We start from the raw sequence: 272,272 nt of genomic DNA, 5'->3' as shown, positions 1-272,272 counted from the left end.
TAGACGGCACAGCAGATCAAGCCTTTCTTCTAAAGAAGAAGTAAACTCTGAAGAATATGGCTCTGATCATGAGACTGGTAGCAGTGGCTCTTCTGAAGAACAAGGAAACAACAGTGAGAATGAGGAAGAAGGAATGGAAGAAGAGGAAGAGGATGATGATGATGGGGAAGATGAAGAAGAAGTAGAAGAAGATGGAGAGGAGGAGGAGGAAGAGGAGTATGAGCAAGATGAAAGAGACCAAAAAGAGGGAAACGACTATGACACTCGAAGTGAAGCCAGTGACTCTGATTCTGAGTCTGTATCTTTCACAGATGGTTCAGTCAGATCTGGTTCTGGCACAGATGGATCAGGTACATGCTACAGCTGCAAATGAATACTTTTTTCTTTTACATTAATTTAATTAGCTTTTTTTTTTTTTGAATGCATCCAGACTGACTGACTAGACTTCAAGACAACAATCATAGTATTTAAATTTAGAGCCTGAAGGGATTTAGTCCAGCACCCTCATTTTACAGATGAAGAACTTGGGGGCCCAGATAGTTGGTGTGACTTGGCCAAAATCACACAGGCAGTTAACAGAATTGGGATTTAAAACCAGATCCTCTCAACTCCAAATCCATCACTCTTCCACTGTAACAGATAGCCTCCCAAATTGACTTTTGGTTTACCTTACATGCAATTTGGAGGATATTAGCAGTTAAGATTTTAGTTTGTATGTAAGTAGATATAAGATTATATTATGTTCAAATTATTTTACAACAATGATAAAAGTTTTGAGTACATTGCTAAAAATTACATTGCCAGCCTGTAATAAATAAGGGAGTATGCCTTCCTTTTTTGTAGTGAATTGCCAAAATATTTTAAATATAGCAAGGAGACTTGGTATATATTGTTGCAACTTCATGTTCTAGCTCCTATGTTCTTTAAGAGGAAATGCCTAGAGGTTTGAATTGAAATGGGTTAAGGTGAGTTGAAGGATAGTGACTTTTTGAGTGCAAAACATCTAGCATTTCTTACTACTTAGTTTAGTTCTCCCATTTCCTATCTTCTGTATAGGCACAAATACTTGTAATAAATGGGTGCTTCATAGATAGGATTTAAAGAATATTGTATTTGCGATATGGAAGGAGATTCACCATAAATAATTTTTGCGATCAATTAAAAATAAACATTTTAATGATCTACTTTGGAAATAATTTTAATATGTGGAATAAATTAGTATTTAACTTTACAAAAAATCCTTATCAAGATATTTCTGGCCTTGGAAATAATACTATAACTAAATAAACTTTGATAATGAGACAATTTTAATAGAATATTTTTATTGGTTATTTAAAGGAGATGCATTTCTGGAAAACTTTCAAGTAAGGTGGTTAATTTGAACTTTGTCTAGGTTTATTTGTTATCTAAATGGAAGTTTCCCTACCTGAAATTTCTCATGACATACAAATGACCATTTGTGTGTAGGAAGACACATTAGAATACCTAGATTCATAATCTCTATCGATCACAAATAGCTTATTTTTGAAAATAAACAGAATTCACTATATTGTCAAAGTTGGTGATGGTGGGGAAGGAGTGAGGGAAGAGAGAAGAGTGAATTTCCAGTTTATAGCCTTCTACTTTTGTAGGGTATATGTATTAAAGATTCACATTTTCTTAGCTGAGTGAGGTAAATATTCTTTGTCTCTGGAAAATTTCTATTTTAAATTGCTTTTTTTTTTTTTAAATAAAGTTTTGCTAGTACACATTTAAATATGAAGTATGTTTTGTCTTGAGTGACACTGTTACTAATACTTTGTCTGATATTGTTGAGAGGCCAAGGGAAAGGACCTTGTAGTAAACCTTAATTTGACTTTTCCTTCCATATCACAGTGAAAGTAATTATTACTATTTTATAGCTTACAGGTGACTGCATAGGTTTAAAATCTCAAATCAGTATAGACTTAAAAATCTCAATCAAGTTTCATATCCCAAGAAAATGAAAGTTGGAAAGTTTTAGTAATTCTTCTTTCCATCCCCCCAGGGAGGAAGACAGACAGACAGACAGACAGACACACACACACACACACACACACACACACACAGAATATACAGTATTTTCATTGAGTTGTTTTATAAATCTGCTCTGAAACACTGATTTTTTTTTAAAAATCTGGAAAAACTTGCTGCCCTTAAATTGTAGGGCAAAAGTCCTCAATTCTTTTATGGTAAAGGCCTAAAGTACAAATATTCTGAAGCCATTTGAAGGAGTTAGTCTTTGCTGAGTCTTGGAAAATTCAATTTGATACCATGGAAGCTAAATACATATTTAAAAAAAGGAAAAAACCTAGATTATCTTTTTTTATGACATCCTCCTGAAATATATTTCTTAAGATAATAGGATCACATGTTTAGAGACATAAGGAACCTCTGAAGGCATCTAGTCCAACTCCTTCATTTTTAACAGTTATAGAAATTGAAACCCATTGAAGTTTGATGACCCCAAAGAGCAAGAATTTGAACCCAGGTCATCCTTTAATTATAAATTCAGCCTTTTTTTCTACCTTTCAGTCTTTCTATTTCTTCAAAGTTCAACTCAAGTTCTTCTGCTTATATGATCCTGTCCATTGACAGGATTTTTGTCTCATATTTTTCTAGAGCACTTTGGATTTCTTCTTTGCTACCATCTCATGCCACTATTTATATTACATGTATTTGTTTATGCCTGATTCCTCTAGTAGAATGTAAGTGTCTTTGGGAGTAGGGTTGGCCTTTTTTTTCCAATAGAATGTAAACGTCTTCTGGGGTAGGGTCAGTCATTTTTTAACTTTTGTATCCCTACCACTTAGCATAGGGCTTTATAATCATTGGTTGAATTTGAGATCAAATTGTAAATAAAAGACTTTGACTGTGACTCATAAAGCAATTATTCACAAAGAATCACTAGATATCTAATATGATTTAGCTCATAATATACTGTAATTCAGTTTTGAAGTCTCTTTAATACTATTATATTTTGTGCTGTTTACTCCATATCATTCTTACCTATCTGAAATCAGAGAATTATTAGAAGGAAGGAAAAAAAACAGCACGATGGGAATACTTTATTGAGAATTAACAGGCTTAAATTGTTTCCTAGTTTTGCCCCATTAAGGTGGGCAAGTCACTGCCCTGGACCTCAGTTCTCTTGGTTTTATAATGAATGGATCAACAATCAATTTAAGCTCTAACATTCTGTAATTTCATTCTATTGTATAATTATGCCTCCATGATATCACAGGGCTTTATCTGAAGAAGTGACCCCACTTAAAAATCAAAACTTCTGGTTATGGACATCAGTTTAATCAGCTTTAATTAACAGATTACCATAGAACTAGCAATAACTAGGTTTTTGGTTTCTGAGTTTTAGGGAGGGATTTTTAGTTGAGCTTGCTTTGCTCCTATCCTTTCTGGGGAAAGTCAAGGTTCAATAAGAAAGCGTAAAGAAAATAAGAATCATGAATATCTTTGTCACAGTTTACCATTATCCGCAGATTCTGATTATATGTACCATCAAAAATATTAGAGCACAAGACAATTAAAAATAACAAAGGAATGGGAAGAATTGTGAGTATAAAAGGAGTTAAGTGATTTGAGGAGATAAATTTTTTTTTAGACTTGTATATGCCATTTGTTGCTTTTACTTCAGTTTTCTGAAAAACATCTTTTTTAAAGTGATCTAGTTTTTATATGTCATCAGTTTAGATGGATGTCTGATTCAGTATTTCAGTGAAACACCTAGTTGATTTGTAATTGTTTTTTTTCCCCATTTTTGATTGAAGTACATAATAATAGCTTAGTTTTGGTACATTAAGATTTGCATAGTACTTTATATATTCATTATCTTACTATGTTATCAAAGTAATCCCATGAGATAGATGACACAGTAATGTTAATGATTTTGGAGATGAAGTAATTGAGGTTGAGGGTAAATTACTTAAATCATGTATTAAAATGGTAAAACTTAAATTTGAAACCAGAGCTTCTGACTTTTTTTCATTGTGTATGTCATTTGCCTTAAAATTTTATTTTTTGTTAGTGAAAATTTGCACCAAATATTTCCAGAATTGTGGTGGCTTATTTCGGGTGATTGGAATTACTTTGTAAGTCTCTTTTCTTATCTGTTAAATGAGGGAAGTTGGACAAGATTATTTCTAAGATTCTTTTTCAAAATCCAACTATTTGATAATTTCATGGTCTCTATCCTTTTTTTTTAAATACAAATTACATGTTTTATGTAGAATATACATTGAGAAGTTTTAGGAATGGACAGAAGTCACAGTAATGTTTTCTCATTTTGAGCCACTAAGGACCTACTATGTAACTGATAATTTCTTATTATGTAGTACCTGCTTTTATTTTGTTTTCTGTAATAGATGCTGCAATATTTTTCCTAATTATTTTGGGATTTTTTTAGATGAGAAAAAGAAAGAAAGAAAGAGAGCCAGAGGCATATCTCCAATTGTTTTTGATAGAAGTGGAAGTTCGGCATCAGAATCCTATGCAGGTATTTCCTTTTGTTTTTGATACTGATTATTACCATATTTTTAACTTTAATACTTGGACTAAAAATGCAGTGATATAGAAATACTGTGTGAAAACTAGTTTAGTGTGAAGTTGTTAATGTCAGTTAGTTTTGATTTTTGGCATGTTCAATGTAAAAAATTACTCTAAGGGAAACTAAGCTTTTTCCTGTATTATTTTAATGCTGTTCTGTTACTGCTTAAGTGATATTTTCACTTTTATTTTTCTTGGAAGATGATGATTCAGTGACTAGTTTTCTGAGTGTGAAACTTCAAATGCATAGATTAAAAAAAAAACCAAAACCCACAAAAGAACTCCAAAAAACAAAACACTCGTACACATTGAACAGTATTATTTTTGTGTGTGTGGGTGTGCAAGGAAGGATAATTTGTCATGAATGAGAATTATATGTGACAAGGCTGTAGAAATTATGTCTTATCTTTATTAAGGCTCAATCTGAACAAATGTACTTTGGCTAAATACAGGTTCAGAAAAGAAGCATGAGAAATTATCATCTTCCGTTCGTGCTGTCCGAAAAGGTATCATTTAAATTTGAAAACAAACAAACCAACCACTTTTTAATGCATGCCGCATCACAAAGTCATTGTTTTGCCTTGTCTATACTTCATTAACAGTTTATAAAGTAGTAATGTTCCGATATATTTGTAAAATTAATTACTATTAAGTTTCTATATAAAATTATCTTGATTTGTTACTGAATGTATTTTAGAATAGCAAGCATTTTCCTGTTTTGTGCTTTTTATAGGCATTAGAGTGATTTGTATTCTCATATGTATTTATATTATTTATTTACAAACCAAAAATATATTTTTTAAACTATATATATGGTATAATTAAATCCTTTTTAAAAGATTTATCTTTGGTACTTAGCAAATACAGTGTATCGGAACATCACTAATTTCTTTGGCTTTCATGTTTTTTCTTTTCTGAAGCTTTGCATTGTGTTCAGTTGCATAGTTCTCCAGGTTTGAGGGGGTTTTCATGATTTTTAAGAATTTAGTTTGGGGTCTAGAGGGCTAACTAGAGTAAATTGAATTAAAAACTTGGTATGATAGTAGTTCCAATGTAATAAATTTGGAATTTGTTTTTCAGACCAAACAAGTAAACTTAAATATGTTCTTCAGGATGCAAGATTCTTCCTTATAAAGAGTAACAACCATGAGAATGTCTCTCTTGCTAAAGCCAAGGTACAGCATCAGTTAAAAAATTTTCTATACTCTTAAATATATGAATTTGATCCCCCCCATATAATGAAATGTGAAATTGGCATAAAACCCACTTAAATAATATTTTCATTCAAGATGTATTCTGAGCTAATAAAGTATAATATCCTTAAATCAATAAAATCTGTCTGCTTTATATAATTTATATTGCAGCCATTTATTGAAAGCTAAAAGATAGACTGTGCTTACTGTTAAAGAACTTATGCTGTTAAGTAGAATTTTTCATTAATACTTTGTTAACAACTGCATTGTGTTAGATGTTAAGAACATTGCAGTTAGATTGTAATTCTTAAAACTTAGACTTGAGACTTGAAATGAAAAAGACTTGGGTTCAAATTTGACCTCAGCTACTACCAACTGTATGACTTTCAGCAAATCACTTAGATTCTTTGTGCCTTGATTTCCTCAGCTGTAAAATGGGATATTAAATGTCTTATACCTCCCTGGGGGTAGTCATGAGGATGGCCTGAGAATATTTTTAAAGCATTTAGCATAGTACCTGGCATATTGGGGGTACTGTAAATGCTGCTTTTATTGTTATTTATGAAAGAAATAGATTAAAGCCATTGGTGGGAAGCATGATTATTCTAAAAAGGTATCATTTATATTCTTAAGGAGACTTTTATTAACTTTTTTGTATTTGATCTGTTCTATTTCAGACATTTTGAAGATGAGATTTGTTAATAGATATATTTAAAAACAAAGCGTATTTTGAGATGGGATAATTGATGGGAAATAAAGTGTTGAGAATTTCTTTCATAGAAGAGAAGTGACTAATTTGGAAGTTACTCAAAGAATAGAATGAATCCTTAAGAATCATCACAGATAGGCCTTTGCATATGCCCCACCCCCAATTAATATTTTCAGTTACTTCTAGAATATGAATTTTTTATAGAAAGCTTTGTATTCCATTTACTAAACTCAAATCTTGAAAAATAAATGAAGAATGCCTTTCAAAGGCATTAGAAGGACAGTGTTATAGGAAGTGGAAACTTTATTTTAAGTTCAGTGTGATACTTGTTTTCATCTATGACTCTTAAAAATTTTCTCATTCATGGTTCCAGAGGACTAATTTTATTAGCTTATGGTAGTCATTGAGAGTTAAACTGAGAACTTAAAACTTGTACTCAAATGTTTTTGGCATTTTTAATCCTGACCAATAAGGCTTGCTTTTCATCAAGAAACTAATTTGAGTTTGTCCTAAGGATCCTTTTCAGACAAAAAGGGATGAGCTCAGGTAGTCACCAGTATTAGAATACTTAGTATTTCTCACTTTTGTGGGAAAAGAAGGAAAGATGTCTGAGGTTCAGATAGTTCAACTTTGTCTTGGAATGATATATTAAAATGATTGCTTGTAATACCTTAGGAGTGGACCTATAAATGATTTTGTAAATAATTTTAGAAGAAATATATGTGTATTTACTCCTGTTAAATAAACTTGTTATATATGAAAATTTGAATGAACAATTTTAAACCTAAAGTCAAATGATGATTATTTACCTTATGGTGAGATTTCATAAAAAAATTCATGAAAGAATTACATAATAAAAACAGAATTTCTCTAGACTTCCTCCTTTTTAAAATCATAGATCCCTTTGACAATCTGAAAACTATGGATCTCTTCTTAGAATATTTTTAAATGTAGAAAAGAAAATTACAAAGGAATCCAATTATGTCAATTTTAGTTATTAAAAATATATTTTTAAAAATGTTAAGGGATCCCATGTTAAGAATAGCATTAGGCAGTATTCTCTCTACACTTTTAAAAAATTAGTGTTAATGTTTTGTTTTCATCTTCCTTTTTGAATATTCCCCTATTCCATTTCCTATTCAGTAAACCAGCTCCTACAAGCACTCCCTCCAAAAAAAAAAAAGATTAGAGGGAAAAGGGAAAGCTGTATAGTATCTGATCACATTTTAAATGTTTTGGTTTAATAAGAATCAAATTATTTTGTAATTGTTAAGGAAATGAACAATTTTAAGATAGGATTACTTTATTTTGTGATATGTTGGCTCATTTTTTATTGTATAGTTTGTTGTGCTTTAAATACCTATTTTCATATTCTTATTATTGGTGTAGGGTGTATGGTCAACACTTCCTGTAAATGAAAAGAAATTGAATGCGGCATTCAGATCTGCAAGAAGTGTTATTTTGATATTTTCTGTAAGAGAGAGTGGAAAATTTCAAGGTAAAAAAACTTTGATTATTAAATTAACTTTTTTGAGGGTTAGCACCTATTATATTATTACTTTGATTACCTAGGGTTTGCGAGACTCTCTTCAGAGTCCCATCATGGAGGATCTCCTATACATTGGGTTCTGCCTGCAGGAATGAATGCTAAAATGCTTGGAGGTGTCTTTAAAATTGACTGGATTTGCAGGTAAGTGATAGACTTAACTTTTAAAATTTAAAAGATTAAATTTTCCTAAATTTGAATTGAATTTATTGGCATATTTTCCTTTTCCTGAAATTTCAGGGCTGATGTGAACAGTTATTGTTCTTATTATAAAAAAAAGAAAATCATTTATATAGTTGATCCAGTTATTCAGTATCTTTGATAATCTAGAAAAATAATATAGGACATTGAAAGAATTTGTATGTGTTGAGTTTAGTTAGAACTTTTAAAATTTCAAAGGCTTCCTTTTTTAGTATGAGAGTACATTATTAGACATAGGCTTAGAGTTCTTTCGGGGCATATAGCAAGAGTCAGAATTTTGAACTTGGTTTAGTATCTTAAAATTAATTGTTCTTTTGCAATTATAAATAGACATAAGAGGTTTTCTAGATAGTATAACTCCCTCCTTTTACTGATTAGAAAAATTAGGCCCAGGAACTTGCAACCAAGAATAATATATAGATAGTAAGTAATAGAGGTGAGATTTGAACCCATTTGTTCTTGTTTCAAAACTAATATCCCCAAGTGATAAAATGTTACATTTTATTTTTTCCTTTTTATTTATTTGTTTATTGGTTTCTTTTGGGTACTAGATTGCTACTCTGAAAATATTTTGTCCTATAAAGAAGCTTTCTTCTTCCTTACTCTTTGGGGATATGAGAGACTCATATTTTTTAAGAAAAATTTAAATGAATGTCAACTTTATCATCATTTAATATTGATTAATATACTTTATTATTAAGCAGATAAAAAATTTTTTATGGATGATCATTCAACCAAGAATTATTTATTTCTACTATACAGTCAATGGAATATAGAGATTTGCAGAAATATAAGATAGAAATAGAAACATGTTACCTAAGAAGCTATTCCATTTGGGAGACTTGAGTAACTTGCCTGAATTAAGAGTGAGGGAGAGCCATGATTAAAATTAGTTTGTTAGTTTCTTGTCCACTACTTTCTACTTTGTGTTCTTAACTCTAAAGGAGCTTTATCTAAATAAGGAGCCAAGATTGACAAATATATATATATATAAAGAGAGAGAGAGAGAGAGAGAGAGAGAGAGAGAGAGAGGAGAGAGTTTCTTTGCTAGTTTATTTGTGTGTGGTTTTGTGGCACATGAGCATTATGTTTAAGTTTCCATAACTCAAGAAGTATTCTATATTCTGTATTGCTGAAATCCAACCTGCGCACTTGCTGCCCAACACTGAAGATTGTGATCACAACTTCTGCACATTTGTAGATGGTGTAATAAAACTTAAGTTATAGGTGTTCCTGTCAAATATTCTCAACAAACTGAATGCTCTGTTTTTGCAAATTGTCCATATTTGTGAAATAATCTCCCTATGTTTTTGTATAAGAAAAATCAGGGTTCTTATGCATAAGTCAATTTACTGTGGAAATGAAATAAACTATTTTAAGGACCTTTACTAAGAAGAATTAAAATAATGTTTTATGCTACTTATATTTAGGCGTGAATTGCCCTTCACTAAATCTGCTCATCTTACCAATCCTTGGAATGAACATAAGCCAGTTAAGATTGGACGCGATGGACAGGTTTGTCAGTTTAATTGAAGCTTTTAATAAAATTAAAATAACAAATGGTTAGTAATTAAGTTACTAGTTTTAAATTCTCATCAAAAAACATTTTGCTTCATGAAAATTATTCTTTTTAAATTGTTTTTACAACGTTATTTTAATAATGTTCATTCTTATTTTCCTTTGAACAACACAGTCAGAAGTTTTCTTCTTTATATATTGATTAGAATCACTGAAGTTAATGTATTCTCATTAACATAACTGATGTTTTAGATAATACAATCTGGGGAAACTAGGAAATTGAGACTTGAGGTTTTAACCTTTTGAAATCTAGGTATTGCTTTGTTCTTTTTTATTGACACTGATGGATTCTACAGGTTCAAGTTTACTGACTAAATTGAAGCATGAAATGTAATCATGGTTACATTTTTTTAATATAGAGTGGAAAAATTCTTTAACAGGTTACTTTTACAATGCCATATTATTTTAAAAGCATTCTGAAGAAACATAGAAATGTTTTGTTTTTGAAGAAATATTTTGGTTTTAAATAACCAAAACTAGCCTAATCATTTTCCCTATTTCAGAAACAAACAAAATTAAGCATTTTCAGTCAGTACTTAAACTAATCATATAGAAGTGAAAGGTTATGTTGTATTCATTCTTGAATAATCTTAAACACTAATAATCAAGAAATAACAATTTACATTTTAGAAGTAGTATTTTCACTAGTTTGTAAAATTTCAGTAAAAAGAGACTATAATAAACACATGAGCTAAGTTGACATTTTTGATGTGTGACTGCTGCTCATGAGTTAGGTTATTAATTTGAGCAAATTAATGGAATTTTTTCTGTTTGGACTCCATTGTAGGTGATAACTTTGACTTGGCATTTTGTATTTTGCATGAAAGGAGTATTCCTTTTTCTGCAACTGTGATCATAACAGTTAGTTATCAACAAAGAATTTTCTGTGCTACTTTACTGTGGTGATCCCAACCAAGTGTCACCCCCTCTGTAATAACTGAAACACAACTGAAAAGAAATTCTTAAGCGCTGGCAGTTTAATGGAACCACACTTGATCCTTAACCATGGGAATAAAGCTTCTGTCTCAACTTGTTTCTGTTTATAAAAACCTCAGGAAAATGCTGCAAGTCTTTTGAAAGTTTATTCCTGTTTTCAGCTTGTAAATCGCTACTTTCCTATTCCAGGAAATTGAGCTTGAATGTGGAACCCAGCTTTGTCTTCTATTTCCCCCCGATGAAAGTATTGACTTGTATCAGGTCATTCATAAAATGCGTCACAAGAGAAGAATGCATTCACAGCCCCGTTCAAGAGGACGTCCTTCCCGTCGAGAACCAGTCCGGGATGTGGGAAGGTTAGAAACGTTCTTTGGACTGATAATAGGCACATGTATCAGAATAACATGATGGAGGAATGTGATTCGTCAAAAGTTTGCCCTGCGGTAAAGAAGAGAGAAAATCCTCAAATCAAGCTGCATGGACTAGTTTGTGGCTTCATTGAGGATTTCACATTGTCACCTTGGTCTCAGTCATTTTTCAAGAGGAAAATGGGGATCTTTCCTTATACAGAAAAAAAATGTTTGCTAAAGAGTGATACCTAGTTTAGATAATTTACAAATAATGCAATGTATAACATTGAAGTGAGAGGTAGGCTTTGATTTGCTATGAACAGGCTAGAATGGAGGAGGAAGAGAAAATTTATATGAAAAAAAAGATGTTAATATTTTGTAAAAGCCTTTTCTTTCAGGTATGTCTCTGGATAAGCCTTATCAGATATGGGACTTTTATAAAGGATCACTAATAATTTTTCAGAAGATGGCGCCTCATTTAGAGGATAAATATTTTAAGTTATTTTGATATTCAAGAGGAGCATTATTGGGACTGTTTCAAATTGTGTCACCGTGATGTGTTAACCCATTGCCAAATATTCTCTAACATGTAACCACTGAATTCACACATCTTGCTGAGCTTCTGAAAGCAGTAGGTTCTTTCCAAAGGGAATCAGATCAAGTGGCCCTGGGAGACCCGGCAACAACCCAAAAAGAATGGCTGTTGCTGTGTCTGTTTACAACCTTTCCAGATGCTGGCAGTACTCGCGGACTTAAAATATTTTTAGAGGATCGTCATGGTTTATTGATCACTGCTTTATGAACTAAACAGCATTTTCCAGGAAAAAGGGGGTATAACTTGTTACAGAATTGGAGAAGTCTTTGCAAAGGACTGATATAAGCCCTTCTACCAAACACCTTCCCCTGTAGCCACTTTGCATAAAGATAAATCTAAAGTTTTCTGCTAAAGACTGTTGGATGTATGGTTTGATGGGATGAAACCTTTGGTTAAGTTTCCTTTTGGAGGAAACATTCTGTGGTAGGTACAGATATCCAACAAGAGCCCCTATTTCATTGAGCTTTAAAAGGACACTATCGAATAGGTAGGAGGAAACCTGGCAGAGCCCCCTTATTTTTGGCCTAAAAGGACTGAGCACCAAGATGTCTTTTGAAGTTTTAAACTAAGAGGTTTCCAGTGCAATAAAGTATATACAAGTGAAGTTTTTACCTCAGTTTTGCAATGGACTGCAAACTATACATATAACACCACCACACCTTCTCTCAAGCCTGCCAGGGCCTCCATTTATGTATGTGGCTTACAGCTTAAAGTCAGTAGTTGGACTACTATATGAACTGTTACTATCATGTTTTATACCGGTCGTAAATGCACTCCCCAAACTACAAGAAAGCGGTATGTTTATTCTTTACACCAGCTTTTAATTTTCTTAGTCATATTTACTGTAGATGCAACTGCTTTGTTCTGTTGGGGTGGGGGGGGAGGATTTTTCTTCACTTTTTTTGTATAAATATTTGGAATTGTTAAGAGGATGAAAAGTTAGTTAATTGGAAGCAAATGTTGATTGGTCATTTTCTAGATGTTTGCTGAAAGAAAGTATTAATTTATTAGAGATCAAATTAATTGATTTTTTTTATATCAAGGAAAAATGTAGATGAATAAGTACATCTCATTTTGATGTCTGAATATTTGGATAAATATTGAGAATTCTTCTTTTGTTTGAGGTATCTTTAGAGTTGCAATTTAGAAGTAAAACAATGTTTTGTAATGACCTTTAACAGTGATACTAAGATTTAAGGGGAAGAGTTATGCTTCTGCTTATTTTTGTCCCAAGGGAAGCCCAACACAATGAACTATGTTGGCTGTAAAATGTTTTCTTTTTTGATGAAGGCTAATAAAAATTACTAAAATATGGCCTTAATGATTGCTAGTTACCTACTACTAAATGATCTTTCCAAAGTTTTTGAAGACAATTTGATTTTAAGGTTTTTTTTTTGTTTGTCTTAGTTTTTTTGCAAGGCCAGTGGGGTTAAGTCACTTGCCCAAGGCCCCACACAGCTAGGTAATTATTAAGTGTCTGAGGCCGGATTTGAACTCAGGTATTCCTGACTCCAGGGCCGGTGCTCTATCCACTGCACCACCTAGCTGCCCTAAAGAGTTTTTTTTTAACCTACCCACTTTTCTATTTGATCATTTAAAAAAAAAATCCTCCAAATAAACACACACACACACACACACACACACACACACACACACACACACAATTTACATAGGTTATTTTTGAGCCGGTGTTTGAAATTACATCTGTAATAAATTACTAGTGATGGGAATAAGATTTTATTTAGAATAGTTATTTAAAAAAATGTGTTCAATTTCTCAGTTTATTTGACCTGATAATTATGTCTGAAATACTAAAATGTGACTTTACATGTTTTGAGCAGGTAACTTTCCAAGTGTCTGGTCTTAGCATGAGACATCAGAATGAAAAGTAGCTCTGCCTCCAGCAGTAAAGTTTAGGGTATGGTTTATGATAATACTAAAAACTTAAAGAAATGAAGATTTAGAAACTTTAGGTCTACTCAAGCTGACTAAAAAATGAGAAATAATTCCTAAAGGAAACCAAGGAAACCATGGCCTGATCTTTATGCATATTTCTGTCAAATAATCTGCTTTCCCATTTTCAAAACAGGTTTCAGTTTAATGTCTAATGTGTCTAATTTGTATAGGCGTCGACCAGAAGATTATGATATTCATAACAGCAGAAAGAAACCAAGGATTGACTATCCCCCTGAGTTTCATCAAAGACCAGGTTAATATCTTAACAATCATGCAAATATGTTTGATTTTTAGAATTATAGTGCTTTTACAACAATAAGAATTTTAAAACTCAAAAAATACAAAGATCTGAATATCTTGAACATTCTTACTGATAGTTTTTTTCCCTACTGCCTTATCTCCCTTTATAATTGGATTCAAAATACAGATCGTTATAACAGTATTTACTTTAATGCTATTTTTTCATTTTAAGAAACTTTTTTCCCCTAACTGGCAATTTAATATATTGATGTTAAAATGAAGTATGCATTCTATTTACGTAGAAGTATAGAGAGTTAAAAAATACATATATTCAATTTTGTTTTTGTCTTATATGTTAGGTACATGGAACTTATGGTACATAGGTGTATAGGTCTTATGGGACACCTTTTATATTTAACTCATTTAAAAAACCTTTAGTTTTGAGAGAGAGAATGCAGAGGAATTTATAGTGAGGGCTGCTATAATAAAATTTCTTCTATAAAAATGGGGGCACTAAGAAACTCAGTAGAATCTTTAAATTTTTATGGCCTTACAACATTGAAGTCTTGGATGTGTCTTTCTAAAAATTGCTTAATATTTTGCAATAGTAAAAATAGAGGCTTAACATATTTTTTACAAATTTCAGTCTACCCCCAAAGTAGATGGAAGTGGAGAAAAAGGAAATGCTTATTCATTGGAAAAATTTTACTGTATAAAAAATCCTTGTTACTGTGTTGTTTTCTTAAAAAGTGCCCTGTCTATTTTTTTTGGATTTTGCTCCTAAACTGACATCCATTGGTATCGTGCAACTTCTGGTGATGAAGCTCCCTTCACAAAGTAACAGTCAGCAATTTTAGAATGTTAGTGTTGCTTGGAGTCAATGAAAAAGTGGGCAATCTAAACCCAGTTCTTTTTGACTCAGTCTTGCTTCTTGCTTCACTATTCCAGTATCTTATTCAGTGCCTTCTTATGCTTTATTATTTGTAGGAGGAGCTGATCCAAAAAAAATATAAATGTAGTCTCCCAGGAAAATATGCAGTTTAATTATTCTAATATTCTTGATATATGAAATTTTTGAGTTCTCTTAATGTTTTTGTTCTAAAACAATTCTTATTTTTAAATTTATAGCTTTTAATTTATTCACTGTATCACTTAAGAAAATTTGAAAATAATGTCAAAACCCTTATAGATTTTCTTAAACTCTGAAGAGCAAGGGAAGGGGGCTTATTGATTATATGTAGCCAGGCCGTATTTTCATAGGTGAGTCAACTTAGACCCACAAAGCTTGCGACTCCCTTCATAGACTAGAATTCCATTGTAAATGGAAGAATCATTATTAGAATCTAGTTTTCTTGTCTCCCAATTCTCTACAGTTTCTTTCTCTAGCTTAACTTATTTTCTATCAAACTGGTAGGAATTATATCATCTATCTTCCTTTTTTCTTTTTTGCAAGGCAGTGGGGTTAATTGATTTGCCCAAGGTCATGCAGCAAGGTAATTGTTATGTGTCTGGCCAGATTTGAACTCAGGTCCTAATTCCAGGACTGGTGCTCTATCCACTGCATCACATAGCTATCTCTATATATCATCTATATTTCTGTTCTTTTAAATTTGAAATATGAAAGATTTGTGTTAAAGTTTTATTCAGATAATTCCCATGCTAACCTTTTGATATTTGTATCCACCATTGTTATAGACTGGCATATGTTTAACATGAGTCAGACTATTAACCTGAAAGTGTATTCACAAGCTTATAATTCTCCTAACCAAATAGCTAATTATTTTCTTACTGTCATGTTAGCAAAGACACTTGAGACAGTTGTAGGTGCTACTGAAATTGTGATGGCAGGATCTGAACTATTCAGGTGTGTCCAACCCGTAGCCCATGGGCTGCATGTGACGCTTAAAACCTATTTATAGGGCATTATTACATTTTATCATTATACTCATTGGTAATATGGGTTATATTGTTGTTATAAATAAATATTAAATTATAAATGTAACCCTTGACAAATTTTTTTGGGTGATGTGATCCAGAAGAGCTAAAAGGTTGAATACCCATGCTGTAGATAATTCAGAGAGAATTAAAATTGAGTGGAAAGGCAGTTTAAATGAAGAATATGAAAATTCTAATTTGCTAAAATGCTTGATGTTTAAACAGGGTATTTAAAGGATCCACGCTATCAAGAAGTAGACAGGTAAGTTGGGTTTCTTTTGATAAATTTTCAACAGCATTCTAGGAACTGGTATATGAATTACCTGAATTTAGTTTCACAAATCTTATTCCCAACAGACGATTTTCAGGAGTTCGCAGAGATGTTTTTCTAAATGGGGTAAGTATTTTTGCACTTTAATTTAAAATGTGTAAATTTGTAATGTGATACATTTGCAATTCTATAAAATTAACTTATTTAATGTTAACATTATGGTCTTTTTCAGTCCTACAATGATTATGTGAGAGAATTTCACAACATGGGACCACCACCACCATGGCAGGGAATGGTTTGTATTCTGTACATTTCAATTCTTAAAAATATTTAACCTTAGTTGTAGTGCTAATGTGCTTTTGACAAACTTTTATCAGTTAATATGTAGTTATCATATAGTTAATATATAGATTGTACAAAAGAAAAACATGTTCTTTTTGAATTAGGAAAATAATTCATAGGATTTGCAAGATTAGATATTTTTATGCCATAAACATTGATTACTTCTGATAATTTTAAAAAAGTGTTTTTAATTATGGTGGAAGTTTAAATTGCAAACGATGTTTGAGATGTTATTAAACTTAAGAGTAATTGAAGCAACTTTGTTCTCCCAGGATATTGCTTCTTTGTGATGCTTTATGAAACTACCAGTAAAATTGGAAAATATTCACTGAATACAGTTTGGAAATTATAGAACATTAGTTTTTTAAATTTTTGATAATTTTTCTTGAAAAGCTAATAGAAAACTGGCTCCATTTGCTTTGTTTTTTTCTTTGATAGTGGCATTTTCATACTGGTCCAGATCTCTGATTTCACTGATAGGAAACTCTCAATGAAAAAACTCCCTTTACAAATTAAATCAGCAGTTGTTCTTCAATGTATGATCTTAGAGTTGCTAAGTAATTTCAGAGGCAACATAGTGTTTGTCAGAGGCTGGACTTGGATTTAGATTTTCATGACTCTGGACTTAGAAGACAGAGGGCAGTTAGTGATGTAGTGGATAGAGCACTGAGAAGATGACCAAAGTTTGCCTCAAATAAGAGCTGTGTGACCTTGACCAAATCATTTGATTGCTGTTCGCCTTAGTTTCCTCAACTGTAAAATGGGGATCATGACAGTATCTTCTAATGTTGTTGTGAGGATCAAATGAGAATATTTGTAAGCTGTTTTTTGTATGGTGCCTGACAGATAGTAGGCACAATAAAAATGTTAACTGTTATTTTAAGCTCATTGCTTCCCAGAGTGAGGCTTAAATTATTTTAGTTATATTTATATTGAATTAAATATGGAGAATGGTATAAGTTCACATTTATAAATTTTAAAAAATCAGAAGTTAGAATTATAGTGCTTATGAAAAAGGTTAAAAAGTTATTGAGAAGAATGCTAGTGTTTTGGAAAAGAAGTGGTATCTATTTGATACAAGTAGATGTTTATCAATGTATGTTTTCTGTTTAGCCCCCTTATCCAGGAATTGAGCAACCACCACATCATCCTTACTATCAGCATCATGCTCCACCTCCTCAAGCCCATCCCCCTTACTCAGGACATCATCCAGTACCCCATGAAGCAAGATACAGAGATAAACGAGTAGTAAGTGCACTTGAAAAAGCATGTGAGGGGTTGGATGACTTGAATTCTATGGTTGTGGGTAGTTTAACCTTTAAGTATATCAGATAATATTCAGCTTCAAAAGCCATTTCATGTTACCATTGTAGATTTTTTTCATTGAAATTCTGACTTTTTAGTAAAATAAATAATATTCAATTTCCCATAAGTGATTTTTAGACAGTTGTCAAGAATGATAAAATACAAATGAAATATTTTTTAGACTTAGGTTCAGAATGTATTTGTTCTCTTGATAGAACCTTCAGTAAAGCCACCTAATTTTTACTCTCTCTTATTATTTCTAAGCTTTCTTACTCTCCTTCCACATTATCTGTTTTCTTTTTGTATATTCAAGATCATTCCAAATTCTGGCTGAATCTTACAGCTCAAAGGTTATTTTTAAATGTTTTATGAGGCAGCTAGATGATAACAGTGTAGAGTGCTAGATTTGATATCATGAAGACTCAAGTTCAAATCTGTCTCAGGCACTTAAAAAGCTATGTGACCCTGTTCAAATTACATAATCTCTCACTTAGTTTTTAAACTTTAAAGCATTATATAAATGCCAGTAGTTATTATTATTTTCACCTTCGTTGTTGTCTTACTATTGGCATAATAGTAGGTTATCTTTGAAAAGGTTCATGAAATCAACTTTCAAAAAAGTCTTGAGCTTTGTGTGAAGAAAGCACAATTTTTGCAGTATAAGTGGACAGAATTAGATGAGAGAAAAAAAAACAAACCCAAAATTCGCAGACTGAAATATTTCATTTGAATTCAATAAGAGAATTTACAAGTGATAGAGGAAGATTGCTGGCACTAATTTTTTAGTAGTGAAGGTTTTATTAATCTATTTCCAACACTACAAGAAAGGAGTTTCAAGTTACAATCTTGTTTTTAGCCAGTTGTTAGACATCGAATTTCATACGTTAAAAGAAAATTAATAAGAGTTCTTGAATCCTTCCCCTCAAAAATTTTTCAGTAGATTAGAACTTTTTTCTTTCTATCCCAGGGCTTCAGATTTACCTAAATTTAAGATATCATCTTCTTTTCAGCATGATTATGATATGCGGGTAGATGACTTCCTTCGTCGAACACAAGCTGTAGTGAGTGGCAGAAGAAGCAGACCCCGTGAAAGAGACCGAGAGAGAGAACGTGATCGCCCTCGAGACAACAGAAGAGACAGAGATAGGGATCGAGGACGAGATAGAGAGAGAGAGAGAGAGCGATTATGTGATCGGGACAGAGACCGAGGGGAGAGAGGACGATACAGAAGATAATGTGTCTTGAAGCACTGATTGTTTAAAAACAACAAAAAAAATTCTTGTATTTTTTTTGTGTGTTTACAAGTAGTAAATTTATTTTCAGATGTCTACTTAAAGTTCATTGTGTAAAAGGTTTTATTATGACCCTCTTTGTTCCAAGCATGCAGTATATAAGAACTGGAAAAACTCAAATCAGCCAAAAAAAATGCACAAAGTTGACGCTTGAGTTGACATTTCCATTGGGGCAGAATGTAAAAGTCAAGAATGTAGATATTGATTCATTCTCCATAAGTGTTCATCTGCTTATATAGTGTGTTTATCCTAGAGTTTTTGTTTTTATTTTTTATTTTGTTTTTGTTTTTGTTTTGGATATTGATGGATAACTGCCATGATATTTTGCTTTGATGTTTTCCTACAAGTAGTTGCACACGGTTCAGTGAAAATAATGCTGCTATCAAGTATGCAAATATTGAAGTATGATGGTTTGACTTTATGGCAGTGTTGTAGCAGCCTCTTGGGTTTTTTCCCCCCTTTGTTTTTTAAAACTTATTCTGTAAAGTCAGTCACATTTTTTTAAATTTTTTTTCAGTCTTCAATGATGAAAGCAATATTAAGAAGACATTATTGATATCTAATTTTTAACCTTTTTAAAGAGAATCTTCCTATGTTCAGTAGCATTTTGGTCAATGTTATTGTTTAGCTTTCTTCTCCAAAATGTATACATTGGCTTGGAATGTTCACAACCTGCGTGTATGGCAGCAGAAGAAACTCCTGTATTCTACATTGCTACCAGGTTTTTTCCTTTTTTTTTCTTTTTTCTTTGTTTTTTTTTTCTTTTTTCTTTTTTTGATTTGTTTTGGGTTTTTCTTTTGGTTTTTTTTGTAAAAAATAAATTGGTAAAGATTGACACTTCTGTTGTGTTTATTTCTTAGCTTTTTGAAAGTTATTTTTTAACATTAAAAAATATAGCTTAGAGGCTAGATTTTCTAAGTTTGCTATTTTAATTTCCTGTATCAGGAACTTTTTCTTATTTTCTGTTTCTAACATTATAAATGTAACCCAGGCTAATTCTTATATCTTCCAAGATAAATAGTACTCTTTATTTGAAGTTTGGTGTTTTGGAAAACTGCTGTATTGCAGACTGATTTATGATTCAGTATGTTCCCAAGATAGCTTTCTTGTAGCTTTCCTTCCTTGCTTTTGTAAGTACAATTGCTTAAAGCTGTCTACTAATAGACCATTCTAATTTGTCAGTTCATTATCATTTTCCATATTCTAAATTTGTATTAACCTCTTGACTTGATATAAGAAATACTTATGTTGCACTTTATTCATAACTGAGTAATGTAGTGCAGATATTCTTGTCCCATTTTAACAAATGTAGAAACAGGCTCAAAGAATTACAGGCATTACTAGCCCAAGGTCACAAAGCTAATAAACTGTAAGTCTGCAACTTGAACCTTGTTTTCTGAGTCCATATCCTGTACTTTTTTCTCCTCAATTAACATTCTTGCCTTTTCATTCCTACTAATAGTATTAATGGTATTTGTTTGTAATTGTCAGATTTCCAGTGTTCCCAGTCACATTGATAAATGAAAAGGTTTTTTTTTTTCCCCCTTGGATAACTATTGATCATCTAGTTTTGTGTCAAACTTAGAAACAGAGGTTCAAAACTAGTGTCTCTGTCTGGGCCACATGTTGACTTAATTTTGAAATGTAATAATATTTATATTTTATTTATTTTGTTAAATATTTCTGTATTACATTTTAATCAGGTTCAAATTGCAACTCATGAGTATTGAGGTGTTGTAGGCCGACTGTTGGACATTTGATCTATTTCACTTTCATTTCCCAGATGATGTCCTGAAGAAAAAAAGAGAACGTCATGAATGGAATACTTTACAATATCAAATACTAAAGAACTGTCAAGAAATAAGAGGGCAGCAAAAAAAAAATCATTGGATTTAGTAATGAGAAAAGAGCCACCTTGAGGAACACTGGCTATGTACCAAGAGCAAAAATCATTGAGGTCAAATGAGAAGCCCATGAAGCTGAGAACAATGAACTCTTTGAAAAATCTGGTAGTGTAAGAGGGAAAAGGGCAGTAACTGAGTGACAGTTCTAACACAAAGATTTTTTACCTTTAGATCATAGTTAAGTAGGTTATGTTGACCCCCCCAGTTTTTTTGTTTTTATTGAAATTGCTGATTCTTGGAAATAGCTTAAGAAATAACCCTTATGGAGGTACTATAGGAATTTTGAACATTTAGGAGGATTTTAGAGGTTGATAAGCATAACTTGTTCTATGCCTTTTTTTCCACAAACTTAAAGCTTCCCATTTCTTTGATATTGCATATTCTTTGTGCTCAAGTTTACTTTGGTTTACATATAGAATGGATTTTCCTTAACAGAAGTTGGAAGAGGAAGGAGGAAAGAAAAAAGATCGGAAATGGATTCAGTTGTATGTAGCAAGTAAACACAAAAGGGTTTAAGCGAGTGTATTTAAGTAGCCAAGAGGGAAAAGAAAAGAAATTTTAATATGATAAAATAATATAAAATAATAATTTGTTTTTTCAGGTTGTCCCACTGGATCAGAATAGTATCTAAATATTATGAAACCATGTTTTGTGTTCTTTTTCTTTTTTGTGTTCCCTTTCATCTATGGAATCTTAACTCTGTCCATTGTTTTGAAGATAAACATGTTGCATTTCTGTCGCAGCTCAAAAACCTTTATTTAAACCTGCCTCATCAAATATTTATTTTCTTCACTGTTATATTTTTAGAGTATTAAGTTCATTTCATTACTTGCCTTTCCCCCACCATTCATTCAAATCTCTTGTGATGTTAACCTTTCCCATTTTCACCAGCTCTTTTCAAGGTCATAAATGACCTTTTTGTTCAATTTAATAACATTTTCTCTTTTCATGTTTCTTGACCTTTGTCTCATTTTTCTTATGCTGGATCCTCTTAATATTCTGGCAATATGGGTTATTCCTTGCTGTCTTATTTTTGGCTGCCTTCATTTAAACATGATTTCTCTCCATCTCAACCTCCACATCCCTTTTAGCAATTTAAAAATAAAAATACAAACATGCATGTCTTTGTAAAAAGCACTTTGAATAGTGCCTGGCTTGTAGATATTATTTAAAAGTGTACTCTTAAGTGTTCTGAACTCATGGTTTATCCAAAATTGTTTTTCTTTGAATGTTGGCATTACATAATTTATTCTTCTGTTCATTTCACTATGCATTAGTTCATAGAAGTCTTCCTAATTTACCCATTTTAGTTGGGTTTTTTGATTTATTTGATAATTTATTTTTGCAAAATAAGCCTCTTCAGAACACTGAGGTGTACTATTCCATTTTAAATCACTTATCTATGTTACATAATAAGTAATAGGCAGGATTTAAAACTCAGTCAAGTAACTCCACATTCAGCACTCTTTCCACTGTCTTCCATTTCCTTCTCATCCATGATTCCTCCCTCTTTCCATAATCCAATCTTTCATCAAGTTTTTATCCCTTTTTATTTTCTGAACTTCCTGTCCCCAGAGTGAGTGACTATGGTGATAATCCTGCCTCAGGCACTCACAGAAGGTGGATAAGGAGAGCAATAGTTCTGAGAGTAAAGTTAGGAAAAATAAAGTTCAAATTTGGCTTTCGATATTTACTTATTCTATGACCCCAGACAAGTAGTCAATTAAATTCATTTAACTCAATTGGAAAATGAAGTTATCTACTTGTTATGTGCAAATTAAATAATTAATATTTGTAAATATCTTAGCACAATGCCTGAAATGTAATAGGCACTTAAAACATACTTGTTGCCTTCCTCTGTAGATGGGGAGGTATAAAAAGATGGCACAGGATGGGAAGAAGAGGTTTCAATTTTTTGCTGTCTTTAGATGTGAGTTGAATTGAAGTAGTGTGTTGAGAGGCATGAGACATTTAGAATCCATGTTATGGGTAGTGAGGCAATGAATCAAAAGGTGTAAAAGGATTTCCTTAAAATGAAGTTCCAGTTAAGACTAACAAAGTTGTAGTGAACCTACTCAAAATTGTCTTGTTATTGATCTCTAATGATTTTCTCCATCTTTTTTTTTTTTTTTAACACTTAACTATAAGTGGAGGTGGATGAGATTAATCCAAGGTTGGGATTTGACAAGATATGATCAGTGATTGGAGCAGGGAGCAAGGAATGTGAGAGCAGATAACTGTAGAGGGGAAGTGGTTCAAGTCAGCAAGCATTAAGTGCACTGCCAAATACAAAGGATACTACAAAGGAAGGCAAAAAAACAAAGAAGGTCCTTCCTCTTAGGGAGTTAATAGTCCAATAGGATAGAGGACTTGCCAACAACTACATAAAAAGAATATATACAGGATAAATTTAAGATAATCTCAGATGGCATTAGAATTAAAAAGTTTCCTTCCTGAAAGAATTTTAGCTGATATGAAAACTAGGAGATAGCAATGAGGAAATGAAGGAATTTAGACATGGTAGGTGGTCAAAAATGCTCAGAACTCAAAGATGGAGGTATTTGTGGGAAGAACAAGGGAGCCAATGTTAATTAGATTTCTAGAGACAACTGGAAGGGTAGAAAAGGACAAGGTCAGGAGCTTTCAAAGAGGAATCTATCTGATCCTGGAGCCAGGAAACTACTGCAACTTTGGTTGATTCTTGTCCTTCATTGATAGACCAAAATAACATCACTATATTTGAGACAAATTACAGTGTGTCCAACTGGCTGGTCAGACCAACGTGAACTCAGAATGCTGTACCACAGGTAAGGCACAAATAGTCCATGTGAACACCTGGGGTGTGTACTCTAAACAACTATATTACATTACCTTTGAGTTGCTTTAATTCTGCTTTCCTCATAAGTGTAGCACCCTCACTGATGAGGGCATGCCTTGCAGGTCAGTCCTGTGCCACTCTCCCATACTATTTATATAGGGAAGCAGCATATGGTTTACTTGCTGGGAAAGGGATAAAGGAGAAGTTAGGGAAGGAGTTGGTTATAATTATGCAGTGGATTTAATCTCAGTACCCTTATTTGATAAGATACCCTTTTGGGTATCAATTTCAAGTAGTTTAATCAATATGAATATATCAATCTACCCCTCCAGTAAAATTGCTCTTGGTTATATAGTTTTAACAGTGGGAACTATTCTGTATAATAGTGGAATGGGAGTGGAAGAGTATAGGTGAGTGTCAGGTGATTTATGTGAGATAACAGGACAGAACTGCATTTAGTGTTGATGTAAGGCTATCAGAAAAAGGTAATTAGGAATACATCATGAAGGACTATATATAGCTCAAAAAGCTAAGAAAGTAAAGACAAATGGAGCAGCAGCTCAGAGATTTAATTCAGACTTAGAGCAGTGATTCATTGGTTTCTTGATAGAGGCTTATCCTATGCCTGGGCACAGGGAGTTGCTGAGTTCTTCCCTTGGGGCAAGTCACTTCACAGAGATGTAATCAAAATGGTAGTTTGTAAATGTAAGATTAGAGGTAAGGGAAAAGGTTAGAACTGGATGAATCTGAGAAATACTTTCTTAGAACTGATGAATCTATGGGACCTGATGAGATCATCCAGTGAAATAGAATAGTGGGAAAGGGCTCAGGATGGAGTCGGAAGTCATCCACATTTAGCAGGCATGACCTGGATGAAGATCTAGCAAAGGGAGTGGAATAGGAAAAAAGTAGAAGGAAGTCCTGAAAAAAAAAAGTAAAAATTTAGAGTTTGAGAAATGAGAAGGGATATCAAAGATGTTACAATATCTTTGGGAGATTCAGAACAACCAACACCACCTCCCTCCAACCCACCCCCAGATATCCTTACCAAGTCCTTAAATTGCTCAGAAGTTGGTGTTGCCATTAAAGATTGAGAGTTCTTGTGAAAGAATTCACAACTAATTCTGGATTTGAAATAGCTCATGGTTTATTTTTCAAGCATGCAAAGTTCACAGATTAAAGCAAAGGACTAGGCAAGTTGCCTGACAAGGAGTAAAAGAAAAGCCAGAAGACTCAACTGGACTGACACCCTTGCCTTGGAGAGGAGGTCTTAAGCTTGAGGAAAGGCTAACCAAGAAAGTTTTAGGCAAGATTGCCTGAGACTAAGGGAGGAAGGAATAAAGGCCATGGTTCTCTAGCACCCTAGGCTGGGAGAGAAAGTCCATCCTTCAAATGAGGGAGAGAAAGAAGAGCTCTTTGGAGGGACCTAAATGCACTTCTACAATTGCTTGGATAAGGGTGGCTTGGGGAGTGGTTTCTCATCTAGCTTCAGGTACTCTCCAATACTCATGCCACATGGGTGACCCTTCTTGGAGTGGCCAAGACAGTACACATTGCTCATGGGTGGCAGTCCACATACCAGTCCTTCCTGTCCAAAGGAAGCATGGGGTGATTTAAGATGATTGAGTAATCTAGCATCCTACTTGCTCCACCAGTGAAAACATGGCTAAGGTCAAAGTGGAAGTCAAGAGGATGTGTTTTAACAGTAATGAGGTTACAAAGATTACAAAATTTGTTTCCAATTTCCTATGCCCATAATTCCCTGCATCACTAAGTTCCTACGAAATGAACTTGGACTCACTTTCTCATTCAAGGCCCCACCCTGGTAGGAGCTATTGTGTTCTGTTCATGCTTTGGTGGTGCATGCATTCTTTGAATTGATAGCCTAAAACTTTGGGCAGATACTTTTTTCTATCCAAAAGATGCTCAACCTTTTATTTTAATATAGCCCACCTCCAATCAGACCATGGCTCCACATATAGATGGTGAGGGGCTGCCTGATGGAGTACCTGTGTTTTCTTGGTGTTGTAGACCAAAATTAGCACAAGCAGCAGAGAATCGATCCATACTTTGCTGCATCTCAGCTTCAGAGAAGATCATGCACCAATACTCCCTCCACTTTGGTTTTGACTTGAGGCCTTTTCAAGTTGAAGGATTTGCCATCAGTGAGGTAGCTGACCTTGAGACCATGTTCATTCTCCCTGAAGGCATTTGATAACATGGCTGAAAACATGCTAAAAAGTATGTGAGCAAGGACACATCCTTGTTTTATTCTATTGGTGACCAGGAAATCTTGAGAGCATCATCCACTATTCAGAACCCCGGGCAAGCACATCATGATGAAATTGATATACAATACTGATGAACTTCTCCCAGCAACAAAATTTTGACATAATTTTCCAAAAACCCTTTTGACTGATGGTATCAACATTGGTCAGATCTACAAATGTTGTATACAGATCTCTGTTTTGTTCTTGGCATTTTTCCTAGAGTTGTGGGGCAGCAAACACCATATTGACTGTTCCTCATTCCTTTTCTGAAGTCAAACTGACTCAAAATCTTAATTCTTTCAGGCTAAGGCAGGGATCCATTGTTTTGCTGTTTGAGACTTTTGTGCCTAGGAGCAGGGATTTCAGCACATACCTGATATAATCTTGTCCATATCCCTTGTTAGGCTGCTGATTCAATTGCACTATTGCATATGCTATTTTCAGCCCCCACAACTATCCTTAATATCTCTCTTAGCTTTGCTGCTTTCTTTTTGTTTTTTGAATTTTACAATTTTTCCCCCAGTCTCACTTCCCCCCGCCACAGAAGGCAATCTGATAAACTTTACATTGTTTCCATGCTATTCATTGATCAAAATTGAATGTGTTGAGAGAAATCATATCCTTAAGGGAAAAAAATATATGAGATAGCAAAATTACATAAGATACCTTTTTTAAAAAATTAGATTTGATTGGTGCTGCCATAATTGTCTTTGGTCAAAGATGAACATCCTTTTATTAATAAATAACCTGGCCTTATTAATAAAAATGACTAAATTACCCAGAAAGTGTGTCTAGCGAACTTATTAAAGTTATGTAATAGATAAGTTACAGTTACAATTATCCCCAGATGAAAGGATTTTAGAGAAAAAGAGACCAGTCTAACTTAAGGTCTCCCAGGAAGGGAGCCTTATGAGGGGGTTCATGGTGAGATTTCTTCACCTAGAGAGAGGGCCTTTCCTGAGGACCTCTTTTAGTTGAGATTTTGATTCTCCTCAACCTAAAAGTTCTGATTTTAACCTTCAGTCATCTCTGGGTTTGCATATATGTGTTAGTATGTCTGTTCTAAGTAATTGAATGAGTTTTTTTTCTGTTTACAGTTAATGTTAATGGATGGTCTCCTTGTCAGAAATATGGAACCATATTGATTGTTATTGAATGTACAAATTTTTGGAGAGGCCAGCTTGGAGGTGTGGAATCCCCCCCCCCCAAATGAGGGATTCTCACTGAGTTTTAGACTGAAAATTAGGTAAAATATGTTAACTTTCAGAGTTTGTTTTATTAAGAGGCCAGTTTGGTTTTAAGAGCAAAACAGAATTAGGTTAGCAAGCACATTTGTTAATATTTAAGTTACAGGATTATGCATGGTTGGGAGGCAGGGCTCCTAGCTAGAGAGCCAAGTCCTCCAAAATGGAGCCCTATGATGGGGAGAGTGTTAGAGTTTGTTTTATTAAGAGGCCAGTTTGGTTTTAAGAGCAAAACAGAATTAGGTTAGCAAGCACATTTATTAATATTTAAGTTACAGGATTATGCATGGTTGGGAGGCAGAGCTCCTAGCTAGAGAGCCAAGTCCTCCCAAATGGAGTCCTATGATGGGGGGGAGTGTTATAGTTTTGATTATTAGAAGGCAGAATCTGAAACATGATCTCTGACTTATCCAGTCAAAGAAGGGTAAACCCCTGCCCCCCCAACCCAGGATGAGATGGGGAGTTGAATATCAGACATTCTAGTAGAAGGAGTACTCTATCAATTAACCTAAAGATCTTCAAAGCATAAAGATTGATGGGATTAAGAAGGCAACTCTTTGTCCTTAAATTGGGATTTTTTTTCATTCAAATATCTATTCATAAAGACAAAATTTACCTTTTACAATTGCCAATTTGGTTTGATTACCAGGATGCTATGTGGAAAGGTGCTCTAAAAATTAGTCTTGTATAATATATATATCTATATAGCTCTACATATATGAGGAGATGTGTTCTGCCAGAGTACTTTTTGAGAGGTTCAGTTTAACAGGGTTTAATATCAGAACAAAGGCCATTATGAGAGTTTGTGGTTTGTTCTTGTTAGTCTTTGTCCTTAATTTTTCACTTTCTAGGTCTTTAAGGCTCTATTCTATTTGTCTCTGTCTCTGTGAAGTACTGAGTAAGGAACTGAAAAAAATAGTATTGCTGGCTGAAAGGCTTTAGGAGTCTGAGCAAACATGAATGAATTTGCTTAAAAAAACTACCTTTTGGCCCAGAAGAATTTAGGGTCAAAGAAGTTTATGCATTACTATGGATATTAAAGTAACATGGAAATTGAGCTAGCTAACTAGATTTCTTAGGGGAAAACATTAGCATTCCTTAGGAAAGCAGTAAAGTTTATTACCTTTAATTTTTTAAAAAGGTATCTTATTATGTAATTTTGCTATCTCATATATTTTTTCCCCTGAAAGATATGATTTCTCTCAACACATTCAATTTTGATCAATGAATAGCATGGAAACAATGTAAAGTTTATCAGATTGCCTTCTGTGGGGGGGGGGGGGAGGAGTGAGACTGGGGGAAAAATTGTAAAATTCAAAAAACAAAAAGAAAGCAGCAAAGCTAAGAGAGATATTAAGGATAGTTGTGGGGGCTGAAAATAGCATATGCAATAGTGCAATTGAATCAGCAGCCCAACAAGGGATAAGGACAAGATTATATTGGGTATGTGCTGAAATCTCTGCTCCTGGGCACAAAAGTCTCAAGCAGCAAAACAATGGATCCCTGCCTTAGCCTGAAAGAATTAAGAATTTGAGTCAGTGTGACTTCAGAAAAGGATGAGGAACAGTCAATATGGTGTTTGCTGCCCCACAACTCTAGGAAAAATGCCAAGAACAAAACAGAGATCTGTATACAACATTTGTAGATCTGACCAATGTTGATACCATCAGTCAAAAGGGTTTTTGGAAAATTATGTCAAAATTTTGTTGCTGGGAGAAGTTCATCAGTATTGTATATCAATTTCATCATGATGTGCTTGCCCGGGGTTCTGGATAGTGGATGATGCTCTCAAGATTTCCTGGTCACCAATAGAATAAAACAAGGATGTGTCCTTGCTCACATACTTTTTAGCATATGTTTTCAGCCATGTTATCAAATGCCTTCAGGGAGAATGAACATGGTCTCAAGGTCAGCTACCTCACTGATGGCAAATCCTTCAACTTGAAAAGGCCTCAAGTCAAAACCAAAGTGGAGGGAGTATTGGTGCATGATCTTCTCTGAAGCTGAGATGCAGCAAAGTATGGATCGATTCTCTGCTGCTTGTGCTAATTTTGGTCTACAACACCAAGAAAACACAGGTACTCCATCAGGCAGCCCCTCAACATCTATATGTGGAACCATCGATTACAGCAAATGGAGAAGTTTTGAGTGCTGTGTACAAGTTCACTTAACCTTGGCAGTGTCCTTTCCAAAGAGGTACACATAGACAATGAGGTTGACACATGCATTGCCAGAACTAGCTTGGTATTTGGGAGACTCAGAAAGTGTGGGAGAGAAGTAATAGACTGACTACCAAACTAAAGGTCTACAGAGCTGTTGTGCTGATCTCATTGCTATATTGTCTGTGAAACTTGGACAATTTACCAGTGTCATGTCAGGAAACTGAATTGCTTCCATTTAAATTGTCTTAGGAAGATTCTAAAGGTCACCTATCAGGAGAAGATACCAGACAATGAGCTAAACTGCCTAGCATTTTAACACAAGAGAGTGCAACTGTGATGGGCTGGACATGATGGTAGAATGCCAGAATTACACTTGTCATGAAAACTATTTTATGGAGAACTCATCCAGCACACGCATTCATGTTGGCAGGGTAGAGGCCAGAAGAAATGATACCAAGATTCCTTGAAGGCCTCATTGAAGAACTTTAGAATTGACTATACAGTATGGGAGACACTGGCCCAGGGTCTCCCAGCATGGCATGCCCTTATCAGTGAGGGTGCTGCATTCTATGTGGAAGGCAGCTCCTAGGAAGCAGCTCAAAGGAAACATGACATACATAAAGTTTCATATACCCACCCCAGGTGTTCACATTGATTATTGTGCCTTACCTGTGGTAGAGCATTCCAAGTTCATAATGGCCTGATCAGCCACAGTCAGACGCATCGCAATTTGTTTCAAACATAGTGATGTTATTTTGGTCTTTGATAATGAAGGGCAAGTACCAACCAACCATCCAATTACCTCATCTCTGCTCTTTGAGCTTCTATCCCTCATCAAATATCTACTCCATCTACATCTTCCTTCAAAGGTCAGCTCACTCCTCAGGTGAGCTGCTCCTCTGCCTTTGGAGGACAGTCCATTCTGAGGGAGCAAGATTCCCTGACCCTTCACTCTTCTCTACTACTTATCCCCTAGTTCCTGTGAAGGCAGCCTGCTCTGGGGAAGGGAGAATCCTCAAATAACACACTTTCTTCCTTTATATTCTCACCAGCCCAGCTTGTAGCTCTTTCTTCTTTAATTAATTCCACTGTTTTTTTACTGAAATTTACTATCTTAATGCTTCTCCAAAGAATTTAACCTGTGAACTTCATGTAGTAACTTGTAAACTGTTTGTAGTATCTGTATACTTTTGTGCCACCTGTGAATTAAAATTTAAACCTTTTAAGATTCCTGGAATCCAAATTTTTGAATTGTTTGCCAAATGAACTCACATGGATCTTTAAATCTTCCCCCTTCCTGAAGCTCATTTCTCCTAGCTCTAGCCTTAGAATCTTCCTCACCTGGCAGATTCCCATCTTCATAAATACATTGACCTATTATATATGATTACATTTTATTGAAACATCTGTTTTGAGGGGCATATGAGTTGTTAGTGTGCCCAAATGACTATACTTTTCTTAATAAACTGCTGGCCTTATTAATAAAATGATTGAATTACTTAGAAACTATGTTTCTCTAACTTTTTAATCATCAAAACAGAGAAAAGAGTATCAAGAAGAAATGGGTAATAATAATGATAAATGAGGATTTAAAAAAAGCTATTAGATGTGTTTATTAAGAGATCAGTGGTAACTTTGGAGAAAGTATTTTCAATTGACTCATTAGATGGGAGGCCAGTCTGCAAGAGTTAAGAAAAGAAAAGGACGTATAGGCATTGGTTGTAGACAACTTTTTTCAAGAAGTGGACCCACAAAAAAAGAGGGAAGAGAGATAGGATGATATAATGGACAGATGGATCAAATGAGGGTATTCTGAGGATAGAGGAGATGGTCTTTTTGTATGCAAGAGATTTGAGAAGGGATGAAAAGATTTGGAAGATCTGCTGTGTTGAGGGAATGTAGCTAGATTAGGGAGACAGAAAAGGATTGCCTTGTCACAGAGGGACCAAATTTGATTTGCATCAAATACTTTTGATTTCTATATATGTCTAACCATTCTGATGGTGGAAATTCTGAATACTAGGATGTCTTCTGGAAAGAATCTGTTTTCCTACTAGTTTTAAGTAGAAATCCATTAGCAAAATAGGCAGAAACATAGGCCTTTGATTGTTTATGTCCCCATAAATTTTTAGATTAATCCACTTCCCAAACCAAAACAAATACTCTTTAAAAATATACACAACACAATTATTTTTATTATTTAAAAATCTTTGGAAAATGAATTTACAGTGTTTATCTGCATATAGACCTAGAATCAGCATATAAAGTATTTTTAGTCAAATATTGCTATTTTCAGTCAAGTACAAGAATTAACATTACCAGTGCTACAATCATATGAATTTTAAGTATGCTTTTGAAAAATGAATTTGCAAATTTTGTAGGGATTTACAATTTTTAACAAAGTCAGTAGAGGACACGTTCTCTGAAATTGTATCACTTAAGTTTGAGCAGGAATTTTAAACTCCTTCTAGGGATATTTATATATTACAATGATAAGAATTCCAACAGTAATATCACGGGTATATATATATATATATATATATATATATATATAGTCCCAAGACCTACAAACATACTGCTTAATTAACAACCATCATATTGATAGAAAATCTAAGGAGTATTACATAAATATCTGTTCATGAGTTGAAAGTTTAAGACCCAAAACAAAACAGAATATTTGATTCCTGGTCAGGTATGGCCTGAATGATGTTTTGGAATCTTCAATGAGATAAAATGCCTTTTTTTAATCTTTCAAAATTAAAGGAAAATTAAAAATATTTAACTTAGCTACAAAAAACTGTCAAAAGTTTAGACTAGAATTTTAGCAAAAGCCATTATTTTTAAGACAGGGTTTACAGAGTACTAAACCCTAGCATTGTTGTTTAGATAGGACAGTAATGGTTTAACTTCTATGCTTCCCCATAGAGATTTATTACTTTGATTATAGTCTAGGATTGATTAATAGAAATGATTTTTTTTTAAAAATAAAAATGCATGGGACGCATAGATTTTTATTTAGTTACTATTTTATTTTATACCACTAGTGAACAAAAACTTTTCCCCCTGTATTCCTTTTTATTTTCACTATTCTAAAATATCCACACTTGTCCCTTTAATGAATTAGAGATGATCTGTCTTCCTGAGAAAAGTATTTTGTGAAATTCTTGTTCTTAAGGCATAGGAGTAATTTTCCTTTGCTCTACATTTAGGTATTACTAGTCAAGATGAAATGTAGAAGAAATTCTTTAGTAATCTTTTCTTAACAGGTATTACAGTGACTTATTATTCTAAGAGTATTCTTTGACCTTAGAAATATTTTGAATGGAGGCTCTCTTGAAATAGAGAAGTTTAAAATTTTTTTGGAAGCACAGAATTACTCCTAAATTATTCCCCTGAAATTCAAGGTCTTTACCTTCTATGAGACCAGGATGGAAAGTGAGGTAACATATATGAGTGATGTGGAATAAAGAAGAGGGGAGAAAAGGAGTTCTACTACTTACTGACCTTCCTTTTTTTTTTCCCTCTGAAATGTAAGTCAGGGTTTTCATTTGGGTAAAAGAGCTCTGAACAGGAAAATGCTGAACCAAACTGTTGATGCACATAGAAGGCAAATACAGTTCAAGAATATTTGAGGCTTCATGTGAATAGCAATTTGGTTAATAGAAAGTGGGCATGAGTCATTTTGAATTTTTCAAGTTAAGGCACATACTACAAGGAAATGTTTGATGGAAAAAGGAAGACAAAGTGCCCTGTCTTGGTATAAACTCCTTACAATCCCAAAGCTTCTTTAGGCACCCAGAAAAATCTCTGCAGCATTCTGGGCATCCTCAAACCAAATAAATATCAAGGCTGTGCTGAGTTTAAAATTCTGGTCCTTTTTTCCATCATTGAAGGTGCAGATTCAGTAATATTTGTAAAGAGAACAGACCTTTGAGTTTCAAAATGGAGTTTAGACTCTTTGATCATTTATACTGATATCACAGAATAAATGAACATTTTAAGTTGAATTTGAGGACTTTGATCATGCAAATTACTTTTCAGTAATAAATTTCAATCATGAGTGACTTTGTGTCTCCACAGCCCTGACATATGACATACTTTATAGATGCTTATTGAATCAAAGTGTCAGCACCAAACTCTGGCTCTTAGGACCAGTTCCAGTTTTAGAGCTAGAAGGAACCTTTGAAATCACCTTGTCAAACCTCTTTCACTCCTTTCTCATTTTGCAAATGAAGAAACAACCCTAGAGACATGAAGTCTCACGGTCACTCAATGAAGTTAGTTGTAGAGTTCAATTCTATGAGTTATCAGTCGCAGAGTATCAAACACAAATCAGAAATCTTTGGGGGCAAGTTGCATGCAGATCAAGTTTAAAAGGTGCTTGAGTGACTCTTGGAAATTATATTCTGGGTTGTGAAATAATAATTGTGGATATTAAAAGGGATAGCTAGGAGATCATAAGAAAGCAGTCAAGTAATCAAATGAAAGATTGAGGAATGATTACATTTGAATTTTGTTTTTTTTCCTGCTGTATCTCAATGTTACTTTCCAGTGGATTTGGTAATATGTTTTTCCTAATCTCCCTGCAAAATCTATAGTAACACAAACTAGAAAATGATAAGGAGAAACTCTTAAAGTGCTTCTTTTGTTATGTCTCTTATCATATTATAATTACCACTTTGTTTATTTTGTGTATTTGTCATACCTTTCTAAATTGGTTGTAAACTCATCAAGGACAAGAACTACATTATTTGCCTTTGCACTTCTTTCATGACCAATGAACAATGCTTTACACATAATAATAGCTATCTAAATATTGTTGAATTGGAAAAAGAAAGAATTTGTTTCAAATCTCATAACAACTAGACTAAATTATACTAAGGTGAAGATCTTCCAGGCTCCTTCTTCACCTCCTCAACCTCCCATCCTTAGCCTTAGGTATCAGAGAAAAATTATGCCCTCTTTTGTTTCTTTCCTGTTTTACCCAACTTCCGGCAGCAAAACAAGCAGCATTTGGTGACTATGAAGACAACAGTTGCCACGCAGGCAAGTAGGAAGCCAATCACATCCAAGGAGTGGTACTGGTACCAGGTAAGGTCATGGGCGGCAGGTCTAAGGTGCTTAGCACCTTTGTGACGCATCACAAACTCAATCCAGAAGACAGCTCGATCTAGGGGTTTCACGGGTTGGTCATGGTGAATCCTTGATAATCTCATAGCATTTTCTTTGTATCTGAAATAGAAACATTTTTTCCCTTAGAATTTCTATAAAAAGGTCACTCAGAAGACAGTTCTATTTGGAGTTTTCTAACCTGTCTGCTTCTTGTCACATAGTTAACCTTTATTAAAAAGAGAGAGGGGAAATGAACTGAGCCATATAACCTCTTGTCTAAAAATCTGAAAGAATATATTCTCTTCTCTTTCATCAAATGTTGCAAAACAGAAAATAGGATTCTTAGTGTTTATTGATGATTTTTTTCCCTAAAGAATGTATTTTATGAATCAAATGTGAAAAATCATCATGGCCATAGAACTGGACAATCTCCTTTTCCTATCATATGGGAACCATTATGACAGTTAAGAGGGCCGGACAATAAAGGGACAGCTTCAGCCCTACACTAGTAACTACATAATGTCAAAAGATCTAGTAGAAATCTTCCATTAGGTTGAATAGAGCCTTTGTGGATGATAAATATGGAAAGATGAATAGTAGGCTGAGAAGTTGTTGGTGTTGTGAGTTGACTTGTAAAGGATTCACTGAAGTACTGAAACAGCTTTTGCATTTGGAAACCTTTGTTCTAAAGTGTACTTTAAAAAAATTTTTTGACCCACTAATATTTTTCATTAATTCTATTCAGCAAACACTTATTAAATGAATATTATGTATAATTTTCTATAAGTATCTTAAAGAGAGATTCAGTGGCATATTGTAGAAGAAAATAAGTACCCAAATGTGATAACTCCCTTTCATTACATCATTGAAAACAAACTCTTTTATGTCAGGCAAACCTGGAGCATCTGCTACTAGAGAGAGGCTTAGACTGGTGGATTATTTGAGCTGGGAAATTCTGAGCTATAAGAGGGTTAAAGCCAATCAGATATATGCAATAAAACATTAGAGGAAAATGTGACCTCTTTTATTTCTTTTCTATTTCACCCAATTTAAGGCAGCATTTAGCAACTCTGAAGTCAAGTAGAAAACCAATCATGTCCATAGAGTAAGATCATGGGTGGCAGGTCTAAAGAGCTTAAATAAAAAATTCAGAAGAAAGCTCAGTCTAGGGATTTCATGAATTGGTAAGCATCAACATGGTAAGGCCTTGGGAACAGGGAGTCACCAAGCCATTTAAGAAAGGAAGAACTGAACAAGAGTGGAAATAGATGGTGTCAAAGTTTCATGTTAATTAGTAATGGGGTAACCTGAACAAGATAGGGAAACCATCTCAAAAAAAAAACCAGAAGAAAAAGTAAGAAAAGAAAAAGTACATGTGACATTTGAGAGGATTATTGGATCATAAATTTAGCCCCCTCTCCCCAAATCTTGGAGGCCATCCAATTCAACCTCTTAAGAGAGTGAAATGATTTCCCCCAATGTAATATAGATTGCTGTTCAGTCATTTCAGTTATATCTAACTCATTGTAACTCCATTTGTGGTTTTCTTGGCAAAGATACTGAAGTGGTTTTCCATTTCCTTGGCTCCAGCTCATTTTACAGATGAGGAAACTATGGTAAAAGGGGTAAAGTGACTTGCCCAGTGTCACAGGGCTAATAAGTGTCTGAGGCTAGATTTGAAGTGTCTGAGGCTAGATTTGAACTCATAAAGATAAGTCTTCCTGACTTCAGGTCTGGCATTCTGCCAGGATTCAAATGGTTCTTTGATTTCAAATCTAGTATGTGTTTCACTAAATCAGTTTGCAGTACTGGTAGCTGAGATTATCAATGGTAAGAAAGTGAGTTATGATACTCACGAGGGGTTGTTGATGACTGTCTTCAGAGCATTAAGCATATCTTCAGTTGTCATTGCATTAAAGTCTACCTCAACAGCTGCTCCCTTGGCCTTCATGTGAGCAATATTATCAGGCTGATCAGCAAACATGGGCACACCAATCATGGGAATTCCATGATAAATAGCTTCATAGATTCCATTAGTTCCACCATGTGTGATAAAAGCCTTGGTTTTGGGGTGACCTAGGAGCAAATGGAAGGAAAAAAGATCACTGTAAGTAAATTACAATGGATTTAGAAATTGAAGAAGGAAGTGAGGCAGTGATATTACTGTAACAAATTGATATATAATGGGATCCCTTGGAATTTTGGATATGTTAGAAAAGAATATGAACTAATATCTACATGTCTATCTCTGGCTCCAGTTATGAGGGATAAGAAAAGGAACTGAAAGTGAACTTGAAAAAAAAACTTCTATTGCACCATTTAATTAATGTTTAAAAAATGTATACAGAGAGAATCAGAGAATAGAGACCTTTTTCAGGGGGACCCCAACAATTCCTTTTTATGGATTTGTGGAAACCCACTTCCCTCTATTTCTTTTATCACAAAAAGAACACATAAAGCAAATCATTTTCAGTTTTCTCTCATTTAATTCAATTCTTAGTTATCTTCTCAAAACTAAGTAACCAAGTTGAGACTTTATCAGTTGTTTTTCCTCACTCTTTTTATTGTGAATTTCTCATACTTTATTTCTTGCTTGCCCTCTCCACTCAATTTGAGATGACTGAAAATACTGAAAGAACCCACAGACTTAATCCTTAGAGTAATTTTTCTAGAAGGAATTGAACCTTCCATTACAGAGGTTCTTAATCTTTTTTGTGTCATGGATCACTTTGACAATCCAATTAAATCTATGTCCCCTTATTGGAGTAATGTTTTTAAAAGCATGAAATATCAATTAGAAGATTACAAAGGGAACCAGTTATATTAATTATGGTTAACAAATATTAAAAAAACAAGTTAAAAGGCCTTTAATTCTTTTCCAAAATATTCTACCACTTTGATCTGTCCAAACAGTAACAGATTTAGAACTGGAAAGGATCTCAGAATGCATTTTTTCCAGTTCTCTTTCATTTTACAAATGAGGAAGATGGGACCCAAAACTTAAATGACTTACAAAGGTAGAAATCTAGTACATAAGAAGCCAGGATTTGAATTTAGATCTCTTAATTCCAAATTCATCATGCTCTTTATGCTATCATACTGCCTTTAGTGTAGTAGAGCATTAGATTAGCAACAGTTCTATTGATGGTTTAATAATTCAGTAAATTCACTAGAATTATTATCAACTAAGTTATCTGTTTTCAGTTTGGAGAATCTTTTCCTCCTTAAAGAATTAAAGGAAGGAAACATCTGGAAAAGGCAAACTGAGCTTCATAACTATCTATTTTAATTTGATATCTTCTGCTAGCCAGATCAATGATTTCAGTTCTTTACCATGCCATGGTCTTTTTAGGAGTCACTGATAACTTTGATCAAGAATGAATGTAGGGGCAGCTAGGTGGCGCAGTGGATAAAGCACCGGCCCTGGAGTCAGGAGTACCTGGGTTCAAATCCAGCCTCAGACACTTACTAATTACCTAGCTGTGTGGCCTTGGGCAAGCCACTTAACCCCGTTTGCCTTGCAAAAAAACAAAACAAAAAGAATGAATGTATAACTTAATCCATTCAAGATTTTTTCATAATCTCTTAAAACAATGCACTGTTCTTGAATTAACCTACATATAATATCGAAGACCTATAATTTCTTATTGTAGGAATTGTTTCCAGAAAGGAAATGATGATCTTTTTTATTGCTTAGTTATAGAGTTGTTTGAGGCTCATAGCAGTGGCACCAGTCCTGAGATACAAAATTAATATGTGTCAGAAACCAAATCTGAACCTAGATCTCCCTGTTTCCAAATCTCTTGCATCACCTTAATTAGAAATACTTCATAAAATAAACTGTTTTCTTGGCACAGAGAATTTTCACCAATACTTGACTTAGAAGAATGTTCCAGGACTGACAGTGAGGAGATTTGTAAACAGATGGACAACTTTGTAACGTGACATTTCTGTCAGTCTCTTTCTTTCTTTCAATCTCTATTTCTCATTCTCTTTCTCTCTCTTATGGAGGAGAACCAAGAAGATATGATTTAATTTTGCATAAAATTTTCAAAAAATTCAATATTTCTAATTCATAGTCTCACCAAGAAGATCATTCTGGGGAATCCAGTCATAGGTTCTGGTATTTGGACCTAATGTAGCTGGCTTCTTTCCTTTGTATCTCCAAAGCACCTTTTAAAAACGAAAGAAAAAATTGTAATGTGAGTAGAATCATAAAACTCTAAAATCAGAAGGACCTTAATAAGAATCTAGTTCAACCTCTCATTTTTATAACTGAAGAAAATGAAACCCAGGGAAAGTATGTGATACTTTAAAGCATTAAATAACAATATTATCTTATATGTATTTCTTTTAGGCTTTTGCATGGCAATGGGGTTAAGTGGCTTGCCCAAGGCCAGGAAGCTAGGTAATTATTAAGTGCCTGAGATGGGATTTGAACTCAGGTACTCCTGACTCCAGGGCCAGTGCTCTATCCACTGTGCCACCTAGCTGCCCCTGAACTGAGCTTTTAAAGAAGATAAGGATTCAAAAAGGAAATGGTGAAAAGGCACAGGAAATGACTTGTTTAAAATATGAAGTGAAAAGACAGAATTTCAAGTTCAGAGAAAAGCTAAAAGTTCAGTTTGATTGAAATTTAGGTGGAAGGAAATGTGGAAAAGCAATTTGGAGCTAAATCATGAACAATTTTAAATGCCAGACTAAGGAATTGATATTTTTATCTTAGAGACAATAGGGAACTCATCAAGAATTTTGAGCACGATCAATAATGTGCTTTAAGACTATTATTTTGGTAGCTGTATGGATAAATTGAAGAGGGATAAACTGGAAACATGAAAAATATAGAGATACAATGTGATGCAAAGAAAAGAAAGTTAAACTCTAGTTAGTCAAATGCTATCTCTGGCCCTAGTTGTATGACTCAATACTGAGTCATTTTATCATTTTATGAAATGGAGTTAATACCTGTACTATCTACTGCAGTGGGAAATATTGGACTGAAATTCATTCTTTGTAAAAAGAATAAGATCACTATCCAAATTTAGTTGTCAGCCAGTTTCAGAATTATTTTTCTAGTGTCAAAAGGAATCACAGAGTTCTAAAATCTCAGATTTAGAAGGGACATTGTTAAATGCTGAGTCTAAGTCTGAAGAGGCTATGTTTTATATTAGATGCAATAGGGAGCTGGTGAAGCATTCTGAGCAAGGGAAATTTTAGGACAATTATTTATATATATATATATATATTTCAATTTTTGCCTAAGTCTGTCTTCTTTTCAATATACCTGACAATATCAACCCACCTTTGTTTAAAGAACTCTGATTCTTCAACCTACTACCCTCTAAGACAATTCATTCCAATCTAGGATATCTCTAATAACTAAAAAAAAAAATCTTACTTTAAACATCCATCTGTCTTTTTTGTATCTTATTCCTATCCTATGGGATCAGACAAAATGAAGGTTTAGCTATGTAATAAGATTGTAGAATTTTAAATCTAGAAAGAATCTTAGAGATCATCTAGTCAAATTGTCTCATTTTTGCAGAAGAAGAAAACGAGGCCTATGTTCTTAAGATCACTCATACATTAAATGATAGAGACACAATTCAAACCAAGGTAATTTGAATCAGAATCCAGGTCTCTTCCCTAACATACTGCCTCCTTCCTACTATTTCTGCCTATCAGACTACCTCCAGGGACTGACCATAAAAAGAAGGAATTTAGGGGCAGCTAGGTGGTGCAGTAGATAGAGCACTGGCCCTGGACTCAGGAGGACCTGAGTTCAAATCTGAACTCAGATATTTAATAATTACCTAGCTGTGTGACCTTAGGCAAGTCAGCTAACCCCACTGCCTTACCAAAACAAAAAATAATAAAAGAATCTAGAAAGAAAGGCTAGGTAGAAGGTAGTTAAACTTAGAGAATATATAATGTGAATCAGATTTATGTTAGTTACTGCCCTTTATAGGTTTCATGTCAATGGAATCAGACTATCAAATCCAGCCTCTTTATCCTAAGCTTTCAAGGTACACAATCAACTGTTCCTCATTCAACATCACCTTGTTTTTATTCATTAAGATTTATTTAGTTCTCTACTATATAGAGGTAAGAATTATATTTGGTAAAATTGAAATATATAAGTAGTCTATTCAGCAGTTTCCCATTCAGTCAAATTATAATGGAAATCTAAAAAGGTCAAAATTCTCAATGGCCAGTATAAAGTCATGCTGTAAAAAGTAAGTGGGAACTACATTGTGGACATTGTTAAATGCTGAGTCTAAGTCTGAAGAAGTTATGTTTTATCTTAGATGCAATAGGGAGCTGGTGAAGCATTCTAATGCTTCACCAGCTCCCTATTGATAAAGTTGTTTTTCTTTTCAGACTATGTTGTTTACTTTCTCAAATTCATGTTTTTATTTGAAGGTCTATACAACTTTCAGAAATAGATAGAAATAGAGATAGAGACATAGATATATTATGTGAGATATACCTGATGTGTTGAGTGATTTTGCTGAACCACTTTTTCTTTTTTTAATCATTGCTGCAAGGGACATGATTGAGAAAAAGAGAAGGGAAAGATATGGGAATAAAATGATATGGAGGGGGTGGCTAGGTGGCATAGTGGATAAAGCACCGGCCCTGGAGTCAGGAGTACCTGAGTTCAAATCTGGTCTTGGACACTCAATAAGTACCTAGCTGCATGGCCTTGGGCAAGCCACTTAACCCCATTGGCCTTGCAAAAAACTAAAAAAATGATATGGAAACTAAAGGATATCAATGAAGTAATATTTATGGAAAAAAACACATGGTACATTTTGACAGTGAAATGTTGAATTGATTATCTATATGATCAATCCCAAGAAAGTAAGGTTGATAGCTTTTCAACAGCTCTCCCCAACTTAAATATAATTTATTTGCTTGTCATGGCATCATGGTATCATGATTCCCTTTGAGAAGGAAGGACAATAATAACAACTTCCTGGAGAGGAAATTATCATAACACTCAGGGATTCTGGTGTCAGCACATATGTTTCTAGATTCTATGAGCTAAAAATAGACCAAGATGCTTGGAGAAAATTCAGCTCAGATTAGAAGGTGATAAATACTCTAAATCAGCTATAGAGATTTAGTTCCTATTTTTAACCCATTAATAATTCTTTTCAACAGCAGAGGAGCTCAATTTGATAAATAATTATATGCCCCACCCTACTTTCCTAAGGTTTAATATTTAAGAAAATATTTGCAACCTTAATATTCTAGAAGTAAGCTCAATTATAAGATTCTCCATGAATTTTTTTAGAAAATCTTGCTAAACAGCCCCTCTTTCATAATTTCAAATAGACCAAGACACAAGAAGAGGTTTGTCTCCTTTTTCTCACCTTCTGTGGAATCTGGGCAAGTGCTGCAGCAATCAAGTTACTCTTTTCATCAGTTAGGTTTTTGACCATTGACCCAAGAGAAAATACAACAATACCATGGTCCCCGGAGCTCTGGACAAAAGTTTCCATTTCCTGTAAAGAAGAGATTTATCAGCTAGCAGCTGGAAAAACAACAGCATTAAAAAATAAAAACAATCAATTCAAGCCAATCAAGCTAAGAAACATTTATGAATTAACAAATCTGTACTAAGCATACTCACTAAAGTCCTTCTTTGATACCTAAACTCTTGATTTTCAAGCTATACTAGTTTGCTGAAAAGGCTTCAAATAAGAGACTCATGAAGCCATTCAAACACTTGTCTGTATTTGGATAAGTTTATCATCAGAAGTTTGGCTACCTTTGGTTATTGTGGGCCACAGGAACTCAACCAAAGGCTGCCTCCTTAAGTGTAGAGAAGCTGTTTGCAAAAGGGAGCATCTACAGCTATTTTGAAGATTAGCCCTTTTGAATTATTATCAAACCACATTAGAAACACTGTGTGAGGTTCTAGGGACAGAATGCATGGAAGCTCAGAGATGGGAGGGAGAGACCTGAACAGGAATCCTATCAGATAAGCCAAATGGCTATCCAGCTTCCTTTCTCTAAGAGGGAAACTTGGTGGTACAAGGAACCTGGAGTCAGGAAGCTCTGAATTCAAATGCAGTTTCAGCCACTTTTTAGCTGTGTGACCCTGGACAAGCTTCTTAACCTCTGTTTGCTTCAGTTTCCTAACCTGTAGGATTTTACTTTACAGGTTTGTTGTGAGGATAAATTTAAGTAGTATTTGTATAGTGCTATACAAACATTAGCTATTATTATTAAAAAATTAATGTCCCCTGCTCTCAACTCACTAAGGAGATAAGACAGTTCCCCAAACTCAAATACAAAGTAAAGTATGTAAATAAAAAGGATAGTTATATTCAAAATGCTATCAGAAATCTAAGGGAGAAATTATTTCTGGTTAGAGGGAATTTGTACATACTTCATGGAGAGGTAATACTTGAACTGGATCTTGAAGCTAATGTATGCATTAGCACGTCCACATAGTAACTAACTGATGACTAAACTGTAACCTTTAAAGAACAGTCACAACAGAATTAAGAACAAGATGGGACTATAAAGGAGTGGATTTAATCTAGGGTTTCTGAACTTTTTAAAGATATATTTTGATAACACTATAGACAGACTAATTTGCCCTATCTTGCTCAGGCTAAAAGTACAATGACTGCTAATAGGTCAGTCACAGTACTGATGGGCATGGAGAGTTGACATTCTTGGTTTTTAATCAGTGCCAATTTGCCCTCCCTTGGGCAGCCTGGTGGCACTGGTATATTGGTATCAGACTTAATATGGATATCAAAAACTACTAAACTTAAATGGCCTGCTCAATTTCAACTTTCCCTATGGAAGAGATTATTGGCATATCCCATAACACTAAGCTAATAACTATTTCAGTAAAATTGGTTTTTTGAAACTTGATATATTTTTATCTTATATATTTAAAAACATTATTCTGAGAAGGGATATATTGTCTTCACCAGATTGCCAAAAGGATGTATGACACCGAAAGAAGTTAAAACTCCTGTTCTACAGCTATTTTGTGCAAAGAACTAAAAACTAAAGGGAATATTCATCAATCGGGGAATGGTTGAATAAATTAAAGTATTTTAATATAGCGAATATTGTTCTTTAAGAAATGATGATTCTATAAGAAATGATGAGGGTGATTTCAGAGAAATCTTGGGAACTTAGTAAGACTTGTAAGAACTGATGTAGAATAAAGTGAATCAGGAAAGCAATCTATGGTATAACAATAACTTTATAAAGACAAACAAAATATTCTAATCAATGTAAAGACCAATCAGGATTCCAGAGAACCAGTGCTTAATTAAACATGCTATCAACCTCCTACTACTGAGATGATGGACTCTGAGTATACATTGAAAAATATGGTTTTTGAACAAGGCCAAAGTGAAAATTTGTTTACTTAACTATGAATACTACTTATATATTTGTTTCCCACTTATATTTAAAGATAGTTTTCAACATTTTTTTGTAAAGTTTTCTCCCTCCCATCTTTCTTTCCCCCAGCTGTGAGATAGCAAGTAATCTGATATACATTATACAAGCCCAATCAGGTTACACATATTTCCATATTTTAACTATGTATATTTGTTACAAGGAAATTGTTTTTCTTTTCTTTTTATAGTAGAATGGAGGTGGAAGAGAAAATATATTTTTGTTAACTTATAAACAGCTTTTAAAAAATTAAAGAACTCTTCTTTAAAAGGAGGGAGACTGAAGTTCACTTGTGATTCATAAAATGATTTTGCTCTATAGTTTCACTGTTTGCATTCTTTAGATATACAAAGTAGCCAGTAGTTAAATGTTACTGGTGATTAGGATATTAACTTTCTGTTTGCTCTCTCTAGTTTGGATTACATTTAAAATAATTTACCTTTGAATATATTCTATGCATACCCATTCTATATGTATATATATATATATATATATATATATATATATATATATATACACATACAGTATGTAATTTTACCTCAGATAAGGTCAAAAGACCAGAGTAGCAAAGTGAGTAGCAAAGTCACACAAATATTGTTAGGATCATGGAGAAGATTTCTCACAGGTGAGTTCAAAACTAGTTATAGTTACTTTCATTTCAAGATGACATGGTAAAAAGAATATAGTAGGAATAGCCATATAAAGAGTTAAGATTTCAACTTAAGTTCTTGCCTTTGATATTTCCTAGCCATGTTACCCTGGGTAAATCATTTGCTTCATCATCTCTATTCTTACAATCTCCGATTGCTTACATTTGCATTGTGCTTTTAAAAAGTTCAGAGATCATTCTTCTTGGCAGAGAAAATAGGAGCAAATTTAAAACTAAACAATTGTCTTCTCTCTTTGGTTGGTCATCATTGTCCTTTCTACTTCAAGAAGTAGTTCCATCTCTCTCTGTATTCTCTTTGTTTCTCCAATATATATAAATCTCTTTTTTGGTAACTTAGAGAATTTTGGTAACTTCAACTCATTCTTGATTTTGGCACTTCTGATTGTGTCTTTACATGCATATGCTGTACTTTTATATTACCTCCATTTTTTCCCACTATTTGTACTTTTTTTTAAAAAAATAAGTTGGTTGGTACATATATTGCTTTGAATGACTTCCCTTTTTCCTTGATTTCTCTTTGTCCCTCAACCACCCATATTCAATTAGTTGCCAAGTCTCATCAACTCTGTTATCTGTCCCTTTCTCTCCTCTCAAAGTCCTTATCATTTCCTACCTTAAGTACTGCAATTGATGTTCCCTTTTTAAGGCTTTCTCCTCTCTAATTCATTTTCCACAAGAGGAAGTGAGAGGTTGCCTATGTTATCTCCCTGTTTAAGAAGTGGCTTCTTCATTCCTCTAAAATAAAAGGAAAGCTTTGTATTTTGACATTCAAAGACTTTCACAATCTGGCCTCAGTCTGATGTTCCAGACTTCATTTCAGCCTGTCCTTGACTCTCAATGTAACCCTGATATCACCAGTACTGGGGATCCCTCTGAGGCCCACAAAGTACTTCTCTACCCAAAAAAAGGTCATTCTCTTTCTCTTTAAGAGATTACTTCTCAGATGGAATGGAGGTGGAAGAGAAAATAGATTCTTTTTCCTCTCTACCATTATTCAAGTCTTGGTTTTTGAACTAATTTTCTATTATATAGAGGACTCAGATGGTGTGACTTAAGTCTCTGACCTAATCAAAATAGGTAGTGTCATGGGTAGAACAAAAGGGGCTAACATCAGGAAGACCTACTTTCAAATCCAGTCTCAGACACTTACTAGCTTTGTGACCTATGTGACCTGTGTGACCTGTATGGCAAATCACTTAAACCCTGTCTGCCTCACTTCTCTCATCTATAAAATGGGAATAATGATAGCACCTACCTTCCAGGAGTGTTGTGAGGATCACAAAAAGAAGAATGAAGCTTTGTAAAGAAGTTTATAAAGCTTTTAGCACAGTGTCTGACATATATAGATGCATTATAAATACCAGGTGTTGTTTCTACTGTTGTTTTTTTTAACCTGGGAAGGGGCCTGGCACTTGTTCACACTTAATGAACAACCTGATAAATGTGTCAGAGTATAGCATCTTATCATTTAGTTTAAATGAGGATAATTTAAATGTATCAGATCATAATATCTCATCACAGTTTAAACAGGGTGAATGATTTGAATGATTTATTCAAAACTTGACTGTTGCACTTATTTTATTGCTTTTTTTAAAAAATCCTAATTCTGATAAAATCTTCTGCTTCTCAACTACACATAAATCCTTTAGAACCTTTGTTATGAAAAAAGCAAGCAAAACATTATACCTGTCCACATTAGACACATTTAGAATCCCAAAATTTCCCTCCTCTATTTTTTTTTAGGATAAGGAAAGAATTAAACTTTATTTTCAATGTCTCCTTAAATGCAATGCATATACAGTACAAAGAAAAGGTATATGCCTGAAGGTATACAGTGGGGTCATGACAAAAGAAGAACTAGATCAATGCTTTTGCTCTGGTCTATTGCCCTTGAGACTTCTGGTAGTGCTGGGTCCAGAGTTAAACCTGACCTCAGACTTTGCTAGGTGTGTGACCCTGGGCAAGTCATCTTTAATTTCCTCCACTGTAAAATAGGAATAAATCCCAGAGTTGTTGTGAGGATAAAATGAAGTATTTGTAGAGCTTTTAACACACAGTAGGTAGTTAAGAAATACTTGTTATCTTAGGACATCTTTGTAGGAGACTAAATTTGGAAAACCAATGATAGGTTTACCTTGGGAAGAGGCTTGGCAGGTTTGCAGTGAAGTCCTCCAACAAACTCAAAATTTGGCAAGTATGGACGAGGAAATTCAAAATCCCAATATGTTCGAATCAGCCACATTTCAGCTTTTCCCATGGTTTCACATAATGTAGTGGGTCTTCCTAATGGAAAAAAAAAGAGTTAGTTCTGTCATAGACAATTCAAAACTCTAGGCCAGGGATTCTTAATCTTCTATGTGTCATGAACCACTCTAGTAGTCTGGTGAAGTATTGTTTGGAACCCTTCTCGGAAGAATGTTTTTAAAAACATAAAACAAAATACATTGGATAATAAAGAAAACCAATAGTAAAAAAACAAACATTGTTAATCAAAATCAGGTTAAGAATCCCTGCTCTACTTTTTGCACTAATGAATGCTTTCTGCTAACTGAACCAGATCTGAGAATATATTCAAACTCTAACCCAGTTGCCTTTATTGCCTACAACACATCAGACTTATAGCTTTCTCTGGCTAGTCTATAACTGGATCAAGTTTCTTCCTGTGAAAATTACCTTCTTGCTATAAAGTTTTAACCACCTGGCCTAAGCAGGCCAACAGTAAGTATGGCACAGAAATATGAATCTAAATTTTAATATGTAAAAGCAAAGTCAATATCAAAAGATAATGTTAACTGAAGAAAAATCTGTCATTAAAAACTTTTCTAAAAATCAAAAAATAAGAAAAAGAATCCCTACTCTAAACTTTTTTTAAAGGTTTTTGCAAGGCAAATGGGGTTAAGTGGCTTTCCCAAGGCCACACAGCTAGGTAATTATTAAGTGCTGAGAATCGCTGGTGCTCTATCCATTGTGCCACCTAGCCGCTACCCCCCCCCCCCCAAACTTGATGGAGAATTTGAGTGAGTTTCTAGGAAGACCTCTGAGTGGCTAGGGACCCAAGGTGCTCAAAAGAAGCCTTCCTTTCTCATCCTTATTAAAGGTAATGCCTCCCTTTGAGATTTTGTCCAATCTATGCTGCATACAATTTGTTAGAATACAATGGTTTGCATTTCAGGTCTTCCCCATTAAACTGTGAGCTCCTTGAATACTAGGGCTGTTTTTGCCTTTCTTTGTATTCCCAAATTTTAGCACAATATATAATAAATCCTTAATACTGCTTAGTAAGTACTCATCAAAACAGATTTTGTCAGGTGATATGCATAATAATTTTTACTCATTAAGGTCGTGGCAAACAAGAATAATAAAATAATAAAATCAAGAATAACAAAAAGCATAAAAAGCAAGAAAAATTACAAAATTCAAACTAATATGTACAATTACTATAGAAATAGATCTACATTTTTCATCTCAAACAACTGGAGTCATGTCAAATATCAGATAATCTCAAATGTCATTTAACACCTTCAATTAATTGGTTCTATCTTAACTTTTCTATTTCATTTTAAAATGCTTTCTTTTTTTACCCTCTGTTTCAGTAGGTTCTGTCCCTCTAAAGCATTCACCTCTACCCTTATTGTTCACATCTTTGAGTTTTCATTTTCCTGTTACCTAGGAATAATAGAATTATCTATCTAAATGATTCTGGAGCTAAAAGGGACTTCAGTAGCTATTTTGTCCAACTTCTCCATTTTTTAAATAAGAAACTAAGGTACAGAGACGTGTCAACTTTCTGGAAGGCAGGGAAACGAGAAGTATCAAAGGTGATTCTTTGAGATTATTAAGCACTTTATTGATATTATTGTGGAGTAGATAGTACAAATATTTTTTTATATTCATTTTGGTGTTCAGTTGATGTGGTCCAACTCCCCATTTTCCATCAATCTAGATCCTTTTCTATTTAATTTCTACAATTCTACTTTAGACCCAATTAAGGAATTATTTCTATCATGTAGCCTAATATGACTAGCTATATTCCATAGTTAGCATTCCCTTTGATTAGATTCTCTAGGTCTTGTTATTCAATAACAAATATCAGACATTTATTTTTAAGTTACCTTGAAATTATTTTTTACTTCAGTTATTTGTTACTTTTTTTGGTAGAGAAACAAAAAGATCTGCAAATAATTTGAACTGTCTGAAATTAAACAACCTAATCCATGTAATCAAACTCAAAGTTCACAGATCTCCTGAGTAGGACTAAATCAGATTAAAAGTAATTGGAGGGGCAGCTAGGTGGAGCAGTGGATAGAACACTGGCCCTGGAGTCAGGAGTGCCTGAGTTCAAATCCCATCTCAGACACTTAATAATTACCTAGCTGTGTGGCCTTGGGCAAGCCACTTAACCCCACTGCCTTACAAAAAAAAAAAAAACGACCCTAAAAGTAATTGGAAAATGTTTAACAAAGCAAATATAAATGCTATACAAAAGAGATAAAGCTGATTTGTGATTTTCTGAGTTGCCACAGAGATCCATTTCTGTTTTAAATCATTTCTTCTTCCACTCCTATCTGCTAGCTTTTCTGAAAATTGACTTTTCTTTGAAGACAATCTCCCTAGCCATCCTTTCCAGTACTGATTGTATCCTCACTCAATTTTAGCTTGCTGGTCAAGGTAGGGGAATTGGAATATTCCTTGATCCTCATTGCTACTTCCAAGCTCATACCCTTCCTCTATCATTCAGTAATTTCTTTTCCTTTGAGGTTCATATCTACTAACCAACGAAAATTCTATTGCTATAAATCCACAGGTCACTCTCCTTTCTTCCTCAATTGCTTCTATATGTTGTGCATAATTTTTTTCTCCTGAATTCCTGCCGTCAAACTAGAAGACTTAACATAGATATTGACTCATACATTAACCACCAATTTAAACCCTCAGTATTTAAGAATTTCAAAATCCTTTTAACTAATCATCATTTATGGACTTTTCACCTTTCCCTTACAAAATTCTTATCTTCATCTACACACTGACCTCCAATCACATAACCCCTCAATAATCTCCCAGGTCATCACTTTTTTTTAAAATTTATATTTATTTTATTTTTGTACAAATGATTTTTTATGCATTATTAAATATTCTTGTTTAAGAGTAAATATAATACTCCATCCCCCCCAAATATAGACTCTAATGAGCAATAAAGTAAAGGAAAGAGAAAAAATAAAAATAAAATAATAGCAATAATAATAGGGGCAGCTAAGTGGCACATTGGATGGAGCACTGGTCCTGGAGTCAGGAGCACCCGAGCCGAAATCCAGCCCCAGACAACCAACAATCACCCAGCTGTGTGACCCTAGGCAAGCCACCCCAACCCCACTGCCCTGCAAAAACCAAAAAAAACCCCAAAATAAAATAATATAATAATAATAATAATAATAGTAGGGGTAGCTAGGTGGTGCAGTGGACAGAGCATCAGTCTGGAGTCAGAAGCACCCAGGTTCAAATTCGGCCTCAGACACCCAACAATCACCCAGCTGTGCAACCCCAGGCAAGTCACCCAACCCCATCTGTCCTGCAACCCCCCCTCCAAAAATAACAATAGTAATAATAAAAAATGTGCTTCAATCTGCGTTCCAACACCACTAGCTCTGTTGCTGGTGAGGTCATCTCTCTTGCTATAGAAATTCTATCCTCTTCTCCCCACCTTGCTACTTTAATGAATCAATTCAATTCTACATTCTCTTCTTGTTTTTAATCCCTGGCCCTCTTTTCATAATATCATTACTCCTAGTATGTCTCGGCCTTGGATTGCTCCCACCTTGTCACCTTCACTCTTACTTGAATAGAGATGGAGAAAATCACCTAACCATTCTGACTGGGTCCTCACTATTCTCCCTTATTAACTCACTATCTCACTTGTCACATGGTTTTTCTAAGCATCATTCCTTTTCAGACTTTCCATGACTCCTCCCCACTCTGTCAGTTGAGAATCTTTTCTCATATTTTACTGGAAAACTCAAGGTCATTTGCCATCAACATTCTCTTCTCTCTTCATCTCATATCACTCAATTGCCTTTTACCATGATCTCCTCTTTCACTCTTATCTGACCTGATGAAGTAGCTTTATTCCTTATCAAGGCCAACTCCTCTACTTGTTCAAATGATCCCAGGCCTGTTTCTTTCCCTGTCTACAGATTTATTTCCTACTGCTTACCAACATAATTATGTCTCTCTCATTCTCTAAAAACACTCTCTTAATCATTCCATCTATCCCATCATCCAATATTTCTTCAGTTTTTTTTTTTTTGGTAACTAAAATCCTCAAAAAATGTGTCTCCTACACTTTCTCTCCATTGCTCTCTTCTTAATTCTTTACAGTCTGGCTTCCACCAAATCTTCTCTCCATAATGTTACTAATGATCAAGTCAAAATAAAAGAGTAAAATCATATTTTTCACCCTCTCCATGAATGTCATCTTGTCAGTCAATTTTGTCAAAATAACAGACACACAAGAAGGAAGGGAAGGGAGTCCTCCATAATATTTTTCATAAGTATCACAGTGAACAGAAGGGTATAAGCAATGGGTTTTCCAAGGATCTCAGCTATGAGTTCACCACAAGGAGCAAGAACATCTGAAACAACAATATCGTATCTAGCTTCCTTCAATGTCTTCACAATATTTTTATTCAAAACAACTCCCTCATAAAGCTGTTTGGTCACCTTTGAATCTTCAAAAAACATGGCTTGCCTTTTTTTTGTAGCAACCTCCCAAGGTGAAAGTTTTGGCAGCTCACATAGCCATTCCTCAATCCATTTGTCAAAATAAGTCACAATGTCACCTTGAGTCAATGACACAGGATAAACCTCAAAGTTGAGAGGTAGATGATTTAGTAGGACCAATAAGAATGGAAGCTGTGGATGTCAGCACAGAGATCTCATGGCCCTTCTTTGCCAGCTCATCCAGGATGGTCTTCATATTCATCCTATGCTAAAGATTATATCATGACAAGAATTGACAAAAAAATTAAAAGGTAACTGAGATCTATCAAGTCATTCTCCAAAAAAGAAAATCCTAGTCTTAGTTGCTGATGAAATAAGGATGATTTGGCAAGAGGTCAATGGACTTTAGAATCGAATGAGAACATTTAGCTAATTTCACAAAAGTCTCCAGTTCAAACAAAGCTGAACATTTATTTGTTGCTGCCCTAATCAAGAGATTTCTTTAGGGATTCTGGAATACTTTAAATTACTCAAATTTCAAAAGATAACTCCGTTTTCTTTCTCTCTCTTTTTCACAGGAGCAGATTTCAGAGTAAAAGGTGATGAATGTGTCTTGATTATCTGACTAGCATTGGCTCTCTAATATACCACAGAAAGATTGCTGATGAACTTTTAAGACATCCTTCAGTAGTTTTCATTGGATTAGAGAGGGCTGGGTCTCAGTGAAGGTCAATTTCTGATACCACTGGGGAAGTTCTTGGAAACTCTTTCTCTATTGCTTCAATCCTTAGGGCCTTTAAGACCTGGACCTAATAGGTCTTCCCATAATTTTCATGGGCTTGAGTTCATGGATCATAATAAATTCAGTGACTGAAATAATGGGGAACAGCCTCTTCCAAACATACCAAGTGTTCTCATTAATGATGATCTCCTGTTGTAATAGTACTTGATATGTTGCAAGAAATATTTATAATTTGGCTTTGTGTTCCTGGGCTTTTAAATAATTTCCCAAGATTCCATGATTTCATCTGACTTCACACATACTTAACACATCTCTGTAGTGGTTTCTCACAATGCTGGAAATGTTCATACTGGCTCACGTTTCTTGTTCCACTGGGCCTACCCACCCCCTGCACTGGAATTAATACATCAGAGATCCCCTTTGGGTTCCATTCCAAAAAAGTTGAAGTCATATTTGATAGGTACTTCAAAATGAAAAGAAGTCTGAAAATGACATATTAATAATGCATGCATACACAGAATGATCTTAAGTATTTGACTAAACAATTCCATACCCTTTCATATTTTTGCATAGAACTCTAAAAAATAACCAAGACAACTTGACCCTATAACTTGTATCAATTCGTCATTCTTTTTCCTGGCTACTGAGGACTGACAAGTGCCAAAATTTCCAACTTCACTGTGTAGGTAGTCAGAAATCCTATGCTCAAGACTGTCCTCTGGCACATTCAGGCTGCTTTAGTTTATAAGTCACTCTGTTCTGGAGAACTCTAACTCTTTAAGTTTCAGAGAAGTAACACTACTGGAAGGGATTTCCTCATTCTTGAACTTCCTTTACTAGTGAAGTTACAGATCCTGCTAATATCCTCATGCATTCTGCAGGTATTGGCCAAGCCTTTTAAAAAAAACTGAAAAAATTAAAGCTTCCATGCCATCACCTAAGGCACTGGCCCATGAGTAGCCACACAACATTCAACTTAGCTTACATAAATAAAAAGACTCAAAATCAAAATTCTTTTTAAAAAGCCTCCCCTACCCCTAACAATGGTATTTAGTTCTTATTTTTAATGTTTTTCTACTTTCGAGATTCAGCTCATAAAGCATGAGCTAGTTATAGGCTTCATATCCATGTCATATTGTTAAAGGTCAATTTGATTTTTTTTATCAGCAATAGGAAGTAAGGTATCCTCATGACTTTCAACACCAACCTATTTGTCATGAGATATATTAAAATTCTTAGATGATGCTATATAATTCTGACATGCCAACCATAAACACAGGCTTATCTAACACATTACTGTAAAACTGATTTCAATCCTTCACATCAAAACTCTGAAACCAAAAATCAAAAGAAAGGAAGGAAACCATATTTTTCATTCTTCATGAATGTTATCTTGTCTATCAATTCTGTCAAGGCAACAGGCACATGGGGGGGGGAGTCCTTTACAATATTTTTCAGATATATTGCCAATAGCATATCGAAGATTATAGACAATGGGTATTCTAAGGATCTCAGCTATGAGTTTACCACCACAACAGTATCATATATGACTTCCTTCAATGTCTTCATAAATTTCTTTTTCAAAACAACTCCCTCACAAAGCTGTTTGATCACCTTTGAATATTCAAAAATTGTGGTCTGCATCTTTGTAACATACTCCCAAGATGAAACTTTTGGTAGCTCATATGTCCATTCCTTAATCCATTTATCAAAATAAGTCACAACATCATCTTGAGTCAATGACACAGGATAAATCTCAAAGTTGAGAGTAAGTGACTTGGTAGGTCAATAAGGATGGAGGTTGTGGATGTCAGCACAGTGCCCTCAAGGCCCCTCTTTGCCAGCTCATCCAGGATGGTGTTCTTACTCATCCAGGGACTATATTGGCCACACTAGAATTTTCCCACAGGACCTACAGTTAAAGATACACAAGTGTAGCAGCAGAAGAGTTACAGTCAACCTCTCAGATCTCATGGTTGTACTTTACTGGAACCACAAGCTTACAAACTTTCTCTTATCCTGCACTTTAGGTTACTTCATACAGAAATAGTTAAAGATGTTAAAAATGTAACTGAGATCTGTCTAGTCATTCTCCAAAAAGAAAAATCCTAATCACAGTTTACTGATGATAATAAAGAGACTGATTGGACAAGAGATCAATGCAAAGCAAGAACTTCAGAGTCAAAGGACATTTAGCCAAGTTCACAAAAGTTTTCACCCACACAAAATTGAACATTCAGTTTATTTGGTGTCACTCTAATCAAAAAGTTTGCTTAGGGACTGTGGAAATTTTTTTCTTTAATTACTCAGGATTTCAAAGGTAATTTCATTTTCTTTCTTTCTTTCTTTTTTTTACAGGAGCATATCTTAGAGTGAAAGGGCATGCTTGATGAATGTGTCTGGATTCTCTTTTTCATTTGGAGGATCAGATGATTAACACTGGCCCTCTGGTATGCCAGAGAAAGTTTGCTGATGAAATTTTAGGATATCCTTCAGTAATTCTTCTTGGTTAGAAGGGGTTGGGACCCAGTGAAAGTCAATTTCTAATCTTACTGGGGGGGGGGGCTTTTTGGAAACTCTCTTTTGCTTCATTCCTAGTGGCCTTTAAGACCTGGGTATGATAATCTTCCCATAATTATCATGGGCTTCACTTCTGATATAGAATAGGTTCAATGACTGAAAAAATAGGGAACAGTTTCTTCCAAACATACCAAGTGATCTCATTAATGATAATCTCTTGTTCTAATAGTACTTGATATGCTGCAAGAAATGTTTGCAATTTGACTTTGTGTTACTGGGCTTTCAGATAATTTTCCATGATTCCATGATTCTATCTGGTTCCACACACATAGATGGTCTCTGAGATTTTCCTTACATTGCTGAAAATATTCATATTAGCTCAAATTTCTTTTTTCACTGGATCTACCCACCCCCTTCACTGGAGTTAATACATCAGGGATCCATTTTGGGTTACATTCCTAAAGAGTTGGAGTCATCTTTTGTATGTACTTCAAAATGACAGAAAGTCTGAAAAAGACATTCTAATAATGCATGCATATACAAAGTGATCATAAATATTTGATTGAATGATTCCACACCCGCTCTGTGAATTGTACTTAGAATGGCAACACTAGAATTTGAAAATCTGCAATAAATGCTTAAAGATTTGAGATTTTTTTTAGGTTTTTGCAAGGCAAATTGGGTTAAGTGGCTTGCCCAAGGCCACACAGCTAGGTAATTATTCAGTGTCTGACACACTGGATTTGAACCCAGGTATTCCTGACTCCAGGGCCAGTGCTTTATCCACTGTGCCACCTAGCTGCCCCAGATTTGAGATTTTTAAAAAAAAATTCTACCTGTGAGAACTGTGTTCTGAGTTGCCAACTAACATGTCCTGCATCAGAGTTTGTGAAATTTTTTTCACTAAAAAGTCAAGTTTCTTTTTTCTGTTTGATGGTGAATTTCTGCTCCCTAATCCTAATCTATTTCTTCAGGTGAGAAAACCAAGCCTTCTCCTAGTTAGGAAAATCTCTTAGTTCCATAGCCTTCAACAACTTCCTAACTGGTTGGTTGGGAGATATTTTTACAAAGAATTCTACATACAAAGAATTCTAAGATACCCAAGAAAACTTGGCCCTCTAACTTGTAGCATCATTTTCTCATTCTTTTTTCCTGAGTTTTGAGGACTAACAAGTGCCAAAATTTCCTACTTTACTCTGTAAAATCAATCTTAAAGAAGTTCTATGCTCAAGTCTGTCTGCTGGTACCTACAGGTTGCTTCAGCCTGGAAGTCATTGTTCTGGGAAGACTCTAATTCTTTAAGTTCCAGAGAAGGAGCTCTGCTAGAAGGGGTTGCCTTACCCTAGAGTTTCCTATTCTACTGGTCATAGATCCTGTCACTATCTTCAGCCATTCTACAGGTACTGTGAAAAACTGAAGTCAAAAGTTTCATGCCAATCCCCTAAGGCACTGGGTTATGAGTGGTCACTGTAACCTTCAACTTAGGTTACATACACAAAGAGACCCAATATCTAAATTTGAAAAAAAAAACTTCCCTCCTCTTAACAATGGTATTTCATTCTTATTTTTATAAAACTATTTTTTCTTGCTTTAAAGATTTAGCTCATAAATTATCTATTGTAAGATACTTACATTTATTTCATAACTAATCAAGACATTGTTAAAGACAAGTTCCATTTCTTATCAGCAATAAATAAGTAAAGGATCCTCATAACTTTTAACACCAACCTATTGGCCATGAGATATATTAAAAATTGTGGAGTGACTCTAAGCTTCTGATATGTAAATCATAAAGGGACCACTGGCTTACCTAACACATCACTGCAAAACTGATTCCACTCCTTCACGTCAAAATTCTGAAACCAAATGTTAAAATAAAGGAAGAAGACCATATTTTTCACCCTCTCCATGTCATCTTGTCAGTCATTCTATCAAGGCACTAGGCACATAGGAAGGAGGGGAAGGGAGTCCTCCACAGTATTTTTCACAAGTATTGTCAACAGTGAACTGAAGGGTATAGGCAATGGGTATTCAAGGATCTCAGCTATGAGCTCACTACAAGGAGCAAGAGCATCTGAAACAATGTCTTGCTTTGTGTCCTTCAATGTCTTCATAAGTTTCTTGTTCAAAACAATATCCTCACAAAGCTGTCTGAATATCTTGGAGTATTAAAAAAATACGACTTGCATTGTTGTAGCAATCTCAAGCTGAAAGTTTTGGCAGCTCATATGTCCATTCCTCAATCCATTTGTCAAAATAAGTCATAAAATGTTCTTTTCAATGACACAGGATAAATCTCAAAATTGAGAGTAGATGATTTGGTAGGATCAACAAGAATGGAGGTTGTGGATGTCAGCACAGTGACCTCATGGTCTCTCTGTGCTAACTCATCCAGTATGGTCTTCATATTCATCCAGTGACTATACTCCATTGGCCATACTAGGATCTTCCCATAGGACCCACAGTTAAAGCCACAGAGCTGCAGCAACAAAAGAGTCACAATCGACCTCTCAGATCTCATGGTTGTACTTTTCTGGAACCACTAGCTTACTACTTCCCTCTTATATTGTGCTATAGGTTATATTAAGACAGGTATAGCTATTTAAGTTAAAATGTAAGTAAGATCTTTCAAGTCATTTTCCAAAAAAGAAAAATCCTAATCACAGATGCTGATGATAATGAAGATACTGATTTGGCAAGAGGGCAATGCAAGGCATGAACTTTAGAGTCAAAGGAGGACATTTAGTTAAGTTAACAAAAGTTTGCAGTTCACATCTTCAGTTTATTTGTGGCTATCCTAATAAAAAAGATCATTTAGGGACTGTGGAAATTTTTTTTTCTTTCATTACTCAGGTTTTCAAAGATAATACCATTTTCTTTTTTCTTTTTTTTTAACAGGAGAAGATTTCAGAGTGAAAGGGCATGATTAATAAATGTGTCTGGATTCTCTTTATCCTTGAAGGACCAAATGGAGTAATTGACTAACATTGGCTCTCTGGTATGCCAGAGAAAAAAAATGGTGTTGGACTTTTAGGACATCCTTCAGTAGTTCATATGGATTAGAGGGAATGGGTCCCAGTGAAGGTCAAATTCTGATTTCACTAGCTCTGGTTGGAAATTCTTTCTCTACTGCTTTAATCCTTGTGGTCTTTAAGACCTGGACCTCATAAGTCTTCTCATTATTTTAATGGGCTTGAATTCATGGATTGTAACCTGGTATATACTAGGTTCAGTGACTGAAAGAATGAGGAACCTCTTCCAAACATATCAAGTGATCTCAGTGATAATCTCTTCCATTAGTGCTTAATATGCTGCAAAAAAATGTTTGCAATTTGGATGTGTTACAGTGCTTTCTGATAATTTTCCATGATTCCATGATACCATCTGATTTCAGACACATAGGGTGGTCTCTGTAGTTGGTCCTTACATTCTGAAAATATTCAAATTAACTTACATTTCTTGTTCTATTGGATCTACCCTACTCCCTCCACTGGAGCTAATGCATCAGGCATCCCTTTTGGGTTCTATTCCTAAAGGGTTGGAGTCATCTTTTTTATGAACTTCAAATGATAGGAAGTCTATGTATGCATACACAGAATGATCTTACATAGTTGATTGAATGATTCTACACCCTCTGATAGTGAATTGTATTTGGAAGTATGGAAACACTAAGAATTTGAAGATCTGCAATAAATGCTTAAAAGTTTGAGATTTTTTAAAAAGTTCTGAGTTGTCAGCTAATGTGCCCTGCATCAAAGTTTATGAAGTTCTGAGTCTCTACTTTTTTAACCAAGAAGTCAGTTCATTTTTCCTGTTTGATGGTGAATTTTTTAAATCTTATTTATTTAAGGCAATGAGGTTAAGAATGACTTGTCCAAGGTCACACAGCTAGGCAATTATTAAATGTCTGAGGTCCTCCTGACTCCAGGGCTAGATACCCTTGATGGTGAATTCTTGCTCCCAAATCCTCACCCATTCCTTCTGCTGAGAAAGCTGAGTCAATAATTTCTCTTAGGTCAGGAAAATTTCTTAGTTTCATAGCCTTCAACAACTTTCTTACCTTCCTAAGTGGTTGGAAACTATTTTTTTTTGCATAAAACTCTAAAGAATAACCAAGACAACTTGACTCTCTAACTTTTAGCATCATTTTCTTTTATTCTTTCTTTTTTCCTGGCTTTTGTGGACTGCTAACTGCCAAAATTTCCTACTTCACTGTGTAAGCAGTGTTACATGGTATGGAGAGAAACAACTTTGAAGATCTGAAATCCTATGCTCAAACCCATCCTCTGGTACTTACAGGTTGCACATTTCAGGTTGCTTCAGCCTGGAAGACACTCTGATCTGGGGGACTTTATCTCTTTAAAGTTCCAGAGAAGGAACACTGTTAGAAGGGGTTTCCTCCCCCTAGAGTTTCCTCTACTAGTGAAGTCACAAATCCTGTCACTATCCTCATCCATTCTGAAGGTACTGTAAGAAACTGAGAAAATCAAAACTTCCATGCCAATCAGCTAAAGCCCATGAGTGACCACTGTACCTTCAACTTAGATTACATACATAAAAAGACCCAATTTCAGAATAAAAAAACTCCCCTCCCCTTAACAATACTGTTTATTTTTATAAACCTATTTTTTTCTGCTTTAAAGATTCAACTCATAAAGCATCAGTTATACAATAGCTACAGGTATTTTATAGTTAAGTCATATTGTAAAATAAAAATTCCATTTTTTATCAGCAAAAAGTATTGGATTCTCATAACTTTTTTTTGGCAAAGTAATAGGGTTGGGTGACTTGCCCAAGATCACATAGCTAAGTAAGTATTAAGTGTCTGAAGTTTGATTTGAACTTAGGTCTTCCTGACTCCACTGAACCAACTAGATGCCCCAATCCCTATAACTTTCAACACCAAACCATTTGCCATGAGATATATTAAAAATTGTGGAGTGTCTATATGCTCCTGATATGTAAAACATAAAGGTACCACCAGCTTACCTAGAACATCACTGTAAAATTGATTCCAATTCTTCACATCAAAATTCTGAAACCAAAAGTCAAAATAAAGGAAGAAAACCATGTTTTTCACCCTCTCCATGAAAGTCATCTTGTCAGTCAATTTTGTAAAGGTAACAGGCACATAGGAAGGAGGGAAAGGGAGTCCTCCACAGTATGTTTCATAAGTATTGCCAACAGTGTATCGAAGGGTATAGATAATAGGTATTCCAAGAATCTCAGCTATGAGTTCACCACAAGGAGCAAGAGCATCTGAAACAACAATGTCATACTTTGTGTCCTTCAATGTCTTCATAAGCTTCTTGTTCAAAACAACTCCCTCACAAAGCTGTCTAGCCATTTTTGAATATTCAAGAAATATGACTTGCATCTGTGTAACATGCTCCCAATTTGAAACTTTTGACATTTCATATATCCATTTCTTAATCCACTTGTCAAAATTAGCAATAACATCTTCCTTAGTCAATGACACAGGATAAATCTCAAATTTGAGAGTAGATGATTTGGTAGGATCAACAAGAATGGAGGTTGTGGATGTCAGCACAGTGACCTCATGGTCTCTCTGTGCTAACTCATCCAATATGGTCTTCATATTCATCCAGTGACTATACTCCATTGGCCATACTAGGATCTTCCCACAGGACCCACAGTTAAAGCCATATAGTTGAAGCAGCAAAAGAATTAGAACCCACCTCTCAGATCTCATGGTAGAACGTTTTAGCAGCCACTAACTTGGAGCTTCCTTCTATCCTGTGCAAAAGGTTTTATCATGACAGGAATTGACAAAGAAGTTAAAATATAACTGAGATCTGTTGAATCATTCTCCAAAAAAAAAAGAAAATCTTAACCACAGTTGCTGATGATAAAAAGGGGAATGATTGGGCAAGAGGTCAATACATGGCATGACTTTTAGAGTCAAAGATGGATATTTAGTTAAGGTCACAAAAGTTTGCAGTCCAGACAAAGTTGAACATTTATTTATTTGTGGCCACCCTAATCAAAAAGGTTTAGGAACTCTGGAAATATTTTTCTTTAATTACTCAGGTTTTCTTTTCTTACTTTTTTTTTACAGGAGCAGATTTCAGAGTGAAACAGCATGATTGATGATTGTGTCTGGATTCTCTTTGCCCTTGAAGGATCAGGTAGAATAGCTGACTAACAATGGCTCCCTGGTATTCCAGAGAAACATTGCTGCTGAACTTTTAGGACATCCTTCAATAATTCTTATTGGTTTAGAGGGGATTGGAACCCAGTGAAGGTCAAATTTTGATCCCACTGGGGGAGCTTTTGTTGGGAACTCTTTCTCTACTGCTTCAAACCTTGTGGTCTTCCCATAATTATCATGAGCTTGAATTCATGGACTGAGACCTGGTATACAATAGGTTCAATGACAGAAAAAAATGAGAACAGCTTCTTCCAAACATCCCAAGTGATCTTACTAATGATAATCCTCCTGTTCCAAAAATACTTGATCTGCTGACAGAACTATTTACAATTTGGCTTTATGTTGCTCAGCTTCCCAATAATTTTCCATGTTTCCATCTGGCTCCACTCATATGGTGGTCTTCATAGTTTCTGACATTGCTGGAAATATTTATCCTAGCTCACATTTCTTGTTCCATTGGATTCTACCCACCCCTTTCACTGAAGATAATTCATATGGCATCCCTTTTTGGGTTCCATTCCTAAAGAGTTGGAGTCATGTTTTGTAGGTACTTCAAAATGATAGGAAGTATTGTTGCCATGGAAACAGTAGATAGATAGTAAAGTCAAATTTTGTGCCTTTCTTTGATAGACTACATGCTGACCTTTCTCAAAGCAGATTATAGAGAAATCATCTTAACTTGTGGGAAAAGTTTTCTATCAGTCTTGGGAAAATCTTTCTTTGCACCAGATTTTGAATTGATAACAGCTACCTGGGTCCCTTGAAAAGATTCAACAAGAACAGGGACACAGGAGCAAAAACCCAACATAACCCCAAATGGGCCTTTGTTAACCCAGGAATACTCTGGCGTAATCCTTTGCACTATACCAACACAGACCAGTACACTTTTCCCTGTATGTAAGCCATTCCCTGAACACCTAAGTAAATCCTAGCTTTGCCTGCCTGCTAGAGGCTCTTTATCCCACTAGGGGGTAAAGCCTAGATGAAATTACCTTGCATCTGTAAAATAAAACTTATCTGTCCCTTATCACCCCGAGTCATTAGTTATTCTGAAATTCTTTTATTATTTGAATAATAGCTCATCACGTGAGCCCCATACTTCTTCAGCATGAAAATGATCTTCTACTAATGCATATTATATATATACATATATATATATATATATATATATATATATATATATATATATATATACATAGAATTACCTTAATTATTTGTTTGAACAATTCTATACCCTATCTTTGAGAATTGTAGATGAAAGTATGGCAATGTTTAAATATCTGCAATAAATACTTAAAGGGGTGAGAGTTTAATTATTTTTTTGGTGGTTTTTGCAAGGCAATGGGGTTAAGTGACTTACCCAAGATCACACAGCTAGGCAATCATTAAGTGCCTGGGTCCAGATTTGAGTTCAGGTCCTCCTGATTGCAGGGCTGGTGCTCTATGCACTGCACCACCTAGTTGCCCCAAGGGGTGAGAGTTTAAAAAAAATTCTATCTTTGAGAACTGTGTTCTGGATTGTCAGCTAACATGCCCTGCATATCAAAGTTTATGAAATTTTGAGTTTCTACTTCTTCTACCAAGAAGATGATTTCTTTTTCCTATTTGATGGTGAAATCTTGCTTCAAAATTCTATTCCTTCAGGTACAAAAGCTGAGTCTTTAGTTTCTCCTAGGTCAGAAATCTCTCTTAGCTTCATAGTCTTCAAAACCTTCATATCTTCCTAACTGTTGGGAAGTATTTTTGCATAGAACTCTTAAAAATCACCAGGACAACTTGACCTTATATTTTGTAAAATTATTTCCTCATTCTTTTTTCTGGCTTTTGAGGACTTTACTGTATGAGGAGTGTTACATGGTATGGATAGATTCAGCCTGGAATATAGGAAATTCTATGCTTGGGGCTGCCCATTTCAGGCTGCTTCGCCTGTAAGATACTTTGTTCAGGAAGTATCTTACTCTAACTCTTTTAAGTTCTGTAGAAGGGGCACTGCTAGAGGATGTTTCCTTACCTTAGAATTTCCTGTACTAGTGAAGTCACACATCTTGCCACTATCCCTACTCTGTAGGTACTGTCTGAGCCTGTAAAACTCTGTAATGCATTCTGAAGGACATCCTTTAAAGGTAAGTACTTTTTAGCCTGGATAGTTTCCTTTTCCTCAGTACATATATTAGACTCCATAGGTGTCCTGCTATGCCTTCATGGGTGTCCTGCAAAAATTGTAGAAGGAATATTGAATGGAGATCCTGGAGACTAACTATAGCAATTAAGTGTGTGACCATAAGCAAGGATATGTTTTTAAGGATTCAGTTTTCTGGAAAATGAGGAGTGGACAATATACTTGATATAAATTTCAACTGCTATAACATGTAGTTCTACATCTGATATGTAGTTCTATAACCCATATACAGTACAAATACACATAGACACAAACACATAGCTTTTGTATATATACATACATGCATGCATAAAAATATATGCATGTAAACACATACATTTCTTTACACATGTGAATTTATAGATAGTTCCTAAAATTTTAAGTAAAACACATATAAATATATAGATATGCATATATAGACATAGGTTTATAAATAACAAATAACAAATATAAATAACAAATATATTCATATCTAGATGCAGTATTTCAAAAGTTTAAGCTTTGATAATTTTAAATTTTGGTAGTTTTAAACTTTACTGAGACTTTTCGAATAACCTATATATAAATATATACATATTTTTCCTGAGGGCAGGTTCAGTAAGGTGGCACAGTGGATAAAGCACTGGTCTTGAAGTTAGGATGATGAGAGTTTGAATTCAGCCTCCTTCTGACCTTGGACAAGTCACCTAATCCTGACTGCTTTGCATCCAGAGCCATCTCCAGTCATCCTGATTCATATCTGGCTGCTAGACCCAGATGGCTCTAGAGAAGAAAGTGAGGCTGGTGACTTAGCACAGAACCTCCTCACTCAAATCTAATTCATGTGTTTGTCATGGCATCAACTCCCTGATGTGGTGATCTTCTTCAAAAATGATGGACAAACATTATTATAAATGAATTGATATTTCTTGTTGTTAGAGAACACTCATAAATATCCATTCATAGCTATATTATTATGGGTAGGCCTTTTTTTTCCTTAATTTTTTTATACTAAATTTCTTGAATTTCCTTTCAACTAAGAGAGAATTAATATGGAGACTTTCAAGAAAAAGGCTCTATTGTACCCCAGGGGCCAATGATTAGAACTATTTCTCCCGATAAATTAGGATAGTTTGTCTCTCTCTTTACCATGCTCCCCATTACTATTTTTTTTTGTAATTTCAATATTATTTTACATTATGACTATAAAGCATTTTTCTTTCTTCCAAAAATAATGATGATAATAATAACATCACAGCTTAAAAAAATTTCTGTGTTGCATTTTTTTGATGACTCATTCTTGTAGATAACAAGTTTTATGCATCCTAAGAAGAGAGAAGATCAGGTATAGAATTCTACAGTGGCTGTATCATATAGCCATTCATTGAATTTGAATGCATGGGCATGAGAAAATTTAAATATTCTTGACATTTGTCAGAGATGGAACCTTCTCTGTATAAATTGAGAAATTTGAGTCATCTTTAAAGTTTGAAATCCATTTGCTTCATGGATTTGTCATCATTCACTAGCTAATCTGAGTGAGACCACAAACTTTTGCTATGTCCAGATAGCTGGTTGTAAAAAAAGCCAAAATGACATGAGTCTGAAGAAAAAACTCACATCATTGCCTCTTCTCTAAGAACTCTATTAATTGCAAATCCTTCAGAAGTTCTTATTAGGTAATGTTAAGTTCTATGCTTATGACACAGTTTATTTCCTTTAGGGCTGCTGAGATGCAAGGGCTGAAGTCAGGAACACTTACATTCAAATGAAGCCTCAGAAACTTACTATGTGATTTTGGGCAAATCATTTAACCTCTAGCTTCCTCAGTTTCTTCATCTGTAAAATAGCATCCACCTTCTAGGGTCATTGTGAAGGAAAAAATGAGATAATGCTTGTAAACTCTTTATAATGTGCCTTGCACATAGTAGGCACTATTTTAATATTATTGATTTATTACTATTATTCCTTGATATGGACAGAATAATTGGAATAAACATCTGTATCACCACTAAGTGATACTATGTAACATGCTAAGAGTCTTACAAAGAGTACCTCATTTGATCTTCACAGAGATCCTGCAAGGTAAGTGGTATTATTATCCTCATTTTATAGTTGAGGAAACTGAGGAAGACAAAGTACAGATCTAAAGCAAGTTTTGAACTCAGGCTTTCATGATTCTAGACTTAGAGATCTATACACTTTACCACCTAGCTACCTCTAAATCATTTATATTAGGGGTTTTAAACCTAGAATCCATGATTTCACATAGAGATTTTTAAGGGGCTGGTCTGTGAACTTGGTTAGGGAAAAATGCAAGTTTATTTCACTATCTCTAGTTGAAATTTGGCACTTCCTTCAACTGGGAATTTAAAAATAATAACATTCTGAGGAGACCATGGTTTTCACCAGATTTGCAAAGAATCCATGAAACACACACATACACACACACACACACAATTGAAAATCTCTAATTTATAGGGTAATTGCTGGCTAATGTAGAAAGTAATAAGAGAAGGAGAATCTTTTTCACTTTTTTCTTTTTTTGCAAGGCAATGGGGTTAAGTGACTTTCCCAAGGTCACACAGTTTAGTAAGCTCTAAGTGCCTGAGACCGGATTTGAACTCAGGTCCTCCTGACTCCAGGGCTGATGCTCTATCCACTGTACCATCTAGCTGTCCCCCTGTTTCCCTTTTTTAATTCTTTCTTTTAAAAATAGCCATAACCAGCTACTGTTAGTCACCTCCATAGTTCTATTAAAAACCACTATGCAATGAACTTGTACTGGTCAGGGAAAAGGGGAATAAGCACAAAGATATGCAATCACATTGCTTAAGTAAATTGCCACATAGACACAAAAAACAGGGTCAACATTCTTCTAAAAAAAAGCCACACACAGGGGCAGCTAGGTGGCATAGTGGATAAAGAACCGGTGTTGGAGTTAAGAGTACCTGGGTTCAAATCCGGTCTCAGACACTTAATAATTACCTAGCTGTGTGACCTTGGGCAAATCACTTAACCCCATTTGCCTTGCAAAAACCTAACAAAAAGCAATAAATTTCTTTAAAAATCAACCTAAGAAGATTAAGTAAAAATTTAGTAAATTCTAGAAACACCATCCAGAATAGAAACTCAAACTTTGGAAACCTTTTATCATGTAGTTCTTGTAAACATGCTTATTTTCCCTTCTTTGATACAAATTTTAGGTCATATATCAAAAGTATAGCTCAATTACAAACATTTCATAGAAAACTAAGTCATTTGGAACAAATTTTCAATATCTCATTGACTGCTGACCAGCATGATTGCCTTAAGACATTAAACTTCTATTCTTTCACATTGATACACATAAGCCAGGGGAATCATTAAACAGTTTTGATTAGTAAATCAGTAATGGATCACAGACTTACCTAACACATCACTGTAAAACTGATTCCAATCCTTCACATCAAAATTCTGAAACCAAAAGTCAAAGTAAATGTAGAAAAGCATATTTTTCACCCGTTCCATAAATGTCATCTTGTCAGTCAGTATTGTCATGGCTACAGGCACATAGGAAGGAGGGGATGGGAGTCCTCCACAGTATTTTTCATATGTGTTGCCCATGCTGAAGCGTAGACTGTAGACAAAGGGTATTCCAAGTATCTCTGCTATGAGTTCAGCACAAGGACACATAGCATCTGAAATAACAACTTCATAGCTGGCTTTCTTCAATGTCTTCATAAGGTCTTTGTTCAAAACAGCACTCTCACACTGTTGTTTCACATGTCTTGAATAATGCAAAAATGTGTTTTGCAGGGCTGCACCATACTCTAATGCTGAAAGTTTTCGAAACTCATTACTCCAACGTGTGACCCAGCTTTCAAAAAATGTAGCCAAATCTTCTTGATTTTTCTCTACAGGAAAAGTCTCAACATGGAATGCAGATGCATTACCAGGATCAACAAAAACAGTAGCTGAGGGAGTCAGCACAGTTACCTCATGGCCCCTCTGTATGAGCTCATCCAGGATGACCTTTAAATTGATCCAGTGACTATATTCCATTGGCCATATCAGGACCTTTCCACAGGACCCACAACTAAAGCAACACAACTGTAACAGCAAAAGAGCTGAAACCCATTTCATAGATCTCATGGTCATTTCTGCTTTACAAACTACTAGCTTCTTTCCTTTGGAAGTTTTTGGTTATATCACCAAAGCAGATCAATAAAAAGGGTTAAAATGTAACTGGTATCTCTAAATTCCTTATTGAAATAAAGAACCTTTAGCTCTAAGATAATGAATCAATGAATCAATATATGACAAAGTTTTAGTGTCAATGGAGAATGTTTAGCAGATGCTAAAGTCCCTAATTTGCTTAAACTTTAATCTTTTTGTTTGTTGGTACTTTAACCAGTTAGTTACTCTAGAATTGTTTAATTGTTCTGGGTTTAAGTATTAACACTTTAAATATTAATATTATTTCATTCTTTTTTTTTAGGGTTTTTGCAAGGCAAATGGGGTTAAGTGGCTTGCCCCAAGGCCTCACAGCTAGGTAATTATTGAGTGTCTGAGTCCGGATTTGAACTCTGTACTCCTGACTCCAGGGCCGGTGCTCCATCCACCTAGCCACCCTGTATTTCAGTCTTTAAAGGCATTCAGAATTTATTCTGAAATGAATTCAATGTATCTTAAACATCATTGGCATGCAATTTTGGCAGGAGTTATCTTATATTCATTGTACTCCTAGAAAGAGCTGAGAAAATTGATTCAGCAACTGCCAGTGTCAACCAAGGTGGGGAAGTAGTGAGGGAGATCTCAATATTTATACATGAGCTATAGCCCTGACAATGAAAGGTAAAAGTAACAATAAAACAAGTTTGATTCAAAGCAGGCTTCAAACCAGAATTTTTCTGAGCCCTAATGCTGGTGCTCATCAAACCAATGCAATCATTACATGATTTTCCCAAAGGGTGAGATCATCTGATGCTGGGTAGAAAGAATTGCTGCTGTGCCAAGCTCATGGCACAATTTGCTTGCTGGATTTAGCTCTGGAAAATAGGGTGTCTCTTAATTTTTGACTATAGTTCATCCTTCAGCTGGTCTTGTTGAATTTCTTGTAGTTGGAACCTGGAGAAATGCAATTTTCGGATTCTAGTCAAGGAGCTCCTATTAGAAGATCTTCCTCAGCCCCTCCAATCCTTATGGTTTTTTGGACCAATATCTGATATTCTTCCCATAGTTATCATGGTGCACATGGTCTTAGGTTCATGGACAACTGACCGTGACCTATTCTAACATACTGAAAGAAATGAGAACAGCCTTTTCTAGACAACCTAAATGATCTCATTAATAATAATCTCTTCTTCTAGCAGTACTTGATATTCTTACCAGTATTCCTGCAATTTGACTTTTCAATGCTCTCAAAAGGCATCTGGTTCACATACTCAATCAGTTGTTAAATCTTGCTTTTTCTATTTATTTTGAGGTCAATATTTCTGGATAAAGGTTAATCTGACCATTTGTATCCAATGGAACTAGGGTGCAAGAACCTTAAGATTGATGATACAACATTGGTAAAGACTAGAGTCATTTGCCAAATCTACCATATAGCTTTTGTATTTCTTTATCAAGGTCCATTAGTTAAATTAATTCAATTCAGGCAATATTTAATCTAGAAGAACAATGGTTAGCATGATGTTATATACCTAGAAAAGAGAACAAACATCTTTTAAAGTCTCACTTTGTGCTAGGCTCTAAGTACTTTACAATTATTATCTTATTAGATCGTCACACTAATGCAATTGAAGAAACTGAGGAAGGTGGAGTCTAAGTGAGTTATCCAGGTCACAGAGCTGCTAAGGGCATTGATTTGAATTTATACCTTGTTGACTCTAGGCCAAGGACTGTCATCTGCTATGCCACCTTGTTGCTTGAAATTCAAGGGACTACACATTTCTACTGTCTGCTAGGATTGTGATTAGAGAAGAGTCACATTGAACAAATTAAATAACCAACTGACTATACTATAGATCAAGACCAAAAAATCCTATGTCTCAGAGGGAAATGACATCACTATAACCTGATTAATTAATTAATCTAGGAAAGATTCTAGGAGGTGAGACTTGCCATTGGTACCTTCCCCCAACTTTCTACTGGACACCACACACTTAGTGTAGGGGCCAAAGTTAAATTTCCCTCTCTCATTAAACTACATGATTTTAATTATCCTCTCCCCTCTCTAACTTCAGGTATCCCTTGATCCTTAATCTCCTGGAGGTCAGTTATGATTTGGACCACAAGTTTTAGACTTCTTTAGTTCTTTACATTAATTGACAAGAATGATTTGGAACTTCCCTGCTCTTCTTCAGCTTTTGATAAGTGATTGATCCTTGATAAGAGATTTTTTTTTTTACTTTATTACAATGCATTTTTAAATGATGGAAACAGCTTTTGAACAGCATCTTATGGTTTTTCCAACAGCAGGGAAGCAAGAAGTAAAGAAAATCATCAAACACTTTAGTAGTCCAATTTCATTTCTCATCCTTGAAAGATCTACAATTTCCCTTTTCCTTCTACTACCAAAAGTTTAAAAGGAGAAAAGTGTTTCTATTAAAGAACTTTCCTTTGGGTTCAGACTTTTCCCAACTTTCAGTTCTTCCCTGGTAGTATTCCTTTTCCCTCCCTAACCACTCTAGTCCATCACAAGTATAGAGGAGTTCCTTACTAATTGAAGAAATCATAAGTAGTTGAAGGTCAACTCAAGGACAGTGAGCTTATCCTGCTATTCCAGTGTTAATCTCAAACTCTTATCTTTTAGATTTTTGTTTATAGAGGCTATTGTGAGATTAGAGGGACATTTTTATTATTTGGGGGGTCCAGATTCACTCACTTTGGTTTATGATGCAACCTTTGCCACCATATTCCCTGAAATTTTAGCTCCTCTCCCTCTGGATTCTATCCCTAAAAATAATGTTTTCTCTGTGTGATTTACCTGCCTTTTTTTGAAAGTTGCCATGTTGGCATCTTCCTCTTTCTATCTCTCTGCCTAATCATCAAATTCTAGGAATCTGAATTAATGCTAAAAGTCTTCTAGTCCAGAGCCCTCATTTGACTGAGTAGGAAACTAAGGTCCAGATAGGTTAAATAACTAGTCCAATCCATTATTCATCATAGGTTTTTCACCTTCTTCCCCAATAACTTGTCAAAGACAACAGATCCCTGAATCAGGGTTGAGTATTTTCTCATCTTATTTCTTGTTCTTCAAGCTGTATTATAGCTACAAAGAATATTATTTGTTGAACTGCATTAGAATATGTTAAGTTCTTTAACTGTGACCTATTTATTTCTTTCCTTGGCAAAGCAGTAGGTTTAACACAAAAATCATTCATTTAGAAGGTACTTGCTGCTAAACATAGAAATATGGACAAAGGAATATTATTTCTACCTCCTTTACTTCTTGAAGATCCTCAAAAGAACCCTAATTCATTTTTAATTGATATTGTTTTTCCAAATACATGGCGTGATAGTTTTAAAATAATCATTGATTTTCAAATTTACACATTTTTCTACTACCCTAGCTTCCTTGACCCCTGCCCATGATGACAAACAGTCTGATAAAAGTTGTTTGTGTTTGACATATTTACAAACATAATTTTATTTAAGAGGAATTAGGACTAAGGGGATGGAAGGAAAGTCATGATATCTGAAAAAAACAAAAGAGGTTTTAAAAAGCAGACATAACATAACATTCATATTCTGTGGGTTTTTTTAAATTACTTTGGATGTGGATGGCATTGTCCATAACAGGTGTTCCAGGATTGTCCTTGATCTCGGAACTGCCGAGAAGAACTACATTCATCATAGCTGATCAATTCACAATGTTGTTAATGTGTCCTATATTCTCATGGTTGTGATCCATTGGCTCAGCATCAGTTCATGTAATTTTTTCCAAGCTTCTCTAAAGTCTGACTATTCATGAATTTTTATAGAACAATAGGAAGCCATAACATGCATATAGCATAAATTGATGGACATCCACTCAATTTCCAATTCTTTGCCACTACAAGAAGAGCTGCTATAAATCTTTTTGCACATGTGAGATTTCTCCCATTTCTTATTATTTCTTTTGGCTATAGGTCTAGTACTGGTATTGCTGGATGAAAGGTATCATCAGTTTTATTGCTCTTTTGGTATAGTTCCAGGTTGCTCTCAGAATGACAGGATCAGTTCACAACGCTACCATAGTGCATCAATGTCCCAATTTTCCTACAACCTCTCTAACATTGATCATTTTTTTGTCATCTTAACCAATCTGATAGTTATGAGGTGTTGTTTTAATTTGCCATTCTCTAATCAATAATGATTTGGAGCATTTTTTTCATAAGACTATATACAGCTTCACTTTATTCAACTGAAAACTCCCTATTCATATCCTTTGACCATTTATCAATTGGAGAATAACATGTAATCTTATATATTTGATTTAATTATCTATATATTTTAGAAATGAGTTCTTTATCAGAAACACTAGCTGGGGAAAATTCTTTCCCAACTTTCTGTTTTCCTTCTAATCTTTGTAGCATTGGTTTTATTGGTGCAAAATCTTTTGAATTTAATATCCTATCAATTTTTTTAAAGGAAGTAGGGTGTTGACACAGTTTCTAAGGTCACTTCTAGAACAAAAGTTAAGAAATTTACTTCCAATCACCCTTGACCTTAGTAGCTAAGTTCTGGAACTATTGAATGACACAAATCCAAGCTACACTAGTCATTTCCATTGATCTAGTACCATGCAATGAACATGCTAGGTCAAGGCAAAGATGCTTGTCAACAATAGGAAGACTGGCAAATATAATCATATTGATCAGATGTATTGCCTCAGATGTACAAATAAGACTAAATTTGCTTTACTTTGATGTCTATTTAAAAAACTCAAACTAAAAAAAACCTTAATGAGATTAAACAGTTTTTGGGAATAGTATCTAAAATAAAGAGACCTTTGACTTTGGAAAACCACATACTATTGACAGGGCAAGCAAGTCAGCTTAGCTGAGGCAGCAAGGTGCCTCAGGGAGGGACAGGTTATGGCAGGTAAGTTGTTCTATTGTCCCCATCTTGACTATCACCTCCCCTTAGATCACAATGGACTCTGAGACCAAGGATCCTAGCACTAGCAGCATTCCCTGCCTCTGAAAGCACCAGTATTGCTTCCAATTTGTCTACACCCCAATCCCAAGCCTTCAACCCTTGTGAAGAAGAGACCCATTATCCTTGCCACCATCAACATCAATAGATGCTCAATTACCATCAACAGAAAGCTAAGTGAAAGAATTAATAGAGCAGCAATGACTCCCACATGACTAGCCCTGCTTCTGTCCAGCCCAGCTCCCATAGCCATTGTCCAGAAAATCAATCTTTGTAGAGATACAACCTAGCAATGAGGTGCAGCAAGTTGCCGCAGTGGACAGACTGCTAGGACTGAAGTCAGAGACTAATCATTCTGAGTTCAAATCTGAACTCAGAAGCTTTACTACCTGTGTGACCCTGGAAAAGTCACTGAAACTTATTTGCCTAAGTTTCCCCACCTATAGAAGGAAATGGCAAAGAACTCTAGTATCTTAACAAGAAAATTTCAAATGAGGTCACAAAGGTTTGGATATGACTGAAATGATTCAACAACAACAAAAAACCAGGTCACTGCTTCTGGAGGAGCTATAATCTCTGCCCTAATGGTCACAGCTAAGGCCCTCACAAAGGAAGTTCTTACTACCAAAGTCTTGTCAGATTTTTCAATATTAGTGGAAATAATATTCAGAGGATGCATTATCTACTGCTTTGCCATGATGTTCCCCACTCCTCCATCCCTCTAGGACCATGAGGTCTCCTTGTTGGACTTACAACTGAAACAGTTTTGTGTATTGACACCCTCATTAAAATGCTTTTCTGTTTCTACCCCAGAACATAGCACAGAATTTTCCATGGAATAATATGCTCAACAAATGTCTTCATACTCATTCATTAATTTATTGTTCTTGTTATCCTGCTTTTCTGTTTTGACAAGATTCAAACATAAGACTATTTAGCAACCATTAAATGACAGTTTTTGTATTTTATGGATATGAATCATTTTGTGACAAAACTTTCCATATCCAATTGCAATTTTTAAAAAATTTGATTTTTTCCAGGTTATTAAACTCCTCCCATTCATACTGAGATGCATAAGGAGGTCAGGGAATTACTAAATCTAAATCTTAAAGGGATTACAGACTTACAGACTTACCTAATACATCACTGTAAAACTGATCCCAATCCTTCCCATCAAAATTTTGAAACCAAAAGTCAAAATAAATGTAGAAAAGCATATTTGTCACCCGCTCCATAAATGACATCTTGTCAGTCAATATTGTCATGGCTACAGGCACATAAGAAGGAGGGAATGGGAGTCTTCCACAATATTTTTCAATGGTATTACCCATGCTGAAACGAAGGCTATAGACAAAAGGTATTCCTAGTATTTGTGCTATGAGCTCAGCACAAGGACACACAGCATCTGAAATAATAACTTCATATTGGGCTTTCTTCAATGTCTTCATAAGGCCTTTGTTCAAAACAGCACTCTCACACTGCTGTTTCACAAGCCTTGAATACTTGAAAATCATTTCTTGCATGGCTGTACCATATTCTAATAGTGAAAGTTTTCGATACTCATAACTCCAAAGTGTGATCAAGTTTTCAAAAAATGCAGCCAGTTCTTCTTGAGTTATCCCTACAGGAAAAACTTCAGCACGGAGAGTGGATGAATTACCAGGATCAACAAAAACAGTAGCTGAGGGAGTCAGCACAGTTACTTCATGGCCCCTTCGTGTGAGTTCCTCCAGGATGGTCTTTAAATTGATCCAGTGACTGTACTCCATTGGCCATACCAGGACCTTTCCACAGGACCCACAGCTAAAGCAATACAGCTGTAAGAGCAAAAGAACTGAAATACTTTTCTCAGACCTCATAGTCATTTCTGCTTTACAAACTTCTAGCTTATTTTTGCCTTAATTTTCTGGTTATATCATCAATAAGAAGATTAAAATGTAAACCTGATCTCTTTTAAATTCCTTATCCAGATAATCATAGTTAGTGATAGCCAATAGGATTCTTGCTCAATTAGGCAAGAAGTTAATACATGGTATAGATTTCATGTCAGAAAAAAAATTAAGTGGTATAAGAAATGTTTCCAGTTTGCACAACATTTATGGTCTTATACATTCTTGGTACTTTAAGAAGGAGATTTCTTTAGGGACAAGAGAATAGTTTAATTACTCTGAGGTTACCTATTAATACTTCCATTTCTTTAAAATATACAGGCTTTGTAGCAAAATGGTTTCCTTTCATTCTATCTCATTTGCATCTCAAACTTCCTTGCCCTCAGATTTCAAGATGGGGCTTCTTACCAGCTGAGAAAAATGAGTAAGATTGTGAGTACATCCCTCAGTCAATTTCAATGATTGTTCCATTGGGTCCCAATGGAGGTCAATTCCTGATCCAAATGGGGAAGCTGTTATTATAATTGTTCCTTCCACTTCCATTGTTTTGAATCTTAAACTAGAATAGATGTTTTCCCAAGTGATTATCTTGAAGCAGATGGATCAGAGGGCAGCTAAGTTGCACAGTGGATAGAATACCAGACCTGAAGTCAGAAAGACTTAATTTTCCCAAGTTCAATTCTTACTTCAGATACTAGCTATATGACCCTGGCAAGTCCCTTAACCCTGCTTGCCTCAGTTTCCTCATCTATAAAATGAACTGATGAAGAAAATGACAAACTATTCTAGCATCTTTGCCTAGAAAACCCCAAGCACTGATCTGAATAAAAACAACTGAATAACACCATGTAGACCTGAGTTCATGAACCATCAACCCTGACTTGGTTCAGTGTTTGAAAGATTTGAAATAACCTCTATCTTCCATCTTATTCATTTGTTTGTAATAAAATCTTATTAAAGCATTATTATATTTTCTGGCTTTCATTAGAACTACTTGAAATTTTTTTGATTCAATAAGTTTCTATCCTCCCCCCTGCCTACCTTGTAGAAGTAATATGCAGTTATACTGGCTAGGCCATCCTTAGATGTAATCTTATATCCTTTGCCTTCTGTAATATCAGAAATACCTCTTTTATGCTTTATATAGACGGTTGCTAAATCTTGTGTGATGTTAATTGTGGCTTCTGGATTTTAGATAATCCAATGATTCTTAAATTACCTCTCCTGGATTTTGACTTTGGCCTATTTAAGAGGTAGTTGGTTTCTAAAATTGTTGCATAATAGGCTCACTTTTCTCTTTACACTAAGTCTCACCCACCTTTTAGCCAATATACTCAGTACTCTTTTTGGATTATATTGTAATGGATGTCAGATCATGTTTCTGAATATGGAAAAAAATAAGAAGTTTAAAAAGACATCCTGGAATTTCAGTTACTGGGCAGCAAACAGAGAAGTAGAAAGGCCCTAAAGCTTTTAATTAATCACTCTCTTGTTAGAGAGAATCTTCATAGGACCAAAAATTTAAGGCCTTGTATAACTCGTTGAAGAAGTGAGACTTTCAAGTCCTCACTTTGATGTATGTTGCCAGCTAACATGATCTAGTTTAACTGGTAAATCAAAGTTTGTGAAAATCTTTTTTAATTTAATTTAATTTTTTTAAACTTTAATATTTATTCTCATTTTGTACAAATAATGTTTTTTATACATTAATAAAATATTCTTGTTTAAGAGCAAACAAAATACCCCCTCCCTCCATAAATATAGACTTGCTTGAGTGATAAAGGAGAGAGAAAAAAAATTAAAATAAAAAAAGTAATAATTGTAGGTATGGCTAGGTGGCACAATGGATGGAGCACCAGCCCTGGCACCATGGGCACCCGAGCCCACATCCAGCCCCGTACACCCAACCATCACCCAGCTGTGTGACATGCAAGCCACCTGAACCCCACTGCCCTGCAAAAACCAAAAAAAAAAAAAAAGAAAAAACCCCAAAATAAAATATAATAGTAATATTAGTAGGGGTGGTGGACAGAGCATTGGCCTTGAGTCAGGAGCACCCGGGTTCAAATCCAGCCTCAGACACCCAACGATCAACCTGCTATGTGGCCCCAGGCAGGCCTCCCAGCCCCATTTGCCCTGAACCACCCCCAAAATAATAATAATAAAAAATGTGCTTCAGTCTTTGTTCCAACACCAACAACTCTGTCACAGGTGGATCACATTCTTTATGATAAGTCCATTGCAAAAGTTACTTCCATATTTTTCCACTGTTGACATTGCTGATTGCAACTCCCTCCTTTCTTATTTCTCCACTACCATGTACTATATTTTCTCTCTCCTTTCACTCTGACTCTGCTGTAGGGTAGCTGAGTGGCACAGCAGACAGATCCCCAGCTCTGGGGCAAAGAGGCCCTGAGACCCCATACCACCCCTTAGGCCCAGCATCCACCTGGCCCTATGGTCCTGGCCAGGCCTTCCAATCCCAGCCCCTTGGCAAGAAGTAAAAAATAAAATGTGTTATATCTGACCACTCTCCCCCCATGGTCCATCCTCTCCTCCATCACTCACATCCCCCCCTTCCCCCTGTCCCCCCCTTCTTACTCCAGATGCCTATACCCCATTGAATATATATATATATATATATATATATATATATATATATATATGCTGTTTCCTCTCCTAGCCACCTCTGATGAGAGTGAAGATTCCCTCATTCCCCCTTGCCTTCCATATCATTGCAATAGCTCATTGTAATAAAGAAAAATATTATTATATGAAATATCTTGGCCTAGTCCCCCTCTCCTTTTTCTTTCTCCCATTACATTTCCCTTTTTTCTATTGACTGACTCCACTTTTACACCATATTTTATCTTCAAATTCAGCTTTCTCCTGTGCTTCATCTATAAAAGCTCCTTCTACCTGCTCTATTAACTGAGAAGGTTCATGAGTATTATCAGTGTCATTTTTCTATGCAGGAATACATGCAGTTCATTATCATCAAGTCCCTCATATTTTACCCCCTCCTCCAATCTCCATGCTTCACCTGAGTCCTGTATCTGAAGATCAAACCTTCTGTTCAACTCTGGCCATTCCAACAGGAACATTTGAAATCCACCTGGTTCATTGAAAGTCCATCTTTTTCCCTGGAAGAGGACATTCAGCCTTGCTGGGTAGTTCATTCTTGGCTGCATTCTAAGCTCCTTTGCCTTCCAGTATATTATATTCCAAGCCCTACGAGCTTCCAATGTAGTTGCTGCTAAGTCCTGTGTGATCCTAACTGCAGCTCCATGATATTTGAACTGTGTCCTTCTGGCTGCTTGTAATATTTTCTCTTTGACTTGGGAGTTCTGGAATTTGGCTATAATATTTCTAGGGGTTGGTTTTTTGAGATCTCTTTCTTGGGGGGATCGGTGGATTCTCTCCATTTCTTTTTTGCCCTCTGCCTCTAGAATCTCAGGGCAATTTTCCTGTAGTAATTCTTTGAAAATGATGTCAAGGCTTTTTTCCTGATCATGACTTTCAGGTATTCCAATAATTTTTAAGTTATCTTTCCCAAGTCTGTTTTCCATATCAGTTGTTTTTTCAATGAGATGTTTCACATTTTCTTCTAATTTTTCATTTTTTTTTTTGGTTTTGAAGTATTGAGTCCTGGTTTCTCATAAATTCACCAATCTCCCTGAGTTCTATTCTTTGTCTGAAGGATTTGTTCTCCTCAGAGAGTTTTCTTATCTCTTTTTCCATCTGGCCAATTTTGCTTTTTAAAGCATTCTTCTCCTCAATAGCTTGTTTTATCCATTTGACCTAAGCTGTTTTTTAGCATGCTATTTTCTTCAGCATTTTTTTGGATTTCCTTGACTAGGCTGATGATTTCATTTTCATGTTTTTCCTGCATCTCTCTCATTTTTTCCCAGTTTTTCTTCTAACTCCCTCATTTGATTTTCAAAGTCTTTTTTGATCTCTGTCATAGCCTGAGCCCAATTTTTGTTTTTCTTGGAGTCTTTAGATGCAGGAGCTTGTGCTTCCTCATCTTCAGACTGAGCATTTTGATCCTTCTTGGGCTCATAGGCAAAATATTTCTCAATAGTGTTCCTCTTGTTTCTCTGCTTGCTCATTTTCCCAGCCTAAGTCTGTTTTGGGGGTGCTTCCTGAGCTTTTGGGACACTCCCACAAGGGTCTCAGTGTGTGAGGCTCTGTCCTCCCTCCTGGTCTGTGAATGACCATATGTGTCCCCCTTTGCCATGGGGCTGAAGTGAGGGTGGGCCCTGCTGTTCTATGGTGGGGACCTAGACTGCCATCAGGATCTGAGTGGGGTCAGAGCCCCAGAGTCCTGTTCCAGGGGCAGAGCTGGGCAGTCTCTCTCTTCACTCCCCTCCCTAGGTTCAATGGGATCATGCCCTGTGGGCTCCTGCTTACCAGCTGTGCCTGCTTCTGTTTCCTGGAACTTGGCTGTGCTGGCCAAGCTGCTGGCTGTGTGCCCTGAGGGCTGGGCTTCACTGCTCGCCCTGGCAGAGATCCCCCAGCTGTTCCCTCAATTTGTACCTGGTGCTCCCTGGCGCAGCTCAGGAAACTCCCCTGCTGCTGTGAGCCACGGCTCCCAGCGCCCTGGTGCTGCCTCCAGGAGGCTGAAGTTCTTTCGCTCTGGTGGGCCACCCCTCCAACCCCAGGAAGCAGAGCTGTTCTGCTCTTTTCCAGGCTGCCTTGAATAGAACTGCCTCATTGGGTCCCTCTGTGGTTTCTGTCTCTTGAAAATTTAGTTAGAGTCCTTAGCTTATAAGTTTTATGAGAGAGTACCTAAGATACGATCAGCTCTTGTAGCCATGTTGGCTCCGCCTCCCTGTGAAAATCTTAATCCACATAATCTGTAACAAAATTATTTGTCTTTCTCCTTTTTCATAGTGTACCCTGATAATTGCTGTAGAGTCCCTTTTTCTAAAGTCCTGATCTTTCTTGACTTGGGAAAGATGTGCCACTGACTTCATCTAGAAAATACACTTCCAGCATCATGTCCTAGGCCAGGCTTTGTTTTTCTTCACTGGCTGTCAGATATTTATGCAAAGAGAAAAATGGTTCAATTACATATACCATTAAGCTCTACAGTCTATAAAGTAATTCTATTCTTTCTCCTAGTCTGACAGAGAGTACTTCTAGGGAAGCATCTTTTCTCTGACATTGTCCTAGAGCACCTAGGTCACCTAGACTCAATGGGGCAAAGTTACTACACAGTGCAGCTTCTAACTGAACTGGAAGAAATATAGACATGAAGGCAACCCTCCTATAAGTATCTCCCTCAATGGAGATCCTGGCAAGGAACAATAACATAGCTATTCATACTGCTTGGATAAATTGTGAATCATCTACTACAAGCTTTCCAAAGAAAAAGGGGATCTTCAGTATTATCATTTGTCTTGCCAATGCCATGAACGAGTAATTATAGTGAATTGAAACTTCTTTTATTATTCCTTTATCTTAAAAATATGCCCTATAAAATACTTCTGATTGGCTCTTCTTGAGCATATTATTATAAACATAGATTATATTGCATTAAATTATACTGGACCTCCATCAGATACAACTTGGAGCTCTTTATATTTTTATCCTACCAGGAGGCAATGTTGGATTTGGAGATAGTGGACCTGGGTTTGGATTCTAAGTTTGCTACCTATTACCCAAGTGCTCTTGAGTAGGTCACTTCATTATAGCCTCTGTTACTTTGGATATGAATGAGTAAATTAGATTAGGAGCAGGGAAGCAATTTATTAGACTGGTAGCAAAGGTGTGACTCACTGGGTTGGGAGGGGAGCAAATCCAAAAACAGTAAAGCAAGACTCCAAGCCTGGGGCCATCCACCAGAGAAAGAACCCTGTCCTCTTTCAAGTCAACAATTCCCTAGGCAAGGAAACATTCTGTGCAGCACAGTGACCCCACTCCCACCACAAGCCACAAGGAACAAGCAAGACCTGGACCCTACTACTGACCAGTAGTGAGGTCTGGCAGAGGGACTGACCAACTGTGAGACCACTTTCCTAGAGCCTACCTGAAGAGAGACCCTGTTTCCATAGCAACTCAGCCACAGGGTCCCCACCCCTAGGGCAGACTAGCAATAAGATCCCCTTTCCTAGGACCAGACATGAGAAAGATTCTGTTTCCATAGCAACACAACAGTAAGGCCCATCTTCTGGAGCAGAATAACAGCTAAACTCCACAGCCAGGGAAAGTCAACCTTCTGTACAAATCAGAAGGGAAGCTCACCCTCCAGAGAAAACAAATGATTAAGTCCTGAAGTGCAGTGAAAGCCAATGGTAAAACCAAGAGACCCAGCACAAAAAGCTGGGGATAATGCAGAAACGAGTTCACCTATCATACAAAAATACCAACCTAAAAAAAAAATCATAAAAGTGAGCAAAAAACAAAGACCTATAGAAAGTTACTACAGTGATAAGGTGGATTGATGCATAATTTAGAAGACAATCATACTGCATGTGAAGGCTCAAAGAAAAATATAATTTGGTTTTAGGAATTCAGGTTTTTGGAAGATCTTAAATGATTTTTGAAAGCAAATTTCAAATGAAAGTAATGCATGAGAATCATGAAAAAAGAGTCAATAACATGGGAAAAGATAAACAAAAATTTAACAAATAAAATAACTCCCTAAATAACATAATTGACCAAATGGAAAATGAAGTGTAATAGCTCACTAAAAAAACAATTCTTTAGAGCATGGAAAGGTAATATAAGAATTACAGAACTTCTGAAATACCATGATAAAAACAAAAACAAAAAAAGCCTGGACAAAATCTTTTAAGTTATTATCTAAGAAAGAATCAGAGCAAAAATGTTTGTCTTTCTTTCTTGAAGAAGATCATGACATCACTATGACAAGCGCATGAATTGGATTTGAGTGAGGGGGAACTGTACTAAGTCACCAGCCTCACTTTCTCTTCCAGAGCCATCTGGACCTAATGGCCAGATATGAATCAGGATGACTGGAGATGGCCCTGAATATAGTAAGTGTCAGAGGCTGAATTTGAACTCTTGTTGTCTTGATTCCACAGTCAGTGCTCTATCTACTGCAAAATAGAAATTGAAAGAACTCATCAAACACATCTCAAAATGAAGTCCCTGGAACAATATAGGCAAATTCTAGAGGTCACAGATCAGGTAGAAAGTATCGCAAGCAACCAAAAAGAAACAATTCAAATACCATTGAACTAAAGGCAGGATTCTGTATGATTTGGCAGCTTCCATGTTAAAGAATTGTAGGATGGGGTGGCTAGGTGGCACAGTGGATAGAGCACTGGCCTTGGAGTCAGGAGTACCTGAGTTCAAATCCAGCCTCAGACACTTAATAATTACCTAGCCATGTGGCCTTGGGCAAGCCACTTAACCCCATTGCCTTGAAAAATCTAAAAAAAAAAGAAAAGAATTGTAGGGTTTGTAATATCATATATTAGAAGGTAAAGGAGTTAGGATTATCCAAGCATCACCTACACAGTGAAATTACATATAATCTTTCAGGGACTTTCAAGCATTTCTTTTTTCTTTTTTTTCTTTTTTCTTTTTTTGTTTTTGCAAGGCAGTAAGGTTAAGTGACTTGCCCAAGGTCACATAGGTAATTATTAAGTGTCTGAGGCCATATTTGAACTCAGGTCCTCCTGACTCCAGCACTGGTGCTAGGATAGAGCAAGTCACTTTATTTTATATCCTGCAACTTCGTTAAAATTGTTAATTATTTCCAATAGTTTTTTGGATGATTTCTTGGCATTCTCTAAGTATATGATCATGTCATCTGCGAAGAGTGAGAGTTTTGTCTCTTTGAAAGGGTATATTCAGTCAAAGATTGTGGACATAAGGTGACTTTGATGGGATGATACTCCTCCCCCCCCCCCAATAAATAAAGGAGTAAGAAAGAAGATTGAACTGGAAGAAGGAGCGGAGAGGTTGTTGAACTGTATAAGTTATCCTACAAATGGTGGGGGGGGAACTATTATAATGGAGGGAAAGAAGGAAGTGTATAATGATTGTGGTGGGCAAAACTTACCTTACTCCCATGAAAATTGACTCAAGGAGAGAATAAGACACATTCAATTGAATATAGAAATAATGGGGGGAGGGAAGTGTCTTAGGAAAGGCAGTGATCAGAAGCAAAACACTTTGAGGATTGAAAGGGTAAGCAGTAAGGGGGACAAAGGAATGGAATGAACTTGAGCATAAAATGAAAGTGAATACTAGAATGGCTTAAAAATCACAATCCTACAATATACTGTTTACAACAAACACATTCAAAGCAGAAAAGTACACACACAGGGTAAATGCCCCATATTCTGCTGGAGCAGAATCTATTGTGCTTCACTTGAATCAAAGAAATTAGAGTTAGCAATCATGATATCAAAGCAAAAGCAAAAATAGATCTAATTAAATAAGTAAAAGTAATAAGGAAGTTGAATGAATTACAGGAGAAAACAGATAATAAAACTATAGTGGTGTGGGACCTCAACTTTTCCCCTATCAGGACTAGAGAGATCTAACCATAAAATAAACATGAAAGAAGTTAAGAAGGTGTATAAAATGCTGGAAAAGTTAGATATGATAGATCTCTGGGGAAAAATGAATGGGAAGAAAAAGTAGGCTATGCTTTTTCAGGAGTAATGACACCTACACAAAAATTGACCATGAATTAGGCATAAAAGCCTCACAGCCAAATGCATTTTATCCTTTTAAGATCATAATTTAATATAAATCCTGTTCTATAGTGGGCAATGAAAAAATGAATTAAAATTAATTGGAAATTCAATAACCCAATCCTAAAAACCAAGTGGATCAAAGAACATTTTAAATCATGGAAATAATCAATAATTTTGTTAAAGAAAATGACAATGGGGGCAGCTAGGTGGTGCAGTGAGTAGAGCACCAGCTCTGGAGTCAGGAGGACCTGATTTCATATCTGCCCCCAGAGACTTAATAATTACCTAGCTGTATGACCTTGGGCAAGTCACTTAACTCTGCTGCCTTACAAAAAAAGCAAACAAAAAATGACAAATATGCAAATGTTTTACATAATTGCACATGCATAATGTACATATCTCATTGCTTACTATCTCAGGGAGGAAGTAGGAGAAGCAGAGAGGTAAGAAGAATTAGAATTTAAAATTCAATAAATCCTTTAAATAAACAAAAAGCAAAAACCTAAAGGTTTCTATGCTGATTTCAGAGAACTGGGTTACTAAAATCATTAGTAAATAAATATCCTCTCTTCTAGTATATGCAAATCCCAGTGAAAAAGAATTTTAGGTTGCAAGAAAAGATTAGTGGAACTGAATAACTAATTACAAGATTTGCTGGTAGACACAAATTTTGATCATAGGACTATAAGATCACAAAGTCAGACATTCAGGAGGTATGAAGATGGATCAGAAGTAGGAAAATACAAGCAAGTCAAGATAAGAAGGTTGATTTAATCAGTTATTTCCAATGAATATTATTTTTAATTAGTACTGCATGAATATTATTTGTTAACAATATAGTAGTCCAGTAAATCTAGATGGAGATATTACATTTAAGGCAATCTTCTTTATGTTTTATATGCGATGCAAGTGTACCTGCTTTTTATATTAAGAAAGACTTTTCTAGAAGCTTTTCCAGTCTCTTTATGATCTACAAAAGAGAAAATCTTTATTTAACTAGTGTAACAATCAACTTGGCAGATAAAACTGAAAATAAAATTATTTAGTTCAAAACAATCCTGAAAACAAACCCATCTTACCTAATGCCTTGCTGTAAAACTGCTCCCATAGCTTCTCAAATTAATGGAACCAGAAATAGTCAAAGAAGAGAGAGAGTAGCATATTCTCTACCCTTTCCTTAAAGGACATCTTATCAGTCAGCCAGCCTAATGCCACAGGCACATAAGAAGGAGGAAATGGAACTTTTCCACAGTATTTCTCATAGGCATTTCCCATGGTACACCTGAGACTATAAATGAAAGGGATTTCAAGCATCTCAGCTATCAGATCTCCACATGGATATACACCATCTGTAAGTACAGCATCATAGCCAGTTTTTTGTAGTTTCTTCATAAGTGTATGATTGAAAACTACATTTTCACACCTTGATTTTGGAACAGAATTGTAATTGTTGATAAGTTGTTCAAAATTCCACACTCTTTCCCAGTTTGAAAAACCACCTTCTTTGTAGGTCAATTCCTCTAAAAAATCGTCCACTTTGCTTATGTGTTCATCTCTTGTTCGTGGTACAGAAAAGACTTCATAGTGTAGCTCTGAAGGCTCAGTGGGATCCACAAGAGGCAAATCGGAAGGCATTAACACAGTCACCATGTGACCCCTTTGGGCCAGCTCTTCAAGAATTATCTTCATATTTAGCCAGTGGCTATAATCCAATGGCCATATCAGGATCTTCCCACAAGACCCCCATCCAAAGTAGCAGAGCTGCAGCAGCAGAATAAAGATCCACTTTTCAGCCATAGTACCTGAGTCTGATACCCTCTATTATCACATTGCACTAATCTCCAAAGCAAGCAAGAACAAGTTAAAGATTAATTTCTAAAGGCTGTGTGTGCTCTTTAGTCATATTTATAGCCCAATCCCAAACAATGTAAATATTTCTTTCAATTAATTCTTTCCACCATCCAGTTCTGCCATGAATAAGGTATCAATTCAAAATATCAAATGTACTGGCCTTGCTTTTCATAATCTTACAATTAAAATAGAGCAAACTAAGAAATATAATACAACATAATACATCTCTCAAGTAATTCAATTCAAGAAATAGTTATGAGAAATTCTATATAAAAGGCATACGAAGTCATACAAAGACACTATGCTCTTTAGACTCATCTGAGATTAAAAAGAAATCTATAAATCACTAAATATGAGGCAGAATATGATAAATGCCCTTTGAGGTTTAGATTTGTATGGTACAGAAGTTTATTATTAACACAAAAACATTTTAAAAAAAGACATGTTTTATATATATATAATATTTACATGATATATGCAAAAAGTATTTATAAAGATATATTAATTGTGTTTGTATAGATTGTATGTATGTATATTCTATATATTCTATTCATTCGAGAAAATTGGAATAAAAATTAAACTAAAGTGAGATGCTTCCCTCACTTTCCTTTGCTCTTTATTTGCCTCTTCTCCCAGTTATTTGCTTGGGAGATCAAAAGGACCTTGTTGGGTTGGAAGAGAGATGGAAAACAATTGTACTTTAGACCACCACAATTACTATGGACCCTTTGGCAAAAATCTTTCTTGCGGGCTTGAAACATGCAATTTTCCTCATAAAGGAATTGAACGGGAATTATAATGACAGTATCTTTCAGAGAGATTTTTAGCAGAATTTGCTCTTTGGGAAAAAATGGAAGTGGCTTAAAAAGAATTAAGTGCTTGTAGATTTTACTTAGTTGACTGTGTGCTGAAAATGCTTCACTCTTAAAGGGTAAGACTTTCCATTTCTGGAGAGAAAAGCCATGCAAGCAAAGTATCTGGGAACTGACAGATTTCTTTCTTTAGAGAAAATTTCTTTAAAATTTTCCAGTGTCTTGGACTTCTGGCAACTGGTGAAGCCCTATAGCCCACTTCTCAGAAAGAATCTCTCCTTGCGCCAATCTATCTGTCATTCAGTTGTCCGAGTGATCTACCTTAATCACATGTTTAACCATGTCACTCCCCAACACACCTGGTTTCGAGTCAGGAAGAGTGTTCTTCCTGAGTTCCAATCTGGCCTGAAACATTCAGTAATTTTGTGACCCTGGGCAAATTATTTAACCCAGTTTGCCTCAGTTTTTTCATCTGTAAAAATGAGCTGGAAAAGGAAATGGAAAACCACTCTAGTATTTTCACCAAGAGTCAGACATGACTAAAAAATGACAAAATAATAACACACTCCCACGTCCATTCAATAAATTACTATGACTTCTTATTAACAACAGGATCAAATATTAAATTCACTATTTGTTGTTTAACACTCTTCATAATCTTTTGACCTTTCTAATCTTCTTACACATGTTTAGTCTCCTTCCAAATCACCCCAGTACTCTTTGATCCAGTAATACTGTGGCCTCTTTAATGCTATTCAAGCAAGACTTATCTTCTAATTCTTGTCTATTATTCTTTTCACTACTTGTCTTCCATGCAAGAAAGTCTCCATTCTCATTTCTGCTTCCTGGCTTTCCTGGTTTCCTTCAAGTCCCAGTTAAAATTCCATTTTTTACAACTCTTCCTATGCTGTTTTCCCCCCACAATTTATCTTTAATGTAGCTTGTTTGTATACTGGTATTTGCATGCTGTCTCTTTCCATATTGGGAGCTACTCAGGAGCAAAATCTTTTATTTTCCTTGTATTCCTGTTGCATTCATAGCACCAGGCCTGGTACAGGTGAATGCTTAACAAATATTTATTGACTAATTGATTGACTTAGAAACGAAGTATAAAACACATATGATTACAAAGAAAAAGAAGTATATTGAAATAAAGATTTAATTTTATCTCCATGCAAGTTTGTAAATTCTGAGGAATCTCAAGACCCCAGGTTATGGTCTTGTGTCATAAAAAAATAACCAAATTAAGATTTTCTTTCTAGTTTGATAGCCAAGTATTGGAAAGCATTGCCTCATCACACTGATAGAATTTAAAGTCCCAATCTCTTATCCGAGAATTAAAACAGATTCAACAGAATTTCTTTAGTGGGGGTAGACCTCAGCTCTTGTAGAAGCTCAAGAGTTCTGCTAATACATGTGCCTCTCAGATGCCCTACATTGACCAGGAGTCTGGGTGGAACTAAATCAAAAAGATTAGGCAACCACTCCCACCCAATTTCTTTAGCAATGGCTGCAACTAATTATCTCTCATAATCCTAATGTGGACCAACCACAACTGGGAAGGTCCCCAAAACAGAACAAGAAACATAAAAAATCTTAAAAAACTTTTCTGAACATCCTTACTTTTCCCCTTCCCACTCTGTACTCACCCCTTCCCTCATCACCACTCTCAACTACTCACCCAGAACTTATTTCCAAAATGAAGTAGAAATCTATTAGAAAGATCAACTTCTGACTAAGGCTCCTTAATATTAGTATCTTGTGCTAATATTTCTGGAAAGGACACTGTCCAGGTAAGTGAATTTGCCCACAGCTTTCACAGCTTCTCCATTTGCTGTAATTGATGGTTCCACATATGTATCATGTCATGCTGGCTGATGGAGCATCTGTGTTTTCTTGATGTTAATTGTTAGACCAAATAAGCACAAGCAGTAGAGAATCCATCCATATCGTGTTGCATCTAAGCTTCAGAAGCTACATTGAAAGTACAATCATCTGCAAACAGAAGATCATACACCAACACTTCCTCCACTTTGGTCTTGGCTTGCAGTCTTTTCAAGCTGAAGAATTTACCAGCAGTGTGGTTGCTGTTTTTGATTCTGTGCTCATTCTCAATAAAAGCATATGAAAACAGGGCTGTAAACATCATGCTAAAAACACAAGAGCAAGGACACAGCCTTGTTTTACTCTATTGATGACAAGGAAATAACTAGAGCATTGTCCACTATTCAGAACTCTGTGCAAACACTGCATTGATATTGTTGTACAATTCTGATGAGCTTCTCTGGGCAGTCAATTTTTGACATAATTTTTTTAGGCTTTTTCAAGGCAAATGGGGTTAAGTGGCTTGCCCAAGGCCACAGCAGCTAGGTAATTATTAAGTGTCTGAGGTTGGATTTGAACTCAGGTCCTCCTGACTCCAGGGCCAGTGCTCTATCCACTGCTTCACCTAACTGCCCCCTTTTCTAATTTTTAAAAACATTTATTTGAAGTTTTGAGTTGTTCTTTATTTCTTTTTTTGGGGGGGGGGGGTTAAGTGGCTTGCCCAAGGCCACACGACTAGGTAATTATTAAGTGTTTAGTGTCTAAGGCTGGATTTGAACTCAGGTACTCCTGACTCCAAGACCAGTGCTCTATCCACTGCGCCACCTAGATGCCCTGTTCTTTATTTCTTTAAAGGACATTTTATACTTTAATCAAATATCTAGTAAGTCCCAGTTGATTTATTCCCAAACATTTGATGCATTTGTAGTCATTTTGAATAGAATTTTCTTTTCTACTAATCTTTCACATTTCAATATTTTTACATGGAGATATTATTGATTTGTTTGTGTTTGTTTTGTAGCCCACAACTTTGCAGAAGTTGATGTCCAGTTTTAATTTTCTTTGGTTTTCTAGGACTTTGGTAAACTATCATGTTATCAAACTAGGGTAGTGAGCTAGTAAGTATTTGAGCCTACATTCAAACTCAGGAAGGTGAGTCTTCCTTATTCCAGGTCTGGAAGCCTATCCCTTGAACCACCTACTTGTCTTTTCTTTGCTTCATTTCTTTCTTACCTAGCCATACTCACTGAATGTACTTGGCCTCAGATAAACTGATATCTGTTAAAGACTTTTGCTTGATAAGGCCAAGATCTCTTACTACATCCAGGGTCATCTCCGTTCCATATCTGGTCCCTGGACCCAGATGGCTCTTGAGGATTAAGTGAAGCTAGTAATTTGGCACAGTGTAAATCACTTGCATGCCATGATATCAACCCCCTGATGTCATGGTCTTCTTCAAGATTGATGGACAAACAGCAACAACAACAACATATTATCAGCAAAAGGAACAACTTTATCTTCCCTTTCCTGGTTTTTATACTGTTAATTTGTTCTCTTCCCTTATTACTTGCTCTTCTGGATTGTCAAGTAAAAATGGAGAAAATGGACATCCTTGTATTACTCCAGTGTTTTGTTTTGTTTTGTTTTTTTTCTAAAATTTCTACTTTAAGATTTCTTAAGATTGACCACTTTTGAGAAGAATTTTTTTAATACATAAAATATGCCATATAACAAAGAAAACAATAATACTGAAATACAGTTGCCCTATTTACTAGGGATATCAATAAGTAAACTAAAGATTAACCTCTTCCTAACATTTAACTGACAGGTATCAAGAATGTGCCATATCGATGGGTTTATAGGGTTTTTAAAAATCCTTCCCAAAGCAGTTAATTTGATAGAACAAATACACCAATGTATAGCCTATTTTGTAAGAAGGTTTTTTTTTTCTGTAACAGAATAAAAATAATTTAAGATTCTTTGGAAGACACAAACAAGAGATAGAAAGGATCACAGAAGATTTAGTGGAATATTTTAATTGCATAATTTTTAAAAGATTTTCCACAACCAAATCCAATATGATGAAGATTAAAAGGGAAATATACTTGGGGGAAATATTTGACTCATTTTACTGATAAATATTTCAAGATATATAAGGAAGAGATTAAGAATTTTATGAATATGAATCCTTCTTTAATTGGTAAATGTTCTAAGGTTATAAACACACAAGAAAGAAACCCAGGATTCCTGTAGCCATTTCAAAATATTGCTCTAAATCATTAATAATTAGAAAAAAATTAAAGCAACCTGGTTCTATCTCACAAGCATCAAATTGACAAATATGACAAGAAAGAAAAATGATAAATGGTAGAAAGGAGTGATGAATAGGTCTAGCCATTCTGTAAAGTAGCTTAGAACTATGCCTCAAACTTTTATACATGGTTTTTGAACTAGTTATCTCACTATTAGACCTTTACTTAAAAAGAAAGCCAAGAAAGAAGAAAAATATCTATATGTGCAACAATATTTTTAGAAATATTTATAGGAATTCTCTTGCAGATAGTCAAAAACTGACTAAGGAGCTGTGATTCTGAAGTGATTAAACAAATTTTGTCAATAAAAGAATTGGAATACTATTGGATCATAAGAACAAATTTCTTTTGACAGTCAAAAAATATGAACAGGCATTTTTCAGAAAAAGGACTCAAAGTTACCTGTAGTCATTTGAAAAAATGCTCAAAATCACCATTGTAAGAGAAATATAAATTGAAACAACTCTGAGGTACTATGTCACATCCACCAGATTGGTTAACATGCTATTCTTGAGTTGTTTCAAATCTATTTGATTCTTTGTGACCTTATTTGGATCCTATTCTTGGCAAAGCTGCTAGAAAGGTTTGTCGTTGCCTTCTCCTACTGATTTTATAGGTGATGAAATTGAGGCAAATAGGATTAAGTGACTTGCTTAGGGTCACACAGCTAGCAAATATATGAGGTCACATTTGAACTCATAAACATGAATCTTTCTGATTTTAGACCCAGAAACTTATCCTATATCACCACTTGTCCTTGGCTAAGAAGTTAGAAAAGAAAAATGCCAAAAGTTAGCAGGACTTTGGGAAAATCAGGACATGAATGCACTGTTGGTAAAATTGCAAACTATTCCAGTCATTCTGGAGAGTAACTTGAACTATTCCCAAGGGACTCTAAAGTTGTCCTTGATCTTTGACCCAGAAATACTGAGAAAAAGAACCTATATATACAGAAATATTTTTAACAGTGAGGGAATGATCATCAATTGGGGAGTGGCTAAATAAGTTGTGGTATGCAATTGTGGTGGAATACTAACATACAATAAAAAATGATGAAAAGAATGACTTCAGGAAAACCTGACTGGACTTCTATGAACTGATGCACACTGACGTGAAGATCACCAGGAGAAAATTATACACAGTAACAGCAATATTGTATGATGATTAACTTAGAGTGTTTTACTTATTTTGATCAATGCAATGCAATAATTCAAGACAATGATTCAAAGACTAATCTACCTTATGAACATTGATGCAAAAAACATTATATAAAATTTTAGCAAAAAGATCACAGCAAGTTATTACTAAGATAATACACTAATTAGATAGGATTTATACCAGGTAGACAGGGATAATTCAATATTAGGAAAACACTCAACATTACTGAACATAAATAATAAAACCAACAGAAATCATATGATTGGCTCAATATATGTTGAAAAAGCCTTTTACAAAATATATCCATTCCTATTAAAAAACACTAGAGTATGGAAATAAATGGAGTTTTCCTTAAAATAATAAGCAGTATCTATCTAAAATCAGTAAACTTTATGTGTAATGAGGATTTGGGGGCATTTCCAATAAGATCCAGGGTGAAACAAGTATGTCCATTATCACAATTACTATTCAAGATAGTATTAGAAATATTAGCTTTAGCAATGAGAGAAGAAAAAAAGAAACTGAAGGAATTAGAATTAGCAATGAAGAAGCAAAACTTTCACTCTTTGTATATGATGATGATTCACTTAGAGAACTCTAGAAAATCAGCTAAAAAAACTACTTGAAACAATTAAAAACTTCAGCAAAATAGCAGAATATAAAATAAACCCAAATAAGTCATAAGCATTCTATATATAAACAATAAAGCCCAAGAGCAAGAGAGTGAAAGAGAAATTTGATTTAAATACAGGCATCTTAAAATATTTGGGTGTCTATCTCTCAAGACAAACCCAGAAACTCTATGAACACAATTATAAAACACTTTTCACACAAAGTTAAATCTAAACAATTGGAAAAAATTCAATTTCTCATGGTTAAGCTAAGCTAATATAATTAAAATGAGAATTCTACTCAAATTAAACTACTTATTCAGTACCCAACCAATCAAAGAATCAATTAACTATTTGACTGAACCACAAAAAAATAAGTAAATTCCTCTGAAGCAATAAAAAGTCAAGAATGTTAAGAGAACTGATCAAAAAAATTAATCTAAATCTATAATATAAAATGGCAGTTATCAAGACTGCCTGGTACTGGTTAAGAAATAGAGTAATGGACCAGTGAATTAGGATAGGTCCAAAAGAAATAGTAGAAAATGACTAATGTAATCTTTTGTTTGACAAACTCTAAGGTGTTAGCTTCTGGGATAAGAACACATTATTCGACAAAAACTGTTGCAAGAACTGGTAATGCAAAAAGTAAGCATAGACCCCCATCTCATACCCTGCACCAAAATAAAGTCAAAATGAGTACAGGATTTAAACATAAAGGGAGATACCATAGACCAATTAACATTTAAAGAAATACTCTGTTGGTTCTATGGAAAGGGGAGAAATTGATGACCAAAAAAGAAATAGAGTACACTATAAATTGCCAAATGAATGATTTTGACTGTATTAAATTAGAAAGTTTTTGCACTAATAAAATCAATGCTGCCAAGATTAGCAGGAAAACAGAAAGTTGGGTAACAATTTTCCCAACTAGGGTTCTGATAAAGGTTTCATTTCTAAAATGTATAGGGAAATGAATCAATTTATAAGGTTATAAGACATTTCCCAATTGATAAAATGGTCAAAGGATATGAACAGGCAGTGTTCAAATGAAGAAATTAAAGCCAAATATGATCATATGAAAAAAGACTTCAAATCATTATTGTTCAGAGAAAAGCAAATTAAAATAACTATGAGGTACCTCCTCACACCTATCAGATTGAATAAGATGACAAAAAGGAAAACAATGTTGTGGGAGGATTGGGACATTAATTGGTCGAGTTGTGAATTAATCCAATCACTGTGGATATCAGTACGGAACTATGTCTAAAGAGCAATAAAACTGAACATATTTTTTGCCCAGCATACTAATACTAGCTCTATATCCAGAAAATATCCTAAATAATGGGAAAACACATTCCAAAATATTCATAGCAGTTCTTTTGTACTGGCAAAGAATTGGAAACTGAGGAGATGCCCATCAATTGAGGAATGACTGAACAAGTTATAGTATAGGAATATTATCGAGTACTAATGTTCATGGTAGGCCTCTAGAGAATCATGGAAAGAATTATAAGAACTATTATTGAGCAAAGGGAGCTGAACCAATAGAACACTGGGCACATTAACAACAACATTCCAGTGCCATGTCAGGAAACTGAATCACTTACATTTAAATTGTCTTAGGAAGATTCTGAAGATTACCTAGCAGGGGAAGAAACCAGACACTGAGGTCCTTCTTTGAGCTAAACTGCCAAGCATTTTAACATTACTTCAGAGAGTGCAACTACAATGGGTTGGACACAATGGTAGAATGTCAGAAATACACTTGCCAAAAAAACTATTTTATGAAGAACTCACCCATGGAAAGTGTGATAATGAGACACCTTGAAGGCCTCACTGAAGAACTTTAGAATTGACTATACAGCCTGGGAGACCCTGACACAGGACTGCCCAACAAGGTATGCCCTCATCACTGAGGGGGCTGAAGGAAACATGACATCTCTAAGTTTAGAATACCCACCCCAGGTGTTCCCATGGACTTCTTGTGCCTGACCTGTGATAAAGCATTTCAAGCTCATATTGATCTGATCACCCAGAGTTGGACACACTCATCTGTCTCAAATATAATGATTTCATTTTGGTCTTCTTCGATAACAAAGGACAAGAACCAACCAGTGTTAAGCTGAAAGTTTATCTTTTAGATTATATCCATAGAGGTTATTGTGAGATTGGAGGGACAATATTTTTTATTATTTGGGGTCCAAAACCACTCCCTATGATATAATCTTGGCTTCAACTTTCCCTGAATTCTTAGCAACTCTTCCTCTGGATTCTGTCCTTAGAAATATGTTTTCTCTGTGTGACTTCTTTACCTTTTCTTCTTGGGATCAGCTACTTCTGGTATCTTTCTATTCCTTTCTAATCATTAAATTATTAGAGCCTGAATGAATGTTAAAGATCATCTGGTCTAGGGCTCTCATTTGACAGTTAAGGAAATTAAGGTCCATATAGATTAAATAACTAGCTCTATGGTTTCAAACCCATTATAATTAGAGTTTTCCCTCTTCCCCAATAGCATGTCTTTGATAAAAGATCTCTGCTGTACCCAGATGGAAAGCGAATCTGAGACAGGACTTAGTAGAAATTAAAATTCTTGCTTGTTAAGCTATCTTATAGTTTGCAAAGAATATTCTTTTTGGAAATGTATTAGGATATGTTAAGTTTTTTACCTGTGGTCTATTTATTTCTTTCCTTGGCAAGGAGGTAGGTTTATCACAAAATCGTTTAGAAAGTAACAATTACTAAATATAGAAATAATATAGGCAGGGAATATAGTATCTCTTTTCTTACTACCTGAAGATTCTCAAAATAACTCTAATTCTTTTTTTTTAAATAAAAAAAATTCCCCCCCCCTTTTTTTGCTGACACAATCCCTAAGGTCACATCTAAAGCAAAAGTTAAGTAATTTGCCTCCAATCTCCTTTGACCTTAAAGTCAAGGCCTGGAACTGCCAGATGCCACAGATCTAGCTGTGAGGCATTTCCTGGTTTGGTATAAAAAACATCATGCAGTGAATAGACTCAGGTCAAGGCAAAGGAGGTTGTGACTAATAAAGAGATTGAGAAACACAAGCATTCATAATCGGATTGATTAGATATGTTGTCGCAGATGCACAAATAAGACAACTTGCTTAACTTCAATGTCTATGAAAAAATATAAAACAAAATAATAATAATAATAATAACCTTAATGAGATTAAACAATTTTTGGGAATAGCATCTAAAATAATGAGAACTGGGGCAGAGCCAAGATGGCGACAAGAGAGGATTGTGTCTTAGGTGCTCTCTCATAAAACTTATAAACTAAGGACTCTAACTAAATATTCAAGAGACAGAACCCACAGAGGGCCCCAGTGAGGCAGTTCTCCTACTCAAGGTAACCTGGAAAAGAGCAGAAAGGCTCTGCTCCATGGGGTTGGAGGGGTGGCCTGCCAGACCGAAAGAACTGCAGCCTCCTGGAGGCAGCTGCAGGGTGCTAGGAGCCTTGGCTCACAGCAGCGGGGGAGTTTCCTGACCTATTCACCAGGGAGCACCAGGTACAACTTGGGGGAACAGTGGGGAGAACCTCTGCCAGAGCGAGCACGTGAAGCCCAGCCTTCAGATCACACAGCGAGCAGCAAGCAGTGCAGCATGGCCAAAGCAGTCCAGATCCAGGACACAGAAGCAGGTGGAGCTGGTAAGCAAGAGCCCCCAGGGCATGAACCCATTGAACCTAGGGAGGGGAGTGAAGAGAGACTGCAGAGCTCTGTCATCTGTCCCTGGAACAGAATGCTGGGGTTCTGACCACATTCAGATCCTGCTCACAGTCTAGGCCCCCCAATAGAACAGCAGGCCCCCCCACCTCAGCCCCATGGCAGAGGGGGGCACATATGGTCATTCACAGACCAGGAGGGAGGACAGAGCCTCATACACTGAGACCCTTGTAGGAGTGTCCCAAAAGCTCAGGAAGCACCCCAAAAACAGACTTAGGCTGGGAAAATGAGCAAGCAGAGAAAAAAGAGGAACACCATTGAGAAATATTTTGCCTGTGAGTACAAGAAGAATCAAAACACTCAGTCTGAAAATGAGGAAGCACAAGCTCCTGCATCTAAAGACTCCAAGAAAAACAGAAATTGGGCTCAGGCTATGACAGAGCTCAAAAAAGACTTTGAAAATCAACTGAGGGAGATAGAAGAAAAATTGGGAAAAGAAATGAGAGAGATGCAGGAAAAACATGAAAATGAAGTCATCAGCTTAGTCAAGGAAATCCAAAAAAATGTTGAAGAAAATAGCATACTAAAAACTAGCTTAGGTCAAATGGATAAAACATTTCAAAAAGTTATTGAGGAGAAGAATGCATTAAAAAGCAGAATTGGCCAGATGGAAAAAGAGATAAGAAAGCTCTCTGAGGAAGATAAATCCTTCAGACAAAGAATAGAACTCAGGGAGATTGCTGAATTTACAAGCAATCAGGACTCAATACTTCAAAACCAAAAGAATGAAAAATTAGAAGAAAATGTGAAACATCTCATTGAAAAAACAACTGATATGGAAAACAGAGGAAAGATAATTTAAAAATTATTGAAATACCTGAAAGTCATGATCAGGATAAGAGCCTTGACATCATTTTCAAGGAATTAATACGGGAAAATTTCCCTGATATCCTAGAAGCAGAGGGCAAAATAGAAATGGAGAGAGTCCACCGATCCCCCCCCCACCAGAGAAAGAGATCCCAAAAAACCAACCCCCAGGAATATTATAGCCAAGTTCCAGAACTCCCAAGTCAAAGAGAAAATATTATAGGCAGCCAGAAGGACACAATTCAAATATCATGGAGCTACAGTCAAGATCTCACAGGACTTAGCAGCAATTACATTAAAAGCTCATAGGGTTTGGAATATAATATACCAGAAGGCAAAAGAGCTTAGAATGCAACCAAGAATCAACTACCCAGCAAAACTAAATGTACTCTTCCAGGGAAAAAGATGGACTTTCAATGAACCAGGGGAATTTCAAATGTTCCTGTTGGAATGGCCAGAGCTGAAAAGAAGGTTTGATACAAATACAGGACTCAGGTGAAGCATAGAAGTTGGAGAAGGGGAATATATGAGGGCATTAATGATGATGAACTGTGTGTATTCCTATATAGAAAAATGACACTGATAATACTCATATGAACCTTCTTAATTAACAGAGCAGGTAGAAGGAGATTTTTATAGATGAAGCACAGGAGAAAGTTGAATTTGAAAATAAAATATGGTGTAAAAATGGAGTCAATAGAAAGAAGGGAAATGTAATGGGAGAAAGAAAAAGGAGGGGGGGAATAGGCCAAGATATTTCATATAATAAGTTTTTTATTTATTATAATGAGCTATTGTAATGATATGGAAGGGGGAAGGCAAGAGGGAATGAGGGAATCTTCACTCTCATCAGAGGTGGTTAGGAGAGGAAACAGCATATATACTCAATGGGGTATAGACATTTGGAGTAAGAAGGAGAGGGGAGGACAGGGGGAAGGAGGGGATGTGAATGAAGGAGGAGAGGATGGACCATGGGAGGAGAGTGGTCAGATATAACCCATTTTCTTTTTTACTTCTTGTTAGGGGATTAGATGGCCTGTATGGGACCATAGGGCCAGGTAGATGCTGGACCTAAGGGGTGGTATGTGGGCTCGGGGCCTCTTGGCCCCAGGACCAGGGATCTGTCTGCTGTGCCACTCAGCTACCTACAGCAGAGTCAGAGTGAAAGGAGAGAGAAAATATAGTACATGGTAGTGGAGAAATGTGAAAGGAGGGAATTGCGATCAGCAATGGCAACGGTGGAAAAATATGGAAGTAACTTTTGTGATGGAGTCATCATAAAGAATGTGATCCACCTGCGACAGAGTTGTTGGTGCTGGAACACAGACTGAAGCACATTTATCATTATTATTATTATTATTATTATTATTATTATTATTATTATTATTATTTGGGGGGGTGCAGGGCAAATGGGGCTGGGTGGCCTGCCTGGTGCTGCATAGCAGGGAGATGTTTGGGTGTCTGAGGCTGGATTTGGACCCGGGTGCTCCTGGCTCAAGGGCCAGTGCTCTGTCTACCACCTGGCCACCCCTACTATTATTACTATTTTATTTTATTTTGGGTCTTTTTTTCTTTTTTTCTTTTTGGTTTATGCAGGGCAGTGGGGTTAGGGTGTCTTGCATGTCACACAGCTGGGTGATTGTTGGGTGTACGAGGCCAGATATGGGCTTGGGTGCTCCTGGCTCCAGGGCTGGTGCTCCATCCACTGCACCACCTGGCCATACCTACAATTATTACTATTATTTTTTTTTAATTTTAATTTTAATTTTTTTCTCTCCCCTTTACTTTATTGCTCAAGTGAGTCTTTATTTATGGGGGGAGGGGGTATTTCATTTACTCTTAAACAAGAATATTTTATTAATGTATAAAAAACATTATTTGTACAAAATGAGAATAAATATTAAATAAAAAAATAAAATAATGAGAACTTTTACTTTGGATAAAGAAAATGCTACTGACAGGGCAGGCAAGTCAGCTTAGCTGAGGCAGTAGGGCAGAGTGCAGAAAAGTACATCTATTGCCCCCACCTTGACCATCACCTTCCCATAGACCATTATGGAGACAGTCTAGGATTCTGAAACCAAGTGACAGGATTGGTAGCATCCCCTGTCTTTGAGAGCACTGATACTGCTTCCAATCTGTCTCCCCTCACCTCCAGCCTACTCTGAAGGAAACAACTCCAAGATCCTTGGCACCATCAGCATCAGTGGATGCTTAACTGCCATCAAGAGATAAATAAATCATAGAATTTACAGAGCAGCAATGGCTCCCACACAACTGGTCCTGCTTCTAGCCCAGCTCCCACACCATTATACAGGAAATTTATCTTTGGGAAGATATAACCTGGTAATGAGGTACAGCTAGTTGCCACAGTGGATAGAGTACCAGACCTCAAGTCAAAAAAAATTCATCTTTCTAATTTTAAATCTGGCCTCCAACACTTACTAGCTGTGTGACTCTTAACAAGTCACTTAAATATGTTTCTCTTAATTTTCTCATCTATAAAATGAACTGAAGAAGGAAATAGCAAATCACTCTTTTATCTTTGCCAAGAAAATCCCAAAAGAGGGCACAGAGAGTTGCATATAACTGAAATGACTCAACCACAACATCAACAAACCTAGTTACTGCTTGGAGAGGAGCTATAATCTTTGACTCCTCAAAGACCACAGTTATTAAGGATCTCACTAGTCCTCACCCCCAAAGTCTTGTCAGATTGCTCAATATCAGTGGCAATAACATTAAGAGGATGCATTATTTTCTGCTTTGCCATGGTGCTCCCCACTCCTCTTTCCCTCTAGGACCATGAAGCCTTTTGTCAGACTTAAAAACAAAACTTATTTTTTATTGTCTCCCCCAATAAAATGCTTCTGGAGAGCCAGCAGCTGTCTTGCTTTTTTGTTTGTTCTCCAGAACATAGAACAGAATTTTCCATGGAATAATATGCTTAATAAATGCTTTCACACTCATTCATTAATTATTGTTCTTTTCTGTGTTGATGTAAGATTCAAACATAACTCTATTTAGCAACAATTGGATGGCAGTTTTCATGTTTTTATCACAAATATCTAATTTTGTCACAAATATCTAATTATAATAAAAAATACCACCTGATTTTTTTCAGGGTATTAAAGTCCTGCCCATTCACACAGAGATGCACAAACAGGGCAGGGAATTACTGAATAGGTCTGACAAGTCAGCCATAAAAGGATTCAGAGACTTACCTAACACATTACTGTAAAACTGATTCCAATCCCTCACATCAAAATTTTGAAACCAAAAGTCAAAGTAAATGAAGAAAAGACTATTTTTCACCCTTTCCATGAATGCCAAGTTATCAGTAAATATTATCAAGGCTACAGGCACATAGGTTTTGTAGAGCCCCCCAAAGGACATAAACCTCAACCTCCATAGAAACTCCAAGAAACACACAATTTCACCTTAATTAACTCCCAAACAAAACACACCTTCATAGAGATCCCAATGGCTCCCAATCCTAAATCCAATATCCAATAAAAAGACTTTCTCTCCCCACTGCCCACTACTGGAATCTGCTTGGACCCAGCCCATGGGTCCTTCCTTCAAGATACAGCTTTGCATTCATTTTCCACTTATAGTGCCATCTTCCTTTTTACTAAGGGCTCACACCTTTTGGTCTTTCATTTTGTGCCAAAACTTGGAAGAGGAATAGCAGGAAATCCTAAATATCAGGTAAGTGGACTAACTTCCTGATCTTGCCTAAAGCAACCTCTCTTGGACCTACCAAATACTCTGTATTCAAGGATGACTGCTACCTGTCCTCCCATCCACCCTGGCTACTTCTGAAGATGAGGCTAATTTGAGATGTAAGGCACTTCCCTTTCCTCAGTTCCAGGATACCCAGGATACTCCTTTCTGAAATCCTAACTAGGTAGGGAATTGCCTTGAAACAGAGAAATAGAATTGGGATGCCATTTCTTTCTCTCTTTGAATGGAAACTAAATGACTCAGCAGGTGGACATTCCCCCCTGTGTAGGGTCTTAGTTACAGCCACTGGGTTACTCTGTGGATCTTCACCTTTCCTTGTAGGTGTCTTCTTGGGGACCTTACATTCCAAAAATACCCCAGACACTCCACTGAAAAACCTGAAACAAATAGAACCCCTATTCAAGCTTCAACAGCTAGTGGCCTCCACCTGAGAGGACTTTTGATTATGCCTCCCCTCGTTGACTTAAACAACCTCTGTCAGAAGCAAGGTAAATGGAGTATGATTCCATATGTTCAGCTGTTTTTCTTTTACTAAAGTAGCATCTCTTCCTATGTGAATCCTTCTCCTCTACCCTCTGATTCTTCCCCCTTACACTCCATTCCCCAAATTTTCTCTGATCTTCTCAAGACCTTCCCTCATATTTCTGACATCCCCTTCCCAGACTGATGACTGGTTCATCTATGGGAGTTCCTCAGTGTAAATGGGAAGTTGACAGCAGGGTACACCATGGTATCCTCCACCTCTCTCATTAAGTTTAGTGCAGACTTCCTGGTAGAGAGTAGACCTCATTACCTTAATTAAAACCCTAACTCTAGGAAAAGGGAAACATATTAACAAATAAACAAATTCCCAATGTTTTTCATATTTTATATTCTCATGTTTCTGACTAGACAGAAAGGGACTTCCTTACTTCTAAAATCTCTCCTATAACTAATGCTGATATAATCTTTAAACTCTCCATCACATCCTGCTCCTCTCCTTTGGTGGTGATCTACTGTAACATGTTCACCTCTGCGGCAGCTGGGAACGAGAAGGTCAATCAGGCAGCCAAACAGACTGCATGCCAATCCTATATACACCTTCAATTAGTTACCTTGCCTTCCCTGAATCCAAAATATACACCAGATGAAAAACAAGTATACCTCTCTAAAGACATGCTATGGTAAGGGCCCTGGCTAACTCAGAATTCTGCCTTCTCCTTCCCCAAAATAAGTAGGCTCCTTTCTTTCTCTCTTTCATGATTCCCTCCATGTGGGGCATATGCCTATCCCCACTGATTAGTACTCCTGCTCTCTCTGTCACCCTCCTGAACCCTAGCAAAGACTATCATATCTGTAACCACACCTCCCCTCAAAGGGACTTTCATATCCCCCCCCTTCTTTCCCAACCCATTAAGCCCATGGATATGTCCCTAGCCAAGACCCATGGCAGCCTTTGCAGGTTTTCTCATTTTGACATGGGGAGAGGATTGGGTTTGCTCACCTCTTCTCTCTCCATCTTGGTGGATACTTGAGAGGAGATAGAATCTTTTTCCCCTGTGGCAATGCTGCATACCTATGTCTTCCCACCAACTAGACAGGTATTTGTTTCCTGTTCTCTCACCCCACACTGAGGTGGCCCCTAACAGCCAATCCCTTCCTATCACCCCCCCCCCTAAGATACATGCAAGGTTCCACAGAGCTACCATTCTCATTCCTTTCTCAATGATTATAGGCATCCTTTCTGAAGTGGGCACAGGGGTAGGAGGCATCATAACTTCTCTGAATTACCTTCAGCAGTTATCACAAGACCTTTGGGAAAGTAGCCAAAATCCTTCTATAAATTCAAGATCAACTGGATTCCCTAGCTGCTGTAACCTTACAAAACATACAGGGCCTAGACCTACTGACTGCTGAAAAGGGAGGCATCTATTTGTCCCTGGATGAAGAATGCTTTTTCTATGTTTAGATTCAGTTTAGATTGGTTCAGAATGCTGCCAAAAATTGACTGATAGAGTCTCATATATTAGGGAAAAATCAGCTGACACCTGGTCTAGGTGATTTCGGTCTTTCCACATACTCCCTTGGTTCCTTCCCATATTAACCCCACTCATTATGATCTTTTTTGGCAGTCTTCTTAGGACTTCCTTTGTTTAGAATGCTTACATCCTTCATCCACAAAACAGTGAACACTACAACATCTCAGATGGTCAAGTCCATGATGCTACTTGGGGAACAAGGATACCAACAGTTCCATCCTTTACCCTTTGTTGTGCCTGATGACATCATCACCCCCCACTCAGCTAAAAGTAACTCCAGAAGAACTGACCACTGACCCCAATCCCCCCTTAGCAAAATTAAAACAAAATGGCTGGAATGTTGGATCCAGGTCTGATTTTCATTGTTGTCCAGTAAAGCCCTATTAATTATTCTTTCCTAAGGACATGAACCCTAACCTCATTAAGAATGCCAAACAATGAACAATCTCTCCATGGTGAATACCCCCCCCAAAACACATTCCCCTCAAAGCTCCCAGTCCCTTTAGAAACCATACCACCCTGCCTTCCATACCCAATACCCTATAAAAAGACTGGCTCTCTTCACTTGCTGGAGTCTGCTTGGACCAAGTCCACTGTTCCTTCAGTCAATAAACAGCTTTGCATTCACTTCCATTTATATCACCTTCTTCCTTCTTTTTTTTTTAATGAGGGTTCATCTTTTGAACTTTGAATAGGAAGGAGGGGATGGGAATCCTCTATGGTATTTTTCACATGTATTACCTATGCTAAAGCACATACTATAGATGAAGGGTATTCCAAGTATCTCTACTATGAGCTCAGCACAAGGACATATAGCATCTAAAATAACAACTTCATATCTGGTTTTCTTCAATGTCTTCATGAAGACTTCATTCAAAATAGCACTCTCATACTGCTGTTTCATAAGCCTTGAATACTTGAAAATCATTTCTTGCATAGCTGCACCACACTCTAATGGTGAAAGTTTTTGCCACTCTAAAGTATGATGCAGCTTTCAAAAAATGCAGCCAAATTCCCCTTGATTTGTCACAAGAGGAAAACCTCAAAATAGGGAGATGTTGAATTGCCAGGATCAACAAAAACAGTAGCTGAGGGGGTCAGCATGGTCACCTCATGGCTCCTCTGTTATAAAGCCCATCCAGGATGGCCTTTAAATTGATCCAATGACTATATTCCATTGGCCACACTGGAACCTTTCCACAGGACCCACAGCTAAAGCAGCACATTTTTTTCAGACCTCATGATCATTTCTGCTTTACAATCTACTAGATTCTTTCCATCATAAGAGTTTGGTCACATCATCAAAAATCAGGGTAAGATGTAAGTAAAAATCTCTAAATTCCTCAGTTAAATAATTTATGTTCACCAAAAGGACATCTTGTTCAATTTAGCAAGAAGTTAATACATGGCATGGCTTTCATGTTAGAAAAAAAATTAGCTGTGCCATCCACATCCCCAGCTTGCACAAAATATATAGTTTATTCATTATTGTATGACAAATTTAGGAAAAACGACTAACATAGTAAATATCAGATCATTACTAGTCAGGATAAAAAAAAAAGTTTAATAGGATAAATTACCATGCCAAATTGAGTAAGATAAAAGTTAAAGTCTTATAGTTGGACTCCAAATGTCAGCTTATAAGTTACAAGATCCAAAGGTTTTTATGGGACAAGCTCAACATGAGTTGATAGTGTGATATAACAGACAGAAAAATCATTTCTATTTGGGAGCTGCATTAAGAGAGGAATGATAGCTCCATTGTAATCTGCCAGGGTCTGATAACATCTAGATGACTTTCATTTTGGAGACTCTTTAACTTAGAAATGGCATCAACTAATAGAGATTCTGGCTAGGAGTACAGTTAAAATGGTGAAGGGTCTTGTATCCATCATCTCTGAGGATTTATTTAAAGAACTAGGAGGGGTTTCTAACATTTTCATAGTGATGAATCTTCTTGACAGTCTGTTGATGACTGAAATTTTTCTCAGAATAATGTTTCTAAATATATAAGATAATATACATTGTAACAAAAGAAACCAATCACAATGAGCTATCAAAATGTAACACAATAATAAATTCATGGGCCTATATTAAAAATTCCTTGAACTAGAAATAATTAGCAGGGAGAAGATAAGATAGTAGACATGTACCTTTCCTGGTTTGAAGCCTCTTTATTTTTCCCTCATCCTAAAAAAGCCAGCTTTTGGAATACTTCTGATAGGCACTTCTAGAGAATATTGTTATAAACATGGGTAGTCTTACCGGATCTTCATCAGATACAACTTAAGAGTTCTTTAAATTTATCATCCACCAGGAAGTATGTGGTATTGTACAGCAAGTGTTTGATTTGGAGATAGTGGATCTGGGTTTGGAATCTTAACTTTGCTATCCACAACACAAGCGCTCTTGAAATCACTTATTTCTCAGTTTGCTTGGCTTTAAAATGAGCAGGTTAAATTAGATGACCCTTAAGTATCCTACAGAAATTTTCTCTCATCCTTCTCGACCCTCGGAAGCTCACACACAAAAAAAATCTTGAAATTTCATAGCTGTTTCACGATCAAATCTTCCAGCCAGTGTCTTCATTAACTCAATTAACTCAATTCAGGGTTTTCTGCATAATCAAACCGCTGTTAACTGTTACCCATTATCACACCAGTTTGTCATTATGGGAGAGAGAGAGAGAGAGAGAGAGAGAGAGAGAGAGAGAGAGAGAGAGAGAGAGAGAGAGAGAGAAAGGGAAGGAGATGAGAGAGAGGAGGGAGGAAAAGAGAGAGTCGGAGTGATTAATTCAATCATCCAAACCAAAATCTTATGACCATGCTGCATATATTCATTTGTAAAAAAATTAATTGTAGTATATTGCTTAAATTTCCCCCATTATTCCTATCCCATGTCTCTCTTAGAAAGTCATTCCTTTATAATAAAGGATTTTTTTAAAAAAGAAAAAATAAAGGAAGAGATGAAGAAAAAAAATCACCAAAACTAAGTAATATAATGAAATTATCTGACATCTTATGCAATGTTCCACACTTGTTCACATCTGCAAAGGAGTTGGTGCATATTTTTAACCTCTATCTGATTGCTTACCATCTCATGGAGGAGATAGAGGAAAGAGTGAATGAAATAAGAAGGCATAGGGGCAGCTAGGTGGTATAGTGGATAGAGCACCAGCCCTGGAGTCAGGAGTACCTGAGTTCAAATCTGGCCTCAGACACTCTATAATTACTTATCTGTGTGGCCTTGGGCAAGCCACTTAACCCCACTGTCTTGCAAAAACTAAAAAAAAAATAATAAGAAGAAGGGATATCAGTAAGTGAAGTAAGAAAGGATAGAACTCAAAACTTTAAATAAAAATATTTCCAATGAATATTATTTTTCATTATTGCTACATGAAGAATATTTGTTAATAATATAGTAACCCAGTCATTCTAGAAGGAGATATTATATTTGTGACAATCTTCTTTATGTTTTTTACTTGATCCAAGTATGTACCTGCTTTTTATTCTAAGAAAGACTTTCCTGAAGCTTTCCCAGTCTTTTTATGATCTACAAAAGAGAAAAAATTTAAGCTAGTGTACTGAAATCCATAATAACTAACTTGGAAGAAAAAACTGAAAATAAAATGATTTAGTCCAAAAACACTCCTGAAAACAATTCCTCTCACCTAATGTCTTGCTGTATAACTGCTCTCACTTTTTCTCAAATGAATGAAACCAGAAATAGTCAAAGAAGAGAGGCAATAACATATTTTCCACTCTTTCCATAAAGGTCATCTTGTCAGTCAGCCTGCTTAGTGCTATAGAAACATATGAAGGTGGAGATGGAAGTCTCCCACAGTATTTCTCATAGGCATTCCCCAAAATTAACCTGAGACTATTTATGAATGGGATTTCAAGCATCTTGGCTATCAGATCTCCACCTGGAAGTGCCGCATCTATAAGCAGAACATCATAGCCAGTTTTTTTTTTTTCGGTTTCTCCATGAGTGTCTGATTGAAGACTAAAATTTCAATCCTTGATTTTACATAAGGAATGAAATGGTTGAGAAATTCAACAAAATCCCATATTTTTTTCCCAGTGTGAAAATTCAGGTTTTTTGTACACTATTTCATCCAAATAATTTTCTGCTTTCATCATGAGTTCCTCTTTTTTTTTTTTTTTTGTGGTACAGGAAAAATCTCATAGAAAAGCTTGGAAAACTCAGTGAGATCAGCGAGAAGTAAGTCAGAAGGTATTAACACAGTCACCATGTGGCCTCTTTGTGACAGCTCTTCAAGAATTTTCTTCATGTTCAGCCAGTGACTATAATCCAATGGCCACACCAATACCTTCCCACAGGATCCCCATCCAAAGCAGCAAAGCTGCAGCAGTAACAGAATAGAAATCCACTTTTCAGTCATAGTGCCTGAGTCTGATACCTTCTATCACACTGCTCTAATACAATTTGTGTCTGTAAATAACTGAAGAATAAGTTAAAGATTAATTTCTAAAAACTGTCCTCTTTAGTCAATCTTCTTACCCAACCCCAGTCCATTATGAAAACATTTTTTTTCAGTGAACTCTCTCCATCTTCTACCACTTGCCAAGTAGAAGACGCAAATTCAAAATATCCAATGTGCTGGACTTGATTTTCATAAATCTTATAATTAAAATAGAAAGACTAAACTAAGAATTACAATACAGCATACCAATCAAAGTAATTCAATTCAAGAAATATTTATGACTCAAGTTATAAAACTATACAAAGTCATCCAATAGATATTTTCTGTGTTCTTAGAACTTACAATCCAATAGCAGAGGTAAAAACAAGTCTATAAATCACAACATATGAAGCAGATTATGGTAACTATCCTATGAGCTTTACAAGTGTATGTTCAAATGCTTGCAAATATCTATATATATTTAAAATATTCTGTCAGACTTACAATTGAAATATTTTTTGTGTTGTTTTCTTCATTAAAATGCTTCTGGTGAGCCAACAGCTGCCTTGCACTTTTGTTTCTACCCCCAGAATATAACCTAAGAGTTTTCCAGGGAAAAATATGCATAATAAGTGCTTTCACACTCCTTCATTAATTTATTGTTCTTGCTGTCCTTTTCTGTTTTGACTTAAGATTCAAACATAAGACTATTTAGAAATAATTAGATGGAAGTTTTCATGTTTTAAGGATAAGTGAATCATATTGTCACAGAACTTTTCATATCTAATTACAATAAGAAAATACCACTTGATTTGTTTTTCAAGTTATTAAAGTCCTGCCCATTCACACAGAAATGCATAAGGTGGTCAGGGAATCACTGATTAGGTTTGACAGGTAAATCATAAAGGGATCAGACTTACTTACCTAACACATCACTGTAAAACTGATCCCAATCCTTCACATCAAAATTTTGAAACCAAAAGTCAAAGTAAATGAAGAAAAGCATATTTTTCACCCTCTCCATGAATGTCATCTTGTCAGTCAATACTGTCATGACTACAGGCACATAGGAAGGAGGGGATGGGAGTCCTCCACAGTATTTTTCATATGTATTTCCCATGCTGAAGCGCAGACTGTAGATGAAGGGTATTCCAAGTATCTCTGCTATGAGCTCAGCACAAGGACACATAGCATCTGAAATAACAACTTCATAGCTGGCTTTCTTCAATGTCTTCATAAGGTCTTTGTTCAAAACAACACTCTCACATTGCTGTTTCACAAGCCTTGAATACTTGAAAAACATTTCTTGCAGGTCTGCACCATACTCTAATGCTGAAAGTTTTCGCCACTCATAACTCCAAAATGTGATCCAGTTTTCAAAAAATGCAACCAATTCTTCTTGATTTGTCATCACAGGAAAAACCTCAAAATGGAGAGTTGTTGAATTACCAGGATCAACTAAAACAGTTGCTGAGGGGGTCAGCACAGTTACTTCATGGCCCCTCTGTATAAGCTCATCCAAGATGGCCTTTAAATTGATCCAATGACTATATTCCATTGGCCATACTAGGACCTTCCCACAGGACCCATAGCTGAAGCAACACAATTGCAACAGCAAAAGAGATGTGACCACTTGCTCAGACCTCATGATCAGTTCTGTTTTACAAACTACTAATTCTTTCCATCTTAAGTTCAAAAATGAGCTGAAAATATAACTTGATATCTCTAAATTCCTAATCTCAATAGTGATAGCTAAAAGGAGCTCTTGCTCAATTTGGCAAGAAGTTAATACATGGCAAGGTTTTCAAATCAGAAAAAAATTTAGCTGTATCATCCACATCCCCAGTTTACACAAAGTCTATGGTCTTGTCCATTATTGTATGAAAAATCTAGGAAAAACAATTAGCTATTAAATAGCAGCTCATGAGTAGTCAGGATTAAAAAAAAAGTTTAATAGGATAAATTACTATGCCAAACTGGGTAAGATAAAAGTTGATGTCTTCTATTTGTACTTCAAATATCAGCTTACAAATGACAAGATCCAAAGGTTTTTGTGGCAAAACCCAAAATGATTTGATTCTGTGATATAGCAGAAAAACCATTGCTATTTTGGGGCTGCATTAAGAGAGGCATGTCATCTAGGAATGATTGTTCCACTCTCATCTGCCAGGGTCTGATAACATCTAGAGGGCATTTCACTAATAGAAAATTGCATTAGGAATACAGTCAGAATGGTGGGGGATCTTGGGTCCATCATCTCTTAGGATTTATTTAAGGAACTAGGAGTGGTTTCTGACCTTTTTGTAATTATGGATGCCCTTGACAGTCTGTTGATGACTATGAAATTTTTCTTAGTATAATGTTTCTAAATATATAAGATGATACATATAGTAACAAAAGAAACCAATCACAGTGAAAGTTATCAAAATGCAAAACAATAATAAATTCATGGGCCTATATTAGGAACCCCTTGAACGAGAAATAATTAGCAGGGAGAAGATGAGAGAATAGACATGGATTAGGTATGAGTACTTTTCCTGGCCTGAAGCCTTTTTATTTTTCCCTTGTCTTAAAAAAAGGCCTTTTGGAATACTTCTATTGGGCACTTCTTGAGCATATTGTTATTAGCATGCATTATGTTGTTTTAATTCACACTGGATCTTTATTAGATACAGCTTAAAAGTTCTTTAAATTTTTCATCCATCAGAAGGCAATGTGATTTTTACAGCAAGCATTTGATTTGGAGATAGTGGATCTGGGTTTGGAATCTTTACTTTGCTATCCACTATCCAAGTGCTCTTGAAATCACTTGTTTCTCTAGGCTTCTGTTTCATTGGCTTTAAAATGAGCAGGTTTGATTAGATGATTCTTAAGTCTCCTATGCAAATCATTCTTTATTATCATAATCACTTTCATTAATATGGTCCTAGGAGAAAAGATTAAAAAAAGTATCATGGACTATTCTAGGACAGGAAAGGACATGGAGATCAAGCCAGACTCTTTGACTAAATAGCAATTGGTTCAAGTTCTAAATAATTTTCTTTCATCCTCCCCAACTCTCCAGGACTCACACAAAAAGCATCTTGAAATATCAAAGCTGCTTCATAATCAAATTGTCCCACCAGTATTTTCATTCACTCAATTCAATTTCTAGGGTTTTCTGGATACCCAAGCTCTGTTAACTGACCAACAATATAAGTTTTCCAGGTGGCCATATTATCAGACCAGTTGTTATCTGAGAGAGGCAGAGAAACAGAGACAGAGACAAAGTTGAGAGAGAGAGAGAGAGAGAGAGAGAGAGAGAGAGAGAGAGAGAGAGACAAAGAAACAGAGCGAGAAGAAGGGAAGGAGAGAAGAGAGAGAAGGAATGAGAAAAAAAGAGAGGGTCAGAGTGATTCAATCAATCATCAAAACCAAAACCTTAGCACCATACCACATCTATTCATTTGTAAAAAATTGTTTTTCTTAGAAAGTTATTCCTTTATAATAAAAGGTTTTTTTAAAAGAAAAAATAAACAACCTTAAGTAATATAATGAAGTTATCTGACATCATATGCTATGTTCCACACTTGTGGACCAAATTCATTTTCAGTTATTCTGTGGTAGTTTTTCTTTCCAATTATATTAATATAGGCATTGTGTATTGTTTTCCTGATTCTGCTCCTTTCTCTTTTCAGCAGTTCATGTAAATCTTTCTATGCCATTCTCTATTATATTTATCAAATCTTAAAGTAAATATGCCCTTATCTTCTCATACCACAATTTTTCTACTCAATGGACATTGCTATCACAAAAATATTATGCTAAAAACAATTTGAGTGCATATGGAGCCCTATCTTTTATCAATGATTTCCTTCAGAAAAAGGGAAGCAGTAGAATCTCTGGATCTAAAGGTATGTACATTTCCATCACTTTCTTCAAATAATTCCAAACCACTTACAAAAATGGTTCTATCTTTTCAGAGTTCATCTAACAGTTCTTGGCACACCTGTCTTTCCACACGTTCTCCAAAATGGACTGTCCCTATCTTTCTTAATCTTTGTTAAATTGTTGGGTTTACAATGAAAACTCAGGTTGGACTGAATTGCAATTTTCTTGTTTCTACTTATTTGGAACATCCTTTCAAATGATTGTTAATAGTTGAAAATATCTCCTTAAGAACTGTCCTTACCTTTAGAACTTATATATTAGGTAATGATTTTTGGTCATTGTTTATAGGTCTTGGATATCACACTTTTTTCCTAAGAAATTTGATACAAAACCTTTTCTCAGTCAGCTACTTTCCAAAATGACCTATCATATGTTTCATAATTGTCTGTATCATTTATTTAATTAAGAATGTGGAATTCCAGGCAATTAGATGGCACGGTAGATAATGAATGCACTGACCCTGGAGACAAGAGAACCTGAGTTCAAATCCTGCCTGAGACATTTAATACAATTGCCTTACATAAACCAAAAAACAAAAACAAGAAGAAAAAGAAAAGAAGGCATACTTCCTATGCCAAGAAAGCAGAGTTAGAAAGCAGCCTCTGAAGCCCTGCCAAATACCCCAACAAACAACTTGAAAATTACCTCAGCTTTGATATAGGAGCAAGGAAGCAAAGCCTGGTAGGAAAGGCAAAAACAGTAAGCTAGGCCCCAAGTTAGGGATAATGCAACAGTGAAGTCCTGCCCTTTTACAATCCAGGAACCCACTAGGCATGCCAGCATCAGTGCAACAAAATGAGCCCCCCCCCCACCTCTCCACACAGCCATAGGCAAGGCCTTGATCCCACTGCTGACCAGTAATGAAGCTCCCCCTGCTCCCAAAGGAGTTGGCCAACAGTGAGACTCCTTAGCTGAGGACCTCAAACACTCCAGAGAAAGCAACCAGCACCCCTACTGGCTGACCCTTGAAATTACTAAGCCAAGTGAACAAAGCCTCTAGAATCTTCAAAAGCAAACCTCTCATAGCCAGCTACCCCACCCCACCCCCCAGCACAAGATGAAAAAAGGCCAGAGAAAAGGGGGGGACCCATGGAGAAATACTTAGAAGAGACAGATCCTAACCCAGAGAGATATAGCACTGCTAAGGAGAATATGAATTGGTCTCCAGCCCAGAAAGACTTCCTTGAAGAAATCAGGAAGGAGTTTAAAAATCAATTGGAAAAATTGGGAAACGAAACTCAAGAGAAAATTAACACACTGCAAGAGAAAATTAACATCTCACAACAAGAAAATAAATCCTTGGAAAAACAATTGGACAAATACAAAAATGAGAATAACTCTCTCAGATCTTCAACTGGGCAAAGGCAAAAAGGAAATGATTCTCTCAATCTACATTTGGGCAAATAGAAAAGTTCTTCAAAAATAGAATGGGCCAACTGGAAAAGGAATTGTAAAAGATAAAGGAAGAAAAATCTTCTCCTCTAAAAAAAGAATAGAATTGGAAGAAACTAAAGATTTCATGAGACAACAAGATTGTGTTGAACAAAATCAAAAGATTGAAAACATAAAACCATGTAAAATACTTCATCAGCAAAACCAATGACCTCGAGAATTGATCGAGAAGGAAGAATCTGAAAATTATTGGCCTTCCTGAGAACACTGAAGAGAAAAAAAAGCCTGGATTTAATATTACAGGATTTAGTGATGGAAAATTGCCTCGATATCATGGAACCAGAGGGAAAAATAGTCATTGAAAGAATAAATTGATCCTCTCCAGAAAGAAATCTTAAAATGAAAACACTAAGGAATGTTGTGGCCAAATTCCAGGACTATCAGATAAAAGAAAAAATCCTTCAAGCAGCCAGAAAGAAAAAATTTAAATACCAAGGAACCACAGTAAGGATTACACAGGACCTGGTCATAGCAACATTAAGGGATCCAAGGGCCTGGAATGAGATATTCCAAAGAGCAAGGGAACTTGGAATGCAGCCAAGAATCTACTACCTGACAAAGCTGAGCCTTCTCTTCCAGGGGAAAAAAGATGGACATTTAATGAAATGGGAGACTTCCAAGATTTCATAATGAAAAGACCAGAGCTAAATAGAAAATTTGGACATCAAACAGGAGGCTCAAGAGACACATGAAAACAACTGCTATACAATAAGATGAAACTGGCTATATACCCACTTGGGATAAAGAGTCTCACTAACTCTTGAGAATTGTAAGTCTATTAGAGAGAATATACATAGCCAGAAGTGATGGACACTCATAACTTTTCTGTGACTCAGATAGAATGATTTAAAAACAATACCTCCTTAAAAAGGGGGACAGTAAGGAGAAGGGAGGTTGGAGGGAGACTGAATGGGGGTAAATCTCATTACATCAATAGGTACAAAAGACCTAGTGTAATCCAGGGGAGGAAGGGAGGAGGTGAGAATCACCTGAATTTTCATCTCATCACACTTGGCTTAAAGTTAACTTATATCAAGTTAAGAAACTTATCTTTCCTTTCAAGCATTAAAAGGGGAAAAGGGGAGGGGGCATGGGGGGGGAGAAAAAAGGGAACTAACAGAAGGAAGGGAATAAGGGGAAAAAGGAAAGGGGAAAAATGGGAGGGGGGTCAATTTAAGAGGGCAAACGCACTGAAGGTGGCAGCACTCAGAAACAAAACACTGGGGAATATGGATAAAGGGAAAAAAGGGGAAAATACAAACAGAAGAAAGATAGCATGGAGGGCAATAAAGAGTTAGTAATTATAACTTTCAATGTGAATGGGATGAACTCTCCCTTAAAACGTAAATGGATAGCAGAATGGATTAAAAACCAGAATCCTACAATATGCTGCTTACAAGAAACTCATTTGAAGCAGAGAGAACAGAGAAAAGGTAAAAGATTGGAGCAAAATATATTTTGCTTCAGCGGAAGTGAAAAAATCTGGGGTAGCAATCCTTATCTCAGACAAAGCAGCTGCAAAAATAGATATTGTTAAAAGAGATAAGGAAGGAAACTATATCCTCCTAAAAGGTACCATAGACAATAAAGTAATTTCAATACTAAATATGTATGCACCCAATGGGACAGCATCCAAATACTTAGAGGAGAAGTTGAAAGAGCTACAGAAAGACATAGACAGCAAAACTCTACTAGTGGGAGACCTCAACCTCCCACTCTCAGATTTAGATACATCAAATCATAAAATAAATAAGAAGGAAGTTAAAGAGGTAAATAGATTAGTAGAAAACCTAGTTATGATAGACCTATGGAGGAAGCTGAATGGGGATTAAAAGGAATATACTTTTTTTTTCCTGCAGTACATGATACTTACACAAAAATTGACCATGTACTAGGACATAAAAACCTAATGATCAATTGCAGAAAGGCAGAAATAGTGAATTCATCTTTATAAGATCACAATGCAAAAATATCATATGCAATACTGGGGCAGGGAGATATAGACCCAGAACTAATTGGAAACTAAATAACCTCATTTTAAAGAATGAGTGGATCAAACAACAAATTACAGAAAGAATTAATTATTTCATTCTAGATAATGACAATAATGACACAACATACCAAAACCTATGGGATACACTTAAGGCAGCTGTCATGGGATATATTATATATCTTTAAATGCTTACATGAATAAATTAGAGAAAGAAGAAATCAACGAACTAAATATCCAACTAAAAACATTAAAGAATAAATTAAAAACCCTCAATTAAATACCAAATTAGAGATTCTAAAAATTGAAGGAGAAATTAATAAAATCAAAAGCAAGAAAACTATTGAATTAATAAATAAAACCAAGAGCTGGTTTTATGAAAAAAGCCAATAAAATTGATAGACTTCTGGTCAATTTCATTAAAAAAAAAGAAAGAAGAAAACCAAATTGATAGTATCATAAATGAAAAAGGTAAACTCATCACCAATGAGGAAGAAATTAAAGTAATAATTCAGAATTATTTTGCCCAACTCTATGCCAATAAGTTTGACAATCAAAGTGAAATGGATGAATATTTACAAAAATAAAAGTTGCCCAGATTAAATGAAGAGGAAATTAAAAACTTAAATAGCCCTATCTCAGAAAAAGAAATTCAACAAGCCATTATTGAACTCCCCAAGAAAAAATATCCAGTGGCAGATGGATTCACAAGTGAATTCTATCCAACATTTAAGGAACAATTGGTTCCAATTCTATATAAACTCTTTGGAAAAATAGGTGAAGACGGAACTCTGCCTAACTCTTTCTATGACACCAATATGGTGCTGATACCTAAACCAGGAAGAGTTAAAACAGAGAAATAAAATTATAGATCTATTTCCCTGATGAATATAGATGCAAAAATCTTAAATAAACCTTAGCAAAAAGATTACAACAAGTTATCACTAGGATACTACATTATGATCAAGTAGGATTTATCTCAGGAATGCAGGGTTGGTTTAATATTAAGAAAACTTTTAGTATAATTAATTTATCAATAACATACCTATCAGAAATCATATGAGTTTATCAATAGATGCTGAAAAAGCTTTTGATAAAATACAGCACCTATTCCTACTAAAAACACTAGAGATTATAGGAATAAATGGTTTGTTACTTAGAATAATAAAAAGTATGTATCTGAAACCATCAAAAAGCATTATATAACAGGGATAGGCTTGAGGAATTCTCAATAAAATCAGGGATGAAACAAAGATCCCCATTATCACCACTACTATTCCATATCATATTAGAAATTTTAGCCTCAGCAAAAAGAGAAGCAAAAGAAATTGAAGGAATTAGAATAGGGAAGGAGGAGACAAAACTCTCACTCTTTGCAGATGACATGATGATATACCTGGAGAACCTCAAAAGGTCATCTTAAAAACTATTAGAAATAATTAGCAACTTTAGCAAAGTAGCAGGATATAAAAATAAACCCTCATAAATCCTCAACATTTCTATATATGACTAGCAAGATACAGCAGAAAGAGCTAGAAAGAAAAATTCCATTCAAAGTAACCTCAGACAAAATAAAATACCTAGGAGTGAACCTGCCAAGGCAGACTCAAAAACTTTTTTGAAAACAATTACAAAACTCTTCTTGTGCAAATAAAATCAGATTTAAATACCTGGGCAAACATCAACTGTTCATGGATAGGTTGAGCTAATATAATAAAAATGACAATTTTACCAAAACTAAACTACTCGTTTAGCACCCTACCAATCAAAATTCCAAAAAATTACTTTAATGAGTTAGAAAAAATTGTAAGTAAATTCATATGGAGAAATAAAAAGTCAAGAATTGCCAGGAGCTTAATGAAAAAGTGCAAAAGAAGGTGGCTTAGCCCTACCTGATCTAAAATTATATTATAAAGCATCAGTCATCAAAACTGTTTGGTATTGGCTAAGAAATAGAGTGGTAGACCAGTGCAATAGACTAGGTGTAAAAGCAGGAGATGATTATAGTAAGGTGCTATTCGATAAACCCAAAGAGTCCAGCCATTGGGATAAAAACTCTCTCTTCAATAAAAACTCCTGGGAAAATTGGAAGTTAGCATGGAAGAAACTTAGATTAGACCAACACCTCACACCCTATACCAAGATAAGATCTAAATGGATACAGGATTTAGACATAAAAAAATAATATTATAAGCAAACGAGATCAAGGACTACTTTACCTGTCAGATCTATGGAAAGGGAAACAGTTTATGACCAAGGAAGAGATAGAGAACATCATTCAAAACAAACTAGATAATTTTGACTACATTAAATTAAAAAATTCTTGCATAGACAAAACCATAACCAAGATCAAAAGAAATGTAGTAAATTGGGAAACAATTTTTACAGCTAGTATTTCTGACAAAGGACTCATTTTTCTTTAATATTTATTCTCATTGTGTACAAATAATGTTTTTTTTACAATAATAAAATATTCCTGTTTAAGAGTAAATGAAATACCCCCTCCCCCCATAAATAGAGACTTGCTTGAGTGATAAAGTAAAGGGGAGAGAAATAAATTAAAATTTAAAAAATAATATTAATAATTGTAGGTATGGCCAGGTGGCACAATGGATGGAGCACCAGCCCTGGAGCCATGAGCACCCAAGCCCACATTCGGCCCCGTACACCCAACAATCACCCAGCCATGTGACATGCAAGCCACCTGAACCCCATTGTCCTGCAAAAACCAAAAATAAGGAAAAAAAAGACCCGAAATAAAATAAAATAGTAATAATAGTAGGGGTGGCTGGGTGGTGGACAGAGCATTGTCCCTTGAGCCAGGAGCACCTGGGTCCAAATCCAGCCTCAGAAACCCAAAGATCACCCTGCTATGTGGCCCCAGGCAGGCCACCCAGCCACATTTACCCTGCACCCCCCCCAAATAATAACAATTAAAAATTGTGCTTGAGTCTTTGTTCCAACACCAACACTTCTGTCGTGGGTGGATCACATTCTTTATGATAAGTCCATGGCAAAAGTTACTTCCATATTTTTCCACCTTTGCCATAGCTGATCGCAACTCCCTCCTTTTGTATTTCTCCACTACCATGTACTATATTTTCTTTCTCCTTTCACTTTGACTCTGCTGTAGGGTAGCAGAGTGGCACAGCAGACAGATCCCCGGCTCTGGGGCCAAGAGGCCCTGAGCCCCCATACCACCCCTTAGGCCCAGCATCCACCTGGCCCTATGGTCCTGGACAGGCCATCTAATCCCAGACCCTTGCAAGAAGCAAAAAAAGAAAATGTGTTATATTTGACTACTCTCCCCCCATGGTCCATCCTCTCCTCCATCATTGACATCCCCACCCCCTTCCCCTGTCCCTCCTCCTTACTCCAGATGTCTATACCCCATTGAGTATATATGCTATTTCCTCTCCTCCTCTGATGAGAGCAAAGTTTCCCTCATTCCCCCTTGCCTTCCCCCCTTCCACATCATTGCAATAGCTCATTGTAATAAAGAGAAATCTTATTATATGAAATATCTTGGCCTATTCCCCCCTCTCCTTTTGCTTTCTCCCATTACATTTCCTTTTTTTTCCTATTGACTCCATTTGTACACTATATTTTACCTTCGAATTCAGCTTTGTCCTGTGCTTCAACTATAAAAGCTCCCTCTACCTGCTCTATTAACTAAGAACGTTACTATGAGTATTATCAGTGTCATTTTTCTATGCAGGAATACATGCAGTTCATCATCATTAAGTCCCTCATAATTTCCCCTTCTCCTCCAATCTCTATTCTTCACCTGAGTCCTGTATCTGAAGATCAAACCTTCTGTTCAGCTCTGGCCATTCCAACAGGAACATTTGAAATCCCCCTGGTTCATTGAAAGTCTGTCTTTTTCCCTGGAAGAGGACATTCAGCCTTGCTGGGTAGTTGATCCTTGGCTGCATTCTAAGCTCTTTTGCCTTCCGGTTTACTATATTCCAAGCCCTACGAGCTTCCAATGTAGTTGCTGCTAAGTCCTGTGTGATCCTAACTGCAGCTCCATGATATTTGAACTGTGTCCTTCTGGCTGCTTGTAACATTTTCTCTTTGACTTGGGAGTTCTGGAATTTGGCTATAATATTCCTAGGGGTTGGTTTTTTGGGATCTCTTTCTTGGGGGATTGGTGGATTCTCTCCATTTCTATTTTGCCCTCTGCTTCTAGAATCTCAGGGCAATTTTCCTGTAGTAATTCTTGGAAAATGATGTCAAGGCTGTTTTCCTGATCATGACTTTCTGGTATTCCAATAATTTTTAAATTATCTTTTCTAAGTCTGTTCTTCATATCAGTTGTTTTTTCAGTGAGATATTTCACATTTTCTTCTAATTTTTCATTTCTTTGGTTTTGAAGTATTGATTCCTGATTTCTGGTAAATTCATTAATCTCCCTGAATTCTATACTTTGTCTGAAGGATTTGTTCTCCTCAAAGAGTTTTCGATTACATTAAATTAAAAAGCTTCTGCACAGATTAAACCACTGTAACCAAGATAAAAAGAAATGTAATGAATAGGGAAACAATCTTTACAACTAATGATTCTGACAAAGGACTCATTTCTAAAATATACAGAGAACTGAGCCAAATTTTCAAAAAAACAAGCCATTCCCCAATTGACAAATGGTCAAAGGATATGCAAAGGCAATTTCCAGGTGAGGAGATCAACAAAATCCATTGTCATATGAAAAATTGTTCTAAATCATTAGAGAAATGCAAATTAAAGCATCTATGAGATACCACCTAATGCCTCTCAGACTGGCCAATATGACCAGAAAGGATAATGATCAATGTTGGAAGTGTGAGGGGCAAAAATACTGACTTTTCAGAAACAGTGCTGAATTAGTCTAAGCCATTTCTCAAGAATCAGGTTAGTGTGAGAACCGGACCTCTGGCTAGAAAAATTATGTCACCATAACCATATAAGGTGTAAACAAAGACAGACTCTTCTGGGAAAGCTTAGGCACACTCTTCTCTTTGTACCATCAAGTTTACCAATAGTTGTAAAGGGGGTTGTGGTTTTTGTGTTTTTTTAACCCTGCTTCAGCTTCTGCAATTTGGCGTTTCCTGCTCTTTCTCTCATAGAGTTAGGAACTGCCCTGCTTCTTGCAAGAATTGAAATAAATTTTAACTCTTTGGGGTGGCTAGGTGGCATAGTGGATAAAGCACCAGCCTTGGAGTCAGGAGTACCTGGGTTCAAATCTGGTCTCAGACACGTAATAATTACCTAGCTGTGTGGCCTTGGGCAAGCCACTTAACCCCATTTGCCTTGCAAAAACCTAAAAAAATAAATTTTAACTCTTTGCTGTCACTTTGAGAGGACTCTGAGTAGTCATTTTGGTTTAGGGTCTCAATACCCTGCACAGAAGGGATGTTGGAAATCTGGGACACTGGTGGAGCTGTGAACTCATCCAACCTTTCTGGAGAGCAATTTGGGATTATGCCCAAAAGGCAACAAAAATACACATACCCTCTGACCCAGTAATACCACTACTGGGTCTATACCCTGAAGAGATGATAAAAAAGGGTAAAACATCACTTGTACAAAAATATTTATAGCAGCCCTGTTTGTGGTGGCAAAAAATTGGAAAGTGAGTGAAAATTCATCAATTGGGGAATGGCTTAACAAACTGTGGTATTTGTATGTCATGGATGCTATTGTTCTATTAGAAACAAGGAAGGATGGGAATTCAGGGAAGCCTGGAAAGATTTGCATGATCTGAATGCTGAGTGAGATGAGCAGAACCAGAAAAACATTGTATACCCTAACAGCAACATGGGGGTGATGATCAACCTTGATGGACTTGCTCATCCCTTCAGTGCAACAATCAGGGACAATTTTGAGCTATCTGCAGTGGAGAATACTATCTGCATGCAGAGACAGAATTATGGACTTTGAACAAAGACCAAAGACTATTACCATCAAATTAGGGGAAAAAAAGCATTATCTTATTTATGCAATTTTACTATCTCATACTTTGTTTTACTTCCTTAAGGATATGATTTCTCTGTCATCACATTCAACTGAGATTAATGTATAACATAGAACCAATGTAAACACTAACAGAATGCCTTCTGTGGTGAGTGGGGGGAGGGAAGCAAGAATAGGGGAAAAATTGTAAAACTCAAAATAAACTCTTTAAAAAAAGAATACTTTGGAAAAAACTTAAAAAATTAATATCAAAGAAACCTGCCTTAATTTCTTAGAATCATAGAGTAAAATAGAAATTGAAAGAATTCATCAAACATTGCCCAAACGACATCCCAAAATGATAACTCTTAGAAACAACATAGGCAAATTCCATAGGACACAGAGCAAGGAGAAATTATTGCAAGCAAACAAAAAAGAAAATAATCAGAACTATTGGAAAACTTGCAATATCAGAAGGCAAAGGAGTTAGGATTACAATAAAAAAATCTTCTACCTAGCAAAAATAAATTTTACCTTTCAAGGGGAGAAAGTATATTTAATGAAGTTAAAGGATTTTCAAGCATTTCTAATTAAAAGACCAGAGCTGAATAAGAATAGAAAACTCAAGAGAAACATAAAAAGGTAAAAAAGAAATAAGAATGATAAAACATTAGAAAATTGAATGAGGTTAAACCATGCATATTCTTTTTTTGTTTGTTTTTAGGGTCTTTTTTTGCAAGGCAAATGGAGTTGTGACTTGCCCAAGGCCACATAGCTAGGTAATTAACTAAGGTTGGATTTGAACACCTGACTCCAGGGCAGATGCTCTGTCCACAAATAAAAAAGAATATTATCGTTATAAGAATAAGTAGAAAGGTTGTAAATATAAGATGACTATGTTGGGATGATGGTCCTTCTCACCCCACCCCCCAAAGTATTCAGAATGTATTTGAACTGGAAGAAGGAGGGGAAGATTGATTTGGGTAAATTATCCTACATAAAAGAGGGGAAAAGAAGCTATTATAATAGAAGGCAGGTTGGATAGGGGAGGGTGGTGTCAGGCAAATTCCCATCAAAACTGACTCAAAGAGGAAACAGCATAAACACTGAATTGGAAAAAAAAAGAAATACTTGTAACCCTATAAGGAAGTCAAAAGGAATGGGGGAAATAGAGGGAGGGGAGACTGATTTTTTTTTAAAAAGTGTATATCAGGGAAGGCAATGATCAGAAGGAAAACACTTGAGAAATGAGAAAAGTTGAGCAGGAAGCAATTTTTTAAAAAAAGGATAAACAAATGAAAAATAGCATGGAGGAAAATATGCATCTAATTATAAAAACTACAAATGGGAATAGATGAACTCAACTATAAAATAAAAGTGAATACTAGAATAGATTAAAAACTATAATCCTACAATATGCTATTTAAACCAAACACATTTAGCAAATTAAAGCTTCTCTGAGGTAGCACCTCACACCTCTCAGACTGGCCAATATGACCAGAAAGGACAATGATCAATGTTGGAAAGGATGTGGGAAATCTGGGACACTAATACATTGTTGATGGATCTGTGAATTCATCCAACCTTTCTGAAGAACAATTTGGAATTATACCCAAAGGGCAACAAAAATGTGCATACCCTTTGATCCAGCAATACCACTACGGGTCTATACCCTGAAGAGATGAAAAAAGGTAAAAACAACACTTGTACAAAAATATTCATAGTAGCCCTGCTTGTGGTGGCAAAGAATTGAAAATTGAGTGAATGTCCATGGGGAGTGGCTTAATAAACTGTGGTATATGCACATGATAGAACACTATTGTTCTATTAGAAACCAGGAGGGAATGGGAATTCAGGGCAGTCTGGAAGGACTTGCATGAGTTGATGCTGAGTGATATGGGCAGGATAAGAAGAACAGTGTACACCCTAACAACAACATGGGGGTGATGATCAACCTTAATGGACTTGTTCATTTCATCAGTGCAACAATCAGACTCAGTTTTGGGATATCCATGATGGAGAATACCATCTGTATCCAGAGAAAGAATTGTGGAGTTTGAACAAAGACCAAAGGTTATTACCTTTAATTTAAAAAAAAACCTGTTATTATATAATTTTGCTATCTCTTATACTTTTTTTTTCCTTAAGGATATGATTTCTCTCTCATCACATTCCACTTAGATCAATATATACCATGGAAACAATGTAAAGACTAATAGACTGCCTTTCTGTGGAGGGTGGGGGAGGGAAGTGAGATTAGGGGAAAAATTGTAAAAATCAAAATAAATAAATAAATTTTTAAAAAAACCAAACACATTTAAAGCAGAGAAATACACACAGGTTAAATGTAAGGAGCTGGAGCAGAATCTATTGTGCCTCAGTTGAAGCAAAGAAAGCAGGGATAACAATCATGATATCTAAGCAATAGAAAAATAGATCTAATTTAATAAATGAAATAAATGAAAGCAGTAAGAAAGGAACTTATATCTTTCTAAAAGGAACTATAGATAATGAAGTGATATTGATATCAATACTTAACATATATGCACCAAATGTTATAATTTAAAATTTTGAAGAAGTTCAATGAATTACAGGAGAAAAATAGATAATAAACTATATTAGGGTGGGACCTCAACTTGCTCCTCTCAGAACTAAAGAAATCCAATCATAAAATAGCATGAAAGAAGTTAAGGAGGTAAATAAAATGCTAGAAAAGTTAGATATTATAGATCTCTGAAGAAAACTGAATAGGAATAAAAATGAATGTATACTTTTCAGCAGTATATAACATCTAGACAAAAGTTGACTATGTGTTAGGATATAAATCATGATTGGTCAAGAGTCATGAAAATTTAATAATTTTGAGATACCAACTCACACTTATCATACTTGCTAATCAGACAAAAAAGGGAAAAGTTGAATATTGAAAGGTTTGTGGAAAACTAGAACACTAATGCATTGTTGATAGCATTGGGAATTGATCCAACCATTCTGAAGAAGAATTTGGAACTATGCCCAAATGGTTATAACACACTTTGATGCAGCTATGCTACTGCTATGTCCACATTCAAAGGAAATGCAAAAATAGTGAGAAGGACCCATTTGTCAAAAATATTTATAGCAGTTCTTTTTGTGGTGACTAAGAACTGTAAATCAAAGGGATGCTCCTCAAATGGGGAATGACAAAACAAGCTGTGGTCTATTATTGTAATATGGAATATTATTGTATCATAAAAAGTGACAGAATGATTTTAGAAAAACCTGGAAAGACTTACATGAGCTGATACAAAGGGAGGTGAATAGAACCACAAAAATGTTGTATGTAGTAACAGCAATATTATTGGTGAAGAATTGTGAATGACTTAGTTAATCTCAGCAATATAATGATCCAAGTCAATATCAAAGGACTACTGATAAAAAAAATGGGATCCATCTCCAGTGAAAGAACTGATATCATTTGAATATAGACTGAAACATATATTTTTCACTGCCATTTTTTGTTTTATTTGAGTTTTTTGGTATGAAATGACAAATATGAAAATGTTTTATATAATTGCGCATTTATAACCTGTATCTGATTGCTTACCATCTCATGGAAAGGATAGAGGAAAGAGAGAAATAGGAAGGAATAGCACTTAGAATTCAAAGCTATAAATTAAAAAAAACCTAGTAGAACTTAAATCCTTTTAAAAATAGCTAAAGAAAGTTTCTGTGCCAATTTCAGGTTGCTGAAATCAGAAGAGTCAATAAGTATTCTCTCCTTGATATAAGCAAACTGCAGTGGAGAGGAATTCAAGTTGCAAGAAAGATTAGTGGTACTAAATAACTAATTGGGAAATTCAGTCATCCAAGCTCAATATTTGCACTACTGCAATCATAGGATTATAAGATCACAAAAGCAATTAGGTGATATGAAAATGTATCAGAATTGGAAAAACACAAGTAACTCATAATGGTAAGAAGATTGATTTAATCAATGTTATTTCCAATAGATATTATTTTTAATTATTGCTACATGAAGATTATTGTTAATAATATAGTATCCCAGTAATTCTAGATGGATATACTATATTTAAGGCAATCTTCTTTATACTTTATACCCAATATGGTTTGTACCTGCTTTTTATACTAACAAAGACTTTCCCTGACATTTTCCCAGTCTCTTTATGTTCTACAAAAGACAAAATTTTAAGCTAATGTACTGAAGTCCATAATAACCATCCTGGAAGGCAAAATTGAAAATAAAATGGTTTAGTCCAAAATACTCCTGAAAACAGTTCATCTCACCTAATTCCTTGCTGTAAAATTGTTCCCACTTTTTCTCAAATGAATGGAACCAGAAATAGTCAAAGAAGAAAGATAGTAGCATATTCTTCACTCTTTCTATAAAGGTCATCTTGTCAGTCAGCTTGCCTAGTGCCAGAAGCACAAAGGAAGGAGGAGATGGAAGTCTACAACAGTATTTCTCATAAGCAATCCCCATAGTATAATTGAGACTATTTATGAAAGGGATTTCAAGCATCTCAGCTGTCAAATCTCCACATGAAGTACAGCATCTGTAAGTAGAACATCAGAACCAGTTTTTTCAGTTTCTCAATGAATGTCTTATTGAAGACTGCTTTTTCACATTGTGATTTCACAAGAGAAATGAGGATGCTGAGAAATTCATGAAAATCCCACAATCTTTCCCAGTGGGAAAACCTTATGATTTTTTAAAATCAGCTCCTATAAAGATTTTCCCAGAATTCATCTTTTGTTTGTGGCATAGGAAAGACTTCAAAATTAAACTCTGAAGAGTCAATAGGTTCAGTGAGAGGTAAGTCAGAAGGCAACATCACAGTCACCATGTGACCCCTTTGTGCCAGCTCTTCAAGAATTACCTTCATATTCATCCAGTGGCTATAAGCCAATGGCCACACTAAGACCTTCCCAACCAAAGGAACTGAGCTGCAGCAGCAACAGAATAGAAATCCACTTTTCAGGCATAGTGCTTGAGTCTGACACCTTCTATCACACTGCACTAATGCTCTTTGTGTGTCCTGGATAAATATGCACCACAAGATTGAGACAAGTTGAAGATTAATTTCTAAAATCCTTTTTAGACAAACTTCTAGCCTAACCCCAGTCCAATCTGTAAGCATTTCTTTCAGTAAATTCTTTCTATATGCCAAATAAGAGAGACACAAATTAAAAATATCAAATGTACTAGCTTTGCTTTTCACAAATCTTATAATTAAAATAGAGCAAACTAAGAAGCACAATGCATACAGCATATCTACAACTGCCAAGTAATTCAATTCAAAAAATATTTATGAGACAGTCAATATATAAAAGTATACAAAGCCATCCAAAAGATACTTTATATGCTCTAAGAATTTACAATCTAGTAGCAGAGATAAAAACAAGTCTATAAATCACTATGAGTGAGGTGGAATATGATAAATGCCCTAACAACTTTTACAAGTGAATGGTTCAGATGCTTTAAAATATCAATATATTTTAAAAATATGCTAAGGAAGATGATATTTATTCCTTGTTCTCCATGAAGATCATGACAATAGGGAGGTGATGTCATGAAAAGTAGTGAATTGGATTTGGGGAGGGGGGTGGGTTATGCTAAGTCACCAGCCTCACTTTCTTCTCTGGAGTCATCTGGGTCTAGTGGCCTAATGTGGATCAGGACAACTAGAGATGGCCCTGAATTTGAAGAAGTTATGGTGGTGACATATATTTGTTATATATATGATGTGTATAAAGATTTATAAATTTTGTATATAGCTTTGTTTGTATATATATTCAGGTATATTTCATGTCTTCCATTCATATAGCCATTCCAGGAAATTAGAATAAAAAATTGAAAAAATTATTGGTGCCCCCTCACTTTCCTTTGCTCTTTAATCTTCCCCTCCTCCCATTTATTTGTTTTGGAGACCTTGGTGGACTAGAAGGCTGATGGAAAATAATTGTACCTCTCATCCCTACAATTCCTAATGGGATACTTTGGCAGAAATCCTTGACACCAATTTGGACCATGAGATTCTCCTTGTAAAGGAATTAAAATGGTATTATAATGACAATGTAACTTTCAGAGAGATTTTTAGCATAGAAAATTTAGTCTTTGGGAATAAGTGGAAGTGGTTTAAGAAGAATTAAGTGCTTAGTTAGTTGTGTTCTGAAAATGGTAAAAGTTAAGATTGCCTTTCTGGAGAGAAAAATTATACCTGGTTAAGTCTCTGGGAACTGACATAGCTTTCCTGTTAGAACAAAGGTCTTTATAGATTCAAAATCATGGATTTCTGGAAACTGGTGAAGCCTGTGGATCACTTCTCAGAATGAATCTCTCTCTACTACTATCTGTCATTCACTTGACCGAGTGATCTTTCAAAATCACAGTTAACCATGTCACTCCCCGACCCCAGGTGGTAAAGGGGATAGAATACCTGGTTTGGAGTCAGAAAACTCTTTTTCCTGAGTTTCAGACTGGTTTGAAACACTTAGTAGTTGTGCAACCCAAGGCAAATCATTTAATCCAGTGTTTCTTATCTGTAAAAATGAGCTGGAGAAGGAAAGGAGAAGGATCTTCACCAAGAAAATACCAAATGGAGTCACAAAGAGTCAGACATGACTGGATGACTTAACAAGAACAATTCCACAATTACTATGGTTTCTCATTAACAACTTGTTTAAAGCTCTTCATAACCTGTAGCCTTTCCAGTCTTCTTCACACCTGATTAGTCTCCCCTCTCCCCCCACCTCGCCCCAGTAATCTTTGATCCAACATCACTGGCATCTTTGAAATCATTCAAGCAAAGCTCTCAACTTCTGATTCTTGATTTATTATCTTTTTTGCTGACTGTCCTCCAACCATCCTCATCTCTGCCTCTTGTTTTTCCTGGTTTCCTTCAAGTCCCAGCTAAAATCCCACTTTTTGCAATACTCCCTATGCTATTTTTTCCCAACTTATCTTTTATGTGGCTTGTTTGTACATAAGTGTTTGTATGCTATCTCTTTCATTAGATCATGAGCTACACAAGAGCAAAGACTGTCTTACCTTCTTTGTATTCCCATTGCATAGCTCTGGACTTGACACAGGATGAATGGGTAACAAATATTTTTTGACTGATTGACATAAAAGCAAATATAAAATGCTTATTATTATTATTACAAAGGAAAAAACTATGTTGAACTAAAGATTTTGTTTTATTTCCATCAAATATGTGGGTGTCAGACAACTAGGTTAGGAACTTCTGTCATAGAGAATAACCAAATATGGTTTTCTTTCTAGATTGATGGCCAAGTACATGAAAAGTCTGCCCCTCTTCACTGAAAGAGTTTCAAGACTCATTCTCTGAGCTGAGAATTCATATACAACAGAACTTTTTATAGGAAGGGGAGAGCACCTCAGTTGGGGAATCTGGCTGAAGATCAGGAGCTAGAAACAGAGAGTTCTGCAACCACATGTGCATCTCAGATGTCTTGCATTGACCAGGAGACTGGGGGAGCCACACCAAAAAAGGAATGGGTGACTCCTCCCACCCAATTTCTTTAGCAAAGGCTGCTACTAATAATCTCCCATAATATTAATGACAGAGTACCTGGAATTAGAAATGTCCCAGTGCAACAAGACAACAAGAAACAGACAAAAAAAACCCTGTCCTGAACATCCCTACATCCTGCTTTTCATTCTCTTTCTCTGGCATCACCACATTCAAATATTCGCTCCAAGTTTATTTTCAAAAAGGAGCAGAAACCTATTAGAAAAATCAACCTCTGATTAATGTTTCTTAATATTAGCCTCTTTGCAGATTGCATCTCTATTTCTTAATCTTGCTGTCTGTAACATTGCTTTTATAGACTTCTATGTATTTTAATGAGCAACTGATATTTACACTGAAAAATTATCCAAAATGTTGCATATCCATTTGTGTTAAAAATTTCAACCTTGAACTTCAACTTCTTCTATCAAGAATGAGATAGATAAAAATGCCTGTTTCCTTAATATGAGATCACTATTTTTTAGTGATCTCATTATAAAGAGTTTCTCTTTTCCTGATCCTGTTTTGAAATATTTCTCTCCCAGTAGTCCTACCCCAGTATTATCAATGAAAAGACAGAAACCACTGGCCAGTTCTCATTCTGTAAGGTAACATTCTATGTTGGGTTTTCAAAATATAATTTGGTTTTATATTCTCCACAAAGTGCTTAATTAACCAAGCATATCATACAAAGATATTTTTCACCTCTTTCTCAGCATTTAAGGTCACAGATTCACAGAATTGTAGAAATTCAAATCTAGAAGGAATTAACAAATTATCACACTGGTTTGTTCTTGTCCTTTATTATCAAAGAAGGCCAAAACAACACTATGTTAGAGTAAAGTTAGAGTTATTTCTGACTGTAGCTGATTAGACCAATATGAACTCAGAATGATCAACCTCAGGTCAGATATAAATCACTCATGTGAACACCTGGGGTGAGTACTCTAAATTTATGCTTATCCCATTTCCTTTGAGCTACTTCCATTCTGCTTTGCTCATTTAGTAACACAGCCCCCCCCCCCCATTCCCCTGATGAGGGCATGCCATGCTGGACAGTCCTGTGCCAGTGTCTCCCATGTTGCATAATCAATTCCAGAGTTCTTTCTTCCACCCCAACCCTGACCCTGGAGTGCCTCTCCATAAAATAGTCTTTTTGGAAACTGTATGTTTGGTTCATGAACAATGTGGCCAGCCCAGTTGCACTCTTTGTGGTTGAATTCTTGGCAGTTTAGCTCAAGTAAGAACTTCAGTGTCTGATATCCTCTCCTGCCAGGTGATCTTCAGAAGCTTGCTGACAATTTAAATGGAAGTGATTCACTTTCCTGGCATGACACCAGTAGACTGTCTAGATTTCACAGGTACATAGCAGTGAAGTCAGTACAACAGTTCTGTACACCTTCAGCTTGGTCATCAGTATAATACCTCTTCTCTCCCACACTTTCTGAACCTCCCAAACACTGAACCAGCTCTGGCAATGCATGCGTCAACCTCATTGTCAACATGTACCTCCCTGGAAAGGACACTGCCAAAGTAAATGAACTTGTCCATAGTATTCAAAACTTCTCCATTTGCTGTAATCAATGGTTCCACATATGGATAATGTGGTGCTGGTTGATGGAGTGCCTGAGTTTTCTTGGTGTTAATTGTTATTAGTACAATTTAGTACAAGCAGCAGAGATGATCCATGCTTTGTTGCATCTCAGCTTCAGAGGCTGCATTGAGAGTATAATCATCTGCAAACATAAGATCATACACCAATACTCCCTTCACTTTAATCTTGGCTTGTATCCTTTTCAAGGTGAAGAATTTACCAGCAATGTGGTGACTGATCTTGATTCCATGTTCATTCTCAGTGAAGGCATTTGAAAGCATGACTATAAACATCACGCTAAAAACATGGGAGTAAAGACAAAACCTTGTTTCATTCTATTGGTGACCAAGAAATAGCTAGAGCATTGTCCACTATCCAGAACTCTGTTCAAGTACGCCATCATGAAATGGACCTTTAATTCTGATGAGTTTCTCTGGACAGTCAAAGTTAGGCATAATTTTAAAATGGCTTTCTCTTTGGCTTGGAATTGGAAGGGGAAAAAGGGAACAGAAGGGAACAGCTCTCTTCTCTTCATGTTCAAATATAGTTCCATCCACTCAGGACAGAACTCCAATGCCTTTCTAATCAACCCTCTTCTAGCTTTTTAAAAAAGAAAATAAAGCAACTTTTTGTTATTTTTACTAATCCTTGACAATTTGAGCTTATTCTGAGATTTAACAAGTTCTAACTCAATTTCTCCCTCAGAATTATGCTATATTCTTTAATTTCCCCCCTCATTTTCTGCTTTTTTCTATAGTCTAATTGAAGTTAATTTAAAATGTTATTTATAAATCTTTAAAATAGTCTAATCGTTGTCTATATCACTTTCCCCACTATTTTTCTTATTTGATAGTTGATTGAGCTTTATTTTAGCAAAAAAAATCACTGAACTCAATGTATAGATTTAAATTGTAATACTTCTTAATTATGCTATAAATATAATTAAATGGAGTTTGCTTTTACATTTGGATCTAGATTTTCCAACAGACCCTAGAAAGATCCTTTCTACTTGCCCTGCTATGAGTTTGGGTCAGGGGATATTGTGGGAAAGAACCTTCTTTTCCTTGAATCATAAGGCCTATTTGAAAAGTAGAAATCTCTGTTTTTGTTTTTGTGGGTTTTTTTTTGTTTTTGGTAGCAAAAAATTCATATATCAGATAGACTAATTAAGTAAGAAGATAATAGACATGATATTTATAGTCAAAGTATAATCATTTAAAATGAGAGAGTTACCCATGTACAAAATCAGAGTTAAGAAAGACAGATGTGTATGTTTCAGGGTTAGTAGTGCTGGATATCTAGGACAAACTACAATGCTTTCATTCATTATAAATTTAAATGAAGTTCCCTTGTGCCTTACTCTATGTATGCAGTCTCTTAAGCCTCCCATTGAGTCACAGAACTGTGCTTCAGAACTTGAAAAACTAGGTACCTCTCAATCTCTTCACTAAAAAGACAGGAGGGTCAATTATTCCCCTTGTCATCAAAGGTCAACAATGAACATCTTGTCCTTCATCCTTGATGTATTGGGACAACAAAGTTTGCTGCCACCAGGGAAAATTGATTAGTTCAAGAGAAATCATATAAGCCATGCCATGTGGTGGAATAATCTATTTCATTTTAATTATTGGAAAACTGAGCAATTCAACCTTAAGAGGAAGATGGACAGAATCAAGAATATTTGGTAAAGGCAATAGAATAGTGATTTCATGACTTCACAGTCTGAGTTCTTTCAAATGATACTGATATTGATCCAATGACTAAAAGACATGACTAGCACATTTCCACATCTTGTAGTTGCAAAGTAAGACAGGTGAAGCAGGAAAAGACTAAAGACCCTCTTCTGAGTTCTTGTGAATTTCCCCTTTGTTTCCATTACACCTAGAATGTAGTAAATACCTAATGCCAAAGAGTATCTGAGAGAAATATTTATTTTTGTTAAAACCTCAAATATTTGAGAGGATTTAATTAAACAGTGTACTTTTGACCTTGCTGTTTTGTTCAGGTACTGTAGTCCTACCCGACTCCTTGTGAACTCATTTGGGATTTTCTTGGAAAAGATCTAAAGGTTTTTGTTGTACAAACTCAACAGGAGTTGATTGTGTGATATAGCAGACAAGAAAATCTTTGCTATTTGGGGATTGCAATACAGAGGCATGGCATCTAGGAATGATGCTTTCACTGTAATCTTGTAATTGAATCTATTTCTATTGATTTATTCTCAAATATTTGATATCTTTGTAGTTATTTTGAATAGGAATCAGGACTTTAGAAGCAGGATAGAACTCAAATTATTGGTTAGTAATACTTTTTTCAATTTTATAAACTCTTTGAAGACAGGGTATAGATACTTTAAAAATTCAGTTGTTAGCATAACGTTTCACACATAGTAGGCATTTAATAAATGTTTATCAATTGATTGACAGACTGAACATAAAGGGGAATAAGGAGAGGAGGAGGAGATTTGAGGAAATTCATAGTTACTGACCTCAACACTATCATGAAAGAAGAAAGAGAAGTCATCTGAAAGGAGTTGGGGATAATTTTTAAAAAGCAAAGGTGATTTGGAACAGTCACTGTAGTGACTTTGATAGGGAGTCAAAAAAGGATTTAAATTAAAACATGGGTAAGAACGATATATGAGTCCAAGTGAGAGTATAGCTATGGAATGCATAATTTTCTGACTTCATCCACCTGATGAGTTACCTGTTCAATCTCCTGGAGGGTGAAAATTGTAAATTGATTTGATTTTGTCTTTAATGTTTATGAAAGGTATATATAAAGAGGATAGCAACAGAAGAATTCAACTTATACTAAAGTTTAAGAAGGAAGATGTTGATGTGTCAATTAAAAATACAAATTAAATAATTTCTTTGAAACATGGTTCTGAGTCAAGCTATTTAAGCTTTTGATTGTATAAGAGAACCAGTGAAACTTTTTTAAAGAGATTAATTAAAAAAAGCTAGAATATACCATTTGGTTGTTGTTCAGTCATTTTCATCTTGTCTGACTCTTCATGATTCTTTTTGGGGTTTTTCTTGGCAAAGATACTGCAGTGGTTTGCCATTTCCTTCTCCAGTCCATTTTATAGATAAGGAATCTGAGGCAAATAGGGTTAAGTGACTTGTCCAAGGTTATATATTTAGTAAGTGTCTGAGACAAGATTTGAACTCAGGAAGATGAATTTGACTCTAGGCCTGGAACTCTATCCACTGTGCCACCTAGCTGCCCTATTTTATCATGAATTTGCTTGGAAGAATGTTGGTTCAAGAAAAATAAATATCCATTTTCTAGTCTATATAAAAGTACTCTATAGAGAGTAATAAGAGCCAGCATGGTGGAGTAGAGAGTGTGGCTTTGGAGTCAGGAAGATACTATGTGGAATATCATCTCAGATTCCTACTGGAAGTCTAACTTGAAGAAAGGTAGTTAATCTCTCAGACTTCAATTTCGTAATCTGTAAAAAGTAGGGAGTTCAGTTCAATAACCACTAAGTTTGATGTTTCTTGAGGGGGTGAGTGTAATAGGAAAAAAATAATATGAATGTCTGCAAAGATAAAAATTAACTTAAACTGGAAGAAGAAATTTCTAACATGTAGATGATTTGTCTAGAAGGTTGGAATCACTAACTGTTCTCTTGTAGTTATGATGATTGTCATTTCTTTAAACACACTATAAAATGTACAAGCAACCTTAGTGAAGTTGACTCTTTCTAGTCACTAATAGTACTGATCTAGTAGTTACCATCAGTAGAACAAGCTAACAATGACTGTGGGATGTAGGAGAAAGAGCATTGGTTTGGGGGATGGAACACTTTGATTTACGTATTGACTCAACTACTACCCCTAATTGTGACACGGGTCAAACCACTTCTCTAAATCTCAGCTCAATTATCTGTAAGTTGAGAGAAATAGAATAGATCAAGGGACTGTGGAATTTGAGAGCTGAGAGGTATATCAATAGCAATCTAGCAATATGCACATAAAAGGAATCTCCAGTACAATAGTCAAAGAGTTATCACACAGTTTCTTCTTTAAGACATCCAAGGAGAAGGAATCCACTATCTCTTAGGACTGGTTACCATTTTGGGGGCAGCTCTAATTGTTAGGAAACTTTTTTTAATACTAAGTCTAAAATTTCATCCTTGTAATTTCCATCTATTGCTTCTCTCAGTTCTCCTCTCTGGGATCAGACAGAGAACATATAATACCTCATCCATGTTAGCCCCTCAAATAACTATACAAAGTTGAGTCTTCTTTGCTCTAGGACAAACATGTCCAATTACTATAATTGACCTTTATATATCAAGGACATTTATGACACTTCTCCATTCTGGATTCCTTCCTCTGATCAAACTCTAATTTGTCAATGTACTTATGGTACTCACAAGATAAAACAGATGAGTTTATATAAAATTATAAAGTTTTTTCTTAAATAAATCTAATGTAGTCATAATTAAAAGAGAAACAGTAGACCAGAACCCCATTTTTCAGACATGATATCAACATGTTTGCATATTTTTGTATGCAATACTTTTCCCTATTTATTAGTTCCAAAGGAATGTCAATAAGTAAACTGCAGATCAACCTCTATTTAATAATTAACTAACAGGTACAGAGAATGTGCCATGTCATTGTGTATATAGTGTTTTTAAAAATTCACTCCAAAGCACTTAATAACACTTTACAAGCTCTTTTATAACTGGGTTTCCTCTTACCATAGATAAAAAATAATTTAAGATCCTTTGGAGATATAAAGAAGATTAAATGGAACATTTTAATTATATAATATTAATTATATAATTATATAATATTAGTTATATAATATTCAAAAGCTTTTCCACAGTCAATTCCAATGTAATGAAGATTAGAAGGGAAACATATCTGGGGAAAGACATTTGAACCATTTCTCTGATAAAGGTTCCAAATTATGTAAGGAACTGATTAAGAATTTTAAGAATATGAGCCATTCTTCAACTGATAAATGTTTTAAGGTTATAAACACACAGTTAGTTCTCAAAGAAAGAGATCTATCTAAGCTTTTTATAATCATATGAAAAAATTACTCTGAATCAATAATTAGACAAAATGAAAACAAACTGATTCTATCATTGGATTGGTAAGGGTGACAAAAAAAGAAAAATGACAAATGGTAGTAAAGTTATGGGAAAATGCACATTAGTGTACTGATGTTGGAGTAATTAATAGGTCTAGCCATTATGGAAAGCAGCTTGGATCTATTTCCCAAGTTACCAAATTATGCATAGTGTTTGAACTAGCTATCCCAATCCTAGGCCTTTACTCACAAAGAAAGAGAAAATATATCTATACATGCAACAATATTTAAGGAACTCTCTTGGAGAAAGTCAAAAATTAAAAACTAAAGATCTGCCCTATTGTGAAGTGATTAAACAAATTTTTTTATATAAATGAAATGGAATATTATTGGGTCATAAAAAATTATGAAATGTCCCAGCTGACAAATGATCAAAGGATACAAATGGGCTGTTTTCAGAAAAAAAAAAGTCAAAGCTACTATAGTCATGAAAAAAATTCTCAAAATCACCATTGATTGGAGAAATTTAAATTAAAACAATTATATAAAATTATAAAATTTTTTTCATAAATAAATCTAATGTAGTCACCTACCAGATTGCTTAACAAGCTGTTCTTCAGTTGTTTCAATTGTATCTGATTCTTTTTGACCCTATTTAGGGTTTTCTAGGCAAAGATACTAGAGTAATTTGCCATTGCCTATTCCAACTTATTTTACATTTGTTAGATGAGGAAATTGAGGCAAATAGGATTAAGTAACTTGTTTAGTTAGGGTCATACAGCTAGCAAGTATATGAGAGCCGATTTGAACTTATGAAAATGAATATTCCTGATTCCTGGTCTAGCACTTTATCCTCTGTGTCACTTAATTGCCCTTGGCTAATATGACAGAAAAGAAAAATAACAATTGTTAGCAGGGTTATGAAAACAATCAGGGCACTAACGCACATTGGTAAAATTACAAAATGATCCAGTCGTTCTGGAGAATAATTTGGAACCATACACAAGGTGCTATATAAAATTGTTTGTACCATTTGATCCAGCAATCCTAAAGAGGTAAGAAAATGGAAAAAGGACCCATATGTACAGAATTATTTTTTAGCAACTTTTTGTGGTAGCAATGCAATGGAGATTGAGGGGATGCTGTTCAATTGATGAAAGATTATAAGCAAGTGTTGATATGTAATTGTGATAGAATACTTCTGTGTTGTAAGAAATGATGAAAAGGATGACTTTAGGAAAAAACCTGAACAGACTTCTATGCTGATGCAAACTGAAATAAGCATAACTAAGAGAACATTAGACAAAATAACAGCAATACTATATTGAAGTACAATATTAATATTTGTGTAATCCCTGTATAAAAGGGGTCCTTGACACCTTTCTGGACCCTGAGAAACTCCTCAGAAATATAAACTTGGCTAGGCACCTTTGGGTCTGAGAATAATCGGAGAGAACCCAAATGCTTGACTCTGGGATCATTACATATATCATAAATTTGTCTGAGATTCACAAAGCACCCTTGTTAACCTAATCATTTTGCTATTTCTGTAGAATTCCTGCTTCCTCCCAAGACTGTCTCCCCCTTCCCCAGATGCAGCTAGAACCATGAGATAGTAAACTTCACTCGACTCCTGTGTCACAGGAAACATGTTATATATCTAACTGCTATCTCTGCTTCTGTATCCTGCTTGTTAACAATACCCCCCCCATACTATAAAAATCTTCTTCTCTGGACACTCAGTGCTATGTGCTTTGAGGAGGTATCCCCACATAGTCATTGGTAATAAAATGTACTCCCCAAAATTCATAGCTTGGTCTCCATCTCGCTTCTTTGGGTTCAGTAGTATGATAATGAACTTTGAGTATTCTGAACAAGATAATGATCCAAGAGATTTCAAAAGGACCTATGAAAAATGCTAACCAATTCCAGAGAAAGAACTGATGGAACCTTAATACAGATAAAAGCCCATTTTTAAATTTAATTTTTCTTTTTTTGTGTGGGTAGGGGAAAGACAACATGGCTAACATGGAAATATGTTTTGCATGATTTCATATGCATAATTGATATCACATTTCTTGTCTTCACAAAGGGTGGGGAGAATTTGAAAGCAGAAAAGGAGTTCAAAACACAAACTTTAAAAAAAAAGACCACCAAAAATAAATAATAATTTCTAAAAATAGAAATTATGAAATGGATAATTTCTGAGGAAAAGGAAAAAGCTTCTTTGAACTGATACACAATGAAGAAAGCAGATTAATCTGCACAATGATTACATTATAGAGAAAGATAACTTTGAAAGAGTTTAGAAATATGAGCAATGCAGTAAGTCCAAAGGAATGAAGATAAATACTCCTTATCTCCTGACAAAGAGGTAATAAATTTAAAATGAAAAAAAAACATACATTTTTGGATATGACTAAGTGGAGATTTATTTTTCTGGACTAGGTATGGGTTGAGTAATATTTTTTAAAAATTGCTCCCAGTAGTTACAGAAGTGGGGAAAGTAAGAGGGACAAATTAATAATAATAATAATAATAATAATCTTAATTGAAAAATTAAAAACTTATAAGTGACTCAGAATCATAATACCTCATGATGAGAAATATAAGGGATCTTAGAGGTCATTTAGTTCAACTTCCAGATATCAGAGATGAGGACAAAGAGGACCAGACAATGTGACTTGCTCAAGGTCACACAAATAGTAAAAAGTACAAGGAAAATCTATGACCTTTCCAGTTGTCCTTTTCCAAATGAGGGAAAGAGTAGAAGTTCAGTTGAGAGAAGTACAGGAAAAAGTTGTAGAGATAGGTTAGATCAGGGCTGGAGATAGCACTTTGGGAGTCATCCCAAATGAAAACCAATGAAGTTTCAAGTCAAAGGAATATTTGCCAAAGACAGAACCTTGAAGAATGTTTCAATTAACATAACCATATTTAGAAAAGTCAGAGGAGCACTTAGGGAGGCAGAAATAGAACCACTGGTATGTTTGAGGTTAAAATATTTAGTGTGAATGAATAATAATTATAATTAAAGCCTGCATGGAGGTGTTGGGGACAGTCCTGCCTCTGACATATTCTGGGCAAAATTTTTAATCTCTACATGCCAAGACAATTTTCTAAGACTAGAAGTCACAGACAATTTATTTCTGTTCACTACTAGGAGTTCCAGTATCAGAGAGTTCCCAATCCAGATGAAATCACAAGTCTGAATAGTAATAGTAACTCAGGGTCTTCCAAAATCTTTAAGCTTTAGTAATTAAAAAGCGCTAAAATCCTGTAGGACATTGTCTTTGTGTTTGTGTGTGTGTGTGTGTGTGTGTGTTTCTGTTGAGAGCCAGATTAATATCTTCTGCTATAGATACATATGTATATATGTTTGTATGTAATTATATTGTAAAAAAACTCCTTAAAGTTTTCAGAGCATTTTCCTTAAAATTACTTTGCAAGTATTATAGAGGATAATAATGTAAGCATTATCTTCATTTTATAGATTAAGAAACAGAGTCCAGGGAAATAAAGAGATTTGGTGATTTGGTCATATAGCAAGTAAATTTTGACTATAGTATCTAGGAAAAAAAGCAAGAGATGATTCCACTGTATTGTTTAGACTTCATCTAGAGTAAAGTATTTGTTATGAAAAAATGATGGACAAATTGGATTCCAAAAAAGGAATATGACCAGGACAATGAAAGAACCAGGAAGCATTGCATGAGAAATGTTTGAGTGACTCAGGCATATTCAAACCATAAAAGAGAATTCTTAGGCTATTTTAAAATTCCTATAAAGTTTTTATGCAGAAAGAGATTTATTTGGGGTAGCTGCTGTAAAGAGCAAAGGTAGGACCAATAGCTAGAAGTTATGGGGAAGTAAATTTGGGCTCAATAAAAGGAAGAACTATGTTGAAAGTTATTAGTATGCATAGCAAAATTTCAGGATATAAAATAAATCCACATATATTATTAGTATTTCTAAATATTACCCACAAGGCTAGCTGGAAGAGAAAGAAAGAGAAATTCCATTTAAAATAACTGCAAACAGTAGAAAATACTTGGAAAATCAATCTATCAAGACACATATAGGAACTATATGAACACAATTATAAAATACTCTTCCCACAATTAAGGACAGATGTAAATAATCAGGGAAATATTCATTAGTCATGGATAGGTGGAACAAATGTAAAAAATGACAACACTATGTAAATGATTTACTTATTTAATACTATAACAAAATGAAACATTCAAAGAATTACTTTATACAGCTAAACAACAAACAATAACACATTTCATATGGAAGAACAAAAGATCATTACTATCAAGGAAATCAATAAGGAAGATGACCTAATAGTATCAGGTTCAAACTATATTACAAAGTTGTAATTATTAAATCAATTTGATATAGGATAACAAATGGAGTGGTTTATCAGTGGAATAGAATACATACATAATAAACAGAAGCAAATGATCATAGGCTAGTGTTTGCTCAACTCAAAGATCTTAATTAATGGGTAAGAACTTGCTATTTGACAAAAACTGCTGGGAAAACTGTAAAATAGTCTGCCAGAAACTAGATATATGCCCACATCTCATGCCAAATGACTAGAGCTCAAAATGGGTACATGATTTAGACATAAAGGCTGATATGATAAAGCAACTTAGGAGAGTACAAAAGAAATTACCTATCAGATCTATGGATAGAGGATGAGTTCAGTATAAAACAAGAACTACAGATGTTCACAGAAAGATAATTTTGATCACATAAGATCAAAAAAGGTTTTGCACAAATAAAACCAATGAAGGTGAAACTGGAAGAAAAAAGCAAAGAGCTCAGAGCAAATTTTGCAAAATATTCTCTGATATAAGTCTTATTTCTCAAATTTGGAAAACTTAGTAATATTCTAAACATGATCAATTGTGAAAAATTTAGTAACTCTGATAATTACAAAGATCCGGTACAACTCCATAGTTATGTTATCCACCTCCAAAAAGAAAATTGATGCATTCAGAGTATAAATTAAAGCATATTTTTCCCTTTTAAAAAAAAAAGATGGCTAATAGAGAACTATGTTTTGCATGATTTCATACGTATAATGAATACTGAATTTCTTGCCTCTTCAAAGGGTGGGGAGGGGCTGAAAAATTTGGAGCTAAAAATAAAAATAAGCTTTTTAAAAAGTTAGTATTAAGGGACTTCCAGCCAAGATGGCAGAAAGAAGACAGGCACAGTTCTAAAGTCTCCTGATCTTTCCCCATCTATCACATGAATCAAACCTCTTAAAAGAAATCTGACCCAGAAAGAAAAGCCAGGAGAAAGAACATCTACCTCAGGATTTGTCTCCAGCAGCAGCTGTGACCGAATTTGGGTGGGTGAGTCTGGGCTCAGAGGGAGGATCAGCCCCAATCATCGAGATTAGCAGCTAAAGTGGAACTGGGAGTCTGAGGGCCCAAGAGCCGGACTTGCTGGATCAGCATAGGTGGTGGGGCTAGACGACTGGGGCTGGAGTCGGCTAGGGAGCAGAGGCACTGGTATTGGTGCTGTACCCTGGGAGCTTGAGAGCTGGGGACCTGTGGACGCCATCCCTGGGCTCCTCTGGTCTGAGGAACTCAGTCCCATTACAACTCAGACCTCCTCCCAAACAAACAAATGCAAATTACTTCTGCCTCAGGCCCAAGAGCAAAGGAGCAAGGGAGCTTGGAATGCAGCCAAGAATACACTATCCCACAAAGCTGAGCCTTCTCTTCCAGGGAAAAAGATGGACATTTAACAAAATGGAAGAATTCCAAAAATTTCTGATGAAAAGACCAGAGCTAAAACAGAAAATTTGGACATCAAACAGGAGGTTCAAGGGACACATGAAAAGGTTAAAAAAAAGGGGGGGCAGTAAAAGGAAAAAAAATGCTATCCAGTAAGTTGAAACTGGCTATATCCCAGCATGGGGGAAAAAAGATTCTCATAAATCTTGAGAATTGTAACTCTAACAGAGAGAATATAACTAGCCAGAAATTATGGACATTCATGACCTATCCACGAGACTGCTATCTAATGGGATGTAACTGGCCTTAACCCCACTTGGGAGAAAGACTCTAATAACTCTCGGGAATTTTGACTCTATTTGATAGAATATACTGAACTAGAAGGGATAGACACTCAGAATTTCCTATGCCTTAGATAGAATGATCTAAAAAACACTACCTCCTTAAAAAGGGGGGGCAGGAAAGAGACAGGAGGAGGGAGGGGATTGAATGGGGTAAATCTCATTACACCAAGAGGTACAAAAAACCTATGGCAATAGAGGAGAAGAAGGAAGCAGATGAGAAACACCTGAATCTTCTTCTCATCAAATTTGGATTAAAGTCAACCTACATGTACTCAATTAACTTATAAAACATCCAACCTTTCAAGTATTGAAAGGGGAAAAGGGGAGGGGGGATGGAGAAAGGGAAGGGGAGGGGGGGGGATAAAAGGGGAAATAACAAAAGGAAAGGAAGGGAAAATGGAAAAAGGGAAAGGGGAAAGGGGAAAGAAAGGGGATGGGTGATATAGGAGGGCAAACACACTTAAGGGGGTGGTATTCAGAAACAAAATACTGGGGAATATGGATAAAGGTGGGGGGAAAGGGGGAAAATACAAACAGAGGGAAGATAGCACAGAAGGCAATAAAGAATTATTATTAACCATAACCCTGAATGTGAATGGGATGAACTCTCCCTTAAAATGTAAGCAAATAGCAGAGTGGATTAAAAACCAGAATCCTACAATATGCTGCTTACAAGAAACTCATTTTAAGCAGAGAGATACATATAGAGTAAAGGTAAAAGGTTGGAGCAAAATATATTTTGCTTCAGCTGAAGTAATAAAAGCAGGGGTAGCAATCCTTATCTCAGACAAAGCAGCAGCAAAAATAGATAGCATTAAAAGAGATAAGGAAGGAAACTTTATCCTCCTAAAAGGTACCATAGACAATAAAGTCATTTAAATACTGAATATATATGCACCCAGTGGGACAGCACCCAAATTCTTAGAGGAGAAGCTAAAAAGAACTACAGGAAGACATAGACAGCAAAATTCTACTAGTGGGAGACCTCAACCTCCCACTCTCAGATCTAGATAAATCGAATCATAAAATAAATAAGAAAGAAGTTAAGGAGGTAAATAGATTGTTAGAAAAATTAGATATGGCAGACTTATGGAGGAAACTGAATGGGGATAGAAAGGAATATACCTTTTTCTCTGCAGTACATGGAACTTATACAAAAACTGACCATGTACTAGGACATAAAAACTTAATGATCAACTGCAGAAAGGCAGAAATAGTGAATACATCTTTCTCAGATCACAATGTAGATAAAAGTCATATGCAATACTGGGCCAAGGAGATATAGACCCAGAACAAATTGGAAACTGAATAACCTCATTTTAAAAAATGAGTGGACCAAAAAACAAATTATAGAAAGAATTAACCATTTTATCCTAGATAATGATAATAATGAAACAACATACCAAAACCTATGGGATTCATTCAAAGTGACTCTCAGGGGATATATTATAGCTCTAAATGCTTACATGAATAAGTTGGAGAAAGAGGAAATCAATGAACTAAACATGCAACTAAAAAAATTAGAGAAAGAACAAATCAAAAATCCCCAATTAAATACCAAATTAGAAATTCTAAAAATTAAAGGAGAGATTAATAAAATTGAAAGCAAAAAACTATTGAATTAATAAATAAAACCAAAAGTTGGTATTATGAAAAAACCAATAAAATTGATAAACCTCTGGTCAATTTGATTAAAAAAAAAGAAAGAAGAAAACCAAATTGCTAGTATCATAAATGAAAAAGGTGAACTCACCACCAATGAGGAGGAAATTAAAGTAATAATTCAAAATTATTTTGCCCAACTCTATGCCAATAAATTTGATAATCTAAGTGAAATGGATGAATATTTACAAAAATATAAATTGCCCAGGTTAAATGAAGAGATTAAATACCTAAACAGCCCTATCTCAGAAAAAGAAATTCAACAAGCTATCATTGAACTCTCCAAAAAAAAATCTCCAGGGCCTGATGGATTCACAAGTGAATTCTACCAAAAATTTAAGGAACAATTGGTTCCAATTCTATACAATCTCTTTGGAAAAATAGGGAAAGATGGAACTCTGCCTAACTACTTCTATGAAACCAATATTGTGCTGTTACCTAAACCAGGAAGAGTTAAAACAGAGAAAGAAAATTATAGACCTATTTCCCTGATGAATATAGATGCAAAAATCTTAAATAAAATCTTAGCAAAATGATTACAACAAGTTATCACTAGGATAATACATTATGATCAAGTAGGATTTATTCCAGGAATTCAGGGTTGGTTCAATATTAGAAAAACTGTTACTATACTCAATTATATCAACAACAAACCTATCAGAAATCATATAATCATATCAATAGATGCTGAAAAAAGCTTTTGACAAAATACAGCATCCATTCCTATTAAAAATACTAGAGAGTGTAGGAATAAATGGACTGTTCTTTAAAATAATTAGTAGTATCTATCTGAAACCATCAACAAGCATTATACTCAATGTGGGGAGGCTAGAGACATTCCCAATAAGATCAGGGGTGAAACAAGGGTGCCCATTATCACCACTACTATTCAATATTATATTAGAAATGTTAGCATCAGCAATTAGAGAAGAAAAAGAAATTGAAGGAATTAGAATTGGGAAGGAAGAGACAAAGCTCTCACTCTTTGCAGATGACATGATGGTCTACCTAGAGAATCCCAAGAAATTATCCAACAAACTACTGGAAACAATTAGCAATTTTAGCAAAGTTGCAGGTTATAAAATAAACCCTCATAAATCCTCAACTTTTCTATACATGTCTAGCAAGATACAGCAGGAAGAGCTAGAAAGAGAAATCCCATTCAAAGTAACCTCAGACAATATAAAATACTTGGGAGTCTATTTGCCAAGACAAACTCAGAATCTTTTTGGAAACAATTATAAAACACTTCTCACACAAATTAAATCAAATTTAAATAACTGGGCAAATATCAACTGCTCACAGATAGGTAGTGCTAATATAATAAAAATGACAATTCTACCAAAACTAAACTATCTGTTTAGTGCCCTACCAATCAAAATTCCAAAAAATTACTTTAACGAGTTAGAAAAAATTGTAAGTAAATTCATATGGAGAAATAAAAAGTCAAGAATTGCCAGGAGCTTAATGAAAAAGTGCAAAAGAAGGTGGCTTAGCCCTACCTGATCTAAAATTATATTATAAAGCATCAGTCATCAAAACTGTTTGGTATTGGCTAAGAAATAGAGTGGTAGACCAGTGCAATAGACTAGGTGTAAAAGCAGGAGATGATTATAGTAAGGTGCTATTTGATAAACCCAAAGAGTCCAGCCATTGGGATAAAAACTCCCTCTTTGATAAAAACTGCTGGGATAATTGGAAGTTAGTATGGAAGAAACTTAGATTAGACCAACACCTCACACCCTTTACCAAGATAAGATCCAAATGGTTCCAGGACTTAGACATAAAAAACAATGCTGTAAGCAAATTAGAAGATCAAGGACTAGTTCACCTGTCAGATCTATGGAAAGGGGAGCAGTTTATGACTAAGGAAGAGCTGGAGAACATCACCAAAAACCAATTAGATGTTTTCAATTGCATTAAATTAAAAAGCCTTTGCACAGACAAAACCACTGTAACCAAGATCAAAAGAAATGTAGCAAATTGGGAAACGATCTTTACAACTAATGATTCTAACAAAGGACTCATTTCTAAAATATACAGAGAACTGAGTCATAGTTTTAAAACAAAAAGCCATTTCCCAATTGCCAAATGGTCAAAGGATATGCAAAGGCAATTTACAGATGAGGAGATCAAAACAATTCATAGCCATATGAAAAAATGCTCTAAATCATTAATTATTAGAGCAATGCAAATTAAACCTTCTCTGACGTACCACCTCACACCTCTCAGATTGGCTAATATGACCAGAAAGGATAATGATCATTGTTGGAAGGGATGTGGGAAATCTGGGACATTATTACACTGTTGGTGGAGCTGTGAACTCATCCAACCTTTCTGGAGAGCTATTTGGAACTATGCCCAAAGGGCAACAAAAATGTGCATACCCTTTGACCCAGCAATACCACTACTGGGTCTATATCCTGAAGAGATGAAGAAAAAAGGGTAAAAACATTACTTGTACAAAAATATTTATAGCAGCCCTGTTTGTGGTGGCAAAGAATTGGAAATCAAGTAAATGTCCTTCAATTGGGGAATGGCTTAGCCAACTGTGGTTTATGTATGTCATGGAATACTATTATTCTATTAGAAACCAGGAGGGATGGAATTTCAGGAAAGCCTAGAAGGATTTGCATGAACTGATGCTGAGTGAGATGAGCAGAACCAGATAAACACTGTACACTCTAACAGCAATATGGGAGTGATGAACAACCTCGAAGGACTTGCTCATTCCATAAGTGCAACAATTGGGAGTAATTTTGGGCTGTCTGCAAAGGAGAGTGCCATCTGTATCCAGTTAAGGAGCTGTGGAGTTTGAACAAAGTTCAAGGACTATTCTATTTAATTTAGAAAAAAAAGAGATATCTTATTGTCTGATCTTGTTACCTCTTAGAATTCTTGTCTCTTCTCTAAGGATATGATTTCTCTCTCATCACACCCAATTTGGATCAAGGTACAACATGGAAACAAAGTAAAGACTGACAGATTGCTTTCTGTGGGGGTGGGGGTGGGGGAGGGAAGTAAGATTGGGGGGAAAATTGTAAAACTCAAATAATATCTTTAATAAAAATTAATTTTAAAAAAGTTAGTATTAAAAGTAAAATGGGTTTTGTTTTATTGACAAAGTTTTAGAAGAAGAAAGTATGATTGTACTTGAAAGACCCGGATACTTTAATCAGTAATGACCTTTTTTTCAGTCCTTAACTTCTGTGGTTTCAGACACTTTTTCATATCATAGGACAATAGGAACAAAGACTTTATAGCTGAAAGGGAATATGGAAATTGTCTAATTTGATCCCCTAATTTAACATATAGAGATTATTTGCCTATGGTTACTCTGAAGCCCTTACATTCTACCTATCCAAAGTAATCTGACCTTCCATTAAAATCCTACAGCATTTTGTATATATATATACTCCACATTACCATAGGAAAACTCTTTAATTAAATTCTTAATTTCTTATATATTTCCTTTCCCCTCTTTTAGACCTCCAAATGTATCCCTGTATTAACTTAGTCTCAGCATGTTTATTTTGCTTTTGCAATGGTTTAAATTGAAGCCACCTCATTTGTTGTTGTTTTTCCTCATCACTCTTCCTCCACCTCTGAAAATTTATCATATTATTGACCATTCTCTTCAACTATTCACGATTAAACCTCTACTGTTACTCTCCTGATCAAGTGACATGATCAAGTGACTGATACTTACAATCATTTCCTTTTTCTCTTTCACTCTCTTATTTCTTTCACTTATTTCACTTATTTCATTTCATCTACTTAAGTTATCTATTCCACTTTTTATTAATAAACTTGTAGAACAGTTAGCTGAATATGACCTGTCTCTCTTTCTTGAGAGGTCTCTGTTTCCTCACTTTCTACTTCTTCCTCAACTCCTTGCAGTATGACTTTCCTCCCATTGTACAACTAAGCTGATCCTTCCATAGTCACAAAAAGATTTTCTAATATATTTTTATTTATATTTAAAATTCAGCTTTATTATTTTAGCTCTGAATTTGCTCTCTTGAATCCCTTCCTCCCCTCCATTGAGAAAGTTTTAAAAACTCAACTAAACATGTATAATGCATCAAAATTAATTCCTACATTAGCCATGTCTCCTTTGCTCTGCAAAAAAATAAGAGAAAGAAAAAAAATCTCTATCTGTATTCTGAATCCATCAGTTGTCTATCTGGAAATGGGTAGCATGTTTCATCATAAGTCCTCTGAAATTGTGATTAGTCATTTGGTTACTCAGAATGTCAAAATTTTTCAAAGTTGTTCATCTTTATAACATTGCTGTTAGAAAATAATTATAAATGTCCTGTTTCTGCTCACTTCATTTTGCATCAGTTCATAAAAAGACTTCATAAATTTCTAGACATAAAGGACATTTTTCCTTTCTTGATCACTTTAATTTCTTCATTGAGTTCTTGATTTTGACTGGTTTCTTCTATTCCTGAAATCTATGTTTTAGGAAATTTCAGTCAGCAAAACCTTTTCACCAGCCTTTCCAAGCACTCAAGCACCCCTATTAGAAGAAACTCAAAGGTAGATTATCCATAGGGATTAATAGGAAATTTCAGGGGTTAACTGAAATTTACACAAGAATAAAAAGATAGATCAGGAGAATTCATTATGTTATAATAAAAAGATCTTGGTCCTGGTCTGGGGGCTCAACAGTTATATTATTATTATTATTATTATTATTATTATATTTGACAAATCTTTCAACAAGAAGACTTTAAAACTAGAATCTTTCCTAGAATTTTTCATTCACGGGTCATAGCTAAAGCAGGTCATTTTGAAGTGGGTACCTAGACCCAGGAATAGCTAGGCAGTATAGTGAATGAACAGGAAGACTTATCTTCATGAGTTCAAATTCAGTCTCAGACACTAACTATGTGATCCTGGGCAAATTGCTTAAACCTATTTCTCTCAATTCTTCATCTGCCAAAAAGGAGAGTAGAAAATGGCAAACCCTTCCAGTTATCACCATTCCAGTATTTTTTCCAAGAAACCCCCAATTGGGGTTACAAACAGACAGAAATGATTAAGCAACAACAATCTAAACCTAGTCAATTTCTATTCTAGGGAGAGAGAAATTTAAGGAAAGAGATATAGGAAATGGGGTTAACCAAAGGGAAAACTCAGAATCCTCCCACAAATGGGGGGTCTTTGTAGACTTGATTTAGAAAACCCCCATGGTGAGGAGGAATTCTGCTCCACCCTTCCCTGAAGAAAGGAGAACATAGAAAGGAATTTGTTTTGTCCATTACTTGAGACCCTTTGTGACTATTTGGAGTTTTCTTCTTAGTTATGCAAGGTAATCTGGGAAGCATTCCCTGATGGATTGTCCTTTGGTGTCAAAGAGGACCATCAGAGATGTGTTTGTGTTTAAGGGAGGGCTGTGCAAAGTTCTGGAAAGACTACTGGATATATATAGTCAGGGATATATAGTCAGGGAATCTAGGTCAAAATTCTGATTCTTCTATTTTCTATTCCTATGACATTAAGAAAGACTGCATCTTTTCTGGTTCTGAGTTTCCTCATCTAACAAACAAATGTATTGGATTAGATGTATTCTAAAGTTGTCTTCCAGTCCTGGATCTTATGAGGAGAGGACAGATTTTGGATAGTTTGCAGTGGGAGAACTTGTAGAAAACAAGCAAGAGATAATCTAGTTCAAGGATCATGAAGATGAATTTGCAGGTTTACGTCACATTACTTTCAGAAAATAGCTTGGATGCAGATTGGGATTATAGATGGGAGGAGGCAATTTTTGCACAAAAGATAGAACTTGCCATAATTCTTGCTAATGATTTATTTCAGAAGAGTCCTGAGGACACAAAGAAATCAGTCAAAAATTAGTGAAAACATGACAGTCAGAATTATTGAAATGAACCTGACTGTTAAATGAACACAGCAAAGCCTGAATGAAGAATGGGAAATATGTTTAGAGACCTGGTACTGAAGGTTCTTATTTAAGAAGGCTAAAAGGGCATATTGGGACCTTACCAGAAGTCAAAGAGAGGCATCCGTAAGGTCCTTACAGCAGAGAAGTAGTTGAAATATTATTGAATTTGAGGTCAAAGTGTTCAGATCCATGTTCTGTGACTTTTGTAACCTTAGAAAATTGGCTTTACTTCTCTGGGTCTGTTTCCTTGTTTGTAAAATGAAGGGGTTAGGTACAGATAAATCTATCAGTAAATGAGTGATCCAAACACTAAAAATAGTAAAGAAAAGAAAAAAATGGAGTTCCATGAAAGAGTCTATTTAGGAGTTATAAAGGTATTGTGGACAAGGTATTGAGATGATTTTCATCAATAATTTTTTAAAGAAAAATTACTTCTCTTGACTGATAAATAAGACAGCTAGATAAAGTTAATGCATGCCAAGATTTTGCTTCTCTACACTAAGCAAGACTTTAGTTGAAACTTTCCTTATCTTTTTATATTCTCTAATGAGAAAGTCATAACATGGGGTAGTAAACAAAATCCCCTAGACAAAGCAGAAAGCAACATTACTCGGTACAAAACCCCTCTGAAAATAGTTTTACCCAAAGCTTCAGTGAAAAGCCGGTCCTATTCTTTGTCTAATGACTGGAATTCAAAATCAAAAAGAAAAGAAAGCATCATATTTTTCACCCTCTTCATAAAAGTCATCTTGTCTGTCAGTCTGCCTAAAGGAATAGGTACATAGGAAAGTGAAAATGGAAGACTTGCACAATATTTCTCTAAATTGTTCCCCAAGATGTATCAGAGACTGTGCACAAAAGGAAGTTCAAGTTTCTTGGCAATCAGACTCCCACAAGGAAACAGAGCATCCAAGATCATCAAATTATAACCAGTTTCTTGGAGTTTCAGCATGAATTTCTGATTAAAGATTACTCTCTCACAAAATGATTTCATTAGCTGATTAACAGAGTTTTTCTGTTCAAAGTTTTATCATTGATTTCCAGAATGGCATATTTGGTATCTCATAAATCAATTTCTTCAAATTATTTTCCAGAAGGTTTTCCATTTCCTCTTTTTCATATGTATAGGACAAACCTCATAGTTCAGTCCTGAAGATGCTATGGGGTCAATGAGAAACATAATAGAGGGCACTAATACAGTCACCACATGTCCCCTCTGTTCATCCAAGATGATCTTCAAGTTAATCCAATGACTATTCTCTATAGGCCAAACCAGCACTTTCTCACAAGGCAAAAAGCTGAAACCACAGATATTCAACAGCAGCAGGACAGAAACTCACTTTTCAGACATGATGCTTGTGTATTTACACAATTCATTTATACTGTTCTATGTTTAAATTTACTAGATGAAAATCTAGAGTCAAATTAATAAGCAAGTTAAAAATTAACCTTAGTGTAATAGTTAATAGAGAGACATAGAGAATATGTGATCCCTTTGTGTTTATCATTGTTTTATTATAAGAATCATGCTCTTTAGTGTAACAAAAAACCTTGTTTGTAAACCTTATAGGTGTTGTGGCTTGCTTCCTTGGGGCCCACAGCTCCCAGAGGGGAGCTGAGAATAAGGAGTCAAGCCACTACCGTCTTATGCCTCCAGCTCAATTTTATTACTGCTTAGCTATTACATATATACTATTAGGTCTTCTGGGGTAGAACAAAGAATAATGAGGGAATGGGGATGCAAGCGGTGTGTACGTGCAGTGTCTTGCATTACAGATAAGAGGGTATGTTAGGGAGGAGGTGATAAGGCACAGCTGTGTCTAGTGCCCTTGGTCAGTGGGGTGGAATGTCCAGCTCCCAAGGACTCCAGCTCCCAAGGACTCCAGCTCCCAAGGACTCAGGCACACCTTTATCTCTAAGGGTGGCTTGCCAGCTCCTGAGATTGTCCAGGTGGCAGTTTACTTGGAGATGATTTGTGTCATGGCTGTTAGAATAGCCTGTGTACCCACATATAGGTTCTCTTATAATATAATGTGTCTACTCATATATCAAAATAGTTCAAGTTTTCTTAGAAAATATAACAAGGGATCCTATCCATTAGGATCACAGAAGACTAAAAGGACAATTTGATTATATAAAATTAAAAGTTTTTCCATAAACAAACTTAATATAGGTAAGACCAGAAGGGAAACATACTAGAAGGGAATATATCAGAGACATTATTTTTTCTGATAAAGTTCCAAGATGTAAAAAGAAATGATTAATATTTTTTAAAGAATATGAGCCATTTTCCAAGTGACAAATTGTCAAATGATATGAACAGGCATTTTTCTTTTTTAATTTTTTTTATTATTTTTTACTTCAAATTAGTTAAATCAGTTCCAATTTCATTTTTTCTTTTTCTTTTTTGTTTTTTTTTTTTGTAAGGCAATGGGGTTAAGTGATTTGCCAAGATCTGGGTAATTATTAAGTGTCTAAAGCCCTTTTTCGCAATAGGTTTGCCACCAGAACACAGGTGTTGTGAAAATCATCGCTAAACCTCCACAAAAATGGGCAAGGAAAAGACTCACATTAACATTGTTGTCATTGGACTCTGGCAAGTCCACTACTACTGGCCACCTCATCTACAAATGTGGTGGAATAGATAAAAGAACCATTGAGAAGTTCAAGAAGGAGGCTGCTGAGATGGGAAAGGGTTCCTTCAAATACGCCTGGGTCTTGGATAAACTGAAGGCTGAATGTGAGCATGGTATCACTATTGATATCTCCCTGTGGAAATTTGAGAACAGCAAGTATTACGTGACCATTACCGATGCTCCAGGACACAGAGACTTTATCAAGAACATGATTACAGGCATATCTCAGGCCGACTGTGCCATCCTGATTGTTGCTGCTGAATTTGAAGCTGGTATCTCAAAGAATGGGCAGACCCGTGAGCATGCCCTTCTGGCCTACACACTAGGTGTAAAGCAACTGATTGTTGGTGTAAACAAAATGGATTCCACTGAGCCCCCTTACAGCCAGAAGAGATATGAGGAAATTGTCAAGGAAATCAGCACCTACATTAAGAAAATTGGCTACAACCCTGACACGGTAGCCTTTGTGCCAATTTCAGGTTGGAATGGTGACAACATGCTGGAGCCGAGATCTAATATGCCTTGGTTCAAGGGATGGAAAGTCACTCGTAAGGATGGTAATGCTAATGGAACTACACTGCTTGAAGCCTTGGATTGCATCCTGCCTCCAACTCGCCCAACTGACAAGCCCCTCCGTCTACCCCTCCAAGATGTCTACAAGATTGGCAGTATTGGTACTGTACCTGTTGGCAGAGTGGAAACTGGTGTTCTAAAACCAAGAATGGTGGTTACCTTTGCCCCAGTCAATGTTACAACTGAAGTAAAGTCTGTTGAAATGCACCATGAAGCTTTGAGCGAAGCTCTGCCTGGGGATAACGTTGGTTTCAATGTCAAGAACATGTCTGTCAAAGCTGTATGCTGTGGTAATGTGGCTGGTGATAGCAAGAATGACCCACCTATGGAAGCAGCTGGCTTCACTGCACAGGTCATTATCCTGAACCATCCAGGCCAAATCAGTGCTGGCTATGCACCTGCTCTGGATTGTCACACTGCTCACATTGCTTGCAAGTTTGCTGAGCTGAAGGAGAAGATTGATCTTTGTTCTGGTAAGAAGCTGGAAGATGGCCCTAAATTCCTGAAATCTGGTGATGCTGCCATCATTGACATGGTTCCAGGCAAGCCCATGTGTGTGGAGAGCTTCTCTCATTATCCTCCTCTGGGTCATTTTGCTGTCCGTGATATGAGGCAGACTGTTGCAGTTGATGTCATCAAGGCAGTTGACAAGAAGGCTGCTGGAGCTGGCAAGGTCACAAAATCTGCCCAGAAGGCCCAGAAGGCTAAATGAATATTCTGTACAACACCTGCCACCCCAGTCTTGATCAGTGGTGGAAGAACGGTCTCAGAACTGTTTGTCTCAATTGGCCATTTAAATTTAATAGTAAAAGACTGGTTAATGATTACAATGCATTGTAAAAGCTTCAGGAGGAAAGGAATGTTTTTGTGAACCATTTGTTTCATGGCAGTTTTAAGTTATTAGTTTTTAAAATCAGTAATTTTTAAATGGAAACAACTTGACCAAAAATCTGTCACAGAATTTTGAGACCATTAAAACAGTTTAATGTGGGAAAAAAGTGTCTAAAGCCAAATTTGAACTCAGATCCTCCTGACTCCAAGACCAGTGCTCTATCCATTTTCATGTTGACCACAATCTACAATCTAATTTGGGAGAAAACTCAAACAAATATATATACAAAACAAGCTATATAAATAGGAAATCATTAAAAGAGAAAAGCAATGTAATGAGGAGGGAGGAGGGAAGACTTCCTGTACAAAGGTAAGATTTTACTTGGGAAAATAAAAGAAAGCCAGGAAAATCAATAGAGTGGAGGAAGAAGAATAGAGGACAGTCAGAGGATAAGTCCTGAACCAAGAGATGGAGAGTCTTGTTTGTGAAAGAGTTAGAAAACCAGTGTCACTGGATCAAAGTGCATATATAAGGACTAAGAATACTGGAGAGGCTAGTATCACTGGATCAAAGTACACAAGAAGACTGGAGAGGTAGGAGGGGACTAGATTAAGAAGGGTTTGGATGCTTAATATAGCAGTTTGTTTTTTATTATGGAGTCAATAGGAAGCCACTGGAGTTTACTGAGCAGAGGGTGACATGATTGGACCTGTATTTTAGGAAAATGAATGAAAAATGGGTTGGAATAGGAGAGACTTGAGGCAGGCAGATCCACCAGTAGATTGAGGGCTATAATAGAGTGGTGGCAGTGTTAGGGGAGAGAAAGGGGCATATTCAGTTTGATATGGATGGAAAGAGATAATGAGGAATTCAGGATGACTTCTACATTGTGAACATGAGGGACAGTTGTTACTGGTAACTCTACAGTAATAGGGAAGGTAGGGGTAGAAGAGGGTTTGTGGGAAAAGATAATTAGTTCTGTATTGAATATATTGAATTAGGATGTCTACCAGGCATCCAATTTAAGATATCTGAAAGGGAATTGGAAGTCAGAAGCCAGATGGAGGTAAGATATGAAGATTTGAGAATCATCAATATTGAGAAAGTAATTAAATCCATGATGAAATCAACAAGTGAAGAATTAAAGAGGGAGGAGAGAAGAGGACCAAAGACAGAACCCTGGGGAGCATCTATGGTTAGAAGGAATAATATGGAGGAGAATTTAACAAAAGAGACAGGGAAGAAGCAGTCAGATAGGTTGGAGGAAAACCAAGAGAGTGTGGTGTCCTAAAAATGTAGAGAGAAGAGAATATCAAGGTAGAGAGAGTAAACAATGGTGTCATAGGTCAGAGAAGTCAAGGAGAATGAAGACTGAGGAAAGGTCATTGAAACTGTCAATTAAAAAATAACTTTGGAGAAAGCAGCTTTGAGGAGAGAAAGTTGAAGGGCTCCCATCTTTTCAAGGAGTTTAGCTACAAAAGGTGGTATAAGGGATAAAAGAATCAAGGGAGGGTTTTTCAGGATTAGGGAGACATGGATGTGTCTGTAGGAAAGGGTTTAGTAGAGGAGAGATTTAAGATAAGTGTAAGACTAGGCATGAAAGAGGCATTCTTTTGAAAGAGCCTGGATAAAATGGAATCACTTGAACATGTACAAAGGGTACTTGGTAAGGAGTAAGGCGACTTATCTGAAACAGGGAAAAAGGAGGAGAAAGTGGTAGAAGGCACCTGAGTGATAGGATATGAAGAAGAGGAGAGGAAGTTTGGGGCAAATAGAATCAAATTTTTCTGCAAAATATGATAAAAAGATTCTCCTTTTGAAAGAGTAGGAGGAGGGGACACATAAAAGGTTTGAGAAAATTGGAAGAGCTGCTGTGGAAAAATGGGATAGTGAGTTCAAAAGGTAGACACAGTAAGTAGGATTGCCTAACAGTAGTAAGGGCCCAGTTGAAGTTATAAAACATAAATTCGCAAATCTTGACCAGAATAGTGCATCATTTTCTTCATTTTTTGTTTAGGCAGTATATGTGTAGGCAAGAAGAAGATGAAGAATGGAAGTGAGTCAAAACTGAGACACGACTGGGCATAATTAGTGATAAGGGCTAGAATTTCATGTAAAGTTGAATTAATTTACCAAGAAGTCAAAATGGGGAGAAAAGGAGAGAATGTCTAGTGCAGAAAAAATGACCTGAAGATTTTTGAGGGGTCAAATGATTAGAGATCAGGGTATAAAAGGAATTTTATAAGGGAAGGCACAGGGAGAGCTGAAAAGACTATGGATTTATGGTCAGATTATGGTCAGTTTGTTTTTTTTTAGGTTTTTGCAAGGCAAATGGGGTTAAGTGGCTTGCCCAAGGCCACACAGCTACGTAATTATTAAGTGTCTGAGACACTGCTGCCACCTAGCCGCCCCAGATTATGGTCAGTTTTAAAGAATTCTTTAATATTGAAGTGGTACATTTAAATTTGAATGGGAGATTAGAATTGAATGTAAAGATATATAAAAATCTAAATTACTCTTTTCAATGACTATGCTACCCCACCTTTCCCGCTATGCTTCCCATGTAGTATTTTTAACATAGTTTAATGCAAAGAGCAATAGCCCTGGAATCTGGAAGCCTAGATTCATATCTGACCCCTAATCCTCCCTCAATGACTTTAGCTAATGAAATGATCAGTCTGATTCTATATCATCTTTTGATTGATTCTATTTGCACTTGATTTATTTTGTTCTGTTACTGTCTAAGTAAAGGTTTTTTGTCTCTGAACTTAGTTCAGAAATTCAATTGGACTGTAGTGAATTAAGTTTAGAAATTCAGTTCTCCCAGTTAGTCACTGTTCTAATCTTGCCTCAAAGAACTGTTTTATCCTTGAGAGATGTGGGTAGAGGGCAAGGAGTCTGATCTAGTATCATTATATCACCAAGCTATCCCTCAAGGATATCTGGTTTGTTATTCAAAGCAGTTTGGTCCTCTAACTCTGACTTTGCAAGTAGACTCAGATAACTAACATTTTTTAGTCATAGGAGGGAAGGAGGGGTTTGCTACTAGCCTCCCATTCCCAATTTCCAACTAATCATTTTGTTGCCCAAACCTCAGCTCTTGTAATCATAATTTGTTTCCCACCTACAAAGCCTTGTTCCTTTGTTCTGTACTCCCCAAAACCTATGAAACAGACTCCTTCAGTCTTAGCTTTGATGAAGAAACAAAATCTAATAGTAAATTCACGCTTTGCTAATGAATTGATCATGCTCAGATCTTTTGTGCTTCAGTTTCTCTTAGTTTTAACTATTATAATAAGTTACTCTCAATTTTCTTATCTATAAAAAGAGAGAGTTGGACAAGTTGGACTCTGAGGTCCTGACTAGATTTAATCTGAGATTTCATGATCCCTTCTAAAATATCCTGAAGAATGATCTATGTCCTCATGGAGAAAAGCAAGAAAGTGAAGGATGAAAGAGTCAAAATTTTACACTGAAAGCCCTAGGTGGTGACAGATGCCTCAGTAATAAAGACTGTCACTGGTATAACAAGTATCTAGTAGAAGATTTCATTGAAGTAGTTCCTCATATAATAGAGAAGCATATCAAAGCCTGGTGGGTGGCCTGGTGGTTTTGTATCCCATCTCATCTTTTTCACATATTAACATCTTATAACATTTGCTCATTCAACAATTGCCTAATCAGTGCTTGTTAAATCAATCAGTAAATTAATGTAGACCTGCTCATTATAGAAGAGTAGTTTTAAAAACTGGTAAGCTATGGTTAAATAGTATAATGTGGCATCCAGAAGTGGTCTATGTTCAGAGAGCAGCTAACTAAAGCAGGCAACCAACAGAGTGTTTTGTAAAGATCACTTGATATATAGGTCAGAGAATCTAGATCAAAATCTTTACTCTGCTACATACATTCCTGTGACTGTTTTGTTTAGTAATTTTTCAGTTGCATCCAACTCTTTATGACCCCTTTTGGGCTTTCTTGGTAAGAGAATATTGTTTCCTTCTCCAGTTCATTTGACAGATGAAGAACTGAGACAAACAGATTAAGTGATTTGCCCAGGATTTCCCAGTAAGTAAATATTTGAGGCCAGATTTGAATCCTGGAGGAGTCTTCCTTACTTCGGACAATGCGCTCTATCCACTGTGCCTTCTAGCCACCCTAGCCCTAATGTTTATATAGAACTTTTTCTCCTGGTGACCCTTACAAGGGAATGATAACTATCTCACTATATTTATGGAGTACGTTAAAACTTAAAAATCCCTTTTCCATAACTTATAAGGTAATATAAAGGTCTATTGTAGTAACTATTACCATCATCTTCAATATTATTATACTTCTCTCAGCTCTGGGCTTTTTCTCTGGTTATCCCCCATGCTTGGTATGTTCTCCCTCATCTCTGCCTGCTGGTTTTTTTTAGTTTCCTTTTACTCTCAACCAAATCCCACTTTCAATAGAAAACTTTTCCCAATGCTTAATTCTAGTGCCTTCCATTTATTAATGAATTTGAACTTTTTCATTATATATATATATATATATATATATATATATATATGTAGCTTGATTGTATTTCTTTGTTGGCTTGTTGTCTCCCCCATTAGATTATGAGTCTTTTGAAGGCAGGGAATGTTTTATTGCTTCTTTTTTGTAACCCCAAGGGCTTGTCACAGAGTAGGAACTTAATAAATGTTAATTGACCAATTGACTATTATAAAGCACTACTCACCCAAATAAAGCCAGATATAAATAATTGGGAAAATTTAAAATGCTCATGGTTAGGTCAAGGTAATATAGTAAAAATGACAATTTTACCCAAATTAAATTACTTATTCAGTACCATACCATTCAAACTACCATATAACTATATACCGGGCTAGAAAAAAGAGTAACAAAATTCATCTGGAGCAGCAAAAGGTCTAGAATAGCAAGGGAACTGATGAAAAAAATGTAAAGGAAGATGGCCTAGTTCTACCAGAACTAAAATTACATTATAAAAGCAGCAGTCATCAAAACTGCCTGGTATGTTCAAAAGAAATTGAAGTAAATGATGCTAGCAAGCTACTATTTGACAAACCCAAAGACATCAGCTTCTGGAATAAGAACTCACTATTTGACTATTTTGAGAAAACAGGAAAATAGTATGGCAAAAACTAGGCATAAATCCACATCTCACAACCTACATCAAAATAAAGTCAAAATGGATTTACACATAGATAAATTAATAGATCAAGAAATACTCGATAAGATCTATGGAAAGGGGATAAATTTATGATCAAATAAGAATTAGAGCACATTATAAACTGCAAAATGAATGATTTTTGACTATATTGAATTAAAAAGTTTTTGCACTAATACTTTTGCATTAAAATCAATGTGCTGCCAAAATTAGAAGGAAAGCAGCCAGGGAGCAATCTTCGCAACCAGGAATTCTGATAAAGGTCTCATTTCTAAAATATATATATAGAATTGCATCAAATTTATAAGGTTATAAATCATTCCCCAATTGATAAATGATCAAAGATATGAATTGACAGCTTTCAAATGAAGAAATTAAAGCTATATATAATCATATGAAAAAGGTTCCAAATCATTATTGATTAGAGAAATGCAAATTTAAAAATGAGGTATTGATTGATGCATTGATGCATTGCTGGTGAAGTTGTGAACAGATCCAACTTTTCTGGAGAGCCATGGCTATGCCCAAAGAACAATAAAACTGTTCATACCCTTTGACCCAACAATTCCAATTCTATATCCAGAAGAAATTATAGAAAAGGGGGAAAAGCCCTACATGTTTCAAAGTATTCATAGCAGCTCTTTTTTTGTTGTGGCAAAAATCTGGAAGTTGATGGGATACCCATCATTTGGGGAATAGCTAAACAAGTTATGGTACTTGAATACTATGGAATACTATTGTTCTATAAGAAACCATAAATGGTCAGACTCTAGAAAAGCATGGAATGACTTACAGGATCTGATGCTGAGCAAAGGGATAGATTCAAGAGAACAATGTAGACATTAACAACAACACTGTGAGATGAATAACCTTGATGGAAGCAGCTCCTCTCAGAAGTTCAGAGAGCTGGGACAACCTTATTAGACCTGCTATGGAAAATATTATACCCATCCAGAGGAAGAAAAACAAACCAAAATACACACACACACAGACACACAGACAAACAGCAACTCTTCCAAATCTGATGAACACTTTATAAAATTTCTCTTATGTATCTCTTTCCCTTAATCCTAATTCCTCATATTGAAAATAAATAATCTGTAAACATGTATGTTTAAACATACAAAAATATGTATGTACAATGGTAACCTTACTGTTCATCACTGAGGGGAGGGGTGTGGGAAGGGGGGGTAGAAGGAAATTTTGTAATTTAAAAATGTGCATGTGCATATCGACGAAAATAAATAAAAAAGATAAAAAAATAAATTCAATGAATGATCAAAAAATTGGCCAATCATAGGTGTATGAAACCTATGTCTTTTTAAAATATTCACAATAAAGGTATAATATTATTTGCACTTGATTTTCAAAGAAGACCATGATATCAGGGAGGTGATGCTATGACAAGCATGGGAATTGGATTTGAGTGAGGGGATACTGTGCTAAGTCACCAGATTCACTGTCTCCTTTAGAGTCATCTGGGTCCAGGTGCCAGATCTGAACAAGGAAGACTGGAGTCGGCCCTTGATTGAAGCATTCAGGGTTGCCCGAGTCACATAACTAGTAAGCGGCAAGTGTCTGAGGTCAGATTTGAACACCCATCTTCCTGAATCCAAGGTCAATGCTCTATCCACTGCGCCACAGTAGAGGTAAGACATTAGAACTGAACAAGGACATAAGTGACTTTTTGTAGGAGGGATTTTAGGTGAAAATAGAAGGAAGTCAAGCAGTATGGTGGAAATCCAATAAAAATGCTCAGTGCTTAAGGAACAGAAAAGAGGTCAGAGTCCCTTGATCACAGATTATGAAGATTAGGGGAAACATAAAGTGTAAGAAGACTGGAAATGGGGAACAAAAGGTATGAAGGACTTTGAATGTCAAACAGACAGGATGTGATAGGTTTAAAGTTACCTGTAGACCCAATGACCTAGGGAAAGATGAAAGAATACCTGTTTCTCTAAGACAAGGACAATGGAGAATAAGTCAAGGGATGAAGCTTGAAGTATTTGAAATATAGAAGTGTCATGGAAGGTCATGGCAATCTATCCTACACAGTAAAGGGAAAAGTAGGACCAATGAATGACTCAGTTGGAATTACTATAGAATTGTCCCTGATTCTGGAATACAAGATGTTCAAGCCAAGCAAATATAAGTGATATATTACAGCAAAAATTAGACAGGGAAAACAAAACAGAAGAACAAGTCCATAATGTAAAAGAACTAGAAAACCAGTTGCGAATAATACAAGAAAAAGGGACCAACCTTGAATATAGTTTAAAACAATCAAGTCTCAGAATAATTGGCATATGTGAGAGCATTGAAGGAGAAAAGAATCTTAATCTTAATAACCTAAAGAAATAATTCAAGAAGATTTTCCCTAATTGAAATGCCTGTCAGAAAATATTCACTCTCGACAAAGAAGGAACCTAAAATCCAATTCTCTAAGGCATATTCTCAACAGTCTCTAAAATTCAAGACAATCTTATAAGCCTCAAGAAAGAAGAAATCATATATATCAGAATACACTGACCTACATTTTATCACACTTCAGTTAAAATCACTGAAAAATAGTGATGCTGACAAAATAATATAAAACTAAAAGATATAGATATGGATTCTAAAGTCTGACTTATAGCAAACTTACCCATTCTATTTGAAGGTGGAAGAATGATGTTTAAAATTAAACCTTCAAAAAATTCCTTGACAAAAGATTGCAAGCAAAGAGGACTTCATGAGCAGAAGAGGAGTCATGATTCCCATGATTAGAGATAAGTAGTTAAGATTTTCAACAAAGTATTCCTAAAGTATGTTATTAAGGAGTTTTTGATTATAAAGTAAAATTTGCAAATCCCTTAAAAGAGAATAAATTTGTATTAATTAAAAATAAAAATAAATTAAAATGCTGAGCTTAGAATACTCCTGAATGTTAGGTAAAATACAAAGTTTCTCCTTTACTAAAAAGATTAGTCTGGCAAGATCATTTCATATATATATATACATATATATATATATTATCAAATTTGATGATCAGAAAAAAATGAATTAGGTGATATTTCAGAAAAAAGTGGGGGGAAAAGCAAATTATTCCCATAAGGAAATCTCTTATCTTTGACTAAGTTGGAAGGTAGGAGAAAGGACTAGAAAATCTTAATTATTGTAACACTAAAAATTATGAATTTGAAAGTAGTTTGTTTGTAAGATGCACACATAATCCAAAAAAGATGTAAGGAAGATTAAGATCATAGGAAAGATAATATTTTTTTATGCATAGGCAAGGAAAAGATAAAAGAGTAGCTAAGGAAAAGATTAACTCAGCTAATGTTTTCCTAATGAATTTAACTCAAAGGGAGCTAAGACGATTAGTTAGTGGTAGAAATAATAGCAAGCAACTATTGAAATTTGTACACCACAAACAACATAGCAATTAGGTTAAAATATTTAGGAGAATAAGTAGAATTCATAGCTCTATCAAATATTTCTATCACATGAATGGTTTATTAAATTCTAACATAAAGATGTTAGAAAAATGGAAAGATTGTCAAATTTATTGGCATAGAGTTAGGCAGAATAATTCTGAATCATTACTTTAATTTCCTCCTCATTGGTGGTGAGTTCACCTTTTTTCATTTATGATGTTAGCAATTTGGTTTTCTTCTTTCGTTTTTTTAATCAAATTGACCAGAGGTTTATCAATTTTATTATTTATTTCATAAAACCAACTTTTGGTTTTATTTATCAATTCAATAGTTTTTGCTTTCAATTTTATTAATTTCTCCTTTAATTTTTAGAATTTCTAATTTGGTATTTAATTAGGGGTTTTAATTTATTCTTTTCTAATTTTTTTAGTTGTATATGTAATTCATTGATTTCCTCTTTCTCTTATTTATTCATGTAAGCATTTAAAGATATAATATATCCCCTGACAGCCACTTTGAGTGAATCCCATAGGTTTTGGTATGTTGTTTCATTATTGTCATTATCTAGGATAAAATGGTTAATTCTTTCTATAATTTGCTGTTTGATCAACTCATTCTTTAAAATGATTTTATTTTGTTTCCAATTAGTTCTGGGTCTGTATCTCCCTGGCCCAATATTGCATATGATAAGAGTTACCGGCAAAAAAAAAGTGGAACACATTTTCAAAATGAAAGACAACAATGAATTTAAAATCAAGGAAATTATTGAGGAAACATTGTATTTAAACTACTGTATATGCCATAGTAATAGATTTGCTAACACAGTCAAAGTGAAGATAGTAATTAAAAATGGAAAAAAGGGAAATAATGTCCAAATTGATTTATAAATGTAATAAAAGACCAATGAATATTAGTAAGGCTACTTCATAGAAATAGATAAAATGACACCCAACTTTGAAGCCAATACTGAAGAGCAAATGATTTAGAATATCAAGGAGTACTTTGACAAAAGCAGAAGAAATAGTACTTAAACCACTAAAATTGGAAATTAATCAAGCAGTGAATGTCAAAAACTACAGGCATACCTTGGAAAAATGCTGTAGGCTCATCAATTCTAGACCAATAAAATGAATATAGCAATAAAAATAAAGAAAAAAATTAAACATAGAAGACTTTTGATCAAAACACAATACAACATAATATAATCAATAAATGTACTTTGAAGAAAGAATTCAAATTACTATTTATTTTCAATCAGTTGCAAGAAGAGGAGCATTCAAACATGGAAGAACAGGAATAAGTACCACATGAAATTTACTTTTATCTGGATAAAATAAGGTTGATATGCACAGGCATAAAATACACACACACACACACATACTTGTGCAGAATATGTACATGTAAATATATTTAAATTATAAGGAAACTGACAGAGGAAAGAGAAGCAATTAGGGATATGAATAGATTTTTGAAAATTTGAATATGATGGATCTCTAGCAATTACTGAATGTTAATCATAAGGAGTAAATATATTTCTCAGCTGCATATTACATATCTACAAAACTGGCTATATACTTCAAAAACTAAGGCAGAAAAGCAGAAAGATTAAAAACAATTTTTTGTCAAAGCATAATACAATATCTTTGGAAGAAAAAAATCTAATTTTAATGTAAATAGTTTGATTCTAAAGAATTGGTAGGTCAAAAATCATTGGCCCTCAAATTTAATCTTCTTCTCTCAAGTCTCTCCCCCACTCTAATTCATCCTCCACAATATTGCAAAAAAGTGATTTTCTGATGCATAGATCTGACAGTACTATCTTCCTATTCAATAAATACTAATGGCTTCTTACTAACTCCAGGATCAAATTATGACTGGCAATTACTTCAACTTCCAAAATATTTCTCCCTTCCATATATTCTAGGTTTTAGTAATAATGGCCAATTAGTTATTCATCAAAAATGGTGCACAATTTTCTATCTCAGTACATTTGTACTTGTTGTCATCTGTGTTTAGAATGTTCTTCTTCCTCACCTCCATCTCTTTGAATCTTGTCTCTATCATGACTCATTTCAAGGAACACTTTCCACAAGAGACCTTTGCTTATTATCTCCCTTCTAGCTTTTTACCTAGTACCAACATTGTCATCCATTAGAATGTAAATTCCTTGGTTGCAGGGACTATTTTATTTGTTTCTTTCAATTTCCAAGATTTAGCAGAGTCGGGAACAGAAATGTTGATGGTTGATTCACCAATTTATAAGCTTAACCTACCTAGATATACTATCTAGAAGCCTGATATGGATGAAAATGGGTTAGTTAATTTAAGGAAGTTCAGCCTCATAAGAGGAGAAATAAAAACTAAAACCTATTTTCCTACCTCTTTGCATGGAAGGCTAGTAATAAATGAGATTTCTATTAACTTTTCACTTTTCTTTGTTCAGAACTTTTAAGTTTGAAGTTATTTGTAAAGAATCACTGAAAAAAATGAAGGAAAGACTGCACAGATTTCAGGGAGGTTATCGTCTGAAATCTTGAGTAATCAAAAGTTCTCTTCTCATGTGTGAGCAAAGCTCAGTGGGGAGGAATGACAGAAAAGGAATTTGAAGTGAGTCAGCCAATTCACTGGGCATCCTGAGAGAGGAGAAATGAGGAACATAGAGTCAAGAAGCAATAAATTTGGTCACAAAGCTCCATCAAAAATGGGGAAAGACAAGAATATCTAACAACAAGAGAATTTGTTTTTTTTAAATGCTCTTTATTGCTCAAAATGTATTGCCAGTGGTCCATTTATTGCTTGACAGAGATACTAGATCTAAGAAAGTATAATCACTCTACACTGAGCAAGATTTGACTTCAAACAGGATGGTGTAGTAAAGACCACAATAATTACTTTGGTAGACAAAACTGAAAGTAAGCTGATTCAGACCTCAGTACTTCAGAAAACAATATGTCTTACCTGATGGCTCATTGTAAAACTGCTCCCAAATGTTGTTAAATGCATAGAAACAGAAGTCAAAGAGGAAAGAATGTAGCATATCTTCATGATTTGCATAAAAGTCACTTGTCATTCAGTCTGCCCAAGTTCATTGGCATGTAGGAAAGAAGAGTAGGAAGTCCTGCACAGTACTTCTTGTTCCTCAGGGTGAATAGGATGGAGACTATGTACCAAAGGAATTACAAGTATCTCAGTAGATCCCCACATGGAAATATAGCATCTGAAAATAGTTTTTTGCTCCTTTTACATGACTGTTCAATTGAAGACTAAAGCTTCACATGATAGTTTTATCCTTTGAGCAAATCAAGTCAGTGACTCATAAAATGTCCATACTGTTTCCCAGTATGAAAGATTAGAAAATTCATAAATAAATTTGAAGAAAAGTTCTTCTAACGATTTAATGCTTCTTTTTTCTTATATAGCCCTGGAATAACCTCGTGGTTCAGGCCAAAGAGTTGGTGGGATCAATGTGCTGTGTGACGCTAGATGCTAACACAGTCCCTGTGTGTCCCCTCTGTGCCAACTCTTTCCAGGATCATCTTTAAATTGATCCAAGGACTAAACTCTGTAGGTCATACTAGCACCTTCTCACAGGACCCACAGTTGAAGCAACAGAGAGCTGCAGTAGAAGAGAGACCCACATCTTAGACATAATATCTTGCTCTTTTCTCCCACATTATGCTACCTGTTTGTTTTTTAAATCAGAAGGTTTATCCATTATCAAAATACAAAATCATCATGCTTTTTTTTAAAACAGAGAATTCAGTTGGTCTACAACATTCACTGATATGCAATGCCTGCAGGGTTAAACTAACTACAGTTAGAGAGTAGAAAATAAACTTAAAAGAAAAAATGGCCCTTCCATTGGTGGGATTCAGCCAGTCTGCAAAAGTTCGGCAGAACCAAATACCTAATTTTATGTTGAGTTCGTTCTTAAAATGGCACTTGTAATCAGGGTTCTCTCTAGGGTAGATTCCTGGGAAGTCACCCAAAATGGAAATCATAAATTTATATTCCTTACTCTTTTTTAATGCTCATCTGCACAACAGTGCACCCATAGTAATGTCCACAGGTGAAAAAACATCAAAGGGACTATGCTTGTAATATTTATTTTTTCATTTTTTTAAAATTCATTATAGCTTTGAGGAAATACTACATTTTAATTCCCTTATTTTTGTTACTTCAGTAAACAAACAAATAACATAAAGAGAAAAAGTGCCAAGCAACCAGGGAGTGATAAGCTGTCATTTGATCCTGTTATGTGTTACGTCCCAAATTTCTCTGATATATTAAGAGTGTGCTGGTGTTTCCTCAACAGTGAAACCAATAGGAAGATGAGAAAAATGAACCAAATGAAATACAGATTTCAAGGGTTATTTTATCATCCATTTTGGAAGCCATATAAATAGAGGGAAAAAGAGAAAAGGTAGAATGAGTTTTGGTTCTATATATGTTCCTACATCTGCTGCTGAGGTCACATGGCTGCTTTCACTCTGTAAGGATATCTTTACTTACTGTGAGTAATATAATCTTGTTTTGTGTATCTCTTTTATTGTTCTTATTTGAGTATTAAATGCATGAAATATTAAACTACCTTTTGCTATATCTTTTTGTATACTTTTAAAGTGGTAATTAGGGCAGAGAACCAGTTGCTAATTTATTTGAATCCCACCACTGTAAACTTCCCTTTATAAAACTTATAAAAATACATGCATATATCTATGTAGACACACATATACATTTATCTATATATGCATATATTTCTAGGAAAGCAATTTAAACATTTCAAGTTCTAATCCAAGTTCACAAATATTTCAGGGAAACTATTCCTTATTTCTTTTTTCTAGGTTTTCCTATCTTCCTCAACTACTTGAACCTTCTTTCTCAGCTTACTCCAAAGATAACTTCCATGTATCTATGGATTTACAGTTGCATGAGATTCATAATTCTAAAAAAAAAGTTCTTCTTATCTACAGACCTTAACATAATGCCTCATTGTAAATATTGAATAAATTACCTATTCATTGATGACTGATTTTTCTCCCATTACAATATACAGGAAAGTGGTTTTTTTCTTTTTATTTTAGAGAAATAACTAGGATATAAGGTAGTACACCTAGAGCAGGAAGATCATATTTCAGATATGTCATCAAGGTACCCATCTATATGTCCTTGGACAAGTTACCATTGGTCTGCCTCAATTTCCTCAGTTATAAGATAATAAGACACTTCAGGGTTTTTGTCAACATAGAGATATTTGAAATCCATTTTTATATTCCATAAAGTGTTAGGTAAACAAAAAGGTAGAACATCAAAGAATTTTTTGTCTTCTAAATCAGATGGTTTAAGAGTTCAGGGGAGGCAGAGATAACTTCCTGATGTAAAAATAAGGATAAGTTCATTAAAATAGCTTTGAAGTCATTTCCACCCACCTCCTCTCAGACCTCACTCCAACTAACAATCATTCTCTCTGGCTTATGCAGTCTTTTTTATTTTTTTAGGTTTTTTTTTTTGCAAGGTGAATGGGGTTAAATGGCTTGCCCAAGGCCACACAGCTAGGTAATTATTAAGTGTCTGAGACTGGATTTGAACCCAGGTACTCCTGACTCCAGGGCTGGTGCTTTATCCACTGCACCACCTAGCCGCCCTGCTTATGCAGTCTTAATCTCTCATTTCTCTTTGCAAGAAACCTGAATCAGTACTTCAGATCGAGAAGATTCTAACCTTTCCTTGCTTCATGGATCCTTTTGGACATGAATTTGTTTTCAAAATAGCATATTTAATTATATAAAATAAAATACATAGAATTGCAAAAAATAAAATATATGTACACCTCTGGTATACATATATCTGCAATCTTAGTTAATGATTTATTCTGTTCTAAATTTCCTTTAAGAAAGTTCCTTTTCTTTCTTTGTTCTACTATCCTGTAATAAAAGTCCTTTATATAAAGGCAGATTTGCATAATAAATTACAGTTGAGCTTCCAGTGACTTTAGGCAAGTCATTTAAGTTCTCTATGTCAGTTCTCTTGCACTTCTCCTAAGTGGTTAACTGTGAAAACAGTGAAAGAAATTCCAACGAATTTAGGAAGTCCCCATCAAGAAAAACTTGCCCCTCACACCTGAGTCTGTAGTCTGCCATCTCAGATTCCACACCTGTAACCCCCATCTACTTTTTTTACTAACATGAGAGAGATCTAATTTCTTATTAGAACTCCTCAGGAGAAACTAATTATCATAATAAATCAGAGTGCTTTGGGTCTTTTGGATTATCAGTTACATTATTGTTGTCATATTTTCTAGAACAGTTGAACAAATTTATAGCTCCAGGGCAGTGACAGCTTGACAGATTTTTTCAAATCCTCAATATGAATTCTTTCCATTGAAAGTCAATTTTGTTCATCTAATAGTTGTGAGGTGAAAGTTCAAAGGAGTTTTGCAAAGTTTTTATTTCTCTTATTGGTGAAATAAAGAAAATGGTGAGGGAAAAAAAAGATTATGAAGTTAAATTCTAGTGTTTCATACCTTTTCATATAAGCTATTCAGCTAACTGAAGTTACCTTGCAATTTTAACCTTCATGTTTTTAAATCTTTGCAGTTATTAAAAAATAACAATCCTTTAAAATGTTAAAGCAGAGTTTTGTGCTGATTTCAGAGAGCTATTTGCTTAATAAAAACAGCTAAATAAATGTTTAGTTTTCTGTTAATAAGTAAATCCTGGTGGAGAGGAAATCCAGGTTCCAAGAAGGGATGAGTGACAATGAGTAACTCACAGGGAGATCCAGCTACTGAAGGCATAAGATTTACTGGCAAACACAAATTGGAAATATAAGATTATAGAATAAGAAAAGATATTTGGGGGGTCATGAAACAGTAGGAACACAAAATAGTAATAGAATTAAGACTGATGTTTTCTTTTTTCCAGTGAAAATTATTTCTTATTACTACATAAAGATTATTTTTCCCCATCATTCTAGTTAGCAAGACTACATTTAAAGTAGTTTTAAAAACCTGCTTCTTTATACTATGAAAGACTTTGAAGCATTTTCAGGCTCCTAATGATCTATATTATTAGATAATAATTGCTACAATATTTACTTTGGCAGGCAAAATAAGACTACTCATATCAAAATACTTCAAAAATGGTTCATCTTACCTAATACTTCGCTGTAAAACTCCTCCCAAACTGTGCCATCTGAATAGAAGTAGAAATCAAAAAGCAGAGATAATAGCATATTCTTTACCCTTTCCAGAAAAGACATCTTGTCGGTCAGTCTGCCCAAGGGAACAGGCACATAGGAAGGAGGAGATGGAAGTCCTCCACAGTATTTCTCAAAGGCATTCCCCAGGGACCACCGCAGACTATGTATCTGAGGAATTTTAAGCATCTCAGCTATCAGATCTCCACATGGAAATGCAACATCTGAAAACATCACATCATAGCCCGCTTTTCGTAATTTCTCCATGAGGATCTGATTGGAAACTACACTTCTACATAAGTCTCTTAATTCAAAAGTAAATTTCACCATCATTTCATGAAATTTCCACATGGTTTTCCAGCGTGGGACACTGTCATCTGGGTTAATCATCTCATTCAAAAAAGTTTCCATTCTACTCAGAGCTTGCTCTTTTGTAATTAGCATAGGAAAAATCTCATAATTCAGACCTGAAGAGTCAGTGGTATCAATGAAAAGTCTATGAGAAGGCACTAACACAGTTACATCATGACCCCTTTGTACCAGCTCTTGAAGAATTGTCCTCATATTAATCCAGTGACTGAATTCCAATGGCCATACCAGGATCTTCCCAGAGGACCCACATCCAAAGCAGCAGAGATGTAGCAGAAGCAAAATAGAAACCCACTTTTCAGGCATAGCACCCAGTCTAATGTGTTCTATCACACTGCACTACTGTTCTTTGTGTGTCCTGGATGAAGTCAAACAGGCAAATGAAGGGGCAAGTTGAAGATTAATCTCTAAAGGAAATTATCTCCACTATTGCTCCTCCCATTGATGACACATACATATACACATCCATTTTCCTCAATGAACTTTGACATCAATCAATAATATTTACAAAGCCCTTGACAGATAAGTTGTGCTAAATGAATTTGTCGGTAGAAGCTACAAATTCAAAATATCAAAAGATATGGTCCCATCCTTCATAAACCTGACAATTGAAATAGAAAGAGCCAATGCTAATTAATTCAGTTCTATTCAAGAAATATTTATGAAGTACTCTGCTGAGTTATAAAAGGTATACATAGTCACATAAAACATAGTTTCTATGTTCTAAGTATTTGTAATATAGTTTTGTTTAGTTATTTCAGTCATGGCAGGATCTTCATGATCCCATCTGGGATTTTCTTGGTACAGATACTTGTCTGACATTTCCTTTCCCAGTTTATTTTACAGACGAGGAAACTCAGACAGATTAAAGTCATACAGATAGTAAGTGTCTGAGCCTTGAGTTTAAACTTAGATCTTCCTGACTCCAGACCCAGTGCTCTAAGTAGTTACCCTAAAGAATAAACAAACAAACAAAAACAAAACAAAAATAAAAAATCCTGGGCATTGTATTTTGTTTAAAATCTTTCCCCACATCTATCATATAATTATAAAATTGTTGTCAAGATAATTGCAGTTTTCCTAATACTAAACAAATTTTTCCTTACCATTATAAATTCACCCTGATAATAGTGTGTAATCATTGTGATGCAGTTTTAACCTTTTTACTAGTATTTTATTTTTAAAAATTTTGAATTGGGGCAGCTAGCGGTACCATGCAGAGTCCTGCCCCTGGAGTCAGGAGGACCTGATTTCATTCTTTTCTTAGACCTGTACTAGTTCTGTGATCCTGGGCAAGTCACACCAATACCACATTTGTGTCATAGAAGGAATTTGATAGAAACTGTTCTATTGCTCTTTTCATAAATAATTAACATAATATTAGAATAATTATTCTTTGAATGTTTGATAGAATTTATTTGTTAATCCATTTGGTCCTTACAATTTCCTTGGAAGTTCATTTTTGATTTCTTCCTCTGAAGTTTTGCTCTTATTTTTCTATTATTTGAGGATTTTGTATTTTTGTAAATATACATTCATTTAATATAAGTTGTCAGATTTATTGATATATTGATGGGTAAAGTAGTTTCTAGGTAGCTAGAGGCTTAGTGTACATACAGCATTAGACCTGGAATCAAGAAGAGCTGGAAATTAAAAAGCAAGTTGTTAATTGAACAATGGCTGAAGATGGTGGAGAGATGTTAAAAAGCTCCCTAAGCTTTTCTCCATTTCCCTCTGAAACAATTTTAAATGAAGCCTCTAAAATCCCTCTAAAGTATCAGAACCCACAAAAAAAGATCAAGTGAAACAATTTTTCAGTTCAAGATATCTTGGAGGGATTTCAGGAAAAGGTCTACCTCACTTGGGTAAAATGGGATCAGAATCTAGTTTGCAGGGAAGCCAGTGGGAGGCTCATAGTCACAGCCCAGATCCCAGTCCAGGGGGTTGATGTATAGCAGGTTAGCCTTGAAGGTCCCATCCCCAGCATGGAAGGCAAACTGGGAACCCTAGAATGCAGAAATGATTCAGATTATCCTAACACAGGGAGCAAACCGCCATTACCTGAGACCACAGGGCAGAAAGCCAGTGATCAGATCCTTAAATCCCAGCACACAAAGCTTGAAACTGTTTCCCCTGTGCCCCAGGAGCAGAACTCAACTTTCAAAATGAGCAAAAAACGCAAAAAAGAGTACTAACCATAAAAAGCTACCATAGTGACAGGGAAGATCAAAACACCATCTCAAAAGAAGAAAGCAGGGACAAAATGCCTAGTTGTGAAACCTCAGAGGGGTTTATGAATTGGTCTCAAATCCAAAAAGTTCTCTTGGAAGAAGAGCTCAAAAAAGGATTTTAAAAACTAGTTAAGAGAGTTAGAGTAAAAATTGAGGGAAAATTAGAGGGTCATGCAGGAGAATTATTAATATTGGAAAAGGAAAACAATACCTTTCAAGTTGATCGACTAGAAATGGAGATATAAAAACTAACTGAAGAAAATAAATCCTTAAAATTTAGAATTGGGCAGGTAGAAACCAATGACTCTATTATACATCAAGAATCCATCAAGCAACTAAAAAAATTGAAGAAAATGTAAAGTACTTCACAGGAAAAATGACCAACCTGGAAAATAGATCCAAAAGAGATAATTTAAGAACAATCAAAGAACAGATGCACAGGTTATATGGTATATAAATATGATGTCACACTATACAATTGTGCAGTAAGAAATGAGGAGATAGAATAACTTCAAATAGATATGGAAAGCCATACCATCTCATGCAGAGTAATATTCTTTGAACCAGAAGAATAATTTATACTAATATTAATATTATAAAAAGAATGAAATGAGGAAAAAAGGAGAATATGTATAGAGTTAAAATAACACTAAAAACAACTTTAAAAGCTGTAAGAATTATAGTCAACACAATGTACAGTCATTTTTCAATTGTGTGACTTTTCAGTACCAATTTGGGGTTTTCTTGGCAAGGATACTAGAAAGGTTTGCCATTTCCTTCTCTGTATCATTTTACAGATGAGGAAATTGAGGCAAACAGGTTAAAAGACTAGCCCAGAGTCAAATAGCTAGTAAGCTTCTGAGGCTTTGAACTCAGGAAGATGATCCTTACTGACAGGGTTGGTACTCTAGTCACTGTACCACCTAGGTAACCATTTATGATTCCAGTGAACAGATGATGAAACATACTATCTATTACAGAAAAGGGATGAATTAGGATTTCTTTTTTCTTGATTTATTTAAGGCAATGGGGTCATATGACTTACTCAAGGTCACTCAGCTAGGTAATTATTAAGTGTCTAAGGTCAGATTTGAACTCAGGTCCTCCTGACTCCAGGACTGATGCTCTATTCACTGCACCACCTAGTTGCCGCTGAAAAGAGAAAACATATTTTTGCATACAGTCCTTGATTCCGCATATTTGTGACATAATGTTTTCCCAAATGGACTTAGGGTTTAGTGGGAAATAAAATAAATTTTTATTAATTGGTTTTTAAACAGAGGTGGGGGAGTAAAATAAATGTGAGATGTTGCATGTACATTTGGATGAGAACACTATTATACTATTATATTAGCTTTATTAAACTGGTTTATTTTGTTACAAGTGACACTTCACAAAATGGGAGTACTCTCTAAGTGTCTGTTACATAAAAACAAAAATGTCAACAAAATTTTTTATAGTTTACTTTTCCTATAAAATTTGAGTTAGTGAAATCCTATATAGACTTCATAATCTTTTCTTTTTGGTTTTTGCAAAGCAATGGGGTTAAGTAACTTGCCCAAGGTTGCAAAGTTAGGCAATTATTAAGTGTCTGAGGCTGGATTTGAACTCAAGTCCTCCTGACTCCAGAGCACATGCACTGTGCCAACTAGTTGTCCTGATTTAATAATGTTTTAAAATTTATTCTTATCAAATAAGAGTATATATCAGAAAGTTGCTAATTTTCTGTTACACAAAATCAAGACAATGATTCTACCTCAGCAACAAGTTCCTTCTTGATGCTAAGAATAATGCTAGAAATGAATTTCTCCTATTTAGTCCTGCTACCTTTTGAAGGAAGAAATTAAGAGAAGTCAAGAAGTCACAACTTTTGGTGGAGCATATCTAAAAGGTATATGAAGAATTGGAGTTAATTTAAAATGAATGATTTATAAGTTTTCAAAACTGTCTAATGCTTCTCTCCAAAACTATATGATAAATCCCTCCTCTACTTTCCCTTTTTCTTATCTTCACTCATTAGGTCACTGAAATTCTTAAGAAAAAAATACTTTTCCAAAAACATGGATAGATTTATAATGCAACATTCCCTTGACCAAAGGTTAAGTCACATGCAATATAAGCAGATTTTTGCAGACACACTTGTGTGTCAACATAATCCTGAAAAAACCCTCTACATTCACTCTGATTATATATATGTATATATATATATATGTATATATATATATATATATATATATATGATTCTCAAGAAGGGTCTTTTTTACATTGAATTATAAAAGTTAAATATAAACAGAGATATTTGTGCAGGGTTTTTTTTTTTGGTGGTAATCAAGGCTATAAATGAACTAGATAGATTATGAAAGAAGGCAATAAATAATGATTACAAAGAAGAAAACAGGACCTTAAAAATATGAAGATCACAAAGGTACAAGGATATTAGTAGGTCAAGCAGATATGCATGGTTCAAAGACAGTGTGTACTACATAGTTATTAAAGGCAAACTACAATCAAGAATGAAATTATTTTGGAGAAGACAATATGCTAATTTAAAAGGTGTACAATTAAAAAATTATGCTTATAGTCATTTTCTTCATCTATAAAAGGAAGAGGTTGTACTACATATAAGAGAAACTTCTAAGGTATGTTGCAGCTCTAAAATATATGGAATAGGAATTTGTGAATTCATAGGTATAACACTTTTCTCCATGAGCAAACATCAATACCAATTGATTTTGGTACCATGTCTTCTTAAGACTTAGAAAATTGTCTGAAGGGTTAAGAGATTTACAAAAAGCCACACACACAATAATAATAATAATAATAATAATAATAAACAATAATAGCAAAAAATAGCTGGCATTTATATAGAGCCAACTATAAGCCAGCCACTATACTTAAACACTTTTCAAACATTATATCATTTGATATTCATTACAACCTTGAGAGAATAATGCTCTTATTAGCTCCATTTTTCAGATGAGGAAATTGAGGCAAACAGAATTTAAGTGACTTGCCCAATCAAACAACTAATAATTGCCAAAGGTCAGATTTGAACTCATATTTTCCAGGCATTAGGTCTAGAGCTCTAGCCACTGCTCCATATGTGTGTGCTGGAAAAGTACTTGAACCTTCATCTTTCTGCAAAGAATCTATGAAGCCATCATTTCCACAACCCTCTGAAATTTAAGTCAAAGGAGAAGTTTTTTCACTCATTTTAAATTCAAGTTAAGTTCCCTGATGCCTTGCCGCCTTCATATACAATCTTTCAAGGTTCCAGTTGAGTATTAGGATTGTACTCAATGCCCCAAGACCACTAAAGAATAAAGAAGATTTTACCTAGAATTTTGCTATATCATTGATTACAAAATGGGAATACTATATCCCATTATCACCAAGTGTAATGTATCATTCAAAGTGTAAAAGAACTTTCTTTACCCTGCCATCAAAGAATGCCCAATCCATTAACCTGATGTGCTGACAAAGATGTGCTTGAAAAGAAATTAGAGTTATGGATGATAGTTTGAGGAGATAAAAGTGTAGCTTTTTAAATGGGGGAAATGTGAATATGTTCATAGGCAAAAGATGATGAACCATTGGGTAAAGGAAGTTTGAAAATTAGATAGAGTTCTCTGAAATAACAAAGGGGCAAGAACCTGGAGATGGAAAAGAGGGGATCAATACTGTAAGGAAAGGGTTTTCTCTTGGCAAAGAGACAAAATGCCTTTCTTTTTTCAAGAATAGAAGAGAGGAGAGGTAAATGGAAGTAATATGAAGAGGTTTTAAGCTAAAGATTAACAAATAAAACATAATGACACTAATCCTCACATACACTTCTCTCCAGATTTCACTACGTGGCAGCATCAGGTTCTATCTGGAATTTAATTAATCTAGTCAATACTATTCTGGAAGATTGCTTATTGTTTTATTCTGCACCTAAAATCTCTTATGGTCAATTTCACTAGTATAAAGAAATAACTTAATCACTGCAATAAGATAGTTTCTTCCTCATTTGTTTGCCCTACCCATAGATCAAATTGATATATTCTATATTCTTTACCCCAATGTCCCATATATTTTTATTTCACTGTTAATTTTCCCAGTCCATTTTATTCCCTCACACAAAACCTAAAAAAAAAAACCTGTTATCATGGATGGGCTGTTGCAAATGAACTTAAGTCATTTAATCTGGTCCAAAAGAAATACAGAGCAATGTTAGACCTGAGAATGTTCTTACCTGATTAAAATATTGTTTTACAGTGACCAGGTGCTACCAATGTACAAACTAATACAACAGCCAACACAGGATAGATTACTTTTATTTAAATCCTTCAGATAAATATAATATAGTTAAACTATGTCCCAAAGAAGTGATACCAATTGTAATTTGTAAAGTTTCAGTTACATAAAGAATGCAAATTATTAAGTTTAGTAATACAAAAACCATGAATTAATCAATCATCCTGCCTTCCTTTTATATAGTTGAAAGTTGGGAACTTTTAGATTTTCAGGAGGAAAAATTTTATCACAAATTTTGGACTTCAACTTTGGGACCCTAGACAAATCATTGTAACTCTTTAGACCTCCCAACAAAATTCATTGGTCAAACAAAGGAGTAAAACTAGAAGGACTCTTGTTCTACTGAGTATATGATTCTGATGAACTCTACTTGTAAGTGGGACTAATTTGACAACTATGTTACCCAAAGGAACCAAGAGGAAGGGAAAATCAAGGCTATGCCCTGACTTTAGACTTTAATTTCTTGAAGCTTTGCTTATAAATGACAAAGTTATTCCCATCTTCTGGGCTTATGTCTTAAGCATCTCTAACTCCGTAATATTTCTTTATTGCTGATGTTTTCTTGTGCTTACCCATTTTTCCAGCTTTAAATCCTAAACTAAGTATTTTGTGTCAGACTTAAAGTTTCCTTATTTGAGAGGACTGAATTACAAGGTCCCTTCTCAATTTCTTTTGAAGGACAGAAGAACCAATTTATGGTGATAAAATTGAAAAGGATAATCTCACAACCTAATGTTTTTGTATCAGTCATCTCTTTTCAAAGATTGTGTGCAGGCAGAATAGGTGGTAGCCCATACAAATGCTTTGTGTGCATCCATATTATTTGGAAAACCTCTACCCTCTAGTAATTGAAACTTTTAAGTGGAGGCTTGAGACTGGTCATTTGAAGGAAGAATGACCCAGATTTTTTATGTTTGTTTGTGTAAGTGATAATATTTTCCACAGTTACATTGTGAGGGTTTTTCCAAGTTCTCGTTAGTTTTGAACAACAAACCATGGAAAAATGAGCTATTCTTGGAGCAATATTTGAACCCAAAGTGTCAACACTGGATAAAAAGATGAAAATGAAACATGGGAAAAAGAAGAAAATAAGATGAATTAGTATTTATTAAGCACCTACTGGTAATGTGCTAAGCATTGGGGATAAAAATAAAAGAAAATACAGCTCCTATCCTCAAGCATTTCACTATCAAACAGCTATATAGACACAAAATAAATACAAGATAATTTGTAGATTAACTGAGAGAGAAAGTACTAAGTTTAAGGAGCACTGAAAAAAGCAGGGGAGAAAATGAGTTGATCTATATAGTGGTAGATGTTTGTGAATTTGAGAATTGCCCCCAGGAGCCCCAGGGTGAGCTAAGTACTAGTTGCTGCAAGTCACTGGAAGTTATAGATTTAACTGCTTGATTCACATTAGGTCTTTACATCACAATGAGTAATTATTTTCAGGACTATCCTATTCTCTTTCTTCTGAGTCCTGCCAGGAACTTCTGAAATTTGATGCTAGAAAATGACATTGGGCAGCTAGGTGGCACAGTGGATAGAGCACCACTCTTTTTTTTTTTTTTAGTTTTTGCAAGGCAATGGGGTTAAGTGGCTTGCCCAAGGCCACACAGCTAGGTAATTATTAAGTGTCTGAGCTGGATTTGAAGTCAGTTACTCCTGACTCCAAGGCCAGTGCTCTATCCACTGTGCCACCTAGCCACCCTAGAGCACCACTCTTGAATTCAGGAGTACCTGTATTCAAATCTGGCCTCAGACACTTAATAATTACCTAGCTGTGTGGCCTTGGGCAAGCCACTTAACCCCATTACCTTGCAAAAAATCCCTAAAAAATGAAATAAAAATAAGAAAGAAAATAAAAACATTGTCATTGCCTAAGAAAAGAAGTATAGAACATGTTTTACTTAGCAACATCAAAACAGGTATCTTTCCATAGCATTGGAAGATAGGAAATCTGCTTTGAAGATATGTCTGATCCAGGGAATTGAGACAGAAACAAATAATAATAGTGGGGCACATTTCCATGTTTTTTTTTTAGTTTTCAAATACTTTTCTTAAGATGACTCTGTAAAAATATTATGAAATCATGTTTAGAGATGAGAAAACCAAGGCTTGGGAAGAATGAATGACTTTTCCAACTAGTAAGTCACTGAGGCAGGATTCAGAACCAAATTTCCTGACTCTTAAATCTATTATACCACTCTTACACTGTGACAATGAAAGAGCTGGGACTATGGTGGAATTGTCCCTCTGTTGTGACATAATAAGATGTTCAAGATAAATACTAATAAATACTGCTATGTTGTCTCCTGTTGTATAGGCAATTAGAATACAGGTTTCTTTAAACAAAACCAAAATGTTGGTGATGTGATGCTAGATGTGTGAGATCTAGAATTATGAGCAAATAACAGTTCATATATTAGAGGCTTAGGGCTCCTTCAATCTGACAGGATCCTCTCTTCCATTCAGGTTCTTGAAACCATGAGAGATGAACCATGGGAAAGTGGAAGCTAGGCTCACCAATAGTATAGATCCTTCATCTACAGCATCAGGCAAATCTCTATTGAAGAGATAGTTTGTAATGTCTTATGTCTGAATAATTATTTGTACAGACCCAAAAGAAAACAAAACTTCTATTACAACTGCAAACAGAACCTGAGAGAAAGAAATGATTTGGCTACAAAAACTGAAGGAGTCCCTTAAAGAAAGAAAATAAGAGATAAAAATGAAATTACTAAAGAAATGAATATGGATAAAAGAATTGGCATTAGAATTAATAAATTAAAACACAAGGTAGTAAATCTCACCCCAAAAATATTCCCCTAGAAAATAAGAATGTACCAAGAAGGAATATATTTTTCCATGGAAACAACTATATCTATTTATCATCTATATCTACCTATATCTATATCATCTATATCTATATATAATCTATTTTAAAGCTTGACTTGGAAAGCAAGTCAAGGAGAGGTAACATACAAATCATTATATGTTCTGAGAACCATGACTAGAAAAGAAAGCTTAGATTTCACATTTCAAAAAATCATAAGGGCAAAGGAAAAACAAAAAAGCTCTACCAATCATCTCCCAAAAGAAACTGAGAAAATAAAACTCCCAGGAACATTATGACCAAAATTTACAGCATTCAGGTAAAAGAAAAAAACTGCAAGTAGTCATAAAGAAAGAATTCATGTCCCAAGGAGCCATGATTAGGATCACATAAGACTTGGAAGCCATACCAATAAATGAAAAGAGATCTAGGAATATGATACTGCAAAAGGTATAAGCTAAAAGCTTACAATCAAGAAATACTTATCCTGGGAAATTGAGTGAAATTTCATATGGTGAGGGTAAGCATGAGAGAGGGAAAGTGATAGGGATATTTACCTTTAATGGAAGGGAGAACTTTTAAGAAAGCATTCGTGATGCAACCATGTGGAACAATAGATACAGCATTAGATTTGGAGTTAGGAAGAGGTACATTTGAGTACTGTTTCAGACACTAGCTATGTGATCCTGGGCAGTTCATATAATGCCTCTCACAGTTACAAAATGAGGATGATACTAAAACTCACAACATTTATTGTAAGGATCAAATGAGATGAAAAGTGGAAAGCAATTTGTAAGTCACAAAGATCTTATAAACAGCACATATAATTATTATGTAAATATGCTGAGTGAAAACTAAGTTGTCTAAGTCAAGAACAAACTTTGGTAAATAGAAAGAGCTATATGATGATGTAGTGGCCATATTTTAATAGGGAGAGAAGAATCAAATGTCCCTTCAAAACCTAAATGAATTCTAGGAGAAAAGAAGCAGTTACATGGCATAGGAGAAAACTTGCTAGATCTGAAGTCAGGTAGAAACAGGTTCAAATTCAGTCTTATATACTTAGCACACTTAGAATCTATGTGACTATGAGCAAGTCACTTGACTTAGTTTCCTCATATGTAATTAATAAAAGTATCTGTCTCCTGAGGCTGGTGTGAGGACCAAATGAGATAATATCTCTTTCCAAAGTGCTTGTCTAGAGCACTGACTGTGGATTCAGAAAGATCTGAGTTCAAATCCAGTCTTTGTAACTGTGTGACCCTGAATAAGTCACTTAACCTCAATTGTCTCCCAAAACAAGCAAAAAAACAAAAACCCATAAAGCACGTAGCACAGTGCCTGGCATATAGCAGGTAATCAATAAATGTTTATTTCCTCCTTCTTTTCCTTTCATAAAAGAAAAGTAAAATACATAGACAATCTAGAGGATATCTTCTATTTTGATAGTAATTAGAGAAAGAAAAAAAGGAAGGGCAAAAAGTTATGTTTCAGGAAAAAGAAGTAGTGGACAGAAAACAACTTATAAACAAAGAAAAGAAAAATATTAAACATAATGCATACGAAAATATCAATAAATGTTCTTTGAAGAAAGGATTCAAATTTGCTATTTCTCTTATAATTAGTTGCAAAAATAATAGCATGCAAACATGGAAGAATGGGTATAGTGAAGTGGGTACCACATGCTTTATCTGATAAAACAAGGTTGATATACACAGGCACAACATACATAGACACATACTAGTGCAGAATAAGTGCATGTGAATGCATTTAAATTATGAGAAAAGTGATAGAGATGGGGGGGGGAAAGTTAAGCATTTGAATAGAATTTTAGAAAATTTAAATGTGATGGACTTCCAGCAATTACGGAATCAAAAGGTGTAAACATATTTTTCAACTGTGTTTGATATATCTACAAAACTGACTAGGTGCTCGATACCTCATAAACAAAGACAGAAAAAGGAGAAAGATTAAAAATAGTTTTATTGAACACAACATGGTATATATTCTATAAATGCCTTTTAAAAATTCAAATTTTGGCATAGATTAAATAGTTTGATTCTAAAGAATTGGTGGGCCAAAAAAATAGCTTCCTAATTCAGTTTTCTTGTCCCAAATCCACTCTAATTCACCCTCTTCAGAGGTGATTTAGCAAAGGTGATTCAGCAAAAACACAGACCTAACAATGCAACCTTACTGTGCAATAAATACTAATAGCTCCCTACTAACTCTAGAATCAAATCATGAATCTGGTAATTAACGTTTTTTGCAAGCTGAATACCTTCCTACTTAATCTTCTAGGTTTTATTCTATTATTCTAGGTTTTAGCCAAAACAATGAATTGGTTGTTCTCCACAAATGGTGCACAATTTTCTATTTCAGTACATTTGTACTTGTTGTCAACTATGCCTAGAATGCTCTTCTCCCTTACTTCCATCTCTGAATCTCAAGTCTGTTGTGACTCATTTCAAACAATACTTTTTAAAAGAGACCTTTGCTTTTTGCCCCAATTATTAGTGACCTCCCTTCTAGCCTTCTACCTAGTTTCAACATTGCCATCCAGTTAATATGTAAACTCCTTGATGGTAAGTACGATATCACTTATCTCTTTGAATTTCTAAGATTTACCAGAGAGTTTGGCACAGAAATGTTGATGGTTGATTCACCAGTTTAGAAATTTGTCCCTCTAGATACACACTATCTTGAGTTTGATACAGATGAGAATGGGTTAGTTAATTTAGAGGCATTAACTGTAGTTCAGTCTTGTAAGAAAAGGAGAAATTAAAAACTAAAACCAGTTTTCCTGTCTCTTTGCATGGAAGACAGGAATAGAGAGATTTCTATAACTTTTCACTTTTCTTTGTTCATAGTTTTAAAGTTTGAATTATTTGTATAATAATCCCTGAAAAAAATGAAGTGAGATTATCCTTTGAAATCATGAGGAATCAAAAGCTCTTTTCTCTTGTGTGAAAAAAGATCAGTGGGGAGGAATGGCAGAAAAGGAATTTGAAATGAACAACCCATAGGGAAATCCAGACAGCCAATTCACTGGTTTTCCGGGAAAAGAGAAATGAGGAACATAGAGTCAAAAAGTAATACATTTGAAGATCATAGAGCTCCATCAAGAATGGGGAAATACAAGGAACATCTGATAATACAAGAATTTATTTGAATCAAAGTTTTGCATTGTTTTTGTTTTTGCTTTTTAATTTTAGAGAGGTTATCCTCCCAGTAGCTCAGGCATAACTGGATAGAGATACTATCTCTAAGATAGTCAAAAATCTGTTTATTTACACTGAGCAAGATTTGACTTCAAACAAGACAGTGTAATAAAGACCACAACAATTACTTTGGCAAACTGAAAGTAAACCAATTCAGACCACAATGCTTTAGAAAAACAGCCCATCTTACCTAATGGCTCACTATAAAACTATTCCCAAATGTTGTTAAATGAATAGAAGCAGAAGTCAAAGAGGAAAGGATGTACCATATTTTCACTCTTTGCATAAAGGTCATTTGTCACTCAGTCAACCCAGATTCACAGGCATGAAGGAAAAGAGGAGATGGAAGTCCCCACAATATTTCTCATAGACAATTCCCAAGATGAATTGGACAGACACTATGAAGCAAAGAAATTGCTAGCATCTCAGTGATCAGATTCCCACTGAAATACATCTGAAATACAGTATTGTACCTTCTGCATGAGTATCTGAAAACTAAAGCTTTACATGATAGTTTTATCCTTTGACCAAATTGAGTCATGGGCTCATAAAATGTTCACATTGCTTCCCAGGATGAAAGATTAGTGAACTCATAAATCAATTTGAAGAATATTTCTTCTAAATCTTCTAATGCTTCTTTTTTTCTCATACAGTACCAGGAAAAAAACCTCAAGAATTCAGCTTGAAGAGCTGGTGACATCAATATGATGTGAGACATTAGGTGCTAACACAATCACACTATGTCCCCTCTGTGCCAGCTCTTCCAGGATGGTCTTTAAATTGAGTCAATGACTAAACTCTGTGGGTCACGCCAGCACCTTCCCATAGGACCCATAGTCAAAGAACTGCAGCAGAAGAAGAACAGAGACCTTAATTTTATTTTTATTTTTTTATTTTTTAGGTTTTTGCAAGGCAAATGGGGTTAAGTGGCTTGCCTAAGGCCACACAGCTAGGTAATTATTAAGTGTCTGAGACCGGATTCAAACCCAGGTATTCCTGACTCCAGGGACAGTGCTTTATCCACTACGCCACCTAGCCTCCCTGACCTTCATTTTAGACATAGTGTCTCTCTCTCTTTCTTTTCTCCCACATTGCTCTTCCTGTTTGCCTTTTAAATCAGAAGATTCATCCATTATCGAGGTACTAGACTCAAAATCATCATGCTTTTTTTTTAACAGAGAATTCACTTGTCAACAATATTCACTGCCATATAATCGTTTTTTGTGTTGTTGTTGTTGCATCATTTTAATGGAGAATGGGGTCAGGAAGAAGACTGGGAAGAGATTTGATTGCTAAGAGGGAGTGGAGGTTGCTGAAGGAACTCAAGATGTCAGAACTGCCCCTACCTATGTCTAGATCAGGTCCTAACCAGGGGGGTCACTGATTCCATGGGGTCTTTGCTTCTTGGGATATGTCCCCCCCGCTACTGTACAGAATGGACCCTCAAGTAGAGAGGGTCCTCTAACTCAGGTCCAGTTTATGCAAGAGAAATACAAGGTTAGCTAGGCATCTTGTGAAGGTGGACATAGATATATACATATATACAATTGCCTACACATGCATATGCTTATAAGAAAGCAATTTAAACATATGAAGTTCTGATCTAAGTTCACAAATATTTCTAGGAAACTATTCTTTATTTCTTTTTCTAGGCTTTCATATCTTCCTCAACTACCTGAATCTACTTTCTCAGCTTACTTACTTCCTACTCTGAAGATACCCTTCATGTACCTAATTCATATTAGCATGTGAGATTCTTATTTTTTAATTTTTAAAAAATCTTTCTTCTTATCTGCAACACTAAGCACAATGCTAGACTCACTGTAAATGCTTATTCATTGACTTATTTATTTTTCTCCAGTTACAATATACAGGAAAGATGTTTCTTTCTTTTTACTATATAGAAACAACTATGATGTAAGGTAGTACAACCTGGAGCTAGGATAATCATATTTCAAATATTCCCTCAGACACTCATCTGTTATGTCCTTTTAAAAGTTACCATTGGTCAGTCTATTTTTACATCTTTTAGAGTGCTATCTAACAAAAACTATGGTTTTTCCAGTTAGTCATCTAGTCAAGATTGACAGTCAAACTTCCTGGCTCTTAAGTCAATGACACCATCCTACTTTTGTGAATTAAAATTCAGCAAGCATAAACATGTAAACTATATCAGTCAGTTTCTTTCCTTTATTTTTCCTTTCCTAGGATGAATTCTATAGAGGTGGTGGGGAAATGATATTCTATTCTTGAGACAACCTCTTATAAATCTAGAGAGGGCTGACTTCAAAAGGTTTATAACAAAATACAAGTTCTCCAATCTGAAGGTCAGGGGATTTGGTTTGGTGAGGGGTTTTTGGTTTTGTGGGGAAGACACTTTTCAAAGTGATCAATAAAACCTCTTCAAAGATAACTGGACACAGGAAGACTTTTCAGACATGCTGTGTGGGATAGATATTTTCACTCTTCTCAGACAATAAAGCAGAGTCATCCTATGAAATTAAAATATTTACTAATTAAAAACAGCAATAATAATAATAATAATAATAATAATATACACCACATATATTCCATTAGATTGAACCTCTTCCCAGAGAGAAGAGACAACAGAAGTGATAGATGAGTCTATGAAGGACAGTCCTTGATTCAATCAATTAGTCAATCAACAAGTATTTATTAAGTGCTTACTGTGTGCCAGTACTTTGCTAAGCACTGTATTAACATTGTACAAAGAACAAAATGATCCTTGCTTTCAATGAATTTATATTGTAGTGAAGGAGACATGAGAAATATATACAGTAGAAATATAAAGTGAGCAAACACAATTATGTACCATGTAGTTAAATGCAAGGTAGTTGGGGAGAGAGGGCACCAGTAGTTTCATAGTCCTGTGCTGCTTCTTAAAGGAAGAAGGGAGTATCTTCCACATATGAGATACAGCTCATGTAAATTCTACCAATCCATGTGCTCATTCTTATCTGGCATAGTCATGATTAGCATAGTTAAAAGGTGGCAGAGGTTGCTTACCTTGTACAGATTCATCTTTTTTTTTTTTTTAGATTTCTTTTTTTGCAAGACAGTGGGGCTAAGTGGCTTGCCCAAGGCCACACATCTAGGTAATTATTAAGTGTCTGATGTTGGATTTGATATCAGGTACTCCTGACTCCAGGGTTGGTGCTCTATCCCCTGTGCCACCTAGCCACCCCGGTTTCATCTTTAAAAGGCTACAAAAAAAACAAGGTTTCAAATTTCTATTAAGTGAAATGCAAACATGACACCTGAGATTTTGACTCACTCTAAGCAAATTAACAGCAATACAAGAACCAATGTAGGAAGCAGAAACTATCTGAAGATACGAGATAGTTATGAGTTAATTCACTTCACAAACTCAGATTACAAACTATGGATAAATCCTCTATTTAGATAGATCACTCCTCTCTGTTTCTCCCCCTCCTCTTATCCCTCTTCTCTCCCACCCTCCCCCTCTTAAAAGCTAGGATGACACATAAATTTTCTCTTAGATAACTGAGGGTAAAAAATACTACAGTCACCACCCCCCAAACAATTAAAATCTTCAGATGACACATTAAAAATCTTTGTATACAGCATTAACAACAATAATGATAGATAACACTTATATAATGTTTTATATATATTATCCTGCTGGAACTTTGAAACAAACCTGAAGGTAAGTTCTATTAATATCTCCATTCTACAGAGGAGAAAATTGAAATTGAGACAGGTTAAATGACTTCCCTAGGGTTATACAACATTAACTATGTAGTATCTAAGGCAGAATTTAAAACTCAGGTCTTTCTGAGTCTGTTTAGTACCCATATTCTGCTTGTGATATAACTTATGCTTATGAAATGCAAGCATCTAATGATCTAGCACTATCCTCAAATATTCTAATGGATTGTTAATCTCAAAAGGAATTCCCTTCTGTGATGAAGATCACAACATACCAAAGTTTACTCATCCTCCTCAACTATTGCCCAAAAGTTTGCCTTGAAGGGTTTATCCACTGTGTTGGATGCCTTCCATTTTCTCCTGGCTTCAAGAGGCAACATACTTTTTCCAAAAAATTCTCAATAAAGAAGGAATTTAGATCACAGTCTGAAAGGTAAGGTCCAAGCATATTGCAGAGATTCTCCCAGATTAGACAAACCATCAGATTATAGACCATTTGTTGGAAAATATGTGCAAAGTGAGGTGGAAAGCAATTGTATCCTCAGATTTTGAAGGGATTTTAAATTCCAGACCACTAATCACAATTTTTCAAAAGGGTTCATGCCTTAACCACTACCACATAAATATTTAAATTCTTATAACCACAAATATTTGCCTTTTTCTGGAGCTGCTCAACTGGTAGGTTCATTTTTATGAGCTCTGGTATAGTGATCAATCCATCAAACCAGGGAACCAGTAGGACAGGGAAAGTTGAATATGGATTAGCAACATGACTTTATAAGCATACTTTTTTTTTTGTTTTTTGCAAGGCAATGGGGTTAAGTGACTTGCCCAAGGTCACATAGCTAGATAATTATTATTAAGAGTCTGATGCAGAATTGAACTCAGGTCCTCCTGACTCCAGGGCTGGTGTTCTATCCACTGTAACACCTAGCTGCCCTAAGCACACATTTTTTGAAATTTCAGAACTCTTTGAAACTCTTTAAAACTTCTAAAATGGGTAATATTTGCCCTCATTGGGTGATCTCTATGTCTCAAGTTTTTTCCTTGTCTATCAGAAGCAGCTTTTGTTTGTTCTAAAATAATGCCCAAATGCTAATTTAATCATTTCTGGACTCAAATGAAATAAGATAAATATATGTCTAGGTGTCAAAGTGACTAGGCAGTTAGGTCAGAAAGGCACCCAGTTCAAATCTTGCCTCAAATACTCACTATTTGCATGCATGACATGCCACTTAATTTCCTTTGACTTCACTTTCTTTATCTGGGAATAATGAGAATAAGCCTATCTTGTAGACTTGTTATGAAAATCAAATGAAATAATATATGTACTGCATTTATAGACCTAAGTTTCTCTAACTCCAAGACCAGACTTCTCTCTATGCCATGCTATCTCTCAGAATGGATCATATCAATAAAAAGATAAAGAACTATTTGAAAAAATTGTTATTGATTTCAATTTTTATTATTACCAAAAATTCAATAAATTAATATTGATATTAATAATGATCCATTAATAATAATAATAATACTGGATTAAAAAAGCAAGTATACCATTTTGACATAGGTAAGAATAAATAAACCATTTTTCAATGGAGAAGACCCCTAGGAAATAAAAGAATAGCTATGAGTGATAGCTTTAAGATGTGACATTAGTATCATATGTAAATCCTTGCAAAAAAGGGAAAAATACTCTTGCATGTTACCTTTTTCAAGTCCCAACAATATTCTGGGGGGGAAAAATTAAAAATCAAATCTTTCACATGTATAAAAAGAGTACAAGGAAGAAAGAAGATTTGAGCCTTGAAATTAGGTTGGGTCCAAAGAATTTAAATGTTTCCCCTCTTTAATTCTTTCTCTAGGGTGGTATGGGGATTATGGGTATACCTCTGGCTCAATTTACATATTTTATTAGGAAAAGAAGAAAACCCTTGTTTTACAAACCTATGTGAAGGATATTTCCATTTTTCTTGGTAAAAAAGTTTCTACATTTTAGTTCATTCATTCTCAGATGTTTCCTATGAAAGACTGGTTCAGGGTTTAAAATAGTCAATAGAAAGGAAAAGTTTGTACATTAACCCAGACTTACCCAAAATTTTGCTGTAGTATAAATCCCATTCTCCCCAATAGGATTGAAATATATAGTCTTGCAGAGGATAAGATATCATGTTTTTAATTCGTTCTCCAAAAGGCATCTGGTCTGTGAGCTCTGACAAGGCAGCTGGCACATAAGAGACCGGGGCTGGGATTTTCCCACAGTGTCTCTCCACCGTGAAAGCAGGTGTGAATCTTAGGGTGTACATAAATGGAATTCCTAACTTGAGAGCAACTAGTTCCCCACAGATAGTTACTGGATCTGCTACTAATACATCAAACCTTGCCTTTTGAAGCTTTGTCATTAATGCTTGATTGTTTAGTACTCCATCACAGATTTGCATATTAATTTTGAAGATGTACTCAAAAAATTTTCCTAGTTCCTGATAGAATGTCCAAAGAGTCAAAGGTGTTGGTCTGTGGTCTACCCATAGCATAATCAAATTATGAATCAAGGTATCTACATCCTTCTTCTCAAAAGGAACAGGAAACACCTCAAAGTTCACCTGTAAATCAGGGCTGGACTTAATGAAGAGAGAACTTGGTGAGGTCAGCACAGTGACACTGTGATTTCTTTCAATCAGTTCTTCTATAATGATCTTAATATTTAGCCAGTGGCTGGCATCTGTAGGCCAAATCAGAATATTCCCACTGAAGACTGTTCCTGTTAGAGTCAAAGGAAGAATGAGTAACCAAACAGACTTCTTGTACATGATGATACTCACTATGGAAACCACTTTGTCTCAGATGACTAGGATGACTTTCAAGACATATTTAAGTGGACATCTTTTTCCTCAAAGAAAGCAATAACTTTATATGGTGTTTGCACCTGATTCACAGGTACAATTTAATTCTCTAGATTAAAAAGAAAAGTAAAAACATTTCAGATTTCTGCAAATCAATTTTTATAATTTTAGCAAACAATCTGTATTCAACCCCCTCCCCTTTGGTGATGGGATAGGGGAAAGAGGAATAGTGTTTTCATTAGGAAATCTCTTCAGCAGTTTAGCAATTTATCTATAATTATAACCTATGTGAATTAGTCAAGGTATTGAGAGGTTATTGATATGTTAGATTAGAGACTTAAACCTAAGTTTTTCTAACTCCAAGCCCAGATTTCTCTCTATTTATTACATGCTATCTCTCAGGCTGGATCATATCAGTAAAAATATAAAGATAAAGAAATGTGCTATTCAGGAACTTAACTTTATTTAAATTGTACATAAAAGCTGTCATTCAAAAAGATGTCTCTAATTTGAGACATCTTTTTAAAAAAATTTTATTGATGTGTTTTGTTTTTACATTATAAACATTTACAGATTATTTCCACTTGGTGAGAAGTCTCTGACTGCAAATTAAAAGAGTTAATAATACCCTGACCTTATCTGAAGATGCATGCAATCACATCTGTAGCATTCCCCTCACCTCTACTTTTTTAATTAAAAATTATGTATTTCGTCTCTCTCTCATCCTCTTTGAAAAAAATAAAATTTTCTCTGAACAACTATTCATAATCAACCAAAATAAATTCTGTCAATGGTTCTATACTCTATTATAGAGATATAGACATAGCTGTTTCTAGACTCTATCATGGATAACATGTTTTATCACTAGTCCTCTAGAGCTATGAATGGTCATTATCTGGATGATGACTCTTACAGCTTTCAAATTTGTTGTTTTTATAGTATTATCTTTTTACTGTCATTGTTATTATTGCTCATCTATGCTCATCCATGCATTCAATAGAGTACTGGGCCTAGAGTAAGAATACCTGAATACCTCTGTGCCTCAGATACCTCATCTATAAAATAGTTCTATAAATAAAAGCACTTATCTAACTCCCAGGCTTTTTGTGAGGATAAATTAGATAAAAATTATAAAGTATTTAGTAGTATTTAAATCACTGTATAAATGTTTGAGTATGATGATGATGATGATTGCATAAATTGCTCCTCTAGTCCTGCTCTTTTCACTACATCTACTCATGGTAGCTAAAGTTTTCAATACTAAAATACATATTCAAGTTCCACAAATATTAAATGACCACTACAGTTAGTTTTTCTTAATTAGGGAATATAAAAAATAAACAACAGACTGAAACTGATCTAAGATATTACAAATTATTAATTATATTCTTTTTTTAGGTTTTTGCAAGGCAAATGGGGTTAAGTGGCTTGCCCAAGGCCACACAGCTAGGTAATTATTAAATGTCTGAGACCGAATTTGAACCCAGGTACTCCTGACTCCAGGGCGGGTGCTTTATCCACTGCCACCTAGCCGACCCTTTTCTATTCTTTTCAAAAAAGATGTCAGTGCTTACTATGTCTAAGAGCACTGGTAATATAAAGACAAAAACTAAGTTCCTGACTCCCTAAGGAGGAGTGATGGGCTAGAAGCCAGGGCTGTGCTAGAGTCAGCTCTTGGGGAGCCCATTATTACATTTTCACCTCAGAAATCAGCAAGGGCTGCAAATTAAAGTTTGATATATTGTTTTGTTGATTATTTAGATTTCATAAAATGAAAGGGGGAAATGTTAGCAATGTAGTTGAAACTGAAAACAATTTCCCATGCACATTTTTTGAAGAGCTATCTATTTAATATTTACCAGCACATCTCTGAGTACAACTGCACACAAATAATTAAATAAAAGTTTATTTGAGGAAGAAGAGATCACTAAAAATGTGTGTGCAACAGAATAGAAAGGTCTCCAGGAAATGTCTAAAACACTGGACTTGAAGTTAGGGAGACACAACTTTCAATTCTTCCTCAGACATTCAACGACTGTGTGATTCAGGAAAAAATTAACTACCCTGTTTGAGTCTCATTTTATTCACCTGTAAAATAAAGGGAATCCTCTCCAGCTCCAGATCTTTGTGCCTATGGCCCCATGATTTGTTCTTGGCAGGTGGAATGGGATAGAACAATAAGAGAAAAGAACAAGAGTGATTAGATAGCTGGGTGGCAAATTTCAGCTCAATATAAGCAAAAAAAAAAAAAACCCCTTCCTGTTAGAGCTGTCCCTATTATCAGATATCTTCAAATGGAAGACGTCTAGTCAAAATGATTATAGTCAAATTTCATACTTTGATTGGGGTTCAACTGGTAATCTCTGAGATTCAACAATTTAAATCTAACCATGCAAGTACTTTAAAATAAACCATGCCCCTTCAATACTTCTTTTTTTCCAAACTAAATATCCCTAGGTGTGACAACTAGTATTCTAATGTCATCTCTTTTACCAACATGGCTACCCATCTTTCTTTATTTTTTCTTTTTTTTCATTAGAAATGAACCTTTTAGGGGTGGCTAGGTGGCACAGTGGATAGAGAATGGGCCCTGGAGTCAGGAGTACCTGGGTTCAAATCTGGCCTCAGACACTCAATAATTACTTAGCTGTGTGGCCTTGGGCGAGCCACTTAACCCCATTTACCTCACAAAAACCTAATTAAAAAAAGAAATGAACCCTTTTATTTGTATAGCTATAAAATGTACACAAAGTACATGCTATCTATCACATCATAGTTCCAAAGGCCACATTAAAACAAAAGCAAATAGAATCAAGATATGGGCCATGTTCATATAAAAGAATTTTTTGTTATTTACCTAAGACCACTTCATTTTATAAAAGAGAAAACTGAGACCCAGAGAGAAAAAAATGACCACTAATCACTTGTAGTAACTGGTAGTCTTTAGGCTTCCCCACTGCATCATGTCCAGTTATTTTTCTTTTCTTTTTTCGATATTTTATTTTTTATTTTTCCCCATTTATGTAAAAACAATTTTTAGCTTTCACTTTCAAAACTTTGAATTCCAAATTTACTTCTTTGTTCCCTCATTGAGAAAGTAAGCATTTTAAAATAGGTTATACATGTGTAGTCATGCAAAACATTTTTGTAAGAGTCATGCTGTGAAAGAAAACAAAACCTCCAAAATATTTTCAAGAAAAATAAAGTAAAAAAAAGTATACTTCATTCTGAATTCATCATTTCTTTCCTTCTTTTGGACTGTTTGCAAGGCAATGGGGTTAAGTGACTTGCTAAAGGTTACATGGCTAAGTAATATTAAGTGTCTGAGGTCACATTTGAACTCAGGCCCTCCTGACTCCAGGGCTGGTGCTCTATCCACTGCACCATCTAGCCGCCCCAACATTATTTCCTTCTTTGGATATTGATAACATTTTTCATCATAAGCCCTTCTGATTTGTTTTAGGTCATTGAGAGTAGATAAGTCATTCACAATTGATCATCTTATAATATTGATATCATTTTGTACATAGTACATTTTACTTTGCATCAATTCATTTAAATCTTTCCAGGTTTTTCTGAGATCATCCTTTATCATTTCACATAGCAGTATTCCATAAAAATCATACAGTACAATTTGTTTATCCATTCCCCAATAAATGGTAATTCCCTCAATCTCCAATTCTTTGCCACTAGAAAAGAGCTGCAATAAATATTTTTGTGCATATAGATCATTTTCCTTTCGTTTTTTTTATCTCTTTTGGGATATAGACCTAGTAACCTCTCAGTATTTTATTTAACACTGCTAGGTCAAATGATATACATGGTTTTACAATCCTTTGGACATATTTCCAAATTGTTTTACAGAATGGTTGAATCAGTCCAAAACTCCACCAAAAGTGATCCCATCTTTCAAACAATCCCCTCTAACATTTCTTATTTTCTTTTTCTATTAGCCAGACTAATAGATATGAGGTAGTACTTCTTGAATAAGTATACCTTATCAATACTTCTGTTTTTGAATGGTCCGCAAAACTTTTAAACTGTTCTTCAAAAGTCATCTGACTAGGATTAAAGAGGGACTATCACTTCCTCTGGTATAAAAAGAGCACTAGTCTTGGAATTATAAGTGACATAAGTTGGAATTCCATTGCTGACAAGGAATAGCTATGAATCATAGCCAAATTACTTAACTGCTTTGAACCTGAGCTTCTTCATCTTGAAAATGGAAATAGTCGGGCCAAGATGGTGGAGAGAAGACAGGCACAGTTCTAAAGTCTCCCGATCTTCCCCATCTATCATATGAAACAAACCTCTTAACAGAAATCTGACCCACAAAACCCAGAAAAAAAAGCCAGGAGAAAGATCTACCTCAGGATTTGTCTTGTGTAAGCCCCGGTGGGTGAGTCCCTGCTCAGAGGGCTGATCAATCCTGGATCAGCCAGATTAGCAGCTGAATTGGAGCCAGGGAACCTGAGGGCCCAAGAGCCAAACCTGCTGGATCAGCAGTGGGGCTAGACTGTGGGGGCTTGAGTCAACTAGGGAGCAGAGGCACTGGTATTGGTGCTGACCCTCTGGAGCTTGCTGACAGGGCTGGGGAGAGAGTTCCAATACAGGAGAGCTCTAGACACCATCCCTGGGCTCCTCTGGTCTGAGGAACTCTGAGTCCACTCCTCCATTGCCCCTGAGGCCTCTTCCCAGAACAAACAATTGCAGGCTACTTCTGCCTCAGGCGCAGGTGTGTGAGCAGAAGAACCAGCCCAGCTGACAATAGGGAGAGGAATGACCTCACCCCAGGGTAAAGCTCACAGTTGATTGAAGGCAAAAAAGATTCAATAGCTTCAACCCCTCCCTTCAAGCTAAGGGAATAGGCCTCAATCAAGGTCACAGACACTACAAAGAAAGCAACCAGCACCTCCTACTGGTCATCCAGGAAAATTGCACTCAGTGAGTAAAGCCTTTAATGATCCCAACACCAAACCCCTGTAAACCAGCCCCTCCCCAAGTCAAGGTCTTAGCAAAATGAAGAAGAGTCAGCAGAAAGGTGGATCCATAGAAAAATTCTTGGAAGGAAAAGACCCTAACTCAGAGAGATCTAGAACCTCTGAGGAGACTATGATCTGGTCTCCAGCACAGAAAGACTTCTTTGAAGAAATAAGGAAGGAGTTTAAAAAATCAACTGGAAAATCTGGGAGAGACAATTAATACCTTGCAACAAGAAAACAAATCCCTAGAAAATACAATTGGACAAATACAAAATGAGAATAAATCTCTGAGATCCTCAATTGGGCAAATGGAAAGCTCTTTCAAAAGTAGAATTGACTGAATGAAAAAGGAGTTGCAAAAGGTTAATGAAGAAAACTCCTCCATAAAAAAAAAGAATGGAGTCTGCAGAAACTAATGACTTCATGAGAGAGCAAAAGCCTGTCAAACAAAATCAAAAAATAGAAAAAAATAGAAGAAAATGTAAAATACCTCATCAGCAAAACCACTGACATTGAGAATAGGTTGAGGAGGGGCAACCTGAGAATTATTGGACTTCCTGAAAACATTGAAGAGTTAAAAAAGCCTGGACTTAATATTACAGGATCTAGTGATGGAAAATTGCCCTGATATCATGGAACCAGAGGGCAAAGTAGTTATTGAAAGAATACATCGATCCCCTCCAGAAAAAGATCCTAAAATGAAAACACCAAGGAATGTTGAGGCCAAATTCCAGAACTATCAGATAAAAGAGAAAATCCTGCAAGCAGCCAGAAAGAAACAATTTAAATATCAAGGAGCCACAGTAAAGATTACACAGGACCTGGCTGCATCAATATTAAGGGATCAAAGGGCCTGGAACCAGATATTACGAAGAGAAAGGGGGCTTGGGATACAGCCAAGAATCCACTATCCTGCAAATCTGAGCCTTCTCTTCCAGGGAAAAAGATGGACGTTTAATGAAATGGAAGAATTCCAAAAATTCCTGATGAAAATACCAGAGCTAAATAGAAATTTTGAACAGCAAACAGGAGGTTCAAGAGACACATGAAAAGGTAAAAAAAAGGGGGGTGGTGGTAAAAGGAAAAAAACCTGTTATCCCATAAGTTGTAACTGGCTATATCCCAGCATGGGGGAAAAGATTCTCGTAAATCTTGAGAAATGTAACTCTGACAGAGAGAATACACCTAGCCAGAAGTGATGGACACTCACGACTTATCCATGAGACTGCTATCTAATGGGATGTAACTGGCATTAACCCCACTTGGGAGAAAGACTCTAATAACTCTCAAGAATTTTAACTCTATTAGATAGAATATACTTGCTAAAAGTGACACATGCTCAGAATTTTCTATGACTCACATAGAATGATTTTAAAAAAAACTACCTCCTTAAAAAGGGGGACAGGAAGGAGATGGGAGGAGGGAGGGAATTGCATGGGGCTAATCTCATTACACTAAAAGGTACAAAATACCTGTGGTAAGAGAGGGGAAGAAGGAAGGACATGAGAAACACCTGAATCTTCTTCTCATCAGACTTGGCTTAAAGTCAATTTACACACATATCTCAGTTAACTTAAAAAACATCAAACCTGTCAAGTATTAAAAGGGGGAAAGGGGAGGGGAGAACAGAGAAAGGGAGGGGGAGGGGGGAAAGGAGAACTAAGAAAAGGAAGGGAAGGGAAAAGGGAAAAAGGGAAAGGTGAAAGAAAGGGGAGGGGTGATATAGGAGGGCAAACACAGTGAAGGGAGTGGTATTCAGAGACAAAATACTGGGGAATACAGATAAGCGGGGAAAGGGGAAAATACAAACAGAGGGAAGACATGAAGGGCAATAAAGAATTAGTAATCATAACTTTGAATGTGAATGGGATGAACTCTCCCTTAAAACCTAAGCGAATACCAGAGTGGATTAAAAACCAGAATCCTACAATATGCTGCTTAAAGAAACTCATTTGAAGCAGAGAGATACATACAGAGTAAAGGTAAATGGTTGGAGCAAAATATATTTTGCTTCAGCTGAAGTGAAAAAAGCAGTGGTAGCAATCCTTATTTCAGACAAAGCAGCAGCAAAAATAGATAGCATTAAAAGAGATAAGGAAGGAAACCATATCCTCCTAAAAGGTACCATAGATAATAAAGTCATTTCAGTACTAAATGTATATGCACCCAATGGGATAGCATCCAAATCCTTAGAGGAGAAACTGAAAGAACTACAGGAAGACATAGACAGCAAAACTCTACTAGTGGGAGACTTCAATCTCCCACTCTCAGATCTAGATAAATCGAATCATAAAATAAACAAGAAAGAAGTTAAGGAGGTAAATAGATTGTAAGAAAAACTAGATATGGTAGCCTTATGGAGGAAATTGAATGGAAATAGAAAGGAATATACCTTTTTCTCTGCAGTACATGGAACTTATACAAATATCGACCATGTACTAGGACATAAAAACCTAATGATCAACTGCAGAAAGGCAGAAAGAGTAAATACATCTTTCTCACATTACAATGCAATAAAAGTCATATGCAATATTGGGCCAAGGAGATATAGACCCAGAACCAATTGGAAACTGAATAACCTCATTTTAAAGAATGAGTGGACTAAAAAACAAATTATAGAAAGAATTAATCATTTTATCCTAGATAATGACAATAATGAAACAACATAACAAAACCTATGGGATTCACTCAAAGTAGTTGTCAGGGGATATATTATATCTTTAAATGCTTACATGAATAAATTAGAGAAAGAAGAAATCAACGAACTAAATATGCAACTAAAAAAATTAGAGAAAGAACAAATTAAAAACCATCAATTAAATACCAAATTAGAAATTCTAAAAATTAAAGGAGAAATTAATAAAATCGAAAGCATAAAAACTATTGAATTAATAAATAAAACCAAAAGTTGGGTTTATGAAAAAACCAATAAAATTGATAAACCTCTGGTCAATTTGACTAAAAAAAAAAGAAAGAAGAAAACCAGATTGCTAGTATAATAAACAAGAAGGTGAACTTAATACCAATGAGGAGGAAATTAAAGTAATAATTCAAAATTATTTTGCCCAACTCTATGCCAATAAATTTGATAATCTAAGTGAAATGGATGAATATTTACAAAAATATAAGTTGTCCAGGTTAAATGAAGAGGAGATTAAATACCTAAACAACCCCTATCTCAGAAAAAGAAATTCAACAAGCCATCATTGAACTCCCTAAGAAAAAATATCTAGGGTCTGATGGATTCACAAATGAATTCTACCAAACATTTAAGGAACAACTGGTTCCAATTCTATATAATCTCTTTGGAAAAATAGGGAAAGATGGAACTCTGCCTAACTCTTTCTATGAAACCAATATGGTGCTGATACCTAACCAGGAAGAGTTAAAACAGAGAAAGAAAATTATAGACATATCTCCCTAATGAATATAGATGCAAAAATATTAAATGAAATCTTAACAAAATGATTACAACAAGTTGTCACTGTGATAATGCATTATAATTAAACAGGATTTATCCCAGGAATGCAGGGTGGTTCAGTATTAGGAAAACTGCTAGTATAATCAATTATATCAACAATAAACCTATCAGAAATAATATGATCATATCAATAGATGCTGAAAAATCTTTTGACAAAATACAGCACCCATTCCTATTAAAAACACCAGAAAGTGTAAGAATAAATGGATTGTTCCTTAGAATAATTAGCGGTATCTATCTGAAACCATCAACAAGCATTATATGAAATGGGGAAAGGCTAGAGGCATTCCCAATAAGATCAGGAGTGAAACAAGAGTTCCCATTATCATCTCTACTATTCAATATCATGGTAAAAATGTTAGCTTCAGCAATTAGAGAAGGAAAAAGAAATTGAAGGAGTTAGAATTGGGAAGGAAGAGACAAAATGCTCACTCTTTGCAGATGACATGATCGTCTACCTAGAGAATCCCAAGAAATCATCCAAAAAATTACTGGAAACATAAACCCTCATACCAACTTTTCTATATATGTTTAGCAAGATACAGTAACCTCATACAATATAAAATACTTGGGAGTCCATTTGCCAAGACAGACTCAGAAACTTTTTTGAAAACAATTATAAAACATTTCTCACACAAATTAAATCAAATTTAAATAACTGATCAAATATCAACTGTTCATGGATAAGTAGAGCTAATATAATAAAAATGACAATTCTACCAAAACTAAACTATCTTTTTAGTGCCCTACCAATCAAAAGTCCAAAAAATTACTTTAATGAGTTAGAAAAAGTTGTAAGTAAGTTTATATGGAGAAATAAAAAGTCAAGAATTTCCAGGAATTTAATGAAAAAAAAATGAAAAAGAAGCCCTACCTGATCTAAAATTATATTATACAGCATCAGTCATCAAAACTGTTTGGTATTGTCTAAGAAATAGAGTGGTGGAACAGTGGAATAGACTAGGTGCATTAGCACAAAATGATTATAGTAAGGTGCTGTTCGATAAACCCAAAGAGTCCAGCCATTGGGATAAAAACTCTGTCTTTGATAAAAGCTGCTGGGAAAATTGAAAGTTAGTATGGAAGAAACTCAGATTAGACCAACACCTCACACCCTTTATCAAGATAAGATCCAAATGGTTACAAGATTTAGACATAAAAAAATAATACTATAAGCAAATTAGAAGATCAAGGACTAGTTTACCTGTCAGATCTATGGCAAGGGGAGCAGTTTATGACTAAGGAAGAGATGGAGAACATCACCAAAAACAAACTAGATGATTTCAATTACATTAAATTAAAACTTTTTGCACAGATAAAAACCACTGTAACCAAGATCAAAAGAAATGTAGTAAATTGGGAAACAATCTTTACAACTAATGATTCTGACAAAGGACTCATTTCTAAAATATACAGAGAACTGAGTCATATTTTTAAAACAAAAAGCCATTCCCCAATTGACAAATGGTCAAAGGATATGCAAAGGCAATTTACAGATGAGGAGATCAAAGCAATCCATAGCCATATGAAAAATTGCTCTAAATCATTAATTATTAGAGAAATGCAAACTAAAGCTTCTCTGAGGTACCACCTTACACCTCTCAGACTGGCCAATATGAGCAGAAAGGATAATGATCATTGTTGGAAGGGTTGTGGGAAATCTGGAACACTATTACACTGTTGGTGGAGCTGTGAACTCATCCAACCTTTCTGGAGAGAAATTTGGAACTATGCCCAAAGGGCAACAAAGGTGAGCATACCCTTTGACCCAGCAATATCACTACTGGGTCTATACCCTGAAGAGATGATGAAAAAGGGTAAAACCATCACTTGTACAAAAATATTCATAGCAGCCCTGTTTGTGGTGGTAAAGAATTGGAAATCAAATAAATGTCCTTCATTTGGGGAATGGCTTAGCAAACTGGTATGTGTATGTCATGGAACACTATTGTTCTATTAGAAACCAGGAGGGTCGGGAATTCAGGGAAACCTGGAGGGATTTGCATGAACTGATGCTCAGTGAGATGAGCAGAACCAGAAAAACACTGTACACTCTAACAGCAACATGGGGGCGATGTTCAACCTTGATGGACTTGCTCATTCCATCAGTGCAACATTCAGGGACAATTTTGGGCTGTCTGCAATGGGGAATACCATCTGTATCCAGATAAAGAGCCATGGAGTTTGAACAAAGTTCCCTTTAATTTAGGGAAAAAACCATATATCTTATTGTCTGATCTTATTATCTCTAAGACTTTTTGTTTCTTACTTAATGATATGATTTCTCTCTCATCACACTTAATTTGGATCAATGTGCAACATGGAAACAAAGTAAAGACAGACAGATTGCTTTCCATGGGGAGGGGGAGGGAAAGAAGATTGGGAGAAACTTGTAAAACTCAAAAACTCAAATAAAATCTTTAATAAAAAAATGGAAATAGTGGTTCTTCTCTTACCCCACAAATTTGCTGTGAGGATCAAATACTATACAATATATTAAATGTTCAAATGTTAAATTCTACATAAATGCTAGTTATCATTGTTATTGTTATTGTTATGCATCAATACCTTAGAAAATTAAAAGTAGGCAACATGTCAAGAGGTTCTTAATCTTTAAATGTGTCATTACAGTCTAGTGACATTTACCTTATCCCGTTCAGAATAAGGATTGTAAGTACATAAAATAGAATACTTTGGATTACAAAAGAAATCACTTAAATGGAAATTTTTAAAAAAAAGTTCACAGACACCAGGGTTAAGAACTCCTGTGACTCAGGTATCATTCTTGACTAACTGATTTGTTAAACCACTTGTCTGGAAGTCTTTTGTTAGTGGTTGAGAAAAGTCAAGAATTCAAAAAAGGAAATCACTTTTCAGACTTGAAAGAAGAAAATAAGTTTCAATAATTAAAAAAAACCAATTTCTTCTCATTGGTTACTTTGAAACTTTTTTTGTTTTTGCAAGGCAATGGGGTCAAGTGACTTACCCAGGGTCATAGAGGTAGTTAATTATTAAATGTCAGAGGCTGGATTTGAACTCAGGTCCTCCTGACTTCAAGGCCAGTACTCTATACACTGTGCCACCTAGCTGCCCACTTTGAAACTTTTAAAAGCTTATGAACAAAAACCAGATACTTTGTACTTCATATTCTGTGGATATTTATGCTTATAAAATATTCTACTTGTTTCAACATTTCAACAGCTTATGATTGCAGTATCCAACTGGGTACTTCCTTTAGTTAACTCAGATCACACAGCTTCTCTCATCTTCTATCTGAGGATGAGCATCTCCAAAATTATCTACACTACAGCTATAACACCCAATTCCAGGCTCAAGCCTTACAAAGTTGGTGAGATTTACCAAACTATGTTCTGCTGGAATAGAATTCAAGAACCCCAAATCAACTTTCATTCATCAATGAGACATCTGAATAATGCTTCAGTAATGGATGAATTATTGTCAAAAAAAGAAAAATTTAGAAGTATTCTCAAAGTTTGCCAAATGTCATCATTTGGCACATAATGATTGAAAACCCTCAGAAAAAAATCAAAAATTTATAAATCTCCAACATGAAGTAAGATGACATCTCTATTTAAGAAGATACAAACTGCCAGGCATAGCAGTACAGACTTATAGTCTCTGCTGCTGGGGAGGTTGATTCTGGTGGATTGTTTGAGTTCTGGAGTTCTGAGCTACAGTAAGGCTTAAAACTCATTGAGTGTTGGCACTGTCTGTTACCAATATTGTAAGCTCCTAGGGACAGAGCGCTACTAGGCTGCCTAAGCAGAGACAAACTATCCCAGGTTAGAAAAAAGGATCAGGTTAAAGCCTTCTTGATGATTAGCAATGGAATCAAGCTCTGAATGGTTATTGAACTTCTAGTCTTTACTCAAAATCTAAATATAAGAAAAACTATATGAGTTATTTAAAAACATGTAAGTTGATACATAGGCTGATTTCAAATCCTTTTTGAAAACAATTGGAGTCAAATTCCCTTTTCCTTGTACTGTTTACTTTGTGGTAAAAGGCTCAGGAGACTAAAAGACCCTAGAGAAAACATCTCAAAGCTTTGTTTATTCCCTATTTGGGAAATATATAGCTATTGAAGTGTGTGTAAAATATCTCTGCCTGAATTTTATATAGATTTGACTTTCTAAATTTTTAAGCAATGTATATATATATATATATGCATATATATTTATATGGAGAGAGAGAGAGAGAGAGAGAGAGAGAGAGAGAGAGAGAGAGAGAGAGAGAGAGAGAGAGAGTGTCTTGGTCCTGCATATAAACATTTCTAAGTATTTTCTTGATTCCATGAAATACCCTCAGGTGGAAGTCCCCAAGTACTGCAGAAGTTATCCTGCTTGGTTCCATATGTTTCATACACATTACCACTATCTAATCCTAGAATCTTCAAATGAAGAAATGAAGACATCCTTAAGATATCATGGAATCTATCCAAAGACAGGAGACCTTTCTGCTTTTGAACCTTTTCTTCATCAGTGAAATGAGACAGGCAGATTAAGCTCCTTTCAGATTTGAATTCTATCAAACTGTTCCAGTAACTGAGAAGTTACTAATCTGAGACTATTCTATTCACTGGACAGCACTAATTGTAAAAAATTCTTTCTTATATCCAACTGAAATTTGCCTACCTAAACCTTTTATCTATTGGTCCCATTTTTTTCCCTTAAAGCAACAATGAATCACAAGTCTATTCTTTCTACATAATGAATCTGGAAAGGTATCAGGTTCCCCTTTTCCTTCATCAGGTTAAAATTTCCTAATTTCCACAACAATTCCTTATAGGACAGACTCTGCCTATTCATTTAGCTTCATCATTATTTTTTAAGTTGTTGAAAATGACTAGACATATTACTTCAGCGGTAGTCTGATGTATAGAGCCTGCTCTGTTACTTCCCTTAGCTAAAATGCTATCTTAGCATTGGGTGTGCATTTTATTAGAAGCTAAGTCACTTTATCGACTCATCTAGTTTTTGTGGTCATTTAAAAATTCTAAGTGCTTTTCACATGAACTTCTGTAAAGTTAAGTCATTTTCTAGTGATGTAATTGATTTTTAATGGGACCTGTATGTATTAGGTACTCAGTAAATATATGATGAATTAAAGTAAACATGTTTGTGTTTTTCCTTGTGAAATTTAATTTCATTTCTTTTGAACTAGTTTTTCATTCCACTTTTGTTTTTGATACTTCCTAACCACCAGAGCTTTGAGCAAATCAAGCTTTCAGAACCTTAGTTTCCTTATCTGTAAAATGAAAATAATTAAACTTTTACTACCTATTTGAAAGTGGGCAGCTAGGTTAGACAGTGGCTAGAATGCTGGACTTGAAATCAGGAAGAATTATTATCTTCTGTGTAACCCTAAGCAAGTCACTTAACCTGTTTGCCTCAGTTTTCTCATCTGTAAAATGAGCTGTAGGAAAAAATGGGAAATCACTGCAGAACCTCTACCCAGAAAACCCCAGATGGGGTCAGGGAGAGTTAGACATAACTGAAAAACAACAGCAATTTGAAAGTGCTAAATAAATTGGAGCTCTTATTATTTTTGTTCAAACCATGAGTTGACAACATTTTAAAAATAGGATGCCAAGGTGGCAGTCTCTGAACTTCATTCCAGGATGGAGAAGGGCTACTGATGGTGGGGACCATGTCCAACAAAATGAAGGCAGGATTTGGAATTTCTGTATCTATTTTGAAAAACAATAGGAAGAAGCATGGTGCATTCATTAGTCCACCATCAAGCCAGAAAATCTATTTGAATTTTATCTTTAGAAAGTGGGCCATATATTCTGGATTCTTGGCTTACACTTTTAACCTAAGCTTTCTCTTACCTTTTAACATTTCACTTAATGCTATTCACTGGTCCTTTAATTTAGACTCTCCTGAAGCAAAACTAAATAACACATTATTTTGGGTGGTTATTTCTTATCTCTCCACATCTTTTACTATGTAGCCCTATTGTCTCTAAATTTCTTTCCCTTTTCAATACCACAGATTGCAGTATCTGAAGCAGAGGATGATGGAGTTAATATCTTCTCCATTATTGACCCCCTAAGGTAGCAGAACCCCACAGAGGGGAAAAAGAATCAAACTGATTTATCCCCCCTTCAGTAGGCAGCTGGTAAGGTTCTCAATTTCTCTCATTTCATTGAATAACTACACAGATTTCCATATTGATGTGGTACTATAGATTTAAGTATATGACCCTCATTTCAGGAGACTACAAAGTGATATTTTTCAAACAAATGTTCACATAACAGAAGGCTCCAACTGGTGTTTTCTCATACCAAACCACTTTCATGGATACAGATGACACTGGACTGGGTGAAATCAATGACACATCCCATGATTCTTTGATCATTTTAAATGACTTATATTTAATCTATCAATTAAGAAGCAGATATTTATTGATCACCATTACCTATATACAAATGCCTCCATGTAGGGTTAGGTTTAAGTGAATTTGCTAGTTGGTGGTATAGAATATAAAGTGTTAGACTTGGAGTTAGGAAGGCCTGAGTTCAAATTTAGTCTCTGAAACTAGCTATGGGACTCTTGACAAGTCATTTCACCTCTGTCTGCCTCAGTTTCCTCATCTGTAAAATGAGAATAATAATAATAATAACACATACCTCCCAAGTTTGTTGTGAAGATTAAGTGAGATAATAATTGTCAAGCACTAAGCTCAGTTAGCACATAAATTATCATGTAAACTGGTGTGTAGTTAGCCCTACATAAATAACATTATACCTATTATTATTACTAATTATGCCAATTTAAATTAGCACATTTACAACACATTTTAGACTTATAAATTCCATGAAGCATGAGTGAGAAGTCTCATGGTTATTAATGTATAATATGGTTAAATGTTTTCTTCTTTTGGGGATAATGGGCAGGGCAGGGGAGAAATCTACAATTTCATGGATTATGAAGGTGATTGGCAATGCTAGAAGAGCAAAACATCCCTTTTCTAAACATCCCCAAATTCTTAGTGACTTATATTTGGAAAACTAAAATTAATTTACCTGCTCAGTTTTAAATTGGAAAGCATGGAATTCAGGAGAGGACATTTCTTGGTCACATTCAGAGGCTGTTTATGGAATTTTGCTGATATTAAGAGCAGAAAGAAACTCCCAGCTAAGTAACTTCCCATAACAGACACATGTACAATCCCTAGAGGCAAGGCAAGTCTCATGGTACCTAGATTCTAAGGAACAATAATTTACCCAAAGACATTCTAGTCAGAACTACATTGTACTCCCACTAGAGGACTGAACAAGTGAATGTGGATCATGCTAAAAAATGACTAATATTTCTTTATATTGTGACTCCCTTATATTTAAGCCTCTTTCCTTTTGTTCCTCCTCAGTGAAAATTGTTGACAACTGGTTACAGAGTTTGTTTCTTCTCAGACATTTGAAAATAATTATAGATATAATTATATATTATATAAATATTTTATATCATCACATTTACTATGTAATATATAGTATATTATGTTACTTTATATGATATGTAATATATATAATATATATAAGGGAAAGACTATTGGAATTATAATCAAAAGTCATGAGTTAGAAGGGGTCAGTATATTTTTAGTGTGACTTCAGGCAAGTCACTTAACCACTCTGGGCCTCAGTTTCCTCATCTGTAAAATAGGGAAGGGAGAGATTAAAGAATCTCTAAAGCTATCCAGCTCTGGATTCTCTGATGTTATGTTATGTTGTGCTATGCTATGCTATGTTATGCTATGTTTCCTGGAATGAATAACTTCACTTTCTTTAGAAATTCTTTATTCATCTCTATGGCAAAAAAAGAGCAGAATTAATACAATCATCATCATATGTCTCCTCTGAGAGCAGTGTGAAATGAGATCATAATATCTTATCTCTTAAACACTACCTAACAACACAGTTCAAGTCTCTACATTTGAAAAGGAAGAAGGTGAAGTTTAAAGAGAGGTTCACAGCTTTAGTGATCCATAAAACTTGTTACACCCTCTTGTAAATGAAAATGGAAGGTTAAAAATGAGATTAAAAATGTTTCTTGAACAATAAAGTTGAAGAAAAAGTGACAAAAAAGGTAATACATGAATATACCAAAATGTGATACTGTATTGTTTTGATTTCTAAGTAAAAGCAACAAACCTAAACCTAGCAAATAAAAGAGATTAAGGAACTTCACTAAGCAGAAATCTTATACCAAATATCCCTCTTCCTATCTATCTATTCAGTAACCATTCCAGACATGCGATCAGTACATAAAATCCATTGATCACCATTAAATCACTTAGAATATTTAAGGAAGAGAAGACTACAGGTTCACAAGATAATAGATTTACACCTTAAAAGGAACTCAGAGGTGATCTGGTAAATCCTATTCTACTTGTGATTTTCCTCAGATGAAGAAATTGAGGTCCAGAGAGTGAATGACTTGCCCAAAGCCCCCTAGGTAAATGGCAAAATTAGCTTTCAAAACCATATTCCTCTGAATCCAAATCCAGTAAATATTCTTTCCACTCCCTTCTTATTTTACAATTTTATTTCATATATCCATTAAATTACCTCTATACAATAATGCATTACCCTGTCCTTGTAGGACATTGCTTCACTGGTTCTTACCTGATCTTTCCAGTAGAAGTTACCCCATCTGTGGGGCATCAACAAGAAAATTGAGCTTTGGTAAGATCAACATTAAATAGTGATCCTAACTAGGAAGAGGGTAATTTGATAATAAACATGATCTTAAATATATCAGAGATTAAGCAGATTTACTATTCTCCCATGATCAAATATCAAAGATTTTTATCCCAATAACTTAACCACAAATGATGCCATGCTTTTATTATTTGTAATTTAACAATGAACTTTAAAAACAGGTTTTTTCCCTATTTTTCAATTAACAAGTGTTTTACAATATATACTGCTCTTACTACCTTCCCACTTTTGATCAAATTTAAAAAACTTAAAAACAAAGCTCACACTTCCTACACTATATATATGCATACATAGTTATCAGCTAGCAAACTATATTCACACATTAGCCATAACAAGAAAATAAAGGTCTTTTCTTGCATTTTAATTTCATCACATCTTTTTCAGGAGGTCAGTCATATATTTCATCTTCATCTTTTCAGACAGTGTTATTTTCATTACATTGATTAGAGTTCTAGAGTAATTTAAAATTGTTTTGCTCTATAATGTTCTCATTGCACAAAAATTTCTTCTGGTTCTGCTTTCTTTTTTTCTGAATCAGTTAGTAGATGTATTCCTAATTTCCTCTGAGATTATTCTTTCATCATTTCTTATGGCCCACTCATATTTCAATACATTCACCTAACATCATTTGTTTAGATGTTCCAAAACAAGAGGATGTTCCCTTACTTTCCACTTTCTGGCTACCATGAAAAGAGTTGTTATAAATAGTTTTATGCACAGAGATATTTCCTCTCTTTCCTTAACTTTTTTGGGTATAGCACTAGTAGTGAAAGAGCATAAATGGTTTGGCAACTTTTTGAACATAGTTCCAAATTATCTATCAGAATCTATCAGAACCAATTCATGGCTCTACCAATAGTACACTTGTGCATGTGCTTTTCCATAGTCCTTCCAATATTTTTTGTTTTCATCTTACGTCATCTTTATCAGTATGATAGATATGAGGTAGAACCTCAAAAGTTATTTTAATTTAAATTTCTCTAATTATTTAAGTATTTTATATGATTATTAATGGTTTGAATTTCTTCCTTTGAAAACTAGCTACTCATTATGGGAAGGAAATTTTATGTGAACAAAACAGCATTAAGTAAGTTTTTAGTTCATTAATTCAATTCAATAAACATTTATCAAGAACTTCTTATGCACAATGCATTAAACGAGATCCAGTCTGATGTCACTAGCCATTATCTTGGAAATCAACCCCTGTGCAACCTGTACAGACTGCAAATGCAGTCTGGCAAATGATCCTGTTGTTTCTGCAGTCACAGGTACTGTGACCAGAAAAGAAAATGTTTCTCATCAACATCCTTGGCACCAACAAATGTTTCAACATCATAAATAAATATGATTTTATCATTGCAAATGACACTAAGACATTAACACCTACTTTGCTTCTGTACCTTAAAGATCATGGCACATTTCTATTTGACTTGAAGTTGAAATCTCCCATTTTCTCCTACATTAGAATGTGAGATCCTTTAGAACAGAGCCTGTCTTCTTTTTCTCTTTTTATATGCATAGTACTTTTCACTAAGTCCTTAATAAACACTTCATTCATTCATGGTGTCCTATATAATTTTCTTTTTTCTGTTCTTTGAATAAGGAAATGTCTTCATTTGTTAATGTTTGTCAAGTTCATAAAAAAAATAAAATCATTTTAAATCACATGAAACCTATTTATCCTTACTACTTAGCAATGCGATGCAAATTAAAGCAACTTCGGAGAAAATATTTCAAATCAAAAGACATTAATAAAACTTGAAAAAATGAAATGATATAGGTATCTTAGTTATGAAAAAGAAGAAAAATTCTTATCTCTTGGAAAAAGAAGAATTTATAGGGAAAAAAAGGCATGAGAATTTGTATAACTTCTTTGGGAAACTTGTGGGCATACTAGGGAAAAAATAAACACCAAAAGTTGACCTCAGAAATTATAACATTTATCTCTATTTTTTTACAATCATTTTTTTCAACTCAGTGATATTTGTCAGTAGTTTTCTGAAATCACCACTAGAATAAGAAGATAATATAGGAAATTCCCAGCTATGATAATTAGGAAGGATCTGGAATAAGTAGACAGAACTTGAGGAGAATATGGTAGAAAATAATAAGCAGGTAGGCAACTGATTGGCATTAGGGAAATTCAGTGGTGTGTATCAGGTAGGCAACCCTCTGAAAGATGGGTATGACCAAAGTAGGCTTTTGGGAGACAGATTATTCTGAAGAAAAGTAGCCAGTGTCCAGAATAATTGGTAATAAGTAGTGAAATGGAAAGACTGCATCCTAGGACCAGCTCCTCTCAAAGGATATAAAGCAGGCTAGAAAGATATATTTGGGACATGGCAGAACAAAACAGAGACCCAGTTACTGGTATTGGAATATTAGTCCTTCACTAAAATCTTACTCTGATGCCTCACTGGATGTAAAGATGCTTCTGAGATCTTTTAGGTTATGCCAACTAAATGCAAGATCTTGATTAATTCATCTTGGTGTTCCTAACAAACAGAAGTAATGGGATCTTAGAATCAGAGATCAAAATCTTGAAAGGTCCTCATAGATCATTTAGTAAGATCTTTTCATTTTACTAATAAGGAAATTGAGTTTTTCATTATGCCAATTAAATACAAGACCTTGATTATTTCATCTTGGTTTTCCCAACAAACATAGGATAATAGGATCATAGAATCAAAGATCCAAATTTAGAAAAACCCTCACAGACTATCTAGGAAGATCCTCTCATTTTACTAATAAGGAAATTGAATTTTCCATAGTGGTAATGCACTTGCCCAAGGTCACAGAATTAATAAGTATCTAAGGTAAGATATCATTGTAGAAAAATAGAAAGAATAAAAATCAAAGATTTGGTAGAGGAGAGAAAACTGAGAATAAAACATGATAATGCTCATAATTTGCCCTTTTTCTAATTAAAATAATAGTAAAAAATTGATATCTGTCTGTTTTTATCTCCACTTCAAAAATCACAAAATCAAGAAGTTTTAAAGACTATAATTACCACATCTCTTCTGAGTTGATTTCTTACAATTTTGACCTTGCCAATAGAATTTTTGTATATATATATATATACATTATACACACATATTTTTGTCAAAATAAAAATAATTTGGAAATTATGGTTTTATTTGGACTTTTTCCTTTGGCAAGATCGTTATTAAAATTATAGTACATTTTTAGAAGAAAATGAGAACCATATCCCCTTTATTCCTTTCCCTACAGAAGTGGTAAGTTTAGAAATACAAAGTAAAATTGGTCACCCTCCATTTTCAGTTTTAACAAGCATCAAATAATCATTAAAATAAAAAAAATTTTGAAATTAAATATTCATTCTCTTTTTGCCCCAACAACATTTTACCTTCTTACAGTTTTTTCTTTTTCCATACAAAGGTAAAAGATTCCTTCTGCTACTTTGAATCAATCCTCCTAGCAAACCTTCTGGTCAGTTCACAACACTTTATCTCAGTTTTCTTTATCTATAAAAGCTATGTGTGGGGTGGCTAGGTGGCATAGTGGATAAAGCACTAGCCCTGGAGTCAGGAGTACCTGGGTTCAAATCTGGTCTCAGACACTTAATTATTTTGCCTTGCAAAAAAAAACTAAAAAAAAAGCTATGTGACAATATTGTAGGCTACTCACAATTTTTTCTTCTATTTTCATATATTTTCCCATTTCTTCGTCTAAGAGACAACTGCGTTCCTAAGTAGCTGTTTAGAATAAACAGTAAAGTTCAAGGATGTTGTCCAGGACAATCTGAGAATGCCTCGGTAGAGGTACTGAGTATGATCAATGACAACTGAGTGTTCTATATCACCAACCTAAAGGAAATTACAAATGCCTTAGGAGTTCAGACTTCTTAACCTTAAACAGAAAAGAAAGCTCTTTTGGAATCATTTTCACCGCAGAGCCTCCAGAGGACTGAATCTTACGCTCACGTACTCCAGAAGCAGGTACACAATAATTCTACCCCAATACAGTTAGGTAAAACAGTCCGGGAGCCGAAAGCGTTGAGCGCCAGGGTGGCAAACTGCACTCATACCTGACCAGGCAAGTGCTGTCTGTCGGCCTCATCCTCCTGGCAGCTGAGCAGGGAGGTAGAGAAGCATCTCCCTGCGGCAGCTGCTGTCTTCAGCAACAAGCTGACTGCAGAGCTCTCCATCTCACCTCTACATCTGCGGTGGGCTGCAGCCCATGAAGACGAAGATGCTGCAGGGAACGAGCTGCACCCATGTAGCCTATGCTTGCAACCCTCGGCATCAGCTGAAGTTGTTGCCAGTGCTCCCAAACTCAAAGAGCACTATCGGCCTGTCCTGGGTGGCGCAGCAGTTTGTTCCGAATGAATAACAGTAATATATCCTTTAATCCATCTCTCTGTTTGCCCCAACTCTGATTTCTTTTAACACTAGGCTTAGTCATTCTGGAAAGCAATTTAGAACTGTGTCCCCAAAGTTACTAAAATATGTATAATCTTTGATCCATGATACCGTTATAAGGTATCCCTAAAGAGATCAAAGAAAGACAAAAAGCAACGGTGACAAAGAACTGGTGCTATCAATTGAAGAAAGCTTGAACAAATTATAGTATATGAGATAGAATACTATTGTATCATAAGAAATGAATAATGGGATGGTTTCAGAGAAACCTGGGAAAACTTTTGTGAATTTATACAGAGTAAAGTGAGCAGAACAAAGAGTACACTTTAAACTAAAGCAGTAACATTGTAAAAAACTACAAATTTGACACTCTTACTAAATCCTTTCAATTCATTGACCAAACATGAATCTGAGAACCAATGATGAAGAATGTTTATACCACCTCCTTACAGAGAGGTGAGACATTCAATATGCAGAAAGAAACGTATTTTTGAATATAGTCAACGTAAGAATTTTGTTTTTTATTATGTATATTTAGTACAAAATTTTTTTTCTTTTTTTAAAGAAAGGGGGTGTGGAGGGAAAATAAATGTTTGCTAATTGAAAAAATTAATGAGGCACCTCTTAGGATTATAGAATTGAAAGCTACAAGGAAGCTTGGAGATCATCCAATCCTATCACCTCATTTTTCAAATGAGAAAATTTAGACCTAAAAAGATCGAGTTGCCCAAGATCTCATGGGTAGCAAGTATGAAATGATTGCTTGAAGTCATGTAAGTTAAATGTATGATAGAATAGTCTGAAGTCAAGAGGAATTGAGTTCAAAATTGGTCTTGAATACTAGGTGTGCGACCCGGGATAAGTCATTTAACTCTGCCTCAGATCTTCACCTATTTAATGAAGGAAATGGCAAATCACTCAAGCATCTTTCCCAAGAAAACTCCAAAAATGAGGTCTTTAATGTGTTGGACATGGCCAAAATGACTCAACAACAACAATGAAACTATGTTGAAAGAGAGACAGAGAGATTGAAAAAATTAGAAAGTATTATACCAGGACATTCCAATTATCCACAATTAAATCAGATGAAACCTGAATTACTTATACAAGGAGGATTTCAAAAGAATATTTCATTCCATAAATTCCCCAAACACTATTTAATAAACTAAAGAAATGATATCACTATATGTATTACATAATATAATTTTCAGAAAAGAAACTCATTATAACCAACTACAAAGTTATGGAATGTATAAAAATCTGAGAGTAAAATGCTTTTTGATCATGTTCTTTTATTAGACTTTGTTTCTCCTGGTGAACATTTTGATTGGGAGCAGGAGTAGACTGCTGTAAGGAAGATTATTTTCTGTTCTTTTCTGTTTTTCCCCCCAAGGCAATTGGGGTTAAATAATTTGCCCAGGCTTAATAAAGTCACTTATTCTTCAAATTTGTTTTTCTTTAATTTCATAATAGTAAAGATGGACAATAACAAAGCAAACAGACTTTAAAATTCTGTCTAAAGGAAAAGTAGATTATTCAGTTCACATCAAAATGCACATGAGTCCTAGCTCATTATATTGTCTAGAATGGTTTCTTTTATTATTTTCTTTTTATTATGTAGCAGAGACTGGAAGGAATATTTTAATTTTGTATTTTTCATGTTTATGTGAGCATTTAAACTATTGTAAATACATATATACAAAAGTAAGCCAACCTGGGAATGTGACCTATGACTCCAAAGAAAAAATGTAAACTATCCCGCATTAAAGAAGCTATAACTGTCCTATGAAAACACTTATATTTAGGCCTGGGCCATTTTGGCACTGTGCTTCTTTTTCTGTATAATATTTGACCAGGCCTGAGATTAGTGTGAGGATCTATGATGACTGGCCTCTTGTCAGTTAATTCTCCCAATTAACCTAATTAATCCTAATTAAACCTATTAATAATCAAATTGATATGAGTCCCTCTTTTTTGGTATCGGTGTTCTTTTGGAGGGTATACCATCTTACAAATGACAATTAGGGCAGAACAGAAATGTCCCTTTACATCTGGCGTAGTTGGCAGGATAGTCTGCCTCATGATGGTTAGTTAGTACAACTGATTGAGTGCTAAACCTGGAGACTGAAAGATCTGAGTTAAATCTAGTCTCAGAAATATTCTAGCTGTGTGACCCTGGATAAGTTACATTAAAAAAAATAAAAATAAACAATATTCCCTTGGTGCTACCTTAGTTTCTCCAATTGTAAAATGGGATAATATCAAATGAGATAATATTTGTATAGTATTCATAAGACTTTTTGGAGTGTAGCAGATGCTCAACAAAAGCTAACCATCATCATCATCATCATCATCATCATCATCATTATTAAGCATGAGTGCAAAAAACCTAGCAAAGAGCAATTTTAATAGGAAAATATTATTATATTTTCCACTAATTTCATATTCTTAAGTTATAATTTTAATATAATTTATATATTTTTAAAGTGAGCATTCTTTTAATTTTTAGAGAACGTTATCATATCAGAGATTTCAGAAAATAGAAATCCTAAATTGTGAAGACAGTATCAACTTTCCATTTGTATTGGCAACACAAATAAATTTAAAAATCACAAAGTATGAAGGGTCTTTATTTAAATTTTTTTATTTATTTAAGGCAATGGGATTAAGTGATTTGCCCAAGGTCACACAGCTAGGGGATTATTATGTGTCTGAGTTTAGATTTGAACTGACTCCAGGGCTAGTGCTCTATCCACTGTGCCACCCAGCTGCCCTGGGTCTTTTTTTTTAAATGAGAAACTTGTGAAACAAGAACCCATGTGTGTTGATTTTATTCATACTTATTCTAAACATGTACTTTTGCAAAAATGGCCTTATTTTCAGTTTTTCTTGGAATGTGTAATTATTGGGGAGTGATAGTTCAGTATTTCACTGTCCACCTACCAACTACAGAATGGTATAGAAAGCACTTCCTGAAAATGAAACTGCATATTTCCAGTGTGTTGAGAGACTGAAGGTGGCATTGGAGTAAGATGTGTCATTGCTTCATGGTATAAATTGTTTTCCTGAAACATCTGAAGAGTAGAGCTTCTAATGATCAGGAAGACAGCTGGGGGGTTGCAGGGAGGAGGGTGAAGATTAATTTGTTGACCTTTAGTGGTCATAATAACATAGAAGCACAAGGAGAGGAGGCAAAAGATCTACAATTTTTGAGAATTATTTCAGCCTGACCCTGGAGGGTGTTTTAAATCATATTATTTATGAAGAGGTAAATAATGTAAGTTAATTATTTTAAATAACCATCAATAGATCAGTATATATAACATGGTCAATGGATTCTGTAAATATTTTTAATCAAATTGATTAAATAGACAAGGGATCCTGAAAAAAAAATTGCTCAGATCTCCAAAAACTCTTTGGATGACTCTGCTCCTGGGTACCTGAGGGGAAAAAAGTCAGACTTTGAGCCCTCGGATCCAAATTGGTATTGGAAGGCTGAGGAGGGTGAGTGTGGAAGGCCAGGTAGATTATGTGTCCCAGCCTGGGGCTAATACTGGGTGGGAAATTAGATGTTGGCAGGAGCTCACGAATACTGAAAACAACAAAGAAATACTAAGAATAACAACAATGAGATAGAGAAGGAAATAGACAACCATTCCAGTTATCTTTGCCAAGAAAAACCTCAAATTAGGTCAAGGGGAATCAAGACTGAAATACAACAACAAAACCATTATATAGCATTTTAAGGTCTACAAAATCCTTTACATATCTCATCTGTACAAGGCATTAGGCTTCTGAACTGGTCACATTAAGACTAGTTGCCTCCCACCATTCCTAAAAAAACTCCAAATTTCTGTCTGCTGTAAGAACCAATTGAAAAATCTTTTCTTTCAAAAGTGGATTAATAGTTCCACCTGGTGGTCATAAGGAATAACTGCAAGCAGAGAGAACTGTACAGAATAGACAAAAAATATAGAACGAAAAAAGACAGGGAGGGATGGCTCATATCAACTGATGGTTCAGGAAGCCATATTCCGAGTATATTTGGAGGTACCACAAGAGGCAGTATCATGAACTAGTATAAGGCTGTATGTGAAGTCATCAAGTCATCAAGAGGAGTGTTCCTTATTGACAAAAGTTACTAGTTTCCATGAACTTTGTTTTATAATTTCATTTTTATCTCTTATTTCCTTTCTTTAAGGGACTCCTTCAGTTCTTGTAACCAAATCATTTCTTTCTCTCAGTCTCTGTTTGCAGTTGTCATAGAATTTTTCTTTTCTTTTGGGTCTGTACAAATGATTAGCCAGACATAAGAGGTTATAAACCATCTCTTCAATAGAGATTTACCTGATATCCCCTATAGACCATGCACAAAACTAGCCACTAAATAAATCTTTGTTGAATTAAATGATAATGACCAAATTTCTTTTCTCTTCCTTGTCCAATCATATAATCCCTACTCAAGTTTTCTTTGCAAGGCTATGTTCCCTGATGATCATATTTCCAAAAGCTAATTCCCCAAAGTTGGGAGCAGTGCCTTGAGACCAAGGTGTGCTATAACTTTTCATATGAAAATATTATTATAAGTTTATATCAATAATTGTGATCTCATTTTAAGTTAGAATTTTGATTTATTTTGCATATTTTTGAAAAGTTATTTAAATTTTGAGGAAGAGCAATTGTAACTGGAGTTTCAAAAAATCAGGAAATCCTAAAATATAGATAGCATCAACATTCCATTTTCTGGTTTATTTGTACTAACAACATAAAAAATAATATTTTAAAATTACAATGTAAAATTTAGTGTGAAATACAACAAAAATTATCTTCAGAATTATTTATGTTAAGAAAATGAAAAATGAATATCGTTATCAGGGCCCTTCTTCAAAGGGGCTTTTTTTATGTGAAACATGAGGAAACAGAATTTCCATCTATCATAAAATTTTTATAAACTATGTTTTATTCTTTTGCAAAAATGACATCATTTTCAGGTCTGTGAACATGTCACTTAATCAGAATGATGATATCTATTATACACTGTACAACGTAGAGAATAGAATCTAACTATTTCTAGAACTTACTTTTTGTCCCACAATGTACATTTTCTCCAATACTGTCTTTAGACAATTGCAAGACAACAAATTAAACCCTGATTTCTAGCATTTATCAGTTTCTGAAATGTGAATTCTCACACTGAAAATTTAATAATTAATGAATCCCTCCTCTATCCCCTCTCCTTACACCTGGCTCCAGTATACCTATTCAGGAGACCAACCCAGGACATGACTCTTTCCAGAAATAAAAGACACAAGAGAGTAGACAGGTGCAAGAGGTCCTTGACTGATCTATCTTGACCAGATTAGGATAATCATCAAGTTAAGAGAAGAAATTTTTCAGTTAATTCAGTTAATAAGAATATATCTTTAATTTACCTTTGATTATCTAGGAAAAAAATAATGAACTTTTTTTGTGGAAACTAAATCTCTAAGGGTTTGTCAAAAGTTAAGTGATTTGAACTATTCGATAAAGAAAATTATCTTAATTAAATCTTTTTTTAAATGAAGATTCATTTTCTCTTCCTCTCCCCTCCCTGCCCACAAATGGAAAAAAGGAAAAGAAAAGCAGTCTTTGTTAAAATATGTAATCAAACAAAATAAATTCCTACACTAGCTATTTGTATACAGATATACCTATAGTCTTAATTTATTTTTTTGAATATTTCACCTAACACGAAATGGTATTCTGTTTTATGATAAGTACTCTGGATTCAATCTTTCCAATTTTATTATTTTCCAGTAATGTTATATGAATTGTTCACCTGGTTCTTCTCATTCCAATTTGCATTAATTCATACAAGTCTCAGGTTTCTCAGAAACCATTACCCTTATCATTTATAGCATGATAGTATTCCTTCACATTAATAATCCATAACTCATTTAGTCATTCTCTAATTGATAGCCATCCTCTCAGTTTGCAATTCTTCACATAACTGCTATAGCTATATTTTTGGTATTAATGGGTCCTTTTCCTCTTTCTATAATCTCTTTGGAGTTATAGACCTAATGATAGTATCTCTAGATTAAAGATTACACATTGTTAAATATCTTATGAGGGATAATTCCATATTGTTTTCCATAGTTCAGAGTTCCACGAATACACTAATTTACTTTTTTCCCCACAACCTCTTCAGCATTTGTTGTTTTTCTTTGTCAAATTTGCTAATGATTTTGACACCCTTCACCAGTTTGTTTGCTTTTTTATTTAGAAGCTCTTAAGCTTATTAATTCCTTTCCTAAGCTGTTGTGGTCTGACCATTATTACAATATGATTATTACTTCCCTCATTCCATTTAAAATCCCTTTTGTTCAATACACCTTATATTACATTAGCTCTTTAGGCCTCTAACATGTTCTTGAATTACTTTGACTTTGTGCTTTCTATACTTCTTAGATCTTTTTCTGCCAAACTGCCAATTAGGCACATTTCTTACATCCTCTATTTATGAAGTTGATGATTGGAGTCATTCAGTCATAGGAATTTATATTTACCCTTCTTATATCTTATTGTATTAGACTTGAATCAAGTATGCTAACTGATTTTGATCTTTTTGAACACTGAATCTGCTGTACAATGAGTTAGAAATCCCTTCAAACTTTGTGTGATTTAAAGATTTGAAAGTTATGCTGTCTTCATATAAGTTTTGTCAAAAATGATCCACAGAACAGATCCACTAATGGCTATTCTTTGAAACTCACATTTTAACCAGTTCCAAATACACTTTACACTTTACAGCTGCCTAGCAGACATATCTCCATCTTTTTTTTTGTTTTGTTTTTTGCTAGGCAATGGGATTAAGTGGCTTGCCCAAGGCCACACAGCTAGGGTAATTATTAAGTGTCTGAGGTCGGATTTGAACTCAGGTACTCCTGACTCCAGGGCCGGTGCTCTATCCACTGTGCCACCTAGCCGCCTCGATATATCTCCATCTTGAGCAGAATTTGAGACTGTCAAAAGCTTAGCTAAAAATCTAGATAAATCTGTCTAAAACAAAATCTTGATCTACAACCATAACAGCCCTACCAAAGAAGGAAATAGAGTTAGTCTGGTAAGAGCCAGGCTGGTTTCTTGTGATCACAGCTCTTTCTACACCTTCACTGGCCACCAGATTTATCATAGAGAGTCAAAAGGAGAACTCCAAAAGAATCTCATACTTTATTGATTGAGGATACAAATATGAAAATGAAAATGCAACTTACCCAAAATTTGGCTATAGTAGGAATCCCATGGTGACCAAAGAGTATTAAACATGTAGTCCTGTAAATGGTAGGAGATGAAGTTTCTTATTCTGTCACTAAAAGACATCTGGTCTGTGAGTTCTGATAAGACAGCAGGAACATAGGAAGGAGGATATGGGACTTTCCCACAATGTTTTTCCACTGTGGAAGCTGGAGAGAATCTCAAGGAATATATAAATGGGATTCCCAGCTTAATAGCAATCAAGTCACCACAGGGGAATACTGGATCTGAGATCAAGATATCAAATTTGCCCTTCTGCAGCTTCTCCATTAACTTCTGGTTGGTAAGCACACCATCACAGATTGCTCTAGACACCTGGTGAAACTCATGAATGACTTTGGTCATTTCTGAGTAGAAACGCCAGATGGTTGCTGGGGAAGGTTTGTTTTCTAGCCAAGTGAGAACAAAACTTCTGATGACACCCTCTATTTTTTCCTTTCCGAAGGATACTTTATATACTTCAAACTTCAAAGATGAATCAGTAGTAGGTGTGATGAAGAGTGCTCCAGAAGCAACCAATACTGTGACATTGTGTTGTTTTTCTATCAGTTGTCCTAAAATTATCTTGATATTAAGCCAGTGACTACCTTCCATTGGCCAAATCAGGACATTCCCCCCAGAGACTGTTCCTAGTAGAATCATATGAAGAGTCAGACATAAGATGGTTTTCCCCAACATGGTGTATATTGATGTGAAGGCTTTAATTGAAATCCAAAGCAAATAGATCTTTTTCTCCTTAAGTCTAAAATTTAAAACAAAAATGAAGCATTTTAAACATACTTTTATTCTAATAATAAAAAGTTTAGTGCCAAAAGTCAGATTCATTCAGAAACAACTGAAAAAAAATTTCTACCTTAATAGAGCTCTTTAATGCCATATAAAAGTATTTATTTTCTATCATAAAATGGTCTTAGAAACATTATCTAGAAAAATTGCTTAAAATATATTTCCAAAGATGAAAATCATCCTCCTAGGTGAAATTTTATCAAGACATTCTTAGTATTGCCCATCTACAATGAGGTTTTTTTTTAAAAAGTAATTTTGGGGGGTGTCTAGGTGGCACAGTAGACAGAGCACTGGCCCTGGAGTCAGGAGGACCTGAGTTCAAATCCAACCTCAGACACTCAATAATTGCCCAGTTGTGTGGCCTTGGGCAAGCCACTTAACCCCATTGCTTTGCAAAACCCTAAAAAAAAAAGTAATTAAAAAAAAAAATTTTTATTTAAGGCAATGGGGTTAAGAGTGACTTGCCCAAGGTCACACAGCTAGGCAATTGTTAAGTGTCTGAGGCCGGATTTGAACTCAGGTCCTCCTGACTCCAGGGCCAGTGCTCTATCCACTGTGTCACCTAGCTGCCCAAAAAAGTAATTTTTTATAGTCACATAACTTAAACCAGATAATAGAGTCTTGTGCACACAATAAGGATATAATAAATGATTACATTTTGTTTTGTATCATATATCTTTCTCTCAGTCATCATCAGGAAATGTGATCATTGTCATTTCTCTTATTAGACTGCTTCTCTCTAGAGCATTGCAATGATTTGGGTATTTTAATTTCTCTAGTAGACCAGAGGCTCTTCCAGAGCAGGAACTGGAACTTCTTTTTATAACTTTCAGCACTGTACATAGTGTCTTTTATACCGAGTAAGTGTCCAATTAAGATATGTTGAATAATTAAGTGAGTGAGTAATGGAGTCAGAGGAGATAATTGAGAAACTAGGCTCAGTGATTTTCATTCATTCCATATTTAATGGAATGTGGATATATCTTACTGTGGAAATCTTCCTACCAAGGAATGATGTTTTTTTAATTTGAAAATGGCAGGCAATTTATTTATTGTAAAAGACATGCATATGGAGAGGAAGAAATTAAAATGGAAAGAAAATATGCAGAAAGTTTGAACTTTATTACTGAAGCGATGAAACTATCTTTTATGCAAAAGGTATAATCTTATGATATAAAACTAGAGTTCTTTTCAAAGGTAAATTTCCTTAATACTTATTTTTTAAAAAAAGAGAGAGAAACTTCAGACCCTTGAGTTGTGCATAACTTTTCAATATTTATGCATAAGTTGGGGTCTGCAAAGGTGTCTGATAGAATTCACTTTTCCAGATTAATAAAACTCTAAAAGATAATACTAGGTCTCCCAGAGACATCTAGTATAACAGATGGCTATTGCTTAGAATTCACTTCTAATCAATAGCTATGTATTTTACCCCAAACCCCAACAGTTCTTTCTTCAGTTCTACATCTATATATAGTGGTCTATATTCTGTCACTGAGGCAGCTAAGTGGTCCAATGGATATAGCAGGGGATCCTCAGACACTTTCTAAATGTGTGATCCTGGAAAAGTCACCAAACTTACACCTCCCCCCCTTCATCTGCCTCCCTGCAGAGGTGAGAGTTTTTTGGGGAAGGGCAACTTTGAAAGGAGTTGGACTCTAATTTCTCAAAATTAATTCACTTTTGAGTTTGCATCCCTAGTCCCCACACATGGTCTGGTGTATTAGATGCTTCAATAAAAGTTTGTTGGCTTGCCAACTCTCTAGCTTAAAGGTAATTTTCTCAATCTATATAAATTTGATCAATTGGAAATCTCAACATATCTCTTCAAAAAGATGAACTCCTGGGGCAGTTAGGTGGTGCAGTGGATAGAGCACCGGCCCTGGAGTCAGGAGTACCTGAATTCAAATCCGGCCTCAGAAACTTAACTCAGACACCTAGCTGTGTGGCCTTGGGCAAGCCACTTAACCCCATTTGCCTTGCAAAAACCTAAAAAATAAAAAAGAACTCCTTCTCCCCAAGTAAAAACAGAAACAAAGAAAAGCATCCATAAAATGCCAAAAAAGAAAAACCAGGAATCAAAAAAACCTCTCCCACAAATGTATCTTTTTATTTTTCCTTTTCTTAAGCACAGATTTTCTGTCAGTAGCCTGCCTTCATTATACTACCACTTCACTTACTTGACCTCTGTACCTCAATTTAACAAATTGAACTTAAATAAGTCCTCAATTAGATAACAAATTTAGTCTAAAATGAAGTACAGATTATAAAGAATTGTTTTAGAAGTTTAGCTGCTTTTCAACTGATAAACAGATTGACTTTGTAAACCACCCTGGAAAGGGGTTCAACAAATGTTTTTATAAATTCTATTTTAAGTATAAGGTAGGAAGAAAGTGTTTTTCTAGCATCACAGCTCTGGTGTTACAAGGGTTTTCAGAGGTCATCTAGTTCAGTCAATTTAGAAAGGAAGAAAGGAAAACTGGATGAAATTAAATCACTTGCTCTTAGTCAAGCAGGTAGAATCCCACATGACTGATGGGGTTTGAATGGAGGTTTTCTGGATTCCAAACCAATATTCTTGCTATCACATCACCCATATAGAAATTACAGAATCTGGGGTACTTTCCTTATACTTCAGCTGTTTTTCCTCTCCAATTCCCACCCCACCTCCAATTCTTTGCTTTTACTTTTTTATTTTTTGTACACATTTATTTATTTATCTGTATGTGTATAGTCTCTCTCTGTCTCTGTCTCTCCATATATATATATATATATATATATATATATATATATATATGTATGTATGTATAGTATCTGAGAGGATGTTCTGCTTAGTTTTCCTTTAAATGTTTATTGAACTTCAATTGAATTATCTATCAATTGATACCCCTGACCCCCCTCTCCAGGCAGGATCACATTTAAACGCATTCAGTGGGATAAGAATATATATGCCATTTTAAAGTCCTACAGAATGGAATATTTCACCATCTTTTACAGGAGAAAATCCTTTTTCACATCTTAATTACCACTGCAATTTAAATTGACTTCTTGTTTTTTGTGATAGAAATGATAACAGGCTTTCACATAAAAACCCTATATTCATTCTTAAAACCATTGAAATAACCTTAATCTCAAATACTTACTCAAGGAAATATTTTCATTCTTTTAATTAGACTAATTAAATTTTTCTCTCAAACTATCCTTCATCTGAATTTCCCTGATCCAAATTTCCCTGAATTTCCCTAATGTCATCCCTGAATTTCTGTATCCAAAGCACTAGTATCCTCTCAATCATTGAGGCTCATGTGCTTTGGTGCTATCTTGTACTCTTCACTGTCATATTCAATCCTCTGACAAATCTTAGCATTTTTACCTTCACAACATTTTTCTCATATATATCCCTGACTCTCCATTCAAATAGTTAATGCTTCAGTTCCAGTTCTCATCATCTTTCATCTCCACTATTGCAGAGTCTTCTTAAAAATCTCCCTTCCTCAAGTTTTTTCCCATTTTTTCATCCTCCACTCATCTATCAAAGTGACTTTCTAAACTACAGGTCTGCTCACATCCCAACCCACTCCTCTACTGTAGTGACTCTCTATTGCCTCTGGGAGAAAATAAAATTAATAATAAAATAAAAATAAAAAAACCAACTTAACATTTAAATTTTTCATAAACCAGCCCCTTCCTCTCTTTCCAATCTCCTCATATTTTACTTGCTTGGTGATCTTTAAGATACAACTTCACTGGACTATTTATTGCTCCCTGAATATGAACTCCATAGTCTTCCCAACAACTAATGTCTTGCCTTCTCAAATTACCTTTTAACTGCTTTGTATGTACCTAGTTATGTATTTTATGACCTCATCAGAATGTTAATTCCATAAAGGAAGGATTGTTTTTGCCTTGCTTTATTTAATGACACATAGTAAACTTTTAATTGTCTTATTAACTGATGGACAGATGGTTTTTCCCTTTCCCCTAGAGTATTCTATACTTCTCATAAATTATCAAGCCCAGATTTGGACAGTTTTAAAGGTATGACCAGTGTCAAATGTAATGGAAAGATTACCTATGACTCTTGTATCTTGTACTCATACATCCTTAATATAGAACTTGATCACTTAATTTTAACAGTTGCTGAGAATTTCTACTTGAATCATGGTATCCCTTCACTATCCTCCAACCAATGTTGATTCATCACATTAGATCATAAAGAATGATTAGAATGGAACATAAAGATTTCTTAAAGAGAAATCAGAGAACCTTTGGATTTGAGGAGATAATAAAGATCATCTTGGTCACCCTCACCCCTATTTTATAGATGAAAAAACTAAACCTGAAAAATTTAAATTTCTTATCCAAATTAAGCAGCTGCCAGATCATCCACTGGTGGAGCTATAATTGCACCATGTAAATTTATTTGTTAAAGTAATTTTTTTTTGGTTTTTGCAAGGTAATGGGATTAAATGACTTGCAGAATATCATACAGCTAAGTAAGTATTAAGTGTCAGATCAAATTTGAACTCAGGTCCTACTGACTTCAGGCTTGGTACTATATCTACTGTGCCACCTATCTTCCCTCTAAAGTTATTCTTGATTAATTATATCTACAGTAAATATCTACATAATATATAGATAATATATTTATATATGTATAGTGTAGTATATATATATATATATAATATACATAGTACAAATAGAAAGTATATTGTATGCGGGGCTAAATGAGTCTTTGGGTATATAGAATTGCAACTTTTTTTTAAATGAAAGGTTTACCCTCGTAATTTTTTATTTGAGTATAGATTGATCCCTTGACTTTTTCTATTTATATTGTTCCTCATCTCCATCTTCTTCCTTCCCTCTACTTCCCCAATTCTTCAGTATTACAGTTTATTAGGGAAATATTAATCTTATTGCTGTTTAGTTCTCAAGTTCCACCCCTCCCCCTTGCAAGAAATAAAAACTTATATTTTTCTTCATGAATAATTTAGGAGTATCTTAGTCTGTAATGTCTGATCACTTTTGAAATCATTCTTTAGTGTAGATATGAAGAAAAGTGAAGTTATAAGACCCTTTGACATATGAGCAAGTCACTTTACATTTTGGAGTGTCTGTTTCCTCATCTGTAAAATGAGGGGGTTGGACTGTAAATATATATATATATATATATATATATATGTATGTATGTATGTGTATGTATATATACTTCAAGGTCTCTTCTAACTCTGACCTTCTATGGTATTATGATTTGTTCTCTTGATATCATTTAGAGCCAGAGGTAATTAAACCAAATTGTTCAAGGAACAACTGAGCTATAAGCAATGTTTAAGATGTGCTTTCTGGGTTTTATGCTTTATCAGCTAATAGTTGATTTTTAGGACCTATTTCCCCAACATTGCAATGCCCACCTCCTCCTGTTGTCTGGTCCCATGATAGGGCTTCTGTTTCATTCCTACTCTCAAATTCATGTTGCCTTAAACACAACCTGTGTCTTAAAAGACTTTTGATCTGTTGTCTTTCATTTATTCAGAAGAAAGAAATGGTGGACCTTGAGGACAAAACATATTAAGCACAGAGGTAAAGGTAATACAACCTATTCCATCTTCCAGTAGTGCTCAGGACAGTCAAGGACAAAAGCATAATTCATTAGTTAATCAAAACTAAAAACAAGTATTCCTTCTCATCTCCTTTTCTCCTATCTCAGTTCAAACAGTTGGTTTGAAAAGTCAAATTATTTGTTGATGATTTATCAACAATAATTGAAAAGAGATTGAGTTTGTATGTGGTTTCTAAGTTCTTAAGACAATTTTATAGCTTAGATTTATAAATAAAAAGGTATTTAAAAATAAAAGGTATTTAAATAATCAAAATGGGAAAGATGAAGCAACATGATATTGTTTAGAAGTCAAAATGCATTAAAATAAGTTATGGGTTATTTTCTGATTTCCATAAACTTCTCTCACATATAACAGTGTAAAGATTTATAGAGTTAGAGAAACATGAGTTTTTGGAATGAATTCCTCAGTCAGAAATTAAAGAACCTACTTGAGTAGTTCTGAGGTCATTTTTGTTATCTGGACATAACTACCTGTGTGGCAAATATGGCCAGGCTATAGCTTGTTAGCCCTCCCTCCTGAGATACCATTTCTTTCAGCTCAAATCCCATTTGGCATTTCAGCATAGTGAGATAGGACACCTGGCATCTTGCCTTTACCAGATGTCCAGGACAATTCTAAGAGTCCTCCTGGATCTAGAGCGGGGGGTAAATACTAATATTTACATTAGTCTATAATATCTGGACATTTCTAAAGAAAAATAGATATATAGATAGATATAATAAGTCCTCAAACACTTGCTGTCTAATGTCACATTTCCATCCAACAAATCAATTTTTTACCTCTGACACCACTACACATACTTCATTTTCTAATTTTAAACATTATATCAAGGTTGCTTACCTGATCTTTCCATAGGAGTCTCTGCATCATACAATAAAGAACTGGACTTAAAGCCAGTCTTAAATCATAATCCCAACAAGAAAGAAGTAATTTAATATGGTAAAATGATGATCTTAAGAAGAATAGAGATTAAGAAAAAAAGAAAAGCTCAAATATTCTTTGTCAGTTAAATAACTGAGCAGATTAATTCTCTTGTAGTCTTTGAAAAAGAAAGGATAAGATATAATTCCCAGGATTTCTAAAACTCTAGACAAAGGAAACTTGAAATCAATAACAACCAAGACAAAAGTTAAATCAACTAGTAAGGCTAAAGTGTTAGGCTTTCCAGAATGGTTAAAGACCTATCTAAAACGTGATTTCTTTACCTTTAAAAGATTTCACACTGTAATGGGATTTAAAACTTGGAGGGACTTCCATTCTCCATCCAGAATCACCCTTCAGGCAACTCTATATAAAAAAAGCATCCAACTCAAATGTCTAGTGACGTACAGTGAATCACATAAAAGACATTAAAAGAATTGGCATAAAGAACACCAATGATGAAGAACATGAAGAAATGTGAAAAATTTGATTCCAAATATTACAAAGCAAGGGGGAGGGACAAAACAATACCCACTTTACACAATCTTATAACTATGTTAAAAATAAATGTCCATATTTATATGAAGAATTCATTAAAAGACAGATGAGAATTAAACAGGTTAAGAAGGAATAAAGAGTAATATACTCTACATAAATAGAAGAAAAACCAGCTCCAATGAAATCATAGATCCAAACAGATAATTGAATGTTTTTACATGATTGTTATCAATACTTATATAATAATCACCTATTTCCCCCACTTTGCATTTATTTTGTGGAGCACTATTTATTTTCGGTAATTGTCTTGTTTAAGCTATTTTCTCCCTCCACCTCACAATTGTATATCTAAAGTATATGCTTACAGGTATGAGATAGTCTAGGACCAACACCTATCAGGGAACCTCCTTGGCTCTACAATCCAGATTGTCCTCTAAAAGTCCATAAAGCTAGAATTTGATTGAGATGGGCAAGGTTCAAGCTTTGCCTCTCTTAATCAGTTTCTTAGTGATTTCTGGTTTATTGATTTAGGTTCCTATTCTATTAGAGGCATCAAAGATCCCACCTTTATTAGTACTCTTCAGACTTAGTGGATGCCAGAAGACTATGGAAGTTACTGAAACTTGCCTTGCTTGAAAGTTTAAGAGATTTGTCCAAGAATTATATAGATAATGTGTGTCAAAGTCAAGTTTTGCTGGCTCATGGTCAGCTTTCCATCCACTACACTCTTTTGCTTCACTGTAAACCCAAATAAATTTAAAAAACTAAATGATGCAGTGGATAAAGTATCAGTCCTGTAGTCAAGAGGACCTGAGTTCAAATCCAGAATTAGATATTAAATATCTGTGTGACACTGGACAAGTCACTTAACCCCAATTGCCTTCCCCCAAAATTTCAAATCAATCAAGAAAATACCTTTAATGTGCTAGGAATTGTATAGTTGAATATATAGTTGTGAAATTGAAGTTTTATTCTTAATTTTCTTTTGTTAATATTTAATCATTAGATCTAATATTTCTACTGTCTTTAGGCATGTTTCTCCACACTTTGTCTTTTGTCTTTACCTCCACAGATTTCTTTTGACTTGTTTCACCTCTAACATTATTCCTCACACATTGAGAAAATAAATGTCTTAATCTAAAAATCAAACTGAATCAATCTAAACTGTCGTGACCACTCCCAGATACACTAAATCACATGTCTTATTTGTGTTTCAGTGGATTTCATAAGGGAAGATGCAAATATGGTAATATCAAACTGATGGGAGAGATTTTTACTTTCTAGCCAATCAGAAGGAAATATACTTATGCTGGTCAAGATTTTGCCCCATCATCTTGTTAATCACTTTAAGACTCTGTAAACCTTCATCTGTGGTCTTTGGTCATTTGACAGACCATTGACCCCATTTATTGTAAATTGTTAGCTTTACTAACCTGTTGATGACTGGAGTCGAACAAAACAAGTCAGAGGCAGATGACCCAGGAAACAAATAGTTTAATTTCAGAGTGAGGAAAAAAGGCTTGCAAACTGAAGTCCCCCTGAGAAGGAAGGCTTGTGATTTGTGACAAGGGGTAGGGTTTTTAAGTATGAAAACCACAAAAAGGTGGGACCTGAAATAGTCATTCTTATCTCTTGAATAAATGGTTCCTATGACAAGCCCATGAGTGCAGGCATTTTGGGGGTAATATAGGTATTCTTGCATCCTATGGGAATCATTGAGCCTTATGATTGTCCCAAGTCTTCAGGGTCTTTGAGTCTTGTGATTGTTCAGCAGAGTGCAGACCAGAGTTAGTATGGCAAGAGCAGGAGTGCAGCACAGCTTTGATTCACTTAGGAATTAGAAGAAGCACAGGAATTATTAGAATATCAGGAGATGTAGGGCCAATTTTTGGTCCAGAATCTCTTGGGACATAGGGGATTCCCCAATAACCTAGATAATTAGAATAACCATTGCACATATAATATTAATTAATATGAAAATCATAAATTCCATGGCAGGATCATATTTGGAACTTGTCTCTCAGAATTTTTCTCATGATATAGTGAAAAAATATATAAATATATGAATATATGAATGTATATAATTCTCTATGATTTATTATGTGCATTATTTCACTGATACAATTCACAACCCCTCTACCTATTTTCTTCCTGGTTATTACAAACTAGAATATCCTTGAATTATTTTAAATCTATGCATGTTGTCTTCAATAATCCAGAATTTTGTTATTATGTACTCTCTGAACTAATGTAGATTGTCATGCTTCTGTAACTTGAAGTCTACGACACCCAAGAATTGCTGCAACTGAAAATCTATCTGACTCTGTTCCATTGGTTGATGAGTCTATCCTGACTTAGTGATGGACCTTTCTTGACAGTCATTGGGTACACATTCGAACCATTTATTGGTTAATAGAATCTTCCAGAAATCTGTCTCATTGACTTAACTTTGAGAACCATGATTAGGATGGGCCATTGGTGGATAACTTTTTGTAGTGGACAGTGAGACTAAATTCATTATTTTATTTGCTCAATTGATGAAGATATCAGCATAAAGAATAGAAACTATTGGGGCAACTAGGTGGCACAGTAGATAGACCACTGGCTCAGGAGTCAGGAGAAACTGAGTTCAAATCCAGTATCAGACACTTAATACTTACTTAGCTGTGCGACTTTGGGCAAGTTCACTTAACACCACTGCCTTGCAAAAACCAAAGAAAAAAAAAGAATAGAAAATATTGAAAATATACAGAAATATGTAGTGTTGCATAATGGTAAGAGAACTTTCTCAAAGCCAGAAAGACCATCTATTTCATCTCTAAAACATACTGGTTATGTGATCCTGGAAAAGACACTTAGCCTCTCAATGAGTCAGGCAAAATTAGAGAATTCTAAATTGAGGTGGATGTGCTCTTCTTTGGTTGTAAGAGATTCCACATCTGAGAGTTCTCAATACCAATCAGATAACAGGTTTATAGGGTTTTTTTGCTTATTCCTATGGAAAGGGTCATTCTAAATGATACAAAGTGGGAAAGAATAAATATTATTCTATAAATATTAGATTAATAAATATGGTTGATTTTTGTCCTTTGTTATTGAAGAAGATCAAAAATGACATCACTATGCTTGAGACAAATTACCAAGTGTCCAACTGTGGCTGATCAGACCAATACGAGCTCGGAATGCTCTACACAGGTCAGGCACAAATAGTCCATGTGAACACCTGGGGTGGGTACTCTAAACTTTTCACTTTTCTTTGTGCTGCTTCAATTCTGTCCCTCTTACAGAGTGCAGCCCCCTCACTGATAAGGGCACACCATGATGGACAGTCCTGTGCCAGTGTTTCCCAAGCTGCATATTCAATTCCAAAGTTCTTAAGAGAGAACTTCAGGGTATCTTGGTATCACTTCTTCTGATGCCCTTATAAGCACTTGCCCTGTGTGAGTTCTCCATAAAATAGTCTTTTTGTCAAGTGAACATCTGACATTCTAACAACATGACCAACCCATTGTAATTGCACTCTCTGTCATAATGCTAGTCAGTTTAGCTAGATAGTGTCTAGTATCTTCTCCTGCCAGGTGATCTTCAGAATCTTAAGGCAGTTTAAATGGAAGTGATTTAGTTTCCTGACATGGCACTGGAGACCATCCAGGTTTCACAGGCTTATAGCAATGAGGTCAGCACAATGGCTCTGTAGACCTTCAATTTGTGCCAAATTGTACCAAATTAGTTTAATACCTTTTCTCTCCCACACTTTCTTTTGGAGTCTCCCAGATACTGAGCTAGCTCTGGCAATGCAGTGTCAAACTCATTATCAATGTATATCTCCTTGAAAGAACACTGCCAAGGTAAGTAAACTTGTCCACAGGACTAAAAACTTCTACCTTTGCTGTAATTGATGGTTCCACATATGGATCATGTCATGCTGGCTGATGGAGCACCTATATTTTCTTGATGTTAATTGTTAGATCAAAATTAGCACAAAAAGCAGAGAATTGATTATACACTGCTGCTTCTCAGCTTCAGAGGTTGTATTGTGAGTGCACAAACATTTTCAAATAGAAGATCATGCACCAACACTCCCTCCACTTTGGTCTTGGCTTGTAACCTTTACAAATTGAAGAATTTGTCAGCAGTACAGTAGCTGACCTTGAGGCCATGTTCATCCTCAGTGAAGGCATTTAATAGCATGGCTAAAAAGCCATGGGAGCTAAAAAGCATGGGACCAAGGACACAGCATTGTTTTATTTCATTGGTGACTGAAAAATCTCGAGAACATTGTCCATCATACAGAACTCAGGCAAGCATGTCTTCATGGAACTGACATACAATACTGATGAACTCCAGGCAACCAAATTTGGACATAATTTTCTTTTTTTTCCTTTGTTTCTTTTTAGAGATTTTATTTGAGTTTTATAATTTTTATCCCAATCTTACTTCCCTCCCCCCCCACCCCCACAGGAAGCATTCTATCAGTCTTTGTTTCCATATTGTACATTGATCCAAACTGAGTGTGATGAGAGAGAAATCACATCCTTAAGGAAGAAACAAAATTGGACATAATTTTCCATAAATCCTCATGACTTTTAGTATCAAAGGTCTTGGTCAGATCTACAAGTATTGTATACAGACCTTTGTTCTATTACTGACATTTTTTCCTGGAGTTGTCAGGCAGCAAACACTACATCAACTGTTCCTTGACCCTTTCTGAAGCCACATTGACTCTCAGGGAGGTGACCAAATTCTAGGTGAAGAATCAGCTTGTTGAGAACTATTCTGGCAAGAATCTTATAAGCAATGACTAAAAGAAAAATACCCCTGTTATTGTCACAAGACAATCTATTCCCTTTACCTTTATAGAGATGGACAATGGAGGCAACTTTGAATTCTTTGGGGATAACTTCTTCATGCCACATGACCTGGAAAATTTCAGTCAGTTTTTGGATGAACAATGGATTCCCCACCTTGTAGATTCAGCTGGAATATCAGTATCAGGTGCTTTGCCACTTGAAAGGAACTTAATGGCATTCAAAACCTTTTCTTCAGTTGGAACTTCAACTAAGGGATAACTGACTTCAACTTGAGATAAATAATCAGTGGTTTTTGAATTGATTGATGATGGACATGTTCAGCCCATCTATCTAGGATCATGTCCCTATCATTAATCAATGTGTATCTATCAGCACTGAGTAGTTGAGATGAGTCTTTGACCCATAAATAGCCTTCAGGGCATCATAAAAGCATTTTGGTTTGTTACTGACTGCATAAAACTGAATTTCATCTGGCTTCTTACTGAGCCAGGAGTCCTTCATCTTTCTTAGCTTTGCTTTTTTGATGGTATTAAATGCTGCCTTCCTAGAAATGGATGAACTATCCTGCTGGCAAATCCTATGGAATTCTCATTTTTCTTTTAGCAGCTTCTGTATTTCTGCATCATTTTCATCAAACCGGTCTTGATTGTGAGTGTTCTCACCCAAATGACCGGATGCAGTGCAGTACACCAGATCTCTGAAAGCTGCCTACTCTTTTTCTACTCTATTATTGTCAACTGTATATTGGCTCAGTTTTCCCTTCAAGTTAGCAGCAAACTGTTCCAGATCAGAGAGGTACTGTAATCTTTTGATATTAATTCTTCTAGTAGTCATTTTGCCTTGGGGGTCACCATTTTGGTTAATAAATAAATTAATTTAATTAATATATAATTATTAAATATTAATAATTAAGAAAACTAAAACTATGTAAAAGAGAATGTATGAAAATATTGTATAGATTATTTCATTAGTGTACTTCCTCTATTGACACAAATTGCATCACTGGCCTGTTTCATCTGTGTAGTTTCTGTTGTTTCTCTATTACTAAAGGAATACAGTAGCTCCCAGCAACCTCTAAATTTAAAAACAGTACTCTCTGAATTCTGTACTCTTGGTCTTAGACTTAAAAGTTTATATTGGAATGTTCACTTTCCACTCACTTAATGTTTGATTCTGCAATACCATTTTCCTGTCCCATACATTCCTACTTCCCCATCTGTTCATGTACTCTATAATAACCATTTAAAATGTTTCTGATATACAGTATTAAGTTATTATTTTAAATAATAAAACCAAATACATATGCTTTTATAATTCTTTACATATGAAAATTAACTTATATGAAAACTATTTCCACATCTTACTTGACACCCTTGCATTGCCTTCTGTTCTTTGCTCATTCATTCATTTCTGCATTTGTGTATATAATAACCATTAATATGCCAGATATCAGTTTTTCAGGTTCTGCTATCTTCATATTATATTATTTCGTATGTCTTTCTATGTGTTCCTAACAGCTACTATTTTCTGGTACTATAGTATTATTCCATTACATTGCTACTTTACAGTTTATTATCTATTAGAGATTCAAGCATTTTCTTAGTTAGGTTCAAGAGTTAGAAGGAGCATCAGTCCAAGTCATTTTATAGTTAAGGCCCAGAGAGGTAAAACAACTTGTCCAAAGTCACCTGGGAAGTTGTAACAAAGCTGGAATTTGAACCCAGGACCACTAACTCCAACAAATAATGCTACTTTATGAATATTTTTAAAGCAGATATTACTTTCTATTTTTCTTTATAATAAGATGAGTATATACCATACATCTGATGAAATTATTAGGTCAAACTATGATTACACTTGTGCCTTAGATTACTACTACTACCATTAATAGCTTCTTTTAAGTGCCCTCTTTGGAAATGAACCTATAAGCAGGTTCAAAACAACCTGTAAGTAGTTGTAGCTGTCTTTTGGAACTCCAATTGGCCAGTGCCAGTTAGGCAATGTAGTTCTCTCCCTTCCTTCTTTCCTTCTTTCCTTCTTTCCTTCCTTCCTTCCTTCCTTCCTTCCTTCCTTCCTTCCTTCCTTCCTTCCTTCCTTCCTTCCTTCCTTCCTTCCTTCCTTCCTTCCTTCCTTCCTTCCTTCCTTCCATCCTGCCTTCCTTCCTGCCTGCTCTCCCTCATCTTCCTTCCTCCTCTCCTCTCCTTCTGTACATATATCATACCTGTGTACTCTACCCAAAGGAATGTAGATTTTGGTCACTGAAATCTGGAGAGATATCTTGGGGTTTATGGGTCACATTTCTTTCTTAAAGATCATGCCTTAAACCCACATCACTCAGGCTCTCATAGATTGGCCTATTATAGGTCTAAGCCCAAGCCTCACTTAGTCATTATTTGGACCCAGATGGCTCAGAGAATGTGTGTAAATAGCAATTGTTTCTGTTTTGGTCCAAATGCCTGAAGGTCTTCCCTTCCCAGATTTTTTTTTGACCCTATTAAAAGGGGCCACTCTCTGCCTCATTATTCACCTAGCCTTAATCACTGAATGGGCATTGCTTCAGTCAAACTGAGACCTAGGAAAGATCTTAACTTAAAAAAAAGATAAAGGTCTCCCACTATATCCAGGGCTATCTCCAGTGATCCAGATGACTCTGAGGGAGAGAGTGCACAGCCCTGACTCACTTCAAGTTACTTGGAAATTATGGCATCTCCTTTTTGATGTCATGGTCCTCTTTGAAAACAAAGGACAAGCGTATATATGAGCATTTAAGCTCCTTGAGGGCAAGAATTGTCTTTTGCTTCTTTTTTTTTATATCCTTAGAGTTTAGTTCTGTGTCTGCAAATGGAAGGTGCTTAATGTTTATTGATTTCAAGTGCTTTAAAATTTACAGACCATGGAAACATAATATTACCCACCAATTTCTCTCTTCTAAATAAGAAAATATTTTTCTAAATGTTCTTATGTATTTCAGAAAAATCCTGAGATCCCTTAATTTGACTCCTAATAACAATGATAGATCAGGTTCCTCTCTAGCATGAAACATTATTTTGCCTGAAATATTTTTATATCATTCTTATAAAAGGTCTAACCAGGTGTGAAGCCACCTGGAAGTCCTTGCTCCAAATCAGCTTGAAAAGACCTCTTCCCTGAAGTATTTAAGGCAACTATCAAATTAACAGAAGGAAGAACTCCTTGATGAATTAAAAACAAACAAACAAACCAGAAATACCCTTGCAGTTGAAGGGAGTGGCTGTGAAGGGATTGCATGGTTTTAGAAAGAAAACTTTCCTTACAACTCAGGTTGTCCTGAAATTCCTCAACTGATGGATATTCCCTTTCCTTTGTCACCACAAAAAGAGTAGCTATAGATATTTTTGTACATATGAATCCTTTTTCCTTTTTTAAATTTAAAAAAAAATTCCTTTTCCTTTTCCCTTTTTTATGATCTTTTTGGGATATAGAACCAGTGGTGATCTTGTTATGGGAGGAATTGGTATTGCCAATAAAGACTGAGAGCTCTTGAAGGTGAAAAAAACTCACAATTAGCCCTGGAGTTGAAATAGTTTAGGATTTTTATTTCATAAATCTGTATGGTTCACAGATTAAAACTTTTTTTTTTACCCCTGGAGAGACAGTATGCTGCTTGTAAGTGACTTGAGGAGAGGATGAATAACAAAGGTCTAGATGAGAGTCTGAGGGAAAGAGTGAAAGGAAGGCAGTGAGAAGACTTGGTTGGGCTGAAACTCATGCCTAGTGAGTGAGAACCATGCCTAGAGGAATAGAGGTCATAGATCTCCACTGGTCTAGTTGGGAGCACCTTGTTCTAGCTTAAGGAGAGAAAGTGGCCATCCTAGAGAAGAAAGAAAGAAAAAGAACCTTCTCTTCTGGGAACCTTTACTTAAATGCATTTTCATAGTGGGTTAGACAAGAGTGGTGCTTGGGGAATGGTTTTTAGCACCTGGCTCCAGGTATTCTCTAATATGTATGTCACAGGGGCATTTTCCAATGAGTGACCTAAAACAGTACTCATTGCACATGGGTGACAGTCTATTCCAAAGGGCATGATCTTTAAGTCCAAATAAATAATTTCCTGTATCCTGCATCAGTATTAATGGATCAAAGTGTATGTACAATTTTGTAGCCCTTTAGGCATAGCTCCAAAATATTCTCTAGAACTATTGGATAAGTTCACAATTCCACCAACAACGTATTTGTGTTCCAATTTTCCCACAACTCCAAGATTTATCATTTTCCTTTTTTATCTTATTGGTTATTATGAAACAGAGTTGTTGTAATTTGTATTTTTTCCATATAATGACATATAGCTTTTTTTCTTCATCTGAAAACTGCCTTTTCATATCTTTTGATGATTTATCAATTGAGAAATGGCTTATATTCTTAGAAATTTGTCTCAGTTCTCTATACTTTAGAGAAATGAGGCCTTTATCAGAAAAACTGCCTCTAAAAATTGTTTACCAGTTTTATGCTTTCCTTCTAATCTTGATTTCATTTGGTTATTTGTGCAAAACCTTTTTAATGTAATAGAATCAAAATTATCCATTTTGCATTTCATAATGTTCCCTATCTCTTGTTTGGTTCTTAATTCTTCCCTCCTTCATAGATCTGAGATGGAAATTAGTAATTGCTCTCCTAATTTTGCTTATGATGTCACTCTTTATGTCAAAATAATGTAGCAATTTTTATCTGATCTTGATGCAAGATATGAAATATTGGTCCATGTCTACTTTCTGCCATACTATTTTCTAGTTTTCGCAGCAGTTTTTCTCAAATAGTGAGTTCTAATTACAGAAACTGATTTATCAAGTAATAGATTAGTATAGTCACTGTGTCTTGTGGAACTAATCAATTCCACTGATCCAATCTGTTTCTTAGCTAGTACCAAATAGTTTCAATTATTGCCCCTTTAAAATATAATTTGAGATCTCGTATGTCTTTCATCTTTTTCATTAATTCCTCTTATATTCCAGATGAATTTTGTTATTTTTTTCTAACTCTATAAAATAATTTTGGTAGTTTGATTGGTGTGGCATTGAATAAGTAAATTAATATATGTAAAATTGTCATTTTAATTATATTTTCTTGGAGTACCCATGAGCAATTGATATTTTTTCTAATTGTTTCTCTTTCTATCTCTTGTTGCTTGGCTTTTGTAGGTAATACATAGAATGTTGATGATTAATGTGGGTTTATTTTATATCCTGCAATTTTGTTAAAGTTGCTAATTGTTTCAAGTAGTTTTTTGGAGGGGCAAGGCAGTGTGGTTAAGTGAATTGCTCAAAGTCACACAAGCTAGGCAATTATTAAGTGTTTGAGGTCACATTTGAACTCAGGTCCTCCTGGCTCCAGGGCCAGTGCTCTATCCACTGTGCCACCTAGCTGTCCCTCAAGTAGTTTATAGTTGTTTCTCTAGGATTCTCTAGGTATCATATCATCTGGAAAGAGTTTTCTCATTGTTATTTCTAATTCCTTCAATTTTTTCTTCACTTATTGCTAAAGTTAATATTTCTAATTAATAATAATAATGGTAAAAATGGGCATTCTTGTTTCATCATTGATCTTACTGGGAAGGTTTCTAGCTTATTTGTTTTACAGATAATGCTTGCTGATGATTTTTAGATAGATACCAATGATCATTTTAAGAAAAACTTCATTTATTTCTGTGTCCTCTAGTATTTTTAATAGGAATGGGTACAATATTTTGGCAAAAACCTTATCTGTATCTATTGATATAATCATATGATTTCTGTTGGTTTTGTTATTGATATAGTAAAATATACTGATAGTTTTCCTAAAATTGAATTATACCTGTATGCTTTTTCTTTTCTTTTTTTAGTTTTTGCAAGGTAATAGGGTTAAGTGACTTGCCCAAGGCCACACAACTAGGTAATTATTAAGTGTCTGAGGCTGGATTTGAACTCAGATACTCCTGACTCCAGGGCCAGTGCTCTATCCACTGTGCCACCTAGCCGCCCTGTACCTGTATTCTTGATATAAATTCTACCTGGTCACAGCATATTATCCTGTTGATAAATTACTATAATCTCTTTGCTAATATTTTATTTAAAATTTTTGTATCAATTTTCATTAGGGAAATTGGTTTATAATTTTCTTTCTGTTTTCATCTTTCCTGGTTTAGGTACCAGCACTATATTTGTCTTATAAAAGGAATTTGGTAGCTCTCCTTCTTTACCTATTTTCCAAATAATTTATATAGTATTTGGAATTAATTGTTCTTTAAATGATTGTTATAATTTACTTGTAAATTCATGTGGCTCTGGAAATTTTTTTCTTAAGAAGTTTATTGCTGATTTGTTTATTATCTTTTTCTGAAACAGTTATTTAGATATTTTTCCCCTTCTGTTAATTTGGGCAAGTTATGATTTTGTAAATATTCATTTATTTTTACTTAGATTGACAAATTTATTGGCATACAGTTTTGCACAATATTTCCTAATTATTGTTGTAATTTCCTCTTCATTGGTGTTGTACTCACTCTTTTCATTTTTGAAGCTGGTAACTTGGTTTTCTGTTTTCTTTCTTTAATCCAATTAATCAAAGATTTATGTATTTTATTGATTTTTCATAAAACCAGTTCTTACTTTTGTTTATTAATTCAAAAGTTTTCTTATTTTCAATTTTATTGATCTCTCCTTCGATTTTCAGAATTTCTAATTTGGTATTTAATTAGGGATTTTTAATTTGATTTTTTTCCAGCTTTTTTAGTTGCATGTCCAATTCAATGATGTCTTCTTTCTCTACTTTATTCATGTAAGCATTTAGTGATAACATTTCCCCTAAGAACTGCTTTGGCTGCATCCTATAAGTTTTTATATGTTATTACATTCCTTTTGTTCTCTTTGATAAGATTATTGATTGTTTCTATGACCTGTTTAAACCACTTATTCTTTAAGATTTGATTATTAAGTTTCCAATGAAGTTTTAGTCTACCTTAACATGAGCTTTTATTTCATGCAATTTTTTATTGCATTATAATTAAAAAGGATGTATTTAATATTTCTGCCTTTCTGCATTTGATTGTGATGTTTGTATGCCTGGCTATATCAACAGTTTTTGTATAAGTGTCATTTACCACTGATGATAAAACTATATTCCTTCCTATTCCCATTTGATTTTCTCCAGAGGACTATCATATTTAACTTTTCTAAAATTCTATTCACTTCCTTAACTTCTTTCTTGTTTATTTTGTGTTTGGATTTATCTAGTTTTGAGAGGAGGAGATTACGGTTTCTATAGTGTTGCTTTTTATTTCTTCTTGTAATTCACTTAACTCCTCCTCTAGGAATTTGGATACCATACCACTTGGTGCATATATGTTTAATAATGATCACTTCTCTTTTCTATCTTTCACGCTCTTCTGGTCAGTGGAGTGCCTGATAGCGCAGGCTGTGGTGTGAAGATGGCCAAGTCTAAGAATCATACCACCCACAATCAATCATGAAAGTGGCACAGAAATGGCATCAAGAAACCTAGGTCACAGAGATACAAGTCTCTGAAAGGGGTTGATCCCAAGTTTCTGAGAAATGTGCACTTTGCCAAGAAACACAACAAGAAAGGATTGAAGAAGATGCAGGCCAACAATGCTAAAGCCATCCAGGCCTGAGAAGAGGCTATCAAGGCCCTGAGCACCAAGGCTTCCAAGGCCAAGCATCTCAGGTCCAAGATCCCCAAGGCCAGTGCCCGGCATGCTGGTCACAATGTGGCCACCATGTGTCCAGGCTCTAGGGTCGGCATCAAACATCCAGGCCCCAGGATCACTAAATCTGACTCTAAGGTTGCCAGAACCACTGACCCTAAGGCTGCCAAGTCCACTGACCCCAAGACTGCCAAACCCACTGACCCCAAGGCTGCCAAACCCACTGACAAGGCCAGTAAGCCTGATTCCAAGGCCTCCAAGTCTGTCACCAAGGTCGCCAAGTCTGATGCTAAGGTCTGCTAAGCCTGCTGAGTCCAAACCCAAAGATGCTGGGGGTAAAACAGCTAGTCCTAAAACTTCAAAATAGATGCTTCAGGACCAAAGACTTGTTTAAATCCAAAACCACTCTTCCCCCCCACCCCCGGGAGGAGATGATTATTTACTATTTTGTACAAATAAAGGAATGATAAGTCATAAAAAATGATATTACTTCATTGCCTATGGTACCATTTAGCAAGATGTAGTTTCCTTTGATATGATATCTCTTTTAATTAGATGTTTTTGCTTTTGCTTGTCTGAGATCATGATTGCTATCCCTGCTTTTTTTACTTCAACTGAAGCATAATACAATTTTGTTCCATCATTTTACTTTTACCCTGTGTACATTTCTCTGCTTCAAATATGTTTCTTATAAACAACATATTGTAGAATTCTGGTTTTTAATCGTCTGCTATTCACTTCTGTTTTGGGGGAGAGTTCATTCCATTCACATCCACAATTATGATTATTTACTGTGTATTTTCCTTCCTCCTATTTTATATTTCTCTCTCTCCTTTCACTATTTCTGTCCTTGGCAGTGTTTTGCTTTTGATCACTATCTCCCTTAATCTGCCCTCTCTTCCATCAGCCCTTTTCTTTCACCTTCCCCCTCCAACTTCCCTATAGGGTAAGATAAATTTCTATATTCAACTGAATGTGTATATTATTTCCTTTTTGAGCCAAGTCTTATGAAAATAAAGTTTACCTTCTACCTTCTTTCCCTTAACCATAATAGTACTTTTGTATCTCTTCATATAATTTACCAAATTCTGCCTCCCCCTTTCTTCTTCTCTCAGTACAATTCTTTTTTTACAGTCCCTAAGTTTTTTATATCATCACATCAAAGTCAACTTATATCCACACTCTCTCTTTATGTAAATGCTTTCTAACTGTCCTAATCAAGGTATATTTTTCAGGAGTTATAAGTATTATCTTTCCATGTAATAATGTAAATAGCTTAATTTTATTGATAACTTTTTTCTTTCCTGTTTACCTTTCCTACTTCTCTTGAGTCTTATATTTAAAGATAGAATTTTCCATTCAACTTTCACCTTTTCTTCAGGTAAGCTTGAAAACCCCCTATTTCATTAAATATCCATCTTTTCCCTTCAAAGAATTGCTTTAAATTTGCTGGATAATTGATCCTTAGTTTCAATTCAAACTCCATTGCCTTCTGGAATATCATATTCCAAATCTTCTAATCCTTTAATGTAAAAGCTACCAAGACCTGTGCAGCCCTGACTGTGACTCCTGGATATTTGAATTTTTTCCTGACTGCTTGCAGTATTTTCTCCTTGACCTGATAATTCTGGTATTAAACTACACTATTCTTTGGGGTTTTCATTTTGGGATCTTTTTCAGGAGGTGATTGGAGAATTCTTTCAAAAACTTCTGATTCTAGAAGATACTTGTGTGACATGATTACAGAGTAAAATGAGCAAAACTAGAAGAAAAATATAATTTAGCATAAATACTGTGATAAGCAAGTAATCCTGAAATTATCAAACATTTTAATGATTCATCAACTTATCAAGATCAACCATAATTCAAGAGGATTGACAATGCAGGACAATGTCCATCTCATGACAGAGAGATGATGGACTAATATGCAGAATATGAAATGCATTTTTAATTGAAACTTTATTTTTCCAGTTACATACAATGATAGTTTTTCAACATTCATCCATTTAAACATTTTTGAATTTCACATTTTTCTACCACCCTCCCTTCTCTCCCCCTTTCCATGATAATTAACAGTCTGATAAAAATTCAACATGTATATTCATATTTAACATATTTACATATTAGTTATGTTATGAAATAAATAAATAAGGGGTAAAAACCTTGAAAAAGGAAGGAAAATATAAAAGAAGCTTTTAAAAAGTGAACATAATATGTAATCAGATTCCGTCTATTTTTTTTTCCCCTAGATGTGGATGGCTTTGTCTATTGCAGGTCTCTCTCAGGGTTGACCTTGATCTCTAAACTGCTGAGAGTTGCTGCATCCATCATAGTTGATCATCTCACAATGTTTTTAATATGTACAATGTTCTCCTGGTTCTCCTCACTTCATTCATCATCAGTTCATATAATTAATTCCATGCTTCTCTAAAGTCTAATCACTCATGATTCATATAAAACAATAGTACTCCATAACATTCATATACCTTTAACTTGTTTAGCCATTCTCCAATTGATGGGCATCCCCTCAATTTCTAATTCTTCAACATTACAAAAAGAGCTGCTAGAAATTGTTTTTTTTAGGATTTGTTTGGGATATAGACTTCATATTGGTATTGCTGTGTCAAAAATCAGTTTTATTGCTCTTTAGACAAAGTTCCAGACTGCTCTCCATATTGGTTGGATCAGTTCACAACTCTATCAACAATGCATTAATATCCCAATTTTCCACATCTCTAGCATTGATCATTTTCCTTTTATATCATCTTAGTCAATATGATAGTAGTGAGGTGGTATCTCATATTTACAAAGAAAAGCATTTTTGAAAGTGACCAATATGGGAATTTGTTTTGCTTGATTGATTATGCTTATGTGATACTTGGGGTCTCTAGTTTTGTTTCTTTCAGTCTTTTTTTCCCCTCAGTGGATGAGGGGGGAAGTGTAAGGGAGGAAAAAACACTGAATGATAACTGAAAAATATTTTTTAAAAAATAGAATTGGAGGGGGCGGCTAGAAGGCACAGTGGACAGAGCACAAGCTCTGGAGTCAGGAGTACCTGAGTTCAAATCCGACCTCAGACACTTAATGATTACCTAGCTGTGTGGCCTTGGGCAAGCCACTTAACCCAATTGCCTTGCCAAAAAAATTCCCTAAAAAATAGAATTGGAAACATGACTATATTAAAATTAAATTTGTGTTATGCTGATGGAACTCAGCAGTAGTATGGTGTCACCAAAATAGTGTTGAACTTGGAGTCCAGGGAAACACCTGTTCAAATTCCATCCTTGACATTTACAAACTGTGTGATTATGAGCAAATTTAATTTCTTTGAATCTGGTTCCTTATCTGTGAAATGGAGATTATATTAACTTTGGAAATTATTTAATTAAGATTCACTTTTCTTATGTGTATAATAGGAATGATAAATAATTCCATAAGAGTCTATTTCAAGTACATACACGATTAAAAGAGACTTTAGAAGTAATCTAATCTAAACTCTTTATATTAAAGTTGAGGAAACTGAGGCCTAAAAAGATGCAGAGACTTGCTCATGGTCATAAGTGTCAAAGCTTGGATCTGAATAAGATCTGTTAGTTCCAAATCCAGCTCTCTTTACCCTGTGCTACATACACTGCATGTCTGGCTTGTTGTGGGGATCAAATGAGATAATGCATATAAACAGCTTTGCAAACTTTAAAGCATGACAGATGTATCAGTTATCACTGTTATTATGTGCTGTATTCTGTCCTCTTTTTCCCCACTGGAGAGAGGCTAAAAATAATATACAGCTCAAGTAGAAGCTGCAGCATCTATAGCAACAGAGCAGGTAGGAGGTGGTGGCTGTTATTTTCTGTCCTTTCCTTTTCTCCAAATATTCGGCAGAGTGGGACACACCTACACATACATTGCATAAAACCCAATAAGAATGTTGGACTCAAGATAGCAGCATATCCCAGATATGTTTGGCCTTACTTTTGATATCCCAGTTCATAATCAGGCCAACAGGAAAAAAAAACAAAAAGAAAAGTCCAGCACATTAAAATAATGTTCCTCTGTCACAATTTCTTCCTGGGAGTTCCTTGCATTAATCCCTTTACAATAACTGGATTTGGGATTTTAATGCCTAGAGGAGAGCTTTGAAAATGTGACCTAAAGAAGCAACTGTCCGAGTAATCAACCTCCTACCTAAGGAAAGTCAATGTGTGTGTGTGTGTGTGTATGTATTTTTTGTTAGTTTTATTTTGTTTTATTTTTTAAGAACCAAAACTTCGCAAGTGATCTACCATGGAAATATGTGATCTAAACAACTCCCTTTCTCCCAGGATATGGCATGACTCATATGAATATTACAAAAGAAAAAAATTAGAATGAAGGGCTAGAAATTCATACCCCAGCTCAGAGAAATAGGCTCAGATCTAGTTTCCCACAGGAGAGGGAGAAAGCTTGCTGTGTGTGTGTGTGTGTGTGTGTGTGTGTGTGTGTGTGTGTGTGTGTGTGTGTGAAGATTGTCTTCTGTTTCCAAGTAAACACCGCAGTATCATTTTCTCCTTCTCCTTCATTGTCTCCTTGATACAGGAGCTCTTGTTTGCGTCATCTGGAAAAAAAAAATCAAGATTCTCACGTTGGCACTCAGCTGCCCTTGGAAGCCCGGGGATGGGATTTTTCCAGGGGAGCATCAGTGGCATTTCATCATTTGGTGGGAAAAGAAGGGACGCGTCCCTCTCCTGGACCTGATGTACTCGGTTCACCAGCCAGCTGGGGGGGGTGGGGGGGTGGCTGTTTTGCTCAGCTTTTCTCCGAAATCCAGAGGGGGAAGAGAGAAGCGGGGGGTGAGGGGGGAGTGGGGAGCTAGCGCTGACCCTGGGGCCAGGTGGCGACCACGCTCCCCAGGGGTTCGGCCGCGGCGGCAGCGCGGAGCCGCGGCCGGGAGATGGCAGTGCTCCGCAGAGCTGCCCAGCCTGCACCCCCAAAAGAGCTCGCTTACACAGGTCTCATCCTTGTGGCACCTGAAAAGCCTGGGCGGAGGATGTGGTGCAGGAGCTGGGGGTGAGGAGGGAAGGAGAGTCGCAGCGTTGTGGTTGTGCGCACTCATTCTTCCAGGAAGCTTGGAAAACAGCAGAGGGATGCATTTTTAAACAGGCTGTTTTCTTTGCTGCAATCTTCCACCCCAACTCGCTTATTTCTTTCCACGCAGGGCTCGCGGAGACCTTCCCCACGCCAGTCGAGGCTCCCTAAGCGTGTGAGGGCTTTCCCCCCACACTCTTCTGATTGTCTCTTTTTGGGGGGCGAGGGAGAAAGGGAAGAAGGATGGGAATTACAGCCTTCGGCTCTTGAACAGTTTTCAATCTAGCTGGCATGATAGAACAAAACTAAAATCAATCATTTTATCTAATTTTATTTATAAAAATTCAATCATTAATTTCTATAAAGGGTATACTTGAAAGGTGGCAAAGCACTCAAGACAATTCTGGTTTCTATTTGACAGGAGAGGGAAACTGAGGATCTGATCGTCACAGCTAATAAGTGTAAATAAATATTCCACAGGGGTCAGAATGTCAAAGGATTTAAGGATCTGAATCCAGGTCTTCCTGATCCCAAGTCCATCATTCTAATCATTAAAACACCCTGCATAAAATTATGTGTGTGTGTGTGTGTGTGTGTGTGTGTTTGAGAGAGAGAGAGAGAGAGAGAATGAGAATTTATCAAAGCTTATAGGATCATAGGTTTAGTACTGCAAGGATCATTAAAGTTCTTTTACCCTGATCTCATTTTCCAGATGGGGAAATTGAGGGCTAGAGAGGTTAAATATTACATGGATTAAAGGTTAAGTATGTGGTAGAAGCATTCATATATGACAAGGTCTGAATTTATGCCCTCCTGATATTCTCTGATCTATAAATCCGAGGAAGAGAAAGCAAACAATAACAACAACAAAATTCAAACCTGAGCAGGCATTTCAGGATACTTTTACATACTTTGGATTAATGGATAGCTCTTCTGACACATTTTTCTTTCTTTTTTTTTTAAATTTAAATTTATTATTCCAACTATGCAGAGTTAGTTTTCACTATTCACCTTTTTTGCAAGATTTTGCAAAATTTCCTACACCTTTTTCTCTCCCTTCTTTTCCACCCCTTTCCTCTATAGGTTATATATATGGATAACTAAGATAACATTTTCATATTCCTGACACTTTTTTCTTCCAATTGTCAGCTACTTCCCTCTGAGATCACTTTCCATTTACTCTTGCCATCTCATATAAATCTAACTGGTTGTTCGGTTGTTTCTTGACCTCCATTATTGAAGAAGACCAAAATGATATCACCATGTTTGAGACAAATTATAGTGTGTCCAATGGTGACTGATCAGACTAATACAAACTTGGAATGCTCTACCACAGCTTAGGCACAAATAGTCCATGTGAACACCTGGCATGGGCACTCTAAACTTACAGATATCATATTTCCTTTGAACTGCTTCAATTCTGCCTTCCTCATAGAGTGCAGCACTCTCACCAATGAGGACACGCCATGCTGGGTAGTCCTGTCTCTCATGCTGTACAATCAGTTTTAAAGTTCTTTGATGAGACCTTCAGGGTGTCTCAGTATCATTTCTTCCGACCTCTTTTGAGCACTTGCCCTGTGTGAGTTCTCCCTAAAAACAGCTTTTTTGGCAAGTGTAGGTCTGGCATCCAGCTCATCGTAGTTGCACTCTCTTTAGCAGTGTTGGAGTGCTAGGCAGTTTAACTAGAGAAAAGACCTCAGTGTTTGGGATCTTCTCCTGCCAAGTGTTCTTCAGAATCTTCCTAAGATAATTTAAATGGAAGTCTATTTTCATGTTGTCTACTCATGTCATCAAGGGTGGGAACTGTGTTTTGACCTTTCTTTGTATTGCCATCATTTAGAACAGTGTAGCAAAGAGGTGTTTTTTTGTTTTGTATTTTTCAAATAGGTGTTAATAAATGTTTGTTGACTGAGTGATGTTACCTTGGTAGTAGTTCCAGACAAGAAAGAATACCTTGTGTTCTCTACAAAACTTATGGGACACATGAATGTTTTTGTTGGAGCTTCCCTTCCAACAAAGATCCATGCCAGGTAATTAAGTTGATTGGTGAACTCATAAAAATGATATAGAGCATCCCAAATCAACCTCCCTTACAATTATATAAGATGAGATAATCAATAGGGGTAAAGAGGCCATCAGTCTTCAGAACAAAAGAAGCTTTGTTCACATTGGTTTGTGTGCTTTCTTCTCACAGAAAAAAAATCTTCAGATTCCTCTAATTTTGATTTTATCTATAGCCTGAGCATCTTGAAACAAATTTCATTAGGTTAGTAAAAGTATATTAAAAACCATCAGTGGCCCCAGTAACTACAGAAGCAGAATTTCAGTTCCTGCTCCCCTTGCTGTCCACTTGCTGTATTCGATACAAAGCCTCAATCCCTCTTCACTCTCCTGAATCTCCCAAACTACATGTCCAGAAGTCAGAAAGTTCAACTGCATAATATCTATTTTCTATTGATGGCATGGATGTCATGGCACAGGAAAGGGGTAATGACAGTAATTCACAACATTCACTATAGAAACAAGTGACCAGCCATGCAAGAGATGATGAGCATTACTGCCATAAAAGATTCTATTTGCTCCAATAGAACAGAAATGATTGCTCATCCAACTTAATGTATCACCACATTGAATGAAAGGAATTACTGCCTACACAATTCCAGAATTGTGTGTGTGTGTGTGGGGGGAATTGCACATGTAAACATGGCCATATTAGTACATTTCTCTATGTCCTTTAGTCTTTTCTTCCTTTTCAAATGAAGTCCTGCCCCTCCTACCTCACCCCCACACACATGCAAAGTCAAAACTGCAAACCTAGCACTACATTCAAGCAGAAAATATCCCAGTGCTATGTAAACGCTTAACCTCAAAAGATATATTTTCCACAACTCCAATGATGCCTTAGTCAATTGTGAAAGAAGACTTATTGTGAAAATGTCATGTCTGCTGATTGAAAAACTCACAATCTAATTGAAATGCTTCAAGATTCTGAGCCAATTCCTGTTATTAGCCCTTTTAGTTCAAACTCAAGGAGTCAAATTTGACAGTGAAGGCTTCATTCATTTACCAAAAGAGGGCAAATTTATAATCCTGGGTGACTAATACTTTCATAGGCTCAGACTACCAGTCATGGGAGGGAGTCCTTGGGAGGAATAAATTTGGAAATAGGAATAGCTACTCATTTACTACTGAAGACTTGCGTATCTCATGACCTTCTTATCACCAACATGTCTTCCATTTACCTAAACATAATAAAACTTCATGAATGCACCCTTTCAATAAACACATACAATAGACTTTATGATAAAAGAAGGAAGAGACAGACAGGATGTAAGGGTGACAAGACAATATGTGGCCAAAGAGTGCTGGACTGATCAGAGACTTATCCATTCACAGGTATTTGCATTCAATCAAAGTGGTAGCCCTAAGGCAAAATGACTGTCAGAAGAATTAATATCAAGAGATTAAAATGATTGTCTAAACAGGAACAATTTGCTGTTAACTTGGAGGAGGAAATTTGAGGAAAACATACAGTTGCCAATAGAGGAGCAGAAAAGGAGTGGGCAGCTTTCAGAGATTTGGTGTACAACACTGCATTTGTTCATCTGGGTGAGAACACTCACAAACATCAAGACTGGTTTAACAAAAATGATGAGGAAATAGAGTAGTGCAAAATTTATTTAAAAACACAACAAAAAAACAATTATATAGGTTTATCAGCAGGATAGCTTATCTACTTCTAAGAAGGGAGAATTTAATTCCATCAAATCACGGCTAGGTGGCAAAGTGGATAGAGCATCAACCCTGGACTCAGGAGTACCTGAGTTCAAATCCGACCTCAGACACTTAATAATTACCTAGCTGTGTGGTCTTGGGCAAGCCACTTAACCCCACTACCTTGCAAAAACTAAAAGAAAAGTATAGCACAAGTGAAGGTTAGAAAGATGCAGGATTCTTGGCTCATCAAGAAGGCAGCTAAAATTCAATTTTATGCTAATAGTAACAATCAAAGGTACTTTTATGATGCCCTAAAGGCTATTTATGTGCCAAAGACCTACTCAGTGCTGATTGAGTCACATTGATTAGTGATAGGAACATAATCCTAGAGAGAGAGGGATTGAAAACTTCCAATGTGTTATCAAAGTCATCAATCAATGAAGAAGCCATTGACCATTTACAACAGGTTAAAGACCTAGCTGAAGGTCCAATTGAAGAAAAAGTTTTGAAAACCATTGGGCTTCTTTCATGTGGCAAAGCACCTGGTGCTGATTCTATTCCAGCTGAGATTTACAAGGTGGGGGGCAGTGTTGTCTATTGCTCATTCAAAGCTGACTGAAAATTTCCAAATTACATTCCATTGTCCATGTCTATAAAAGTACAGGGAATAAATTGTTCTGTGAAAATCACAGGGGTGTTTCTTTCTTAGTTATTGCAGACAAGATTCTTGCTATAATCCTAAAAATGCTGACTCTTCACCTGACTTCACCATCTATCTGACTTCAGAAAGGACCAAAAAAGAAGTCAATATAGTGTTTTCTGCCTGACAACTCTAGGAAAAATTCCAGGAGATTTGTAGATCTGACCAATGCCTCTGATACTGTCAGTCATGAGGGCTTATGTAAAATTATGTCAAAATTTGTCTCCTTGAAGAAGTTCATCAATATTTTCATCAATTTCATGATGGTGTGCTTGCCTAGATTCTGGAAAATGGACAATGCTCTAGCGATTTCCCAGTCACCAATGATGTGGAATCAAGGTTTAATCCCATGTGTGCTTAATCCCATGCCTTTTAGCTTTGTGTTTTCAGCCATGTTGTTAAATGCCTTCATTGAAGACAATCATGGTGTCAAGGCCAACTACCTCACTGATGATAAATTCTTCAACTTGAAAAGGTTACAAGCCAAGACCAAAGTGGAGGGAGTATTGGTGCATGGTTTTCTGTTTGCAGATGATTGTGCACCCAATGCAACTTCTGAAGGGAAGATGCAATAAAGTATGGATCTATCCTTTGCTGCTTGTGCTAATTTTAATCTAATATGTAATACCTGGAAAACACAAGTCCTCCATCAGCTAGAACCATACCAGCCATATATAGAATGATTGCTTATAGCAAATGGAGAAATTGGGAACATTATATATAAATTAACTTATCTCAGCAGCATTCTTTCCAAGGATATATATATATATATATATATATATATATATATATATATATATATAAAATGAAATTGATATATGCATTGTCAGAGCTAGCTCAGTGTTTGGGAGGTTCCAAGAGAAAATGTGGGAAAGAAGAGATATTAGACTGACAACCAAAATTAAGATCTACAGAGTTATTGTGCTGACTTCATTGTTGTATGCCAGAGAAACTTGGACAGTATACTCACACCATGCCAGGAAACTGAATCACTTTCATTTAAATTGTCTTAGGAAGATTCTGAAGATGACCTGGTAGGATAAGATAGAAAAACAATGAAATCTCTTCTTGAACTAAAATGCCAAGCATTCAAATATTATTACTACAGGGAATGCAACTCTAATGGACTGGCCACATTGTTAAAACATAAGTTTGCCAAAAAAAGATTATTTTATGGAGAATTCCACACAAGGTAAGAACTCATAGGGGAGTCAGAAAAAAGTGATACAAGGGGACTTTCAAGGTCTCCCTTAAGAACTTTGGAACTATGCAGCATGAGAGACACTGGTATGATACAACACAGCATGGTGTGCCCACAGCAGAGAGTATGCTGTGCTCTATAAGCAAGGCAGAATTGAAGTAGTTCAAAGGAATTGCAAGATGCCCAAATTTAAAGAATCCATCCCTTGTGTTTACTTGTACTATTTGTGCCTAATCTGTGATAGAGTACTAAGAGCTCATATTGATCTGATCAATTCTAGTCAAACTCACTGTAAAACTTTAACATAGTGATGTCATTATTGTCCTCTTCAAAATGAATAATGACCAAAGGTTTCTAAGACTAGCTCAAGAGTTTACACAGGCATAGTTCTTTGAGTCCACTCTGAGGATGTGACACAATTGTCTAAAATCTATATTGGAGAATTCCTATGTGAGGAAGATATAGACTCTGTTCTAAGCTACCTTTCCCCTTCCAAACACATACACATGGTGGGTCTTTAGAAACTTTTTAATCTGGGACAGACTATCCCATCTGAGGTGAGGATGGAAAACCTTACATCTCCATTTGTGGTTTACTGCTATGGACACAATTGTCTGTTTTGGAAGAGATACAATATGTTTTCACCTCCTTATCTTTTTCAATGTTGATTCAACTCATTGTGTGGAAGCTTTTTTTTTTTCTCAAGACACAGCAAGATAGGGTAGAAAGAGTCTTACATGTGCAGTTAGAAGTCCTGAGTATGAGTTATGCTTTATATGATCTTTGTAAACTTGGGCGAGTTGCCTAACCTCTTTGGGCCTCAGGATGAGGGAGTTGGATTAGGTTGCCTATAAACTTATTTCTGCTATTCTAAATCTATGTTTCCATTACCTATCCCTTATTCTCTAACAGTAAATTCACCACCAGTCAGTTATCATGTACCCTGGAACCATTATTATAGGAGCTCTTGACTAACTGAAATATGCAATACAATGACAGTAGAATCCAGATGGAATTTGGGGATGGAATGGGCTTTATAAATTATCTAATCCACTTCCACTCATTTTTCATGTGGGGAAACTGAGATCTAGAGACGGGAAGCAGCTTGTACCCAGTTGGAAACACATAGTAGAAGAAATATACAGAGGTCTCCTGCCTCCTAGCCCAATATGGTTATCATTGCACTATGCTAGTCTTTCTTAGAGTTAAGAATTCTTGACTTTGAAGAGTTATTGTCCACATAAATTTCTATATCACAATGTATCAATGTTTTTCTTCTTTTCTTCTTTTTCCTTCCTTCTTAAATCTAAAGCAAAAAGTTATTTATGGATGTTGAGGTTTCTTATTCTAGAATCAGTTGAGCAGTAGAGAAAACATGAGTCAGTTGACCTGAGATGCTGCAGTTTGACTTGTTAAATAAAATTCATGACAAAAGCAAAGTTATATTCAATGTCAGTGCAGGAAGCTTTAGAGAAGTGGTTAATATTATCCCCTCACCAACACTGTATTCAATTCAATAATCAGCTATGGTATTGAGCACTAGATTAGACTAGATTTAATTGCTTACATTCTATTGTTGGATTCAAAAGCATACACAGAAAGGCATATACTTTTTAATCTGAGAAGGGAGAGGATACCAACAAATGCTGATTAGGCTTGTTGCATGGAGAAGGTGGCCTATGAGCAGAGCTTTAAAGAAGATAAGATTTCAGAGAGTCTGAGAAGAGGAGGAAGTACTGGTCAGACCTGGCACTGGATCTTAAGAGCAGTTAATGATCCAGTTTTTCTGGGATGTAGAATGTGTGAAGGGTGATAATAGGAATGGAGCAAAAGTGTAGAGGACTGTAAATGATAGCCTATGTAAGGTACTTCAAATACCATCCTCTCTAGAGGCTAAAAGGAGCCACTGAAGGTTTTTGAGTGTGGGGATTGGGGGTGGAGTGGTAGTGATTGATTAAACCTGTGCCTTAGGGAAAAAAATTGACAGCTGAGTGGAACTGGAGAAGAGAATGGAAGCAGATCAAAGCAGATCAAAAATCTATATAAAGGTTCATAGAAATACAGAGGGTTTGATCAAGGAGATGGGGAAAGGGACCTAGGAGCAGAGAAAAAATTTTATATATACATATATATATGTATATATATATATCTACATATATATGTAGATATGTAGGAGATATTCTATAGATAGAATTTTCAAGATATGGTGACCTATAAGGGTGAGGTGGGGAGAACCTGAGTAACTGGGAGGATGATGGTGCTCTCAATAAAAATTGGGAAGTTGGGAAGAGAAAAAACCTACAAAGGAAATAAATATTACATTAAAACTTTGAACACATGAAAGAAATTAAATTAATGATGAAGAGAAAAAAAAGCTCTTTGGTGTCATGGAAAAATCAGTTGACTTGAAACCAATAAACCTCTTCGTGAATCTTGGCTCAGTCACATTATTTATTACGATCTTTCAACAAAGTAATTCATTCTATGGGTCTTTTGATGATCGAAATAGTCCTGGAATTTAAGTCAGAGAATTTAATTTGAATTCTGCCTCCATCATTTACTCCTGGAAAAAAAATGTGCAGCAAAATCACTTCACCTATAGGATTATTGGTTCCTTCAGTTGGAATATGGAGGTGATAAAACCTGTAGTCCATAACTCACAATATTATTGTGAGGAAAACTACCTTTGTAAACTTTCATGCCTCATATAAATGGAATTTGTTGCTAGTATTGAAAAAAAATGCAAAAGGTGTGAGGGTTCCTTTAAAATAAGAGTGAGTATGGCTAAAATAATCCTTCCTATATGGCAGTGAGTTTGGCTAAAATCGTCCTCACTGGCACTTTGCCATGTCAGCAAGTGCCAAGCTGAGGTCCCCCAAAAGAAGGAAAGTAGTTTGTCAGCTTTTTAGCTTGTTATAACAAATTAGACCTGTATCCCAAAAGGTACACTGCAATATTAAAGTTCATTAATATAGGTTCTGAAATGCCCCCCTGTGTGTACTGGTCACCACACATGCACTACAGAATTGTCTAAGGGCTGATTTCTCCATAAATGATGTGAAGCTGACATGGCTGAAATCTCTTCCCAACTAGACCAGGACTGAATGAAGCACGTGTCCTGAGTGCCAGTACAGCCCAAATGCATAAGTAAATAACATTAGTCCCTTCAGAGCAGGACAGGACACAATAATTAAAACTAGTTCCTGAAGAAACATAACACAGGGTTTAATGAAAATGTCAGACTTGGTGACTTATTAGTTATTGCTCGAGTTTTCACAACAACAGGTATTTGTCTACCTGATATCTAAGAACTTGAGTCTGATTGGGAAAGCCATAATGGATTAGCAGGGCTCCAGAAGTTATCAGTACTGAAAAAGATGCAAAGTGAGTGATTACAACACTGACAGGCTATATCCAAATATAAGAATGGAGGGAATTCCTGAGATGTTGAGGTAAAGAATGAGGAGGAAATTGCTAATGGGAAAAGAACTATTATCTACATACATAGAGCCTTCAGTTGTGATTTTACCCATGTAGGGAATTCACAGAGTAAAATTCTTTAGTAATTTCTAATTTTAGAGTTGCCTGGGGCACTGGGAGATTTAATAACTTATCCACTGTCCCATAACCAGTATATTTCTGTCAGAGGTAAAACTAGGTTTTCTTGACTTCAATGTCAACTCCTTTCCCATTAAGTGCTGCCTTTTTAAGTGTAATTCTATAAGAATCATTAGAATAACCACAGCTTATTTGTGCTACAAAAGGGACAAGGACTCCATGCAATAATGGCAGAAATGATGGTAAATGTCACCCTCTGTTCTTTGCCTTTCCTGTGTTTTCAGGTGCCTTCTTGAATGGAATCAAATCTTGAAGGCAATTTGAGTGACATAGCTCTTCCTATTGAATGCAAAAGAATGCATGAGTTTATTTCCAGTTTCACAAGGATTCAGCTGGTAGATATAGAATTGACTGAAAAATAGCAACTAATTGATTATTAGAAGTAAGAGAGAGGGAAGAATAAGAATAACTCCAACATTGAAAGTCTGGATTTGTGGTGCACCAGAAACAAGGAAGTTTGATCATCTTTTATACAGATTACTCTGGAGATTTCTCTATGATGTCCAGGAAGACTGTGAACTAGATGTTAAGCTACTAAAAGAATAATTTGGGTCCCTTAAAGTGTTATATTATCAGATGATGGTGGCAAGAACAATCAAGTGACCATGTATTTAAAAATCAGCAAATTTTAAGAGTATCAGATGTCAAAGATCACCAATCTCATCACACTTCATGATGATAAAGGGTGGTGTCACCCATCAACAAACACTTATTAAATGCCTATATATATGGCAAATATGCTCAGTACTATTCTAGGCAGGAACTTCAATGTCAGGGTGACATTAATACCTCTTTTTCCACCACAAAAGGGGTCCCCAAATTTTTATTCTGCTAGTGTTTGTGGATTTTCTTAGTTTTCTGGGCTACAAAATGCCCATGGTCAAAATGGGTCATATCATACATTTATATATACAGATTAATACATATGTATGCTGATGAGATTAAAGTATCTCAGTAAATTATTTTTCCACATGCATTGGATTTGCATGGTATATTTATAATCTGTACTTCTTGCCTAATCTCAGATCAAGAAAGAAAATTGAAAAATAGAAAATGAAGGGGATTTCTGAATTGGAAAAAAATCAGAGCCAAAGTTATTCAGACACTAGAGTTAAAATGACACATTGATGCATGGGTTTGATGATTTTCTTTTATGAAATTACTTCTGAAATGTTTCATATTTTCGTGGTCTGAAGCTCAACTCTAACTTAATCTGAGATTTACACTATGCTAGACCTATTTTTAAAAGCCTTTGGGCAAAAAACGTCTGATATGTGACATGAATGGACTAAGCTGAGTAAAAAAATGTTTCTCAATGGTATCCTAGTGACCTGAAAGAGTTAATGCAGTTTCCAAAATGCTTGATGTCCTCTAGGCAAATAACTTATAAACAAAGAAGTAATAGTTGAACAAATTGAGTTCTGGGTGCTAAAGAACTATAAGAACACTGATAAGCTGGGACATCCACAGTAGATGGACTCAGCTGATGAATCACTTCCAGAACAAACCTTCAGAGCAAGGGTTATTAACTATTTTGGTGTCATAGATCCCTATTCAGAATAATGTTTTTAAATACATACAATAAAGACATAGGGTTGCAAAAGAAAGCAGCAATACTACAGAAGTTATCAAAAGACATATTTTTAAAGTTCAAGTTCTTGGTTTTCAGGTTAAAAATCACTGCTCTAGAGAATCAGTTGAAGGAATTAGGGGTATTATCGGATTACTCTCTTCAAGTATTTTAAGAACTTTCCTATATAAATTATATACAAAACAAATATGCCATAATATAGGTGAGGGAGGTATTAGCAATAAGGTGACCAGGAAAGGATTGTGGAATGTGCTTGAGGTGACTTTTGAAGGAAAGCAGTTATTCTAAGAGTTTGAGTTTAGTAGTAACAGTTTCCCAGACTTGGGGGGGGGGGGAGGCCAGTGCATAGACCTGGAGAGAGGGAGTTATATATGTAAAGAACAACAAGAAGATAAGTTTGTCTACACTATGGAGTGTGTAAGAGGAGTAATATTTTTAAAAGATTGTAAAGGTAAGATTGGGCCAGGTTTTGAAGAGCTTTAGATGCCTCCAAAAGGCATTTATATTTGAAATTAGAGATTCTTTGGTGGCCACTGGAATATATTGAGGAAGGAGTGACAAGGTTAGACTTATGGTTTAGGACAACCATTTTTTGTGGGATGTTTGAAAAATAGATTAGGGTGATCAGAGTCAGAGAGATGAATTAGGGGGCTGTGATAATAGTCCAAGCAAGAGGTGATGAGGGCTGAACTAGGGTGGTAGCTTTGTGAGAAGAGACAAAAGGAGCATATCCAAGAGAGGATAAGAAGATAGCAATGACAAAATTTTCCAAATGACTGTATATGTGAGAAGAGAGTCAAGAATTTGTGTCAACTGTACTCTGAAGAGATTATGAAAAAGGGTGACAATATCACTTGTACAAAAATATTTATAGCAGCCCTGTTTGTGGTGGCAAAAAACTGGAAATTAAGTGAATGTCCTTCAATTGGAGAAAGGCTTAACTGTGGCATATGTATGTCATGGAGCATCATTAGAAACCAGGAGGGAAGAATTTGCATGAACTGATGCTGAGTGAGATGAGTAGAACCGGAAAAACGTACTAACAGCAACATGGAGGTGATGATCAACCTTGATGGACTTGCTCATCCCTTCAGTACAACCAGGGACAATTTGGGGCTATCTGCAATGGATAATACCATCTGTATCCAGAGAAAGAATTATGGACTTTGAACAATGACCAAAGACTAATATTGTCAAATTAGAAAAAAACCCATTATATTATTATGTAATTTTACTATTTCTTCCTTTATTTTTCTTCCTTAAGGATATGATTTCTCTGTCATCACATTCAACTGAGATCAATATATAACATAGAACCAATGTAAAGACTAAGAATGCCTTCGGGGGGGAGGGAAGCAAGAATGGGGTGGGAAATTGTAAAACTCAAAATAAATGAAATATTTCTTAAAAAAAAGGAATTTGTGTCAAGAATAGCACACCATTGCTAATCTAGGTGACTGGCAGTATGCAATGACTAATAGAGAAGTTAAGAAGAGAAATGGGTTTGAGGGAAAAGATAACCATTCTGTTTTGAACATGTTGAGTTTGAGGCGCCTATGGTATAACCATTTTGAAATGTCCAGAAGGCAATATAAATGTATGACTGACACTTAGGAGAGAAGCTAAAGATAGATACATATATAGAGAGACAATGAGTATGACACCTCTGTCAAAGCTAAGAATGACAGGAGATAAAGAGTGATAGAGAAGACGGTAGGATTTAGTGAGAAATTTTTAAATGATGGCAGAAATTTGGGTGGTAAGTAAATAGACAGGGAGAGACTAGAAATTAGAGAAAGGAACAATTATATTGGGAAAAATCTGTTGAAGACAGGAAGGAGTTGGATCAGGGTATATGCAGAAAGGTAGGCCTTGGCATAGAAAAAGGTCATCTGTTCACCAGATATTGTAATAAAGGAGATAGTGGCAAGCTATTGTGAGATGTAGAATATGGGACAAAAATGAACTAATGGTGAATGACTGATTTTTTTTTTATAAAATATGAGGTGAAGTCTTAGTTGAGAGGATGAAAATATGGTTGCTGTGTAAAGTCTGAAGATATGACAAAAAGATTACCAACATATTAGTAGTGAGCTTGGATAGAAAATCTATTGGATAAGAGTAAAAGAAGTATTTTTCTGAAGTCAAGTTGACTTTAGATAACATAATTGTTGCAGTGAGTCCAATCAGCATAATTTTTTTTTTACTTTCTTCAGTTCTATTTAGGGGCATGTGAGTAGGAATAGAAGTAAGTGATTAGAGTAATCCAAAGCTGGGATTTGACAAAATTAATGCTGATAGAAAAATGGAGAATAGTATACAACTGAACTAGTTCATTAAGGAGTCAAAATTGGGAAGAAGACAATGTAGCCAGAAGAGGAGTGATGCCCTGAGAAAATTCCAGGGACAGAGAGATTAAAGGTCATAGTGAGGACAAAGAAGGGTCTTAGAAAGATTAAAGCAGAGAGCTGTGATTATCATAGAAAAAAAATTTAGGGGTCATGATCATGGAAATAGAAGATTCCTCCCCTGTAAAATGAGGGTCTTGACCTTTACATTACCTTCAAGATCAAATTCTTTGTGATTTAAGAAGATGGGGAGGGGCGGCTAGGTGGTGCAGTGGATAAAGCAACGGCCCTGGAGTCAGGAGTACCTGGGTTCAAATCTGGTCTCAGACACTTAATAATTACCCAGCTGTGTGGCCTTGGGCAAGCCACTTAAGCCCGTTTGCCTTGCAAAAACCTAAAAAAAAAAAAGAAGATGGGGAGTTGGATGAAAAAGAGACACAATGTTGATGGAACTCTTCAGGAACAACTAGCTTACAAACACAAATTTAGAATTAAGGAATAGAATATGCACTAAAGAAATTCTAATTCCACTGCTAGATCTGGTCCTCTCTGCTATTTTTGACATGTTTTGCTCATGATGTCTTAGGTGAAATTCCAGGTCTCTTCCATAAAAGGCTGCCTCTGTATTGAATAGAAATATGAATGTCTGAGAAGATGTTGCCTGCCAACTTGGGAATTGTGGTTCAAAATTAATGAGAAGAGATAGCTAACATTGCATAATTAGACCGATTTCCTTTCTAATTGTGGTGTATGTGTAATGGAGCTTCAATTTAATAGAGATGTAACTATTCTTATTGCAACATTAATTGGCCCACATGATTAAAGCTATTTACATTAATGCTGATGTTTCAAGACCTAGTTAATACTGAAAATATAAAAATGTGATGTGTGTTAACATTGTTCAAAGAATTACTACATTCTGGAATTTTTTTGCTTTAAAATGTGTCTATCTAATATTTTATTAATTCTGTTTCACTTAAATTATCCTATGAGCTAAAGGAAGAAACAAAAAAAAAGCAGAAAAACTGCATTCTACTCTTCAGAGCTTGTCTTCCAATCAAGAATCAAAAAAATGGGAACAAAATGAAAAAGTTTGGAGCTGCAAAAGATGTTAGAAGTCATCTAGTTCACTCCTCTCATTTTGCAGGAAATAACTGAAGGAAGAAGGAGTATGACCAAATTTACACAGGTAGTAAGTACCAGAGAAAGATTTGAGCCCAGGTCTTCTGATTCCAAATCCAACTTAGTACATCATCACCCTTTAGAGTCTATTTCAATTTGGTTGTCACTTTTCCCTTTCTTCTTCATCATCTCACTAGCAAATATCTATTGAACATTCACTTTCTTTTTAGGTTTGTTTATTTTTTTTCAAGGCAAATGGGGTTAAGTGACTTGCCCAAGGCCACACGGCTAGGTAATTATTAAGTGTCTGAGGTCAGATTTGAACTCAGGTACACCTGACTCCAGGGCCGGTGCTCTATCCACTGCACCACCTAGCTGCCCCCACAGTTACTTTCAAATAAATATGAATCTCATTAAGAAAGTGAATGTTCAGGGCGGCTAGGTGGTGTAGTGGATAGAGCACCGGCCCTGGAGTCAGGAGTACCTGAGTTCAAATCTGACCTCAGACACAATAATTACCTAGCCGTGTGGCCTTGGGCAAGCCACTTAACCCCATTGCCTTACCAAAAAAAAAAAAAAAGTAAATGTTCAGGGGAAGCTAGGTGGTGCAGTGGATAGAGCACCGGCCCTGGAGTCAGGAGTACCTGAGTTCAAAGCCAGCCTCAGACACTTAATAATTACCTAGCTGTGTGACATTTGGCAAGTCACTTAACCCCCATTGCCTTGCAAAAGCTAAAAAAAAAGTAACTGTGGTTTGGGGGAGGGGGAGGGAAGGAAGAAGATATCATACAACAAAAGAGACAGCCATCAAATGATCAATTGTTGAAAGCTGTCCCTGATTTGTAGTTTTTAATACATTTTCCACTTCCCTCTCAATGATGGAATTTTTGTGGTTGAAAGAGAGATAAGGGATGTGTGGCAGCAGCATCTGTGTGAGCCTCTATGAGTTTTCAGAACCATGGACAGAAATAGCCCTCACTATGTATTAAATCCTAGGTTCCTTTCAGACTCTTTTATGAAAACAAGCATGTATTGTATATAATTGGAAAACAAATAAAATATTTATATAATAAAAAAATAAAAATTCTGTAGGGGATGGGGGAGGGAAGGGAGGGTGGGGGAAAAAGTGTAAAATTCAAAATCTTACCAAAAATTGATAGGTAGAAACTACTATTGTATATAATTGGAAAACAAATAAATATTTATAATAAAAACAAGCATTCATTCATCAAGCATTTACTACAAAACAGAGACTGGATCCAAATACAAAGAATGAAACTCCCTACTTTCAAAAAGTTTACTTTCTAAAGGAGGAAGGAGCAACTATATAAATAATTACATGCAGGATAAATTAAAAGAATTAATACAAATGAACTCATTATTTGAATACAAAATAAATACAAAAAGAAAAAAAAGACAAGTAGTTTGGGAGGGTAGACAATAATTGGAGGTGAGTAGCATCTTAAAAGAGATGTTTTCCTGGATGGAGAGGAAGCGTATTACAGTCATGGGAGATAGCCAACGAAAATTCACAAAAATGGATTTAGAGTGTTTACCTGTGAGGAACAATGATAAGTCTGGCAAAAAACATATCATAGACATATTTACTTTACATAATAGCTATGGTATTAATGATAACTAACATTTAAGTAACACTTTAGAATTTTCAAAGCCAATTAAGTCTTTTACACATAGCAACTCTGTGAGGTACATGTACTGTCTAGGGTCACATAATGTCTGAGATAGATTTTGAACCAAGATCTTCTCGACTCTGTTCACTGTTCCAAAACATGCTTCAAGGTAATGTCAACTATATGCACTTACATGAAGTGATGGCTTTTCTGGATAGTGATTTATTAATGATGTGGTATCTTCTTTATATGATGCTACCTATGATGCCAGCTATTGAGATGTGCTCAACAAGCTCAGGATCTGGTGTCTTGAGGTCATTATAACTATAGACATTTCAAGAGGTTCTTTTTTAATATTCCTGATCAATTAATCTTTCTTTTTCTTAAAATCATTGCTCCCATTCTTGGTTTGCTTGCATATTTGCACTCCTGGTTGTATCTTCAAAGGAAGACTCCAAAAGTTTGTCCTTCAGAGACGTGTCTTCTCTTCCCAGGGCTGTAGCCTTGAATCTGTAATATAGAGAAATGCTTGACTCTTACATTAGAAGTTGGTATGTTTATGTGTATGGAGCAGTCTGCTGTTTCCTTATACTTCATCAAAGGGAAAGAAAATCTTCCACTTTTTAATACCTTACTAATTTCTCATCCTCATCAGTGGGATAGATGAGTTGAATCAATTTCCTCTTTAAATTGATTCTATATAAATAAGAGTAATGGCATTGTTAGTCAATTAAAAGAATGGAAAGCATTAATAGAGACCAAAGAAACATTTCTGGCTGGAAGTTTTGGACCACAAATATGTGCCTATAAATGAGAGCATGTTATGAAAAAAAATGTTCTTAGATTCTTCAAATGGCTCAAACCTTCTAGTTAAAAAAATAGCCTTCTAATGAGAAAAAATTCAAAGTTAACCAATTTAATAGATTTTCAATAATAATTTTTTCTTTATCAATTTGGGACATGAGTTTGAATTCTGACTTTGACACTGACTGGATGTGGGACTGCTGGTCATAGATTTAGAGTTGGAAAGGATCTTAGAGTTCATCTAGCTAAACATTTTCATTTTACTAATGAGGAAAGCAAAAGGTTTCTAAGAAACTAAGAATTATTTGTTTTCTGACTTTTAGCACTATTTGGCCATGTCTATTTTTGGCATGTTATGTCAATCAAGCCCCTGGAACATTGCTTAGCAAGCTGCTTGATTAGATTAAATAAAATGGTAAACACATATATTTTAGGAAGAAGGGGAGAAAGTGCTAAATTTTCTTTATTCCAGTTCTAAGTATTAAAGTGCCATTCTCCATGGCTCCTTTAGAGTGAGAAGAACAAAATTTGGTGCTTTGGGAAAACACCCCAATTCCCAGTAACTGTGGGCAGAGCATTGTTTCAGTTATACATCATGGTCTGCTCTATCTATAAATTAGATTTCTCATTTATCAGTCAAATGGCTATAGAATCTTTGATCCTGCATTGCTTACTCATTGACTTAGTTGACGAGAAACTCATTTGCCCTGTGTTAACCATAATTACTCATACCTGATGATATCCACTATGCAGATAGGTGGTGTAGTGTAAAGAGTTCTAGACCTGGAGTCAGAAAGATTGTACTTCCTGACTTCAAATCTACTCTCAGATATTTACTAGATATGTGATCTTAGGCAAGCCACTTAACCCTGTTTGCCTCAGATTCCCATCTGTAAAATGAGCTGGAGAAGGAAATGGCAAACCCTTCTAGTATCTTTGCCAAGAAAATTTCAAATGAGTTCTTGAAGAGTCAAGCATGACTGGAACAACCAATCACAAAAAGATGACATCCACTGCTAGTGAAGAAAGAAGTTTCCAAACCCATTGCAGAAGCAGGCTATAGTATCAAAAGATACATCCCTGCTAATATTCTTACATATCTCTGTCCCCAACCTTCACCTTGAAAGTCTGTTTCCAATAAAATAGAGTCATGTTCATCCTTGTTAAAATATTTTGGAGATACCCTGTTTCCCGGAGCTAAGGCCCAGCAAGCAGGGCTGTGCCTTGAGTTTAGCATAACAATAACTTTTTATGCCCTAAAATGATCTTACCCTCTATCAAAGTGTATTGCTTAACACTTTATTTCCCAGGTTCATCCATCACAGGTTCATAATCCCTTGTTTCTTGTCACTGACAGTTACTACATTCTGGTTCTGTGCCCAGCAGGGTAGCCATGACCTCCAAAGAATTGAGACAATGACTATTCTTCAGGACCCAAGAATATCTGTATTGTTTCAAGAAATGTTATTCATGAGAATATCTCAAGATCTAAGGATGATTGTAATATGGGTCAACCCCTTTCATGTATGTAAGGGGCTCCAGTCTTAGCAACATTAAGCCCCTCCTTCTTGGGGGGTATAGGGCTTCCATCTGCAAACATAATTTAGCTCACTCTGAAATGAATTAAACTTCTTTTTTTTGTGTCCTGGAGACTATTCTATTCTGGCTCCAGCCACCTTCAGGTTGGAGGTTGGTTCTGATCAAGTTGACATTTTGCATATGCTCAAAAAAAATAGAGTCTTGTGTATTGATAATCCCAAAGTTTTTTGAGTGATGTGGGAAAAACATGCAAGTTTACAATCAAAAGTGGTGTTCAAGAGTCTGTCTCTTAATATTGAAGAGAAATGGTGTTGACTTTGTTTTTGTTCTTTTTGGTAAGGCAACTTGACCAAGGTTACACAGCTAGGTAATTAAGTGTCCGAGGTCAGATTTGAACTCAGGTTCTCCTGACTCCAGGGCCAGTGCCCTATCCACTGCACCACTTAGCTGCCCCAAGGTGTTGACTTTGGAGGTGGGGGGTAGAAAATAAAAAGGGAAAGAGAAGATACTGAAAAATGAAACCAGTATCTTCAAAGTTCAGGTTTACATAGAACAGTGGGCAAATCATTCATCTCTCTCTCTCTCTCTCTCTCTCTCTCTCTCTCTCTCTCTCTCTCTCTCTCTCTCTCTCTTTTTAAGATTTTGCAAGGCAGTGGGGTTAAGTGGCTTACCCAAGGCCACACAGCTAGGTAATTATTAAGTGTCTTGAGTCCAGATTTGAACTCAGGTACTCCTGACTCCAGGGACAGTGCTCTATCAACTACACCACCTAGCCACCCTCATCTTTCTCTTTTACTGAATACAGAAAGTACCTAAGACCAGGGGAAAAAAAGAAATAAAAATAAATGAGGTCAAATGTTCATAAGATCATAGATTTAAGACAGAATTGGAATTTTGAAGTCATCTTATCAACATTCTCCATTCTATTGAGGAGAAAACTGAAGCCTCAGGGTTTAAGGGGATTGTTAAATTTCAAATGTAATAAATAAATGGCAATGCTGGAATTTGAATCCAGAGCTCTTGATTTTAAATCATTCTTATCTCACTGACTTCCACTTCCATTAGGTTCAGGTTGCTGCTTGAATTATTTTTTCTGAATATCTAGCCTCGAGACACAAATTTGCAAAGTTCCACATTTCTGCTTTTTTAGCCTCTGTTTCATCCTTTCTTTTTTCCTGTTTTTTTAACACTCTTAAGTCACTTTAGCCTGAAGAATAAGGTAAAAACTCTGAAGACAGAGAGGAGGATTCTGGGAAATCTCTACCCAACCAACAGATAACCATTTTCTGTCTCCTTATGGTTTTGGTGAAACCTGCATGATTCATGTCTATATTAGCATTTCATATAAAATGAGTGTTTGCTTCAATATCCTCTATTGATATTTTCTTCTGGTCCTATAATTCTATGATCTAATAAGAAATAAACAATTATATTGGTGAAGGGAGTTGGAGTTGGTAGAAAGAGTTTTCACAGTAATAATTCCCTGTGCTGATGAAAACAAATCATTTATAACATACAAAATTTTATAATATATATTATAAAATGTATATATAGATTATATTCATGTATACAGAGACACTATATAAAAAATTGTGCATGTATGTAATGAATATATATTGTACTAAATGTTTTTGTTTGTATTAATTTATTTTATAGTTATTATGTATATATTTATAGATGAACTTGTTGTCTACCCCATTGGAATGTCTACCCCTACCTGCAAGTAGGGACCATTTCATTCTTTACACTTTTACGTACAATGCTTGGGTTATTATAGGCACTTAAAAATATGTTGATTGATTGAATATGTATCTATATTATATTAAATGTATCAATATATTATGCATGAATATTATAAAGTGCATATAATATGTTTGCCTCATATATGTATATCATCTATATATATGTATTATATAACAAAGAGTGTACAATTGACATATATATACAAAAAAAAGCCAATCCCTTTTGGAAATGCATTATCCTCAAAGATTAAGCATCCCCCGCCTTTTTCTTAGATAATTTTATCATTAAGTTTAATCTTCTCTAAATTTTGTGTTCTGCTTTCATATCCTTTCTGGGTTCAGCAACTAATCTCCATGTTTATATTGTCCTGGTAAAGTCTATGGGAATGAAGTCATAAATAAAGGGCTATAAAACAGAGGACAGATTCAGGAAAAATACAAATATGCCATGCTCTGTTTCCTAGAATGGCAATGCTAAACTACTGATTAACCTTAGATTTATGCCACAGCCCTGCTAGCATCAGAGTTGACTATGTAAGTTGGTGTGATTGTATAGACAGCCCCAGGAAGGAATGGAGGGAGCAAAATTACTTCTTTCAAAAATTCAGTTACCACTTAGTGGCCTAATAGAAACAATCTACTAAAAAATGCTTAGAAAGATAAATATACTACTATACAGCAAAAAAGTTGTTGTGATAGTGTTTGAGTGCACACACATACATATATGTACATAAATATGTCTACATATGTACACACCCTTAAGAAGAACACATGTATTACAATTTATATATATAAAAAGACAGTGCACCATTCCCAGTCACTGAAGACTTGAATTTGAATCTTCTACTTATTAGCTCTATAACTGTGCCAAGGTGCTTTTTTTCTTTCTCTGATCCTCTTTGTCTACAAAATGGTGGTGTGGCAGTAAATAATCTCTCAAGCCCCTGCCAACTTTAGACCTGTGGTTCCAAGGGAAAATCACTGGCCAGGAAGTCAGAAGATCTGGGTTCTAGTGCTAGACCTACCACTCATGAGCTGTGTGGCCTTGATGAAATTATTCAACTTTTCTGAGCCCTGTTAACTGAGGCATAAAATAAAGATGATGATAATAATAAGAATAATATTCTCTACACATCAGGGGGCTGTTGGAAAATCAAAGATTATTATAATGGCTTATCTAGTTAATCCTCAATTTTATGGGGAGTAATATTCCTGGAAAACAGCATGAATATAAACAATACAAGTGTTGATAAATTGAACTTTTGGCAGTTAGGGTCCCACAACTACCCAAAGCTATAATTTTTCTCTAGAGATTGCTGAAAATAAACTTTTATGTATACAAATCTTTATAACAAAACATTAATTCTGATAATATGTACTTTTTCCTAACAGTAACTATGAAATAATCATTCAAATGAAGCACACAAAATACAACTGGTAACATGCAAAACATTTTTTCTTATAGTAATTCCCTAGAAGTCTTGTATTAACATCTCAGTAAAAATAAACATTGATTTCAGACAATATTCATTTGTAGTACCATAAATGCTATATAGCAAATAACATTTTTAAAGTTAAAATATTTTTTAATCCAAATCATTCCTTTGATTGCGTCAGATAGCAGTATGAATGCGTCAGATAGCAATGTGAATGTGTCAGATAGCAGTATGAATTTACTCTATCATGAATAGTCAATAAGTTAACACCACACTCACAGATGACAGTGGCTGCAGACTTTCTGGCATGAAATTTCTCTAACACCTTTATTTTCTTACTAAAACCTCATCACTAAATTTGCATGCTTGGACCTAGAGCTCTTTAGGGACATAAATTGCAACATAAACCTAAAGATTTTTTTTTAGATTTTTCAAGGCAATGGGGTTAAGTGGCTTGCCCAAGGCCCCACAGCTAGGTAATTATTAAGTGTCTGAGTTCAGATTTGAACCCAGGTACTCCTGACTCCAAGGCTGGTGCTCTATTCACTGCACCACCTAGCCGCCCCAAACCTAAAGTTTTAAAGACAACAAAAATATGCTTTGAATTCATGGGGATCTCTTTTCCCTAGAATGACACAATGAGCAAGACCAACAAAGTGCCTAGCAGGATACTAGCCTCTCCACAAACTTGCACATATTGCACTTTCATTTGTTTCCTCAACTGTTACATTTAGCAACAAATGTATAAAATTGCCAATGGAAAATTGAAAATATTATTAATAATGAAATCATATGAATGTTTAAAGTTGTAAAAGCTAAATGTGTAAATGTTGAGGATTGATGGTATTTATAAAGCATTTTCCTCACAATATCATCGCTTTCTTTTATATATATATGTACATATATATATATGTGTATATATATATATATATATATATATATGATAACTCTGAATCACTTCGGAGCTCCAATTCGCATCAATCAATCAGTAAAACTTACTAAGCACTGTCCTAAATGTTATGAATACAAGGGGCAAAAGATAAGCAGATAGAGAAATTGATAGATATATATAGATAGAAAAAGAATTTATTAAGTATTTGTAAAATAGACACTATGGTAAGTGCTGGGGATAAAAACAAGCAAGTCAATACTTACCATCAAGGAGTTTATATTCTTTTGGAAGAAGATAGTACACATAAAGAGTTACTAGAATGGGGAAGAGAGGCATGGGGAGAAAATAGCAGAGGAGCAATGGGAAGACCAGAGGTCACAAAATTAGGAATAGCTTCACCTAAAAGAACCGGGAGAAACATGAGTAGAGTTTCAAGTGAGGTATAGATATCCAGAGAGCAGAACCAGAGAATAGGATGAGTGTAGATATTTCAAATTCAAGTCCAAAAATGGAATTCATTATTTCCCCCCAAAACCAATATGCCTCAATAATGCCTCAAAATGAATTATTGGAGCAGAAGAGTCAATAAAAGATCAGGGTGAGAAATTTTTCTAGTTAAGATAACTCAACAGATCAGCAGGAGAGGTATGTGATACCATGGTGAGGATTGACCCAGTGCACACAGGGCAGCAACTCCATAATCAGGGTTTGGATGCAGCTGTGATCAGAACAGCAGCAGCAGAAGCAGAAGAAAAAACAAATTCAGGAATTCTCAACCAATTCTCAACAATACCAAGTTCAATCAGGTGGTCAGAAATAGTATACATGGTGTCCTTTGCTGGCACTGGGTATAGTTAGTGCCTGATTCACAAATCTATTAATTATATACAGTTATACTTGCAATTTCAGGAGGGACAGCTGAGGGAGTGGTTGGAAATAGGGGAGTAAGAGCCCTTGTTGAATATCCAAGGGGGGAAAAGAGCACTAGCACTTTTGGTTGAAGGAAAGCAATGGTCCTGGTAGCCATTTCAGGCTCTAAAAGGAGCACTAGTCCTTATGGCTGCAGGATAGTATGAGCCCTTCTAGGGGGCCCAGAGTGCAGGAGATCAGTGACCACACCTTTTCCTAGGTAATACAATCTTGGAAAGACCAAAAACTTGTAAATCTTCATAAATAGTACTGAAAATATTGTTTAGTTGTGACCCCATTTTGGGGGTTTCTTGGCAAAGATCTTAAAATGGTTTTCCATTTCTTTCTCCAACTCATTTTTATAGATAAAAAGCTGAGGTAAATAGGCTAAATGACTTATCAGGGTCACACAACTAGTGTCTAAGGCTGAATTTGAACTCATGAAGATGAGCCTTTCTCTGATTCCAAGCCCAGTGCAGTTCACAAAAACCTGAAGCTTGTTGGGACAGCGCCTCCCACTCCCAGGTGAGCAGAGTACAACTTTACTATAAAGTTCAAAGTGAAGTAATAAATTTGAAAAATGAGCAAATAACAAACAAAACCAACAAAGAACTTGATCATAAAAAGATACTATAGTGGCAGAGAAGACCAAGACTCAAACTCTAAAGAAGACAACATTGTGAAAACCCCTTTCACAACCAAAGCCTAAAGAATACTGTACAAACCCAATAAAAATTCCTGGAAGAATTAAAGAGATAAAAGGAATAGAAGGAAAAATTAGGCAAAGAAACAAGAACAAAACCAAAAAAATCAGGTAAAGAGAAATAATAGCTTAGTAAAAGAGGCTTAAATATATTGAAGAAAATAGCACCATAAAACCCAGAACTGACCTGATGGTAAAAGAGGCACAAAAAGTTACCTAAAGAAAAGAAAGCAAAATTGGACAAATTGAAAAAGACATAGAAAATCTAACAAGAAAATAATTCTTTAAAAATTAGAATTGGGCAAGTAGAAACCAATGACTCTTTGAGGCATTAAGAAGCAATAAACAAAACAAAAAACTAAAAGAAAATAGAATTGAAGCATGCTATTTTTCATTTCTTTCAATTTTATATTTTGTTCAAATCTTCATATACAAAATGATTAATATGGAAATATTTTATATAAAGGCACATGCATAATCTAAATCTGGTTGCTTATATCTGAGGGAGAGAGGAGAAGAGCAAGGGGTGGAAGGATAGGACTTAGAAAGATTTAATCTTTTTAATTGAAAAAAAAGATAGAAAATTGAAAAAATTGCTAAGATTAATGACTCTACATTTAAAGATGCTAAAAAATTGAAGAAAGTATGTAATACCTCATCAGGAAAACCTGGATAGGTCCAGGAGAGATAATTTAAGAATTATTGGACTATCTGAGAGCCAAGATCAAAAAAGAACCTAAACATACTTCATAGGAAAACCGCCCTGATAGCTTAGATCCAAAGGGTAAAACAGAATAGAAAAAAAAATCCATTGATCATTTCCTGAAAAAGATTTCAAAATGAAAACTTCTATGAATATTATAGCCAGATTCCAGAACTTTCATATCAAGGACAAAATGTTCTAAGCAACCATAAAGAAACAATTCAAATACGGAACCACAGTCAGGATCTCACAACATTCATCAACTTTCATCTTAAAGGAGTGGAAGTCTTGGAATATATTCCAGAAGGCAATGAAGCTAGGATTACAACCAAAATAACCTACTCAGTGAAAACTGAATATAATCCTCCTAGGGGAAAAATGAGTGTTCAATGAAACAGAGGACTTTCAAGCATTCCAGATGAAAAGACTAGAACTGGATTGATACAAAAAGGTCAACATGAAAAGGACTTAAAAAGTTAAACTGATTATATTACTATATGAGAAGATGATTCATGCATTCATAAGAGTTTTATCATTATTATGGTAGCCAATACCAGTCTGCATAAACAGAAGACACAGGTGTGAGTAAATTACACTAAGTTGGTGTCAAAAAATATAAAATGATGAAACCAAGGAATGTACTGGGAAAACTGGGAAGGGACAAATAGATTAGGGGGATTTTTCTTATATAAAAGAGGTACATAGGAAGAATTTTTACATTGGAGAGGAAAATAGATTTCGTGTGACAATGCTTGAACCTTGCTTTCATCATAATTAGTTCAAAGAGGAAATGAAAAATATGTATGTATGTATGTATGTGTATATGTACCAATGTCCATATGTATATATTAAATAGTAAATATAGAAATCTATCTTACTGTAATGGGAAACAGGAGGAAGGGGATAAGAAGAAAAAGAGATGGGGTGAAAAAAAGGGAAAGTAGGTTAAGTGAGTCAATGGTCAGAAGCAAAATAGACTTTTAGGGAGCAATAGGATAAAAGAGAAAGAGAATGATAAACAGAAGACTATATGATGGAGAGGATTTTACAGTTAGTAATCATGACTATGAATGTGATTGGGATGAGCTTGCCTATAAAATTGAAATAGATAAAAAATGGATTAGAAACCAGAATCCAACACTAAGTTGTCTATAATAAATATACTTGAAGCATAAATACACATAAAAACAAAGTTAAAATAAGAGGAAGGAGCAGAATCTATTATGCCTCTACTGAAGTAAAAAAGACTGCAGTAGCAGTCATGATTTCAGACAAAGCCAAAGCAAAAACAGACCTAATTAAAAAAATAATCAGAGAAACCATATTTTGATAAAATGTACCATAGACAAGATAGTAATATCAAAAATAATTTTATAGCAAGCTACACTGCTAAAGCTTTTTCCTCAAATATATGGAAAACTGAGTCAAAAGAGCCATTCCCCAAATGATAAATTGTCAAAAAATATGAACTGGCAGTTTTCAAAAGAAGAAAACAAAATTATCTATAGTTTTGGTCTAAATCATTATTGATTAGAATAAATTGAAGCAATTCTGAAGCATAACTTCATACTTCATACTTCATACATACCAGAAATGACAATTGCTGGAACAGTTGAAGAAAAATAGGTATACAAATGACTTCTTGGTAGAATTGTGAATAGTTCAACAACTGAGGAGAACAATTTGAAACTATGCTTGAAGGGCTATAAAACTATACATAACCTTTTGATCCTGCAATACCACTACTAGGTCTGTACCCCAAGGAGATATTAAAAAAATAAAAGGATCTATATGAACAAAATATTCATAGTAACCTTTGTGGTAGTAAAAACTTGAAAATTGAAGGGATAGTCATCAAATAAGGAATAACTGAACCAGAGTTGTGGCACATGATTGTGATAGAGTGTGGTTGTGCTATAGGAAATAAGAGATATTTTCAGAAAAACATGGTAAGACCTATACAAGCTGCTATTAAGTGAAATGAACAGAACTAGAGATCACTATACAATGTAATTACAATATTATAATGATTAAATGTGAAAAACTGGTCAATATAATGATCCAAGACAATTCCAAAGCATTAATGAATTCTGAGTGAAAATTGAAATACATTTTCTCAATTTATTTTTCTTGTTTGGGGGGGGACAATTTGGCTAATATGGAAATATATTTTGTAAAAATTTCATATAATAATTGATTGCCTTCTATGGGTGGGGGGAGGAGCAGGAGAGAGGCAGAAAATTTGCAACTTAAATTTTTAAAAATTATTTAAAAATAAATATTTTTAAAAGTTGATTTTCAAACTTCCCACTGCAATTTGTAGTTTGACAGGGTAATTCAGGGGATTTTGATCTTTCTGGTTCAGCACCCCACTTCCAAACTTCCTTATTTCTATTGAAGTTATCACCATTCTTCCAGTCATCTAGGTTTACAACCTGGTGATGGTTTGAATTCACTCTTTCTCACCACACATTCTAAAAAACTCCCAAGTCTTATCAAATCTATCTCTACAATATGTTTCTTATAGGACTCCTCTCCTATTATAGGATCAAAACTTAAAGGTTTCATTATCTCTTCCATGTATTATTCCAAAAAAGTTTCCTTGTCTCATATCTCTTCTATCTTCCAACCATTTCTCAAACTGATACTGCTAAAGCACTGTTCTAAGTCACTCTCTTACTAAATGAATTCCAGTGGTTCCCTGTGAGATATATATATATATATATATATATATATATATATATATATATATATATATATATATAGGGTTAAATGGAAGTCCTGATTCATAGTGATTTCGAGGTGTAAATACTCTGAAAATTTAACAATCAGTTCCTCAGCACTCTCCAATGCTTCTTTTCTTATACATCCCCTCACTTGCAATGTTCTATATGTTTTCATGTGTGTGCATGTGTGTATATGTATGATATATAGACACATATAAGATTATACATGTATATCTACACACATATATGTATATACACATATGTGTATATACACATATATGTAAATATATGCATATATATGTATGTGTATACATATATATATATATATATATATATATATAAGATTATAGTGATCCCTTTGAGGTCACTGTCCCAGTTCTCATTCTTGAGAAATTGAAAATTATAGTACTCATGAACCTTCTTCCAATTTCCTTTTTTCAATATTGCTTAACAGGTTGACATTAATTAACTTTTACAAAAGATTAGTTCCTAAGAAGGCATAGCAAAAACTTATAAGTAAAAACAAACAAGCAAAACCCTCTAAATGGGGAAGTACTCTGTTCCAGAGAGGGTAGATTCAAGTTTGAAACATAAAAGTATGGAGTCATTCATTTAAATGACATGCATGATTAGGGAGTACCTCCTAGTCTTGGAAATCCTTTTCTCCCTTCTCAGAGTCCTCATGAAGTACACTTCTGGGTGAAGTGTGGTTAGTGGTTAAGGTATTGCCTTGTTCAACTGGGCCTACACCTTGCTGAATTCTGTCTTAGCTGTTTGGTCAAGCAAGTAGCTTGGTAGCCATGGTAGCCCTGATAACTCCTCAATAAACTTGACTGCTGCTTCACTACCTCTGGGACTCTAACTGACATTGGGATCTGGGATGATTTTTTAAAATTTTTTTAGGTTTTTTGCAAGGCAAATGGGGTTAAGTGGCTTGCCCAAGGCCACACAGCTACAGCTAGGTAATATTAAATGTCTGAGGTCAGATTTGAACTCATGTACTCCTGACTCCAGGGCTGGTGCTCTATCCACTGCACCACCTAGCTGCCCCAATCTGGGATGATTTTGATCAGTCTCTGGGTCTCATTGGTTTCCTGGTGGCTCCCATCTCAGAATATACAAAGTCGAGAAAGAATAAATATAAAGGGACATATGATGGCTAGATCTTTTTTTTTTTTTTTTTTGTTACTTAGCTGCCTCAGCAAACTTTCTCACTGGAGAGTATCTATAGAAAAGCAAAGTTCAGAAAGGACTTAAAAGAGGATCTTTCCATGCTTTTTGGCATTGAAACTCAGTTCCAATTCCTTCATTTGTTTTTCTGACTATAAAGCCAATTAAAAAATTCATGGTCACCATACACTACCACCCCACCAATCCTCCATGAGTGACCCTCAATCACTCTTGACCCAAAGCAAGATGACCAAATCTGAATGTGCTGTTTTGAAACTAGGAAGAGAATATTATAATCCATGAAGTCAAGTCAATAAGCATTTATTTGATCAGTAAAGGCAAATCTGTACATTCTCTAAGGAACTGGCTCTCATAAATTATTATTCCATTATATTTATATACAATCATAAACATACATGTTGATTCATCTAATAGCATGTAAACTTCTTGAAGGCAGAAATTTTTTAAATTTTGCTTTTCTATTGTCAATTTCTAACACTGTTCAGTACCAAGCAAGTTCTCAACAAATGTTTATTCATTGTTTGGCTACACTGTAGGCCCCATTTTACAAGAGAAAAGTAAACTTTGGAGTGATTAAGTTACTTACCATTCATCAATTCTCATTATCTATTGTCACACATTAACAAATGATTACTATGAATCTCAAAAGACATAAACAGAAAAGAGGTGAAGGATGAAGGTGAAGTCTTTGCAATGAAATCAGTTAATCAGCAAGTATTTAAGAGCCTACCTTGTGCCCAACTTGAGTAATAAAAGCGCAGTGCATGTAGAAAAGAGTTTATTGAAAAAATATGTATAAAGCACTATGTTAAATTAACCTTAATAGAATATGAGTATTGGTTATTAAATATTTCTAATTGTCCCTGAACAGAACAACTTTGGGAATAATCAATGTCTGCAATCCCAAAATCTGGACAATGGAAATCCAGTTTCTGATATTTGTCCACTATTTGCTGAAAAAAGGCCACAATCTTTACAGCTACTGTAAAAAGATAAAAGGAGTTAGTACTGGTTATCTTTTGTATAACTAAGGCTTACCTCTGAATTTCACTCCATTTATTGAAAAGGTCTGAATCTTTCTGAGCATTTTCAAAGACCTAAATAACATTAATTTATTATTGTCCTTTCTTGGAATCCAAGTTAACAGGCCCTAAAAAACAGTATCAACATTCTTTGAATTTTCTTTTCTTTTCCTGAAGGCCAAAGAATACTGAAAGAATTTGTGGATAAAGTTTATATGCAGATTGACCAGGGGCATTTGGACAGAAGAAGAGAAGGATTGAAAGAAGGAAAGAAGGAAGGAAGGAAGGAAGGAAGGAAGGAAGGAAGGAAGGAAGGAAGGAAGGAAGGAAGGAAGGAAGGAAGGGAGAGAAGGAGGGAGGGAGGGAGGGGAGGGAGAATAATAGATTAGCTATTATGAACCAGACTCTGAACTGAGTACTTTACAAATATTTGATCTTCACAATAGCCTCAGGAAGTAGGTACCATTATTATTCCCTTTTTATAGATGAAAAAACTGAGACTTTCTTAAGATCACATCAGTAACAAGCAGCTGAAGTTGGATTCTTAACTCAAAAAATCCTCAAGTTTTTCTTAAGTGGTTCGATAAATTTTTGGTTTTCTTTCAAAGAATGGAAATAAAGTAAAATGTAAATAAAATACCCTGGTCTTCTATGATGTTTTTATATGCTCTCTATTTAAGTAATAGTAATAAAACTAATAATGACCATATTAACATTTAGATGGTGATTTAAGGCAGAAGTGTCAAATATCACAACACTCCAGAATTCAAGGACCAGTTAAAATGTAATGGGGAAGGCAGCTAGGTGCGGCAGTGGCTAGAGCACCAGCCCTAGAGTCAGAAGGACTTGAGTCCAAATCCAGCTTCAGACACTTAATAATTGCCTAGCTGTGTAGCCTTGGGCAAGCCACTTAACCCCATTGCCTTAAAGTTTGTTTTTTTAGGTTTTTGCAAGGCAAAAGGGGTTAAGTGGCTTGCCCAAGGCCACACAGCTAGGTAATTATTAAATGTTTGAAATCAGATTTGAACCCAGATACTCCTGACTCCATGGCCGGTGCTCTATTCACTGCGCCACCTAGCCACCCCCCTTAAAGTTTTTTTTTTAATGTAATGGAAAAATAGTTAACAAAACAAATAAAAATGATCAAACATAGATGATATTGATATGTGGTTTTCTAAGTCTCCATGTGGCCTGTGGGGATCTTAAGGTACAGTACAGTGGCTTTTATTTCTATTTGAGTTTGATACCACTGATTTAAGGGTTGCAATGGGCGTTTCTCATAAAAACTGTGAGAAAGGCAGTACAAATATCCTACTCATTTTACAGATGCAGACATTAAGGGCTCATAGAGGTAAAGAGACTGAATCATGTTCTCAACAGCTACTCAGTATCTGAAGCAGAATTCATAGCAGGCTTTCAAATTGTTATCTCAGTCCCCTCTTAATCTGGATAGCATACTGAACTTGATTCCAAGAAGGTCTAGGTTTGAATCTTTTTGTTGACATTGATTAGCTGGCAGTTAGATGCCAGACATGAAGTGGGGAAGATTCATCTTCATAAATTCAAACCAGTTTGACCCTGGACAAGTCACTTAATCCTGTTTGCCTCAGTTTCTTCATCTGTAAAATGAAAAAGAGAAAGGAGAAGGGAAACCACTCCATTATCTCTGTCAAGAAAACCCCAAATGAGGGTCACAAAGAGTTCAGACACTATTGAAAAAAACCTGAACACCCACATGATCCAGGATTTGGAATTAGTCTTATAGGTCCTCTAATCTAACTCCCTCATTTTACAGATGAAGAAACTGAAACTTAGATAGATTAAAATGATTTTACCCAGGGTCACACAGGTAGCAGATATCACAGGTAGAATTTGAACCCATCTGTTTTGAGCCAGCTCTCACCATCTGTTCCAAACTAGAATCTTCGAGCTGGGTGGGCAAATAGTTAAATTTTTCACTCAGGATCATAGAACTAGAGCTGGAAGAGACCTGAGAGGTCA

At 35.2% G+C, this 272,272-nt stretch overlaps 3 protein-coding genes and 3 pseudogenes across 11 annotated transcripts in view; 3 read left to right on the top strand and 3 right to left on the bottom strand.

The window, feature by feature from the left end:
* YTHDC1 (YTH N6-methyladenosine RNA binding protein C1) overlaps positions 1-20,414 on the top strand; it is a 33,045-nt gene extending 12,631 nt beyond the window's left edge. The window contains exons 4-17 of one of the 4 annotated variants that reach the window (XM_074229319.1): positions 1-350; positions 4,439-4,528; positions 5,031-5,084; positions 5,659-5,753; positions 7,870-7,978; positions 8,053-8,170; positions 9,658-9,742; positions 10,931-11,097; positions 13,813-13,895; positions 16,043-16,079; positions 16,175-16,214; positions 16,321-16,383; positions 17,544-17,678; positions 18,746-20,414. The exon at positions 1-350 is cut by the window's left edge and continues 20 nt beyond it. In XM_074229319.1, the coding sequence (XP_074085420.1) occupies positions 1-350; positions 4,439-4,528; positions 5,031-5,084; positions 5,659-5,753; positions 7,870-7,978; positions 8,053-8,170; positions 9,658-9,742; positions 10,931-11,097; positions 13,813-13,895; positions 16,043-16,079; positions 16,175-16,214; positions 16,321-16,383; positions 17,544-17,678; positions 18,746-18,970 (1,651 nt within the window). In that variant the 3' untranslated portion in view covers positions 18,971-20,414. Of the gene's footprint in view, positions 351-4,438; positions 4,529-5,030; positions 5,085-5,658; positions 5,754-7,869; positions 7,979-8,052; positions 8,171-9,657; positions 9,743-10,930; positions 11,098-13,812; positions 13,896-16,042; positions 16,080-16,150; positions 16,215-16,320; positions 16,384-17,543; positions 17,679-18,727 lie in introns of all 4 variants that reach the window. The other 3 variants (XM_074229318.1, XM_074229317.1, XM_074229320.1) reach the window with 3 other exon arrangements.
* Positions 20,415-31,598: 11,184 nt separating this feature from the next.
* LOC141517876 (UDP-glucuronosyltransferase 2A2-like) lies at positions 31,599-186,380 on the bottom strand. Of its 6 annotated transcripts, none has more exons than XM_074229316.1 (7): positions 66,909-67,100; positions 59,611-60,178; positions 46,780-46,928; positions 41,917-42,048; positions 38,623-38,710; positions 36,394-36,613; positions 31,599-34,657 (listed from the first exon to the last, which is right to left on the bottom strand). In XM_074229316.1, exons 1-7 carry the CDS (start codon positions 67,068-67,070, stop codon positions 34,378-34,380), a joined length of 1,599 nt encoding a protein of 532 aa, XP_074085417.1. In that variant the 5' UTR covers positions 67,071-67,100; the 3' UTR covers positions 31,599-34,377. The 6 variants fall into 6 exon arrangements, with proteins under 6 accessions (XP_074085417.1, XP_074085416.1, XP_074085414.1 ...); XM_074229315.1 differs by having other exon boundaries at positions 59,611-60,259; positions 66,990-67,085; XM_074229313.1 differs by lacking the exons at positions 59,611-60,178; positions 66,909-67,100 and adding an exon at positions 185,663-186,380.
* On the bottom strand, positions 46,936-59,604 carry LOC141517877 (UDP-glucuronosyltransferase 2B4 pseudogene; annotated as a pseudogene).
* LOC141517146 (UDP-glucuronosyltransferase 2A3-like) lies at positions 97,700-106,864 on the bottom strand. Its single transcript, XM_074228030.1, has 2 exons — positions 105,660-106,864; positions 97,700-105,525 (listed from the first exon to the last, which is right to left on the bottom strand). Exons 1-2 carry the CDS (start codon positions 105,923-105,925, stop codon positions 105,216-105,218), a joined length of 576 nt encoding a protein of 191 aa, XP_074084131.1. The 5' UTR covers positions 105,926-106,864; the 3' UTR covers positions 97,700-105,215.
* Positions 149,617-151,117, top strand: LOC141517874 (elongation factor 1-alpha 1 pseudogene; annotated as a pseudogene).
* Positions 186,381-235,375: 48,995 nt separating the features above from the next.
* On the top strand, positions 235,376-235,979 carry LOC141516274 (uncharacterized; annotated as a pseudogene).
* The last annotated feature ends 36,293 nt before the right edge of the window (positions 235,980-272,272 follow it).

The sequence above is a fragment of the Macrotis lagotis genome, chromosome 3 (assembly GCF_037893015.1).
Source record: "Macrotis lagotis isolate mMagLag1 chromosome 3, bilby.v1.9.chrom.fasta, whole genome shotgun sequence".
NCBI classification, from domain to species: domain Eukaryota; kingdom Metazoa; phylum Chordata; class Mammalia; order Peramelemorphia; family Peramelidae; genus Macrotis; species Macrotis lagotis.
The sequence above is the reverse complement of the archived record's forward strand: the minus strand, read 5'-3'. Positions and strand labels throughout refer to the sequence as shown.

Coding starts and splice junctions, on each gene's coding strand:
- LOC141517876 (XM_074229310.1), bottom strand. CDS start 67,070: ATGACCATGAGATCTATGAAATGGGTTTCAGCTCTTTTGCTGTTACAG. Junction 36,614..38,622: donor TCCCCAGAATGATCTTCTTG/GTGAGACTATGA, acceptor ATTTGCTCCTAG/GTCACCCCAAAACCAAGGCT. Junction 34,658..36,393: donor ACAGTCATCAACAACCCCTC/GTGAGTATCATA, acceptor TTTCTATTTCAG/ATACAAAGAAAATGCTATGA.
- LOC141517146 (XM_074228030.1), bottom strand. CDS start 105,925: ATGACTGAAAAGTGGATTTCTATTCTGTTACTGCTGCAGCTTTGCTGC. Junction 105,526..105,659: donor AAAAAAAAGAGGAACTCATG/ATGAAAGCAGAA, acceptor TTGAAATTTTAG/TCTTCAATCAGACACTCATG.